We start from the raw sequence: 288358 nt of genomic DNA, 5'->3' as shown, positions 1-288358 counted from the left end.
CAACTAAAAAATAGAATTTGTGGAAGAGCTTCTTGTCAAAATCACATCAATTTCTCCTTAATTTTTGTCCTACAGACCAAAAGTGTCGTACAGATATAAATTTCCTAAGAAAATGCTTATAGTAGGCATTAGTTGGTTAAGATTTCAAACTCTGAGCTATCTCATCATTTTACAACATATGCTCAAAGTGGAAAATATGGCCATTATTCCTCACATTTAGAAGTGATACTTTGAATTATGCAGAAGATAAACTGATGGCATTCCATATGCTCTGAGGGAGAGTTCAAGGTCAGTCAGCAGTTATTAAGTTGCCACTGAAGGACAAACATTGCCCCTGGGAAAGCAAAGAGGTAATTCCCTGGTTGGGAGATACCGGCTGTGTTAGGCCATCCTTGCATTGTTAGAAATACCTGAGACTGGGAAATTTATAAAGAAAAGAGGTTTAATTGGAGCACAGTTCTGCAGGCTGTATAAGAAGCATGGCACCAGCATCTGCTCAGCTCCTGGGGAGGCCTTAAGGAGCTTTTACTCATGGTAGAAGGCAAAGTAGGAGAGGCATCTCACAGGGCAAAGCAGAAGCAAGAGAGAGAGAGTGGGGTCAGTGGGAGGTGCCACACACTTAACCAGATCTCACGAGAACTCACTTGCTACTGCAAGGACAGCACCAAGCCATGAGGGATTCTCCCCCATGACCTGAACACCTCCCCCCTGCAGCTCCCACCTCCAACGTTGGGGATTATATTTCAACATAAGATTTAGACGGGATGCACATCAAACTATATTGCTGGTATCACTGTTAATGTGTTAATAAGGCCACATGCATTAATAGAGCAAAGGCAAAACAAGACAAGAAATCATACGCTGTGGGAAATTTGCTGCTACCATTTTTTAAAATTCCTGTTCAAATATCCATAGCATTGGTAAAAACTGAGTGTACAGATAAGGGTGGGTTGATATCATCGCTCTACTAGAAATTAATGGAGGAGACGGAAAATAGAAATAGAAATTTAGAGAAGGACTGTTGCCTTTAACAGATGAGTAGCGAGGAATATTCTCTATGTATTCAGATACTATTCATTTCATAAAGATATTTATATATTCATATTGGTTGCTTTTTGTAAAACATTTCACATTCCTTGCATTCTTTGGTATTCCTTTTTTGATTATGTCATTTCTTAAGTTGATAGTCAAGTTCACGTTACATACTTACTTAAAATCCTATGTATCCCTATATCCCTAATTAGAATTTGTAAAAAACAAAACCATTTTTAAAATTTTCCTTTCCCCCGTAACCATAGATACATCTTCAAGCAGATAAATCTAAATTGTACAAGGATAGGGATCTTTGACTATTTTGTGTCGTGATACAGTGCGAGCATCTACGACAGTACTTAATGCATAGTCAACAATCACATACACTGTCAGCAAGTGAATGCATCTGAGAAAGCTGCCAGGTGTTTACTTTCTATTAGTCCATCCCTACTTTCCAATTGTTGTTTATTTAATCTTTGTAGACCCACAGGTGTTTTCTTTTCACTATCTAAATCCTTTTCAAGAATTGTCTTGCTGTGTGCATGCTTTTGGAATTCATATTTGAAAATCTTTGCATTTGAAAGCCAATTTTAACAGTTATCTGGTCGTCATTTGAATTGATTTCGACATCTCACATTTTTTTTCTTTCTACTCTGACTTTTCCAGTCTGGAGTTCTTGATTTTGAGTCATTGCTCTGGTGGTTAGAATATGTATTTGAGTGATATTTTCAGTAAGAATCTGTGAATGGTGGATTTTCAAAGTCCTGGACATATTTGAGATTTTTTCTACAATGGTCTTCAAATAATTTTGCTTGAATAATTTCTAAAAGAATTTGATGGAACAACATCCATCTCATCCATGTTTTAATTGACAGATGAAAGTTTATATCACGCCACAGCCACCATTAGAGAGCAGCAGCTGTCTGCAGCCATGGCTCTGCGCTACCCCATGGCCGTGGGCCTCGACAAGGGCCACAAGGTGACCAAGAACGTGAGCAAGCCCAGGCACAGCCACCGTCGCGGGCGCCCGACCAAAGACACCCCAAGTTGGTGCGGAACATGATCCAAGAAGTGTGTAGCTTTGCCCGGTATGAGCAGCGCGCCATGGAGGTACTGAAGGTCTCCAAGGACAAATAGACCCTCAAGTTCATCAAGAAATGGGTGGGGACGCACATCCGAGCCAAGAGGAAGCGGGAGGAGCTGAGGAACGTCCTGGCCGCTATGAGGAAAGCCGCTGCCAAGAAGGACTGAGCCTCGTGCCCTGCCCTCTCCCCAAAGTAACAAATAGCTTAAGAAGGCCGGGTGCGGTGGTTCACGCCCGTAATCCCAGGACTTTGGGAGGCCGAGGCGGGCGGATCACGAGGTCAGGAGTTGAAGACCATCCTGGGCAACGTGGTGAAACCCTGTCTCTACTAAAAATACAAAAATCAGCCGGGGATGGTGGCGCGTGCCTGTAGTCCCAGCTACTCCGGAGGCTGAGGCAGGGGAATCTCTTGAACCTGGGAGGCGGAGGTAGCAGTGAGCCAAGGTCATGTCACTGCACTCCAGTCTGACGACAGAGCAAGAACCTGTGTCAAAAAAAAAAAAAAAAAAAAATTGGAAGCCATCTGGCTGACACAGGACTTTTTTAAAACCTAGTCATTAGACTCATTTTTTTTTTTTAAACGGACACAAGTATTTTAAATGTCCTTTTGTTTTCTGCCTGCGATGCGACCCTTGTTCCCCAGGTAATGCACCATGGCATAATCCTTTTCTTTTTTCTTTCTTTCTTTTTGAGACGGAGTTTTGCTCTTGTTGCCCAGGCTGGAGTGCAATGGCGCGATCTCAGCCCACTGCAGCTTTCACCTCACGGGTTCAAGTGATTCTTTTGCCTCAGCCTCCTGAGTACTTGGGATTACAGGTACCCGCCACCATGCCCAGTTAATTTTTTGTGTTTTTAGAGGAGGCAGACTTTCGCCATGTTAGCCATGCTCCTGACCTCAGGTGATCCGCCCACCTCAGCTTCCTCAAGTGCTGGGATTACAGGTGTAAGCCACCATGCCAGGCCGATCAGTTTCTTTTATCAAGTGGGAGGAGGGAGACTGTGAAAGAAGATGAGAGAAAGGAGGACCTGACTCCCACAGCCACAAGTGTATTTTAGGACAGAGTTGAGGATATACAAACTGATTTCCATCAAAATACCTGTTCCAAAATAGCCCTTAGAAGTCTTCTCATTTCGAGGTTTAGATGCTGGTGTGCCTTAACAGCATTTCTGAAATATATCAATATATTAGTTCTATATTTGATGAAATATCTTGGTGGTATATTAAAGAATATCTGAATTTTTATAGCCTCATTTTTATTTGTATGGGTATCTTCTATTTATGGTCAATAATCCTGAAATTTGTTTCCTATTAAATGTTTTCTTCTTTTTTGTTTTTTAGAGACAGGGTCTGGCTATGTTGCCCAGGTTGGACTCAAACTCCTGGGCTCAAGGGATCCTCCCGCTTCAGCCTCTCTAATAGCTGAAACTATAGGTATGTATCACCATGCCCAGCTACTAAACTCTTCCTTTTTAAATAGCAATGTTTCTTTTCAAAATAATTTTATTTATATAAAAAGATAAATCAATTTAAAATTTAAGTAGTAACTCAGATGATAAAAAGTTGCTAAGGTGTTACAGAAATCACTGAGCTTGAGAAATGTTAAAACTATAAGATCCCATTCAGCCCAAACACTGTGATTCTATTTTCTAGCAGTAGGTAGCTACAGTTTAGGGTTCCGAAGATTTAACCAACCTTGCGTCTAGGAGAGAATCAACTCTAGTTCTTGGACATTGTGCTGTTTATATTGAGGCAATGTAGTGCCCCATTCAGCATTGATATGACAAGTAAGTAGAATCATGTACATTAGACTAGATAACTATCATTTGTCTACACAGCACCCCTCCTCCCTTCTAAGAAACTGGACTCTCCCTTTTGAGTAATTGTTCTTCCCTCCACTTCCACCATGGTAGTTCTAGCTCAGTGCTGCTTCTTAAAGAAGACCTTAAAACAAGGATTTGGGTGCAAGTAGTATATGTGCAAGGTGATCTCAGATAACACTGTGAAGGAGTGGGGAAGTGAGAGAGGAAGGGGAAAGGCTATTGCCAAGAGGAATTAGGGCTCAATCCTACTGGGCATGCTTTAAAAAACTCTGGAACAAGCCTCAGAATCATTACACCAAGTGGTGAGGAGCTGGGGTAGTCATCGCCAAAGGCTCAGCTGTCATTTGTTGAAGGATCCTGAAGGTGCCTTAACTCAGCCCATCTGATCTGCTCCAAATACGCTGAGCATGCCCCTGAATCAGGAAATGATTCAGGGACAGAGTCGGAGGAAGCTGTAGGTGAGTACAGCAACAATCTGCCACTGACTTCCAGGGTATACTTAAAGAGATATGGATATCAAGAGCACCTTCTACAAGCTGCCAATCATAATCATAGCACTGAACCCTCTGCCAATGAATAATTGGTCTAGGCTGAGCATGCACTAAAATATGAGTCAATCCTAATCATTCTCTTAGGGTTTTTGTTGTTTTGTTTGTTTTCTTTTCTTTTGCTTTTGAGATTAGGTTCCGCTCTGTTGCCAGGCTAGAGTGCAGTGGTACCATCACCACAGCCTTGACCTCCGAGGCTCATGCAATATGCTTGCCTCAGCCTCCCGAGTAGCTGGGATCACAGGCACACACTACCACACCTGGTTAATTTTTTTCATTTTTTTTTTTGTAGAGACAGGGGCTGACTGTGTTGCCCAGGCTGGTCTTGAACTCCTGGCCTGAAGCAATCCTACCACCTCAGCCTCTGAGATTACAGGCATGAGCCACTGCGCCCTGCTTCTCCTAGATCTTTTTGAATTTGCACTGAGAGAAGCACGACAGATCCTCCCTGGTGCCAGCAATGGGAGATGTGACTCTGAGGGCTGCAGGTGGCTGGACTTCCAGTCACATCAAGAAGAAGGAGATTAAGTTTTTCTTTTTTTGAGATGGATTCTCACTCTGACGCCCAGGCTACAGTGCAGTGGCACGATCTCAGCTCACTGCAACCTCTGCCTCCCAGGTTCAAGCCATTCTCCTGCCTCAGCCTCCCAAGTAGCTGGGATTACAGGCATCTGCCACCACACCCAACTAATTTTTGTATTTTTAGTAGAGACAGAGTTTTGCCATGGTGGCCAGGCTGGTCTTGAACTCCTGACCTCAGGTGATCCGCCCGCCTCAACCTCCCAAAGTGCTGGGATTACAGGCATGAGCCACTGCACCTGGCTGTTTTAGTTTTTCTTTTTTTTAAGTTTATTTTGACTGAAAAATCATATAAGGAAATAATTACTAATAATAACAGAAGCATTAAAATCTAAGCATTTAGATACTTAGATGGTGACTTGCCATATTAAATCAGGCTTTACCATAAATATCAAGAATCAACAAACTATGGCTTGGAGGAATCCAGACTGACACCTTTCTGTAAATAAGATTTTATAGGAACACAGACACATCCATTAATGTATACATATTATTTATGCCAGCTTTTGTGCTAGAATGGAGACCAAAGTATTCACTATTTGACTCTTTACAAAAAAAGTTTATCAACCCATGATAATATTTTGAACTTTAGCAAATCTGAATCTGTTGTGTTGAATTAAATGCTCTAAGATGGTTCTACTAGATTTTAATGTCAAGTTACTTTTTTTTTTTTTTTTGAGACAGAGTTTCGCTCGTTACCCAGGCTGGAGTGCAATGGTGCAATCTCGGCTCACCGCAACCTCTGCCTCCTGGGTTCAGGCAATTCTCCTGCCTCAGCCTCCTGAGTAGCTGGGATTACAGGCACGCGCCACCATGCCCAGCTAATTTTTTGTATTAGTAGATACGGGGTTTCACCATGTTGACCAGGATGGTCTGGATCTCTTGACCTCGTGATCCACCCGCCTCGGCCTCCCAAAGTGCTGGGATTACAGGCTTGAGCCACCACGCCCGGCCCAAATTACTTTTTTTTTTTAAGATGGAGTTTGGCTCTCATTGCCCAGGCTGGAGTGCAGTGAATGGTGTGATCTCAGCTCACCGCAACCTCCACCTCCTGGGTTCAAGTGAGTCTCCTGCCTCAGCCTCCCAAGTAGCTGGGATTACAGGCATGCACCACCATTCCTGGCTAAGTTTTTTGTGTGTATGTGTATTTTTAGTAGAGATAGGGTTTCTCCATGTAGCTCAGGCTGGTCTTGAACTCCTGACCTCAAATGATTTGCCCATCTTAGCCTCCCAAAGTACTGGGATTACAGGCATGAGCCACTGCACCCTGCCCTGTCAAATTACTTTAATTCCAGAATATTTATGAAACTAATTCATATAATTGTTTTGCATCAAAATTTTAATTTAATTGACTCTGATAGAAAGTGACGATTAGAGGCTGGGCACAATGGCTCACACCTGTAATCCCAGCACTTTGGGAGGCCAAGGAGGGCAGATTACCTGAGGTCAGGAGTTGCAGACTAGCCTGGCCAACATGGTGAAACGCTGTCTCTACTAAAAATACAAATATTAGCCAGTCATGGTAACACTCACCTGTAGTTCTAGCTATTCAGGAGGCTGTAAGGTACATGAATGACTTGAACCCAGCTTGAACCAACTGCACATGTTGCAGTGAGCTGAGATTGCACCACTGCCCTCCAGCCTGGGCAAGAGAGCCAGACTCCATCTCAAAAAGAAAAGAAAGTGACAATTAGGAGCATTTAGTAAAACTGATCTTTCGTATTTATTAAGACTTCTATAAGTCATGAGTAAGTGTATTAAGAAATAAACTAAGCAAACTGTGATAAATAAGGCCAAGAATGCCTTTTATATGGTTACACAGGAAAAGTAAACATAAAGGTATTAGGAATCACCTCTCATAGCTAAACCCTGGCAAACAGAAATTACTTTTAGCTTGCACCATCTAGAGGTAAAAAAAAGAATTCTCAATTTATCCTTCAAAGCTTTCAGATCTTACATATTTTTTTGCTCATGAGGTTGCTAGCTCTCTTACACATATCTGATTATTTTTTAATACCTTAGAAGAATAGAAATTCAGTATACCACCTTAGCCACTTGATGTCTACTTTGTGTTCGTTAAAAAGGGTTGGGGGCCAGGCGTGGTGGCTCGCATCTGTAATCCCAGCAGACTGGGATTTGGGAGGCCGAGGCAGGTGGATCACGATGTCAGGAGTTTGAGACCAGCCTGACCAACATGGTGAAACCCCATCTCTACTAAAAATAGAAAAATCAGTTGGGTGTGGTGGCATGCAACTGTAATCCCAGCTACTCAGGAGGCTGAGGCAGGAAAATCCCTTGAACCCAGGAGTCAGAGGTTGTGGTAAGCATAGATCAAGCCACTGCACTCCAGCCTGGACGACAGAGTGAGACTCTATCTCAAAGAAAAAATGGGGAGAGGGGTTGGGGACAGGGTTGTGCTCAATGACAACAAAACACATTACCATCAATGTAAATACCTCAAAATGAGCTTCTGATTAGAAGGATTTTTTGGCTGAAAGTGGTGGCTCATGCCTAGAATCCCAGCAGCACCTTGGGGGGCTGAAGTGGGAGGATTGCTGAGGCTAGGAGTTGGAGACTAGCCTGGGTAACACAGACCCCACCTGTACAAAAATTACAATTTTAGCTGAGCATGGTGGCACAGTGCTGTAATCCTAGCTACTTGGGAGGCTGTGATAGGAGAATTGCCTAGGCTCAGAAAGTCAAAGTTGCAGTGAACCATGATCAAACCACTGCACTCCAGCCTGGGCAACAAAGTGAGAGCCTGCCTCAGAAAAAGAAAAAAAAAAGATTTTTCCAGCATGGTCCTCAAGGTGCTTAGATTTTAATGCTTCTGGCTGGGCATGGTGGCTCAAGCCTGTAATCCCAACACTTTGGGAGGCCAAGGCAGGCAGATCACGAAGTCTGGAGTTTGATACCAACCTGGCCAACATGGTAAAACCCCGTCTCTACTAAAAATACAAAAATTAGCCAGATATGGTGGCAGGCACCTGTAGTCCGAACTACTAGGGAGGCTGAGGCAGGAGAATCACTTGAACCCAGGAGGTGGAGGTTGCAGTGAGCCAAAACCATGCCATTGCACTCCAGCCTGGGCGACAGAGCGACCTCAGGCGATCCACCTGCCTTGAACTCCTGACCTCAGGTGATCCACCTGCCTCAGCCTCCAAAGTGCTGGGAGTAGAGGCATGAGCCACTGTGCCCAGCCATTGTAGGGTTTTAATTATAACCTATATACGCATTCTCCAAGTTATTTTATACAAGCTTTAACTGTGTGCTGTCTACAACAGACTCCTTTTGGATCTAAGGGCACACATAAGCTAAAAGTGAAAGGGTGGAAAATGATATTTCATGCAAACAGTCACCTAAAAAGAGTAGGGTGACTATAATTGCATCAGACTAAATAGACTTTAAGACAAAATTTGCCTGTTTGCAGGGAGTATCTTTTTCCACCCATTTTTTTTTTTTTTTTGAGACAGAGTCTTACTCTGTCTCCAGGCTGGAGTGCAGTGGCTCACTGCAACCTCCAACTCCCTGGTTCAAGCAATTCTCCTGCCTTAGCCTCAGCCTCCTGGGTAGCTGGGATTACAAGCATGTATGACCATGCCCAGCTAATTTTTGTATTTTTAGTAGAGATGGGGTTTCACCATGTTGGCCAGGATGGTCTTGATCTACTGACCTCAAGTGATCTGACTGCCTTAATCTCCCAAAGTGCTAGGATTATAGGCGTGAGCCACCGCGTCTGGCCCTTTTTCCACCCTTTTAAAAAAATCCATTCAGCCAATCTATGTCTTTTAATTGGCATGTTTAATCTATTAAAGTAATTATTGAGACAGGCACAGTGGCTCAGGCCTATAGTGCCAGCTACTTGGGAGGCTGAGGCAGGAGGATCACTTGAGCCCAGGAGTTTAAGGCTGCAGTGTGCTATGATCTGCACTCCATCCTGGGCAACAGAGCAAGATGGGTCTCTAAAATTAAGTAATAACAAAAGTATCCATAGACAGATAAGCAGATAAGCAACATATGGTATATTCATACAATAAAATATTGTTTAGCCATATCAAGATTGATGTTGTGATACACACTACAACATGGATGAACCTTGAAAACATTATGGTAAGTAAAATAAGCCAGACACAAAATGACAAGGATTCCAATTCCACCTCTATAAGGTATCTAGAACAAGTGAATCCACAGAAAAAGAAAATAGAATGGCAGTTTCCAGGGGTGGGGTGGGGACAAGGAGGGGACTATTGCTTAATGGTTACAAAGTTTCTGTTTTAGGAAATAAAGTTTCAGAAATAGTGGTAATAGTTACACAATATGGTGAATATACTTAATGCCACTGAATTGGACACTTTAAATGGTTAAAATAGTAAGTCTCATGTTCTGTATAATTTACCACAATTTTAACAAGAAAGCAGGAACTTGAGATGACTCAGGGAGACCTCATCCCTTGGGAGAGCCAGCATCTTCAGCCCTCACTCCACAGCTCTCTGAGCTCCTACCCCTGTTTCATTTCCCTCACTTTTTACCTACTCCGCCACATGTGTTTTTAAAAATTGTATTTTATGTAGCATTCTTTTTTTTTTTTTTTTTTTAGAGACTGGGCATCACCATATTGGCCAGGATGGTCTTGAACTCCTGACCTTGTGATCCACCCATCTCAGTCTCCCAAAGTGCTGGGATTACAGGCGTGAGCCACCAAACCCGGCCACATTAATATTTTTATAGCAGAAATTGTTTTCAAGATATTTATCATGTTGCCATAAGTGTAAATATTCCCAACTTTTAATTCTACTGAGGTCCCATTATGTTTTTGTCTTTAAGTCTACTAGATATACTGTTAGTTTTGTTAAAAATCCTATGGCATTGGAAAGTATGTATATAGTACGTTCCCACCTGTGTTTTAGTAAAGGGGGTCAGAGACGGATTTTGACTTGCTATTTTTATGCAAATAATATGCTAGTGGAATACATAGGTAACTCTAACAGTTTCTTCTGGAGAGAGAACAAAGAGACCTAGGGATCGGAGGTAGGAGGAACAGTGGTTTTCGGATTGCTTTCATATTTTACCGCGTGTATGTTGGTGTGTGTGTGTGTGTGTGTGTGTGTGTGTGTAGTTTTCACTTAAACAAACTAAATTAATTTTGGCTAGGCACAGTGGCTCACACCTGTAATCCCAGCACTTTGGGAGTCCAAGGCAGGCAGATCACCTGAGGTCAGGAATTCAAGACCAACCTGGCCAACGTGGCAAAACCTCAGCTCTACTAAAAATACAAAACTTAGCCAGGCATGGTGGTGAGAGACCCTGTAATCCCAGCTACTCAGGAGGCTGAGGCAGGAGAATCACTTGAACCTGGGAGGCAGAGATTGCAGTGAGCAGAGGTCATGCCATTGCACGCCAGCCTGGGCACCAGAGTGAGACTCTGCCTCAAAAAAAAAACATTAATTTTTTGAAAGGGACACCAACTTCCAGTTTTCCACAGAAAATACATTAAATAATGTACATTTTATGTGAGGTTTTGAGATTGCTTTTAAAAAAGAAAAAAAAAACGTGTATTTTGTTACGAGTTATAACCATGCTGCTTTTAGGGTTATACAACTTTCTCCTTTAAGGAACTCATTTACCTGCTGAACTCTAACCTGCAAGCCTCAGGGAGTTGAGCCTGAACGAGGGTCACCAAATCATGGGCAAAGGTGGCCATGAGCGTCCTGCACTCCAGGCCTTCATCTCCAATTCTATGTCAGCAGGGTAGCTCTTTCTAAAAGATAAGCTTGTATTCTCATGAGAAAGGAAATGGCCGACCTCATCACACTGCTCATATCCTCTTTGATGGAAATAAGATATTTCCCCTGAAAGGATGTATCTGAAACTAAACTGATAGCAACAAAAACATTTTCAGTTTAAAATAGTAATCTTTATTCTAAATAAAAATTAATATACTGGGTACAGTGGCTCACACCTCTAATCCCAGCACTTGAGGAGGCCAACGCGGGCAGATTGCTTTGAGCTCAGGAGTTAGAGATCAGCCTGGGCACCATGGTGAAACCCAGGCTCTACAAAAAAATACAAAAATTAGCCAGGCAGTAGTGGCTTGAGCTTGTAGTCCCAGCTACTTGGGAGGCTGAGGCAGGAGGTTCACTTGAGCCCAGGAGGCTCACTTGAGCCCAGGAGGCTAGAGGTTGCAGTGAGCCCAGATTCTGCCTCTGCATTCCAGCCTGGATGACAGAGTGAAACCCTGTCTCAAAACAAAACAAAACAAAAACAAGTAAAAGTTTATCAGAATGAAAAAAAAAATTAATATTTATTTGAGTGAATCTGAGCTGTAAAGCCTGGGATAGAACTATCTCCAAAAGCTATGATGAGAAAAGCCAATTTTAGAACAATATCTATATATAATATGTCTCTAACTTAAAAAATGTAAAATCCAAACCAATGTTTTATAATAAGACTATATCTATATTACTCGTTTGATTTTTTATGGAATATTTATTGTCTAAATTTTGGTAAATGCAGAGAAGTTTAAGGAAGGAAATTGAAAATGGCTCAATACAGGCCGGGCACAGTGGCTCATACCTGTAATCCCAGCATTTTGGGAGGCCCAGGTGGGTGGATCACAAGGTTAGGAGTTCAAGACGAGCCTGACCAACATGGTGAAACCCCATCGCTATTCCAAAAAAAAAAAAAAAAAATGGCTCAATACACTTCTCCACAAAAATAATACCCGTTACCATTCTGGTAGATATTCATCCAGCTTCTTCTTTCCTCCTGCTTTCATATATTTCTTGCTTCTTTCCCTCTCTCTTACTTCCAGCCTTGCTTTTTTTTTTTTTTTTTTGAGGAGTTTCGCTCTTGTTACCCAGGCTGGAGTGCAATGGCGCAATCTCGGCTCACCGCAACCTCCGCCTCCTGGGTTCAGGCAATTCTCCTGCCTCAGCCTCCGGAGTAGCTGGGATTACAGGCATGCGCCACCATGCCCAGCTAATTTTTTGTATTTTTAGTAGAGACGGGGTTTCACCATGTCGACCAGGATGGTCTCGATCTCTCGACCTCGTGATCCACCCGCCTCGGCCTCCCGAAGTGCTGGGATTACAGGCTTGAGCCACCGCGCCCGGCCTCAACCTTGCTTCTTTCTCTTGCTTTCCTTTCTTTCATCTATTATGTGTATATACAAATTACAGTTGTAAGTGATCTATGTTCTGCTTTACTCCCTTCACATTATAAGTATTCTTCCATATCAATAAATATGAATTGAAACCACAATTTTAAGTAAGTATTATCACTTTGTATGAATATATAATTTACTCAACTATCTTCTTTTTTTTGCTTGTTTTTTTCTACTATATAACTTGATGAAAATCATAATATGCAAAACCTATCTGTATTTTCCATCTTTCCTACTGGAAAATTTCCTAGAAGCGGAATTAGTGGGTCAGGAAATGTGAACATGTTAAAGCAACTGTAAGGCCTAATTTTTTCCCAAAAAGTGGTTGTACTAATTGTTGTGTCAATATACACTCCTACCAAACATACAGGAATGCCTATTTTCCTCATCTTGACACTGGGAATAGTCCTTTTTAAAATTCATTAAACACACACACACCCTTTAATTTAAATTTATTCTTCTTTTAGAGAGAGAGAGACAAGGTCTTGCTCTGTTGCCCAGGCTGGAGTGCAGTGGCATGATCATAGCTCACTGTAGCCTCAAACTCCTGGGCTTGAGGAATCCTCCTGCCTCAGCCTCCAAAGTAGCTGAGACCACAAATGCAGTCTCCACCAGTACCACATCAGGTTGGTTTTGTGTTTTGTTCATTTGTTTCTTTGTACAGACAGAGTCTCACTTTGTTGCCCAGGTTTGTGTTGAATTCCTGGTCTTGATTTTCCTGCTTTGGCTTCCCTAAGTACTGGGATTACAGCCACCACGCCCAGCCTAAATCTCTTTACAAGAGGTATTGAAAAAGTTTAGATATTTTGTCGGGGGCCAGTGAGAACGGCACGTCTGCCAGGGTCTCTTGACCCACAAGAGGGTCCCAATACCTGGAAGAGAGAGTGCGCGGAAGAAAAGAAAAGACAGAACAGCTGGAGTCTGGAGGGCTGGCCAGGCAATTCCCAATTTAGCAATGCCTAAAACCAGCAACTTTATTGTACACAGAGTTAGTATATATATCTTTTCCTACCTCATTTACAGGAACATTCTTTGCCCCACCTCATTTACATAAGCATTCTTAGTCCCATCTCAATTATCAGAACAGATGCCATTATCTTTTTTTTTTTTTTTTTTGAGACGGGGTTTCCCTCTTGTTACCCAGGCTGGAGTGCGATGGCACAATCTCGGCTCACTGCAACCTCCGCCTCCTGGCTTCAGGCAATTCTCCTGTCTCAGCCTCCTGAGTAGCTGGGATTACAGGCACGCACCACTATGCCCAGCTAATTTTTTTTGGATTTTTAGTAGAGACGGGGTTTCACCTTGTTGACCAGGATGGTCTCGATCTCTTGACCTCGTGATCCACCCACCTCAGCCTCCCAAAGTGCTGGGATTACAGGCTTGAGCCACCGTGCCCGGCCGCCATTTTCTTAATAAAGGGAAGAGAAAGCCATCCGGCTACAAGCTTAGGCAGCGGAAAACACACAATGGGTACAATCAAGTCATGCAGGTGGGTCTCATTATCAGGGTGAGGAAACCTATAGTTAAAATGTTAATGATCTATGCAAGTCATCAGAGAGGCGATAGACCCATTAACTTTGCAAATAGCAGTCACAGGAACAAGCACGGGACCCATCAATAGAGGGTAAACAAAGTCATAAAACTAGCCCAGAGCAGGTACTTCAAGAAACAATGCCTAGTAAAACCACACAGCCTTCACCCAGCCTTTAGGTCAGTGGACCAGAAATAGACTTCTGCAAACTCAAACATCTATTAAATCTCTCTTTCACTGATCTCGACTGCCTCCAGGGGGTGGGAAACGTGTCCGGGCTCAAACTCCATTATGGCGGAGACACTGAGTAGTCTCGACGCTGGAGCGGTCCCCACAACATTTATTGAGCATTTGTATTTTTACTTTTTTTTTTTTTTTTCCTGAGATGGAGTCCCACTGTGTCACCCAGGCTGGAGTGCAGTGGCACTATCTCCGCTCACTGCAACCTCTGCCTCCCAGGTTCAAGTGATTCTCCTGCCTCAGCCTCCCAAGTAGCAGGGACTACAGGTGCATGGTACCATGCCCGGCTAATTGTTTGAATTTTTAGTAGAGACAGGGTTTCACCATGTTAGCCAGGATGATCTTGATCTGACCTCGTGATCCGCCCACCTCAGCCTCCCAAAGTGCTGGGATTACAGGCGTGAGCCACTGAGACTGGCCTTGCATTTTTACATTTTTAACATTTAACATTTGCACATATTTCCAAATAATAATTCTTTCACTTTGAAGTATGTGTGTGCACATGCATGTGTGTCTATTTCTAGGGTCTGAGCGAAAGTACACAGAGTTGGCCGGGCGCGGTGGCTCAAGCCTGTAATCCCAGCACTTTGGGAGGCCGAGACGGGTGGATCACGAGGTCAAGAGATCGAGACCGTCCTGGTCAACATGGTGAAACCCCGTCTCTACTAATACAAAAAATTAGCTGGGCATGGTGGCGCGTGCCTGTAATCCCAGCTACTCAGGAGGCTGAGGCAGGAGAATTGCCTGAACCCAGGAGGCGGAGGTTGCGGTGAGCCGAGATCGCGCCATTGCACTCCAGTCTGGGTAACGAGCGAAACTCCGCCTCAAAAAAAAAAAAAAAAAAAAAAAAAAAGAAAGTACACAGAGTTACCACAAGAGGTCTCTAGCACACAAATTATATTGAAATCTGAAGCCTTCTTGAACTTTTCTCAACAAACCAGAATCTCCATAACTGGATATGTTCATTAATTCCTAATTTTCAGGGCTCCCAACAATTGGCAACAATGTGTCAGAGAGAACAAGGGACAGTAGCTCAGCAATTCAGAAAGCGAGGTTTAAGCAGTGGTTTATTCCTCTGCATGCCACCCGGGCCCTCATTTCCTCACCATGATCTGTAACTTGATTCTTCTTGTCAGTTATATTCACTCTGAAATTTTAAAAGAAATATAATCACTTTATGTCTGGAATACCCTTCAGTCATTCATTTGATTGTTCATCGAATGTTTAGTACTCTGCATAGTTGATTGTTGAATAACAGTTATTTTCTTTTAACTATAGAAAAAAATTAGCTGCTATGTGCCACTGTCCTAGGTACTGAGAATATAATGATGAGCAAAACCAGAGACTGCCCCCAGCCTTACAGAGCTCATACCTGTGACATCCATCCTAACACATGTAGGCAGACTTTCAAGAAATTCACCCCTAGCAGATGGCTTTGCCTTGGTAGGAGACATGAGCAGCCCACAAGGGATGTGTCTGCTGCTCTGAGGTCCAGAACACTGTCTCTGTGACCCATGATTATTTCCTACTGTGTCCTGAGTATTAAGCCATCTAACTTAGTTTGATATAAGGGTTTTAAATTGCTGTCTATAAAACTTTACAGTGTAATATACATACACTGTGAAGAGTTCAGATTATATGGAAAAGTAAGTAACCAAATGAAAATGGCCCATAGTCACAATCTTCAGAGATAATTATTTTTAACAGAACTCCTTTTTATAAACAAATCATTATATATATGTACATTTGACATGTATTGACTACTCACTATGTAGAAAGCATATCCCGAAGTTGTGTCTTATTTTGCTTAGGTTGCCAATAATAAAAATCATAGGCTGTGTAGCTAAAACAATAGCAAGTTATTTTCTCATAGTTCTGCAGGCCAGAAGTCTAAGATCAAGGTTCTGGCCAATTTGGTTTCTGGTAAGGGGTCTCTTCCTGCCACATTCTCACTATGTCCTCATACAGCCTTTCCTCGGTATGTGAATGGAGAGAGCCAGGGAAAAAGCTCTTCTTAGTGTCTCTTTTTATAAAGACACTAATCCTATTGGATCAGAGCCCTCCCTTAAGACCTCATTTAACCTAAATTACTCTGTTACTCTAAATCCTAAAAGCTAGGGCTTCAATATATTAATTTGGGGGCAGGGGGATACAAACATTCAGTTCATAACAGGCTGCACAGTCTCTGCAAATGAACAAGGCACAATCTTTGCCCACTTCTCACTTATGCAGGAGTCCATGATGCAAACTATATTTCTGCCCCTTTGTGTTTTGTTTACCTTATTATCTTTTGCAATTTCCATCAGTACCAGATAAACAAGGTTAGGAAAGGAAGGGAGAATGAAGAAAATTTTACTTTCCTCTTGGTTTGGAAAATATTCTCTAGAAAAGGAGGTCGATGCTCTCAGCACTCCAAAGATCCTTAATAACACATAACAGTGAAGCATTTGCCACATCTCCTTCTCCAGTGTCCTGGCTCTCCTCTGGGTCTTCCTACAAGGGTTAGGGTTGTTCAATACATATCATGGACCCCCCCCCCTTCCTTTACACTGATCTACTCTAGAATGGAGCAATAATTCCAAATTCCCCTACTTAAGTGCCAGGGTTCATCCCACAGACCTCAGCTGCATGACAGATGAATAAATGCACTCACACACAGAATGCAGTGAATGAGTGAGCTGAGGGGTTGTGAGCCTCTCAGAGAGAGATGGCAGCTACACGACACTCACTAGCTCGCCCTCTCCTTATTCATTCAGTATAGATCTAATAACAGAGGCTTTAAGTAAACACACTTGTAGAGAAAGATTAAAGGCCAGGTTTTGATGCCTAAAACAAATACCATTAGTAGATAAAATCCTTGCTTAACCTCCCCACCACCCCCAAGAAGACCATCAGTCTCAAAGGTTAGTTTTAAGACTGCATGAGTAAACAAGTTAGGTAAACTCCTCCACATACCTTAGCTATTTGATTTTCTTATTAACTAAATGTAAAGGAGATTAGGCTGCCTTCAGTCGAAACTTCTACTGAAACTATGAAAAAACCTTTAGGCCTTCTAAAAGGGTTTGAGACTATATTCTATAACTTTCTCTACTTTTTTTCCCTTTAATATTTTTGCCACCATCCTGAGTTAATTCCTACACTTAAGGGCAAGGCCAGAACTTGGAATGAGTTTCCCAACAGAGCCTGCCACTCACTGGGTCCTTTGTGGGAATCAGCACAATGGAGAAGGCTAAGTTTTATAGACTGAATTGTGCCCCTCCTCCCAAAAATTTATATTGGAGCCCTAAGCTACAGTGTCTCAGGAGAGGACTATACTGAAGACAGAATGATTAAATTAAAATGAGGTGATTAAATCAGAATAAGGTCATATGGGTGGGCCCTAATCCAAAATGCATGTGTCCTTGTAAGAGGAGGACATATGGACACACAAGGAGACACCAAGGATGTGTACACACAGAGGAAAGGCCACATGAGAACACAGCAAGAAGGCAGTCATCTGCAAGCCAAGGAGAGAGACAGAAGAAACCAACCCTGCTGATGCTTTGACATTGGACTTCCAGTCTCCAGAACTATGAGAAAACGAATGTCTGTTGTTTAAGCCACCCAATCTTTGGTACTTTCTTATGGCAGCTCTAGAAAACCAACACACCAAGCCATAGTGAGAAGTCGAAAACCTTCCTGTAATTTGCAGTGAGTAAAAGTAAAGGTGAGAAAGATGGTTGTGAATAGGTCACTGTCTTAGTCCATTTTTGCTACTATAACGGAATACCATAAACTGCATAATTTATAAACAGTAGAACTTTATTTGGTTCATGGTTTTGAAGGCTGGGAAGTCCAAGATCAAGAGGCTGCATTTGGTGAGGGCCTTCTTACTGTGTCATCCCATTGGCAGAAAGTGGAAGGGCAAGAGAATATGTGCTAGAGAGAGCAAGCAAGCAAGAGAGCTGAACTCACTTTTATAAAGAACTCACTCTCATAATGACTAACCCAATCCTGAGATGGCGACATTAACCCATCCATGAGGCCAGAAGCCCTCAAGATCTAATCACCTCTTACAAGGCCCACCTACCAACACTGTTGCCTTGGAGATTATGTTCCAAACCTATGGGCTTTGCAGGACACATTCAAATCATGAAATGCAGCCACTAATGAAACTGAACATAGGGCTGGATTTATTCATTCAGAAAACATTTCCTAATGACTCACACTGTTGTGAGTAGCATTGAGTGAAATATAGTCTCTACTCTTGAGCAGCTCATGACCCAGCAAACCAATAATCAGAGTGTCTTAAGAAGTGCCACCTAAGATAGAGATAAACTGAAGAAACTACAGGAGAAGAGAAGAGGAGACCAAAAAGACTTATGAGAAGAAATCACACTGCTGTTGAAGTCTGAAAGAAAACTGGGATCTAGTTTGGAAGAAAAGAGGAACAGCAATCCAGGCAACAAACAAACGTGCAGAGCTGTGTGGACTTGTGACAGCATCATGAATTTAGAGACTTGCAGGTGTGGCTGGAGCAATGGGACTTGCAGGAGAGAGAAGGGGGATAGGATTAAAAAGAAGCAGGAACCAAATTCGGAAGGGCCTTTTGTGCAGATACTATCATATCTAGCCCTTATTCATTCTCCCCATCTTCCTTATAGAAAAAAAAATCACGTGCACACACACACAGAAAAAGAATCCACTGCTTAGTATTTATGTTTCCTATCTTCCCTTGCTGTTAAGGTAGCTGTGAAAACAGTTCTGGCAAAAGTGCAAGTCTACTGGGAATTTCTAGGAATGTTCTACTTTCCTGATTGAAAACCGCCTTCTCTTCCCACCCCATCTTCCTACCTGGAATGCAGTTTTGGGGTGTAATGTTCTACTTTCCTGATCGAAAACTGCCTTCTCTTCCCACCCCATCTTCCTACCTGGAATGCAGTTTTGGGGTGTACCTGGGTCCTTGGTAACTTCTTCAAGCTGTTGTTTCCGGCTCTGTACTGTTCATTTCTGTTTGGTTAAGCTACTGTGTTTAGGTTTTTCTGTTATCTGTAGCCAAATACAATCCTGATATGACTGGTTTCACAGGAATTCAGGTAAAGAAGCTGTGAGAATGTGATCACCCACTCTGAACAGAGGTGGTGAAATGAAGTCTTCACAGGTAGAGATCAGAAACCAAAGTCCTGTCTTGCCTGTAAAACTTCATGCAATGAAACTAGAGGTGACAGGTCACAAATTATTAAGAAAGCAGAATCAATAGGATTTGGTGATTAATTGGGGGTGGCCTATTGGGAATTATCATCAAAAGATGATTTTTCTCTCCTTCTAAGTTCCTGAACTATAAATTCCACTCTCCTCTTCCTTGTTTTTTCCAACCCAATGTTTTTTCTTTCTCCCAGCATTTTCCAGTCCCCATTTCAAGAAGCTGACCAGTTTTTAATGTGTCTTTGTTCAGGAACATTTGTGTAGTTGGACCTAAAAGATGTTGCACAAGATAGTTCCTTCTCCTGGCTTTTATTTGGAAAAATCTGTACTTGTTTTGGGAGTGTGCTGGTCATTTTCTAGGGACAGGAGAGTAACCACTCACTGCCTTCAAGCAAGGAAACAAACCCAATGAGAGAAGCTAGAGGGATTTGCTGAGACTAAAACAGGGGATGCGGGACTATAGCCTCCTCTGGTGTTCCCAGCCTCAGTGAGAGGCCCCAGCGGTAGTGCAAGCTGCTAACCTGGGACTCACCTTGACTCATTCCTCTCCAGTATTTCCTCCCACATTTAGCCCATCACCTACTCCTTTCTATTTTATTCTCTGAATATCTCCCGTATACCTCCATTTCTTTCAAACTCCACTGCCACAATCACCCAACCATACTCCACAAAATGATCTTTTCAAATTTGGAGTATTCATAAAGTATACAAATATTTTAACGGCCTCCTTTTGCTCTTAAAATAGACTGAAGTGCTTAGCATGTCCTCCAGTGACTGACCTCCACCTAGTACACCAGCCTCACCTCTCTATTCTCTGCCCGAACTCTAGCCATGGTGACCTTGGAGCAACCAGAATGTTCTTTCCCTCCTCACAGAATTTCCCCTAGCTGCCTTTCCCCCTGCCTGTTCAGATCTACTTAACTGCCACACCCCTTCTTCACTTATACCACACACATACACACACCCTGGCCACCTTCATTCATTCTCTAGGTTCCAGCCCAAATGTCATTTCTTCAGAGAAGCCTTCCCTGACCCCCCACCCTCCTGCTCCCCTAAATCAGGGACCCTGCTTTAAGTCATGGATTTCTTTTTCTTTCTTTTTTTTTTAAACAGGGTCTCTCACTTTGCTGCCCAAGCTGGAGTACAGTGGCACGATCACAGTTCAATGCAACCTTAACCTCTGGGCTCAAATAGTCTTCCCACGTCAGCCTCCCTAATAGCTGAGACTATAGGTACGCACCATCATGCCTGGCTAATTTTTTATTTTTTGTAGAGGGGTTTTGCCTTGTTGCCTAGGCTGGTCTCAAATGCCTGGGTTCAAGCAAGCCACCTGCCTTGGCCTGCCAATATGATAGGATTACAGGTGTGAGCCACCAAGCCTGGGCTATGGGTTTCTTTCACAGTATGTTTTCATGATATCTTTGTGTGATTATGTGATTGTTGTATCCCCTACTATCTATCATAAGCTCCACATGAGAAGGGCTGCACACATTATTTTCTCTCCAGGGTCTAGTAGTGCAGTCCTTACTGCCCAGGGTAAGTACTAGATAGAGATTTGTTGAATACAAAAAAATAAGAGACGGAAAAGAGAGTCTAGAATGATTACAGGCTTCTGATGCTAGCAACCAGGTGAATTGTGAAATTAGATTCAGTTCAATTCATTTTAATTCTTTTATGAAATAAAGCATGAGAATATGTGCATGCATGATACAGAGATTTGAAAGAGGCTCATTCCCCTCTGGCACTCTAAGGATTCCCACTGGCTTCTCTGTGGATGGAAATTGCCATTCTATTATGACATGCAGCACACCCAGGCAGAAATAAACTGTTAAGGCGGAGTTCTAAAAGGGCAGGCTGAATTTGTTCATTTAGGGGACATAATCTAGACTATATCTAGATAGGATGATACCTAGGTTACCTTGAGATTTTATGAAGATGACAAAAAACTTATTGATTTTTAAAAACACTATATGGACTTTGGGTAATAATGATGGGTCAGTGTAGGCACATCAATTCTAACAAATTGTAACAAATTGTAAAACTCTGGTGCCGGATGTTAGTAGTGGGGATAGCTGAGGAGGGGTTACAGGGTGTTATAGGGGCTCTTTGTCTTTTCTGCTCAATTTTGCTGTGAACCTAATACTGCTCTTTAAAAAAATTAAAACCGCCGGGCACGGTGGCTCACATCTGTAATCCCAGCACTTTGGGAGGCTGAGGCGGGTGGATCACAAGGTCAAGAGATCGAGACCATCCTGGCCAACACAGTGAAACCCTGTCTCTAAAAAAAAAAAAAAAAAAAAAAACCTAAAAAAAATTAAAACCAATATGTTAAAAATAATTTATATAAAAAGATAAAATTATGATTCTCATTCAGAAAAAAAATGAACATGTTAAAGATTTTGCTTTACTCAGAATTTGGAATCAGTCAAGTATTAAAACTGGTTCAAAGGAGAAGTCAGGCTGAGTGATGTGGCTCACACCCGTAGTCCCAGCACTTTAGAATGCAGCAGTGCAAGAATAATTTGAGGCCAGGAGTTTAAGTCCAGCCTGGGGAACATAGTGAGACCCCATCTCTTCTAATAAAAAATAAATAAATTTGGCCAGGCATGGTGGCTCACACCTGTAATCCCAGCACTTTAGGAGGCCAGGGCGGGTGGATCACCTGAGGTCGGGAGTTGGAGACCAGCCTGACCAATATGGAGAAATCCCGTCACTTCTAAAAATACAAAATTAGCCAGGCATAATGGCACATTATAATCCCAGCTACTCAGGAGGCTGAGGCAGGAGAACCACTTGAACCCGGTAGGTGGAAGTTGCTGCGAGCTGAGATTGCACCACGGCATTCCAGCCTGGGGCACAGGAGTGAAACTTCGTCTCCAAAAAAATTAAAAAATTAAATAATGAATTTTTAAAAAGGAGAAGTCAAAGAACACATTTATATAGCCAGAATATTCCAATGAATGTTGGCCGGGCATGGTGGCTCACGCCTGTAATCCCAGCACTTTGGGAGGCCGAGGCGGGTGGATCACGAGGTCAAGAGATCGAGACCATCCTGGTCAACATGGTGAAACCCCGTCTCTACTGAAAATACAAAAAATTAGCTGAGCATGGTGGCGCATGCCTGTAATCCCAGCTACTCAGGAGGCTGAGGCAAGAGAATTGCCTGAACCCAGGAGGCGGAGGTTGCAGTAAGCCGAGATTGCGCCATTGCACTCCAGCCTGGGTAACAAGAGCGAAACTCCGTCTCAAAAAAAAAAAAAAAAGAAGAATGTGCAAATACAGGCAACACTCATTTCCTCCACAGTCAGGGAAGGAAGACAGTTATACCTCTGCTGGACAGGACAGAATTTGCACGTATATAGACAAGAACTGTTGAAATGTGCTTTGAATGAAGAGAACCCCCAAACAGGCTTTGTGTGAGAGCATGGCTGTTTATTCACCCAGGTGTAGATGGGCTGTAGGCAGTGGAAAGTTACAGAAGTTACAGTTCAGGGCAGTTTTTGCAAGCTGGGAGGGCGTTGTAGGGTCTGGAGCCATGAGGTTGGCCAAGCTCGGTTACAAAGTCCAGTTGCTTTATCAGTTGAGGCAGGAATAAAGAACAATAGAAGAATGTCTCTAATTAGGCGCCACAGGGGCTGATCATTCTTCCCCTTTTTGTGGTCTTCCAGTTACTTCAAACTTTCTAGTTCCAGGAACCCATCTGGAGTGTACGTGCAGGTCACAGAGGTTACCATGCCATCCATGGTGTGGTCAGTTGGCCTAAAAGACCTTACATTCCTTTTTATATTAGTAATATGAAGGAAAAAGAAATGAAGAGTGGAGGGCAGTGGAATATTAGGAAGGCCAGCACTAGGAGTGATGGGGCAATGTTTCTCAGGGTTTCTTTGAGCGGGATTTGGGGTGGCATGGAAACCTAAAAACAGGAAAGAATTTAGACTGCTCAGGACAAGGGGTGATATTGTGGGGTTGTTAGAAGGAGCATTTGTCATATTGACTGATTGCTTATCATTTGTATACAATTCTGTAGGAATTGAGAGATTAGTCAGAAAAGGCAGGGTCTGAATAAGAGAAGAAGAAAAATAGTTATAAGGGGTCCTGCTGATGGAAGGAGCCATGATACCCAGGTAGAGCGTGGCCAGCTAGATCCTGAATAATTATTTGCCTGATTAACAAGCTTTTGGACCCTGTCTTTAAGTCTTTTGATGGCGTCATATACAAGGCCGGATTGGTTTAGATAAAAGCAGCATTCTTCATTTAGGAATAGCAGAGTCTTCCTTTCTCAGCAGTCAATAGATTGAGGCCTCAGTGATTTTGGAGGACAACTGCAGCCAGGGAATTAACTTGGGCTTGGAGAACAGATAGTATTTGAGTTATGTCTGAAGGGCTGGTGGAAAAATCTTTAGAGAGACTGCGGAATGTGGTGATGGAAGTAGTAAGGCCTGCTGTGCCTGTCCCGACTGCAGCAGTGGAGACTCCTAATCCTACAAGCAAGGGGATTAATGGAATGACTCTTTTTTGTCATGTAGGAGTTACAAGGAGGACAGGGAGGTGTTTATTTCCGTTGGCAAACTGGATTTGAGGGGTAAGGAAAATTAAGGTACAGGTGCCTGTCCAGTTGGTAGGAAGGCAGAGGTAGGTGGAAAAGCCACAGAGGAAAAATAAGTCCTTGGCTTAGGCAGAACTGGAAGTGTAAACTGAAATGGTGAGAACGTGTTTTGGGGGGCTGGGTTTTTGTACCCAGATACCAAGGGAACCAGCAAGGGCCGTGGCTGTTAAAGGTTGTAGTGGGATTTGTTAGAGTAATTGTGTGGAAGGAGAACTAGCGGCAATAGGGAAAAAGATGCCTAATGAAAGTGGAAGTTATGTTATGTTTATACAGGGTTATTCTTTCACTTTGGGGATACAGGTGACTTTAAGAGAAGTAGGGGAGAGTACTTGTGACTTCCAGGAGCAGGCGGAGGAGTCAGGCCAATTATCTGATGGACACAGCTTTATCCTGGAATGATGGACCCACTGGGGAGCGTCTTGTAGACGGACAGCAGTTGGGGTGCTATAGACGACCAGGAAGGTTCCTGTCCACCGAGGTTGCAGAGACCGAGGGGTTAGGCTTTTAACTAGGACTGACCTTCAGGCTAGGGTGTTTTCACATGGCTGGGTATCTGAAGTGGGTAAGAGGAAATTAGCAGCCTGGTGGATTTCATGTCTGGCCTGTTGGAGGACTGGAAGATAGTCACCAAGAGGACTGGTGTCTGGAATAAGGTTAGGCCCAAGCAGAAACGTGCAGCCATATAGGAGTTCAAAGGGGCTATACCCTGTGGGTTCTTTAGGAGTGGCTCGAATCCTGAGTCCTCTGCAGTAGATAACTCTAGCCTTGGCTGGGAGGAAAGCGGACTTAAGGAGGGCCTTTATGAAGGGGGCATTGATAATAGAGCAGCCCTGTGTGGTGAGAAAACCTCTTTCTGCCCATATGGCAGCATGGTGGTGTAGGATGTGGAAGGCGTATTAAAAATCAGTACAGATATTAACGTGTAGTCCTTTGGCAAGAGTAAGAGCACGGGTTAAGGCAATCAGTTCAGCTTGCTGAGAAGTGATGGAAGAGGGGAGTGTGGCAGCCTTGATAATAGATGAATAGGATACAACAGCATAGCCAGCTTTGGTTGTGCCAACCGACTGGGCTTGGAGGAACTGCCATCAGTAAACCATGTGTGTGGTCTGGGTCTGGAATAGGAAAAAGGAATATGGGGAAATGGGGAGGATGCTATATGGATTAGGGAGATACAGTCATTGGGTTCAGGGTTTGTGTTGGGTATTAAGTGAGAGGCTGGGTTGAAGTCAGGTCTAAGAGCAATGGTTATGTGGGGGTTTTAATAAAGAGTACATAAAGCTGGAGAAGGAGAGGGGCTGAAAGTAAATGTGAGGTGTAAAGAGGAAACTAAACTTTGGAGGTTGTGAGAGCTATAGAGGGTAAGTGGAGCATAGCCTGTGATTTTAAGAGATTCTAGGAGTATTACAGCTGCAGCAGCTGTGGCGCATAAACGTGACAGCCAGCATAGGACTGTGAGGTTAAGTCGTTTAGACAAGAAGGCAACTGGTCATGGTCCTGGCGCTTGTGTAAGAACCCCGACTGTGCAGCCTTTTACTTCTGCTGTGTGAAGGGAGAAGGGATGGGAGGAGTTGGGGAGCACTGGTGTAGGGCTGTTTCTAAGGTCTTCTTTGCGAATGAAAGGAAGAATAGGGGGAAGGATTCGGGGTTTTTAGGGTTAGCTAAGTTTTTTTTTTTTTTGTAAGTTTATAAAGTGGTTTGGTCAGGAGGGCAAAACCTGGTATCCAGAGATGAAAGTACCCTACAACGCCTAGGAAGGAGAGAAGCTGTTGTTTAGTGGATGGGGTTGGGTTTTGGGAAATTAACTGGATACAGTTGGCAGGGAGAGTGCATGTATGCTGGTGAAGGATTATACCAAGATAGGCAACAGATGGGGAAGAAATTTGGGCTTTAGAATAAAGCGTTTTTGAAGTTGAGAACAGAATAGTGAGTTTTGGAAGGGGGTATGGAAGATAGGAGAGTACAGGGGTTTGGTACAACCAGGTGGATGGGAGGTACAATCTGATTGATGAGGCAGAGGTCTTGGACTAGTCTATGGGATTTGTCTGGTTTTTGAACAGGTAGGATAGGGTAATTGTAAGGAGACTTTGTGGGAATTAAAAGGCCATGTTGTAATAGATGGATGATAACAGGCTTTAGGCCTTTTGAAGCCTGTTGTAGGGTGGGGTTCTGGCATGGGGCGGGGTAAGGATGGTTAGGTTTTAATGGGATGATGAGGGGTGAGTGAGCAAGGGATGGGGAGGTGGTGTCCCACACCCTAGGGTTAAGGTAGGGGGACATAAGGGGAGCTGTTGAGGGAGGTAAGGGTTTGGGGAGGAGTTCGGCTATGAGGTGTGGCTGTAGTCCAAGAATAGGTAAGGAGGCAGACGATTTTGCTAGGCTATCTCGGCCTAACAGGGGAATTAGACAAGTGGGGATGATTAGGAAAGAATGCGGAAAAGAGTGCTGGCCTAACTGACACAGACTTGGGGAGTTTTGAGAGACCTGGAAGCCTTGCTGCCAATTCCCACAACAGTTATGGAGGCCAAGGAGATGGGTCTTCGAAAAGAAGGCAGCGTGGAGTGGGAGGCCCCTATGTTGATTAAGAAGGGGATGGACTTACCCTCCACCATAAGAGTTACCTGAAGTTTGGCATCCGTGATGGCCCAGGGGGCCTCTGAGAGGTTTGGGCAGCATCAGTCTTCAGCCAACAAGTCACAGTGACGTGAGTTGGACAGTCCAACTTCCAGTGGCGCCCGCACAGACAGGGCAGGGCTTAGGAAGAATCCTGGGCTGTGGGCATTCCTTGGCCCCATGGCCAGGTTTCTGAACTTGAAGCAAGGTCCGGGAGGGGTGGCTGGACGCTGCAGTCTGGGCACTTTGAAGTCTTTGTGAACTGGTGGTGTGGCTGGGGTTTGTCTTATGGCAAAGGCAAGCATTTGTAGTTCTGAGATGCACTGCTGCCAGGCAGCTTCTTCCCTATTACTGAACATATTGAAGGTGAGGTTGATTCTATTGTGGGGTTTGAGGGCCAGATTCTAATTTCTGTAGCTTTTTGTAATGTCAGGGGCTGATTGGGTGATAAAATGCATATTAAGCATTCTTCAGGGGTGGAGTAGAAGGATGAACTTTAAGTTACTGCAGGTGAGATTACAGGACTGGGTTAAGTATTGGAACTCTTGTATATATTTAATAGGATCTGATGAAAAGGAGCCTGACTGTTGGCCAATTTGGGAACGGTCAGATAAAGAGAAAGGAACGTGCATCCTCCAGCCACCTCTCGAAGGGAGAATTGTTGGGCAGCGGCAGAGGAGTTAGCCACGGGACTAAACTGTAAGCTGGACTGGGTATGAGGTGGGGAGGTAACAAGAGGGGCATAAGGAGGTGGGTTGTGGGCAGAAGAAGAGGAGAGAGAGTCTGTGGGGGTGGGTTGGGCCTGGATTAGGGCCTGGTTTAGACAGGTGGGGAGGAGAAAGGTCAGAAGGGTTGATGGACAAGGAGGATTCTGAGTTACTGGCGGAGGTAGGAGGGGCAGGCTGAAGGGAGAAAAGGAAAATTTGCGACGGGTTACATTGAGAGCAGAGATTAGGGAGGGTGGGAGTATAAAAAAATGCCTAGACATTGGGCATCTTAGACCATTTGCCCATTTATTGACAAAAATTGTTTAGGTCTTGCAGAATAAAATAATTGAAAGTGCCGTTTTCTGGCCATTTGGAAGCACTAATTTGTATTGAGGCCAGGCTGTGTTACAGAAAAAAACAAGACACTTGGGTTTCAGATTGGGCGACAGTTGAAGAGGTTTTAGGCCTTTTAGAATGCAGGCTAGAGGTGAAGACAGAGGAATAGAGGCCTGAATATTGTCTCTGGTGAAGGAGGTAAGTTTTAAAGAGAGAAGTCAGGTAGAGACAAGGGAAGGAGCAAGCAGCTACCAGGGTTTTCAGTAGGCATCCCTGAAAACCTGGGCTGTAACATGGTGAGTGATCAAGGCAGGTGTCCCGCTATTGACCAGACACCAAGGGAAGACTGTCTTAGTCTGTGACTAATGTTGAAGTTTTTGAGCGAGAGGGAGAGACTTGTTTCCTCTGTTTCTGTATGGATAAAGAGTGTCTCCTTTGTCTCTACTAGAAGGAAAAATATTTAAAGAAAAAGGGAGAAAGGGAGAAAGTTGTCTCCTTTTCTCTAAAGGAAAAGAGAGAGAAAGAGGGAGAGATTGTTTATCAGATCTGAAGGTGGCAAGAGAACTGTTCGGCACACTAAGCATGAGCTGCTGGTCTCGTCTGATGTGTTGAGGTCTCAGATGGGTTTTTTCCCAAGGTGAGGTGGGGACAGGGGCTGGTCTCCCCAAAGTAGTACCACTGTCCCCAGTTTTGGCACCAAATGTTAAAACACGCTTTGAATGAAGAGACCCCCCCCAAACAGGCTTTGTGTGAGCAACATGGCTATTTATTCACCTGGGTATGGGTAGGCAGGCTAAGTCCGAAAGAGAGTCAGAGCAGGGTGATGGGATAGGAGTTGGTTTTATAGGTTTGGGGTAGGCAGTGGAAAGTTACAGAAATTACGGTTCAGAGTGATTTTTGCAAGCTGGGAGGGCGTTGTAGGGTCTAGAGTCATGAGGTTGACCAAGGTTGGTTATTGGTTGAGGCAGGAATAAGGAACAATGGAAGAATGTCTCAAAGTTAATTAGGTGCCACAGGGGTTGATCATTCTTCCCCTTTTTGTGGTCTTCCCGTTACTTCAGACTTTCTAGTTCCAGGAATTCATCTGCAGTGAACATGCAGGTCACAGAAGTTACCGTGCTGTCCATGGCACAGTCAGTTGGCCTAAAAGACTTTACAAGGACCATTTTGCATTTCTATTTGTTACCTATAAGGTACAGTGTTGTACAATAGCTCCCAAGGAATTAGAATCTGCCATGTGGAAAGGTAGGCTATAGTTTGCCATTGAAGCACATATTTTCCTCTACACATACATACAACAAAGCATTAAGGCTGGATGGCCCCAAGTTAAGGAGAATCCACTGTGTCTGCACAGACTTTGTGTAGTCTAATCAGGATGGTTTATTGGGTATCCTTCAGAACTTTGTTATTTATTTATTTGTTTTTGAGATGGAGTTTTGTTCTTGTTGCCCAGGCTAGAGTGCAATGGCACGATCTTAGCTCACTGCAACCTCCCCCTCCTGGGTTCAAGCAATTATCCTGCCTCAGCCTCCCAAGTAGCTGGAATTACAGGCATGTGCCACCATGAATGGCTAAATTTTTTTGTATTTTTTAGTAGAGACAGGGTTTCTCTGTGTTGGTCAGACTGGTCTTGAACTCCTGACCTCAGGTGATCTGCCCACCTCGGCCTTCCAAAGTGCTGAGATTATAGGTGTGAGCCACCATGCCTGGCTGTCCCTCAGAACTTCTATCTGACGTGATCTGATAGATGTAGGAAAATTGAATAGTGCCCTGACATTTCTGCTAAAGCATTGTATTTATTCCCTAGGCAGCAGCAAGGCACAGACTTCTTTGTACCAGACTTATTTATTTTTTTAAACAGCTTTGCTGGGGGTATAATTTACATACCATAAACTCATCCGTTTTAAGTGTACAATGCAATGATGGTTAACAAATTTACAGACTGTGTTTATCACTGCAATCTAGTTTTAGAATATTTGTGAATATTTGTATAATCCTAAAGAGAACCGTCATGCCCATTGGCAGTTAACCCCTGTTCCCACTGCAGCCCCAAGGCCAGAGTACAAATGTACTCTTTTTTCTCCATAGATTTGTCTTTTCTGAACATTTCTATAAAAGGGATCATTCAGTGTGTGGTCTTTTGTGCCTGGTTCCTTTCACTATAATTATTTTCAGGTTTATCTATGTTTTACCATTTACAAATCGTCAGTTATTGCATTTCTGAATAAGTATTCCGATAGAACACATTTTGTTTCTCCATTCATCATCGGATAGATATGTGGGTGGTTTCCATTTGTAGTTATCATGTATAATGCTGCTGTGAACATTCATGTACGGATCTTTATGTAGAAATGTGCTTTCATTTCACTGGGGTAAATACCTAAGAATAAAATTGCTGGATCATATGGTAAACATATTGCTTTAAAATGTTGGTTTTATTTTTATCCGGGTCTGGCAAGGTCAACAGATCAGGAGATGACTGCCCTTAAAAAGACAGCCTATCACAGTTCCGAAGAGGAGAGGGTGTGCTTCACCATGCTGGGCCACATGGTGGAGCAGCAGGGTCAGTCGGGGGCAGCAGGAGCAGGAGCCCTTATTCTGGTTTCCATAGGAAGGAACAGGTGAGCCCAGGTAAACAGGTTTAGGACTGACCAATTTGAATTGTACTCTGGGACATAGGGAATGTTTGAAATTATCTGGCACCCAGCCCTGAGATGATTAGGGCAGGGCAATAGTGGCAAGATGTGTGAGAGCTCGGTTTGAGGAGGTGGTGAGGAAATAGGCTTAGGATTCGTTGGTTTGCACATGGAAGGTGAGTTGTTTGTGATCTCTAGGTGTTGGCTGGTCCTGGGAGGCACAGTCTCCACAGGGTCTGTAAGGCCCCTGATGTCAAAACATGAGAATAAAAAAACATGCTTAGTACACATGTTTAACTTTCTGAGAAACTGCCAAATTGTTATCCAAAGTAGCTACAACTTTTACTTTGTCTCAGCCATGAATGAAGATTCCTTTTTCTCTACATTTTCAGGAACAATAGTTATTGTCTGTCTTTTCAATTAAAGCCATTCTAGTAGGTGTGAAATGGTAGCTTATTGTGGTTTTAATTTGCAAGTTTGCATTTCCCTAATAACTGATAATGTTAAGTATCTTTTTTTTTTTCCTTTTTTTATTTTGAGAGGGAGTCTCTGTTGCCCAGGCTGGAGTGCAGTGGCGTGACCTCAGCTCACTGCAACCTCCATCTCCCAGGTTCAAGCAATTCTCCTATCTCAGCCTCCCAAGTAGCTGGGATTATAGGCATGTACCACCACACCCAGCCAAGCATCTTTTCTTTTCTTTTCTTTTTTTTTTTTTTTTCTAGACTGAGTCTTGCTCTGTTGCCAGACTGGAGTGCAGTGGCGTGATCTCAGCTCACTGTAACCTCCATCTCCTGGGTTCAAGCAATTCTCCTGCCTCAGCTTCCCAAATAGCTGGGACTACAGGCATGCACCACCACGCCCAGCTAATTTTTGTATTTTTAGTAGAGATGGGGTTTCACCATGTTGGCCAGGATGGTCTTGATCTTCTGATCTCATGATATGCCTCCCTCGGCCTCCCAAAGTGCTGGGATTACAGGGGTGAGCCTCTGTGCCCAGCCCCAAACATTTTCTCATATGCTTTTTAGCCGTTCCTTTATCTTCTTTAGTAATGTCTGTTGAAAATTTTACCTATTTTTTTTTAACCAGGTTGTTTGTCTTCTTGTTATTGAGTTTTAAGAGTTCATTATATGGCCGGATATGGTGGCTCACGCGTGTAATCCCAGCACTTAGGAGGCTGAAGTGGGTGGATTACTTGAGGTCAGGAGTTCAAGACCAGTCTGGCCAACATGGTGAAACCCTATCTCTACTAAAAACACAAAAATTAGTCGGGCATCCTGGCGTGGGCCTGTAGTCCCAGCTACTCGGGAGGCTGAGGCAGAAGAATCACTTGAACCTGGGAGACAGAGGTTGAGAGCCAAGATCACACCACTGCACTCCGGCTTGGGCAACAAAATGAGACTCTGTCTCAAAAAAAAAAAAAGAGTTCATTATGTATTCTGCAATCAGATATATAATTTATTTTCTCACAGCATAACAGCTAGGTTCCAAGAAAGAACAATGTTGTAAGAGGCAGAAAGTAGAAGCTATCAGTTCTTGCAGGGCCTGGGCTTAAGGACCAGAGTGTCCCTTCTGCCACATTGTCTTGATCAGGGCCAGTTACAAGGTCAGCCCAGAGGAGAGAGGAGGAGAAGTAAACTCCACTTCTTGTTGTCAGGAGCAGAATGCACCTACAGGAAGAACATGCATTGATGGTGGCCATCTTTGGAGACTGGCTGCTGCTACACTTTCAAGAACCTAAAAATTTAATATTTGTAAGAAATTAAACTATAAGTATGGCAGATGTTAAGTTATTTTAAATGGTCTAATACAATTTCTAAACTTATTAAAACTCTCTTACAACTCAACTCAAAATTCCAAATCTAAACCAATTACTCATTCATTCTAAATTGGAACTGAAGAGCTGGTCTCTTAGATCCTCCAATTTGCCAAATATTCTTAAGCACTACAGGAACTTTAAATACCCAACATATACAGATCATTCGTTATAGGAGACAGACTGTAAGGTAAGCGCTTGTGATTTCTCATCTCTTGATATTCACGCTTTGCCACACTCCCTGCCCTTGAGTGTTGGCGGGACTGGTGACAGGATGTCACTCCCTTGATCAGGTTGTGTAATATGGAAATGATGATGGGATGTCACTCCTGTAATTATGTTAGTTATATGAGACTCTGTTTCAGCATACAGAAGTGAAATGCTCCTTGTGGGCCTGATGGAGTAAGCAGGCATGTTGGAGAAGCCCATATGGTAAGGAACTGTGGACTCTTCTAGGAACCTGTGGATGCCTCTAGAACCTGATACAGGCCTCCAGCCAACAGCCAGCCAAAAGCCAGGGTCCTCAGTTGCATAACAGCAAGACAATGATTTCTGCTAACAATCTGAATAAGCTTGGAAGTGGCTTTTCCCTCAGTTGAGCCTCTAGATGAAAATACAACCAGTACCTTGAGCACAACTTTTTAAAAATTCATTCATTCTTTCTTTCTTTTCTTCCTTCCCTCCTTCCTTCCTTCCTCTTTCTCTTTCTTTTCTTTCTTTCTTTTCTTAGATGGAGTGTCGCTCTTGTCATCCAGGCAGGAGTGCAATGGTGCAATCTTGGCTCACTTCAACCTCTGCCTTCTGGGTTTGATTCTCCTGCCTTAGCCTCCTGAGTAGCTGGGATTACAGGCACCCACCACCATGCCCAGATAATTTTTTTTTTGTATTTTTAGTAGAGACAGGGTTTCACCATATTAGCCAGGCTGGTCTTGAACTCCCGACCTCAGGTGATCCGCCCACCTCAGCCTCCCAAAGTGCTGGGATTACAGGCGTGAGCCACAGAGCCTGGCTGAGCACAGCTTTATAAGGGCCTGAGCAAAAGACCCAGCCTAGAGTTGTCATCTGCAGAAACTATGCAATTATGCATAGATGCTGTCTTAAGCCGCTGTGTTTGTGGTAATTAGTTATATAACAATAAAAAACTAATAATATATTTTAATCTTAACACAAGAATATTAATATTATAGATGTAATATACTTCATTTTTAGTACTAATTTCTAATTTTTCTAGAGTCAAATGATATCCATAAAACAATTGTACCTGGCCAGGCACAATGGTTCATGCCTGTAATCCTGGCACTTTGGGAGGCCGAGGTAGGTGGATCACCTGAAGTCAGGTGTTTGAGACCACCTGACCAATATAGTGAAACCCTGTCTCTACTAAAAATACAAAAATTAGCCAGGCATGGTGGTGCATGCCTATAGTCCCAGCCTCTAAGGAGGCTGAGACTGGAGAATGGCTTGAACCTGGGAGGTGGAGGTTGCAGTGAGCCAAGATCCCGCTACTGCACTGCAGCCTGGGTAACAGAGACTCCATTTCAAAAAAAAATTAAATTAATTAAAAAAATTTTTTTTTTAATTTTAAGAAAATAATTATACCTAAGCGCACTGAGGTCCTTATCTCAGCCTACTGAAGTTATATATCAACTAGAGAGATTTTTTTAGCTGAGACTCGGAATTTGATTTTTTCATAAATCACTACTGAGACATTATGAGCCCTTTAAATAGGGCTTTCTACCTTAAAATGGCTGTCTTGGGCTTATATATTCTCTGGATTGAAGTCACACATTAGCTGTTCTTCTGTCTGATTTGAATTTGCTATTTCGTCTTACCCTTCACATAGGTTATAACTTGTTATTTGTTCTTTGTTTAGATGTTACATTTATGGCTTTCTTAAGATAATATAATTGTCTTTCTGCATGACTCAAAAGTTATTTTAATGACATTGTGTAGGATTCTTCCCACACGTATATTACTCTTATTACACCTGTATCTTTTCTTTTTTTCTTCCTATTTCTTAGCTCACAATTCATATCAATATTTAAATGGCATCTGGATGCTGCATATTGCATACTAGAAACAAAGAAAATGAATTTTAAAAAATCCCAACTTGAAGAGATAGAACAAAAAAACAGAAAAATTAACCTGATGGAAGCAAATAAGAACAGAAGAAAACAAAACCTACAAGCAAATAATACTATCGGGAAAATAACAGAAATTTGTGCATTCATAAACCAAGGATATGCTCACGCCTATAATCCCAGCACTTTGGAAGGCCGAGCCAGGCAGATCACAACGTCAGGAGTTTGACACCAGCCTGGCCGATATGGTGAAACCCCATCTCTACTAATATTACAAAAATTAGCAGGACATAGTGACACATGCCTGTAGTCCCAGCTACTCAGGAGGCTGAGGCAGGAGAATCGCTTGAATTCGGAAGTCAGAGGTTGCAGTGAGCAAAGATTGCACCACTGCACTCCAGCCAGGGCAACAAAGTGAGACTCCGTCTCAAAAATAAATAAAATCCAAGAAAGATAACTTGGAAATTTAAAATTAGGGAAGCTGAAATTGAACATTTTAGTTGAAGAGCTGAGAAGCCATTTATCTTCCACTAAATAGGAAAAAAGAGAGATTAAAGAAAAAAAGAATAGGCCTGGGCGTGGTGACTCACACCTGTAATCCCAGCACTTTGGGAGGCCAAGGTGGGCGGATCACTTGAGGTCGGGAGTTCAAGACCAGCCTGGCCAACATGGTAAAACTCCGTCTGTACTAAAAATACAAAAATTAGCCAGGCGTGGTTGCACACATATGTAATCCTAGCTACTCGGGAGGCTGAGGCAAGAGAATCACTTGAATCTGGGAGGTGGAGGTTGCAGTGAGCTGAGATCATGCCACTGCACTTGGCCTGGTTGACAGAGCGAGACCCCATATCAAGAAAAAAAAAAAAGAACAGAAAGGAGATGGATGTAGAGGATCAATCCAGAAGATCAGGAATTATAAAGAAAGAAAAGAAAAAAAGGGAAGACAGAAATATTTTCAAGGACAAATACGAGAAAATTTCCCAGAAGGATGAAGAGTCTTCATATTAAAAGGGCCTTCTAAGTGTCACACTGCGAATATTTTAGGACATCAGAAGTAAAAAGGCAATTGTAAAACCAGCAGAGAAACCAGTCATGTGTTACGGTTAGTTTTTCTTAAACAACAGGCCTTTTAGCAGTGAGATATGATGATGGATTTTATTCAGAACAACAGGGCGGGGCAGGGCTTGTCTGCAGGAGTTTAAGTGTTACAAGATGGGCCGTGTATTCATTTTTGAACCTGCGTGATGAGAACGTGGGAATTCATTAAACTTTTCTATATCTGTATATGTTTGGAATTTGCCGTAATAAAAAGTAAAACAAAAGGAAACAAAAACACAAGTGCTGTGAGCATTTTAGCCTATGTATATAACACTGGAGAAAGTTTTGGAATTACGGCCAGAGGATGGAATTTAGAGTCCTGGCTCTGTCCCTTCCTAACCACAACTTTAGACAGGGCATGTCACTTGTTTGGATGTCAGGTACCTTCTTTGTATTACAGGGATATCAAACTAGGGGACACGGAGGGTTCCTCCCAGCTCCACTGGTCCATAATATAGTCAGTTTGAACACTGTCAACTGAGACTACCATTGTTTTCTAAGAAAACACTCTCACCTCTAAAATAACAAAATAACAAGAAGCAGAGTGCCCTAAGACTTCTCAACACCACTGAATAGTGGGAGATAGTGGAGTAATGCCTTGAAAATTACCCAGCCAAACCGTGAATCAAGTATGCTGGTGGACCAAACCAAGGAAAATAATTCACTAGATCCAGAGAAAGGAGCCCCAACAGAAGAGAAACCGTTTGGTAGAGAAGGAGATCTCCGGGTGACAGCTTGTGCACTAGGGCTTTGCAGCACCTGTTTAGGCTGCAGCAGTGGGAGAGGCACTGTGGGAGGGAGGCCTCCAAGAAAACATGGAAGCAATTAATTACCTAACATTCTTCAGCATGGTGGGGGGAAAAAATCTACTCAAAATTTGACAGAGCAGATGGACTACTTCAGAAAACATTAAAGATAGGTACATGAAATGCATAGTCTTAAATTATTAATTCCAGAAAAAAATTGTACAAAGTAAAATATGCAACGAATAGTATCATCACCAAACCATAGTTACATTGACATTACATATTTACATATCACATGGACTACTGATTTATCCAGGATTTTTTTAAACTATGAGAAAAGAGGAAGAGAAGTAGAGGGTAGTAATATAACAGACAAAGTCGCCCATCCTCCTAATAGGAAATTAGTGGTTCCATGTTGATAACTCAAGAAATAATGTAAGTATTCTATTTAGAAATATGAAAGTAAGTGTTAGGGTTTTTTGGTTTTGGGTGTTTTTTTTTTTTTTTTTTTGAGATGAAGTTTCACTCTTGTTGCATGGACTGGAGTACAAAGGCACGATCTCAGCTCACTGCAACCTCTGCCTCCTGGGTTCAAGCGATTCTCTTGCCTCAGCCTCCCGAGTAGCTGAGATTATAGGAATGCACCACCATGTCCAGCTAATTTTTTTGTATTTTTAGTAGAGATGGGGTTTCTCCATGTTGGTGATCCACCCACCTCGGCCTCTCAAACTGCTGGGATTACAGGCAGGAGCTACCACGCCCAGCCAGGTTTTTTTTTTTTTTTTTTTTAGCTAAATTGGTTCAAAATAGTTGCCTCCAGGAATAGAGGACAGATATTTTCATTAAGGCCTTTCAGTACTATTTTGAGCACCTACTATATGCCAGGCATGTAACTCCTCTCCCCAAGACCCCAATCATCAGAACCAGCCCTCTCCCAAGGAGACGTACGGTGATGCCTTTGATCGCCTCCCCCAGGACCCCGCCCCATCTGTTACTGCTTCTTTCAGTTTCATCATCAGTCACTCTCTCTCTCTCTACTGGCTTCTTTCCCTTTGCTTATAACCATGTCCAAAAACTTCCAGCTTGGCAACTGACTAGCCAACTTTGGCTTCATTCCCTGGATTCTGATCTCATTTCTTGGCACAGAGTATTGTTGGAATGCTATCCACTGCTAATGAGCCCTCTTTGGGCCCAGCTCCAGGACCTCCCACATATGGGTACTTGTTGGGTACTCTGTACCATAGCTTAGGGCATATAAAGCCACTCCTACCTGCAGCAATGGGCATTAGGAATCAGAAATACAATTACTGTGGAAATAACTTGAAACAATAAAGAAGGAAGAGTCAAGTGTAACGGCAAAGGATGGCAGGGCCATTTTGACATTGGAATCTCAGGAGCAGGGGCATTTGGTGAGGGAGATAAGAAAGATGATAAATTTGACTTTAAACCAATTGCATGTGAAGCTTATAGAACTGGTAGTAATCAGGACAAAGTGGGCAGATTAATCACAATCCAGGAACAGCGAAATGCAATAGGAAAGGCTTTGGGGTTAATAGATACTAGATTCATATTCTGGCTCTGCCAGTTGCTAACTGAATGACTATTGGCAAGTTACTTAACTTCTCTGTGCCTCAGTTTTCTCATCTACGTTATGGGAATTGTATCCTGAATAGAAAGCAGGCATGATGAATTTGAGATATCACCAGGGAAAAGCCACTTGAATCAGAAAGAACAATCTGATTACAGTGTGAAGAGTAGATTAAAGAGATCAAGATTGCAGTTCGGTATCCTGGTTGCAATAGGGCAGAAGACCAAGGATGATGGACTCGAGGGATACTTGAGGGAGGAATGACTAGAGAATAGAGAAAAATGGATGATTTAGGAAATGTATAGGTGATACAGCTAACAGGATACTGTGATTTATTGGATTGGGGGTTTGTGTAACAGAAGTGTATCAGTGCTCCTTTTTATGCTTTCAGATCCCTTTACCAATTTCATGCCATGTTTTCACTTCCAACAGCCACTATCTGCAAGGAAAGCTGGAAATGCCTGGGGTTTACATCTCCCTGGCAAGGGCCCTACAAATGACTCCAGGTACAGAAGTATAAAGTCTCCAGCTTCCTTGCACCAGTTCAGACTACTCTGAGGTATGACTGTCTCCAGAATTCTTCTATAGCATTGAGCCTAACTTACCCTCTATAGGACTTTATTTGCTATTGAACACTTGCTTAGCTTCCTTCCTTCCCTGTCTCTCTTCCCTGACCCCTTATTGTTTTTTTCCTGGAAATACTTCCTAGTAAATAGCTTTCACATGAATCTTCATCTTAGGGTCTGCTTCTGGGGAGTCCATCCTGAGTGTAGTAGTCATTAAGGCTGCTTATTAATTTTTCTGTTGGGCACCTGGTAGTGTTATACTTCCTGATCTCCTGTGGTTGGATGGAAGAGCCAGTTATTAACAGCTCTAGCAGAAGTAATATATGTCACTTGTGGGCTAAGCATCGAATTACCAAGATGAAACCCTTTGGAACTCTTTTCTGTCTCTCATGGTAACCAAAAATGTTGCAGATTGTGGCTGCTCCATCATCCTGGATCCTAGAGTTGGTTTGACAAAGTGGAGCAGAGCCCGTGCTCTAACTCAGTAGTTAGGATGAGAAATAAACTTCTGTTGTGTTAAGCCATTGAGAGTTGGGGCTGTTTGTTACTGCAGCATAACCTAGCAAATCCTGACAGACACAGAGGGTGAGAAAAAGAGAAGGATTAAGGATGACTAAGAATTCTGACTTGGGCTATTGGATGGATGGTATTAACATTCTTTGGGGTTAGGAAAAGCAGAGGAAGAAGAGAGCTGGATTTTGTTTGTTCATTTGTTTTTAGGTGGGGAATTAGGTGAAGTTTTAGACATTTTGAATTTGAGATTCTTGTAGACATCTAATTGAGATGTTGAGAAGGCAGTTAGTAAGTGACTCTGAATCTCTGAAGAGTGATCAGGTCTGGAGACAGACATCTGGGACATAAGAGTAAGAAAGAAAAATAGGGATAGAAAATCAGGACCAAGGGGAAAACAGAACACATATGTGTTAATGACCAACATTAACACAGAAGCTATGATTGAAATTTAAATTGGGAGGTGAGCTTCCTGGCCAGGGAAACTAGGGAAGTGTATTCTATTATATGGCTCTCACTATTGCAAATAAATGAATATATCAGTTTATTTAAAAAACTTTTCAGGGGGCTGGATGTGGTGGCTCATGCTTGTAATCCCAGCGCTTTGGGAGGCTGAGGTGGCTGAATCAACTGAAGTCAGGAGTTTGAGACCAGCCTGGCCAGTATGGTGAAACCACATCTCTACTAAAAATACAAAAATTAGCCAGGTGTGGTGGCACGCACCTGTAATCCCAGCCACTTGGGTGGCTGAGGCAGGAGAATCACTTGAACTTGAAAGGCAGAGGTTGCAGTGAGGTGAGATTGCACCACCACACTCCAGCCTGGATGACAGAGCGAGACTCCATCCCCCCCAAAAAATTGTAATCCCCAGTGTTGGAGGTGGGGCCTGGTGGGAGGTGATTGGATAATTGGGGTGAATTTTGCATGAATGGTTTAGCACCATCCCCTTGGTACTGTCCTTGCATCAGTGAATGAGTTCTAATGAGATGCGGTTGTTTAAAAGCGTGTAGCACCTCCCGCTTTGCTCTCTTGCTCCTGCTTCTGCCATGTAAGACACCTGCTCTTGCTTTGCCTTCTGCCAGGAGAAAAAGCTCCCTGAGGCCTCCCCAGAAGTGGATACTGCATGCTGCTTGCACAGCCTGCAGAACTGTGAGCCAATTAAATCTCTTTCTTTATAAATTACCCAGTCTCAGATTTCCTTTATAGCAATGCGAGAATAGACTAATACAGTAATCTTCCCAGAATATAAATTCTTTGGGCTAGATTTCTGATATAAATTGAATGAAAAAAAATTCCATATATATTCTCTAAGGAGAGTCTGGAGTGCAAGCATTTTTCTTTGTAAATCCCAAGAAGGTAGCAAGGTAGACAACTAATCATGAAAGTTAAAATGTTTAACATTTATGGCTGAGCAGAAACCACTAGAGCTCCATCTGGAGACAAATCCCTGGGGTATCTAGGCAAAGCAGGACTTCTCTTCAGGAAGGAGCTTTGGAACTTTCACAGCATTTATTTCAGGTATCCGAGTTGTCTTGTGAGGTTTTGTGGCTTACAGCCCATCTTGATCTCTCTGTGTTCGGACAGGGTTGCTCTGTATCTGCCAAAAATTCCACTGAATAGTGACTGCTACCACTTTTGTAGCCATGAAACTTTCCCAAGAAGTATTATAATGTCTTCAATAGAGCAGAAGGGAAGAATCCACCACTCAGGAGCCTGGAAGTGATTTTCATCACTAAGAGTGACATTGCAAGATGACTACAATACATAGCTAATGTGACATCTAAGGTTTTATTTCACAGAACAGCAAATCAACTCAGCTCACTGAACAGATATGGTCTTTGTTAAACTATTTATGTATTTGTTGAAGTCTAGTAAGCTTTACAAGAGGAAAAGAAGAATAATTCTGGTATATATGTAAAATATCGGCATTTGAGATGGAGGCATTTGCGATGCAGGGGGAAAATGGTGGGGGGGGAATCACACAAACAAAAAGGCGGGGCATGGTGGCCCAGCTACTCAGGAGGTCAAGGCAGGGGGTATCGTGTGAGCCCAGGGCTTCAAGCCCAGCCTGGGGAACAAAGCAAGACCCTGTCTCTATAAAAACTTTTTTTTTTCTTTTCTTTTTTTGAGACAGAGTTTCACTCTTGTTGCCCAGGCTGGAGTGCAATAGCGTGATCTCAGCTCACCACACCCTCCGCCTCCCAGGTTCAAGCTATTCCCCTGCCTCAGCCTCCCGAGTAGCTGGGATTACAGGCATGCACCACCACGCCTGGCTAATTTGTGTGTGTGTGTTTTTAGTAGAGAAGGGGTTTCTCCATTTTGGTCAGGCTGGTCTTGAACTCCTGACCTCAGGTAATCTGCCTACCTCAGCCTCCCAAAGTGCTGGGATTACAGGCGTGAGCCACCGTGCACCACCAAAAAACATTTTTTAAAATTAGTCAAGTGTCAGGGTGTGTGTATGCAGAAGGGTAAGGCAGGAAGATCACTTGAGCCAAAGAGTTTGAGGCTGCTGTGAGCTATAATTGCACCACTGCACTCCAGTCTAGGTGACAGAGCAATACCCTGTCTGAGAAAAAAAAAGCATGTAGAGAAATAGAAATTTAAAATTTGAATACCATGTAAGAACCACCAATATGTGCTTGACAAGACATCGTGATTTTAAAAACTCTTGTTTTATTTTTTTATTTTTTGAGACGGAGTCTTGCTCTGTTGCCCAGGCTGTAGTGCAATGGTACAATCTCAGCGCACTGCAACCTCTGCCTCCCGGGTTCAAGCGATTCTCCTGCCTCAGCCTCCCAAGTAGCTGGGATTACAGGTGCCCACCACCATGCCCAGATAAGTTTTGCATTTTTTTTTTTTTAGTAGAGATGGGGTTTCACCATGTTGGTCAGGCTGATCTCGAACTCCTGGCCTCAGGTGATCCACCCTCCTCGGCCTCCCAAAGTGCTCCCAAAATGATTTAGGTATTTTCCATATTCTCCCCATTTTAGTAGGTTCTAGCATGTTTGATGGGAAAGTTTTCAAATAGTGAAAACACCTTGAGAATGAGCAAAGCATAGAGTAAACATAAAAATCCAGTGTTAGATATAAAAAGCACAACCTGTAGAGGAAATATTTATATATATAGGCATTAAAGTTTTAATTTCTCTGTTTATTAAAAGATACTTTAAAAATAATTAAAACTTTTCATTCAAAGATGCTGATAATAATACAAACAAATATTTATATTGTGTTTTCTAAAATGCTAGACACTGTTACAGGCATCACATATACTAATTTAATAATATTATAGTCATTTTACAGATGAGAAAATTGAGGAACAGAGAGTTGTTTTTTTTAATGAATAAACAGGAGAGAAGAATAAACCCAACACACACACACAAACACACACTCACAGTACATACGTAGACATATGCAATTCCCACAAAACAATAAATAGAATAAAAATAACCCAACACAAAAATGAGAAAAGGATATGAAAAGAAGAGGAAATTCAAGTGGCCATAGCCGTATAAAAAGATGTGAAATCTCAGTACTAACCAAAGAAATGCAAAGTAGAACAATAGTGAGATAGCATGTCCATTGCATCCAATTGTCAAACACTTAAGTCTGACAATACCAAGTGTTGGTAAGAATACAGAACAACTAGAACACTATTACACTGCTGGTGGCAGCATAAACTGGCACAACCACTTTGAAGAACAATTTTACCTTATCTAGTAAAGTTGACTAGGCTCACACTTTATTATTCAGTAATCTCACTCCTGAACATATACCCTGGGAAAATATGAGCTAGGCCAGACACAGTGGTTCACACTTGTAATCCCAGCACTTTGGGAGGCCCAGGTGGGAGGATCACTTGAACCCAGGAGGTTAAGGCTGCAGTGAGCCATGATCACATCACTGTGCTTCAGTCTGTGAGACAGAGCAAGACCCTGTCTTGATTTTAAATAAGAGAGAAAAAAAAATATATGAGGCTGGGCGTGGTGGCTCATGCCTTTAATCCCAGCACTTTAGGAGGCCAAGGTGGACAGATCACCTGATGTCAGGAGTTTGAGATCAACCTGGCCAACGTGGTAAAACCCTGTCTCTACTAAAAATACAAAAATTAGCCAGGTATGGTGGTGAGTGCCTGTAATCCCAGCTACTTGGGAACCTGAAATAGGACAATCACTTGAACCCAGAAGATAGAGGTTGCAGTGAGCCAATATTGCACCATTGCATTCCACCCTGGGCGACAAGAGTGAAACTCTGTCTCAAGAAAGAAAATATGAGCTCATGAGCACAAGGAGACATGAATGAAATGGGTGGGGAATATCTCACTGTGGCCTCCAGATGGAAAGAACCAATGTTGCATGAGCTGAATTTTGAAAGATGATTAGAGTTTGCCTAGCAGACCATGGTAGGTAAGGGCATTTAAGCTTGAGGGATGAAAATGTGTAAAATCACAGAGATATGACACAGCTGGGCTTGTTCAAGGACCTAGGAGCAGTTTATAAAGTTCTCAGTGTGACTGCAGCAGCGTCAAAGCCAAGTCCAAACATGGGGAATTTGGTCAGGGAGGGGGTGGGCTCTGTCTTTGGGTAGTGGGGGAGGAAGTCCATAAAGCAGGCATTGCCCCATGGCTCTCCCTCTGCATGGTCAGTCTTGCTTTCACGCTGCTTCCCCTAGGTCTTTTCATTATCCCTGTAACAGTAGTCATGTTGACATATTAATCTTGAAAATAATTGCTGAAAGGACTCTAGTTTGGAAGAAAGTTCTCAGGAGGAGTACTCTTTCTTTCATTCCGCCACTGTAGAGCCCTCAAGAGAAGGCTGGAGATAGAGGCAAACAGAGCCCTGACCACACAGGCTTGGTGCAACAGGCAAAGAGCTTGCTTGCATGTCACCTGGTAGGTGATGGGGAGTCTGCAAAAGGTTTCAGGCAAAGGAGCACTGCAGTTTTTGAATAAAAACAACACACATTAGAGAGTAAACATGGCTGGACGCAGTTCATGCCTGTAATTTCAGCACTTTGGGAGGCTGAGGTGGGAGGAGACAATTGCTGGAGCCCAGGAGTTTGAGTGCAGGCTGGGCAACATGGCAAAACCCCATTTCTAAAGAAAAAAATAGCAAAATTAGCTAGATGTAGTGGTGCATGCCTGTAGTGCCAGCAACTCAGGAGGCTGAGGTGGGAGGATCACCTGAGCTTGGAGAGGTTGAGGCTGCAGTGAGCTGTAATGGCACCGCTGCACTCCAGCCTGGGTGACAGAGTGAGATTCTGTCTCAAAAAGGAAAAAAAAAAAAAAGAGAGAGAGTCAACATACCCTACACTCCCCTAACACACAAACATATATGCGAATATGTGAATAAATAGACACAGTATCCTTAGAGACATTAGATAGGTACTCCATAAATATATCAAATATATATGTAAATGTATGCCCACACAATTGCTTAGTTTACTCCTATGTGATGTGTATATACATGTACATATGTGTATATATATATATAACCCATACGTATATGTGTAAACCAAAAAGTGACTTAGGTAAATAATTGATTTAGGGGTTTATTTTGCCAAGGTTGAGGACACACCCAGAAAGAAAAAACACAAGTAACAGTAGGATCTATGTCCTGCCCTTTGTCTCGAAAAACAATAAATAGAATAAAAATAACCCAATAGAAAAATGGGCAAAGGATTTGAAAAGAAGAGGAAACCCTCAAAAGAGGGTTTTGAGGGCTTCAATATTTAAAGGGCTTGAAGTAGTGAGCAGGAAGGGAAAGAGGAAAGCGGAAAAAGTGGCAGAGGATAGGCAATGAGGCAAGCAGTCACATTTGTGTGAGTCTTTTTGTGTGTGTGTCATGGACTTTTGCTCTTGCTGCCCAGGTTGGAGTGCAGTGGTGTGTGTAAGGTTTGTTCTCGCCGAGTTTAAAGCGAAGAAACTGAGGCCAGCACAAGAAGATCCAATGCAAAGGAATTTATTCAGCCTCCCAGGTGAGGTTCTGTGGTCCCACAGGAGGGGCTGGAGAAGTCGCACGGACTCCTCTCAGATGTGGGGTTTTATAGGGAGTGGAGGCGTTTGATTGGTTGTGCCCAAGGTGAGTGGGGCCCGGATGGGACAAAATGGCGGGAAGTGGGGCCTGGATGGGACAAAATGGTAGGCAGGGAGTGGGGCCCGGATGGGACAAAATGGTAGGCAGGGAGTGGGGCCCAGATGGGACAAAATGCTATCGGGTAGGTCCTGGCGGGGCTTTTTTTCCGGGCTCCCGGTGGCGGGGGGGTGGTGTCCGAGCTCCCGGCAAGGGAAGGAGGTGTGTCCGAGCTCCCTGTGAGGGAAGGAGGTGTGTGCGCGAGCTCCCAGCGAGGGAGGGGGGTGTGCGTGAGCTCCCGGCAAGGGGAGGCGGGTGTGTGCGTCCAAGCTCCCGGCGAGGCAACAGGCCTTACAGTGTGATCTCAGCTTGCCACAAACTGTGCCTCCTGGATTCAAGTGATTCTCCTGCCTCAGGAGAGCAGCTGGGATTTCAGGCATGCACCACCACACCCAGCTAATTTTGTATTTTTAGTAGAGATGGGGTTTCTCCATATTGGTCAGGCTGGTCTCAAACTCCTGACCTCAGGTCATCCACCCACCTCAGCCTCCCAAAGTGCTGGGATTACAGGCATGAGCCACCATGCCTGGCCTCTGGTGAGGCTTTTCTTAGCACCCAGTGAATATACATTTTACATGAAAAAAAAAAAAAGGAGCCAGGGAAAAGGCAATTATGCATTTGTTTTGTGCTCAGATCTACAGTTTGCATAAGACAGAGTAAGCATGTGAAATTACAGCTATTTGGGAACAAAAGGAAAGCAGTTGTTGTTGTTGTTGTTTTGAGACAGTTACTCTGTCATCCAGGCTGGAGTGCAGTGGCACGATCTCAGCTCACTGCAATCTCTGCTTCCCAGGTTCAAGCGATTCTTCTGCCTCATCCTCCCAAGTAGCTGGGATTACAGGTGCCTGCCACCACGCCTAGCTAATTTTTTTTTGCATTTTTAGTAGAGATGGGGTTTTACCATGTTGTCTAGGCTGGTCTCAAACTCCTGACCTCAGGTGATCCGCCCACCTCGGCCTCCCCAAGTGCTGGTATTACAGGAGTGAGCCACCGCTCCTGGCTGGAAAGCAGTTTTTGTGTGACTCAGGTCCTAAGCCTAACTTTCTCTTTGTCATGGTGAGTTGGCGGGCGGGGTCACAAGATTTTATTTTATATATACATATATGTAACATGTATTTTATGCATGTATGTATGTAATTTACATACACACTGTATATAGAGACAGACAGAGAGATGGAGAGATTGGACAGATACCTCTCAAAAGTATCAACAGTGGCTCCTACTGTTCCCCAGACTGGGACTCTGCCCCTTACCCCAACTTCTCCACCTCCTGAAATACTGCTTATTCTTCAAAGCTGCATTCAAATCCTGGTTTCTCCATGAAGCCTCCCCATTCCCACCCTCTTCGCCAGTGTTCATCTCCTCAGTGTGCCCATACATTTTGTTTCTTCCACTTTGGCATTTCTTTCTGCCTGTTCTATCTCTAATTCTTTGCATCTCTTAACTAGACTGTAACAACTTTGAAGGTAAGAGCCATTTCCCAGTCATTAAAAAAAACAACAACCCACAGTTCTAGCACAAGGCTTTGGAAGTCATAGATTCTCAATAAATAATCATTGAATGAAAGCCATTTTAAAAAAAACTTTATTTTGAGATAGAAATCTTTTTTTAAGCTATAATTTTCTTTTACTCTCTGTCGATGTCACCTAACAGAAATCTACAAATTTTTCCTTATTTCATTATACTTAAAATTTAAAAACCTGATAATAACTATATGTCAAAAAAAATTCTTTTTTTCTCAAACAGTGTTGTTTGATGTCTTACATATTGACATCTACATTGTGGGATTTCAACCTTGTCTGCCCATAGTAATCACCTGGACAATTTTTTTTAAATACGATTCCCAGAGCCACCACTTCTGCAAAATCTCAATTAAGGTTTTGGATCAGTGGTGGCTCACACCTCTAATCCCAGCTCTTTGGGAAGCTGGGGCATCACCTGAGGTCATGAGTTTCAGACCAGCCTGGCCTATATGGTGAAATCCCATCTCTATTAAAAATACAAAATTAGGGACAGGTGTGGTGGCTCCCACCTCTAATCCCAGTACTTTGGGAGGCCTGTGGTGAGCTGAGATCACGCCATTGCACTCCAGCCTGTGCAACAAGAGCAAAATTCCATAAAAGAAAAAAAAAAGATTTTGGATCAATTATTCCAAGGTACAGCCTGGATTTCTTTTCTTTTCTTTTCTTTCTTTCTTTTTTTTTTTTTGAGACAGAGTCTCTCTTGGCTGAGTGCAGTGGCTCATGCCTATAATCCCAGCACTTTGGGAAGCCAAGGTGGGCGGATCACCTGAGGTCAGGAGTTTGAGACCACCCTGAGCAACATGGAGAAACTCCATCTCTACTAAAAATACAAAAAAAATTATCTGGGCGTGGTAGTACATGCCTGTAATACTAGCTACTTGGAAGGCTGAGGCAGAAGAATTGCTTGAACATGGGAAGAGGAGGTTGCAGTGAGCCGAAATCATGCCACTGCACTCCAGCCTGGGCAACAAGAGTGAAACTGTGTCTCAAAAAAAAAAAAAAAAAAAAAAAAAAAGAGAGAGTCCTCCTCTTGTCGCCCAGGCTGGAGTGCACCAATGCAATCTTAGCTCACTGCAACCTCTGCACCATCCCTGATCCACCACCTTTCAAGCGATTCTCCTGCTCAGCCTCCCAAGTAGCTGGGATTATAGGTGCCCACCACCACGCTCCGCTAATTTTTATATTATTTTTAGTAGAGACAGGGTTTTGCCATGTTAGGTAGGCTGCTCTGGAACTCTTGACCTAAGGTGATCCACCCACCTTGGCCTCCCAAAGTGCTAGGATTACAGGCATGAGCCACTGCACCTGGCCGATTATTTTATTTTTAGTAGATTTCCCCGTGTTGACCAGGCTGGTCTTAAACTCCCGACCTCGGGTGATCCACCTGCTCAGCCTCCCAAAGTGCTGGGATTATAGGAGTGAGCCACCGTATCCAGCCAATATTCTTATTTATTTATTTATTTGAGTTAGGGTATCCCTCTGTCACCCAGGCTAGAGTGCAGTGGTGTGATCAGAGCTCACTGCAACCACCAAGTCTTGGGCTCACACCATCTTTCTGCCTCCGCCTCCTGAGTAGCTGGGACTACAGGTGCGTGCCACCATACCCAGCTAATTTTTTCTTTTTTGGTAGAGATAGGGGTCTTACTGTGTCGCTGAGGATGGTCTTGAACTCCTTGGCTCAAGATCCTTCTGCCTTGGCCTCCCAAAGTGCTGGGATTACAAGCATGCATAACTGCACCCTGCCCCTTGATCCTTACTTTAGAAGTTTCTCCAGTAATATTAGTATGCAGCAGGGCTGAAGTTTTACTGATCTAGTTCATTGACTTATGCCTCATGGGCAATTAATCTTTTACCACAGGGAGATCAAAGGCTTTGCAGGACCTTGCTTGAGATCCAATCTCACTTGGCCATCTGGCTGACTCTCTGGATCCTACTCATTTCCACCAAAATTCTAGCAATGTTAAATATCTCCCCACACCCACACCCGGAACATTATTCTTACTTTACTTTTTCACTTTTTTAAAAAACAAATTACAAGTTTTGTCATTTTGCTTTTACAGTTTACTACAAATGTCTTTTAATGATTCTTTCAACTATTGTTTAATTTAAAAAATATATACTATTCAGGTTCATGCCTGTAATCCCAGCACTCTGGGCAAAAGGCCAAGGCAGGTGGATAACTTGAGGTCAGAAGTTTGAGATCAGTCTGACCAATATGATGAAACCCCATCTTTACTAAAAATACAAAAATTAGCTGGGCATGGTAATGTGGGCCTGTAATCCCAGCAACTCAGGAGGCTGAGACAGGAGAATCACTTGGACCAGGGAGATGGAGGTTGCAATGAGCCAAGATCATGCCACCGCACTCCAGCCTGGGCTATAGAGCGAGACTCTGTCTTTAAAAAAAAAAAAAAAATGGCTGGGCGTGGTGGCTCATGCCCATAATCCCAGCACTTTGGGAGGCCGAAGTGGGCAGATCACCTGAAGTCAGGGGTTTGAGACCAACATAGTGAAAACTGTCTCTACTAAAAATACAAAAATTACCTGGTCGTGGTGGCAGGTGCCTGTAATTCCAGCTTCTCGGGAGGCTGAGGCAGTAGAATTGCTTGAATTCAGGAGGCAAAGGTTGCAGTGAGCTGTGATCACGCCACTGCACTCCAGCCTGGGCTACAGTAGGCATGACTGTGTCTTTAAAAAAAAAAAAAATTAGCTGCACTGCAACCTGGATGACAGAGCAAGATTTTGCCTAAAACAACTAAAACTAATCATATAAAAGCACATATTGATATATAGGTATTGAATATAAATAAGTACACACACACGTGTGTGTTCTTATATCTATCATTCTGTATTTTGCTTTTCTTTTTTTAAACTTGTTCTTGAATCTTTCAAACATATGAGAAATCAACAGTCAATAAATAGGAACATAAACTCAAATGGTCAATAAACATATGAAAATATTCTCAATTTCATTTGTAATTAGGAAAATGCACATTCCAACCACACTAAGAAGATACTTTACATCTATTAAAAGTTTAAAAGTCTGACAAAGGAAGAATGTGAAGCAAAGGGAGTGTTAAAATAGTGCTGATTTGAGTAAAAGTTAGAACGACCACTTTGGAGAAGAAGTAGGCAATATCTAATATATTAGTCAGTCTAATTAGATATGGCAATATCTAATATATTGCCATAATGCTATATTAAAGAAAAGAAAAGCCCAAATAAGCAAATATTTGGCTGGGCACAGTGGCTCATGCATGTAATCCCAGCATTTTGGGAGGCCAAGGTGGGCAGATCACTTGAGGTTAGGAGTTTGAGACTAGCCCGGCCAACATGGTGAAACCCTGTCTAATTTTTGTATTTTTAGTAGACGGGGTTTCACCATGTTGGCCAGGATGGTCTCAATCTCTTGACTTCGTGATCCACCCGCCTCAGCCTCCCAAAGTGCTGGGATTACAGGTGTGAGCCACAGTGCCTGGTTGTAAAGATTTCTTAAACAGGACACAAAAAGGAAAATGAAAAGAAATGAAAGAAAAATTAAAGAATTGAAAAGAAAGATTGATAAATTGAACTTCATGAACTGTTCATCAAACACTACTAGAAAAGTGAAAAGAGACTCTATAAAGCAGAAAAAACATTTGCAATAGTACATTCCACAAAACCCTTGTATATATAACGTATAAAGAACTACTACAAATCAATAAGATAGAGACAAAAAATGAAAATAAAAAACGGGCAAAGACATGAACAGACACTCTACAAAAGAGGATATTCAAATGGTCAATAAGCATATAAAAAGAAGTTATTCAGCAAAGAAATAAGTTGTTGAAATTAAAAAGATGGAAAAATACCATGCATACAGCAAAAGAGAACTAAGTAGCTATAGTAAGATCAAAGTAGACATTAATGCAAAAAAATTACTAGATATAGGACATTTTTTATGATAGAAGGGTCAATCCATCAGGAAGAGATAACAGTTATACATACATAAGTACCTAAAACTGAGCCCCAAGATATGTGAAATAAAACCTGACAGAACTGAATGGATAAATGGACAATTCAATGATAATAGTAAAACTTAAATACCAAACTTTCAATAATGAGTAAAATAACTAGACAAAAAATTAGTAAGGAAATGGATGACTTGAACAATAGTGTTTGTCAACCAGACCTGACAGACATATATAGGACACTCCATTCAACAGCAGCACAATACACATTGTTCTTAAATGCACATGGAACACTCTCCAGGATAGACCATATTTTAGGCCATAGAACAAGTCTCAATGAATTTTAAAAGATGAAAATTATACAAGGTATGTTCTTTGTCAATGGAATGAAATTAGAAATAATAACATAAGAAAATTTGAGCTGGGCGTGGTGGCTCACGGCTGTAATCTCGGCACTTAGGGAGACCAAGGTGGGCAGATCACCTGAGGTCAGGAATTCGAGACCAGCCTGACCAATATGAAGAAACCCCGTCTCTACTAAAAATACAAAAATTAGCTGGGCGTGGTGTCATGTGCCTGTAGTCCCAGCTACTCAGGAGGGTGAGGCAGGAGAATCACTTGGATCTGGGGGGTGGAAGTTTCAGTGAGCCAAGATCCTGCCATTGCACTCCAGCCTGGGCAACAAGAGTGAAACTCTGTCTCAAAAAAAAAAAAGAAAATTTGAAAAATTCACAAATATGTAAAAATTAAACAACACACTCCTAAGTAAACAGTGGATCAAAGAAGGAATCCCAATCGAAATTCAAAAATACTTTGAAGTGAATGAAAACGAGTACACAACATACCAAAGGATATAGCAAAACTAGTGCTCAGAGGGAAATATATACCTGTAAACACCTTCATTGGAAAAGAAGAAAGATCTCAGATCAGTAACCTAAACTTTTACCTTAAGAATCTAGAGAAAGAAGAGCAAACTAAATCCAAAGCATGAAGAAGGAAGTAAAGAAAGAATGGAAATAAATAGATAACAGAAAAACAATAGAGAAGGTCAACTAAGCCAAAAATTGGTTCTTTGAAAAGATCAACAAAATATGACAAGTCTTTAGGTAGAGTGATAAAACAGAAACAGAGAAGACTCCAATTTCTAAAATCAGGAGTGGAACAGGAGACATTACTGTTGATCTTACAGAAATAACAAGGATATAAGAGAATATTATGAATAGTATGCCAACAAATTAGATAATTGAGATGAAATAGATACATTTCCAAAAACACACAATATAAAAATGAGCTCAAGAAAATTTGAGTAGACCTATAACTAGTAAAAAGAATTAGTAATCTAAAACTTCCCACAAAGGAAGCCCAGGCACAGATGGTTTTACTGCTGGATTCTGCCAAACCTTTAAAGAGGAATTAACACTAGTCCTTCTTAAATGCAGTCAAAAAATAGAAGAGGGGATACTTCCTAAATTATTCTATGAGGCCAGTATTGCTCTGACAACAAAGCCAGACAAAGATATCACAAGGAAAGAAAACTACAGACCAGTATCCCTTGTGAACACGGGTACAAAATTCCTCAGTACTGGAAAACCAAAGCCAGCATCATATTTAAAAGGATGCTATGCCATGACCGATGGGAATTTATCCCACAACTGCAAGGTTTGTTCAACATATGAAAGTTAATCAGGCCGGGTGTGGTGGCTCAGACCTGTAATCCCAGCACTTTGGGAGGCTGAGGCAGGTGGATCACCTGAGGTCAGGAGTTCGAGATCAGCCTGGCAAACATAGTAAAACCTCATCTCTACTAAAAATACAAAGATTAGCCAGGCATGATCCCAGCTACTCAGGAGTCTGAGGCTCGAGAATCGCTTGAACCCAGGAGGCGGACGTTGCAGTGAGCTGAGATCACGCCACTGTACCCCACTCAGGCTGGGCAACAGAGTGAGACTCTGAAAAAAAAAAAAAAGCACATTAATCAATGGAAGGCACCGAGTTAACAGAGTAAAAGAAAACCCCAAGATAATCTTGACCCAGAAAAAATATTTGACAACAACCAATACCCGTTCATGATAAAAACACCAAAAAATAAGATAGAAGGGAACTTCCTCAGCCTAATAAAGGGCATCTGTGAAAAACCCACATCTAACATCATACTTAATGATTAAAGACTGAAAGCTTTTCTCCTAAGATCAGGAACAAAACAAGGATGTTCTCTTTCATCATTCCTATTCAACATTGTACTGGATGTTCTAGCCAGGGCAATTAGGCAAGCAAAAGAAATAAAAGCAATCAGGATTGGAAAGGAGAAAGTAAATTTCTATGTACAGGTGTCATGATCTTGTACATAGAGAACTCTAGAGAAGCTGCAAACTATGAGAGCTGATAAACAATTTAATCAACATTTCCTCTCTATGCCATAGACATACCACATTTTTTTGTCTCAGTTTCTCACCAGCTGTAAAGAGTTTTGACAAAGATAGACCTGTAGTGCTTATTTTAAAATTCTTTGGTCCCATTCCTGATTTCCTGGATTGGAATCTTTAGAGAGAGAAGACCCAGGACTCTGCATTTTTGATACTGCAGCTTCAGAACCAGGGCAAATTGGAGAGCCCAAGGAAGCCTGCCCCACACTAAAGGCCTAGTTCCGTCATCCCCACCCCAGCACTAATTCGTTCCGCTGTAGCATTTTCAGATCAAGGCCAGAATGAAAAATTGAGAGACATTGTGTATTGTTTCAGCCTTGATATGAGGGAAGCAAAAGAGAGTCCCTTCTTTAAGCCTTGGCAGAACATGCCTTTCCCAGTGGGTTGTGTCTTTGTTTGAGTTGAAAGTTTATCTTTGTTCCTGTCTCTCCTTTTGGCTCCTTTCCAATACAAAAGAATTCAAACGTTTTACTTGAGCTTTTTGTTAGTCCTCCTTGTCGAGTTGGAGTAATCACAGTTTCACAGGTTTTGTTGGTTTGTTTGATTTTTGTTTTTTGACGTTGGAGTAAAGTATACTTTGCTTTATATGTTTCTTGATTACAATATCTATTGCTTCCATATGCAAATTTTATTTTGAAAGCATTTTTAGTTCCAGCATTATCTACAGTACAGAATTTAGCTGTTAATCAAATTCCTCATTTGGGTAACTACACTGACATAAAGAAAATCATGCAGTAATGTTGTTGCTTTCTGCTTTGCAATATTTTTCCAAATCTGTAAATGAAGCTGGTCGTAGAGGGTTGGGGGAATTGGAGGGGTAGGAGCATGAATGGGGGTAGGGAAGTGGGATCCTAACGGCTCTCTATCTTTAGTAAACACTTACAGGTATACATACTATATACATTTTGATTAACTGAGTGTTTAACAAGTCCTCACAGTATAGACTATGCCACCAAAAACCAAAATAATGTACTGAAATTAATTTTCGATTATAATGAGTTATATCTTTTTATAGTGCCCTATCAAAGATGATCCCAAATTATCTTGAATCTGCCTGCCAATGTCAAACCTAATGCAGTCAGGATCACCTTAGCATAGAAGGACACTTTGTTCTGATTAGAAAAGGTACTTCCTCTGGGCAGGCAGATTAGAAAATGGCACCTCTTTCTCCAGGTGATGAAGCCTAGAGTTAGGGCAGTTGGCTTGGCATGCAGAACATGGGCAAGTTTTCCGCCTTTTCTTGTGCCCTCTCTGGTGTGTGTGTGACCTTGTGTGAGGCCCTGCTGTGTGTGGAGGCCTTAGAACAAGGACATCCTGGCATGTGTTCCCAGGATGTCCCTTCATCCATGAACTGACTCTGGGGGGGCACTGGGCAAGCATTAAAGTCCAGGGACTCATTTATTCAGTGATTGACAGGGCAGAGGCCTTTGCCTAGTTGGGCAGGAAAAGGACCTGCTCTGCTTGTCCTGGATCTGTCCCCACCCTTTGATCACAGATACCTTAGCTCTTGAGAACTGCATACGTGGCACAAACATCTCCATCTAAAGCCCTTCTCTAAGAAACTTGACTAAAAATTGATATTGCTTTAGCAGCCTAAGGGCATGTCCCTGGGATGACCTGGCCCACCTTGAGTTCCAGTCTGACAAACATCAAGGCTGCCAAAAGAATTTATTATTTGTTCCAGCAACACCTGGCCTTGGGCCCTTGACATCCCTTTCTCAGAGCATTTATTTTTTAAAAACTTTCTTTGTCCCTTTGAGATGCATGTGTATCTTCTACAGCTCAGGAGTATCTTTGTCAAGGACATGAAACCCATTCCTTTGAATGTTACCAAGAAGGATAAGCCCTCTGCCTCCCAGACCCTGAGGGAGGGTAGAAGCCTGACTTGGGTAAATGCCAGTGGGCAGACACAGATGGCCTAATTACATTGATATTGACCCTCCCTTACTTCCCCACTTTTTGTAATGTTTCATTTCTGTGATGCTACTGGGGCCAGGCTTGCTCCTCTTCCCTACTCCCTCATTTTCCGACACCTGTGCAACTCACAGTTGAACTTAGCTGTTTCCCCTACCACAGTAAACGACTGAATAAAATCTTTGCTATCTCTTTGCTATCTTTAACTAGTGTCCAGCTTTTCTTTTCTTTTCTTTCTTTTTTTTTTTTTTTGAGACAGAGTTTTGCTCTTGTTGCCCAGGCCGGAGTGCAATGGTATGATCTCAGCTCACTGCAACCTCTGCCTCCCGGGTTCAAGCAATTCTCCTGCCTTAGCCTCCTGAGTAGCTGAAATTACAGGCATGAGCCACCATGCCCAGCTAATTTTTTGTATCTTTAGTAGAGACGTGATTTCACCATGTTGGCCAGGCTGGTCTTGAATTCCCGACCTCATGTGATCCACCTGCCTTGGCCTGCCAAAGTGCTAGGATTACAGGCATGAGCCATCTCGCCCTGGCCCCAGCTTTATCTTTGACACTTCTACCAAGTTCTACCTGCATCTCTCTATATAAAGTAATATAACCTGCTATAACTTAATGTTATAGCACACATATTTTACCATGTTGCTACCTAGCTTCTCCAAGTATAATATTTGACCATTGGGCTGGGCATGGTGGCTCACATCTATAACCCCAGCACTTTGGGAGGCTAAGGTGGGAGGATCCCTTAAGTCTAGGAGTTTGAGACTAGCCTGGGCAACACAGGGAGACCCTGTCTCTACAAAAAATAAAGAAATTAGCTGGGCATGGTGGCGCATGCCTGTGGTCCCAGCTATTCAGGAGGCCAAAGTGGAAGGATAGCTTCAGCCCAGGAGGTCAAGGTTGCAGTGGGTTGTGATCATGCCACTGCACTCTACCTTGGGTGACAGAGTAAGACCCCATCTCAAAAAACAAACAAAAAACAAAAAAGTCATCACTGTATATTATGTGTTATGTGTCATAAGATTCTTAAGCAAAAATCTATTAAGAGTTTTCTTAGTGTAAAAGGACTATATGTTTAGCATGGAAAATGAGAAAAAATATAATAAATGAAATGCAAACCACCCATTCAATAATTCCGCTACCCAGTCTTGCCTCCTTCTAATCCATTTACAACTTTTGGGGTTAACATTTTTATATACTGCATATCATTATGGTCTAAATAATTTGTGAATATATGTGTATGATTAAGCATAATTTTAAAAGCAAAAGTGGTATCATAATTTTTAAACAGATGCTTTTTCTACTTAACATTTTCCCATGTCATTAAATATTCTTCAGAAATGTGATTTAAAGATACAACATTCCATTGTATGGAGGTACTGACATTTATTTAACAACTATCTTACTGTTGGGTTTCCCCTTCCTTTCCCCACTACCAATATTTTCCCATTGCAGACAGTATTGAAATAGTCTTATAGGCAAGTCTTTGGGCTTACCTATAGTTATTTCTTTGGATAGATTCTGCAGAGAGCATTTAACTCAACTGATGACTCCCCTCTGTCTCTTGACTTCTATGCTATCACACTCTCCCTTGTCTCACTGGCCATGCTCTGTTTCTCCTGCAGGATCTTCTGTAGTCCCTGTAAGATTTTGGCTGGGCCTGTGCTTTTCCCCCCATTCTCCCTAAGCAAGCTCACTCATTCCAAGGCTTCAATTACCATGCCTATACTGGTACTTCCCGATCTATATACCTTAAGTCTACGTATTTCCCCTGAGGTCCTGAGATCTCACTATTTCAAATGTCCCCACTTGGATGTCTTACAAGCACATAAAAACTCAACATAGACTAAACGGAACTCATAATTTTACTCCCCAAATCCTCATCTGCAGTAATTGCTATTTGAGTAAATAACACCATTATTTATTCAGTGGCTCAAGTCAGGAACCTGATGGTCTTGCTTGCCTTCTCTATTATATTGCTTGTTTTGCTAGACCCTGTTGATTCTACTTTCTACCTTTGAGGTCTAGAATCTGTTTACTTCTCTTCATCCTCACTGTCACCTCTAGATCAGACTTTTATCTCTTTGCTAATGCAAATGTGGTCCTATCCCTCTGAAATTTAAACTCCTTAAATGGTGATATGGTTTTGCTGTGTACCCACCCAAATCTCATCTTGAATTGTAACTCCCACAATTCCCACCTGTTGTGGGAGAAACCAGGTGGGAGGTGATTGAATTACGGAGTGGATCCTTCCTGTGTTGTTCTTGTGATACAGAATGCATCCCACAAGATCTGATGGGTTTTAAAAATGGGGAATTTCCCTCTACAAGCTCTTTCTTTGCCTGCTGCCATCCATGTAAGACATGACTTGCTCCTTTTTGCCTTCTACTATGATTGTGAGGCCTCCCCAGCCATGCAGAGCCATAAGTCCATTAAACCAACCCTTCTTTCTTTCTCTCTTTCTCTCTCACTCTCTTTCTTTCTTTCTCTCTCCCTCCCCCCCCTCCCTCCCTCCCTTCTTTCCTGCCTTCCTTCCTTCCTTCAATCCTTTTTGGTGCTGAAACCTCTTTCTTTTATAAATTGCCCAGTCTTGGGTATGTCTTTATCAGCAGTGTGAAAACGAACTAATACAAATAATTTCCCAAATACCTTTGGACCTGAGTCCATACTCCTTACCATGGCTGAACAGGAGTTGTTTAAGGATAACAGGTCCTGCCTATTTTTTTTTTTTTTTTTTAGACGGAGTCTCATCCCGTAGCCCAGGTTGGAGTGCAATGGCACAAACTCAGCTCACTGCAACCTCTTGCCTCCCAGGTTCAAACAATTCTCCTGCCTCAGCCTTGAGAGTAGGTGGGATTACAGGTGCCTGCCACCACACCCAGATAATTTTTGTATTTTTAGTAGAGACAGGGTTTCACCATGTTGGCCAGACTGGTCTCGATCTCCTGACCTTGTGATCTGCCTGCCTCGGCCTCCCAAAGAGCTGGGATTACAGGCCTGAGCCACCACGCCCAGCCTGAACAGGAGTTTTTTAAGGATAACACTGTTATAAGCCATTATTTCATAGGCCAACTTCTTGTTGGCTCTTCCTGTTCCATTGTTACATGATCACATCACAGGGTATATCTAATATGGTGCCTGGCATAACAGACACTTCAAAGGACATGTTGAGTTAATAAATGCATAAATATTGGGTGAGAGAGTGTTAATATAAATATTTTCTAGAAGCTAGATATATACTGATTGAAAAACAGTAAAGTCAGAGTCTAGTCTCCAAAATCTAGAGTATTTCAGAACAAGAGTCCAATTCCTGTTCTACAGCCTTGGATTAATTTCTTCACTTCTCTAAACTTTAGTTTCCTCATGTATTAAATGAGGATCATAGTATCTACATCAAGTAGATATTGTGAGCATTATATATGATAACTTAAGTATGATATTTAGTACAATGTTTAGCATATAAATGTTTGACAAATGAAATCCAGCAACAGTGGCAATGACGATCATGATACATTGCATCCAGACAGGTGTTCCACTTTCTGCCAAACCATTACAGTGTATAGATGTTCCAATATGCTTTGCAAGTTGCTATTAGTAATTTTATAAAATGCCCCCTATTGTCTGCAATAATGTAGGTGAAAACTTTATATTTCTTTGGCAAATAGCAATATATCTATTATTAGATATCCTTTTTTTTTTTTTTTTTGAGATAGTCTCACTCTGTTGCCCAGGCTGGAGTGCAGTGGCATGGTCTCGACTCACTGTAACCTCCGCCTACCAGGCACAAGTGATTCTCCTGCCTCAGCCTCTGGAGTAGCTAGGATTACAGGTGCCTGCCACTACGCCCAGCAAATTTTTGTATTTTTGTATTTTTATTTATTTATTTATTTATTTTTGTTTTTAAAGATGGGGTTTCACCATGATGGCCAGGCTGGTCTTGAACTACTGACCTCAGGTGATCTACCCACCTCGGCCTCCCAAAGTGCTAGGATTACAAGCGTCAGCCACCACACCTGGCCGAATTTTTGTATTTTTATTAGAGACAGGGTTTCACCATGTTGGCCAGGCTGGACTCAAACCCCTGACCTCAAGTTACCTGCCTGCCTTGACCTCCCAAATTGCTGGGACTACAGGTGTGAGCCCCCACACCCAACCTAGACGTTCTTATATTTGTACGTTTTGGCTTTCTTTCTTTTTTTTTTTTTTAAGGGTTTTCTTTTAACAAAATGTTTCAGTGACATCATTCAGTGACATGCACATAACTTTCTTCTTCCTAAGTATTTCTTTGGATAAATTTCCAGGAGTAGTATTATGGGAAATGCATTCATATTTTCGTTACTTTTGACATATATGCCAGGTTGCTGTCTATAAAACACAGACTACATATTTTAATTTTAGAATCCCTTTCCACATCCTGATTCTTCTACTTGTTTTAACTAAAAATGCAAAACTTAAACTTTTCTGTGTATTTATTTTTCTTTTCTTCTTCAAATTTTATTTTGGATTTACAGGGTATATGTGCAGGCTCATTACATGGGTAAATTGCATGATACTGAGGTTTGGGGTACAAATGATTCTGTCATCCAGGTACCAAGTATTGTACCCAATAGTTTTTCAACCCTTGCTCCCTCTCTCCATTGCCCTCCCACCAAACCTCCAGTTTCTATTGCTGCCATTTTTATGTCCATGAGTACCTAATGGTTAGCTTCCACTTATAAGTGAGAATATGTGGTTTTTATTTTTGTTTTTTGTTTTTTTTTGAGACTGAATCTTGCTCTGTCACCCAGGCTGGAGTGAAGTGGTGCCATCTTGGCTCACTGCAACCTCCACCTCCCAAGTTCAAGTGATTCTCCTGCCTCAGCCTCCTGAGGAGCTGGGATTACAAGCACCTGCTACCACACCTAGCTAGTGTTTGTATTTTAGTAGAGACAGGGTTTTACCAAGTTGGCCAGGCTGCTCTTGAACTCCTGACCTCAGATGATCCACCTGCCTCAGCCTCCCAAAGTGCTGGGATTACAAGTGTGAGCCACTGTGCCTGGCCAAATTATGGTAAATATATATATTTACCAGAGTATATGTATTATTTACTCTAGTGTGTATATATATATATAATATATATATAATTATTATTTTATTATTTACTCTCGTATATATACATTATTTATTCTAGTAAAAATATATATTTATATATAAAAATATATATATGTGATACAGTAAACATACTCTAGAAGTATTCTTTTTTTCTAGCTATATGAAAGTGACAGTGTTTAACTTTGAGAATTAGTTAGGATGGCCTTTGTTGGCAAGTAACACAGAAGACTGGAAGTGAGCAGCCTGGAATTGTTGTAGCATCCACATAATATCACCATTGTTCCAGGTTCCCTTCTCTTGGCTCTAGCATATTAATACATGGATTTCCTTCTCATGATCAGCTTATGATTCCAAGAAGGCCACTCTGCTTCCAGACTTAAAGACTCAAGTCTTCCTTCCAGACAGGAAGAAGGAAAAAGTACAAATGTTTGACAAGAGGTAAAGCTATATGCCAATTGAGTCTGCCCTCTTTTATTAGAAAATAAAAGCTTTCTTGGAAGCCATATCTAATAATTTCTATTTATGTCTTGTTGGCCAAAATGACCATATGGTTATCCCAGCTACTAGAGGAGTCTAGGGGAGGAAAACAGTTTTAGTGGGGCACATTGCCACTATGAACAAAATTGGGTTTGTCCTAAAGAAAGAAGAGAACGGATATTAGTTAAGCAACTTGTGGTACCTACATTGATGTAAATATGTATGTAATTTTTATTAATGATATGAAAAAGGGCACATTTTATTTCTTTTAAACCCAAACTAAATTTACCAAATTCTCTGTCCTTCAATCACATATTAAAGCAAATCAAACCAGAAGAAACAAATGCAACTGGGCTTCTCAAACTTATTTCTTTTTCTTTTTTCCCCCCAGGGCACAAATATCACTCAGGAATTTGAAATCTGCAGTTATAATAGTGTTTGATCAATAAAACTCAGTCAAAACACTGCTTTTAATTCTGAAAGCATTCCTGTGACATGGTTTCTTACATGCCAAAGGAAGAAATCAAGCATCATAGGATAGGTGTCCCTTTTCTTCTTTTAGTGTCAGCAGGGAAGACTGTCTTTCTCCGTTGCCATAGCTGATATTAATAGTTAACTAGTTAGCTGATTGACTAATAGTTTCAGTCTAGAAATCCCTTGGCTACTCAGTTATTAAAACGTTCTACCTGTGATTTTATGTATTTAAAACATGTATAATGGATTCTAATTCTACCCATTTATGTCTTATTGGAGGGTCAAAGATGATGATGAATCTTTCTGAGGAAATGGGTCTTTTCCATTCAAATAAATAAATGTGTTTATTTATTTCCAAAAATAAACAGAATGAAAACTTGTAATTATGCCCTTTAACTGAGCGGGGGTGGAAATTTGGAGAGCAATTACACTTAAATGAGAAATGAAAAATGTGCTTTTCAAAAACTAACAGATTATAAAATTTTGCTTAGCATATACCAGAGGAAGCTTTTTACAAGTTTTCTTTCTAATTAAGGGTTTAATTTTCCCTTCATGTCCGGGAAAATACTCCTAGATCTAAGAAACTATTTAAACTTGAAAGTATAGGATATTTGGAATGTTTTAGGGCTTCAAAAGCAAACTCTAACCATATGGCACAGGATTTTGTGCACATTAAAGGCAGTATGGAATTCTGGTTAAGGGAGTGAGTGTGCTCTTGAGCCAACATGCTAGGATCACTGTATGAGTGACCATGGGCAAATTGCTTAGCTTCTCTGTGTGTCTCAAGACTCCTCTTAGGAAAACTGGGAGTGACATTAGTATGTACCTGGAAGGTTGGTAAGAGGATTAAGTGAATTAATTTCCACAGATAAGTCTGTAGTGTGCCTGGCAATTTGTTAGCTGTCAAAAACATCAACTATGATTTTAGCTATTAAGAATTTTTCTTTCCCAGTACAACTAAAGAGCTGTTTTCTGGGTCACGTGTATTAGTAACCTTCAAAATCCAGGGTTGTGACAAGCGTCTTTTACTTAAGGTTGGTTCCACTCCCCTTTAAACATAGAGGAAAAATGCAATGAAAACAAACTATTAACCTGCTTCCTTTGCTAACAACAAAGTAATAATTAAAGCAAGCATTGCAACAACAAAAACCAAAGCAATAATCCTTTTACTCTAAAACCCATTCAGACAAAAGCCTCAAATCATATTTCAAAATATTGTGGTAACAATTTTCAGCATATACTAAAATGATAAAGGCTCATTTTTTTTTTAGTTGTTCTTTGCCTGAAGCAGGAGCGACCACGAACAAACCATAGGAACACCAAACTGGGAAGGAATGGCAGTTTTATTCGGCTGGGACCTGCGGTTGGCTCAAGGCCTCGATAACCGAGCTCCCCGACAAAGAAAATCTGCCCTTTTAAAGGTTTACAATAAGAGGTGCACATGTGAAAGGGTCATGATCGATTAGGCAAGCGTGGCGGACGTGACTAGGTAGGGGTCTGAGCAGTTAAGCAAGAACAATGCCTTCGGGGAGAATTCCTCTATACCGTGTCCCATCTATAGATAGGATTGTGATTAGGAGTAGGGAGTTTAATCTTTAACCTTTAGACCTGGCCGGCAGCGCCAACCGGTCCTTCCACTGACCTCATCTGGCTGACGTTTAATTTTACTTCCTCCTTTCCTCCAAGCACAGGCTCGAAGGGGGTCTCCTTCCTCATGCTCACTAAGATAAACAAAATTTATCTCTGCCGAAGAGGGATGTCGATGGTGATTTAAAAAGAAAAAAACAAAAACTCTCAAAAATAGCGTCATGGTGCAAGTAGAGAAAAGAGAATCAGGCAGGACGAGGTGGCCCACCCCTGTAATCCCAGCACTTTGGGAGGCCAAGGTGGGCGGATCGCTTGAGCTCAGGAGTTCAGGACCAGCCTGGGCAGCATGGTGAAACCCCATCTTTACAAAAATTAGTCAGGTGCGGTGGTGTGCGCCTGTAGTCTCCGGAGGCTGTCGCCGGAGAATCACTTAAGCTTGGGAGGAGGAGGTTGCAGTGAGTCGAGATCGCAGCTTTCCAGCCTGCCTGGGCTGTGGGAGTGAAACCCTGTCCAAAAACAAAAATTAAAAAAAAAAAATTAAAAATTGGACCTTTTCTTTCATAGGGCTGGGTGATTGTATTTCTGTCTCCTTCCAGAATAGGCAGACATTTGGGAGTCAGGCCTCCCTGACTCAGGCACAAATATCCGCACACTTCTAAAACAATAGCTGAGAGTCAATCACACTTAGGAATTTCAAATATTATGAACAAGTTGTATTGGTTAGCTTTACACTAAGGCCTGAGGCTTCAACATCTGTAGGGCATAGTCTGGTAGCCAAAAAAAGCTTCCCACAATAGCAATTGTTTGGGATTACCCTGGGGACTCCTACTTATATATAGCTCTAGAAATGTAAATACAAATCATATAATTTCATTCATTATTGCTGTAGATAGAACCCAACTATCCAAAATTCCTGCTCAATTAAATCTAATTCCTTTTCATTAAAATGGTAAATGATGTGTAACAATCAAGATTTTGGTTAATTAAATATTATCGAAATGGAACACAATAGATTCTTATATGGCAGAAATGTCTGTTTAAAAAAAATCACGGTCAAATATATCTATATTAACAAGTATTCTTTGAAGTATTTTTTAATCTTGCTAATCTTGCTAATCATTAGTAAACTCGTGAAAGTTAGTATTGTGATTGCTAAGTATTTCCCAGGAATAAAAGAAGCAATTTCTAACTTATCTGGATGAGCTGAAAATAATGCTACGGTTCTGGGATGAGTAAAAGAAATTCTTGACAATATTTACATACAATATTGTTTTTCAATACATTTATTAAGTATATTTAGGCTACAATATGCATTACTTTAAAGACAACTTATCGTGTTTTAAATACTGGAGGGCTAATTTTTACAGTAGGAGTGTGCTATTAGCAAAGGCGCCAGAGGCCATAAGACGGTTGAATTGAGCTCGGAAGGGAGGGGAGGAAAGCCGGATGGAACCCTGCTGTCTTTCTAGGTCAGGGTTAGTCGGTACGGGTTAGACAGTGAAAGAGAAAAGGTCAACACTGGAATTTGGTATTTTCCTGACTTCTCAAGATGAAAGTCCGGGCTCTAGGGGTTCTTTAGACTGTGAAAGAAGCCCACGAGTCTTCCTGGCATGCTCCTAAGTAGCAGTAGGTTTAGGATGGAGGTGGCAGGGCGGAGGCCCGTGGTCCTCGCCCGCGCCCTCTGCACCCCTGTCCGGAGGCCAGGCTGGCCGCGCCCACCCTGGGTAAATTTCAAGAGTGCCTGCCAGGGGCTGGAGAACTCGGTCAGGCTGTGCGAACGGGATCCTGCGAAGGTCGGCATTAAAGGAATACGCAAATTCAGCGTCGTAGCCCCCGCGGCTTAACCGCATCTATTTTTATATCTAAGCCAAGGTCACTCCTTAATACCAGGCCATCGCCCTGAGCTGGGCGCTGCCGGGTGACGGCGGCCGGGGCGGAGAGAGGGGTCGCGGGTGGCGAGGCGAGGGGCCGTGTGGCGCCCCAGGGCTGGCGTAGCCCGCACCTGCGGGGCCGGCGTCTGATAGCCGGGGCTGGAGGGAGGCAGGGCTGCGTCCTCGGCGCCAAGGAGGGGCCGCGCAGCACGGGCGGGCGGGGGGATTCGCGGTGGGCGCGGGCGCTGCGCGGAAGCGAAGGCTGGAGGCGCTGCGGCGCTAGTGCGTCACGTCGGCGGAGGGCACGGTGGGCCGCGGCCGACCCGCGACGAGGAGCCGGGCGTTCGGGGAGAGCGGGAGGTGGCCGCACCCGCCTTGGCAGCTGCGAGCGGTGCGGCCCGGTACTGGCCGGAGGTGGCCAGCGAGCAGCCGCCGGCTCCATTCATTCGTGCGGCTCCGCCTCCTTTCCCGGGCTCTTCCAGCGGCACCCGGGGCGCGTCTGAGGTAAGTGCGCTCCCCATCCCGGACGCGGACCGCGGGGTGAGGCCGAGGCGGTGCCGAGCCCCGCGTCCCCGCGTCCCCGCCGGCACTAGCCCCGCGGACACTGAGCTGCGACGCGGTCCGGCGGCTGTGGGCGGCCCCTGCGGGCTGGGCCCGGCGCAGACCAGTGCGGGCCGCTAGGGCCCAGGGCGCGTGTCCAGCTGGCGGCGGTTTGCGAGGGCCCGCCGGGGCGTGTGGCGCCCCCAGGTGCGCCGGCCTCCGCCTCGGCGCCACCATTTTGTGTGAGGGAATGCCGGTCTTGGGTCTTTTCCGCTCGCCTCCGCCGCGGGCCGATTCCAAGCTGCGGCTTGCCGCCCCCTCCCCTCGCCCTCTCTCCACCTGGATCCTTGGCGTGCGCGCTGATTGCTTTGGCTTGGGGAGACGCGGACCCGGGGAGGTGTGGAACTTCAGCGTTTAGACTCGGTTCACCCGAGCAGGTGGCCTCCAGAGATGCTCTGACCGCCTTCCTTTACCTGTAACTACTTTTAGAATAGATATCGTATCATTCTCCCTCCTCTAGAATGCAGGTCGTTGCAGTTTTGTCCTAATTCTGTTCTCAGCTCTCCATTATGCCATTTTTCAAGGGGCATCGGCCTCAGGAGGTGAAGCCTTGAGCCCTGCGTGGTTTATGGCTCGGGGGTCTGGATTACACTGACTCTCATGACTGTCCTTGGGGAGAAAGGGTGAAGCATCTCTCTGGCTTTTCAGTGTCTGGGAACCGGCGTGGGTATCGTATCCGGTGGATTCGAAGATAACCACCTGATGCAGGTCACCTTCCCCCTCTGGGAGAGCCATTCCCAACGTAAATTAAAACGTGTGTCAGGATTTTGGGGGGAGGTTGGGACCGGAGGAACATATTTCTAAAAAATTACCAGAAGAGAAAGTTTTCATTGTGATTCTCACAGAACTGTGACACAACTTGTCATTTTCAAAGTTCCTGAGAATTTGGGAATTCTTGGTTTAATTTGTTGGTGCCTCGAGAATTACTACTTAGGAACTGAGCAGATTATACCGGAGCCATTTGTATTTTGTCATTGCATCACAGACAGGGATTACAATCGGGAATGCTGGCTGTTGCATAATGCACACATTTGGGCCCTGAAGGGAATAATTCACCGAAGTGGATCTGGGTTTGGTGTGCCACGCGTTTTTATTTTTTACATAGGATGTACAGATAATCTTTGCAAACTACGTCTTGTTATCCTATTATGAAGTGTTTACAAGAAGAAAGATTTTTAGTGACTAATATGGACCAGACTAAAATTTTTAGTGTTTCAGTTTTGCTTGTTTTGGGGGAAAGGAGGCTAGGAATGAGCTAAGTCCGTTTGTCGTAACACTTGAAGCGCAAAGATAAAACATGATGTCTTTCACAGAAAGCTTGTAGCCATTGTAGTGGACTTTTCTGCTTAAATTTCTGAGGAGGATCCATTTGGGGTCTTTAGAAATAGCTTATGTGAGTAGCAACGTTGACCTTCCACATGGGTGACCATAAATTAATGTGTTTTACCTGTAGATTTTAGGTTCTAAAAGGCTTCAAATTAGTCTGACCTTTGAGATGGTATTCAAATCATTACAAATGGTGTCATTTATTTAATAAAGATAGAATATATATCAAAGGATTTTGATTTGGAGAAAACTAATTGTTTTTGAGAGTAAAATTTCCATGTCACCCTCCTTATTAAACTTTTTATTTTCTGTTTTGTTGAAGACTCTCCTACTAATTCTGTCTTCAAACAAGTGATTCCATATCGTGTACCATCCTTGGCAGAAATATCATGGTTCCCATTAAAGATATGTTTGTTCCATAGGGAGAATTATGGAGGTGAGAAGAACCTTAGATATTTAGAGATGAGTCTTGGTTTAGGGAATTAAGTAAAAAAAAAAAAATTGCCTGCTAGAGATTGCAGATGACCTGTCTGGGCCCATCCTACGCCTATGGGGAATGAGATTTTTTTTTCTAGTAAATAACAGTGCTGCATCAAACACAACTCTTAAACTTTTACATTGATTCTGTCATTATACAAGTCAGAGAAGTTCACTGAATTGGTAAGATCGTATTTAATTGACTCCAGTTTGGAAGTGATCTTGGTGTACTTTTTATCTTTGAAGTTGCATGAGATTTTGAGCATTATTTTACCAATGGTTGAGAAATTGAAAAGAAAAACCTGATATTTTTCTCTATTAGCTCCTACTAAATACTCCGTTTTAAGCCTTAAGCATATTATGTTCAGTCATCTGCCTAAAAATTCAATAAGATTTACTTTTTAAAGGTGACTAGAATGTAAGAGTTGAGTATTCACGTATAGATTCAAACAGTGTCTCTCAAGGATTCTGTATAAAGGATTGTTGTTGGGTAGGAAGTCAAACAAAACTTTTACGTTCTTTCCCCTAAGATTTTATGATTCTAAGTGGAAAAAAGGAATTGTGTCGTTATTGTGTTTAAGATGATATTCTCTTCACACACCATTATTTTTTGTATATTTAGCCCTGAAATTTAAGTTTTAAATTGGGTATGCCTCAGTGGTAGTAGGAGTATTTCACAATTATTTCAATGATAATAAAATCACTCAAGGTAGAATTTATTAAGGAAAAGATGTGATGATTTAAAGATAATAAGGGAAAAACTAGTAATTTATCAGAGACATCCTATAATACTTATTAGACTCATGGAGTTTTAGAGCTGATATATGATACCTTAAGGTTTATGTGCTGTGTATAGGGGACTACTCATCTATGCTAACCTATTATTTTTAGGCTAGGAAGTTTGTGACTTACCTAGATCTCCCCCACCCCACCTTTTTTTTTCTTTCTTTCATTTTTTTTAAAAGGATATCATTTTAGTTACTAGCTGTTCAAATAAGATGCTAGTTTTAGGCTAAACAAAGAGCTTTCATTTATTCAACAAACATTGAGTGTCTGTTGTGTGTTGTAGGGCAAAAACAGGCCTTACTGTCACGGAGTCTGTAGTTTAGTGAAGTATTGTGGATTAAATGTTAAGAATTCTTTAGGGTCTAACTGTACTAAGATTTTTTAAAAATACAAGTTGGGAACAAATTTAACAATTACATTTTTTAAAAAGTGCCATATTGCCCTACTTTATTTGTAACTTTTAAGGTATAGAATTATTTTAATTTGGGAAATTCATTCCAGTAGTCCTTGTAATGTGTATTTTTAGGCTGGGTACAAAAACATGAATGTGCAAAGTAATCTAGAAATTCAGTCTTAAAGGTAAGACAATCATTAAGCAGGTAATTCTGTGAGTGAACTGAACAAAGTGATATAGGGCATGCAGAGGAGGGCTCCATTAATTCTGTCTGAATGACTCTGGAAGGGCTTTATGGAGGTGGTGACAGTTGAACTTGATCTTGAACAATAGATGAGTGAGAACTTGTCAGAAGGTTTTTGGGATGTGGGATATGATGAGAGACAGTCCCAGCAAATGCTAAAGCATAGAGTTATAACTGGTCCTGTTGTGAAAACAGTGAAGTCAGTTGATCTGGCCCAGGTCCCGTGGTGGGTTGGGGGCCTGATTGTGAGTGGATGTGAGTGAGTTTTGCTCCATGGTGATGGGGAACCATTAATGGGTTTTCGAAGGAAGAAATGAACAGACTGGGGTTCTCTCTCTTTAGGAAGATCATTCCAATAGCAGTTTAAAAGTTAGATTGGAGTGGAGAAAAAATAGGAGCCCTTAGGATAATCTTGGTAAGGCCTTGAAGCAAAGCTGTGGCAGTGGAGGTGACAGAGGAGGGCTAGAGTTGAGACACATCTGCTGAAGTAGAGAGGCAGTATTTGAGGTGGAAAGAGATGTGCTTTGGTGTCACACATACTGGATTTAAGTCAGGGCACCAGGGCTCTGCTCCCATGGTTTTGTAAATGGAGGACAGTTCTTAGGCTTGGCTTCTGTAGCAGTAAAATGAGTGTGAGACATACCTTGCAACCTTATTGAAATGACCAGAAATAGTATATAAAGCTCATTGCTTGACATGTGATATGTGCATATTGATAATACCACCCAATTTTGTTAATGATGATGATGAAGAGTTTGTGGTATTAAGGGAAAGGAATGACTGAGTGGAGGATGACTTCAGCAGATTTTAGCATACAGCTGGGTAGGTGGTTGCTTTGATAACAGAGTGTGAAGAGAGGAGGAAGAGAGGATTGTAGAGAGAGAGAAGTTAACTGTTTTTTTTTTTTGGAGATGGAGTCTTGCTCTGTCGCCCAGGCTGGAGTGCAGTGGTGCGATCTTGACTCGCTGCAACCTCTGTCTCCTAGGTTCAAGTGATTCCCCTGCCTCGGCCTCCTGAGTAGCTGGGATTATAGGTACCCACCACCATGCCTGGCTAATTTTTGTGTTTTTAGTAGAAATAGGGTTTCAACATGTTGGCCAGGCTGGTCTCGAACTCCTGACCTCAAGTGATACAGCCACCTCGGCCTCCCAAAGTGCTGGGAGCCACCACGCCCAGTCAACTTTGGATGTACTTTATTTAGTTTTGGGTTTCCTGAGGCAGAATCCAGGTAGAGGTATTGAGTAAACTGTTAAATATGAATCTGACTTTCTGGAGAGCTATCTAGGCAGATAATACAGATTTGGGAGCTACCAGTGTATATGTATATATTTGATAAATGGAGCCACTAGACAGGATAAGATTGCTCTTTTTTTATTTTATTTATTTTTTATTTGTTTTTGGCCAAAAGGGGAAAAGACAGGATAAGATTTCTAAGAGCAAGTGGAATAGCCAAGGCTTATAGTTAGGTGAAATATTGTGAATTAAAATGTTTAAAATGTTCCTTAAAGTCTAAATCACATTTTTGAAAACATGAATTGGGAGCAAATCTGTTTATTAGATTGGTTTTTTTTTTTTAAGTGCTACACTGCATGTGGAGGATCCCTGCATTTATGGATTGTGCAGGGGAGAGGGGTCGGTTGCTGAAAGAATCTAAGAAGAAGAATTGAGAGAGAGTATTGTCCTGAGTGTCAAGGAAAGACAAATTTTTAAGTGACAGAAGGCGGTCAGTTTGGTGTAGTCTGTCATAAGGCCAAGAGGAATAAGCATGAAAATAATCAGTTGAATTTGGGACTTGGAGGGTTATTGGAGATCTTATAGTGATAAGGGCAGAAGCCAATTTAGGAATTCATAGAAGTGGAGAAAAAGTGAGTTTGACTTACTGTTATACAATGAAAAATAAAGTACTAAACCATACTAATAAGGAATTTTATAGTCTAAAAGCTTGTATACATGTATACCAGTGCTTTCAAGTTTGGATTGGCACCTGATACACCTGATTAATTTACTTTGATCCTTCAGTCAACAGTAGTTACTACTCAGTGCAGTTCTACAGTTTAAGCCCATAGGCATAGGTTTGAATTCTGACTTTGCTGTTTCTAGCTGCATTTTATTAAGATATTGAATCTCTCCTGGCCTCAGTTTCCTCATCTGTAAAAGAGTGGTTATTACAGAATTTATCTCAAAATGTTGTTGACAGAATTACCTAAATGTGATAATGTATTAATAGTGAGCTACTAATATTGTCAGTGAACCAGTATCTAGTTCAGTGATCCTCACCTTATCTTTTCTCCCTTTTATTATCTCTCTTCACCCACCCCATGACCACGTATGACACTTTGTTGAGGTACATTTCTTTCTTTTCTAATAGAGATGGGGTCTCGCTTTGTTGCCCAGGCTGGTCTTGATCTGCTGGCCTCAAGGAATCCTTCCACCTCAGCCTCCTAAAGTGCTGGGATTACAGGCATGAGCTACCATGCTCGGCTTAGGTACATTGCAAAGCAGTAATTTACTTCCTTATTTAAAAAAATCCTGATATATCTATCACTCATCAATCAGAGCTTTTGATCTATTTGAGATAACCACGAGTTGAGTTGATAGAAATGTTAAAAATTAGGAAAACCTTCATTTTTTGTTAGTTTGTGTGTTAATAATAGGGGACATGTATTTTTTTGAGATAGAGTCTCACTCTGTTGCCCAGGCTGGAGTGCAGTGGCGCCATCTTGGCTCACTGCGCCCTCCACCTCACCAGTTCAAGCGGCTCTCATGCCTCAGCCTACTGAGTAGCTGGGACTACAAATGTGTGCCACCATGCCTGGCTAATTTTTGTATTTTTAGGTTTTGCCATGTTGGCCAGGCTGATCTCAAACACCTGACCTCAAGTGATCCACGAGTCTTGGCCTCCCAAAATGTTGGGATTACAGGCGTGAGCCACCACTCCCGGCCTTGCTTTTTTTTTAAAATTAAAAATAATTCGTGTTAGCCCCCTTTATAGCTTTTGTGGATCCCAAACTAAGAGCCTATCTTCTAATTTTAGATATGGTGCTGTTCTCTGTTAATTATTTATACTCATGAGTGGAAACTATAGCTAAATTTAGCAAAAAAGTACCTAAATTTTATTTTACTTTTTTCTTTTTTAACTTTTATTTTAGATTTAGACGGTTTATGTACAGATTTGTTACATGGGTGAATTGGGTGTTGCTGGTGTTTAGTGTACAAATGATTTGGTCACTGAGGTAGTGTGCATACTATTTGATAGGTAGCATTTTGACCCTTACCCTCTCCCATCCTCTCCCTTCAAGTAAGCCCTGCTGTCTGTTGGTGTCTGTTGTTCCCCTCTTTGTGTTCATATTTACTCAGCATTTAGCTTCCATTTATAAGTGAGAACATGTGATACTTGGTTTCTGTTCTTTTGTTAATTCCTTTAGGATAATAGCCTCCATCTTCATGCATCCATGTTGCTGCAAAGGACATGATTTTGTTCTTTTTTTGACTGTGTAGTATTCCACAAAGTACCCAAATTTTAGACATCTTGATATTTGGCTTTAGAATATAATATGTATTTAAAAATACTTGAAATTAATTTCAAACCATGAAAGAAGAAATAGAAGTGATTCTGAATAAATTTCATTTGGAGTATACTAACTTTTTTGTATCTGAGTAGCATCTGTGGTTGGAAAGAATGGCATACTGGCTTGGATAGACCCAAGGGAAGTTCTTGTGCCTGTGAGGGTACTTAGGATGGGCAGAGAGAGTTTCTCCTGTCTCTAGTTGGAAACATACTGACTGTAACTAACAGTATCTTTGACTAGTTTGTTGACTGTTCGTGTTTTCATGCACTGTAATTAATTCATTTTGGCTAGAATTTATTGTTGGAAAGTCTCATTTCTTTTACCCTTTACAGATATGCAGAATAAGTCTAAACTTCTAAACCTTTCATCTGCATATTAATTCTTCAACTATTTTAAGGGTAGCTTTTTTGAGACAAGATCTGGTCCTGTTGCCCAGGCTGGAGTGCGGTGGTGCAGTCTAGTCTAGACTCACTGCAATCTCTACCTTCCTGCAATCTCTGCCTCCCGGGCTCAAGCCATTCTCTCTCAGCCTCCTGTGTAGCTGAGACTATAGGTTTTTGCCACCATAGACGGTTAATTTTTTTTTTTTTTTGTAGAGACAGGGTTTCTCCATGTTTCCCAGGCTGGTCTTGAACTTCTGAGCTCGATTGCTCTTCCTTTGGAAGGGAATAAAACACCACAGATGGTGTCTGATCCATGAAAAATGCAGGGATACTTTTCCATCCCTAAATGGAAAAGTTATTTCACCTTAACTTTAAAAAACCTTGGTTATGGTTCATATTTAATCTAGTATCATCTAAATCTCAAGGTCTTCAGCAATGGATAATTTAAAAACTATAGTGCAATTTAGTGAATTTCATTTTTCCTCTAGCTTTATTTTGGAGTAACTCATTAAAGAAATATTTAGACAAATAAAATAAAATACCTAGGAATGAACTTAACCAAGGAAGTAAAAGATCTCTACAATGAAAACTATGAAACATTGATGCAAGAAATTGAAGAGGACACAAAAAATGGAAAGATGTTCCATGTCAATATGTTAGAAAAATCAGTATTGTTAAAATGTCCATATTGCCCAAAGCAATCCACAGATTCAATACAATTCCTATCAAAATACCAATGACATTATTCACAGAAATAGAAAAAAAAAAATCCTAAAATGTTTATGGAACCACCAAAGATCCAGAATAGCCCAAGCTATCCTGAGTAAAAAGAGCACAACTGGAGAAATCACATTATTTGACTTCAAATTATACCACAGAGCTGTAGTAATCAAAACAGCATGGTACCAGCATAAAAGCAGACACATAGACCAATGGAACAGAATAAAGAACCCAGAAATAAATCTATACATCTACAGTGAGCTCATTTTTGACAAAAGTGACAAGAACATACATTGGGGAAATGACAGTCTCTTCAATAAATGGTGCTGGGAATACTGGATATCCATATGCAGAGGAATGAAACTAGACCCGTATCTCTTGCCATATACAAAAACCAAATAAAAATGGAATAAAAATTGAAATCTAAGACCTCAAACTATGAAACTATTAACATAAAACATTGGGAAAACTCTCCAGGGCATAGGAGTGGGCAAAGATTGCTTGAGCAATACCCCTCAAGACAGGCAACCAAAGCAGAAATGGATATAAGTGGGATCACGTCCAGTTAAAAGCTTCTGCACAACAAAGGAAACAACAAAGTGAAGAGACAACCCACAGAATGCGAGAAAATATCTGCAAACTGTCTCTCTGACAGGGCATTAATAACCAGAATATATAAGGTGCTCAAACAACTTAGTAGTTGAAAACATGTAATAATCTGATTAAAAAATGGGTCAAAGATCTGAGCAGATGTTTTATAAAAGAAGACATACAAATGGCAAACAGGTGTATGAAAAGGTACTCAGCATCGTTGATCATCAGCAAATCAAAACTACAATGAGGCTAGGCATGGTGGCTTATGCCTGTAATCTCAGTGCTTTGGGTGGCTGAGATGGGCAGATTGCTTGAGCTCAGGAATTCACGACCAGCCTGGGCAACGTGGTGAAACCCTATCTCAACAAAAAAATACCAAAAAATTAGCTGAATATGGTGGTGTATGTCTGTGGTCCCAGCTACTGGGGAGGCTGAGGTGGGAGGATCTCTTGAGCCCAGGAGGTTGAGGCTGCAGTGAGCTGGGATTGCACCACTGCACTCCAGCCTGGACAGCAGAGCAGACCTGTCTCAAAAACAAAACCAAAAACCAACAAAAACAAACTACAGTGAGATATCATCTCACCCCAGTTAAAATGGCTTTCATCCAAAAGACAGGCAATAACGAATGCTGGTGAGGATGTGGAGAAGATGGAACCCTCTTACACTGTTGGTGGGAATGTAAATTAGTATACCACTATGGAGAACAGTTTATAGGTTCCTTAAAATCTAAAAATAGAGCTACCATATATACCAGTAGGTATATACCACTGCTTGGTATATACCCAAAAGAAAGAAAGAAATCAGTATATCGAAGAGGTTTTTGCACTCCCATGTTTATTGCAGCATTGTTCATAATAGCTAAGATTTGAAAGCAACCTGAGTGTGAGTCAACAAATGAATGGATAAAGAAAATGTGGTACATATACATAATGGAGTACTATTCAGACATAAAAAGGAATGAGATCTTATCATTTGCAACAACATGGATGGAACTTGAGATCATTGTTAAGTGAAATAATCCAGGCACAGAAAGACAAGCTTTGCATGTTCTCATTTATGGGAGGTAAAAAAATTAAAACAATTAAACTCATGGAGTTAGAGAGTGGAGTGATGGTCACCAAAGGCTGGAAAGGGTAGTAGGTGATGGGGGAACGTGGGTCTGGTCAATGGGTACAAAAACATAGATTGAAGAAGATCTAGCACTTGATAGCTCGACAGGGTTTTGGCAGTCAACAATTTATTCTCTATTTTAAAATAACAAAGTGTGATTGGATTGTTTGTAATACAAAGGATAAATGCTTGAGGTGATGGATGTGATTATTATTATTTTTGAGATAGCATCTCGCTCTGTCACCCAGGTTGGAGTGCAATGGTACAATATTGGCTCACTGTAACCTCCACCTCCCTGGATCAAGCAGTTCTCCTGCCTCAGCCTCCTGAGTAGCTAAGACTACAGGTGTGTGCCACCATACCTGGCTAATTTTTTGTATTTTTAATAGAGGCAGGGTTTCACCATGTAAGCCAAGCTAGCCTTGAACTCCTGACCTCAGGTGATCCACCCATCTTGGCCTCCTCCAAGTGCTGGGATTACAGGTGTGAGCCACTGCACCTGACCTGTATGTGATTATTTACCCTGATGTGATTATGCATTGTCTCCTGGGTCAAAATACCTCATGTACCCCATAAATATATACACCTGCTGTGTACCCACAAAAATTAAAAATAAAAGATATATTGAGTAGGTATTTTACTTTGTCAGTTTATATGTTTTCTTTTTTTAACTTTGAAACACTTGGTTTCGTTTGTATTGTGTAGTAACCATTTAAAAATTCTGAAGAAGATGGGTCATGGTGATTAGATACAGAAAGTCTGAAGAAACTATATTGCAAGATTTAAAAAGATATAACTCCTAAGGAGTGACTGAATAACCTAGTTGTTATATTCTATGATTGTATTACACTTAGACACATCATGGATTATGTTGGCCTTTTGTCTTGACCTTAAAACCTGGTCATTGCCTAGGCTCAGAGCTGGACTCGGCCACTTCCTAGCTGTGTGAACTTGGGCAGCTTCCTTAACCTGTCGACATCTGAGGCTCCTCATTCAGAAATTGTGATAGGAATACCTGATTCATAGGATCATGTTGAGGAATGAGATATGTAGAGTGTTTCAACACAATGCAAGGTGCAAGATAAGCAATCAGTAAATGGTGGTTCTCTTGTTATCATCAGAAAATACATTCTGAGTTTAAAAACAGATTGTAAATGATATTTTGAGGTTATTATCCTTTTGTAAATTATGACCTTTCTTCCTAGCTTCCATCTCTAGGTAAGCTGTAAGTGCTCGGAAGGAAAGTAATCAATTGTAGACCTGTATGTTATTAATTAGAAGGGCTATCAACGATATTTGGCCCATCCTCACTTTTTACATGTGCTGAAAAAGTAGATTCTTTATCTCTGGAGTTCTGAGTCTGGTAGGAGAGACAAGTGAAGAAAATGAACCTCATTATTATATGTTATGTATTGTTATATGATAAGTACATTGAAAGATTTATGCACAAGGTACTTAACAGTCCCTCAGCTTGTCTCCCTTCAATTCTTCCTACCAATCCAACCTACATGTAGCTGTCAGATAATTTGTCTTAAAACATAGCCTTCAAATTCTCTTCCCTGCCCAAGGTCCCTTAATGGCCTGCTGCTTGTATACCAAATGAAGTCTAAACCCTTTAATTTGGGATTCTTGGCCTGCTATGTTCTGTCCTTAATTTGTTCTCCTAGTATTTCCACCACCATTTGTCTTTATATACTTTAACTCTCCTGGTGAATCCAACTACTTGCCATATTAGGTGTACTTTAAGTCATCCATTCAGCATATTCTTTTTGAGGGCCTTCCCCACTATCTGCCTGTTCAAAGGCCATCTGTTACTTTTTATCTAGCAGCATGTCTTCATCTGTGGCAGCTCTTCCTCCTAGCACCAGTGTGTGGTTTATGTATACAAACTTTTATTCAGTCATTCATTTATTTAGTAAATACGTTTTGAAGTTAGATAAGACTACTATCTCTTGTCCCTTCTTCCCGTGGGCCTGCTGCCAATGCAAGGTAAGAATTGTACTGAATCTGGGTAAATAAGCCCACCTGAGTTTGTTAGAAACTAGCATGAGCAGGTTAATGAGGCCGTGGCTCCAAGTGCAGAGTTGGAGAGGTGCAAAAGGGAGAGCCTGTGGTTCAGGGGCTGCAGTTTTTCCAAATTGCTGAGATACTGTGCTACGTAGTGGTAGCCATGGTTATGTTTCTTAGTTGTCTAGTGAAAATACTAGGGAGTTTGGTCGGGTAGTGGTGGGGATTATGACTCAGCAGAATATTTCTCAAATGGTATGTCAAAATGCCAAATTTTGTTTTGTTTTGTTTTTGCTTTTGTTGTGAGTTAGACATGTTTCCTTTAAAATGAAAATACCAGTCTTCATTGTTCTAAATGAGACAAATCTCTGTGATATTTTATATTAAAAATATCCACAACCATGAACATATAATTTAGACTCCCATTTTTAAAAATTGGTTGTATCCTTGAGGTTTACTATGTCCAAACCTTGTTAACTTTAATAAAGCCCCTGTATAGTCAGATTCGTGGTAGAGAAGCCAGGTATAAGAAATTTTATATTGTCAGTGTTGAAATGGACACAAGTTTATGATTTATTAATTTGAGTAGTTCTTATTTTACCTTTTCTGAGCTTTATACACTGCTGATTATAAACAATGTTTAGTAGTCTAGGTTGTAAGGTACCAGAGTTGCTGACACATTCCATAGGCAAATGTATTATTTTCTTTACTGTGCTAGGGTATTTATGTATGTATGTATGTATGTAGTAGGGTCATGTGGAAGCTTCAATTACAAGCCGATTTCTATTTCTTTCTGTCTCAAATATCATCTGTTAATTTATCTTTAGACTTTTGCAAATGTTTTGAGGCATGTAAGTAACATTCTCTATATCCTGCTCATAGAATATAGATAATAAGATAATGATTTGTCATCCATTCCTGGATGTGGTAATTCAGTATGTATTTTGTGTTCCAACTATTGAGCATCTTTGAAATAATATGAATTATTTTATATTATTAGTGAACGAATATGAACACTACAAATTCATATTCTGTCTCCCTTGGAATTAGGATAGAGGCATGCAACCCAAATTTTGCCTATGACACGTATCCAAGAGATACTCTACTACAAATTCAACTACTGGAGGAAGGAGGCCCTAAGGGGAGTGACTTTCTTCCTCTTGTGTTTCCTCTCTTGGGACCCTCTCTCTTCTTCCTTCACCTTACTAAGAGTAACTACTGTTAACAGTATAATGTATCCTTCCAGACTTTGCTGTACAAACATATTAATATGTTTAAAAAATTTAGCTGGGTGTGGTGACATATGCCTGTAGTCCTAGCCATTCAGGAGACTTGTTGAGCCCAGAAGTTTGTGGCTATAGTGAGCTATGATCATGCCACTGCACTCCAGCCTGTGTGACAGAGCAAGATCCTGTCTCTAAAAAACAAAGCAAAAAACTAATGCAAGTAGGCACTTCTTTTTTTCAAAAAAAGAGAAGTTGAGCATTTTTGATGTTTGTTTTTCCTGTTTTATGAATTTTCTATTCATGCCCTTTATTTCTGTCTTAGCTCTAAAAAAAAACATTGCATTATTTGTCTGTATTAAGATATTAGATTGTATAAGTCATACTGGTTATAATTTGGCTCTGATTTTTTTCATTTTAGATGCAAATGTTTTGACTGATATTCAGTTACTAGTTGCAGCAGTTTATTTCTTTCTCAGCTAGAAGGAATTTTCCTCTGTGTATTCTGTATGTTCAGGTAATTTGCCCATGATTACACAGCTAGTAATCCTGTTTGTTTGACTCAAGAACACACTCTTTTAACCAGTATTTTATACCACCTTTCACACACTCTCAAAATCCTTTGCCATATAACTGAATTTTGCTTTTGAAGGCCTAAACAATACCAAATATACAGTACCTTCATGCTTAAATGATTTCTTACCTAGGAGCATATTTTCCTGTACATGAAGAGAGAATTAAACCTTGAGTTGGAAAGCACACTTGGAAGACTTTCTCTGACCTATATTAAGCAATCTTTACCCATCTTAGGGCAGCCTGAGATGCTATGCTTTCAGACATACCAATGTGATGGAAAAAAATAGACATTGGAGTTGGACTGCCAGGTCCAAATACTAGCTCTGCTGCTTACTAGTAGTGTGCCCTTGAACAAGTTACTCAGCCACTTTGTGTCTTTGTTTCCTTTTTTGCAAAGTGAAGAGAATTAAGCACCTACTCCATGCGTTTTTGATAAAAGCTATATCAGGGAATACACATGAAGTGTTCAGAATAGCTTGCTACTTGAAATAAGAGCCAACAGGTATGAATCCCATTCAGCTTCCTGCTCCATTACCTAATTTATAGGCAGTCCTAATCCATACCTAATTAAATGTTTTTACTTTCTCAGAAAACAGAAAAGGATTGCTGAACAATGTTGAGGCTCCTTTGAGATTTTGATAGTTGTAGCAGTTATTTTTGTCATATTCAAAAACTTTGCTGTCATAGTAGAAAAAGGTGAGTGGTTAGAGGAATCTAGGATTTAGGACCTTGTGTAGCGCAGGAACGATAGAAGAAAGGGTAAGTAAGGTAAAGGGATTAGTTGAGCTGATGTAGTACAGGGCCAAGGTTGATTAGGGAGGGAAATGATGTTAGAAAACAGAAAAGGGTGGAATCAAGAGAGGAATCATCATAAGGTTCTGAAGTAAGGTTGAGAGCGTTGCTGATTATGTTGCCTGGATACCTAACCTATTCTTGGTTGGAGAGACAATTGTGAGAGGTAGGATCCTGACTTGGCTTGGCTGAGGTAATTATTTTTTTCCCTGAGAATTTTTTCAGCTCTAAAGTGTACATACTTGTTTTTGGATCTGCCTCTCTTCGCAAAGCCCCCAAATAATAGCAGTAACCTATAGGAATCATGAAATAACTTATGAGCTGAATACGTAGAATATGTTCCCCTGTTTTCAGAATATAGTTGACATCCAGTAATCAACAATAAATAGATTTAAAAAAAATCACAGTAATATTTTGTTTTCTAACACTTCTCATGCTTTTCTTCATGGGGACATTCATTCTTTCAAATACATAATTTTTGGGGAAAAAGGAATTATTAAAAGGTAGATACAATATAGCAGATGCTGATGATCTTAGATTTCTTATATAAGAGGTCTTGGTATTATGTTTTTATACAGCTTACCCAGGATTAATGAGCATACCATTTGCTTAATTTGTAAATTAGTTCCGACACTTTTTACACTTTGCTGTCCATTCTGTGTCAGTTTTTTGATGAGTTCACTTAAGGCTACATTAAGCTTTCTCATTCATGTAGAATCTAGTTAGGCCTTTTGGTTTATCTCATGGACAGAGCATAAAGTACTTGACACAATTTGATCTGACAGCTTTACAGTTATGTAACGTAGAACAGAAGCTTAAAAACAACAAAAAAGAGAGAGAAGTGAGGGATTTATCATAGCAACCTGTATTTCTCCCTGGAACTTTACCACCCTTCCCCTGCCTCTAAACTGTAGTAGTAGAACCACTGGGAGACTAGTAATTTACATAGTCTTAAATTAACCAAGACTCAAAAAAAATTCCAAGTATTTAGCGGTGAAAAGGTCTTTAGGATTATCCTGTCCAGTTGCATCACGTTACCAATGAGAGTGCAGAAGCCTAAAGAGGGTAAGTAATTTGCCTGTGGTCATAAAGCTAGTTAGTGGCAGAGCCAGCCCCAGAGTCAAGGTCATAAAATTTCAATTCTAGTTAGTGCTCTTTCTGGTGTAATACATGAATTGACTATTTAATAATGTAATTATGTTTTATAAAAGAAAATGTTATGTAACCATGACAAATACTTTATTTGATTTTGCATATTTAATAAAAATAATATATTTAAAACTATACTTGATTGCCTGGGTTACTTTTTCTCTAGCTTCACTAGTGGTGTGATGTTAGTCAAGTCTCTTGAACTCCAAAACTGTTTCTTCAGCTATCAAATGGGGCAGATAAGAGTACCTTGGTGGGGTCGGGGTGAGGGGGTCAAAAAAAAATAGAGTACCTTGTTATATAGTAAATGTGACAGTCTCTCTAAAGCCTGGTAAAGGGATATTTCTCAGTAAATGTTACCTGCTGCTGTTACTGATTTATTATAATAATTTCTAATTCTTTTATCTTCCTTTAAATTTGAATAAAATTTAGCATTGAGAATGACTGATTACAAAAGTAATAGATTTAAGAACAGATTTGCAAACACAAAAATATTTTAGAGGAGAGGTATGGGTGTATGTGTGTCTGGACCTTTGGAATTAGGGAAGTATTTTCCAGTTTTTTTCATATTAAAAGCTATGATGGATACAGTTGTTTTTATTTGTATTTTTTTTTTGAGAGGGAGTCTCGCTTTGTTGCCCATGCTGGGGTGCAGTCGTGTGATCTTGGTTCACTGCAACCTCTGCCTCCTGGGTTCAAGTCATTCTCCTGCCTCAGCCTCATGAGTAGCTGGGATTACAGGCATGTGCCACCACACCCAGCTAACTTTTTTGTATTTTTGGTAGAGATAGGGTTTCTTGCCCTGTTGGCCAGGCTGGTCTCGAACTCCTGACCTCAGAGGATCTACCTGCCTTGGATTCCCAAAGTGCTAGGATTACAGGTGTGAGCTACCGTGCCTGGCCCAGATACAGCTGTTTTTAAACTGTTCAGAAATCACAACATCTAACTAAGGAGTTTCTCCCCTGGTGCTCTTTTGTATGCAAATTTCAGTGTATCTAAATTGTCAGACTCTGGGACACAGGGTTGTTTTGTATTTAAATAACAATTTGTGTATTAAGAAAATCTTTGACAATAATAACAATAAGCCAAGAAATTATTTTTCTGTTAAAAAAAACTTAAAAAAGGTTTAAGAAGAGTCACTAATTTCTGTTCTCACACTTTAGTGATGTTCTACTTGCTTTTGATCTATAGTAGTGTCTTATTGAATAGTTCTGTGTTTTCTAAGGTGCCAACATACTACTGGTGATTTGGTAGATGATTTTAGATTATATTCAGGTGAGCATTTAAATTATAGAAATTTAATGCTGATTAGCAAAATGTATGATCTAATATATCAAATTGGTGGTTTCATAGGTCTTAATTTTTTTTCTTTATTGTTGTACCCACATGAAATGGAAGGTTTCATAAGCCTTGATAGTTTAGGGTTAATAAAATGTTTCTACAAAAGTGAGATTCTGATACATGCTACAACATGGATGAACCTTGTGACTGTTATGCACAGTGACATAAACTTGACACGAAAGGACATTTATTCTATAATTTCACTTCAAATGTTCCTAGAATAGTCAAATTCGTGGACAGAAAGTAAAATAGAGATTACCAGGGGCTGCTGGGAGGACAAAATGGAGGGTTATTGTTTAATGGATACAGACTGCGTTTGGGGTGATGAAAAAGTTCTGGAAATGGATAGTGGTGCTGGTTGCACAACATTGTGAGTATACTGCAACTGAATCATATACTTAAAAATGGTTAAAATGGTAAATTTTGTTATGTATGTTTTACCACAGTTACGAAAGGGGGAGCAGGAATGGGATGAGACGAGTGCATATTGGTTTTTTTAAAAAGTGAATTGAGAAAACTATTAGATAGTGGTAAAGGCACATGACACTGAGAAAAATGTTGACGGTCATATGCAAATTATTGAGGTTTGGGCAACACTGGGATAGAGGAAAGATGAGTGGAGTTAGGGACACCTGTTCTGTGTTCCACCCTCACCCCCGACATGACCTAGTAGGGTGGGCCTGTACACCACTCTTATCTAAAGCCTGTTAGGGCTGTGCACAGTGGCTTACACCTTTGATCCCAGTACTTAGGGAGGCCGAGGCAGAAGGATCGCTTGAACCCAGGAGTTTGAGACCAGCTTGGGCAACCTGGGGAGACCTCATCTGTACAAAATTTAAATTAGCTGGGTGTGATGGTGTGTACTTGTGGTCTTAGCTACTTGGGAGGCTGAGGCCAAGACTTCTAAGACTATTTGCTACCATAAAGTTCTCTGATTTTGTGTTATGCCGTTCGGTTCTTTATTTAGATGACCTACTTTGCTTATTTAATATAATTTTCTCCTTTTCAATGATTAAAATAAAATGCATATTTAGAATTTTAAATATGAAATTAGCATTTAAACTATTTTAAGAACCATAATATCATAGTAACAGTAGGCAAAAAAGAACTCACTTGTGAACTTGCTGTTCCATCTAACTCTTTTTTTTTGAGACAGAGTCTTGCTTTGTCACCAGGCACCAGGCTGGAGTGCAGTAACACGATCTCGTCTCACTGCAACCTCCACCTCCCAGGTTCGAGCAATTCTCCTGCCTCAGCCTCCCAAGTAGCTGGGACTACAGGCCCCCAGCACCACACTTGGCTAATTTTTTGTATTTATCATAGAGACAGGGTTTCACCATGCTGGCCAGGCTGGTCTGGAACTCCTTACCTCATGATCCGCCCCCCCACCGGCCTCCCAAAGTGCTGGGATTACAGTCTTAAGCCATAGTGCCCCGCCCTATCAAACTCTTATGTCCATTTTGTATTCTTTATGCTGCCATACTATTTTTATGTGGTTGTGATTAATTATGCTTTTATAGACAAAGTTTCTGGCAGCAGTCTTCAAATACAAATATTCATTTCATGCTTTAGATTACAGTTACTCTTAGTAAATGAAAATTTTAAATGTGTTTTATCTATACTTTGTTTTGGTAGCTAATATTCAAGTGAATCTTTTGAATTTATTTAAGGGGAATACTGTGACATTAATCCTCTTGAGCCTCATCTGGTCAATGATATTGTATAATAAATGTCTCAATGCTTTGCTTGGATATTTGAGTCTTTGATACAGTTACTTGGATATTTGATATTTGGGGTCTTGTCTATAAGAGTTAATACGTTCCGTTTTCCTAGTCATACTTCTTTCATCCACTATTGACCATTTCTTTTGTATTTATAATTTCATATAAAATTTTAACCTTCATTGGAACTGTTAGATTATAGAACATATATTTCCTTAGTTTGCTTTTACATATTGAGTTTGATAGAAATACAAAGATTTGCCCAAGCTAACAAAGAAGCTTCTTTCGCAGTAGAGCTGCTGTTTTATTTTGTGGTCCTTTTCTAACTGTAACATCATACGTGCGTAAGCTCCTGGTTGATCTCTCTTGAAATTCATAGACTTTTTAAAAATTGGCTGGAAATTTTCTGGTATTACTCCTAAATCATTTCACAAATTTTCTTGCCTTCTTTTTAATTTAGACATTTACATTTACTAACAGTTGAACTGAATTTGTACTTAGGTTTTGATTTTTAAAAATCAATTGGATTTAAAAAAAATACATATTTATATAAAATTAGGTTCCCATCTCTATGTACATCAAGTTTTAAAATCCTTAAGACCTAAATTTCAGATTAGGGTAAAAATAGTTTTCTCTATCATCATTGTAGCTTCAAAATTCAGGAAAACATACTCAATTATATATAACTGTTACTGTGTATGTCAATCCTGTCTCCTTTTTCTTGGTGTTTATCTCATATTTCCATTAGATTTTGAATTTCTTGCCTTCTAATACTTTCGTGATAAAATAAGTTTGAAGATTGTTTCAAAGAGGAAAGTAACTTTTAGTTGATCTTCTGCCTTTCTCTTTATAAAACTTTTAAAAATAAAAGTTGAAGAGGTTATTGGGTAAATACAAATTAGGTAACTTTTAAAACAAGATATTCTATACTAGCTTTATTTATACTCCCTTTAAGAACTAATAGCTTAGTATTTGATGTAGATCATACGTTTATTTTTTATTTAACTTTTTACTATGGAAATTTTTCTTTTTCTTTCTTTCTTTTTTTTTTTTTGAGACAGGGTCCCACTCTGTCTCCCAGGCTGGCATGATCACAGCTCACTGTATGGTTGAACTCCTGGGTTCAGGTAATTCTCTCACCTCAGCCTCCCTACTAGCTGGGACTACAGTCTCATGCCACTATACCCAGCTAATTTTTGTATTTTTTATAGAGCCAAGGTCTCACTATGTTGCCCAGGCTGGTCTCAATCTTCTGAGCTCAAGTGAGCCACCCTCCTTGGCCTCCCAAAGTGCTGGGATTACAGGCATGAGCCACTGTGCCTGGCCTTCTCATGGAAATTTTCAAGAGTAAACAAATCAGAATACTCTCCACAGTGCATTGACGTGTCTCTTAAGTTTCTTTTAATTTATATTTTTTTCCATCTTTTTTTCTTTAAACTTTATGTCATATATTTGGAAGGAACTGAGTTATTCTAAGTTTGGTTGACTACATACTTAAGGCATCATTTAACATATTTCTCTGATGGCTTGGTTAGATTTAGGTCTGATTTTCTTGTTGCATCACATCAGGATGCAGTAGGGTTGTCTCGCTTTTAGTAAGATTGATTAGGCTGTGTATATAGACCTAACAGAAGTAACCAAGTATGTCTACCAGAAAACTCATGCAGGAGTGCTCATAGCAGCTTTGTTTTCATAATTGCCAAATATTGGAAATAGCCAAACATCCATCAGCAGTAGAATGGTTAACTGATAGATGCAGCAGCATTCATGTTTCTCACAGAAGTAATGTTGAGTGAAGAAAGTTAACACAGTGAAGAGCATACTGAATAATTTCAAATATAAGAAGTTCAAAATGAAAAATAACAAAAAAGTTCAAAATGAGCAAAATTAATGTCATTTAAAAATAAGATAGACCAATGAAATAATAGTACCTATTAAAAAAGTCTTTTCCCTGCCAAATGAGATATCTCCATTATTACATACTCAATTTCCATAGGTATGTGTATTTCTATATCTTGTTCCATTTGTTTATTCACATGACTGTATCACATCGTTTTAATTATAGAAGTTTTATAAGATGTTTTAATCTCTGACAGCGTGAATTCTTTTACCTATTTTTGCTTGTCTGTTCCTTCAAATTAATTTTATAATCAGCTTTTCTTGCTTGAGGAAAAAATAAAATCTTAAAGGGGTTAGGATTGCATTAAATTAATTAGATTATTTTAGGGAGATCTGGTACTTTTATGATGCTGAAGCTTTCTTTCCAAGAATGTGGTTTCTCTTTCCTCTTGTTCACTTTCAGAAATGTTTTGTAGTTTTCTGCGTATAGATTTTGTAGTTTCTGTTATTGAATTTAAGCCTGTTTTCTTTTTTGTTGTTGTAAATGAGATCTTCATCTCTATTTCTTTTTCTTTTTTTTTTGCTGCCCCCATCCCCTTATTTCTTCTTATTGTTATGTTGTATATATGAAGACCTGGTTTCTGTATGCTAATTTCATATCCTATTTTACTAAATTTTCTTATTGTTTGAATAGTTATTTTCATGGATTCTTTTGAATTTTTCAGTTAAGTATATTATTTGCAAATAATAGATAGCAATAGTTCTTTGCTTCCACCCTACTCCCACCGAAGTTACTATGCCACTAATTGCTTTCTCTTTTCTAATTGCATCGACCATTGCCTACATAATGTTATACAGTAGGGGAGTCCTTGTTTTTCTAACCTTTAGTGGTAAAGCCTTTAGTGTTTCCCCATTAAAGACCTGGCTTAAAAAACAAACAAACAACAACAAAAAACTGAGCTATATAGGCCTGGCACAGTGACTCAGTGTCTGTAATCCCATCACTTTGGGAGGCCAAGGCAGAAAGATTGTTTGAGCCCAAGAGTTCAAGGTTACTTAGAACCATGATTGTACCAAAGCACTTAAGCCTGGGTGACAGAGCAAAACTCTGTCTCAAAAAAAGAAAGGTATATATGAGAAATATAATTTATATACTGTAACATTCACCCATTGCAACTATACAATTCAGTGATTTTTTTTGTTTGTTTTTTTGAGACGGACTCTCGCTCTGTTGCCCAGGCTGGAATGCAGTGGTGGGATCACGGCTTACTGCAACCTCTGCCTCCTGGGTTCAAGCATTTCTCTGCCTCAGCCTCCCAAGTAGCTGGGATAACAGGCCCCCACCACTACATCCAGCTATTTTTTGTATTTTTAGTAAAGATGGGGTTTCACCATCTTGTCCAGGCTGGTCTTGAACTCCTGACCTTGTGATCCACCTGCCTTGGTATCCTAAGTACTGGGATTACAAGTGTGAGCCACTGTGGCTGAAGTGATTTTTTTTTTTTTTTTAAGTAAATTTATATGGTGGGTTTTTTTTTTTTTGAAATTTATCAGGTTGTGCAGCCATCATCATAATACAAATGTAGAACATTTTTGTTATTCCAAAAAGTTCCCTTGTGTTCTTTTCAGTGACTTTTATGTTGAATGGTTTATGAGAGTATATTTATTTGTGTATTTTTGTGTGTATATACATATAAATATGTCTTATACCTGTGTGACCATATTTATTATCATTAATGAAGTATCTGTTTATTTCATTGCCTGTTTTTAATATAAATGAATAATGTTTGAAAGTTTTCTTTTTGACATAGGTGGTTAAATCAGTAGGTTCAAGTTGTAGTCTGTGGGCATAGTGAAACAGAAAAACCTTGTTACAATAAATATGGAACATTGTAGTAAAATTTGTTTTCTCTGAGTAAAGGAAGATGGCATTTCATATTCTCAATCGTGTTATTATTCCATGTTGTTTGTTAAAGAAGATGGCATTCCCTGTGGATATGCTGGAAAATTGCAGCCATGAGGAATTGGAAAATTCTGCTGAAGATTACATGTCAGATTTAAGGTGTGGGGACCCTGAAAATCCAGAGTGTTTTTCTCTTCTCAATATTACGGTAAGGTGCTCTGCAGTGATTGTCATCAATCTTTTCAGTCCAATTTATACACGAAATAAATACTCCTTTTTTTTTTAAAAAAATTACTTTAAGTGTTAACCATTCATTTTTGTAATCTACAGAAATCTATTCAGTAAAATGGGTAAATATTAGTTGATCAGTTTTTAAAAAGACAAAAGTCCATAGGTTATTGCTGTTTGTCTTTATGTCTTTAAAATTATATGTGAGAAGTTCACCAGTTTTGCTAAGAGTGATTACTATATTTGAGCTACTTCAGATTTACTTTAGACTTGGAATTTGTGAATTTAGAAAATTTTTTTAGTTAAAAAATCAGTAAAACTAAGTTACAGATTTTTTGTGCCATGAATCTTTTCTTCCTTTTTCTAAAAAAGTAACATCAAATTTTCTAGTCAGTAAATCATGATATTTTGTGATAGAAAGATCACTAGACTTGGAATTATTAGAGTTTCATTGTGCACTGTAGTGGACAAATTCCTTAACCTCTCTAGGCCTTTGAGTTTTCTTCTAGAAATGACTTAAAGAATTTTTTAAAGTCTTCCCCAGCACCAATATTTTTATAATTCTCTGAATTGTTATCTCTAAATAGGGAATAAGTGTTGGATTAAATGAAGGCAAAAAAATGTTAAAGCATTTTAATAGCATGTATCTTCCTGGAAAAATTAATTTACTTGACTGCTTTTTTTTTCTTTAAAACTAGAAAATGGAATATGTCTTCCTCAGTAGTCTAAATAACAGATGATAAATTGTAGTTGTTTTTTAAATGACTTTATGGGCCATATTGTAGCTTTGGTTTTTATTCAGATGTGTGGCTAGAACTTAGTAATATTTATTGAAACAGATTTTCATATTTTCCCCAAGACAATAAAATTATTCCAAAAGGAGAGTCTATCTGATTTACTCTTTTTTTTAGAGACTAGAAATGTCTCCTATAAAATAAAGTTATATAATTAAAATTAATGTAGGAAAAGTTTACCACTTTGATAAAAGATTTTTTTAATGTATTTTCTTAACAGACTGTTGACTAATCTTTATTCGTTTGTCATTTTAGATTCCTATTAGCCTGTCAAATGTAGGCTTTGTACCTCTTTATGGTGGAGATCAGACCCAGAAAATTCTTGCTCTCTTTGCACCTGAGGATTCACTGACAGGTCTCTTTTTGCTTAATTTTTATAAATTAAGGAATTTTTCTCCACACTGTTAGAAGTGTATTAAAAAGGTAGCTACATGAAGGAATTTGCTTTTTAAAAAATATGTTTCAAATTGTAATTTTAGGAAAATGTAATTCTTAATTGCTTATGGTTAAATGTTTGATGGATGAATGTATTGGTCTGTTCTCACACTCTTATAAAGAACTTCTTGAGACTGGGTAATTTATAAAGAAAAGAGGTTTAATTGACTCACAGAGCCAGGCGTGGTGGCTCATGCCTGTAATCACAGCACTTTAGGAGGTTTAGGCAGGTGGATCACCTGAGGTCAGAAGTTCGACACCAGCCTGACCAACATGATGAAACCCTGTCTCTACTAAAAATACAAAATTAGCCGGGCATGGTAGTGCATGCCTGTAATCCCAGCTACTTGGGAGGCTGAGGCACGAGGATTGCTTGAACCCAGGAGGTGGAGGTTGTAGTGAGCCAAGATCACATCATTGCATTCCAGTGTGGACAATAAGAGTGAAACTCCATCTCCAAAAAAAAAAAAACAAATAAAATATTGACTCACAGTTCTGCATGTTTGGGGAGGCCACAGGAAACTTAAAATCGTGGCAGAAGGGGAGGCAGGCACGTCTTACATGGTGGCAGGCAAGAGAGAGTGTATGTGCATGTGTGAAGGAAGAACAGTCAAACATGATAAAACCATAGATCTCATGAGAATTCCCTTGAAAATGGCATTGGGGAACCCCCTGCCATGATCCAATCACCTACCACTGGGTCCCTCCCTTGACATGTAGGAATTATGGGGATTATAATTCTAGATGAGATTTGGGTGGGGACACAGCCAAAGCATATCAGTGAAATAAAATAAAAATGGTATAAATGAGGCTACAAAGTACAATATTACTATTTGGTAAAGGTTTATGTAGATACTCTGAAATATAAAATATACAGATATTTTATAATATAATGTGGCCTTATTAAATCTAAAAGTGTACTGCAAAACTTAAGTGTTAATGATTATTTATTCTATTTTAGCTGTGGCACTTTACCTTGCTGATCAGTGGTGGGCTATTGATGATATTGTGAAAACGTCTGTTCCTTCAAGAGAAGGGCTTAAGCAGGTAACAAGATCCTCTAATTTTGAGTGTTTCTTTTAGGCCATTTCAGTGTTTCCTATAAATAGTGATAGGTTTTGAAGTCATAGACCTCTTCCCCATTTAAAAATAATCAGTTTATATTAAACCCTAGAGTTTCATTCTTATAATGAAGCCAGTGTTCAGGTTGGGCTTTGTCTATTTTTATGTGATTCTAAAAGTATCTGAGATTGAGTGAGGAAGAATGAATACCTATGAGTTAGTTGAGCTTTGGCTACCTTTATCCACTTTAGCTTCTGATTTTCTTATTTGGTAGAGGAAAAGGTAGTTTGCTTAGTGTGATTGCTTAGCTTCTGTCTCTCCTAGAGACTGACCAGGAAACTTGTTTATTAGTTGGGCCTCCTCAGGTGATCTATACAGTGTTCCTAACAGTGGAATGACCAGGTTCAGGAGAGAGCAAGCTTCCAGCCTCTGCAGAGTTATGGTAGAAGCCAGCCAACTGCAGAGTGTTGCCAGAAGGAAGCTGGTTTTCATGCTAGACATGAAAGGGTTTAAGAGGGATCTCTGGATTAAGAAAATCCATAGGAACCAAGATGTAACATACTTGAGGAGGCAGGGCATAATAAAAAAATGAGATCTTTGGTGACTGGAAGAGCGAGATTTACAATAATAATGGAGAAATATGAAGCTGACTTGGTAGAAGTGCAATCGACTTTGCTTACTTAACAAGAATACTGAGTTTTTGGAGAAGCAGTACTATTCATTAACTAAGTGTAGTGTTCCTTGTTAATTAATCCTAAAATGAAGAGATGAGACCCTTGCTGAAGAGAATGAATTTTTTTTTTTGAGACGGAGTCTTGCTCTGTTGCCTAGGCTGGAGTGCAGTGGCACGATCTCGGCTCATTGCAACCTCTGCCTCACAAGTTCAAGTGATCCTGCCTCAGCCCCTCTAGTAGTTGGGATTACAGGCACGTGCCACCATGCCTGGCTAATTTTTGTATTTTTAGTAGAGATGGAGTTTCATCTAATTTTTATATTTTTAGTAAAGATGGGGTTTTGCCATGTTGACCAGGCTGGTCTCGAACTTGAGGTTATCCACCTGCCTTGGCCTCCCAAAGTGCTGGGATTACAGGTGTGAGCCACTGTGCCTGGCCAAATTTTTTTTTTTTTGAGATGGTGTTTTGCTCTTGTTGCCCAGGCTGGCGTGCAATGGTGTGATCTTGGTTCACCGCACCCTCTGCTTCCTGGGTCCAAGCAATTCTGCTGCCTCAGCCTCCTGAGTAGCATATGCTACCATGCCTGGCTAATTTTGTATGCTTAGTAGAGACAGGGTTTCTCCATGTTGGTCAGGCTGGTCTGGAACTCCTGACCTCAGGTGATCCCCCAACCTCAGCCTCCCAAAGTGTTGGGATTACAGGCGTGAACCACTGCGCCTGGCCAACAGTAGAATGAATTTAACAGAAATATATATGTATCTTGGTATTCTTCCTTTAGAGTGCTTCTTGGATAGGCCAAGTCTGAAAAAAATTTTCAGTAGCAAGGTGCCAGCTGTTGTTCATTTTTTTGTAGATAATTGAACCAATCAGAAGAAACAAGGAAAGCATATCAAGAAACTTTGATCCCTTGTCCAGTTCACAGAAAAGCAAAACTTAGGGGCAGCAGCAGCAGGAAAAAAAGTTTGAAATCCAGGATAGGAAAGTGAGAAAGTTGCAGGCTACTAGGGTGTTTTTATTTCTTTCCTTTGAGTTGGGAACTTTGAAAGAGATGGGAGGATATGAGAATAATATGCTTAGTATTGTTAAGTATTAGTGACTTTTGGATATTGCATTAGTTCTTCAATGTGCCTTAAGATTCCCAGAGTGATAGGCCTATTTGCTGAAGGCTAGGAGAATGTGTATACCTGGTTATCAGCCAGTCTGATAAGAAACTTTGAACAAAAACTGAAGGGAGGGGGGAATTAAATCCCTATATTAAGCTGTAACATTGGAAGAGTAGATAGCAATAAAGAAGCATAACTTGTTCTCAGGAACAGTTCTGATAGTGAAAGGAAGTATGTATGTTAAGAAAATAAACATTCCGATGTGTTTTAACATGACAGGTTTGGCACATGATAGGTATATAGGCTAAAGGATGGAGAAGGGAAAATCTTACTATGATGGTATATTGTAGCTTTTCCTATTCAAGCGAAGAAACTATGAAACCTCCAGATATGGCTTGGGAAAAGAGGAGGAGTCACAACCAAAAATAAGACCATAACTGTTTGGACTCCTTCAGCCTTAGTTACCTTAGGGACAACATTCCCTCCTTTTTTTTTTTTTTTTTTGTTGACACAATCTCACTGTCACCCAGGCTGGAGTGCAATGATGTGATCTCAGCTCACTGCAATCCCCACCTCCCGGGTTCAAGTGATTCTCTTGCCTCAGCTTCCCGAGTAGCTAGGACTATAGGTGTGTGCCACCTTGCCCAGCTAATTTTTGTATTTTTAGTAGAGACAGGGTTTCACCATGTTGGCCAGGCTGGTCTCGAACTCCTGACTTCAAGTGATCCACCTGTCTTGGCCTCCCACAATGTTGGGATTACAGGTGTGAGCCACCATGCCTGGCCTACGTTCCCTCTTAATATGAGAAATCAGTGAAGGGGGACTGCTATTCCAGTCAAATCCTGGCTGATAAGAAAAAATTGGTTGGTAAAGTTACAGGAGGGAGTAACCATTTTTGTACTTAACAAACATATGACTCTGAGCAAGTGACTTTATTTTTATAAACCTCTCTGTACCTGGAACCTGATGCTCAATTATATGGAAGGGAGGCCCTCAAGAGCATGCTACAAAACTTTGTCCTTCTGTGTCCTTTATGTTGTCAGTGACTTAGGGGAAGACACAGATGGGATGCTTATCAATTCTGCATGTCACAGTGCTGAATGGAGGAGCTAATTTGTGAAGGGCAGAATTAAGAAACAAAGAGAAAGCTCTAACGTCATAAATAGGGAGAAATGTAATACCTATAGGTTCAAAAAATTAACTATACACCATGAACACCGAACTGAAACAACAGTACATATGAAAAAGTATTAGGCTTTAGTTAATTCACAGTAAAATCGAGATGAGCAAAAAAGCTAATACAAACCTTAAGTTTATATAGAAAAGCCCCATTTTCTCAGCAGTACCTTCAAAATATCTTCATGATGTCCATATCCCAAACATAAAGAGAGACGTTACGAATCTGGAGCAGTTTCAAGAGAGAGAACTAAAATGACAAGAGTACCCCAAATTACGTTAGATTAGCCTTTTCCTTTATTTATTCCCATTTTTAACTTTGGTTCGAAATTTAGGGAAACGTCATGGCTGTCTTTTTATAGGCTATGTGGCTGCAGAATATCAAAATACAGTTTTTGGGAAGTAGATTTTAGCTCTGAATAAGGAAGAATTGTTAGAACCATGCAAGGAAGGAATGGGTTGCCTTGGAAGCTATTGCTAGTTAGCTGTTATTTCCTGTGTTTGGTATATGAGATCCCCTGCCAGGGGTATTTTTGAGAGTAGTGTATATGTATGATCAGTCTTTTCTCTATCCACTAAACTAATTAGAGGCTGAACTTGTTTTCCTTTAAGAGACGTGGGAGAAAATAGGCTTATGTACAGATTTTTTTTTTTTTTTTTTTGAGACACAGTCTCACTCTGTCACCTAGGCTGGAGTGTAGTGGCGCAATCACAGCTCACTGCAGCCTCACCCTCTTGAGCTCAAGTGATCCTCCTGCTTGAGCCTCCTGAGTAGCTGGGACTACAGGTGTGCATGGCCACGGCTGGCTAATTTTTGTATTTTGTGTAGAGATGGGATTTCGCCATGTTGCCCAGGCTGGTCTCAAACTCCTGAGCTCAAGCAATTCACCCACCTTGGCCTCCTAAAGTGCTGGGATTACAGGCATGAGCCACCCCACCTGGCCTGTGTATGACAAAAACCTCACCATTTGATATCAGAATGTTCTGAGTGTTGGTGGGGTCCCTGTGACCACATAAACCTGTGTGTAGGAAGTGAGGCTCTGTTTCTGTTCTATTATTGCCCCAAGTGTGTTTTTATTAGACTTCTTTGGTGTCCCTGTCTTTGTCAACAGCAAAGATAGGGCTGTTAAATGAACATTTTACCAGGAAAAGATGAGACACATTTCTTCCCCAAGAACATAATTATGGCTTCCCTCACCAAATGATGTAATTGTTCTTAAAGTGTTCAGGGGATAACACTAAGTTTTTTTTCATTCTTTTTTTATAATGTGGAGACTGAAAAACAGTTGAAGTAGTTTACTATAGTGAGGGCTGTGATTAGGGTTGGTGAGACCCTGGATCTGGGCAGCTGGAAGCAGAAAGAAGATGGCGAGTGTTGAAAGAGATGCTGGGGATTGGTACATTGGGAAGCTGTTTTGCCCAGTATAGAATTTTGTTGAAAGGCAGTGTTCTATACATATTATGTGTCTGCAGAAATGGATTGTAATCTGTGTGAGTGATTAGTCTCATCTCTGTGGTAATAAAATGTTTTGCAAATTGTTTTGAATGTATTTGAAGTGCTTTGAATGCCAGGATGAGGTATGGGAGCAGGGAACAAGGTAAATAGTATCTTCTGATTGATATATATTATAACTGCTGTGCCTGGTGTTTGACTTTCTTTGTAGGTGAGCACTCTTGGGGAGAGAGTGGTTCTGTATGTTCTGAATCGAATTATTTATAGAAAACAGGAAATGGAGAGAAATGAGATCCCATTCCTGTGTCATAGCAGTACTGATTATGCTAAGATTCTGTGGAAGAAAGGAGAGGCCATTGGGTTTTATTCAGTTAAGCCTACAGGTGAGTCTTTAAAAGTTATTTAAACTATGTATTATGGAAATCTCCATTTTAGACCCCTCCAACTGTATCAATATCTCTGTTAAATTAATCTCTAGCATGTGAATTGAGGTGATTTTACTTAGTATTTCTTGGAGTACTTTGATTCTACCATCCTATGAAAGTGAGGATTGTTGGGAAAGTGTTTTGAAAAAACAAAATAAACATTTGATCCAGAAGATTTCTCCACATATGTGGAGACATGGTTGTACATTGGACCTCATATTTGTTTGTCTTCTTACCCTCACATTTCCAAAAGTTGTTGTTTACCTTGATTACCGTTGCTGTTATTATTACAGGCTCCTTCTAAAACCCCAGTCTGCCTGTGGCCCAAATGCATAGCCTGTTTCTGCATAGCACACCTGATTCAGCCTGACATATGAAAGAGCAACGTGGCTAATTACCAAGAAAAACAAAATGCTCTAATATATTTAGTAAATGCAAACAGCTTTGAAATTGTTACTCTAAAGTTTGTGTTTCTGATCGTAAGAGCCAACTATACCCTATCCTTAAAAAAACTAGTGCAACCTCATACCTGCTTTACCTGTCGTCCCATTCATTCAGCTCCCTAGAGCTGCTGGAGCCAGGAAGCTCTAACCTACTTACTCTGTGTGCACATACAACCCACACCTTGTTACCACCAAAGAACAAAGTCTGTTTTGTTCTGCACATTGACCAAAAGACCTTTCACAGAGAATACCCTTAGTTTCTTTTTTATTTCCATTTCAGATTTTCCAAACTTAGCTCTTCTGGTCACATCCAGTTTAAAGATCCTGCCAATTTCACTGCTGATTTGATGAAAAGTTGTGACTGATACCTTGATCCTATAATTAGTACACATTTGTGATGAGAATTAGTGCATATAGTTAATAAAAGGAAGGTCATTTTTTCCTAAGAATAAAAAACTGATGTGCAGTTTAAAATGTTTTTTCTTGAGGTAAATACTTTGGGTGCCTTTTGTTGTCTACTTTGTTCTTCTATAAATTTGAAATAGAACCAGTAATTTTTGTAACTTTAGAAAAATATTGATTATACATGGGGAGAAAGAGTGTTCAATGGAAGTCTAGTGTGCATTGCAGAAAAGCATCACTTTGTTGTTTTTAAATGTTTTTATGTTTAAAGTTGGGCTGTGAATTAATTGCTTTATGCTTTATTTTATATAAGACAATTCCTGTGGGAATTGGAGGCTTTTTGTTTCTAATACTGGCTCCAGGGGAGTTTCCTACCTGAAACTAGCTCATAGACATTTGGAGCACAATTAGTTCATACTTTTTTATTGAGGGCTTCTTTCTATGAAAGACATCCAAGTAAAGGGTACAGCCTTCCTGTTTAGTATTTCTGATCAGTATTTAACTGCAGGAGTATGCTCTTCTTCTTTTCATGCATGTTGAGTTTCCTTCTCTGGCACCTGGCCTCTATTTCTGCTTGTTCTGGGAGTTAACTATTTTATAGCCTCTAGTTTCCAGGTGCTTCTGTGTCTGTCGCTTTTAGCACCTTCCATACTTCTCTAATTGTTTTACATTTTTATCATTTATTTTAGTTATTTTCCCTTGTAAGCTCTTTCATCTACCAGATAACAATGTGGAGTTAGGTGTGCTTATACTAGCCTTTGAATCAGTAGCCATTTAATTCAGGCTAGAAATGTTTTTTCTCCAAAGGAAACCTAAACATAATTTAAATACTTCAGAGAAATTGTCCAGAACAAATACTAAACACTTTGTGATAGAAGTATTTCTGATACGTGTGTGTGTGTATATGTATGTGTATATATATACACATTTTATATGTAAGTATAAATATATATTTATAAAGTATATAAGTATATAAACATATATAAAGCATGTATTTATATAAACATATATTTCATGTATATATACTGATATATATAATACTTTTTTCTACACCAGTAGCAAAAAGATAAAATATTAAGATTTGTAGTTGAATGAAAGTCTTGTGAAATCATTATTTATAATTTTAAAATTAAATAGCAAATCAGTTTATGGGGCTCTTAGGATATAGAATAGCCTTGATAGAAAAGGAGACTTTATTTATGAGATCAAATTCTAGTACAGTACAATGAAATTCAAATAACTACATAAATTCTTTTTTGCCTGAAATAAAGACGTCACTGTGAGAGACTTGCAGTTTTTTTGTTTTTTGGTTAGGTAGATAGTTTTCTTATAAAGATATTTGGTTTTCTTGTTTGTTTTTTCTACTGTTTTATTGATTGATTGATTGATTGAGAGAGAGTCTTGCTCTGTTGCCAGGTGCTAGACTGGAGTGCAGTGGTGCGATCTCGGCTCACTGCAACCTCCGCCTCCCGGGTTCAAGCAATTCTCCTGCCTCAGCCTCTGGAGTAGCTGGGACTACAGGCGTGTGCCACCACACCCAGCTAATTTTTGTATTTTAGTAGAGACGAGGTTTCACTATGTTGGCAAGGGATGGTCTCCATCTCTTGACCTTGTGATCCATCCACCTCGGCCTCCCAAAGTGCTGGGATTACAGGTGTGAGCCACCGCACCCTTTCCCATTTTCTACTGTTATTTTAATTTAATGAGCTCATTATTCCTTTAAGGTATTTTTCATTTTTTCTCATTATTTATATGATCTTTTATACTTTCAAACAATTCTCCAAAAGCACCAAATGTTTCAAACTAGTCTTTCAAATGAAGTAAAAAAAAAAAAAATTTCAAGCAAATTAATGTTTATTTTGCAGTTGAAGGAAAGATTCAGAAAATAGTTGCTTGTGATTCCTAGATTTATCTTAATTTATTGGTAAAATAAGTTTTTATTTTGATCAGCAATTGTTTACTTAATATAATTGATTCTTTCATCAGATATTTTTGAAAAAGAACATAGAGTGAGATCGAAGGTATTGTCACTGCTTTCAAGCCATGGGTAATTCCTGAGATCTGTTCGTATCTCATAATGTTTTTGGTTATGATGGTTGGTTCAAGTCTCTGCTCAAGTTCTAGAGAGGATGGAGAACAAAGAGAAGCAAAATGATTTACAACTTAACATATACCACACTTGTCACAAGTCCAGCAAAGTGAAATGATTCATAAGAAATTTGAAAATATACAGGTTGAATATCTCTAATCTGGAAATTTGAAATCCAAAGTGCTACAAAATTTGAAACATTTTGAGTGCCAACCAGACCCTCAAAGGAAATGCTTGTTGGAGCATTTCAGATTTTGGATGTTTGGATTAGGGTCGCCCAACTGGTAAGGAAAATGCAGATATTCCGAAGTCCCCTCAAAATCTGAAATCCAGTCACTTCTGGTTCCCAGCATTTTGGGTAAGGTTTATTCAATCTGTACCTTAGTTACTCTCTATTCTTTTTCATTTGCATACATCAAGACTGCTGATGAGTTTGAGCTTGAAGAAATTGTTAATGAAATAATTGGAACAGCTTATTCAGACAAGTCAGTCTATAGAAACTTCCCTATTTAGTCTACTGTACAACTCAGAAATTATCTTAAGACAAAATCAATATTAGTATCAAAGATTTTGGGTTTTCTTTCAGTATTGCCATTAACTTCTAAGTTGTGTTTCTTAAAACTATCGTTTATTAAGTAATAATTTTAGCAATAATAGTATTTTAGGGCCTATATATTGCCATTGTGGTGAGTGGTATAGTTATTTCTAGACGTGAATTTTTGATGTTTCACATTGTAACATCACTGATGTTTTTGCTATAATTTTTTTTGTCAGTCTGTTCTTTTAGTCAACTTATTAAGCATAACTCCAAATTACATTTGTAAATAGTATACTTTGTAAATTACAATTCTAAATATTTGAAAGTCATCTATCTACAATGAAAGTTGTGCCTACAGAGCAACCAGGAATTTAATTCAGAATTATCTAGAACCTGTAAAAACTGATTATGGGCTGGGAGTGGTGGCTCATGCCTGTAATCCTAGCACTTTGGGAGGCTGAGGTGGGTGGATCACCTGAGGTCAGGAGTTCTGGTCCAACCTGGCCAACATGGCAAGACACATCTCTACTAAAAATATAAAAATTAGTTGGGCATGGTGGCACATACCTGCAGTCTCAGCTACTTGGGAAGCTGAGGCAGGAGAATCACTTGAACCTCGGAGGCAGAGGTTGCAGTGAGCTGAGATCATGCGTCTGTACTCCAGCCTGGGTGACAGAGCGAGATGCCGTCTCAAAAAAAAAAAGAAAAAAAAGGAAAAGAAGAAAAAAGAGTAAGAATTAAAATAGTTTCTGAGAACAGAGGCCATTTCTTAAGTTATAAAAACCTACGTCCTTATTTACACTGTTTGCCTTCTTAGGATTCAGAAGGGAAAATAGTGTATCTTTCCTTTAAATACTGGTGGCACCATTTGAGGGGAAACTTAGGAAAATAAATGCATACAAATGGAAAATAAGAAATACAAGAGATAAAGATAATTGCTTGTAGTGAAGTTTTGAATTTTTTGGCTTTGCTTTCTGAAATATATTTGGAAACTACCTAGAATATAATTTGCTCCTTTAATTCCTTTATTGTGAGAATTATTTCAAATTTTTAACAAGTTATGGTTTGAGAGAAGAATTGAGTGATTTCATTTCTCTTTTGTTACATTAAGCAGCTCTTTCTCATTTATTTCAGTATTTGATAAGTAAACTGTAATATATCTCAAGGATATAATATAGTAATTTTGTTTTCTGTCAATTGTGGGGCTCACAAATAGAATATAATTTGTTTTACAGACAAAACAAACTGCTTTTGGGTAGCAGTTTACACTGGAAAGATGTCTGACAGTACCTCCTTTTTTTTTTTTTCTAAGAGAGATAAGCATATTAGTTAACATCTTCCAAGTTTTACCTATTGTAGTGGAATATTCTGTTAAGAGACACCCATTCCCTACCCCCAGATCGCAAGAAAAAATTGTTTCCAGGTAGAGTTATAAAACTTTATGTTCTCTACATTTCAAATCAAATTCTATTATTGTTGAAAAAAATACATCTAGACTAACTTAAGCTTTTATCCTGGTTATCTTTTTGTTTTTAATTTTTATGAATAATAGTTGTACATATTTTGGGGGTACATGTGATATTTTAATATAAGCATACAATATGAAATGATCAAATCAGGGTAATTGGGGTATCCATCACTTCAAATATTTATCATTTCTTTATGTTAAAAACATTCTAATTCTATTCCTCTAGTTATTTTGAAATATACAATAATTATTGTTAACTATAGTCACCTCATTGTGCTACTACCAAGTGCTGTAGGATTCATGCATGTTTATAAACACTCCGCTGCAAAATATTAGCAAAATATACACTCCAGGAAGCTGCATTATACAGTAACTCTGTGGCTTTATAGCTTCTCCAGATGCCTACAAGATAGTATTTAGACAGTTTTGAGGGATGATGACTTTTCTTTCCTTTTTAGTCTCATTACAAGTCTGTTTTATGTGTTTCTTTTTTGAGATGGAGTTTCGCTCTTGTTGCCAAGGCTGGAGTACAGTGGCGCAGTCTCGGGTCACCACAACCTCTGCCTCCTGGGTTCAAGTGATTCCCCTGCCTCAGCCTCCTGAGTAGCTGGGCCTACAGGCATGTGCCCCCATGCCCAGCTAATTTTTGTATTTTTAGTAGAGATATGGTTTCACAATGTTGGCCAGGATGGTCTTGATCTACTGACCTTGTGATTCACCTGCCTCGGCCTCCCAAAGTGCTGGGATTATAGATGTGAGCCAATGAGCCCAACTGGGTTTCTTTCTTTTTTTTTTTGAGATGGAGTTTTGTTCTTGTTGCCCATGCTGGAGTGCAGTGGGGCACTCCACTGCACCCAAGTAACCCCAAGTAGCTGAGGTTACAGGCATGCGCCACCATGCATGGCTACATTTGTCTTTTTAGTACAGATGGGGTTTCTCCATGTTGGTCAGGCTGGTCTGAAACTCCTGACCTCAGATGATCCACCTGTCTTGGCCTCCCAAAATGCTGGGATTACAGGTGTGAGCCACCACTCCCAGCTGGGTTTCTTTTAGAGGGTCATTTCATTATTTTTTTGAGTCAGGACTTTCCTCTGTTGCCCAGACTGGAGTGCAGTGGTGCAATCATGGCTCACTACAATCTCAACCCCCTGGGCTCCATTGATCTACCTCCCTCAGCCACTCAGGTATTTTAGTTTTCTATTTAAGAAAACTAAACTTTCTTAAAAGTTTACTATTACTTTCCTTTGAACCTGTGTTTGTATAACTTACTTCATAAAACATAGGCTTAGCAACAGATAGAGACTAGATCTATGTCATAGGAAAATGGCAAATTACTGCTTGTCTTTGACCTGCGTGGTGCCTTGCATTCATAAGAAATCATAGATGCTAAATCCATAAATACCTTTGTCTTACAGCATGGCGCTAAAGACTTAAAGGAAAGCACTTGAAAGATAATTGTAAATGCTCATGGTTGCAAAATCAGATATTTTATAGTCTTTCCATATGAGTACTTCATATGTAACAAAAACTTACCTGCAAAAATAGTTTACAAAAGGATAAAAACTCCAGAGAAAGCCTTTTTATGACACAGAAGAGAGTGTAAAAGAAGAAAAAATTGTTCTATACTAAGTTTTACAATAATTGTTATACTAAGTATTATGTAATATTTTTTAGTTTATTTAGGACACCATTCAGAATTTATTGACCTCAGTCATAGAACTTTGTATTCAAAGTCTGTATAAGTCATACATGTACTCTTGCAAAGTTTTCTCAGAATTTTATAGTGAAAATTTGGATGGCATGTTGAGGAGTTGACATTGCTAGTGGTAGACAGGGTATGGCTATAGTGCTAATGCTTTGGTTAAAGATGTTGGGTTGAACACATGCATCAGCCTCTACTCTCTCTTGCAACACCACCAGAATGACACTAAAGACATTTTTAAACAGCATAAATCCCAAATTACAAAGTGAATAAGAGGGGAGTGTAAGAGCAACAAAATGTTATAATCTGGGGAAAGGGAATGTAGTGACTGAATCTTAAGATGCCGTTGCCAAAGGCAGGAAGCACCACATTTATATTGCAGAACCTTCAAAAGTTTCAGTCATTATAACACTAGGTGCTTCTGGGAGGTGGAGCTTTAGAAAAGGATTGGCTGAAAGTTCCTTCCCTAATGCAGCACAGCTGGATAGTTGCCCCAGCCTTGCTCTGGGAAAAGACATGCTCCTGTGGGCACATGAAGACTTTCAGGTATGATGGCAGCATTTGTGTTAGGGAATAAGTTATCTTCCTTCTCCCAGTTTACAAAATGAAGGTATATCTTTCATCTAACCTTAATCTTACTAATCTGGATTTGTAAAAAGGTCTGGAAGTCCCATTTTAAAAAAGGAAAAAAGAAGGTAGGGAGGGGGCTCTAAATAGTTTTGTAGTAGTAGTGGAAAAAGTGACTGGATATAATTAGGTAATACTTTTTTGTAAGTCAGGTAGTTTCTATTTCTTTGTTTTCAACAAAAATGAAAGAGGATTTAATTGACTTGTGTTTAATAATGTCAGATTATTAAAGATAATTTTTTATAATAGATCACTGTGTGATATGGGGCACATAACCAAGGGCACTTACATTGCTATAATGAAGAGTTTTCTAGTTCATTCTTATTTGAACAAGGTTCTTTAGCACTTGTATCTATAAATATAAAATAGGAATAGGATTGATGCTGAACCCTGTCTCATTCTGGTAGTAATTCATGAACTCATAAACCAGTTAAAAAATGATAAGTTCCAGGCTTGTGTCTGTAATTCCAGTACTTTGGGAGGCCGAGGCGGGGTGGATCACCTGAGGCCAGGAGTTCATGACCAGCCTGGACAACTCGGTGAAACCCCATCTCTACAAAAAAAATACAAAAATTAGCTGGATGTGATGGCAGGTGCCTATAATCCTAGCTACTTGGGAGACTGAGGCGGGAGAATCACTTGAAACCAGGAGGTAGAGGTTGCAGAGAGGTGAGATTGTGCCATTGCATTCCAGCCTGTGTGACAGAGCGAGACCCATTTCAAAAAAAAAAGAGATCTATTTCATTCATAGGTGTATTTAAAATAATATTTTGGTTGTTTTGCTTAGTAATTAGTTTTCCAGATATATATAATACATTTGTGTTTTGATTGCTTATATACTAATATTATAATAATTCCAAATTTCTTTTGGATCGATACTTAGAACATTAGGATCACAAGAAGTTTTTAAAATTTATATTTATGTACAGATATATTCTTGTAGGGAAAAATGATTGGATAATCAATAAACTTCCATGCATAAAAATATTACATCAGAATAACATTCTGTGGAATAAATATCATAGCAATATAAGTGCAAGGAGAAGAAGGAACAGTGTAAAACTGTGTTAAGGAATAGTTTGTTCAATGGATGGTAGCATTTATCACATTGATTATTGTTTCTAGAGTCCATTTGATACATTTAAAAGAAGGATGCAATAGTTTTTTTAAAAGTCAAAATTATTTATTAATGCCAAAGGGAAAAATGGTAAATTCATACAGAGAAACCTGGCAGGCACCATGTTAACCAATAGATTATGGTTAACATCACTAGTAATAAGACATATCAACATCATGTACCCCATAATACATGATTTACTGAGAAGGACACAGTGTCATTCTGTAGGATTTTTGCCCAGAATTTATTATCTCAGTTCATTTATGAGAAAACAGACAAAGCCAAGTTGAGAGAGTTATTCTATAAAATAACTGACAGTCTCCCATAGTGTCAAGGTTATGAGTGACAAGGGGAGATGGAGGAATTATTAAAGACGAGAGTTTCAGGAGGTAGTAAACTAAATGCAGGAAGGAGTTCTGGATTGGACTCTGAAACAGAAAAGAACATTAGTGGAATAATGTGTGAAATCTGAATAAAGTCTGTAGTTTATCTAATAGTATCATAGTATCATAGCAATGTTAATTTCCTGGTTTTAATAATAGTACTTTGGCTATGTGGATGTTAACATTAGGGTGAAGGATATATGGGAGCTCTTTGTAGTATCTTTGCAAGTTTTCTGTAAGTGTACAATTATTTTTAAAATAAATAGTTTTTGAAAAGTCAACATTAGCAATATGTCAGAAGTCACATCCTTTGTAATGATGCTTAGATGAAAATTTTATATATCACAAAGATGTGTGAATATATGGCATTTCAAAATTGTTTTAATGACTACATGAGCAAAAATAGAGGAATTGGAGGAATTTGACTAGGCCAAAAGAAAAAAGAATACCAGTATAAGTGGTTCCCCTAGGAAAGGCTCCAGCCAGATCATCATGCCGTGAAGTTCATTGCCAGCAAGCCCCATCATGCACACAAAGCTTCTAATTAGCTTTTTAATTTCTCATTCTTTTTTTTTTTTTTTTTTTTTTTTTTGAGATGGAGTTTCGCTCTTGTTACCCAGGCTGGAGTGCAATGGCGCGATCTCGGCTCACCGCAAACTCTGCCTCCTGGGTTCAGGCAATTCTCCTGCCTCAGCCTCCTGAGTAGCTGGGATTACAGGCACATGCCACCGTGCCCAGCTATTTTTTTGTATTTTTAGTAGAGACGGGGTTTCACCATGTTGACCAGGATGGTCTGGATCTCTTGACCTCGTGATCCACCCGCCTCGGCCTCCCAAAGTGCTGGGATTACAGGCTTGAGCCACCGCGCCCGGCCTAATATCTCATTCTTAACTAGGAACAGATAGTCATAGGTAAGGAAGGCCACTGATGTGAAAAATGGCAATCAAAGCAAAAGAGAATCAAAGAGATTTGGAGGAGAAGACAATGCAAAAAATGTGGCCCTTAAAATTTTGGGAAAGTTAGTCATTGTGTTTATGAAATAAGAACAAGAAATATTAACAGAATGTTTATAAAGCTCTTAGAAACTAAAAAGTCTAAAACAAGGAAGATAAAGTTGAGGAAATTGATCAGAAAGGAGAGCAGAAACAAAAACCCTAAATGATGGTAAATGGGAAGAAAAGATAAAATTAGAGGAATCATTTAAATAATAGATGTTTCAGGAGGAGAGAACAGAAATTGGAGTAGAAATTACCAATGAAATAATTCATGAACATTTCTCGAACTGTAGAACTCACATTTCCAGATTAAAAGGGCCCATTGAGCATCTATTACAATGAATTAAGATATACTCATACTAAGATTATTGTGAAATTTCAGAACATCTGGAATAGAGGAAAGATTTTGAAAGCCTCCAGAAAGTGAGAGAATAATTTAGACGAAAGATAAAGAACCAAAATGTCATTAGAGTTCTCAACAGCAACATGAATACTACAAGTGGAATAATGCCTTTAAGATAACAAAGGGTAAAATGATTTCCAGTGTATTCTTTGCCCAGTCAAATTATCAATAAAGAGGGGGAGTAAAAGAAGGAAATTTCTAGATTTTCAGTCTTAATTTACCTCTCATGTACCCCTTTTCTGGAAGTGAGTAGAGTTTGTGCTCTACTAAAGTAAGAAAGTAAGTCAAGAAGGAAAGATGGGATCAGAAAACTAAGAGAGGAAAGAAAGGAGATCCCCAAATCAACTATGGCAGTTGTGGAGCTGCTGCATGTTATAACCACTAGCTTTATGTGGCTGTTTAAGTTAAATTTTAAAATTCAGTTTCTCAGTCACGCTAGCCACATTTTAAGAGCTCAGTGGCCACACGTGACTAGTGGCTACTGCATTAGACAGAGTAGATACAGAACATTTCCATCATTGCAGAAAGATCTTTTGGACACCGCTTTTCTAGAGATTGACTGATCAAGATTAGAGCAGATCAGAAAGCACTGGGACATTGATTTAAGAAGATAGAATTATTAGAATACCTGATGTGTTTGAACTTACTGAGATAAGATTTACACAGTTACTGGAGACTTTGGAGGTTAAGAGAGATAAGTTAATAGTAGCAAGGGAAATCAAAAAGTACAAGAATAAAGAAATATTCATGGTATACTATATGGCTCAGTTGTCAGAAGCATTTCTATAATCATAATGTAAATACTGAAAATTGATCTAACCAGCAATTTCAAATTACTATTTTGGGGTGTTGGGTTTTTTGTTTGGGAAGTGTGTTTATGGTGGAGTCGAGATTGGGGTGTGTGAGTGTATCTAAGAGCTAAATTATCACCTTCTATGTTCTAGCTATTTATGCCTAAAATGGAAAAATCAAGAAATGGAGATCAAGAAGTATAGTAAGTTACTTAGAGACGTAGAAATAAATACCAAAAATATCAGCTAAATGACTTCAAAGTGGTTGCTTTTGGGATGTAGAAAGTGTGTTTGTGTATGTGGATCAGGAAAGTGGCCACAGAGCTGCATTTTTTTTTCCTTAACGAGTCTTATATGACTGTTCTAAACAATGTTATGGATAATTTTGATTAAAAATAAGAAGTATACATTTAAAAAAATGAGGCTATGTCCAGAGTGTAATCACTATCTACCACAAAACTAGCTAAACTTTGTAAATCCTTATGGGCCTGGAATGATCAGGGCTATCTGTTAAAGGGCTATGCTAACTAGAAAATTAATGAAAAAGTCTCATACAGGTATTAAAATAATATAAAAAAATCTCTGGTTAGTTCAGTGGAAGTTTTGGACTTTTGGCCTGTATCAGGAAGTATATAAAGATGCAAATTTGTATAAATTAGATACCGTATTTTGGTGTAGGCAAGCTCAGAGAAAAACTAAAATTGAGGTCACTATCAGCCACTGTGTTTTTGAAATACTCATTGTTATTTGACTTCAACTGTGAATTGCCTTGATCCAATCTGAAGACTAATATTTTGGGGAAGAACAATCTAGTCAACAACTATAAGTCAGTTTAGCTCACTACTGAAGGGATTTATGACCAGGAAGTGTATTTCTGGTTTTTGTAATCATTTGAGATAATTTGTAATGGAAGCATTTTTTTTTTATCATCCAGCTCCTAGGGAGTCTGAGGCAGGAGAATCATGTTAACCCAGGTGGCAGAGGTTGCAGTGAGTTGAGATGGTGCCATTGCATTCCAGCCTGGGCAACGGAGTGAGACTCTCCCTCAAAAAAAAAAAAGTATACAATTAAGTTTTTAAAAATACATTCACAGAATTATACAACTCTTACAATAACTAATTTTAGATAATTTTCATCCCTCCATTAAAGAAACTTTATTTATTAGCAATCTCTCTCCATTTCCTCCCCACTCCTAGGCCCCAGTGCACAACCACTCATCTATTTTATATAAATGGAATCATATAATATGCAACTTTTTGTGTCTGACATCTTTTGCTTAGCATAACATTTTCAAGTTTTATTCATATCGTAGCATCTATCAGCAATTCATTCCTTTTTATGACCAAATAATATTCACTTGTATAGATATCTCAGTTTTGTTATTTATCAGTTGATGGACTTTGGGGTTGTTTCTATTTGTTGTTGTTGTTGCTATTTTGAATGATACTTATAGGAACATTTGTGTACAAGTTGTTGTTTGGACATGTCTTCACATCTCCTAGAGTATGTAGTTATGGAATTGCTGGGTCATATGGTAACTCTGTTTTGCCTTTCGAGAAACTACCAAACTGTCTACCATAGGGGCTGTATCATTTTACATTCCCACCAGCAATGTGTGAGGGTTGCAGTTTCTCCACATCTTAGCCAACACTTGCTATTTGTCATGTTGATTATAGTTGACCAACAGATGTGAAGTGCCCGGGTCATTGTAATTTTGATTTGCATTTCCTTAGTGACTAAGAATGTTGAGCATTTTTTCATGTGCTTATTGGCCATTTGTATGACTTCTTTGAATAGAAATATTTATTCAAATCATTTTCTTTTTTCTTTTTTTTTTTTTTTTTGAGACTAGTCCGTGCTCTGTCACCCAGGCCGGAGTGCAGTGGCATGATCTCAGCTCACTGCAACCTCTGCTGCCTGGATTCAAGTGATTCTCCTGCCTCAGCCTCCTGAGTAGCTGGGATTACAGGTGGGTGCCGCCATACCCAGCTAATTTTTGTATTTTTAGTAGCGACAAGGTTTTGCCATGTTGACCAGGCGGGTCTCGAACTCCTGACCACAGGCCCATCTTGGCCTCCCAAAGTGCTGGGATTACAGGCATGAGCCACAGCGCCCAGTCATTGTTTGCCATTTTTAATTGAGTTGTTGTAAAAACATTTTCCCCAACTTTATTGTGGTATAACTGACATACAAAAAACTGCCCATATTTAAGGTTTAAAATTGTGCTTTGACATATATATACACCTGTCAAACCATCACCACAATCAAGATAATAAGCATATCTGTAATCTTAAGTTTATCTTTGCCATTTTGTAATCTATTCCTCTCTCCCCTGTTTGTCTCCAAGGGAACATTTTGCTGCCTATTAGTGTAGATGAGCTTGCTTTTTCTAGGATTTTATATAAATGAGGGCATAACAGTACATACTCTTTTTGGCAGTTGGTGGGGTGAGGTCTGGGTTCTTTCAGCACATTTTGAGATTCATTCAATTCATAGACCATAGAATTCACTTTTTTACAGTGTAGAATTCAGTAACTTTTAGTATATTCATATATTTATACAGCCATTACCACTATCTAATTCCCGAACATTTTCATCACCTCGGAAAGAATCCCTGTACTAATTGGCAGTCACTTCCCATTTCCCTTACACCACAGTCCCTGGAAACCACTAATCTAGATTCAGTCTGGGTTGTCTTTTTCTTTGTGAGTTGTAAGATCCCTTTATACATGTTAGATAGGAGACCCTTGTCAGATACATACTTTGGAAATGTTTTCTCCCATTCTGTGAGTTGTCTTTTTTACTTTCTTGATGGTGTTCTTTGAAGGCCAGAAGTTCTTAATTTTAATGAGGTCTAATTTATCTACTTTTTCTTTTGTAACTTGTGTTTTTGGTGTTGTATCTAAGAAGGCTCTGCCTAATCCAAAGTGACAAAGGCTTACACCTATGTTTTCTTCTAAGAGTTTTAACAGTTTTAGATCTTATATTTAGGTTTAGAATCCATTTGCAGTTAAAATTTTTATACGATTCAAGGAAGGGGCCTGACAATTATTTTGCATTTAGATATCTTGCATTTAGATAACTAGCACCATTTGTTGAATATATAATTTTCCCTTATAGAATTGTCTTGGCACCCCTGTTGAAAATCAGTTGACCACAAATATGGGAGTTTGTTTTTGGACCCTCAATTCTATTTCTTTGATGTGTGTATCTGTTCCCATACCAGTAACATACTGTCTTGATTACTGTAGCTTTGTAGTAAGTTGAAATTTGGAAGTGTGAGTCTTTGTCAAGATTATTTTGGCTATTTGGGCTCCTTATCATTTTCATGTGTTTGGGCTGAACTTGACAGTTTTTGCGAAGCAATTCACTAGGATTTTGAATCTGTAGGTTGTTTTGGAAAATATTGACATCTTAGCAATATTAAGTTTTTAGATCCATGAACATGAGATGTGTTTTCATTTATTTTAGTTGTTCTCTAATTTCTTATAACAATGTTTGTAATTCCTATTGTACAAGTTTTGCATGTCTTTTGTTAATTAGGTATTATTTTTTGATTCTATTACATACTGTTTTCGTAATACCATTTTTTGGATTGTTCATTGTTAACATATAGAAATACAAATGATTTTTATATATTGATCTTGTATCCTGCAACCTTGCTGAACTTATTTATTCGTTTTAATAGTTTTTTTTTTTTTTTTTAGTGTATTCCTTAAGATTTTCTGTATGTAAGATCATGTTACCTGCGAATAGAGACAGTTTTACATCTAGCTTCCTGATCTTTTTTCTTGCCTAATTATTCTGGCTAGATCCTCTAGTACAATGTGGAATGCAAGTGGTGAGAGTAAATATCCTTGTCATGTTGCAGATCTTAAGAGGAAATATCTGCTGGTTCACTATTATCATGTTAACTGTGGGTTTTTTTTTTTTTTTTTTTTTTTTTTTTGGTAGATGCCCTGTATGAGGTTGAGGAAGTTGAGTATTTTTATCGTTAAAGGTTGGATTTCATCAAATGCTTTTTCTCCAGCTATTGAGATGATCATGTAACTTTTGTTTTATTTACATTCAGATGAGCTCTTTCATTCTTGATTTTGAAGTAAGTCTCATGCATTACAGTGGTTAAAGACAGACATTAGTGGTCGTCTACATTTGTATAAATGGCAGAAGTCTTTTGGGTGAATAAAAATACTCAGAGCACATAGAAAAGAGAAGGCCAAAGATGGAATTTTGAGGAATATAAACAATCTAACATGTGCTCTAAGTTAAATTTAGTCTGAGCTAGTAAATTTAATGAAAACGTTACCTAAGGCAGCAGGTTTTAGTTTTTGCTTTACTAGGTAAATTTGCAGCTTTTGGTATGTCTTAAAAGTCTTTGATAATATGGAAAGTTTTTCTGCCCTTTATTTGATTGCATTTGTATGAGTCAGACCCTGGAGAACAGAAGTATTAAAGTATAAAGTGTAGGCAAAGGAAGAGAACCAGCATGATTTTCTGATTATCTGAAAGGAACATGTACATGGCAAATAAATAGTAGAAGAACTTTAAACTTTGTGAACACACTGCTTGTTCCATAAATTGGCCATTTTAACACTAGTCTGAGATACTGGAATTTCCCTTTTCTCTACTCAAAGGAATGTTTCTGTGAAAATAGGAAAAAAATCAATTTATGAGAAACTTTCTTCATATAAGTAGTATTTTTTTGTAAGGAGCTTGAAGCGTGCAGAGTAGTGAACAACCATAGATCCTCAGACTTTGTATTGAGAACTAGAACTAGACTGTGCTTTCCCTTCTCATTCATTTTTGCTTTGTACTTCAAACTTGGCTACTACTACTTAATGTCTATTGATTTCATGATCACTGCTATTCTTACTAAGAAAAACGCTCAATTTCAGGGCCAGCCGCGGTGGCTCACACCTGTAATCCCAGGACTTTGGGAGGCCAAGGTGGGCGGATCACGAGGTCAGGAGTTTGAGACCAGCCTGACCAACATGGTGAAACCCTGTCTCTTCCAAAAAAAAAAAAAATACAAAAATTAGCTGTCAGTGGTGGCACGGACCTATAATCCCAGCTACTCAGGAGCCTGAGGCAGGAGAATCACTTGAACCCAGGAGGTAGAAGTTGCGTTGAGCTGGGATCACGCCACTGCATTCCAGCCTGGTGACAGAGTGAGACTCTTGTCAAAAAAAAAAAAAAGAACAGAAAAGAAAAGAAAAACCCTCAATTTCAAGACATTGAAAACATAATGGTTGCATTAGCTTGTTGATCAGAGTGTTGCCAGAAAGAGGTCCAAGAGAGGGTTCTTGGATCTTGCATGAGAGAGAATTCAGGGCAAGTCTGTAGAGTAAAGTGAAAGCAAGTTTATGAAGAAAGGAATAAAAGAATGGCTACTACAGGGTAAGAGCAGCCCCAAGGGCTGCTGGTTGCCCATTTTTATGATTATTTCTTGATAATACACTTAACAAGGGGTATATTATTCATGCCTCCCCTTTTTAGACCATATTTGGGTAACTTCCTTATGTTGCCATTTCATTTGTAAACTGTCATGGTGCTGCTGGGAGTGTAGCAGTGAGGAAGATCAGAGGTCACTCTCATTGCCATCCTGGTTTTGGTGGGTTGTGGCCAGCTTCTTTTCTGCAAGATGTTTTATCAGCAAGGTCTTTTATGACCTGTATCTTGTGCTGACCTCCTATGTCATCCTGTGACTTAGAATGCCTTAACTGTCTGGGAATGCAAACCAGTAGGTCTCAGCCTCATTTTACCCATCTCCTTTTAAGGTAGAGTTGTGCTGGTCCAAATGCCTCTGACAAGATTACTTCTTAGGTTCCTACAAGAAATTTAGACCCTTAGAAATAGCCTAACTAAATGTCAGCAATTAAGATCTAAGTATATTGGCAGGCGTGGTGGCTTATACCAGCACTTTGGGAGGCTGAGGTGGGGCAGATCACCTGAGGTCAGGAGTTCAAGACCAGCCTGGTCAACATGGTGAAACCCCGTCTCTACTAAAAATACAAAAATTAGCCGGGCATGGTGCTGGGCGCCTGTAATCCCAGTTACTTGGGAGGCTGAACAGGAGAAGCAGTTGAACTCAGGAGGCAGAGGTTGCAGTGAGATGAGATCGTGCCATGTCCTCCAGGCTGAGCAATGAGTGAAATTCAGGCTTAAAAAAAGCCAAAGCAAAAAAAAAAAAAAAAAAAAAAAATCTAAGTATATTCCCATATTCATTACTGATTCTAAATTTAAATTAGTTGATAGTCTCAGAGATTGTTCCAGAAAGTTATGGAAGTTCTCCAATTTAGTCATAAATAGTTCAAATTACTTGCTTGAACTGAAAAAAAGTTGTTATATTGATAAACTCATTAAATGATATAATTGGTAAGACAAATTTTTGAGATGTTTATCTGACATTTTGTTTCTTGTTTGAACTACATTATTAGTTACCCAAAATCATATGAATAATCTGAGAATAATATTTTACTTGAGGCAAAAATGATAGAATAATGACTTTTAACTATGAATTCTAAAATTAACAGTAAGTATGACACACCACCACGTTCCCTGAACTTGTAAACTATCTTGATATATTAAAGGAGTTAGTACATCTATTGGGATGGTCAAAACCCATACAGCAGGGTTCTTAAAAGACTAATCAACATAGCTGTATGATAAGGAGAGAGATACATAGACAACTACAAATTATTTTGCCTGTTTAACCTTAAACATACAAAATATATTTAGCATTATGTCTATAGGAAATTATATCCATGTCTAAGACAAATGTTTCCAATTCATTCCGATCTATAGTCCTCAAAAATTTGGAGAACTAATTCGTTTCTTTACTAACATCAGATAGATAAAAATGAAATGGTATTCATTAGGGAAAATGCAGAGGAAAAAGATGAATGTTTAAAAAAAATAAAATATAGGTCAGAGACATCCTCAAAGAAAAAAGAACATTTAAGTACTAAGGTTATAGTATAGTCATCAGGTTCTCTTCACATTTAAAATTTTAATAGTTGATGAGTTTTAAAGTTGCATAAGTCTATAGACAGTGATGGTATATCTAATACATATAGTGAAGTATATATTTTCGAAAATGGTACCGAGCTATTTGTCCTATATTTGATGATACTACTGGCAAACGTAAAATACATGGCTTCTCTCATTATCACATGTATACATTATAATGTCTAATAGCTGGAAAACACTTCATAACATTTATATATTTAACATTTTTTGATACAGGAAGATAAACATTTTTAGAAAGACTGTTAACTTACGTCACTAAATGTATATGTATTTTTTAATGTGTGAAATTATTGGGTTTCTGTTCTTATTACTGCAGGAAGCATATGTGCCTCTTTTCTTACCCAAAGTTACCAACTGCCAGTTCTTGATACAATGTTTCTAAGGAAGAAATACAGAGGTAAAGATTTTGGGCTTCACATGCTGGAGGACTTTGTTGATTCCTTTACAGAAGAGGCACTTGGCTTGCGGTATCCACTGTCTTCTCTCATGTACACAGGTAAATGGACTAAGTTAAAAAATGATAAACTTGTCTCTGTGTCACTTGTGACTTGTTCTCCAGAATACTATAAATGTGTATATATCAGTATCTCATAAATTTGGAATCTTGGGCTCTCTAGAACTAAATTTTGCAAATAAGCCCTTCTGTATTTGTTTTCTGGGGGTTTGGTAGTCTTAGAAAACACTTTAAATGTAATTAATACCATAAAATTGCCGGGCACAGTGACTTACGCCTATAATCCCAGTACTTTGGGAAGCCAAGGTGGGCAGATCATCTGAGGTCAGAAGTTCAATACCAGCCTGGCCAACATGGTGAAACTCTGTCTCTACTAAAAATAAAAAATTAGCCGGGCATGCCTCTAATCCCCGCTACTCGGGAGACTGAGCCAAGAGAATTGCTTGAACCGGGAGGCGGAGGTTGCAGTGAGGTGACATCATGCCACTGCACTCCAGCCTGGGTGACAGAGTGAGACTGAGACTCCATCTCAAAAACAAAACAAAACAAAACCAACATCTACCATAATATTTGCCCTGTTAAAAGTATACAACTCAGTGGTTTTTAGTATATTCATAGTGGTTCAATAAAAACCAGCAATTCCAGAACATTCTCATTACCCCAAAAAGAAACGCTTTACCAGTTAGCAGTCACTGTCCATTTCCCCTTCCTCCATCTGTAGCAACCACCTATCTATTTTCTGTCGCTGTGAATTTACTCATTCTGGACATTTCAGATAAATGGAATTATATAGCATGTGGCCTTTTGTGTCTGGCTGCTTTCACTTAGCATGTTTTCAAGGTTCATTCATGTTGTAGCATAAATTGGTACTTCACTTCTTTTTATGACTGAGTAATATTCCATTGTATGGCTGTACCACAACTTGTTCTAAAGGGATGCTCCATTTTACATTCCCATAAGCAATATTATATGAAGGTTATAATTTTTCCACATCTTCATCCTCACCAGCATTTGTTATTATCTGTATATTTTACTACAGCCATCCACATCCTCACCATTTGTTATTATCTATATATTTTGTTACAAGCATCCTAGTGGATATGTAGGGGCATCTCATTACGGTTTTGCTTTGCTTTGATGTTGAACGTCTTTTCATGTATTTATTGGTCATTTGTATACCTTCTTTGGAGAAATGTCTATTTAAATCATTTGACCATTTTGGAGGGGGGCACTAATTTGTTTATGGTAGCTTTTAAAATTAACAATAAATTTCAGACAAAAAGGTATAAAGAAGCTGGGAATGATGGGATATGCCTGTTATCTCAGTTACTCCAAAGGCTGAGGTCAGAGGGTTGCTTGAGTCCAGGAGTTTGAGACCAGCCTGGGCAACATAGTGAGACCTCATTTCAATTAAAAAAAAAGTTTAAAGAGTAAGGTGTTGGCTGGTTGGTGGCTCATGCCTTTAATGCTAGCACTTTAGGAGCCCAAGGTGGACAGATCGCTTGAGTTCAGGAATTCGAGACCAGCTTGGGCAACATGATAAAATCCTACCCTAGAAAAATTACAAAAAAATTAACTGAGTGTGGTAGCTTGTGCCTGTAGTCCTTGATACTTGAGGGACTGAGGTGGGAGAATTGCTTGAGCCCAGGAGGTTGAAGCTGCAGTGAGCTAAGATAACACCACTGCACCCCAGCCTGGGTAACAAATTCAGAGCTTATCTCAAAATAAATAAATAAATAAATAAAAAGAAATAAAAAGAAGGTATCAAATACTCATGTACCATGTTAGCATGTACCATCCATGAGAAATAGCTTGCTGCCAATGTGGTGGAAGCCTTCTGTGTACTCTTACCCAATTAGACTCACTCCCTTCTCTGGGATGAGTACTGTACCTAACTTGGCACTTATTTTTCTCACACATTTCTTAGACTTTTAATATATATGTGTATGTTCTCAAACAATATATCATGTTGCTTTACATATTTAAAAACTATAAATATGTACTGTATGAATTCTTCTGCAGTTTACTTTCTTTACTCATCTTTGTATTTGTGAGATTCATCCATGTGGATTCATATAGTTCCATTTATTTTCAATGCCGTATTCCATTTTATGGGCATACCACTTGGTGGTGATTTAAAACCATTAGTGGGTTTGGTTTTGAATTTGTGTAAAGGTCATATAACTTTTCAATGAAGTAAGATTTAGTCCTACATAGTAATTAACCTAGAAACTTTATAAAGTATCATTTACTATTAATTTCAGCCTAACAGCAGTTATTTATTTCTACTGAAAATATATTTTTATTCCAAATCTTCCTCACCTTCTTTAATATCAGAAGCAATCCAGAAAACAGGAACCAAGTATAGAATTGGATGCCCACCTTGAATCATATTTTCTCTCTACACCCATACATGAGAGTGGGATGGGCATTATGTGCCCTTGGTTAATCCTAAAATGCTTTACTCTAATTATTGCTTTACTGAATTTGAGGAGAGATGCAGAGACATCCACTGCAGGCAGAATTCCTTAATACTTTCTCTCTTCTGTGATTCTAGTGATAAATAAATTGAATACCAGATGAATTACAGATGATCATCAGCTAATTTCTATCTTTGCATAAAGCCTTAGCACTTTGGGAGGCCAAGGTGGGCAGATCACTTCAGGCCAGGAGTTCAAGACCAGCCTGGCCAACACGGTGAACTCCCATCTCTATTAAAAATACAAAAATTAGCCGGGCATGGTGGCACATGCCTGTCATCCCAGCTACACAGAAGGCTAAGTCACGAGATTTGCTTGAGCCTGAGAGTTTGCAGTGAGCCAAGATCGAGCCACTCCACTCCAGCCTGGGTGACAGAGCAAGACTCTGTCTCCAAAAAAAAAAACTAGGCAGTCCTAGTAACGTGCGCCTGTAGTTTCAGTTACTTAGGAGGCTGAGGCAGGAGGATCACTTGAGTACAGGAGTTCAAGGCTGCAGTGAGCCACTGCACTCCAGACTCGGGGAAAGAGCGAGATCCTGTTTCAAAAAAAAAAAAAAATCTATTAAGTTATGATTTATTATATACAATAACATACACCAATTTTAAGGGTACATTTTAATGACTTATGACAAATGTATGGACCCTGCTACTGTAGACACAATCTAGATAGATACTTCGTTTCCAAAAGTTCCCTTTGTGCACCAGTCCCCCAGCTTCCTTCCCCTCCAAACTCACTCCAGGCAAGCACTGATATGCTTTCTGTCAGTACCAATTAGATTTCTCTAGAGTTTCATGAAAAATATATGGTGTGTATACTTCTATGTCTGGCATCTTATTTTTGAGGCTTACTGATGTTGCATGTCTCAATACTTCATTCCTTTTTTTTATTTTGCTGAGTATTTCTCTCTTTTTTTTTTTTTTTGAAACGGAGTTTCGCTCTTGTTGCACAGGTTGGAGCTCAATGGTGTGATCTTGGCTCACCACAACCTTTGCCTCCTGGGTTCAAATGATTCTCCTGAGCTCAGCTTCTGAGTAGCTGGGATTACAGGCATGCACCACCATACCCAGCTAATTTTGTAATTTTAGTAGAGACAGGGTTTTTCCATGTTGGTCAGGCTGGTCTGGAACTCCCAACCTCAGGTGGTCTGCCCGTGTTGGCCTCCCAAAGTGCTGGGGTTATGGGCGTCAGCCACCACATCTGGCCTTGCTGAGTATTTCTCACTTTGATTATACCATGGTTTATTTATCTGCCTATTGATAGACATTTGGTTTCTTTTCTTTCTTGGCTATTATGAATAAAGGTGCATGAAAATGTCTTCGTATGGACATTTGTTTTCATTTCCTTGGAGCAAATACCTAGGAGTGTCATTACTGGATTTTATGATTGTGTTTAACTTTGAGAAGTTGCCAAATTTGTTTCTAATAGAGTAGTTATGTCATTTTGCATTCCCGTTAGTAATGTGTGGAAGTTCTGGTTGCTCTATATACTCATTAACACTTGGTTTTGTCAATCTCTTTAATTTTAGCCTTTCCTAGTAGTAAGTGGATAATGCTATCTCACTTATTATGTGGTTTCAGTTTGCGTTTTCCTGAAGACTAAAGATTTTGAGTATCTCTTCATGTAATTATTGGGTAATCATATGCCCTAAAAAAGGGTAGAACAAGTGAGGTGTTTGTTCATATCTTTTGCTTATGTTTGTGTTGAATTGCTTGTCTTCTTACTGAGTTATGAGTTATTTATGTATCTTGGATATGAGTTCTTTGTGTATATTGTTAATTCTTTCTCATGGCCTTTTCCTTTTCTTTTTTTTTTTTTTTTTTTTTTTTTTTGAGACGGAGTTTCGCTCGTTACCCAGGCTGGAGTGCAATGGCACGATCTCGGCTCACCGCAACCTCCGCCTCCTGGGTTCAGGCAATTCTCCTGCCTCAGCCTCCTGAGTAGCTGGGATTACAGGCACGCGCCACCATGCCCAGCTAATTTTTTGTATTAGTAGAGACGGGGTTTCACCATGTTGACCAGGATGGTCTCCATCTCTTGACCTCGTGATCCACCCGCCTCGGCCTCCCAAAGTGCTGGGATTACAGGCTTGAGCCACCGCGCCCGGCCTGGCCTTTTCCTTTTCTTAATCTATATGCATTTATTTCAAGTAAGTTTTGATATTATTTAGTTAAATCTCCCATCCTACTATTCTTTATTTGTTCCATTTGTTTTTTTCTCCTTTTTTCTTTCCTTTTGGAAGTACTTATCAGTGTTCTATTTTATCTCAACAGTTGGTTTATTAGCCATGCCTTTTTGTTTTGTTTTGTGGCCTGTTGTGTTGGTTTTCTCCAGCTTCTTCCATCCTTTAAGTTTTGGAAACTAAACCCAGAACATATGAAAAATATTTTCAAATATACAGGGAAAAAATGGATAGACTAGTATCCTAATTTCTGTACCAAGTCTAGATTGAACAGATGTTAAGATTTTGCCATTTTTATTTTAGTTTAAGATAGAACTAAATACAATGTTTATTGATTGTAATAAAAGATACAGTCGATGTTCTCTTTGAATCCTTCCCTAATATCATTCTCCTTTCCTCCCCAGAGATAATTGCACTCCTGAAGTTGGTGTTTATTTTCCTGCTTATGGTTTCATATTTATGTCTGTAAACATTATAAAATATTATTTAGTGTGCTTTATTTTTTAAACAGTTTTTTGTTGTGGTAAAAAGTTGTGTATAATACCTTATTTGTAGGTGAACAGTTCAGTGGCTCTTGCACACAGTGTTTTGTACCCATCACCACTGTGTATAGCCAAAGCTTTTTAATCATCCACAACATCAACTTTCTCCCCATTAAACAATTAACTCCTCGTTTCCCCTACTCCCATCTTCTGGCAACCTCTTTTCTGCTTTCTGTCCCTATGAATTTGCCCATGCTAGGTACCTCGTCTAAATGGAATCATAGAATATTTGTCTTTCTGTGTCTGGCTTACATGACTAAATATAATGTTTTTGAGGTCCATGATGTAGTCCATTTCTTTTTATGGCTGGATAGTTTCCCTTTGTATGAATATACTGTATTTTGTTTGGCCATTCATCTATCGATGGACGCTTGGGTTGTTTCTACCTTTTGGCCATTGTGGATAATGCTTTAGTGAACGTTGGTGTACAGATATCTGTTTGAGTCTCTGCTTTCATTTCTTTTGAATATACCTGAGGGTAAAATTGGTGGGTTATATGGTAATTTTGTGTTTCACTTTTTGAGGAACTGTTTTCCGTTGTAGCTGTACCACTTTGTTTAATATGTTTTTAAGCTTTACATAAATGGTGGCATTGTGTTCATTTATTGGCCCAATTTTTACTGAGCATTTTTAAAAGAGTTATCAATGTTGATTTAGGTAGCCATAACTCATTTATTTTAAATACTGTATAGTATTTTTATTATATACATATTACAGTTTATTCATATTTTTCCTGACGGTTGAGCACTTAGGTTAGGTCCCCATTAAAAATAGTCCTGTAATGAATATTATAAATGTTTTCTGCATATGTACAGCTGGCTCTCGACTTAACGATGGTTTGACTTTTGATTTTATGATGGTAAAAAGTGATACTTATTTAGTAGAAACAGTCATTTGAATTTTGATCTTTTCCTATGCTAATGATATGATACTCTCTCATGAAGCTGGGCAGTGGCTGCCAATCAGCTCCCAGTCAGCCAGGTGATCACAAGGGCAACCAACCAGTACTCTACAGAGTACTGTATTCAATAAAGTATATGAAATATTCAACAGTTTATCATAAAATAGATTTTGTGTTGGATGATTTTGCCCAACTGTAGGTTGTAGACTGTGTTCTGAACTGTAAGTGTTCAGAACACATTTAAGGTAAGTGAGGCTAAGCTATGATGGTTGGTAGGTTAGGTGTAGTGAATACGTTTTTGACTTAATGGTGTTTTCAATTTATGATGGGTTTAACAGAATGTAACCCCATTGTAAGTCCAGGAATATCTGTATAAGGTATTAGGGTTTATACCTCAAAGTAGAATTGGATCATAAAATGTGTCTCTTCAACTTTGTGTTGCAAAATTATTCTCCTACCAGCAGAGTGTGTGTTTCCATTTCCCTTATTCTTCTTGGTGCTTGTCATTATCCCACAGGTGTGAAAATCTTATCTTCTTGTTTTATCTTATCTTTCCTTGGCAGCTAGTGAAGTTTATCATCTTTATCTTTGTTTATTGACCACTCAGATTTCATAAGGTGTAAATTTCCTGTTCATAGTCTCTGCTAGTTTTTATTTGGGATAACCTTGTCTTTTGAATTCCATTTTAGAAATTCTTTATATTTTCTGAGTACTAATCCTTTGTTTTACTCTAAATGTCTCTAATCTGTGTCTTTCTGGTATCGTTTTCATGTAGAAGGGTGCAGTTCAATACAGTAGTCACTAATTTAAATATAAGTTAGAGTTAATTAATATTAAATAAAAATATAAGTTCATTTCCTAAGTAGCCACATGTGGCTAGTGGCTATTGTATCGGACAGTGCTGTTGATAGGACACGTCTGTCATCCCAGAAAGTTCTGTTGCACAGTCCTGATATATACTAGGTTTTAGATCTTAATAGATCATAATTTTTCATCATGGACTGTGATTTTTGTGTCTTTCATAAGGAATCCATCTGAACCCTTTTCTCCTATGTTTACTTTTAAACATTTTGTTTTTCCCATTAGGTCTTAGAATTTGTTTAGAATTTATGTTGATGTGGGGTCAGGATCTGACTTTATTATTTTTTTTAATAAGGATTTTTATTTTAGCACCATTATTTTAGTAGTTTATCCATTATTTGCTGAAATATAATGCCTTTTCCATCATTTGGCAAGTTGTAGTTTATATGTGGTTCTTTCCTAGTGGAGTTTCTTTGTTATTTATTTGTGGGTTTTTTGTTTGTTTTTTGGTATTTTTCTTCTCCTCCCTCCCACCCCACAGTCTGTTTATATATCTTTATGTCAGTACTAGGTTGTTTCAGTTACTGTGGTTTTATAATGATTCTTGGTATTTACTTGGACAAGTCTCTATCCTTATTTTTCTTCTTCAAAATTGACCTGAATATTGTTTCTTTTTTTTCATAGTTTTAAAATTGATGTATAATAGTTATACTTACTGAATATTTTCTTACCCTTTATTCTTTCATTTTGGAATTTGGGATCAAGTTTTGTCGTTTTATTAAAAAATAAGTTATGTTGGGATTTGTTTGCAATTGCATGGAATTTATAGATTAATTTGGTGAGAACTGGTATTTTTACACTGTTGAGTCTGACAGTCTTTTTATTCAGTTCTGTGTTGGACACCTCAGTAACATTTAATCATGTTTTTCTTTAAAAGCGAAGTACATTTTTAAAGGATGTTTATTGTTTGGTCATGTTAAAACTTGTATTTGGAATTTTATTTAGAATTTTTATTTATAAATGAGACTACTGTGTACTTGAGTTGTGTTGGTGGTGTTTTGGCATCAAGGTCATGTAAGCCCCATTAAGTGAGTTAGGAAGCTTTCCATCTTCTGATTTTCAAAACAGTGGATATTTGAGATTTCTAGAAAATTCTAAATGTGTTTTTCAGCTTGCAAGCAGTACTTTGAGAAGTATCCAGGAGATCATGAACTCCTTTGGGAAGTTGAAGGTGTTGGACACTGGTACCAGCGAATACCAGTCACCAGAGCATTACAGAGAGAAACACTTAAAATACCAGGTAGGAGTGTTTTCAGTTTGAACATCAGTTTACTTATTTATTTTTGGTAGCCTATCCTTGCTGGCACACAAGTCCAGTTTAAAAAGCAGTGGCTAATAACGGTTGTGTCTTAGAGTCCAGAATAGTGGTGTATTGTAATGTGATCATTCTAGTAACAGAATTTCTTGTCTGAAGTTTGAATTTTTCTGATTATATTAACGTTTGAGTTCCTAGTAATAACGAGACCTAGAACAGCTCAGTAGGAATTGGTGGGTAAGAAATAAACATCGATTACTGAAATGGCATAGAATAGGCACTAGGGGGGTCCAGAGTACCCACTAATCTCATGTACTTCTCCCCAAAGCCCCTAAATACTTAAAATAACTATTTACCATTGTATATAATGGCAATGTTGCATTATAAGATACTGGCGAAGAGAACATCTCACACCTAGATTTTCATGACCCTTCTGTCTAGGCTGCTCTTCAGGGCTTTTAGGAAAGTCAGTACAATGTTACAGTTAAAACCAAATACTGGTTGGGTTACAATTTTTAAAATTCTTCTATACACAGCAGTTTCTCAAAATGAACCTAAAAGACCTATGTCTGGAGAATATGGTCCTGCATCTGTTCCAGAATATGAAGCAGGAACTGAAGACAATCAGTCTAGTGAGATGCAGCTAACTGTAGGTACACTGTATGTTTACTCTAGGAAATAATTTTTGTGTTTTTAAAATAGAGATTCAGCTTATATTTGAGTTTTAAATGTTATAGTTAAAAAAATGTTATAGTTAAAAAATTTCTACTGTGTTAGTTTTCCTGGCATCTTCTGTTAATATTACTAAGGACTTTAATTTTCTTCGAAAAATAATTTTAATGATATTAAAAGTATGAGCTAATTAAAGGTAATTTAGAATGAACATAAAATAATATAGAAGAAAATAAAAATATATAGTTCCACTATTCAGCTATAGCCACTGTTAAACATTTTTGCGTATTTATTTAATATCGTATATTATAAAGCATGTATCTGTATATATTATATTTTTATTCTCTTAGATTGCTTCTGACTGCTTTCCTCCAGTAATGTAATATTGGAAGCATTTTCTTTGGCATTAAATCATTAAAACATGATTATTAAATAGCAGCACACTATTCTATTATCTGTTTTAATTAAATGCCATTATTTGTTTCCTTAACATAGAATCCTTAAATTTTTAACAATTTTTTTTTTTTTTTTTTTTTTTTTGAGATGGAGTTTCGCTCGTTACCCAGGCTGGAGTGCAATGGCACGATCTCGGCTCACCGCAACCTCCGCCTCCTGGGTTCAGGCAATTCTCCTGCCTCAGCCTCCTGAGTAGCTGGGATTACAGGCACGCGCCACCATGCCCAGCTAATTTTTTGTATTAGTAGAGACAGGATTTCACCATGTTGACCAGGATGGTCTCCATCTCTTGACCTCGTGATCCACCCGCCTCGGCCTCCCAAAGTGCTGGGATTACAGGCTTGAGCCACCGCGCCCGGCCCAAATTTTTAACATTTTTAAATTGCCCAGGAGCAAACACATTTATATGTGAATCCTTGTGCATATGTAATTACTTCTCTGAACATAAAAATTTCCAGAAGTGGAGTAAGTAGGTGAAAGATGACGGAGTTATTATATAACGTTTGAGGCTGTGTATGCTAGGTCTTTGTAGAATGTAATGCACTTTGCAAATACTAAGTATCCTGAAAGTAGAAGGAAAGGTCCCATTACCAAACTTCACAGGACTTACTAGGTCCTTTTCTAGAACCGATGTTTTGTGGTATTTGGTATTACTTAAAATACAGGCCCATTGATGGGACTCTAGAAGTCTAGGGTTTTGGGGGATGGCATTTATTACAGTTGCATTTTTGTATGTGTGTATCTAAGTTTATTTTTAGTGAGTGTTGAATATGCCTATGTAAATACATAGGCATATTGTATAAATAATTGCTTTAGGGAATTATTTGTGCTTATTTTCTGTCTTAATGAGCGTGAGAGTTGACTCTATTTGAGTAAAAAATTTGTAACCATTTTTAAGAATAACAAATAATATAACTATATATAAGGAGTTGGGTTTTTGTTTTTTTTCCCCCTACATTTGGAAATTCAAACTTGAGAGTAAGCTCCTGTTCTATTCAGTCTAAATTTCTCAGATATACACAGATTCATTTAGTATTGGCCAGTTATCATAAAATCAAGGAAAGTAGAAAATCTACTCTTCTGTAAATGTAATGAGAGCAATGATTTACTTTACAGTAATCCAAATAATTTAAGATTTGTCATTTGAGTGAGAATATATTACAATGGTACAATATCACAGTTGACAGCATAAATTTGATTTTAGAATCTAACCTAATTAAGATTTTAGAAATTCTATTCTTTATATTACTTTAATGTTTTAAATAGTTGAAGGAAAATGTTTATCATATTAAACTATTTGTGTTATATCTCTTTTTATCGGTAACCACAGTTTTGTTTATTTCAACTACATGATTTATTCTTCAGGTGATGATGGTATTGTTATCTATTTTTCCTTTTTTTTTTTTTTTTTTTTTTTTGTATTTTTTGTAGAGACAGGGTTTCACCATGTTGGCCAGGCCGATCTTGAACTCCTGACCTCGTGATTCACCTGTCTCGGCCTCTCAAAGTGTTGGGATCACAGGCATGAGCCACTGCACCCAGCTGTATTTTTTCCTATTTTTATACATAAAACATTAATATATATTTCTCTTATGATACTTTTTGTGCCTTTTATTTATCCGTCTTTACATTTTAACCTTTCCTTGTTGGGACTACAAGTTTCTTGAAGCAAGATTTTTGTCATATCATTTGTCACAATTGCTCCCTTGCTTTTGTTCTATAAATTGAAGGCTGTGTGTCTACTATATTGTGGAGTTTTAGTAAGCATGTAATGGATGAATAAAGTAGTTACTGTGGCAAGCACTGGATATATAAAGATACGGTTCTTAGACAATGGAGAACTAGATGGTCCTTTGTTGGAAATACAGAATTAAATACTACAGCATAAAAATTGCTTTACTTATTATAGCAAGTGATTGGAGGTACATAGGAGAGGTTGACTTTTAAAGGTGGGTGGGAGTTCTGTGACATGGGTTGTTAGGGCATTCCAGAGGATACCATGTAAAAAAATTACAGAAGTATGAAAGAAGATGGCATGTTTGACATGAAAGTGGTACTTGGTATTTTGTGTATGTTGAGAATTTGTATTCTAAGCAGTGGTTGGCTATTAAAGGTTTTTTTTTTTTTTTTTTTTTTTTTTAAGCAAAGAAATGGTGCAATTTGTGATTTGAAAGTCTCACTTTGTCATCAGGGTGGAGGGGTTTAGATGGGATGTGATTAGAGCGAGGGATACTAGTGAGGAGGCTGTTGGAATAGTTGAGGTTCAAGAGAGTAAAGGCATAAACTAAAGCAATGTTAATACAAAGGATAGGGCAGTTTTGAGAGGTTCTTCAGTTAAAATGGAAAGACTTTATGATTGATTAAATGTGGAATAGGAAGAAGTCATTACTGCCTCACTGTTTTCTGGCTAGAATGACTGACTGAATTGTCATTAAGCAAGATGGGGAATAATATTGGGGAAAGATAAAGTTCATTTTAGGAATGATTGAGTATATAATTGGATGGGACATCCACTGGGAGATAGTTCATTGAAAATAGAACTTTAGAAATCAGGAAGAAAGTTTGGAGGCTTACATTGCATATTTGGATTCATTGGTAAGCAGATGCTGAAGTAAGGATAGTGAAGGGAAAGCATGTGGACTGAGCAGAGAAGGTGGCTTGAGAACAGAACTAGGAGACCAGTGGACACACTATGACATATTAGATGACTTGCATATGTTTTCAGTCTTATAAATTGAAGCTGAACTATAACCTTTTTATTTTTAAAGTAAATGTTCTTAACAAAAACTGCTATTTGAAAAACATTTTACAAGTTTTTTTTTTTGAAACTATAAATGAAATAGATCCATAGGAAGAAAAAATAGTCTAAAACTTTAGATTTAAATCTATCTCTTTTTTAGATTGATTCTTTAAAAGATGCCTTTGCAAGCACTTCTGAAGGTAAGAAATTCAACTGATATGTCAGTATTTGAGACTTCAAAATAGAGCTGTGTGCCTGTGTATGCATGCATGTGTGTGTGGTGTATCACCCTGAGTAAGTGAAGACTTTTTCAGCTCTAGAATCCAGATGTGGGTTCTCACGCCACCACTGTCACTGATTTTGCTATGTGAACACTGAGTAAGCTATTGTACCTCTCTCTTCCTCGTTTCCTTAGCTATAAAATAGGGATGGTAATGTCTGTGTTGTTTATTTTCCAAGATTATTGGGAGAGAATGTAAGTGAAATGCAAAAACACTTTGCAAAACCCAAGATAACATGGAAATGTGAGGAATGAGTTATACATTTCATATAACTTGACAAAGTTATTATATATTTTAGAAAAAGATGCAAATTGTAAAATTTCTTAGCCTGACCTAAGTGAGGGGAGGGCAAACCTGTGTAACGTGGGGGATATGTGTAAACTAGTGTAGTTCTTGCATTTCTGTGTATTTTAATAGGTAGTCCTTTTAATATGTAATCAACTAAGTGCAGTTTTGTTATTTTCCTCCTCAGGTCATGATAAAACATTTGTTTCCACTCGTACTCGAAGTAGTAATCTAAAGCGGCCGAAGATTGGAAAGCGGTTTCAGGATTCTGAATTTAGCAGTTCTCAAGGTGAAGATGAAAAGACTTCCCAGACTTCATCTACAGCTTCAATAAACAAGTAAAGAATTGTTTATTTTACTCTCATTTTTTGTTTATTTGTACTTTCATATTAGTATTTAACATTTAAGGTAGAAGCTGTTTATTTTGTTTGTGTAGCAGATGACTTTGGTATAGGAGTTTGTATTTGAATTCTTTTTTTTCCTTCTTTATATTTGAATTCTTATATAAGATTATTAGTTGTTTATCAGTGCTAAGTGTTACCTTGACAATGTTATTGGGAGAAGTTGCTAGTAAGAGACTGGCATAAACTTACTTCATGTGTGAAAATCTAGGAGAACAGTCCAGTGATTATATTATCCCAAATGAGTCATTATCACCAATGCTGAATTTGATGGCATAGTTTTAAGTAATGCTGAGATTTAGTCAGTTTTTTTATTCCACATTCAGTTCTTTTATTTAATTTTCTAGTGGGTAATTTACATTAATCTCCCTTACCCTATCTTTTAAGTTAGTGTGACAATTTTCCATAATAAACTACTTAAAGAAAAGCTTTGGTACAATAATGGAATGAAACCACAAACAAACAAACAAAAAACTGCTTTTAAAAAACCAACACTTTCACCAATTTTATATTCAAACAAAACCACATAGTATTGGTGTGATACACGTTTTCAGTGTTTTCTTGGGGCTGGCTTCCACGTCACATTCCACGGCACAGCTGTGGCCAGCCACAGTTTGTCATGCTGGAGGGTGGAAGCTCACTCAGCTTCACGTTATCCAGAGGCCCTTGAAACCGCAAATTGTCATGGCTCTATCAATGCCAGCAGTGCAAAATTTGCGACACACCTTGCTTGTCCACTTCATAAATAGAGACTTGAGTGATGCTATTCTGGTGCAGCATATCCAAGATCATGTTGTGGTCCTCAGTTGTGGCCCTCTTGTCCATGTTGTGGAAGCATTCCGTGGCAGATATGTTGTGTTGGATGGTTTTTTTTGGAATGTCTAACTTGGAGACAAAGGTAAGGTAGCACGGTCATCATAGCTAAAGAGCACTGGGCAGCAGTCATGGCCAGCAGCCTCTGAGGCAAATGACACACTAAGGAGAGGCAGGAACTCCATCCTCAGAGTTGAGACCTGCATATTTTTGAGGCATCAGCAACAGACATGGTGCTATCATGGCTGACCGAAGCCAGGTGGCTCCCACTAGCAGAGAAGCTGCCCCCATGGACCCAGCCACCAGAGCCACTGCCACCAAACTCTGACATCAGCTGCCCAAAAGGCATCTTGCTGCCCCAGGATGTGCTGGCTGGCTTTTCATCCACTTCTTTAATGTAAGCAGAAAACACTGCATTTGAAGTCACATGATCCTGCTGCCAGCAATACATTGGGATGCCAATCCAAGCTGAGGACTGTGGAGCAAATCGACTTTTAATGTGCTTGCTCACCCACCAGTCATTTTCAGACTCAAAGTAACAAACAGAAATGAGTCATGCTCCACCTCTAACAGCAGATTTATTCTCTAGGGGTGACCACTTCACAAAAGTAGCTGTGCAATTCTCAGCATCACCAGGGTTGGCTTCCAGACACCATCTTTCTGTCTCCAGACATAGGCATTGCGATCTGCCCGACAAGTGACGATGCGGTTGCTCCTGGGAGCCCAATCAATATTTGTGATGTGTCCATTGTGCTCCTTGAGTTCATGAGCTTTCACCCACTGGCTCCCGTTCTTCTTTCAGATGCGCATTTCATGATTATTAGGACTGAGGGCAATCTGGGTATTATCCCTGTTCCAGGTATGACGGGTGATTGGCTCTAGTAAAAACTGATGCAGTGACATTATTCTTAGTGTTTTCCAAGGAGAAAAAACTGGGGCCGAGGGAGTCCAGACGGGCTTGGAGCGGAGGATTTACAGATTCTGGGCAGTCAATGCGAACAGGCTCTAGTCAGTTTTAAAATACCCTCAATTTTACTTTATTGATTCATTTTACTGAGCTATTGGATATAATTTATAAATTAGTGATAAACCATAAATAGTACAGTCATTTCCTCTAGGAATTTAGTTGCCAACTGAATCAATGGAACACTTGAGGCTCAACTTTATTCTTTGTCTTTCTTTGCATCTTAAAGCAAGACTCTACATTTCATAATAAAATTAGATTTTTGCTCTACAGTTCAGCCAGCTGTTCCTGAGTCACAGTTAATTCATAACTTTGCTATTTTAACTGTCCAGTTATTTTAGTCAAGTAGAGAATTCTGTAGCTATGCTAATCTCATTATACAAATAATTTAAAATTTGGATAATTAAGTATATAAATATTTTGGTGAAAAATTTGTAATGTTAAAGATAGATATAAGGAAATATTTAAATCTAGTAATTAAAAAAATGAGTTTAGAAAAATAGTTTTCTCACTGAGCAATATTTTGATATAGTACCCTTTTTAGAAGGGTAGCAATATATTTTAAATTGAACCTTCCAGAATTATTGTGGGATTTTGTTTGCTTTTCATAAACAGAACAGTAGGACTTAATGCTTGAATGTTTCCTCAAACACATGAAGGAACAAAACATGGTCTTTGCTTTCAAAGGATTGACTGCCTCGGGGTAAAGAGAGAGATATACACAGTTAAAAGCACTGTGAGGTGGATTGTGACAGTACAATAATGGGAAGTGCAGAATGCTGTGGATACAGAGGAAAGAGTGTTTGATTCTAATTGAGGGGATGGAGAGATTTGGCATTTGGGTCTGGGCTTCAAATATCAGTAGAAACTCAACAAGCAGAGTTGGGAGAAAAGAAGACCTTCTAGTGAAAAGATCGACCGACTGTGGCCTGCAGGCCAAATGTGGCCTGCTACCTGTTTTTGTGAATAAAATTTTATTGTTTAAGACATCCATGCTCATTAAGCTGATATATTTTAAATTATTGTTTAGTAAGCTTATATGTTTTTATATATTATTAAGCTTATATATTTTTACTTACGTTTGCATTGCAGTGGCAGAGTTGAGTGGTTAGAACAGAGACCATATGGTCCACAATGTCTTAAGGAAAGGTTTGCTGACCCCTTATCTACACCAAGGATGTGAAACAACTTTCTGCAATGATGGAAATGTTTTGTACTTGTGCCGCCCAGTATGTAGCCACTAGCCAGTGTGCCCATTGAACACTTGAAGTATGGCTAGTGCAAATGAAGAGCTGAATTGTTTCATTTAATTTTAATTTAAATGTAAAATAATGAAGTGTGTCTCATGGCTATTGTATCTAGACTAAAGCACTAACATGAGCAAAGGCACAAAGCTAGGCAGAATGTTGCTAAAGATAACTGATAAATAAGGTAAATAAAATTGTAAGAGTCTAGGCTGGGCCCAGTGGCTCATGCCTGTAATCCCAGCACTTTGGGAAGCTGAGGCGGGTGGATCAGTGAGGAGTTCAAAACCAGCCTTAGCCAACATGTCAAAACCCTGTCTCTACTAAAAATACAAAAATTACCTGGGTGTGGTGGCACACATCTGTAATCCCAGCTACTCGGGAGGCTGAGGCAGGAGAATTGCTTGAACCCGGGAGCAGCGGTTGCAGTGAGCTGAGATCACGCCACTGCACTCCAGCCTGGGTGACAGGGGGAGATTCTGTCTCAAAAACAAACAAAATATATATATAAGGGTCTAGTCATGTTAGGCCTTCAAAGAAGGTACACTTTATTCACTAAGCTTAGAGAACCACCAAGAAGTTTCTGAATTGGGGTGTCACAGGTCCAGATAATATATATTAGAAAGACAGCTCTGAAAGCCTTGATGAAGATGTACTAAGTCTGAATATAAATTGGGAAGGTAAGTTACAGTGGTCCAGATAGAAAGTCAGGAATATATTTGAAAGGCCTTTTTGGAGTTAGAACTAAACCACATAATGTGTTGTCCAAGGTGACGTTTCTGAGAATGAAAGGAGCATCACTAATAATTATGCCAGTATCCACAATTATGGACAAAAGTCTGTAAACTACGACTGCCCCAGGTAAATTGATATGTTCATTCTAATAGAATAAAGTCCATGGTCCTTCAGTGTAAATTAGGTTAAAAAAAAAGACCCAATAAGTTATAGATAGAATAAAAGAAGGGTCTAGTTTACATAACTGAGAAGATGGTAATATTATAAGAGGATGAAGCGATTGGTTTTAGACTTCTAAAATCTGAAGTTGTCAACATATAGTTGATTCTCTAAACTGTTACTTTGTTAAGAAAGGACTTTTGAGATTTTATATTTATCCTTAGTAAAACAAGTGAGAATAGTTTTCTTTTGTTTTTTAGATTGGAGTCTACTGCATGCACCTCAGACAGCCCAGAAGAATTTCTGGAAGAACCTGAACAGAGAGGGATTGAATTTGAGGATGAAAGCAGTGATAAAGATGCATGGCCAGCACCGGAAACCCAGCCACAGCAAGAGAAGCAAGATGGTGAAAAGGTATGAGATCACTTATTCAATAGAAAAGTGAAAATAAGTAAAGAAAATTTTAACTTTCTTAATCATATATTGTTAGAAAAATACAATGATATATTTTAGAGCCTTAGAAATTGTGTTTAGTGTTAAAAAGCAAGGTCAGGTACTAGAGTTGGGGAAGAGGATAAAATTACAAGTGTAATTGAGTTTTAAAAAGTTTGAGTTATAATGAAGTTTGAGTTTATAAAAGTTTGAGTTATATAGAAGATAAAATAGGGATGTTTAGTAAGTTCCTTCAGTGCATTTAAAATATAAGTTAATTTGTGGAATTAAACACACTTGAGTACACAAATGATATGATCTACCTAATAGAACCAGTTAGAATGCTTTCAGGTCCACTAAACCTTCAATTGCACCCCCATTTTAGTTAGAGGGGCAGGAATTAGTAATCTAGAAAAAAAAAATATTTGATCACTATTGACCTCACAAAATTCTGGAAAAATAACTAAATTCATGTTTTTTAAACAATGGAAAAAATATACATATATATAAACCCTTGGTAAATAAGTAAACTCTTCATCTGGGTTGATTTCTGCAACTTTAAGATATTTATCGCTATTTTCTTTTTTCTTCCTTCTATCCATTTCCATTTTTTTCCTTAAATATCTTCAGTCTTTTCCTTTCCACAGATTCCCTATTTCTTCTTTCATATGTTCTTACGTTTCTTGAAAAATCTTTTAGCTGTTTGCTAAATCCAGTAGGCAGGTGAATAAGTGAAACTATATTATCAATTTTGTTTTCTTTTTCTTTTTTTGAGATGGAGTTTTGCTCTTTTTGCCCAGGCTGGGGTGCAATGGCATGATCTCGTTTCACTGCAACCTCTGCTTCCTAGGTTCAAGCGCTTCTCCTGCCTCAGCCTCCCTAGTAGCTGGGATTACAGGTGCCCCCCACCATCCCCAGCTAATTTTTGTATTTTTAGTAGAGATGAGGTTTCACCACTTTGGCCAGGCTGGTCTTGAACTTCTGACCTCAGGTGGATCTGCCTGCCTCAGCCTCCCACAGTGCTGGGATTACAGGCGTGAACCACCGCACCCAGCCAATTTTGTTTTCTTAAGTCACTTTGATTTAGCTCCTGCTTCCTCTGTTTCCTGAAATAATACATGTGATCTCAGCTCACTGCAGCCTCTGCCTCCTGGGTTTAAGCAATTCTCCTGCCTCAGCCTCTCAAGTAGCCAGGATTACAGGTGCACCAACACACCTGGCTAGTTTTTGTATTTTTTTTTTTTTTTAAGTAGAGACGGGGTTTTAGTAACTTAAGCATATCCTAAGAGTTGACAAGAAAAAAAAAAAAGTAGAGATGGGGTTTTACTATGTTTTCTAGGCTGGTCTTGAATTCCTGATCCGCCCACCTTGGCCTCCCAAAGTGCTGGGATTACAGGCATGAGCCACTGTACCAAGCCTCATGAAATGATACTTTTATATTTATTTTTGTAATATTTCAATAGTTTTTGGGGAGCAGATGGGTGTTTGGTTACATGGATAAATTCATTAGTGGTGATTTCTGAGATTTTGGTGCACCCATCATCCATGCAGTGTACACTGTACCCAATGTGTAGTCTTTTATTCCTCACCCCCTCCTACCCTTTCCCTCTAGTCCCCAAAATCCATTATATCACTCTTATGCCTTTGCATCCTCATAGCTTAGCTCCCACTTGTGAGTGAGAACATACAATGTTCAGTTTTCCATTCCTGAATTACTTCACTTAGAATAATGGTCTCCAACTCCATCCAGGTTGCTGTGAATGCCATTATTTCATTCATTTTTATGGCTGAGTAGTATTCCATGGTCTATATATACCATAGTGTAAAAGTGTTCCCTTTTCATTATATCCACTCCAGCAACTATTATTTTTTTATTGTGGCCATACTTACAGGAGTAAGGTGGTATTGAGTTGTGGTTTTAATTTGCATTTCCTTGATAATTAGCATATTAGGGTTCTTTAGAGGGACAGAACTAATAGGATAGATGTATATATAAAGGGAGTTTATTAAGAAGTATTAACTCATGATCAGAGTCTCACAGTAGGCCATCTGCAAGGTGAGGAGCAAGGAAGCCAGTCCAAGTCGCAGAGCTAAAGAACCTGGAGTCCAATGTTTGAGGGAAGGAAGCAGCCAACCCGGGAGGAAGATGTAGGCTGGGAGTCTAAGCCAGCCTAATCTTTTAATGTTCTTCTGCCTGCTTTTTATTCTGGCCATGCTGGCAGCTGATTAGATGGTGCCCACCTGGATTGAGGGTGGGTTTCCGTCTTCCAGTTCACTGACTCAAATGTTAATCTCCTTTGGTAACACCCTTACAGATACACCCAGGAATGATACTTTGCATCCTTTCATCCAATCAAGTTGTCACTCAGTATTAACCATCACAAGTCTACCCCTTGTCAGCTTGAACCCATACATCTTTCCTGAGTTCATACATAATCTTCAAATAAAGACAATAATAAGGTCATAATTACACCTAACATAATACAGCTGTCCTTTGTACAACTGGAAACCCCCAACCCAAATACTATTACATAGAGTTAACATTTAAATGCTGATATGAAGTCAATAAATCTTATGTCACGTGATAAAGGAAAAGGGAAATAAAATGAAGATATTTTCTTAGTACAAGTGTATACATGCACAAACATGTTCTTAACAAAATAAGGAAGAAATGCTCATGACAATTACAGTCCTTGTTTCTGCAGCTGGTCCAGTGGTCGAAGCTGGTATTGATGACTACCTTCTTCTGCTACCCATTCTATATTCCCTTTGCCTTTAGCAAGCACCTCAGCAGGTGCTGTTTTTTTTCCTAGTGGAGTAACCCAAACCTTCATTCCTGAAGGGTCTGGGCCATTTGTAGTCCTACCTGGATTGGGCTGTTGTAGTTTCCCATTGACCTTAATCGCAGGGCATAGTAATACTATAAAAGATACCCCAAGGGATTTCCTATATTCCACGCATATTCTTCCTTACCTCCATTGTGGAGTAGTAGACTGATTTCATCTTGATAGTCTGGGTCAGTCACTCACAGTGATAGTGAAGGAATTAGCAGCTACATATGCTGCCCTTCAGGCTTGTGAGAGTGTGACAGGGTGGGCAACAGTCATCACTCCAGGCAACACTGTAAGTCCCTCCTTAGCCTGTTGACTTAAAGGTAGGAGGAGCCCAAAGTGTCCAGGTGACAATCTTCCAGTTTAATGGAATCGTTGTTGTGTCTCCTGGTGGCAGCATTCCTCTCTGGAACTAAGACTCTCTAGGCCAGCAGAATGTAATGTTGTGAGGACAGGAAGCAAAAATTTTGCTAGTGGATCACTAGGGGTGATGGTGAGTGGTGCCACTTACATTTTCACCCCTTGATTCTTGGACCAATATATGCTATGGGAGAAACAGTACCATATATTGGATCTGATTTAGAGCATACATGGCCTTCTGGAGAACTCTGCCCCAGCCCTGCAAAGTATTGTCACCTAGTTGGCATTGTGATTCTGACTTCAAAAGACCATTCCACCATTCTGTCAGTCCAGCTGCTTCAGGATGATGGGGGAATATGGTAACGCCAGTGAATTCCAGGAGCATGAGCCCTCTGCTGAACTTCTTTAGCTGTAAAGTGAGTGCCTTAATCAGAGGCAGTGCTGTGTGGAATACTGTGACGGTGGATAAGGCATTCCATGAGTCCACGGATGGTAGTCTTGGCAGAAGCATTGTATGTAGGATAGGCAAACCCATATCCAGAGTAAGTGTTTATTCTAGTGAGGACAAACCTATGCTCTTTCCATGATGGAAGAGGTCCATGATAATCAACCTGCCACCAGGTAGCTGGCTGATCACCTTGAGGACTGGTGCCATATCAAGGGCTTAGTGTCGGTCTCTGCTGTTGGCAAATTGAGCACTCAGCAGTGGCCGTAGCCAGGTCAACCTGGGTGAGTGGAAGTTCTTGTTGCTGAGCTCATATGTAACCTCCATCCCTGCCATCATGGCCAGTTTGTTCATGGACCCACTGGGTGATGACAGGTGGTTGGGGAAGGAGGCCGAGTGGTGTCCACAGAACAAGTCATCCTATCCACTTGATTATTAAAATCCTCCTCTGCTGAGGTCACCCTTTGGTGAGCACTCACATGGGATACAAATATCTTCAGTTTTTTTTTACCACTCAGAGAGGTCCATCCACATACCTCTTCCCCAGATTTTTTTGTCACCAATTTTCCAATCATGTTTCTTTCAAGTCCCTGACCATCATTCTAAACCATTGGCTACAGCCCATGAATTAGTATATAATCGCACATCTTGCCATTTCTCCTTCCATGCAAAATGCACAATCAGGTGCACTGCTTGAAGTTCTGCCCACTAGGAAGATTTCTCTTCACTGCTGTCCTTCAGGATAAGGTTTCTCTTCACTGCTGTCCTTCAGGATAAGGATGTCCTAGAAAGGAGCTGTAGTGCTGCAGATTCCTAGTAGTAGTGTTGCCGCTGTCCACTTTTGGGTGGCGCCTGCATATTGTATAGAACCATCTGTGAGCCAGGTCCTCCCTAGTCTTCTCTACCTCTGTTAGCTGATTATAGGGAACGCCCCATGAGGCAATTGGTGCAGGCTGTGGAAGAGAAGCCAGGGTGGCAGGAGTGGAGACTATAGGCATTTGAGCCACTTCCTCATGTAACTTACTTGTGCCTCCAGGACCTGCTGAAGCCTGATCACGTATATACCACTTCAATTTGATGATGGAATGTTGCTGTGCATGACCCGCAGATGGGTCAGAAAACACTCGGTTCATGATAGGCAGTTCAGGTCATATGGTGACTTGATAACCCATAGTCAAATGTTTGGTTTCCACTAAAGCCTAGTAACAGGCCAAGAACTGCCTTTGAAAAAGAGAGCAGTTATCTGTAGAAGATGGCAGGGCCTTGCTCCAAAATCTTAGAGGCCTCCACTGTGATTCACCTTTGGGGGCCTGCCAAAGACTCCAAACAGTACTCTCTCAAAAGGAGAGTAGTTATCTGCAGAAGATGGCAGGGCCTTGCTCCAAAATCCTAGAGGCCTTCCCTGTGATTCATGTATAGGGGCCTGCCAACGGCTCCAAACAGCATCCCTCTCTGCCACTGACACCTCAAGCATCACTGGATCTGCTGAGTCATATGGCCCAAGTGGCAGAGCAGCTTGCACAGCAGCTTGGGCCTGTTGCAGAGCCCTCTCCTGTTCTGGACCCCACTCAAAACTGGCAGCCTTTTGGTTTACTCGATAAATGGGCTGGAGTAACACACCCAAATGAGGAATGTGCTGCCTCCAAAATCCAAATACGCCCACTAGGTGTTGTGTCTCTTTCTTGGTTGTAGGAGGGGCCAAATGCAGCACCTTATCCTTTACCTTAGAAGGAATATCTCAACAGGTCCCACACCACTGGACACTTAGAAATTTCACTGACGTAGAAGGTCCCTAAATTGTAGTTGCATTTATTTCCCATCTTCTGGCACACAAATATCTCATCAATAAGTCCAGTGTGTTTGCTACTTCTTGCTTACTGGATCCAATCAGCATAATGTCATCAATGTAATGGCCCAGTGTGATATCTTGTGGAAGTGAAAAGCGATCAAGGACTCTTCGAACAAGATGATGACACAAATCTGGAAAGCTGATATATCTCTGAGGTAGGACAGTAAAGGTATATTGCTGGCCTTGCCAGCTGAACACAGATTGCTTGTGGTAGACCTTATGGACAGGAACGGAGAAAAAGGCATTTGCTAAATCATTGGCTGCTTACCAGGAGGTATGTTAATTTGCTCAAGCAGTGAAACCACATCTGGTACAGCAGCTGCAATTGGAGTCACCACTTGGTTAAGCTTATGATAATCCAGTCATTCTCCAAGATCCATCTGTCTTCTGTACAGGCCAAATAGGAGAGTTGAATGGAGATGTGGTGGGAATCTCCACTCCTGCGCCTTTCAAGTCCTTGATGGTGGCACTAATCTCCACAGCACCTCCAGGGATGCGATACTGTGTTTGATCTACTATTTTTTTAGGTAGAGGCAACTCTGATGGTTTCCATTTGGCCTTTCCCACCATAATAGCCCTCACCCTACCAGTCAGGGAGCCAATGTGGGGGCTCTGCCAGCTGCTAAATATGTCTGTGCCAATTATGCATTCTGGCATTGGGCAAATGACCACAGGATGAGTCCGGGGGACCCACTGGATGTACTGTAAGTCAGACCTGAGCTAAAACTCCATTAGATTACCTGATATCCACAAGCCCATACTTTAACTGGAGGAACAATGATGTTTTGGGTCTCCTGGAAGCAACATCAACTTGGAACCAGTGTTCAGTAGTCCTCAAAATGTCTAATCATTTCCCTTTCCTCAATGCATAGTAACCCTGGTGAAAGGCCAGAGGTCTCCTTGGGGAAGGATGGGATAAAGATTCACAGCATAAATTATTGGTACTGTAGTGGGGTTCTTCCTTAAGGGGCTTCATTCAAGGGTTCTGGGTCTGTAAACTGGCTCAAATCTGGAAATTGATTGAGGGGCTGTGATTCTCTTTTTTTAATAATTCAAATTAGTCTTTTGTCCATTCAACCTGGAAATTTTCCACTTACATAAATTAAGTAGGAATGCAGTAGGCTTCCTCTCAATTCCATTTCTGGGAACATTGTGATTAATTAGCTAGTGCCAGAGCTCTACAGAAGGGACTATTCTGATTGGTGCTTTGCCTCTGCTGTCCATCACAGTAGTAGCTTGCCCACCTTGCCTTTGATGGTTGAGTACTGCCACTTGGCCTCTGCCACCTCAGGATCCAGTTATTCACATTGCATTTAAATTTTGTAGTTAAGTGTGGTTCCCACTGTTAGATCTGGCATACAGAGAATAGCAATCATAGAGCTCTTCAAAGATTCAGGTGCTACCCTCACAAATCTGTTAATGCAAAGCATTGGTCAAAGGTATATCTGCTGGACCCTCCCAGCTGGGATGAGTAGGTCTAAAGTGACTAATCCACTTCAGTATCGCAATCTCCATAAGCCTTTGGTTCCCTTCCTCTACATTAAGCCAAGGGAGATGAGGCTTTTCCATCTTGCTCACAGTGGGCCATCTTTTAATCCATAATTCAGCTAACCAAGCAAATAAGTGATTAGAACCTTTTACAACTCCCTGAGTGTTAACATTAAATGCAGAGTCCCTACTTAGTGGGCCCAAATCAATAAATTCAGCCTAATCCAATTCTGTGTTCCTTCCACCATCTTCCACCACACTCTTAATATCCATTCCCATGCCTGTTCTCCAGATTCCTGCTTATATAAATTAGAAAACTCCAGCAGTTCTTTTCAAGTGTAGCACACCTCCTTGTGGGTCACACTCTGAACCTCATCTCTAGGGGCCTGCCGGGACTTGAGTCTAGTTACATGTCTAGAAGCAAACAGGGCTGATTCTCTTCTCCTGAGGTTATATTACCACTACTGGGGATGGCGAAGCTGTTTCTTCTGGCAAAAAATGCTTATCAGAGTTTTACAAGCTCCATGTCCCCAGCTTCATCAGGGTCCTCCCACATGTCCCCATTCCAAGTTCAGAGTCCCATTCTTTTCTAATCCATGCCCTCACTTTAATAGTAGACACCTGGTGAGGCTGTGCATGCACCTTTCATTGCTGCAGGTCAGCCACTCACGTGATGAGAGGTTGTGTCTGATTTTCCACCATTTCAACTCTTTGTCTATAGGAGGTAAGACTCACTCGGGGCTTTTGAAGTGAGTATCTGCTTTTGAAGCTGGGAGTTAAGAGTCCCTGAGTTCATCCTTTTCTTTCATCACTTTGTCCAGTGAACTTAGGAGCAACCAACTAACTTCATTATGTTCCTTAGTTCTCCACATCTGGTCAAAGGTATTATGTATAGAGTCACCAAACTTCTTCCCTCTCACGAGTGGTGAATCAGGAGTGTCAAATGCATTTATTTTGCATAGCTCAAAACAGTTCACGCCAAGGACTATCAGTGTTCTCCATACTATTAGAAGTAGAGTCCTTAGCATTCTGGGGTCTGATCATATTAAGGAGCCAACTCTAGACACCCCAAAACCTAAGAAAAAACTCCATCCTTAATACTTGGTTCCTTTAGAACCATTTCTGGTACCAAAATCTGTTAGGGTTTTCTAGAGGGACAGAACTAATAGGATGGGTGTGTATATATAAAGCGGAGTTTATTAAGGAGTATCAACTTACACCATCACAAGGTGTCCCACAATAGGCTGTCTGCAAGCTGAGGAGCAAGGAAGCTAGTCCAAGTCCCAAAGCTGAAGAAACTGGAGTCTGATGTTCAAGCGCAGGAAGCATTCAGCATGGGAGAAAGATGGCTGGGAGGCTAATCCAGTCTCATCTCTCCATGTTTGTCTGCCTGCTTTTTATTCTGGCCATGCTGGCAGCTGATTAGATGGTGCCCAGCTGGATTGAGGGTGGATCTACCTCTCCCAGTCCACTGACTCAAATGTTAATCTCCTTTGGCAACACCCTTACAGACACACCCAGCAATAATACTTTGCATCCTTCAATCCAGTCAGGTTGACAGTATTAACCATCATAATTAGTGATGTTGAGCATTTTTCCATGTTTGTTGGCTATCAGTTTTATAATTCTAATAATGGTAATAAAATTTCCCTTATTAGAATGTCAGTAGGATTAATTAGAAATACTTGACATTAAATAGAATTAATCTGGTAAACACTGGATTTTAGAAATTGGAGAGTTCATGTTATCAAATAGCATTTCCACATGTTAATGATATGATGCAAGGAGCAGGATTGTTCAGAAGTTACCCTGGTGTTGACTGAGACTTTGGCTCTCTCCTTCCAGCAAGAAGCAGTTCCCAAACTGAACTTCCCATAAGACTGGTAGTGCTTCCTACCTCTGGCAAAGTGAACCGTAATTTCCCATAGGCCCCAAAGATTCCAGATGCTGAACAGCTGGTGTTATCTAAAGAGCTAGCATCAAGTCTATACTCCCTTTCGTGCCTTTTTTCTGAAAATGTTCCTCCCACGATTGCCCTGTAAGAAAGAACGAGAAATGGACAGGGTCTTTTCATTGAATCTCTGACTCACATCATGTGTCCACAGAGCATCCTGGTCCTGCCCCATCTTTCCTTAAGAGCAATGGAAGCATGTGGTACTTAGGATTATTTTATTTTGCTGATACTGCCTTATCAGTTTCCCCTTTCCCACAGTAAGACTATTATTTAACCTATGCCTTATAATATTGTAAATTTGAGTCTTGGTGTAGGATAGGTAGGCACTGAGAAGGGATCCATCATGCATGATAAATAAATTAGTTTGTAATCATGCCTTTTTTTCTCCTCTCCTAATGGTGTAGGAATCTGAATTAGAGCCTATGAATGGTGAGATAATGGATGATTCTCTTAAGACCTCAGTTATAACAGAAGAGGAAGACTCCACTAGTGAAGTTTTAGATGAAGAATTAAAATTGCAGTCTTTTAATTCCAGTGAAGACTCTACAAATCTTGTTCCACTGGTGGTAGAATCTTCAAAAGTCCCTGAAGCAGATGCATCAGATAAGGTAAGGGGGCAATGAGCTATTTTTAAATAAAGTGTACCAATGTTGGTGACATTAGCGGGGAGGGTGCGTGGTATATGTATTTGCTTCCACCTTAACATGTACGATGCTTTCGGAAGATTAACTTTTATACTAGATTTGATACTATAATAAAATGCTATCAGTAATATTCTATAAATCTAAATAATTATATCTGATACGTGGTAACAAAATGAGTTTTATTACTTTTAATACTTTGTACTTAAGAAATGCTTAGAAAAATAGATAAAGCATTATTTACCAAATATTTGAGTTATCTATTGCTTACATAGTCTATGACCAGAACAGTCATTTAAATTTGTTTTAATTAGGTAGGCAGATTAGGTTAGTGTGTGGGGGGGAAGCTTGTTGGAGTATTTTAAAATAAATTTAGTTACTTTTGAATATTAAATTTATGCCTAAAAAACTATTGTATGATATTATTTATTAGTGTCTTACCTAAGTAAATGAATAAAACTTCCATTGCCCTAACTTACAATCTAATGAAATCATCGTCAAACTTAGTGGGGTGGCACAGTGTCAAGTCCCAAGGGATTCTTGGTTCTGGCTCCTGTAACACCAGGAAACTCAAAAAACTGAGTTGATTCATGGTTTTGAAGAATCTTCACATGAAGTTTAAAGTATCTTAAATACAAAATAATTCATTATATCCTCAAAGTAAGAACTTAGTATATTAAAATTACCATGTGACACAATTTTGAAGAAATTGAGTTGTATTCAGAATATATACACATTTAGCAGAAGAGAGAAATTTTTTAAAATGTACACGATTAACAAAAGTAGTGAATACTGAATTGTTTAAATTGTAGTTCAGTGTTATTGCATATTAGTGCCTCAGAATAATTTATTTTTAGAACTGTATTACAAGTTTATTTGTTGACCAGGCTTTTAAATTTTCAGACCCCACATACAGCTGACTCAGAAATGATGGATGAAGGCACATCTGATGAAAAGGGGCACACAGAAGAGAAACTGTCCCTACTTCCAAGAAAGAAAGCACATCTTGGGAGTTCAGACAGTGTTGCTACTATGTCAAATGAAGAACGATCTGATGGTGGTTTTCCAAACTCTGTGATAGCTGAATTTTCTGAGGAACCGGTCTCTGAGAATTTATCTCCCAACACTACTTCCTCATTGGAAGACCAGGGTGAGGAGGGGGTATCTGAGCCCCAGGAAACATCTACTGCTGTTCCTCAGAGTTCCTTGATAGAGGTTGAACTTGAAGATGTGCCATTTTCACAGAATGCAGGACAGAAGAACCAGTCAGAGGAGCAGTCTGAAGCATCTTCTGAGCAACTGGATCAGTTTACACAATCAGCAGAAAAAGCTGTGGATAGCAGCTCAGAGGAAATAGAAGTGGAAGTGCCTGTGGTAGACAGGCGGAATTTAAGAAGAAAGGCCAAAGGGCATAAAGGACCTGCTAAGAAGAAAACTAAGTTGACCTGAAGGAAGAAGAAATGAAGATGATAAACCGTCTTCTTTGTAACATAATTGTTATTTTTAAAATACGGTAATTAATAAATAGCATGGGGCACAGCACAAAAATTTCCAAAATTTCAATTTGAACTTATTTACTATGCAGTTTTTTGCTTCCCTTTAGAATGTAGAATTCACCATGCCTTTTAATTTTTCAGGCTATTTTTGGTAAATGCAATTTTTTATTTTTATTAATCATGTGTCAATTTTGGGAAACCAGATCATATTATATTTTATCAAGTGGCACATCTGACCATTATTTCAAAAATATAATTAAAAAACTGAAAGTAGCAGCATTTCCATTACTTACAAGGATCACAGAAATCTTTTATACTAAAGGTTTTAATAAAGTAAAACTTGGTGAGGGTTCTAGAAGTTTTAAATTTCAAAACTAATCACCATTTAAAAAAATGTTGGCATGCCTAAACGAGTGTCAGTAAATTACAATAAATATAACTTCAAGTAAACGAGAGCATAAAAATAAACTATGGTCAAAGGTTCATGAAGATACTTTGGTTTTTGGCCTCTAGTTTTTTCCCTCTGATTTCAGCATCTTTGGAAAGGTACACATAAACTCTGTTTCTGATTCATTCTATCATCTGATGTTAACAGTACGGTCAGGGATTTAACTGTGGCATGTGGGGACTAATAAAATTTAAAATTTCATTTGAAGTATTAGTTTGCTATAGTTTTTTTCTGTCTGCATATGTGCAGATGCCTAGAAGTTTAGACTCCAGTTTGACCTTTAATCAGGTAAAAATCCCAGCTAATATAATTTAGGGACATAGTCTAATTTTGACTTCTGGCCTGATCAGGATTAAGATTAAGCTGGAGATTTTACTTTTATCCCCACTCAGTTAACATGTTTATTTCAGAAATGTGAGGCTTCTTCCTGAGGCATCTCTTTAAATCTTGCCACCTCTCTAATTCTGCAGTCTTATTTATATTTTCCATAGCATTCATCCACTTCTCTCCAACTCATGGAGTGATTCTCCAATCAACAGAGTTTCCTGCCTGCTGGCTTATGCCCTTGATGTCCATTTTTGGGTAGGTTTGGAGGTGCACCCCACAATATTAGACCTATATGGCAGGAGTAAAACTGCCCTGGGGAGCTATAGTTACAAGGGCTTCAATCAGATTGGATGGAGGCTTCAGTCATCCTTTGATTTGTTCTGTGAGTACTGGTTGCACGCTAGCCTGTTAAGTGTATATTGTGTTGCCATAGCAAAGGCCTGGGAAAATTTGAAAAAAAATCCCTGAACTGTTAATTTTTGTATAGTTAATTTATTTAAAAATGAACAAAATGGTTACTCTTAGAATCCAAAGATAATCTGAAAACAATTCTACTCTTTGGAAATATTACATGTACTCACATTTGCACTTAAGTTGGAGAATATTTTGAGACCATTTAGATTGTTTTAAAAATAGCTTGATCTTGATCCTTATGTGGAAGAAACGTTATGACTTTGTGTCATTATTTGAGGTAGCTAAGGATTGATGTTGAAAGTTTATTCAGTTTATATATAGTAAGGTGATGTCACGTCAGTAAATTTTGTTTTGGGATGTTGGTATTTTCAATCTAATTAGTTGAGTTAAAATCTTTTAGCAGTCAAAATAGTAAACCCTCCTATTTGTGTTAGATTTTGAACACTTGTATTACCCTATATTTTCTTTAATTATTGGTCAGCAGTAAGCCAGATTATTTCATTCTAAATGAAAATTAAAGCACTTTGGCCATTTTCTTCAACAAATGCTAATATTAAGTATTAAAAAAAAGGTATTAGTGAATCTACCAAACATTTATGCTGTTTAATACATTTTATGAGAAATTCCTGTCAGTATCACAGAAGGAAATGTCCTGTTAAGATTCAGTAAATTCTTAACCCTTACAGTTTTCATTTCTTAGATTTAAAAACAACACTTTTAGATATTTTATTTTTGCTTGGGTTTAAAAGATTTTCTTTTCAAATTAAACATGAATTTGTTTAATTTGAAATGCTTCATGAATTTGTGTGTCATCCTTACACAGGGTCCATGCTAATTTTCCCTGTATTCCAATTTTAGTATATGTGCTGCTGAAGTGAGCACTAAAAGACTTTGTTTAAACAGGTGTACTTTTTTAAAGATTGAGCTCACTGGGTCAACTCTTGACATGTGAATATAGTCGAGTTTACAAAAAATGTTTAATCATATATGACCACTGGGGACTAACAGTATAAATTTCTTCTTGTTAAACTTGTTTGGATTAAATAGTGAATTGTAGGCAATTTAGAAGTTTTTTGTTCAGCACACAGGAAGACTTATGTTACAGATGATCTCTGACAGAAAATGTTATTTTGGGGTTTATAGATTATAGAGGGAAAAGTTAGATCACATGGAAAAACCTAACTCATGTTCAGTAACTTGAGTATATAATTTATAACACAATTTTTCTTCAATAAGGAATCTACGTGAACTTAATCAGTTATTTGTAGTTTTTGCAAGGCATTAGAAAAAAAATTCACAGAGGACTGAAAATGTGATTTCAGCCAGCTAGCCTAGTTGTTGAATGTCCAGTCACATTATACATAGTCCTTTGTGAACTTATTTGTGAAGGGAGTTCACTTTTTGTGTATATATGTGTATATTTCCTTGTGTAATATAAAGCAGATGGTTATTAGCAATATTTTAGTTCTTTCAAGTTTATTCAATTGCTAGACATCACAGAAATTAGTATATTTAAGAATTTATTATAAAGCTCCTCTACAACTTTTAAAGGTGAGAGAGTCTATTATGATTTTTTATAAAATCAAATAGCATGATTTAAAATGTCAGTCTTCTACTTAAAATGTGTCTATATTCTTGGTATTTCCATTCAGTGTAGATGGTAAGGAAAACATCTAGTTGTTGAATATTTACTTTTAGCAGACTCCAGAACACTACCTACAATGGTTTCAGTGACTAGAAATCTTGAAGGTTTTTATGATTGCGTCAAATTGAACCTGTAATAATATCTAAATATCTGCTCTTATGTTCTGCTTTATCCCTTGGGATTACTTTCTAAGGTTTGGTCACACCAGCAAACTGAAACAGATCTTAATGTAAATAATTTATACTAATATTACTCATCTGTGTTACAGTATTTTAGAAACAAGTTTCTGCCTTGTATGTCCATTAGTAGCAATGTTTCAGGTGTCATCTAGTGTTTCATGGGTGTGATTAGTTACAAGTGTTATGCTTATGTTTTCATACTCAATATCAAGCTTTCTTTGTACTTTACAAAATAGTAATTTATTTTTGGTTCTAAAAAAACAAGCAAATTTCATTTTTGTAGTATTCAGAAATTACCTGGAGTCAGTTTTTTTTTTTTTTTTCACCTTCTAGAAGTTGGGTGATCCACACATCACCCATTTATGTTAGTGGCAAAATTACTTGCTAAAATCTAATTGTAAGAAAGGCTTAGCTTCTGTCATCAAGTGATTGATTGTATCATCCTGGATCATCATTTCCAAGGAACTAGCCTTTCTTTTTCTAAATGTCTGTTATGTGTTCTAAAACTTCTAGTGTATTTATAAAACTTAGAAAAAATGTTATATTATTCAGAGTAGCAAGTCTTACTGAAGTACTTTGTTTTCTTGGTAGCTTTTTTTTTTTTAAAGTAAGTTTAAAAGTAGTAATTAAACCTATATTTTGTGATTGTTTCCTGGTCTGTGTTTTGAAATTCTTTTCCTTCCGTTTTCCTCATGAAGATGTTTCAGATACTGAATTTGTTTAGACATTGAATGACTTTGTTAAAGGCACTATTAATCACATTGGTTGTATTCTGAAGACAGACTTAAAAAAAAATAAACAACTTAAAACAATGTGGTGATTATAAATTAATGTAATTTACAGTCACAACATATCACAACAGTGCTTTCACTAAGTTACAACCCTTAAACCTTACCTTTTTACATCATCTAAGTAACTGCAAATAAATTTCTCCTCAATCAGTGCAGTCTTCTTTTCCTTTTAAAAGTTAGCTGGAGTTACTTAAACTAATTGTTGATACCATTCTGAAAGTATAAATATATTGTTTAGAATACAGAAAATGCTAAGAAAGTACAAAGACTTTAATATGTTTTTTTCATTTTCATCATTCAAGTAGAAAATAGTGCCAAGTAGATACATACATGGTAAATGAGACAAAGGTTTAGAATATGAATTCACTAGACCTTTGCTGGCAGTACTCAGAAATTATTAAGGATTTCACAGGTGAAAAGATTTCTCTGAGAGTTCTGAACTTTTAGTGTGTCTTCTCACATACTTTTAGTGTAAATACTATAAACTTATGTATTGCTACTTTTTTTTTAGGATTAATGAAGTGGAAGATGATACTTCTGTTAAATGCTCACACATAATTAAGTGTGCATTAACGTTTTTGAAAGGCATTTTCAACTGACACTGGTGGTTTTCCAGGAAATGCAGACTCTGTATTGCTGAATACCCACTCATAAATGCAGATATTGATGAAGTAGAATATTTGTATATTTGCTTTTTTTCAATCAATCATCAGTTTTATTAACATGGGGGTCTAAGTAGATTTCAAAATAAAGACCATTTATACAATAGGACCATTTTAATGTTTACAATAAATCTCTTGATTGCAGGTATGTATGGCTGTTCGGTAGTATTCAGAAACGTTACAGTAATGGCAGTTTTTCCAATTGGTGTGTAGTCCTCTAATTATATATTAAATTGCTGTCAAACCAGTAAGACTGCATTTATGCATCCATCATTTTCAGGATTGTTCGTAACCTGGGCATACTTTCCTAAGGAAAACAAAATCAAAACATAGAGAGGGTTGTTAGCTAATAAAAATTAATTTTAAAGACTATAACTTTTGCCTAACTTTTTGTTTTTGTTTTAACACAGGGTTTCACTCATTGCTCAGGCTGCAGTGCAATGGTGCGATCTCCGCTCAATGCAACCTCTGTCTCCTGGGATCAAGCGATTCTCCTGCCTCAGCCTTTTGAGTAGCTGGGATCACAGGCACACAGCACTGCCTGGATAATTTATTTGTTTTTGATTCTGGTAGAGATGGGGTTTTGCCATGTTGCCCAGGCTGGTCTCGAACTCCTGAGCTCAAATGATCTGCCTGCCTTGACCTCCCAAAGTGCTGTGATTATAAGTGTGAGCCACCGCACCTGGCCATGCCTAAAATATTTCTAATTATCACTTTTAGGAAATAAGAAATGGGCCATAAAGAATAAATGAGATTTTACAAAAGTAAATCGTTTAAGAGTAAGCTTGAGTTCTGAATACAATTTTCATATAAATAGTGTTTTTACAAATAATGGTCAGCTCCATGTAGCACATTGCATTAATAGGCTTTTATGGACTGACCTGAGCATTGTCACTTTTTTACATAATTCTTCCTGGAAAATGTATCAAGTTTTAAATGAGTTTGAAGTCAAGATAACAATATATTCTAAAACTGAGGTCAGCTGACATGAAGTATAAGCCAATGACTTTAAGAAGTTGTAGCATGTATTCTTCCCTTTCAAAGAAACTGGGTCTGGGTACTAAAGGTAGAAAACTAAGCAAATGAGGGCACTTAAAATTACTGCATGACACATTTCTGTTTTAATTATTACTGATCTAGTGTGATTATATGCTTGATGTACATACCCTTCCTCTGCTCATGGTTAATTTATTCTGTTTTCTCACAATATTTTTTTTTAGTTATAACTTTGCATGTGCTTCCCTTACAATAAACAATTTTTATTAAAAAGGATCAAAATATTTTCTTTTGAGACGGAGACTTGCTCTGTCTCCCAGGCCGAAATGCAGTGGCACGATGTCAGCTCACTGCAAGCTCTGGGTTTAAGTGATTTTCCTGCCTCGGCCTCCCAAGTAGCTGGGATTACAGGCGCCCACCACGACTGGCTAATTTTTTTGTATTTTTAGTAGAGACAGGGTTTTGCCATGTTGACCAGGCTGGTCTCGAACTCTACTCTCAAGTGAGACTAGAGTCTAGTCTCCCAAAAAGTGCTGGGATTACAGGTGTTTGTTAGCCACTGCGCCTAGATGGCAAGGGAGCTTTTTAAAGCCTGGAAGCTTCTCCATAATTTCTGGGAGGTCACGAGAATCCCATTAACAGAAAAGAACTAAACTGTGTTAAATCAGTTTCAATTATTAATACTTTTTGAGATGGAGTTTTGCTCTGTTGCCCAGGCTGGAGTGCAGTGACACAATCTTGGCTCATTGCAACCTCCACCTCACAGGTTCAAGTCATTCTCCTGCCTGAGCCTCCCAAGCAGCTGGAATTACAGGCATGGGCCACCCCGGCTAGTTTTGGTATTTTTAGTAGAGATTGGGTTTCACCATGTTGGCCAGGCTGGTCTCGAACTCCTAACCTCAGATGATCTGCCCACCTTAGCCTCCCAAAGTACTGGGATTATAGGTTGAGCCACTGCTCCTGGCAGTTTCAACTAGTTATCAGGTTACCTACATGGGACAGATAGATCTATTTCTTTAAATTCAGTAGGTATTTTAATGTCAGCATATAAATATAAGGAGTATTTATATAATATTTATAAAGTTATGGCAAAAGATTCTGTTTCTTACAGAAAATATCTTAAGTCATTAATACTTCATATCAGCTGACCTCAGTTTTAAAATATGTTTGATACATACTTCCTTTCCTCTGCTCATGGTTAATTTATTCTGTTTTCTTACAATACTTTTTAGTTATAACTTTGCATCTGCTTCCCTTATAATAAACAATTTTTATTAAAAAGGATAGTTTTTTTTTGAGCTGGAGTCTTGCTCTATTGCCCAGTCTGTAGTGCAGTGGCACAATCTCGGCTCACTGCAAGCTTTGCCTGCCCGGTTCACGTGATTCTCCTGCCTCAGCCTCCCAAGTGGCTGGGATTACAGGCGCTTGCCACCACACCTGGCTAATTTTTTTGTATTTTTAGTAGAGACATGGTTTCACCATGTTTGCCAGGCTGGTCTCCAACTCCTGACCTTAGGTGATCCACCCGCCTTGGCTTCCCAAAGTGCTGGGATTACAGGTGTGAGGTGAGCCACTGCGCCTGGCCAAAGAGGATGAAAATAATTTTAACAATGTATTATACCTAAAACCAATAAGCTAAATTTAAAAACAATTGTATTTATAACACTTTTTCTATAATTTTTTTTACTAAAGATTTACATCTTATTTACATTGTTTTAACCTAGCTCTCCTGCATTAAAAAAAATTTGCTGTGTATTTTATTAATATATCAACTTAAGTATTTCTATTAGCAACAGCCCTGTATTAAAAAATTCACTTACCCCAAATAACTTTGCCTCCTTGCGTCACAAGACCCAATTCGCTCACATTTACCTCAATGACGGTACCTTTGGTAATAACACCCAAAGTTGTATACAGTGGGGATGAGGGATTCTTCTTTACACCAAGTATTGGTAGGCAAAAGGTGGCTTTCAGTTCAGGATGGGTCACATGGGCTTTCTTGAAACGCAAGCCCTAGTAAGTCAAACAACATAAGAATGCTTACGTCCAAAATGTTAACAGTGAAGAGTAGTGGTCCTTTTCACTTACCTTTTTCAACCATCTCCAAAAAACCATGGTTGAATAATGTCATCTTAAAGCATCTAACAAAATACATTCTACAGACTAAAAACCTGATGGTTACAGTATTAAAATGTGGGGAAAACACCCACGCATGTACTTAAGATTTTTTTTTTTTTTTTTTTTGAGACGGGGTCTTGCTCAGTTGCTCAGGCCAGAGTGCAGTGGCACGATGTCAGATCACTGCAGCCTGGACTTCTTGGGCTCAAGACATCCACCCACCTCGGGCTGCCGAGTAGCTGGGACTACAGGCACACACTACTATGCCTAGCTAATTTTTGAATTTTTGATAGAGATGGGGTTTCACCATGTTGCTTGCTGGCCTCGAACTCCTGGGCTCAACCAATCCACCCCCTTAGCCTCCTGGGATTACAGGCTACCACAGCTAGCCTCTGAAGTTTTTTTTTTTTTTTTAAACTGTGTAACAGCTACCTAGCAACATACTCCGATTTCTACTGTGTAGTCATCTACACTTAGACTTACTAAGGACTTGATACATGCCAGGCCACTATACTAGCTCACAACTGGCTTACTTAAACACAATAACCTCACAACAAACACATCCCTCTCACTTCTGTTTTTGAATGATGTAACAAGGATCAGCAGGTTAAATGACTTGTTTTCAGATTAAATGGTGAGTGGTAAACAATCAAACCTAAGTATCCTGATTCCAGGCCTTTATATACCTCAGCTACCTTCCATGATTAAAAAAGGAGTGGATTGTCAGCTTTCTTTAGGTTGGTGGTAGGACACTGGAGAAGGCCCAGAAAAGTCTTTCTTACAGAAACCGGTTACAGAGTCATCCAGTCACCTAATAGGTCTTTTAGGGTCTAGTACTTCAAATGTCACAATATTTTGCAGTCTTACTTGATTTTTGCATGCATGGGGTGGGGTGACAACACTAAATCAGTTTCCTAGTAACAGGCTCATTAATCAAGCTTGTAAGAAACTGACACCATTCAGGATGCCATCTGATTAATTCATAATGACAAATTGTGAAACTACAGAAAACCCAGAATAGCCTGACTTGTATATTCTCTCCCTGTAGAACTAATAAGGTTAACAAAATGTATTCAGAATATGAATACAAAACCAAAACAAGTAGAGTCCATGATATAATCCAGGGGTGGGCAAACATTTTGTGTAAAGAACCCAATAGGTAAATATTTTAGGCTCTGCCAGGCCATATGGTCTTTATTACAACTGCTCAACTCTCAGGGTGGGGGTTATGCAATACGTAAATGAACAGGCATGACTGTTCCACTAAAACTTTTTATAGAAACAAGCTGTTTGCCAATATTTTAATCTATTAAAAATTACTCAGGTTGAACACTAGGATTTTAGGATGTTTCAACTTTCCTTTCGGATATTTCATTTTTCTAAGGAGGCTGTGCCTCTAACTGGGAGAACAGTTCAGTCTCTTTGAAGGGATTTTGTAAAAATACATCTTCAATTATGTTTCTCCCCAGGGTGAGGAAGTTTGGGGTCATATTACTATTACTGCCTTCAATAGAAATTAAACTAGATTAAATTATCTTCCTTTTCCCAATGATTTTCAAGAGCATTTAGATACTTTCCTTACCAAACTGGAATTGACTCTTACAAAACAGTCCTACTCAAGTTTTCCAACTGTTGTCAAAACAAGAAGTGTCTGAGGCCTAGACAGTATCAGGCATATAGTAGATCACTAGCTGAATGAGGAAAATATGACTGTGTGTGGAAAATTAAGATTCTATTATATCATATTTAAAAGTCAGAATTCACTGACAATGTCTTATAACACTACTTTTTCAAATCTTTATGAAGCTGAAAAGGTTTTTGACTACTGGAAAAAGTGCTAAATAACTTCTATCACTAACTTAGAATAACAAAAATTGTAAAAAAAAATCTTTTGACCTGTTCCACATCAATTTAAAGAATTTTGGGAAATTATAATGTTCTTTATCCGATTTAACAAAGATAACTAATATTTCGGTCACTATACTCTTCCAAGAACTTACCATTGGCCTTATGAATCTTTCATATTTAGGTGGTTTTCTTGTAAAGCCATCTCCAACAAAGCATACTTTAGTAACCATCCTCTTCCATGCCTTCTTCTTTCTCTTTCCTGTTCGAATAACTTTTAATACTTCTGTTTCTCCCTGGGCACGGACTTTAGGCAGAGGGACTTCCCATTTTCCCTAAAAATATGCCACAGTTAAAGTTTATATTTAAAGGACAATGATAAGTCAAATATGCTTTAGTTGTACAAAGCAGTAGATCTATTTTTTTGCTTAGCCATCAACACATTTTTGGCTCAACTGTTTTTCTAGAGCTCTGTATTGTCTCCTCACAAGCTGCAAATTAAAACTAGTTAAGTTTATATATCATGAGTACATTAAATAAATTGTTGGCTTAAGCAAAAAAAATCTTAATGCTGTGTTATGGGTGAAAAAAATAACACCTGTAATTTAATGGTGACTTTTTTTGAGACGGAGTCTCGCTCTGTTGTCCAGGCTGGACCTAATTTTTGTATTTTTAGTAGAGGGGGGGTATTACAATATTGGTCAGGCTGGTCTTGAACTGCTGACCTCAGGTGATCCACCTGCCTCTTCCTCCCAAAGTGCTGGGATTACAGGCATGAGCCACTGCACCCAGCCGATGGTGACATCTATAAGCAGTGTTATGTTTAACAGCATAACACTGGAAGAGTGTTTTCACCTCTTATGTCTTTGTATTTCTTCCTGAAATGGATTTGTAGATTACTAGTAAGACAAAGTCCTTGCCAGATGTTTTATGCCTCCCTGGAGCACAAATTCTATGAAAAAACTGAAGTCGTGTAAGGCAGTAGAATGAATTCTTTAAATATAGATACCTCATATTCTTTTATATGGATTTCTGCTAATCTATTCACAGGTGTTTAAAAAAGCCACATTTTTGTGACCACTTAAGGAGTTTGCCACCATTATACTTTTTAACCAATTTTGGCATTACAGGGCAGCACGAATAAGAAGCATTTGTATTTTTCTTTGACTACATAACACTGTGGGTTTTCAAACAGGAAGACAAATAATGAGTTTGAAATTCACTCCTTACCAACTTTTTGTTTTAATTTCATATGGCATTTTGAGAAATTAAAAAAAAAAAATTCTAAAATCTTATCAGAGGGCAAGATTTTTATTATTAAATTTACAAAGCCTCCAACATCTAAATAATGGGAATAATAGTCGTATTTCATGTTTCAAATTAAACTGAAGAAGCAAGAACCTCAAATTTGAATTTAAGTAATTCTCCTAAACAAAAAAAAGACTTAAATTGTTACTGCTTACCGCCTTCTCTTTTCGTTTCTGTTTAATCATATTGGAAAGTACTTTAGCTCGAGATTGTCCTTCTCTGTCCAGCAGATAGGCAGGTACTGCTCCCTGGGGAGTCTTCTCATCATTCTTTTGTTTGGTGTTTCTTTTTTCATGCATCTTGATACTACCGAGAAGGAAAAAAGGTTCAAGATTATCTGTTTTAATAATGATTACTCAAAAGATGTTAACTTGTTTTTACAAATAAATTGGACCACTTACGTCTTTTTCATTTGTATTTTCTCAGCGTGGCGCTGTTTATGGTAAAGCTTAGCTTTCAGACCAATCATTTTCTTTGCCTTCTTTGAACGTTCATGAGCCTCTCGACTTTCCTTCTTTCTCTTTTTCTCATGGTAATCCAAACGGTATCCATAGCGTTTACGATGTAATTCAATATATTCATTCTGTGGCTATAATGATGCAATAAATGTTATTTTATTTTTTTAAAGTACTGACAGTTATTCTAAAATGCACTCTTTTACATACACTAAAGTACTTAAGACCCTGTTTCATCCAAATGTTCACTTACTTAAATGATTCTTGCACCATTAAGTCTATTCACATGATGTAAGTTAAATTTTTTTAAGTTAAATTTTGATCTTGAATGATATGAGGTTTTAGGGCTTACATCTCTAATAATCTCAGTAGGGAATAGTCCAAAATCTACTGGATCCTGATTAGAGGATCTTTTTTCCTTACATAATTTGCTTTTTAAATAACGTCTTCATTTCAAATTTTATTTTAAAAATTTAAGTCACTTTCATTGAACCATAATTTATACACAGTAAAACTTGTCCTTTCTAGCTGCACAGTTCTAACTTTTGACTATACAGTTCTGTAACCACCACAATCAAAATACAGAGAAGTTCTATTTCCCCCTAAAATTCCCTTGTGTCACTTTGAAGTCAATCCTCCTTCCCAACTCTCAATTTGATACCTATCCCTATAGTATTACCTTTCCCAGAATGAAACAGGGATCAACAGTAGTACATAGCCTTTTACATCTGGTTTCTTGCTTTTGGGATTCATCCAATTTGTTGCAGGTATAGGTACTTCAATCCTTTTCATTGTTAAGTAGTATGCTATCGCATGGATATACCACTGTTTATTTACCCACTGACCAGTTGATAGGTCTCTGGGTTGTTTCCAGTTTGGGCTGATTATGAATAAAGCTAAAATAAACAACTGCACTTAAGTCTTCATGTGGACATGTGTTTAATGCCAGACCGTTTTCCAAAGTTTATTATTTTGCATTCCAGCAGCAATGTATGGGAAACTTTTGCATTTTAGACGCGTTTTATTTTAAACACGCGGGCAGGCGCAAGTCTGTATTTTAAGACTGCAAAAATAAAAATGACACAAAGCCAAGTCCCGAACAGAGAAAAATGTTAAGTAACAACCAACAAGGTGTGCTATCAACTGCTATCACATAAACTTTGCAGCAATTCCACACGTGAACGGTGTGTGGAATGCCACTGTGCAAAAAAAAAACGCAGATTAGAGACGTAGCAGAAAGAGAAAGGATCTGGCAGTTAGATCTGAGCGTTAAGCCCGGCTTCGCAATTCATCAGCTGTCTGATCTTTGGCAAGGACGCCTTCAGTTTCCTCAGCAGTAAAATGAAGGGTCAGGGATTAACATCTAAGGTTGTAACAAAGCACAACCATATTCCCATTAGACTGGTGCTGATAACCACGCTTGTAGTGAAATCAGGAATTTACAGGATTCTTAGCAGTGGATAAAAAAAAAAAAAGGACAGAGTAAAATCTGTCTTGCTCCAAAGTTTGTGTTCTGGCAAATACTCTCCGTGTCGCTAATGTGAAGTTGTTTCCAATTCTCAGAGGCCACCCCACGGAGTCCACCATCCTTTTCCCTCAGCAGTTCTCATTTCCGCCAAACACCGCTCACCCCCTGCCCCAGCGCCCTAGAACTCTCAGGTCCTACAAACTGAGACGCCCTATGTCGCGAGCGTCCGAGGCATCCTCCTTACCATGGTGATGGCCGCAGAGCCGCCACGAGGGGCCCCTGGGGTGTAAAAATGCTCTTAATTTTCGGGTCTCCGAGACCCACGAGCCGACACCACGCCGGCCGCAACAGGAAAGAGTAACCCTTTAAAACCGCCGAGTGAAGAGCAAGCTCCACGCAGCAGTTCCGAGCCTCCGTTTTCCGCGTTCAGCTAGAAGAACGGAAGTTGCTGGCTGGCGGCGTTTGGCCGCTGCACCGCCGGAAGTGTTGAAGGGTGGTTGCTCAGGGCGGAAAAGCGGAAAAATCCTAGGTTCCTTTAGTTTAGATACACTGTCGTTTCTTCAGGCAGGCGTCGGGACTTGAGGCCGTTGCAGACTTTGGCACGACCTGCGCCTCCTGCTTCAACAGCCTAGCGGTGACGAGCTGGCCTGCGGTACGCAGCCTAATGCCAGGTGAGTACCGCTCCAAGCTCTGAGACACTGCGGGCCTGTGACCCTGTCCTGCGTTGGGTACCGCTGACCTTCCAGGCTGCGACGGACGCAGCCAGCCATGGAGGAGGACAGCAGGGTCTCCGGACTCCCCTCGGCGTTCGCTCAGTGTGGAAGTTTTTCTCTATCCTTCGGCGAGGGCGACTCAAGTTGTTCTGGTCACTATGGGTAATGTGTGCACGGTTGTGAAGGTTACCGAGGAATGAAAACTTACCGTACGGAAAAGTAGAACTACTGGGCCTTTGCAATTTCAGAAAAGAAAGACAACATTCTGGGTTTTTGGAGGTACAGGACTGATTCCAGAAATTCCTGAGGTATTTTAGTGCATCGAATCAAGTGCTGAGTGGACTTGCATTTAGTACCCCCTAGTGCCAGGAAGTAATTCACTACAAGAAAGTACGTCACTTAAAGACATTGCCAATTTTGCCCTTTTACTGCACAGCTGCAGAAGTTCTCAAATTCACAGCTTGGAACGTGATTCAGTTGACTGGAGCAAAAAGAACTGTACCAAAAGAATACTTTCATTAATTCTTAGTGCTTGGATTTGAGGCAGTATTTTGTTTTGTTTTTGTGGGGTTTTTTTGAGACGGCATCTCGCTCAGGCTCGAGTGCAGTGGCGCGATCTCGGCTCACTGCAGCCTCTACATCCCCGGGTCAAGCGATCCTCCGATCTCAGCCTCAAAAGTAGCGAGCTACAGGCGCGGGCCACCACGCCTGGCTAGTTTTTAAAATTTTTGTAGGACGGGATTTCACCATGTTGCCCAGGCTGGTCTCGAACTCTGAGGTACAATCGATCCAACCGCCTCGGCCCCCTAAAGTGTTGGGATTACAGGCGTGAGCCACAGCGCCCGGCTTTGAGGCAGGTTTTTTTTCTTTTTTTTTGAGACAGAGTTTCACTCTTGTTGCCCAGGCTAGAGTGCAATGTTGCGATCTCGTCTCACTGCAACCTTTGCTTCCTGGGTTCAAGCTATTCTTCTGCCTCAGCCTCCGGTGTAGCTGGGATCTAGGCGCCCGACACCACTCCCGGCTGTTTTTTTGTTTTGTATTTTTAGTAGAGGCGAGGTTTCAGCATGTTGGCCAGGCTGGTCTTGGAACTCCTGATCTCAGGTGATCCACCGTCTCAGCCTCCCAAAGTGCTTGAATTACAAGCTTGAGCCACCGCACCGGGCCTTTGAGGCCATTTTTTAAGGCTCCGTCTTTAAAGGTGATCTCATCATTCTCTTTAAAACCATAACAATAATAACTAACATTTGTATATTTTAGGTACAGTAGGTTATGTAATCTCTTTGCTTGGAATGCACTCCTCCTCACTGCCCCACCACCCCCCGAATTTCCTCCCTCATCTGCTTCTGGTCTTTGCTTAAATACCACTATTTTAATGAGGCATTCTTTGATCTTTCTCCTTACAGTTTTAACTGTCCCAATTCCTCTTTGCTGCTTAATTCTTCTGTACAGCACTTATCGTCATAAGAGGGACTGTGTATTGTATTCATTACTTTTGTTTGTTGTCTCTATCCCCTGGCTAGGATAGAGGCAGTATGAGGACAGAGATTGTTGTCTTTTGTTCACTGCATTAATGCCAATATCTAGAAAGCAGTGAGTAGACACACAGTAAATTCTTGTTGAATAAATGGAAAGGAATAGGCTTGGGTGGTGGAGGGCTGGGTTGTGCAAATTATCTTTTTATTGACAACCACTCAGTTAAAGAAAGAAGAGGAAAATGTCTACTAAATGTCTATTATAGTAGTTACTGTAGAGACACTATTCGGCCCTGAACTTTGGCGTAACCAATGAAGAGAGAGTGGATTCAGGGCTGGGCATGGTGGTTCAAGCTTGTAATCCCAGCACTTTGGGAGGCCAAGGTGGGCAGATCACTTGAGGTCAGGAGTTCAAGACCAGTCTGGCCAACATGGCAGAACCTGGTCTCTACTAGAAATACAAAAATTAGCTGGGCATAGTGGCAGGTGCCTGTAGTTCCAGCTACTCAGGAGGCTGAGGCAGGAGAATCGCTTAAACTGAGGAGGCAGAGGGTGTGGGGAGCTGAGATCTAGCCACTGCATTTCAGCCTGGGTGACAGAGTGAGATCCTGTCTCGAAAAAAAAAAGGGAACAAATTCAAGATACATTTAGGAAATAAAATGAAAAGATTTGATGATTTTCTGAATAAGAGTAGTAAATGTTCCTTATCTAAGATCCAGAAAAGAACAGATTTAGGTGTAATAATGAGTTTTGACATATCTTCTTAATAACATGGATCACAATGGTTTAACACAGCGGTTTCTAATCTTTTGGTTTCCCTGGGCCGCATTGGAAGAATTGTCTTGGGCCACACATAAAATACACGAACACTAACAATAGCTGATGAGCTAAAAAAAAATCGCAACAAAATATCATAATGTTTTAAGAAAGTTTACAAATTTTTGTTGGGCTGCATATAAAGCTGTCATAGGCCGCATGTGGCTTGCAGGCTGAGGGTTGGACAAACTTTGTTTAACATGGTCTGTTTGTCTCCCTACCATCCCCAGTCTCAGCTGCATCTTGCATTTCTCATAGCTTTAATATTGTACCTGAAACATAGTTAATATTTAGTAAATGTTTTTAAACTAAAGATACTTAGTTTCTATAATCAGAGGAAAAGGTCTTTTATATATTTTTTACATGATTTAGTTTTTACATATTTATGGTAGGATAATCAGAATATATAAATGAACCAATAAATTTTACTGCCAATTAGAAGTTACCAAGTTAATATATGGATGCTTAGCTTTTTATACTAAATTCTGTATAGTTACATAACTATGCATTTTGGTTGATACAGTGTTTTGTAATTTCAGTAAGTTGATTTCTACCATAATGCCATACGTTTAAACATTAAAGTACATTGACAAATAAGGAAAATTTTAAGAACCATATTTCTCATATTTAATCAGAATTTTCATTTTCTGAATGATGCATTAAATTTTTGGTAGCTAAAAATATTGTTCTGACTTTTTAAAAGTAATACATTTTACCATACATATTACATATATCTAACTTACATATGCCTTGCTGACATGTAATACATAAATTTAGTTTTATAATTTTGTATATTTATTTTTTCATAGAATAACAGTTTGGAGGATCAAGATGTTGACCAACTTGAGGATATTTGCAATGAGTCATCAGATAATACCCAGTGTACATATTAATGTAAGCATTTCTTATAAAATTAAATGTCCTTTAACAACCTCAGCTATTTTACTCCCTAAAATGCTCAGTATATCTCATCAGCTATTGATTCCAAACTTAGTTGAGTCATAACCTTTGGAAATCCTCAAGCCAAACAAATTTGAAAGGAATCACCTTAATTTAATCAGAAATATAAGAGGAAATTACCTTAATTTAAAAAAAAGAACAGCTGCAGCTAAATGCTGGTCTCGGGGTACTAAAATGCGTTGTTTTTTGAAAGGAGGGATAGGGTTTTATATCTCTTCTAAGAATGTCATTACTTAATGCACATCTTTAAACTGCTAACAACAAATGTGCTTTGTACTCTTAAGTATCCACAGATTGAGACTCTTGTGAAATAAAGTTCCTCTTAATATCAAAATATAACATAATTGTACAATGGTTGATAAACTACTTTTGGCTGTCTTCTGCAGAGCTTTTGGAAGCCAGCTTCTTGGGCATTCTGAGATTTGTCTCAGGAATATTGTTTTGGTCTTTAAGCTCTGCTCTGACTCCTGAATCCTCTTCAAAACACTATAAATTATTTTCTAACCTATCACGTCTTCAGTATACCTCAGAGATATTAAACCTCAAATGAAATAATACCCCTTTTATCTACAACTAAGTGAGAGATTAAAGCTTGTTTGGGTCATTTCTTTTTATCTTCAGGGAGTACAGTAGTTTCCCCTTATTTGTGGTTTTGCTTTTAGCTGTTTCAATTGCCCAAAGTCAACTGTGATCTGAAAATTTAATGGAAAATTCCAGAAATAATTTATAAGTTTGAAATTGTGTGCCATTCTGAACATTGTGATGAAATTTCATGCTATCCCACTTAATCCCACCTGGGATGTGAGTCGTCCCTTTGCCCAGAATATCTACACTGTGTACACTCCCCACTTGTGAGTCAGTAGCCATCTGGGTTACCAGATTCACTGTTGTGATACTGCAGTGCTTGTGTTCAAGTAACCTTTATTTTACTTAATCATGGTCCCAGAGCACAAGAGTAGTAATACTGGCAATTTGGATATGCCAAAGAGAAGCTGTAAAGTGTTCCCTTTAAGTGTAAAGGTGAAAAATCTCCGCTCAATAAGGATAAAAAAGTCATATGCTGAGGTTGCTAATATCTGTGATAAGAATGAATCTTCTATCTGTGAAATTGTGAAGAAAGAAAAATTTTTGCTAGTTTTACTGTCACACTTCAAAGTGCAAAAGTTATGGTCACATAACATAAGAGCTTAGTTAAGGTGGAAAAGGCATTCAATTTGTGGGCAGAAGTCATGAACAGAAACATATTTTGATTGACAGCAATTAAGTTCAGTACTATTTGGGGTTTCAGGCATCCATTGGGGGTCTTGGAATATATCCCCTGTGGATAAGGTGTGACTGCTGTATTGGAGAACCTGTAACCCTTAAGAAGCCTTATCATTAGTCTACAATTTTTTTTTGCTACTTTAAAATCACCTGGGCAGCATTTTGAAGAAGATATGTTTATATATTCAGTGTGATCTCATTAAGTGGGCCAAGGAGTTATCCAGTTTTTCATCAGTGCTTTTATTGCTGGCACTTTCAGATTATGCACTCTGTGATAGACACTGGATCATCTTATCCTGGCCATTATGCTGTGGAAATTGGAGTCTCTACTCTTGAAGTATTTTCTAAGGATAGTAGCATATTATTTCCAGAAACTTGGTGACAAATATAGAAATAATAGAGATAACACAGATATGCGGTTCATGAAACAAAAAGCAGACTGTGGTGCCCTCAGTCATTACATACACTAACTATTCCAACTATATTGGCAGCTATTAAATGTGTATCTAGTAGTCTGGGCATAAACTGAGGTGGAGAATATTCAGCCTCTCCATGAGAACATGAGGAGGTTAGGTAAGCAGCTAAGGTAGAGGAGGTTAGATTTGGCCTTAAGCAGACCTTCTCTAACTCAGTGATTCTCAATTGAATGCTGCATTGGAGACACCTTGGGGATTTAAAAAAATACCACCACCCAGTTCCCCCAGTTCTTCTTTGCTCTCCCCACCCCGTGTTTTTAAGAAGCTTTCTAGGTGATTCCAATGTGTAATTACTATAATCCTGAGTTCATTGCCCCCACGATCTTTCAGCAGATGTAGAGGAAAACCAAGGTCTATCCAGGGTGAGATACCTTATTTAACCTTCTGACTCAGCTTCTGAGTTTCTGAAATCTAGGGCTGTGGTTCTCAAACTACAGCTATCAGAATCACCTGGAGAGCTAGTTTAAACAAATTGGTCGGCTCCATCCCCAAGAGTTTCTGATTTTCTTATCTGGAGTGGAGCTTTAAGCATGTGTTTCAAACAAACCCTCAGCCCACGTTAATGCTGCAGGTTGAGGAGAACCATTGTTTTAAGGTCAGTGCAAAATAGCAAATCAGTATTAGTTTTATCCTTATTCTTTCCCCTAGGATATATTTGGGTTGTCACTTTTTAAAAGAATTGGACTTAATAAATTTGGACTACTTTAAAAATATACAAAATATTTTATCTTCTGACAAAGCATAATTACAATGTTAAAACTGTATTAAGTGATGCTAAAATAAAATTAATGCAAGTTTCTTTTTACTAGAATTTATGCTGCTATAAAATAAGAGCGAGTTTAAAAAGATTAAAGCCTTATGTGCTGCTTGGAAGAAATTACAGTTCCCTACCAGGTACAAATGTTAGAGTGTTCTAATTTTATCTAAACTGTTTGCCTTATCTCTTTTCTCTCTCTTTTGTTTGCAAGAATCTCCCTTATTAGGGGTCTCTAACCATTTTTTACTTCTTGGCTACTTCCTTGTGGTCATTAGGGGTGGCACCTGATAGGTACCAGGAGGAAATACTCATAAGAGTTGTGCTCCTCATATGAGGAACATACTGATGAGCTGAGCAAAGGAAAGGTTGGTGGCTTTAGTAGCTAGTTTGGAAGTTAAGCATGTGAGTACCATCTAATTTTAGAGTGCTCTTGTGAAATATTTTTTTTCTAGTTTATTTCTGTTTTTTATGCAAGTGTTTTCTGTTAAGAGAGATTTACTAGAATGATTTATTTTGAGAATTGTTATAAGTGGTTTGGTTAAGTGTTTGGGATAGTTTAGGTTAGATATATGGCATTAAAAGCTGGAGGACGGAGGAGCTGACTTACTTTTGAATGTCCATCCTGTGTTTGAAATGTATGGTAGACTATGAAACTAGGTTAGTTCTGTTGCTGTTCTCATTACTATATTTGTCATATGAGAATAATAGAATAAAAATACTGATTGGCTGTTGACTTACAAGGGCAGATTAATGGGCTGCATTATTGGTATGTATCTAGGTCTCTATTTTTTGCTCTTGTGAATTTAACTGTAGTAGTATAGATTATCTTTTGATCTTCAAACCACCATGTAGTTTCAAAAATAATATAAAATTGTTTTCGTATTATAGAAACATGGGAGAACTGATTTAAATAACATTATAGAAACATGGGAGAACTGATTTAAATAACAGGAAGGTTTTAATTAAATTTATAAATGTAACTGCCTTATTTCTTTAGTATTCTTAATATTAGCAAACTGTATGTTAAGCATAGAAGAAGCCATATGGACATTTTTATTTTAGAAATACTACTTGACTTTTCAAAAATATTAAATTGTCACGGTTTCTATTCAGTGAAACCTCCCAGGCTCTCTTTAAAGGTATTGTGCCCTGGGATTGCGGAGGAAGGCAAGTTCCAAATTGTATAATAATTAATTATCAACTGACACGAGGATCACTGTTAGCTTTTCAAACTCTGGAAAAGGCAGATTTATAGGACTGTGCATTTAAAAATTTTTCTTTGACTCAGGATCAGTGCCTTAAGATTATCATTATGAGCATTTATTCTAATTCTACAATTTTGTAAATAGAAATGAAGTAGGTGGCAGAGATTGGGGTGAATCTGTATTTTTCTGAGGCTATGATCTAGAACTTGATGTTTATTACCTTCTTTTATTGTCATCCATACCTTTCCTTATGCATTGCTAAAAATGAATATAATTTTGGATTTATTTAGCTTGAATTGTACTTTATTTGACATTATAGTATTTGCTTAAAGTTATTTTAAAGTCTTTCATTTATAAATTAAAGGAAAATTTTATAAATGTAACAGCTCAATTTTAACTTTCTTTTCGTTAGGCTTAATAGGAAATGATATCAAATCCCTTCACTCCGTCATCAGTCCTCCCATAGCTAAGTAAGTACTGACATTCATATGCTTTTGCATAGACTGTCATGAAAATTTATAGCTTTTCTCTGATGGACAAGAGTGAGTGCCATAATTTCTATGACTTTCTGCCCTAGCCAGTTTTAAATAGATGTTGATAATATATCTTAGCTATTTTTTTCTCAGTTTAATGCTAAAAATTTTTAATGTAATGACAGCATACTTTTCATAGAATGAATATAAGACATTCTCAAAATTGTAGGTTGTAATTAGCCCTTTTGTTACTTAGCTATTTTATCAGAGTAAAGTGGATATACTCTATTTGCCATTTTTCTAGTTTTTATGCAATTTTATAAATTATAGAAATACCAGCTTTGAAATTTGGACAGCATATATAAAATTGTTTTACAATTTTAGTAATGTCTACCTTATTTTTTTCTTTTAAACAGAATCCGTAATATTGGAATTATGGCTCATATTGATGCAGGCAAAACTACCACCACAGAAAGAATATTGTACTATTCTGGATATACAAGATCACTGGGAGGTTAGAATGGATTCCTCCTCTTCCCACCCCCAATTAGCAAAAGCATCATTGGAAAACATTTTGATTAAGAAGTCAACCTACACACCTTGAATATGGCATAGAGCTACTGATGTCTAAATCACAACTTAAAGATAAGGTAGTTGAAATACCCACCAAAGGGTCTTCTTAGATTCAACTAAATATTCAGACTTACAAGACTATCATAAGCCCCATTTAACAATCATCTACTCAGAATGCTACAGGGCAGGATCTGTAGCTTACCAACAGACCAGCATTAGATGTTTCTTTCTAGAAGTCTTATAGCAGTCCCCATAGCTATCTGGGAGCTATCTTCTTTGACTGCCCCAAAGTAATAGATGAGGTGCAAGGTGGCAAGATTCACAGTAGCCACTCTAGCTTAGAAGATTCATGCCCCGCGGAAATGAATATCTCTTGTTATAACTTCAAAGGGGTAGCTTCCAGGTTTCACATAAGGTACATGCCATACCCAGGGAAGCCCAGAGTTTTGTATCTCCATAAGGTACTTAGAATTCATTTATAGTTCTTCACAATTCAGATTTAGTTCACCAATCAGAAGTTATTTTTTCCATAAGTTATATTGCCTAGGAACATAGTTGACATACCTCTGTTATCTGGTTTCTAGAAGAAAAGAACCAAAAAAGTTAACCAGAGGTTAAATTCTCATGTTGAAGAGGAGAGGATTTTGTTAATCCTTAACCTTACTATCTTTTGTTTTTTTAATTGTGGTTAAAAAAAAAACATAAAATTTACCGTCTTAACTATTTCTAAGTATACAGTTCAGTAGTGCTAAGTGTATTCACATTATTGTGCAACCAGTTTTCAAGATGTTTTCATTTTACAAAATGGAAGCTCTATACCCATTAGATAACTGCCATTTCCCCCTGTCCCCAATCCCTGGCAGCCACCCTTCTACTTTTTCTTTCTATGACTTTGACTACTGTAGGTACTCATATAAGTGGAATCATAAGTATTTGTCTTTTTATGACTGATTTATTTCATGTAGCACAGTGTCCTCAAGGTTTATCCATTTTGTAGCATATGTCAGGATTCCTTTGTAATTTTTAATTTTTTTTTTTTTTTTTAGAGACAGGATCTTGCTCTGTTGCCCAGGCTGGAGTGCAGTAGCCCAATCATAGCTCACTGCACCCTCAAACTCCTGGGCACATGAGATCCTCCTGCCTCAGCCTTCTGAGTCGCTTGGTCTACAGGCAGGTGCCACCACACTTGGCTAATTTTTGTATTTTAGTAGAGACAGGGCCTCAGTATGTTGCTCAGGCTAGTCTCAAACAGGGCTCAAATGAAGATTCCCTTTATAAGGCTGAATAATATTCCATGTGTTTTATTTATTTCAAACTAATGCAGTTTATTATAACAAGAAGGAAAATCAAACTTTACAGTAATTATGGTCATTAAGCTGAAAATCACCTACAAAAGTCATGGCAATAAGTTATTTACAGTTATAAAGCAGAATATCAAGACCTTGCTCTCACAGTAAAATAATCTGGACATATACACAATCTTGTGATGCCAAGAAACTGAATGAATATATAAAAATAGAACCCACATAGAATGTTCTGTCTTTTTTGTATACACACACATTTTCTCTGTGATTGCCCTTAATTTTATGTCTTTATCATAACTGGTTTATTTATAATTAAAAATAAAGAATCTTAGACTTTATATTCTAAAAAGCAGCTAGGTTAACAGTTTTCTAAGGTTTTTTTGTTTGTTTGTTTTAATAGGTTTTTGGAGAACGAGGTGGTTGATTACGACAATAAGTTCTTTAGTGGTGATTTCTGAGATTTTGGAGCACCTATTACCCAAGTAGTGTACACTGTACCCAATGTGTAGTCTTTTATCCCTCACTCTCCTCCTGCCGTTCCCCCTGAGTCCCCAAAGTTCATTGTATCATTCTAATGCCTTTGCATCCTCATAGCTTAGCTCCCACTTATGAGTAAGAACAAATGATGTTGGTTTTCCATCTCGAGTTACTACACTTAGAATAGTGGTCTCCAGTTCCATCCAGGTTACTGCAAATGCCATTATTTTGTTCCTTTTAATGACTGAGTAGTATTCCATGGGGGATGTGTGTGTATGTGTATGTATATATACATACACATACACACCACATTTTCTTTATCCACTCATTGATTGGCATTTGGGCTGATTCCATATTTTTGCACATTGTCATGCTGTAAGCGTGTGGTCAAGTATCGTTCGTATAATTACTTCTTTTTGTCTGGGTAGATAACAAGTAGTGGGATTGCTGGATCAAATGGTAGTTTTACTTTTAGTACTTTAAGGAGTCTCCACACTGTTTTGCACAGTGGTTATACTAGTTTACATTCCCACTAACAGTGTAAAGTGTTCCCTTTTCACATCCACACCAACTTCTGTTTTTTTTTTTATTTTTTTATTTTTTATTATGGCTGTTCTTCCAGGAGTAAGGTGATATCACATTGTGCTTTTGAGATGCATTTCCCTTATAATTAGTGATGTTGAGCGTTTTTTCATATGCTTGTTAGCCATTTGTGTATCTTCTTTTGAGAATTGTCTGTTCGTGTCCTTAGCTCACTTTTTGATGGGATTGTTTTTTTTTTTTTTTTTCTTACTCATTTGAGTTCCTTGTAGATTCTGGATATTAATCCTTTGTCAGATGTATAGATTGCAAAGATTTTCTCCCATTCTGTGGGTTGTCTGTTTATTCTGCTGATTATTTCTTTTGCTGTGCAGAAGCTTTTTAGTTTAAGTCCTATCTACTTATCTTTGTTTTTGTTGCATTTGCTTTTGGGTTCTTGGTCATGAAGTCTTTGCCTAAGGCACTGTCTGGCAGGGTTATTCCAATGCTCTCTTCTAGAACTTTTAGGATTTCAGGTCTCAGGTTTAAGTCTTTGATCCATCTTGAATTGATTTTTGTATAAGGTGAGAGATGAGCCAATTATCCCAGCACCATTTGTTGAATAGGGTGTCCTTTCCCCCACTTTATGTTTTTGCTTGTCAGTTGGCTGTAAGTATCTGGCTTCATTTCTGGGTTCTCTATTCTATTTCACTGGACTATGTGCCATTTTTACTTTATTAGACAGAGTTTCACTCTGTCACCCAGGCTGGAGTGCAATGGCACAGTCTCAGTTCACTGCAGCCTCTGCCTCCCGGGCTCAAGCGATTCTCATGCCTCAGCCTCCTGAGTAGTTGGGATGACAGTGCCAACCACCACACCCAGCTATTTTATTTTATTTTTAGTAGCAATGGGGTTTCACCATGTTGGCCAGGCTGGTCTCAAACTCCTGACCTCAGGTGATCTGCCCACCTCGGCCTCCCAAAGTGCTTAGATTACGGGCATAAGCCACCCTGCCTGGCCCCATGTGCCTATTTTTATACCAGTACTATGCTGTTTTGGTGACTATGGCCTTGTAGTATAGTTTAAAGTTGGGTAATGTGATGCCTTCAGATTTGTTCTTTTTGCTTACTCTTGCTTTAGCTATGCAGGCTCTTTTTTGGTTCCATATGAATTTTAGGATTGTTTTTTCTAGTTCTGTGAAAAATGATGATGGTATTTTGATGAGAATTGCATTGAATTTGTAGATTGCTTTTGGCAGTATGGTCATTTTTATAATATTGATTATACCGATTTGTGAGCATGGGATGTGTTTCTATTTGTGTGTGTGATCTATGATTTCTTTCAACAGTATTTTGTAGTTTTTCTTGTAGAGATCTTTCATCTCCTTTGTTAGATATATTCCTAAGTATTTTCTTTTTATTTTTTTTTGCAGTTATTGTAAAAGGGGTTGAGTTGTTGATTTGTTTCTCAGCTTGGTTCCTGTTGTATAGCAGGGCTACTGATTTGTGTACATTAATTTTGTATCCTGAAACTTTGCTGCATTCATTTAGGAGCTTCTTGGATGACTCTTTAAGGTTTTCTAGGTATACATTCATATCATCAGCAAACAGTGACAGTTTCCACTTCCTGTTTGCCTATTTGGATGCCCTTTATTTTTTTCTCTTGTCTGATTGCTCTGGCTAGGACTTGCAGAACTATGTTGAATAAAAGTAGTGAGAGTGGGCCTCCTTGTCTTCTTCCAGCTCTCAGAGGGAATGCTTTCAACTTTTCCCGGTTCAGTATAATAATGTTGGCGGTGGATAAGGTATGTCCCTTCTATGCCAGTTTTGCTGAGGGTTTTAATCATAGAGGGATGCTGGATTTTCTCAAATGCTTTTTCTGGGTCTATTGAGATGATCATCTGATTTTTGTTTTTAATTTTGTTTATTGACTTGCAGATGTTAAATTATCCCTGCATTCCTGGTATGAAACCTCCTTGATCATGGTGGATTATCTTTTTGGTATGCTGTTGGATTCAGTTAGCTAGTATTTTGTTGAGGATTTTTGCTTCTGTGTTCATCAGGGATATTGGTCTGTAGTTTCCGTTTTTTTGTTATGTCTTTTCCTGCTTTTGGTATTAGGGTGATACTGGCTTCATAAAATGATTTAGGGAGGATTCCCTCTTTCTCTAACTTGTGGAATAGTGTTGATAGGATTGGAGCCAATTCCTTTGAATGTCTGATAGAATTCAGCTGCAAATCCATCTGGTCCTGGACTTTTTTTTGTTGACAACTTTTTAATTACCATTTCGATCTCACTGTTCGTTTTTTTCTGTTCAGAGTTTCTATTTCTTCTTGTGTTATTGGTCTGTTCAGCGTTTTTATTTCTTCTTGTGTTACTGGTCCGTTCAGAGTTTCTATTTCTTGGTTTAATCTAGGAGGGCTGTATATTTCCAGGAATTTATCCATCTCCTCTAGGTTTTCTAGTTTATGTGCATAAAGATTTTCATAGTTGCTTTGAATGATTTTCTTGTATTTCTGTGATATCAGTTTTAATATCTCCTGTTTTGTTTCTAATTGAGCTTATTTGGATATTTTCTCTTAGTTAATCTCACTAATAATGGTATATCAGTTTTATTTTTCTTTTCAATGAATGAGCTTTTCATTTCACTTAGCTTTTGTATTTTTTGTTTTAATTTCATTTAGTTCTGTACCGATCTTGGTTATTTCTTCTGCTGGGTGTGAGTTTGGTTTGTTGTTGTTTCTCTAGTTCCTTGAGATAAGACCTTAGATCGTCCGTCTGTGCTCTTTCAGGCTTTTTGATGTAGGCATTTGATGCGATGAACTTTCCTCTTAGGACCACTTTTGCTGTAACCCAGAGGTTTTGATAGGTTACATCACTGTTATTGTTTAGTTCAAATAATTTTTTTTTTATCCAAAATGTGTTTATTGAGATGGTTTCCCACTCATCTTGATTCAGAGTGCTTTTAGTGCTGCTTCCTCCTGAAAGAACATCCTTCTGTAAGCCTTGCTTTTCCTCCCGTAGGCTGGCAGAGGACAGTGGAGCAGCCAACACACAAAACTACCGTTTGTGCATAGCTGAAGAACGTGGTGATTTTATAGCATCCTGGGCATTTCACATCCATGAAGTAGGAATTGGGGCTCTGCACCAGGCGTTTCTTCTTGTGTTTCCTCTTCTCCTCTTCTGGAGAGGGATGAAGGAAATCCTTTGCGAGAGGCATGTTCTCGTGGGTAGGTCGTCACCGCCGGAAAGAGTTCAAATAATTTTTTAATTTCCACCTTGATTTCATTGTTGACCTAACGATCATTCAGGAGCAGGTTATTTAATTTCCATGTATTTGCATAGTTCTGAGGGTTCTTTTTGGAGTTGATTTCCAGTTTCATTCCACTGTGGTCTGAGAGAGTACTTGATATAATTTTGATTTTCTTAAGTTTATTGAGACTTGTGTTGTAGCCTGTCATGTGGTCTGTCTTAGAGAATGTTTTGTGTGCTGATGAATAGAATATATATTCTTCAGTTGTTGGGAAGAATGTTCTGTAAATATCCATTAAGTTTGTTTGTTCTAGGATATAGTTTAAGTCCATTGTTTCTTTTTTTTTTCTTTTTTTTTTTTTTGAGACACAGTCTCACTGTGTTGCCCAGCCTGGAGTGAAATGGTGTGATCTTGGCTCACTGCAACCTATACTTCCCAGTTCAAGTGACTTTCCTGACTCAGCCTCCCAAGTAGCTGGGATTATAGGTGCCTGCCACCATGCCTGGCTAATTTTTGTATTTTTTAGTAGAGATGGGGTTTCACCATGTTGGCCAGGCTGGTCTTGAACTCCAGATCTCAGGTAATCCACCTGCCTCAGCCTCCCAAAGTGCTGGGATTTCATGCGTGAGCCACCACTCCTGGCCGGTCCATTGTTTTTTTTTTTTTTTGACGGAGTTTCACTCTTGTTACCCAGGCTGGAGTGCAATGGCGCAATCTCGACTCACCGCAACCTCCGCCCCCTGAGTTCAGCCAGTTCTCCTGCCTCAGTCTCCCGAGTAGCTGGGATTACAGGCACGCGCCACCATGCCCAGCTAATTTTTTGTATTTTTAGTAGAGACGGGGTTTCACCATGTTGACCAGGATGGTCTCGATCTCTTGACCTCATGATCCACCCGCCTCGGCCTCCCAAAGTGCTGGGATTACAGGCGTGAGCCACCGTGCCCGGCCCGGTCCATTGTTTCTTTGTTGTCTTTCTGTCTCAATGACCTGTCTAGTGCTGTCAGTGAAGTATTAAAGTCCCCCACTATTATTGTGTTGCTGTCTATCTCATTTCTTAGGTCTAGTAATAATTGCTTTATAAATTTGGAAGCTGCTTTATTATGGGCATGTACATTTAGGATTGTGATATTTTCCTGTTGGACTAGTCTTTTTCTCATTATATAATATCCTTCTTTGTCTTTTTTAACTATTGCTGCTTTAAAGTTTGTTTTGTCTGATACAAGAACAGCTATTCCTGCACACTTTTGGTGTCCGTTAGCATGGAATATCTTTTCCCCCCTTAACCTTAAGTTTATGTGAGTCTTTAAGTGTTAGGTGAGTCTCTTGAAGACAGCAGGTACTTGTGAATTCTTATCCATTCTGCCATTCTATGTCTCTTAAGTGGAACATTTAGGTCATTTACATTCAGCGTTACTATTGAGGTGTGAGTTACTATTGTCGTGCTATTTGTTGCCTGAATACCTGTTTTTGTTTTTGTTTTTTCATTGTATTATTGTTTTATAGGTCCTGTGAGATTTATGCTTTTAGGAGGTACTCTTTTGGTGTATTTCGAAAATTTGTTTCAGGCTTTTGAGCTCCTTTTAGTAGTTCTTGTAGTGCTGGCTTGGTAGTGGTGAATTCTCTCAGCATTTGTCTGAAAATGACTGTATCTTTCCTTCATTTATGAAGCTTAGTTTCTCCAGATACATAATTCTTGGCTGATAATTGTCTTGTTTAAGGAGGCTAAGATAGGACCCCAGTTCCTTCTAGCTTATAGGGTTTCTGCTAAGAAATCTGCTGTTAATCTGATAGGTTTTCCTTTATAGGCTACCTGATCCTTTTTCCCTACAGCTCTTCAAATTGTTTCCTTTGTCTTGACTTTAGATAATGTGATGACTGCGTGCCTAAACGATGATCTTTTTGTGATGAACTTCCCAGGTGTTCTTTGAACTTCTTGTATTTGGATGTCTAGATCTCTCCCTGGCCAGGGAAATTTTCCTTGATTTTTCCCTCAAATACATTTTCCTTTTAGATTTCTCTTCTTCCTCAGGAACACCAGTTATTTTTGTGTTTGGTCATTTCACATAGTCTCAAACTTCTTAGAGGCTTTGTTCATTTCTTTTTAAATTCTTTTTTCTTTGTGTTCATCAAATTTGGTTAATTTGAAAGCCTTGTCTTTGAGTCCGTAAGTTGTTTCTTCTATTTTTTGGAGATGGAATCTCGCTTTGTCATCCAGGCTAAAGTGCAGTGGCACAATCTGGGCTCACGGCAACCTCTGCCTCCTGGGTTCAAGCATTTCTCCTGCCTCAGCCTCCCAAGTAGCTGGGATTACAGGCACCTGCCATCAGGCCTGGCTAATTTTTGTGTTTTTGAGGAGACAGGGTTTCACTATGTTGGCTAGGCTGATCTTGAACTCCTGACCTCAGATGATCCACCCGCCTCAGCCTCCCAAAGGGCAAGGATTACAAGCATGAGCCATCACGCCTAGCCTTTGAAGTTGTTTCTTCTACTTGCTTAATTCTGTTGGTGAGACTTTCCAGTGTATTTTGCATTTATCTAAGTATGTTCTTCATTTTCAGAAGTTGTGATTATTTATGCTGTCTATTTCTCTGGAGATTGTCCTGTTCATATACTATAATCTTAAAAAAATTTTTAAAGTTGGTATTCACCTTTCTTTGGTGCCTCCTTGAGCAACTTAATAATTGACCTTCTAAATTCTTTTTCTGGCAATTCAGAGATTTTTGTCTCGGTTTGATTCATTGCTGGTTGAGCTAGTATGATTTTTGGGGGAATTAAAGAGTCTTGTTTTGTTATGTTACCAGAATTATTTTTCTGGTTTCTTCTCATTTGGGTAGACAATGTCAGAGTGAGGATCTGGCACTTAAGGGCTACTGTTCAGATTCTTTTGTTTCATGGGGTGTTCCCTTGTTGTAGGGCTCTCCCCTTTCCCCTAAGGATGGGGCTTCCTGAGAGTCAAACTGCAGTGAATCTTTATGTTTTTATACAGGCTATCTTTTGAAGTTTTTTTCTAGTTAGGACCATAGCCTAAAACTATCCAGACTGTTGTAGAACTTGTTGATCCAAGGTTGGCTTTATTAGTCATATAAATAATCATAAAGATAATGTGCAATAAAGATCTTTACAATTGTGAAAAATCTTATTGCTGTGTAAGTGTTTTTAAAACTTATTGTCTTGTTTGGAACTTAGAGTTATTTGGTCTTTGTATCCTTAATGATATTTATTTTCTTAGACAGTGATATTGGGAATAACTGACACTAATACAATTATTGATGTTAACATAGAGTTGTATTTGAGTTGCTGTCAAATACATTTTTCTTGCTATTTCCTCCTCTGGTGCTTAGGTTATATGTGTGTATACATATTTATACACACATGCACATATACACATATATGGGGCAAGTAGCTACCATTTTAGGGGTTTAATTAATGCTGAAATAAATGGTAGTATAAGGCCATGATAATGGTAAAGATCAACCATTTTTTATTTCTCTTACTGTCTATAAATTTAGTGGTACAGTGAGCAAACTACTTAACCTAGTTTGTAAAATAAGACCAGTAAAGCCATCCTTGCTGGGTTGTTATAAAGATGAAATGAGACATTATATAAAGTACCTTTTCTAACAGAGGATAAATGGTAGCCACATGGAATGAAGTAGAGAAAAAAATTCACCCAATAGTAAATTATCCTTTACAAATTATCCTTTAATTTGAAAGCCTTGTCTTTGAGCACTGAAGTTGTTTCTTCTTTTTTTTTTGAGACAAAATCTTACTTTGTTATCCAGGCTAAAGTGCAGTGGTACAATCTTGGCTCACTGCAACCTCTGCCTCCTGGGTTCAAGCATTTCTCCTGCCTCAGCCTCCCAAGTAGCTGGGATTACAGGCACCCACCATCAGGTTATTAGAATAATATACATAATTCAGCTGCAGAATTTTACTGCAGAATAATTTGAGTGAATTTTTCTGATAAAGTTCAGGATAGTTTTTTTTTTTTTTTTTTTTTTTTTTTTGAGATGGAGTCTTGCTCTGTTGCCCAGACTGTAGTGCAGTGGCATGATCTTGGATCACTGCAACCTTTGCCTCCTAGGTTCAGGTGATTTTCCTGCCTGAGCCTCCCGAGTAGCTGGGACTACAGGCATGTGCCATCATGCCTAGCTAATTTTTGTATTTTTAGTAGAGGCAGGGTTTCACTATGTTAGCCAACATGGTCTCGATCTCCTGACCTCATGATCTGCCCTCCTCAGCCTCCCAAAGTGCTGGGATTACAGGCATGAACCTGTACCTGGCTAAGTTCAGGACAGTGTTTTTTTGTGAGTTTATACTGTAGAAGTTGTGTAGGACTACTTGCATTTGTACAAATAAATCCCTTCTCTTTGGAAAGTTTAGTAATGAGATGGATTTGTAAAGGATAATTTACTATTGGATGATTTTTTTCTCTACCTCATTCCATGTGGCTACCATTTATCATCTGCTAGACTAGGTACTTTACATAATGTCTCATTTCATCTTTATAACAATCCAGCAAGGATGGCTTTACTAGCCTTATTTTACAAACTAAGTAGTTTGCTCAGGATCATAGAGTGCTAAGTGGTAAAGTTGGGATTTAAAGCTATGTCTGTCTGTGTTCTTTCACTGTCCCACTCTGCCTTCTATCAAAGGATCAGGAGGGAAGGATATCAGATAAAGAGGGTGTAATGATAGTTAAGGTATGTAAGAAATAAAAGAAGTATATGGTTCAGTAAACTTAAAAGATTTTCATTTTAGTTGGTGAAAAATTACTTTTATGGCAAAATTACTAATCTAGTTGAAAAACTTTTTCTACCATGAAGATTTACTTAGTGAAAGAGTAGAGGTTCTATTAAACCTAAGGAATGATTTCTCTTAGGGCAGATTAAACTGTCTCAGGTAGATATTGAGCAAGAATAAAATACACTTACTATTAAGACTAAATTGTATTATCTTCTTCCTGGCTAGATGTTGATGATGGAGACACTGTGACAGATTTCATGGCCCAAGAGAGAGAAAGAGGCATTACTATTCAGTCAGCTGCTGTTACATTTGATTGGAAGGGGTATAGAGTCAATCTAATTGATACACCAGGTATGGTACTATTCCAGTAATACAGAGATGCTGCGTCATTTGGAGTTTTTTGTTTGTGTGGGGTTTTTGTTTTGCTTTTGATTATGGTAAAAAAAACATGTTACAGAATTTACCATCTAAACCATTTTTAAGTGTACAGTTCAGTAGTGTTAAGTATAATCATATTGCTGTGAAACAGATGTCCAGAACTTTTTTTTTTTTTTTGGCGACAGAGTCTAGCTCTGTCATCCAGGCTGGAATGCAATGGCACAATCTCGGCTCACTGCAACCTCTGCCTCCTGGGTTCAAGCAATTTTCCTGCCTCAGCCTCCCAAGTAGCTGGGATTACAGGTGCCTGCCATCACACCCAGCTAATTTTTGTATTTTTAGTAGAGATAGGGTTTCACTGTGTTGGCCAGGCTGGTCTTGTACTCCTGACCTTATGATCTGCCCGCTGCGATCTCCCAAATTCCTGGGATTAAAAGCATGAGCCACCACACCCGGCCTAGAACTTTTTTTATCTTGCAGAAATGAAACTATATTAATTGGACAACAATTCCCTTTTGTCCCTCTCTCCACCCTTGCTAACCACCATCTTCTTTGTATACCTATGAATGTGACTAGCTTAGATGCCTCTTGTAAGTGGAATCATACAGTATTTGTCATCTTGTGATTGGCTTATTTCACTTAGCATAAAGCCCTCAAATTTTCCCATATTGTAGCATGTGACAATATGCTACAATATTTCCTTTTTTATTCTGTGTAGTATTCTATTGTATGTATGTATCACTTTTTTTTAATTCATGTATCAGTGGACATTTTGGTTGTTTCTACCTTTTGTCTCTTGTGAGTAGTGCTGCCATGAATATGGGTATGCAAATAGGTCTTTGAGACTCTGCTTTCAATACTTTGGATATGTATGTGTGTATATGTGTGTGTGTGTGTATATATATATGTGTGTGTATATATATATACATATGATACATATGTGTATATATGTGTATATACTTTGTGTGTATGTATGTATATATATATGTGTATATATTCACACACATATATATATATACACACATACACATGCCCAAAGTGTGTGTGTGTGTCATACACAACCCACCCAAAGTATTGAAATCTCACTCCTAGGTGTACATATATATACATACTACGATTGCTGGATCCTATCATGGTTTTGTTAAAAAGATTTTAGGTATTATATGTCTTATCTTTTTCTTAGGTCACGTGGACTTTACCTTGGAGGTTGAGCGCTGCCTAAGAGTATTGGATGGTGCAGTGGCTGTATTTGATGCCTCTGCTGGTGTCGAGGTAAAAAGTATTGCCAAAGTAAAATGAAGTAGAACAACATGATTTTTTAAAAAGTAGAATATATCAGATTTAGTTAACTATAACCATCTATTTGGTAAGTTCACGTAAATCAAATAATGGTAAAAGGAAATCAGAATTTAATATTGATATGTAATCTATATGTGATCTCAGAAATTTCATAGTAGAAGGAGAAATATGAAATCTAGTGTCAAGAACTGTGAAGGATCAGAGATTCTACCTTGCTTTAAAGCTAACAAGTTAGCTTACCATAGTTTCGTGGATTCTGGCAGAAGACACTATGGTGTGAGATTGATTATGCATTGTTATTTCTGTTTCTTTCTGGGTCACTTTATTTCCTGATAGTTCCACCTTTCTGTTGTTACAACTTTATATAAATTTGACACTTAATCATTCAAACAGGTTGCATTACTTACAAGATTGAAATGTGCTTAAATACGAAGTTTCTGAATTTGTGAAGCAGAAGGCTCTTGTTCTAAACAATGGATGGGCTTTTAGCTGGCAGGTGGGATGGTTGGGAGTTTTTTGTTGTTTGTTCTGATTTGCAGTATGATTTTGTTCTTTGAAAATATATGATATTCAGCCCCCCACACCCACCTCATCATACTCAAAAATTAATTTGGAGAGGATCGCAGTGTTATGTATATGTGTGTGTGTGTGTATGTATATATGGCTTCTAGAAGAACAATATCTTTACAGCCTTCAGGTAGGTAAAAATTTCTTAGAGGACATAAGAAGCATGAAACATAAAAGTTGATTCCTGGAACTTTATAAAAATTACAGCTGTTCATTAAAACAAAAAAAATTAAAAACACAAGGCATAGACTATGAGAAAATATTTGTAATATTAGATAAACGTATTATACAAATGTTAAATTTACTGAATGCAGTAATAGTATTGGTTATATAGAAGAATATGATTGTTCTTGGGAAATAAATGCTGAAGTAGTTACAGTATATACGTATAACCATGGACTTGTATTCAGGCTATATGAAGAACTATAAGTTAATAATAACCCAGAAAAAAATGGACAAAAGACTTGAATGGACACTTCACAAAAGAAGACATATGAATGACTAGTAAGCAAATGAAAAGAGGCATAATCTCATTAGTCATCAGGAAAAGGCAAATTAAAATCACAGATTCAATTTCACACCCAAAAGAATGCTTATAATTAAAAAGAGTGATAGCAAATGTTGGTGAGGATGTGGAACACCTAGAAATCTTTCACATCGTTGATAAGACTGCAAAATAGACGCCAGGCATGGTGGCTCACTGCCTGTAATCCCAGCAATTTGGGAGGCTGAGGCAGGTTGGTTTGCTTGAGCCCAGGAGTTAGAGACCAGCCTGAGCAACACGGCAAAACCCCATCTCTGCAAAATACAAAAAAATATTAGCCCAATGTCGTGGCATGCACCTGTAGTCCCAGCTACTCAGGATGCTGAAATGGGAGGATTGCCTGAGCCCAGGGAGGCTGAGGTTGCAGTGAGCCTTGATCTCACCATTGCACTCCAGTTTGGGCAACAGAGTGAGACCCTGTGTCAATTAAAAAAAAAAAAAAAGGCTACAAAATAATACAACTACTTTGGAAGACTATTTGGAAGTTTATTTTATTTTACTTTTTTTTGAGATGGAGTTTCACTCTGTTGCCCAGGCTAGAGTGCAGGGGCACAATCTTGGCTCACTGTAACTTCTGTCTCCTGGGATTCTCGTGTCTCAGCTTTCCAAGTGTCTCGGACTACAGGCATGCACCACCACACCTGGCTAATTTTTGTATTTTTAGAAGAGACAGGGTTTTACCATGTTGGCCTGGCTGGTCTTGAACTACTGATCTCAAGTGATCCATCTGCCTTGGCCTCTCAAAGTGCTGGGATTACATGTGTGAGCTACCGCACCTGGCGTAAGTTTCTTACAAAGTTTCAATATACTCAAGCAGTTTTCCTCCTGTATCTTTATCCAAGAGAATGAAGACATTTGTCCACCAAAGACATGTTCAGAATTTTTATAGCAGCTAAATTCATAAGAGCTCCAAACCAGAAACAATCCAAGTGCGTGTCCACAGATGGATAGGAAAACAAACTGGTACATTTATATAATTAAAAAGAACTGATATACTTAACAATGTGGATGAATGTTAGAAACATGTTGAGCCAAAGAAGCCATGCTATTTTATATGAGGTTCAAGAATAAGACACTGAATCCATGGTGACAGAAGTTGGGACAGGTTGCTTATAGGAGACAGGGAGGAGAAGAATTTCAGGAGTAGTAGAGTGTCCTGTGTCCTACTTGGGGTAGAAGTTACACAGACAGACTTTTATCAAACCTTATTGAGCTATGCACTTAATATCTGTATTTTATTGTATATAAATTTTACCTAAAAAATAACAAACTGGCTTCTACTATAACTCATGTTGGCACTTTAGCCTTTTTATGCTTTGCTTCAGGGCTATTAGACTCTATTAGGCACAGATATTATAATAGACTCAAACTATATATTTAATATGTGCAAAAAATGAAATTAAAAGAAGCCAAATGGAAGAAAAGTGAGAATTGTAACTTTTTTCTCCCTTAAAAGTTCTTTAGTTTACCTGAATATTCACAGTAAACTATGTAATTTTTAAAATCATAAGAGCGTTTTTATAGTACACTCCTGTTTCTTTTACCTGAAAACAAGTGTCTGAAATAATTAGGGCAAAAATAATTTAGTTAACCTGACGTTAACTGAATTCAGTGTCATATGACCTTTACAATGAAAGTGAAACCAAACAAAAAGTAGGTCTCCTGAAATTAAGTTCACTTTCCATGATTCTCAGTACCTCCTAGGTGTTAATTCCCTTTGAGTGGCCACCTAGTTCACCCAGAGTATTCTCAAGTGGTTTTAAGGACTCTCTCCTTCACACTTCATCACATTCCCAGCTGTGTTAACTTGATAGCAAAAGAGCGACCCTAGAAATATAAGTGCAGTGGTACTAATTCTCTGCTAGAATAGGGCCCAATTCCATGTGACAGTAGATTTTTGGATCTCTTCATTCCAGGTCTAGTAACATAGTTACTTTTGTACAATGTGTATTTTTTAACTCATCTTTGCTTTAGGCCCAGACTCTCACAGTATGGAGGCAAGCTGATAAACACAAAATACCTCGAATCTGTTTTTTAAACAAGATGGACAAAACTGGAGCAAGGTATTTAAAATGTGTTTCAGTAAAGGTATTTAAAATGTGTTTTAGTAAAGGTATTTAAAATGTGTTTCATTGGCTTATCGGAGTGAATCTACAGTTTGAGCTTTTAATGAACTATCACTGAAATTTAGAAATAGCTGTTTTTTTCCTATTGTATTATAGGGTGTAAATATTACATGGAATCCCAGTTTATTCCCATAAAAAAATTCAAAGCAGCTAATCTATAAGTTATATAATAATTTGGGACTAATAGAGAGCTGAGAGATGGTGAAGCATCCTGTTTCTAGTATACAGAGAGTGAATCATGTTTCTAGGATCAAAGTGGCATCTTGATGATTCCATTGAGTCTCTTTAGAACTGTATAGTGTAGTCCCTGTATTGCTGAAGGTTATGGTGCTTCCCATCATTGCTAAAGATTGAGAATAGAGAATTGTTTCCTGCAGTTGAAGGTATTCTTCCTTATTCTCTGATTTTGTTAGCTACTAGGATACTCTAAATAAGAGGGAACTGGAAGAGGAGAATGTAGGTGCTGTAAAACCTGCATATAGGGCAGAAGAGAGTTAATGCTGAGATGTGGTGGTCATGGTCAGAGACTTATAGAGTGGTAACTCAAAATGGATACATTGCTCTGAGAACGTAATTCAGAGAATCAAAAATATTTGAAAGATTTAGAACAAATATGATAGGGAGAGATTGTCATCTGTGGTGAGAGAATGGCAAAAATGAAACATAAACTATACCTCCCCTAAAACTACACACTAATATGCTTTGTGTTTATCTCACTCTCTACAGCAAATCTAAGGCTCTTTGTTTAAAGGACCTTGTCTTGATTAGGAATAGCCCAGCAACCTTTAAAATGTACTAGCCTCAAGTTCTGACCCTTTTCTGCTTGGAATTCCTTGTGGTAGATGGAAGTACTCGTTTATTGCCAGACAGTGCCTTTGGCAATGGGGAGGGAGATGACTGGATAATAGGCTGGTTCTGAAAAAAAAACATTGGGACCAGAATGACCTGCATGTATGTGTAAATCAGCCTGTGTGCCAAAGATGGTATATGTTCTAGAGGTAGCCAGCCGCAGTGTTAGCATAGAAATGAATAGCATAGCATATGATGTGAAGAATGCCAAAGACTAGGCAGGGTCTTGGAAGATAGCTGGTAGCCTTATGTCATAGCAAACCTAGTTGTAGAAGAAAGAATCCTTGACTTATCACAGATTTCGCATTGGAATCCTAATTGCAATTTATTATTCATGTGACCTTGATCAATTCATTTAATCTTAATTGCAAAGTATAGTTATGTGAAGCTTACAATAATAATACCCCAAGCATCTCTGTGGCAGGATTAGGTTAATTACTGATATCTGAAATTGACCTACAAGTGAATTCCAGACATTTTTCTCTAGAAAACTGTTAAATGGTGAATGTTAAAGAGAATAAAGTAGGTTCAAATTTTAGAAAACATTCTTAAAACCTGTAAGAGTTTTTGTCCCTCTTTTTATACCTTTGGTACAGAATTTTTAACCATGTTTTTAACTATAATTATTTTGCTTTCTATAGCTTTAAGTATGCAGTCGAAAGCATCAGAGAGAAGTTAAAGGCAAAGCCTTTGCTTTTACAGGTAAATTGATTAATAGATAGCATTAGCTCCTTCTCAGTTTCCTCATTAATTTATTTTATTGTGACAATATATACATTTCCAAAGCTGTCTTGAAACCTTTTTGAAGTTGGGATAAATAAAAATAGCCATAGATAATAGTTATGGTGATAATAGACATTTTGGGGAAAATGGTACAATTAGAAAAGACTTGTCATCAATGTAGTTTTCAGTGAGTGATTATTTAATGATGTTAATCTAACTCTGACTTATAGTTACCAATTGGTGAAGCCAAAACTTTCAAAGGACTGGTGGATGTAGTAACCAAAGAAAAACTTCTTTGGAATTCCAATTCAAATGATGGAAAAGACTTTGAGAGAAAGCCCCTCTTGGAAGTGAGCGATCCTGAATTGCTGAAGGAAACAACTGAAGCAAGGAATGCCTTAATTGAGCAAGTAAAGTATAATGAATGATAAAATGAACACTAATGTGTGCACCACTCATCTTAAGAAATAGAATACAGTCATACTTTAGCATCTCTTGGGGATTGGTTGCAGGACCTCCTGTGGATACCAACATCTGCAGAGGCTCAAGTCCCTGATATAAAATGATGTAATATTTGCATATAACCTATTCATGTCTTCCTCTATACTTTAAATCACTTCTAAATTACTTATAATACCTAATACAATGTATCTAACTGTCCCCCAAATCAATATATTATTTCAGTATTTCTCTTTCATTTGCTTTTCTTTATAGTTTACAATAAATCCTTAAAGAACTTAGGTTTACATGTTTTGAACTTTACATAAATGAAATGATACTGTTTGTATCTTATGACATTGTTTATTATTGTTGGAACTTTATGTTGCTATGTGTAGTTATAGTTTATTCATTTCAATGTTGTCTAGTGTTCTCATGCATGATTTTACCATACTTTATTGAGTATTCTCCTGTGGATAGGCTTTGAGGTTGTTTCTCTTTTTTGCTGTTACAAGCAATGTGGCTGTGAACATTTTTTATCTGTCTCCTTGTGCACATGGGCAATAGTTTCTTTAGGATTAAACCAAGGAGTAGCATTGCTAGGTCCAAGGATATGCATGCCTTTTACTTTTTACCAGATGTCAAATTATTTAGAAAATCTTAAAACCATCAATTTTATAATTGTTATATAGCTCTGGGCCTCATCCACCTTCAAAATTTTAATAGAAAATAGCAAGATTATTAATATTTGTAATATTTATAGTTAGTATATACAGCAATAAGTAAAACATACCTTAAATAAATTTCTTGAATATTTTGGTAAAGAAAAACATTGGAATCTAAGCCCTTGATTTTTCACTTCTAAATTGACATTTTAGTCAACAACAGACCACATGAATGTTGGCAGTCTCATAAGAGTATAATACTGTATTTTTCCTGTACCTTTTCTATGTTGAGATACACAAATACTTACCATTGTGTTACAGTTGCCTACAGTATTCAGTACAGTAACATGCTGTACAGATTTGTAGCCTAGGAGCAATAGGCTATGTAGCGTTGGTGTAGAAGCAGGCTATACCATCTAAGTTTATGGAAAGACACTCTATGATGTTGGTAGAATGACAAAATCACCTAACAACATAATTTTCAGAACTTACCCCTGTCACTAAGTGATGCATGACTGTATGTAATAATCACTGCAACTTTATCATTAACATAATTATTTTTGTTATTGAGTTAATGAGGGCCTGCTGTGTGCTAGGTTAAGTGCTTTATGTATACTTTTTTTTTTCTTGGAATCCAACTGGACTTTATTTAACACAGAATACAGTATGGCTACAGAAACAGCAAATCGAAAAAACAAAGCAGAAAAACACAGTTCCATCTAATTTATAATTAGGTAACAGCAGGGAAAGTCATTGACTGAATAACAAAACAATTAAGCTTGATGGAAGAAGTCTTTTCCTAGTGCCCATACTTTTGGAATTCCCATTCTCTGTTGTCCAGTGTACACACCTGTCATGTTTTGAGCCAGGGAGAGATGCAGTGGAAGTGAAAAGCATGGTTACAGACTCCCCATGCAACGGTACACTCTTCTGAAGTAGCGGATGCCTAGTTAGCTTGGCATTCTATGCAAAGATCCATAATGTGGTTCCTGCAGATGGCACAGTTATCAACCACAATATCCCAGACCCAGAGGGCTACTGCATTCCCCTTTTTCACTTCAAAGCACTTTTTGCCCGTGTTGCTGGTGGTGCCGCTCGAGGTATCCACATCCATTGCTGCCGCCATTTTGGAAACACAAGGTCTGTCGTCGCTGCTTTACATATACTTTTTAATTTAACCTTCACAAGAACCTTATATTGTCCCCATTTTACAGATGAGGAAACAGAGGCTCAAATACTTAAATAAGTTGTCACACAGCTTATTTAAGTGGCTGAGGTGGAATCTGAACCCAGGTTAATCTCAGTTTAGAGCTAAAGCTCTTACCCACTTAGTTATACTGCTTTTTTAATTTGGGGGAGGCTAGAAAATATAAAAGTAGAATTTACATTCATTATTGATTTGTTCCTCTTTGAGTTTTTTTGTGTTGTTTTAATACAGAAGAGCTATAAGAATAAACTTAAGGATCTTGTGATCTAGTTGAGGAGCCAACACACACTTGCATATATGTCTCATGGTCTTCTAGGATGTGATAGTATGTGACAGAAATCTGAGAAAGAAAATCTGAGACTGTCAGAAACTAATAATGTGCTAATTATAAGAAATACATAAGTATGTATAAAATTTACAGAATAAGACTACTTCACATCCATTAGGATGCCTGCTGTCAAAAACGGAAAATAGGCGTTGGCAAAGATGTAGAGAATTAGAACCTTGTGCACTATTAGTAGGAATGTAAACGGTGTAGCTACTATGGAAAACAGTATGGCGATTCCTCAAAAAATTGAATGTAGAATTACTATATTATTCAACAGTTCCACTTTTTGGGTATATACTCAAAAGAATTGAAAACAGAGTCTTAAAGAGATATTTGCACATGCGTGTTCCTAGCCGCATTTTTCACAGTAGTCAAAAGATAGAAGCAACCCAAATCCATGGACAGACTGGATAAACAAAAGTGTGGTACACATAGACACACACACACGACTATTTCAGTTTTAAAAAGGAAGGAAATTCTGACACATGCTATAGCAGAAGCCTTGAGGACATTATGCTAAAAAGACAAATACTGTAAATTCTACCTGTATGAAGTATCCAGAGTAATCAGATTCGGAGACAGAAAATAGAATGGTAGTTGCCATGGGCTGGGGAAAGGCAGAGAGGATGGGGTATTGTTTAATTAATGTGTATAGAGTTTGTTTTGCAAGTTGAAAAGAGTTCTGGAGATTTATTGTGCAATAGTGTGAAAGTACTCAACACTACTGAACTGTACACTTAAAAATGAGTACAATGGTAAATTTTATGTATATTTTGCCACAATTTAAATTTTTTCTTTAACTTAGTGAATAAGATTAGTGTGGAATAGCGTCAACTTCTGATGTTGAAGGTGCACAGTAATAATAATAGCTAATACTTACTATATGCTAGTATATATTCCTAAAGCATAATTTGAATTGGTTATTTAATCCTCGTAACAGCCTCAAGACGTAGATAGTATTATTATCTCTATGAGTTAGTTACTAAGGCAGAGAGTTGAAATAACTTGACCAAAGTTTGAACAAGCTAGTAAGTGGTGGAACCATTTCTAGGTAGTCTGATTTCAGAAACTGAGCTTAGCCGTCACATATAATGCTTTCCAGAAAGATGGTTAGGTACATTTCTGCTATACTTAATTCTGTTAACAGTGTGGTTTTTTACCAGGTTTGAATGTTTTGCTCCCTTGTACTGTTACATGCTTTTGAAGCTGTTTTATTAATTTGTCAGCTGAATGATCCCATTTCGTATAGGTGGATGGTTATGAAAAGAATGTGAAATAGACAATTGCATTTTTATTATGGAAATATGCCTATGCCTCCCTCCCCCAACTTAAATGTATTTCTTCAGGATTACAGCAACATTGATTCTCTTAGTTTGACTGTCTTGGGACATCTGGTGAACATTCAGAATATTAGAGGAAAACCAGATGAAACTTTTTTATAAACTAAACCCTCCAAATTTATCTAAAAAAGGCCAATCCATTGTATGTACTATCATTATAAGTTGCACATTTTCTTTCATTTCTTTGGAGCACACTGATAGCACTTTGTTAAGAGGCTTTATCAGGCTCTGGCTTTCTGTGAATTTAGGAAACTCCTAATAGGATAGCTTTAGTTTTCCATTTCCTTTCCTTTCCAAGAAAAACATTTTTCTTTATCTCTTTAGAAGAACTAAAGAGTTGCTTGGCCTGGACAAGGTAGCTGTCTTGAAATATTTGAATATTGTCTGTTTATGGTGTTTAGACAAGTCAGTAGTTATGAAGGTAAATGCAAGTTACAGAACTCTAAAACCTTTCTTTATAGGTTGCAGATTTGGATGATGAATTTGCTGACTTGGTTTTAGGCGAATTTAGTGAAAATTTTGATTTGTTACCAGCTGAAAAGGTAAATTTTGTTATTCAATTGCTTTGACAAAATTTTACTGATTGTTTATAGTTTGATTTCTCTGTCTTTGCTGTGTGTGCATTTTTTAAAAAACGGCGTATTATTAAAATGTGCTAAGTTTAAAGTTAGGAGAACATTAAGTTAGACTATCAAGTTAAATCACAAATATATTGATCCATTTATTCAAGAAATATTTATTATATTTTAACCACTTTTCTTGTTTCTGGGGATTTAGCAGTATTTCCAGGGGGTAATACTCATGGATTTTACATTCTAGCGAATGGGAGACAGATAAACTAATAAATATCTAACATGCCAGGTAGTGATTAGTGTTAAAAAGAAAAACTAAGCTAACAAAATGATGAAGGTATGGTGAGGAGTGCTGTTTTACATGGCTGGTAGAGAAATTTTGAGATTCTGGCCAAGACCAGTATACTGCACACAAAATAAATGCTTATTTTTATCTTTGCTTTGTAGCTACAGAATGCAATACATAGAGTAACACTAGCTCAGACAGCAGTGCCTGTGCTTTGTGGAAGTGCCCTGAAAAACAAAGGGGTACAGCCCTTGTTAGATGCTGTTACTAGGTACTTGCCTTCACCTGAAGAGCGTAACTATGAATTTCTGTGAGTATGCAATTACATATATTAAAATTCTGTAGCTTTGAAGAAACAAATAGGAGGCCTTGTTTTATGAAAAGTAGTTGAATCACCATTTTTGAATAATAATGGTGAATATTATTGCAAATGATGTAATAAGGAGCCATAGTAATTTTTACTTGAAAGGAACATTTTTTATCTCTTATAAAAAGAGATGTCTTACAGATGGAGCTAAGAGATGTATCTTTTCACTATGTAGAAGTGTTGACCCTGCCATCTTAGTCTTAGAAAAGTGATATCCTGGGGATGTTTGTTAACTATTCTGTAGTTATATTTATATTCATCTAGATTTCAGGATTTTTCATAAGCTCAAAATATTTTGTGGCTATAAAGAGTGGTCATGGTTTTACCCCTATTGTCACTAAAAGTTTTTTACTTAAGTAATAAATCCTTTAAAATCTGAGTAAGCAATGTATAAAATGGCAGAGAAATAGACTTTAATTATCTTTATCCTGCCATTAATAACTTTTCATATCTCTAAATTGTAGAGGCATGATGGTGAGGAGCACAGGCTTTGTACTATTGGATTTAAATCCTAGCTCTTCCAAGTTGCTTAACATCTCAATTATAAAATGCAAAGAATAGGATCTATCTCATGGTGTTCTTTTAAGAATTAAATGATTTGTAAAGCACAAAGAACAGTGCCTAGTATAGTAAGCTCTATATTAGTATTTATTAAAGTTAAAAATTGGAGGGACTAGGAATAAGATTGGAGAAGTTCTGTAACAGAAGTGTTTAAACTACTTTAAAACTAATGAAACTCCTTTGAAACTAATGAAAATATGGAGCTCTACTTAGATGCACAAAATTTGGCAATTTCAAGAGAACTCAGTTCTAAAACTTATCACCAGTTTAAGAACATTCTGTTAAGAGTGTTATGTAAATAATTTCAAGTTTATAGTATAGATTTTTATGGTTATGTAATGAACAGAAAGTCCAAGGAGAGTGTAAAAGCAATAATTGGGAAGTACCTATTTATTTACTCTGTGCAGGTTTCTTGATAAGTGGTATGATATTCCCAGGTATAGTCTTCACGGGGAGAGCTCTTGGCAGTGAAATTATTTCCAAATAGAGATAATATTTGTGAGAGAACTCATTATTTTTAGTTTTGAGGAATTAATGGTAAGATCTCCATTGACTAATTTAGTCGATGGAAGAAGTTTTGTAACAGTGACATTATTTAGTGGCTCTAAGTAGCCCTACTAGAAGATAAAACAGATCTTTGGAGACATTAAGGTTAAGTTTCTGCAGTTGTGGGAAGTGTATTTCATAGGCCTTTTTGGAATGTCTATTTTATAGGCAGTGGTATAAGGGTGACTTATGTGCACTGGCGTTTAAAGTTCTCCACGACAAGCAGCGAGGACCACTGGTTTTTATGCGCATTTACTCAGGCACAATAAAACCCCAGTTGGCCATTCATAATATTAATGGAAACTGCACGTAAGTAGAAGCTTGGGTTATTTTATAAAACTGTACTCATTTCTTTAAAAATACTATTACTAATATAAATCATGGTTTTACAGGGAGAGAGTAAGTCGTCTGCTTTTGCCGTTTGCTGACCAACATATAGAAATCTCTTCGTTGACTGCTGGTAACATTGCTTTGACTGTTGGGCTTAAACATGTAAGTGACCAAATGATTTCTCTAGGAAATAACAGCTTAAATGTTTAATTATAAGTAGGCAACTTGTAATATCAAAAACCCATAAATAATCCACATGTCCATCAATAGTAGAATAAAGAATATTGTGGCATATTTATCAGCATGGCAGAATCTCATACATTTACCAGGAAGAAAATTAAATTACAGAAGACCACAGATAGGATGGATTGTATTCATATAAAGTTCAAATCCAGGTAAAATAACGTACTGTTTATGTATATATATATATGTACATATATATGTGTGTAAGTTTATATAAAATATTGTTTTGTTTCCATTGTGTTTATTCCTATCTTGAGCATTGCAGAAAATTTAACCTAGACTTATAACTCATCAGGTAATACCAGGATATTTCGTTAGTGAAGGCTCCATGAGGGCAAGGATTTTTGTCTTTTTTGTTCACTGCTTTATCTTCAGTCCCTAGATCAGTGCTTGCATAGAGTAGGCACTCCATAGATAATTGTAGGATGAATTGATGAAAATACTTGATGCTGTATTTATTTTTGATGGGTTAAAACTAAGGATATTTCATTTGTGTGGATTAAATCCAGTATTTTTTCATTAACCTTTATGTACTAAACATTGTTATTTTAAGCATTTTAACTTTTTATGAAGATCATGAGATTTCAAGTTTAAAGATCCTTCAATCGAAAATTCCTATAGGCTGGTTACTGGACTTCTGGCACTGAAATGTCCCCTCTGTCTCCCTGAAGGCAGGACCTCCTTACATGTATTTGAAGGAGCTCTACAAATACATTGAGACCATTGCTTCAGTCAGATTACTTTTACAGAGAAGGAAACTGGCACAGAACTTCATGATATAAAAGTTTAAAAGTGAAATTATAGTTTTTAAAAAATAACTGTGCTCTACATGGAAACCAGCAATCTGCACAGTTAAGGGTATTCTTGTTAATTATATATTTAAGTTAATAGAAGATTTTCTGTAAAAAAGAATAAATTCTTGTGGGTAAGAAAACACTCTAATGGATTTCTCCCTAGACTGTCTTGTCATGATTGAACATTTAGGAAGGTACATTTGTTTTGCCAAATAATTTTGGATGTGTATGTGTGTGTGTGTTCTATTGTTTGTTAGAATTTATTATAATAGTATATTGGATAGAATTTTTGTGCAAGTTAAATTAGCTTTACTTATGCAAAGTTATTAATAAGCTTTTTGAATTTTATTTCTCTTTTAAGTTCTGATGAAAAGAAAGTACCACAAAAATTTTTCTTATATTGTGGTTCTTGGTGTAAGATGAGTGCTTGCAAAATGCTGCTTTTGTTCCAAGTCATCTGGTTTGCTTGCAGACTGCCACTGGAGATACCCTTGTCTCATCCAAGTCCAGCGCATTAGCTGCAGCTCGTAGAGCAGAAAGGGAGGGAGAAAAGAAGCACAGACAAAACAGTGAAGCAGAGAGACTTTTATTGGCTGGAGTAGAAATTCCAGAACCTGTTTTCTTCTGTACCATAGAACCCCCGTCAGTGGCTAAGCAGCCAGGTATGAATGGTCTTGGTGTAGCAACTAATTAGTGCTCTGATAATTTATATAAAATAGTTACAATATCCCCTCAAGAGATTTCTTATGTGATGGAATTGCACTTTATCTGAATGTATTGGTAAACATTTCTTGTGGTTGGTCTTGTTTTTTATTTAAGATGGTTTGAGTTTTAAAATGCCTTCATTTTTATTCTTTTCTTATTTCTTGGCCATTCTTCTCGTATTATATTCTTCCTTACTCTTGTAGTGCTATCTATAGGATTCTAAGTAACTGGCCTTAGAACTGCCCTTCTAGTATATTAGATTAGACAGTAACTGAATCATAACCCATTCAGTTTCTCATCATTATGTATAAAAATGCTGTTTTATAGCTCAACCTCTAGAACTCAATGAAGATATTTATATATTGTGGATAATCTTGTTTGACCTTTTGTGAGTTATTTTGTTCTTTAGCATTTTAGCTCAGAATTTTTCAGTGGCTTCTCATTACTTCTAGCACACACCCAAACTCTTAAGTGTGGTATGTGAAGCCCATGATTCCTATTATAATTTCCATTAGATTTGGTTACGTATAGTAGAAACCCCCCCCAAATAACAATTGCTTTAATAGGACAAAAGTTTATTTCTCTCTGTCTCATAACAGAAGCCTTGAATTGGTAGCCAGGGATTAGAGTGGCTCCACAATGTTATCAGGGACCCAGGCTCCAGTGTTTTTGTCCTGCCCTTCTAAGTACATAGCTCCTGGAGCCTCGGGCATCACCTTGGAGTTTCTGACAACAGAAAGGAGTAAGGGGAAGAAAGAAGATATACCCCTTTTCTATTAAGATTTCTTGTATGTCATTGGCCAGCAATGAGACACATGGCCACTTGTTGCAAGGAAGTCTTGTAAAAGCAGCCTTTTAAGTAGGCAGCGGCAGAGTGGAGTGGAAGGCTGCTAGTAGTCCCACAACCTTTTTGCCTGGCTTCATTTCTTGAAACTTCCTCCTTCTTTTTGACCCTCTTCTTTAACCCAAAGAAAAATAAAACTATAGCCACACCTTATGCTCCCACAGTAAAGTAGTTGTGATTTCCTGAAGATACCATGCTCTTTTTTGCATTGCTATTTCTTTTCATCTGTTCTCTCTCGCATTGTAATAGTAGCCCATGAACTTACCTGCCTGGAAAACATTCACTCTTCCTTTAGGTCTCAGTTCAAGCATCAACCCTTTATGAGGCTCTCACTGAATTCCAGTATTAGACTGTTTAAGGACAAACCTTCTGTTCTGGAGGTGGCATTAAAGCCCCTTTTCCTTTGAAAACAAGTTGGACTCGGAGATTATGGAAAAACAAAAGCAGTCTTTATTGCTTCCCCTTGTCTTCCTCAGGACCCAGTGGGGAGAAAGAAGAAGGATCTTTAGCCCAGTAGAGGTTACAGTTGCTCACCTCCCCAGATGGAGTTCACATGAGAGAAATCTGAGTGTAGATGTAAGACAGCCCCTAGTACTGAAGGAAAATGAAACTGAGTCTTTTCGGGTCCACTTGCTGAAGGAACAGCTTTAAGTTAAAATGGGCACAACAGCAATTTTTCTGTTACTTTAAATGCCTTGAGGCCAGCTAGGTATAGTTTTGACTCTAGTGGAGAAGGATCAGGTGATGATGAATCTAGCTGCCTATGTATACCAAAGTTAGCCAAGCTGGTTATATCAGGAGTGGCCAGGCACATAAGAGCAGGGGCTGCCCAAACAAATTAACCCATGGATTCTTTTAAATATATTTGAGAGTCATTTTATATTTCAAATGCAGCATGAGCACCTACATTCAGATTGCAGGATTGCAGTTAAATTGCACCAGCCAGTTTTTCATCTAAGAACTCAAACCTTTAACTACTTTAGGAGAAAACGTTTGGTGTACAAAGTCTCATTAATGGGCATTAGCTTAGGGGTCCTAAGCCCCCCAAGAGGGAGGGATTTACCAAAGCTCCCTTACTTAGACTTCCTTCAAGCATATCTACATGTTTCTTTTCCTGTGCTTTTATTGCACTTACCCCATCATCCAGTTATAACCCTTGATACCTGTTACAATGCTAACATTGCAAATATTTTTGAATGAATTTATTTTACAGTAAAAGTTATTTTTATTCCAAAAGTCACTTGGTGTCATATGCATGTACTCTCTTTGAGTATCTGTATGTGCTTAAAAATAAAATATTCACAATAATGCCTCTTAAGCTTGAACATGTATACACATCTCTTGGAATTCTTGTTAAAATGTAGACTCTGACTCAGTAGGTCCAGAACCTAAGATTCTGCATTTCTGTCAGACTCCGGGTGTTACCAGTGTTGCTGGTCCTTAGGGCCCACTTTGGGATGTCAAGGCTCTAGAACAGTATTGTTCAATAGAAATATAATGTGGTCTACATATGTAATGTGAAATTTTCACCACATAAAACTGGTAAAACAAATTTTCATAATATATCAAAATATTTCAATATAAAAATATTACTGAGATATTTTACATTCTTTTTTTCATATTAAGTCTTAGAAACCTGGTGTTTATTTTACATTTACAGCACCTGGCAGTTCATAACAGTAATACCTCCAAATGGCTAATGATTACCATTTGGATAGTATGGGTCTAAAAGGCCTGGTTTGTATACCTAAGATGCCTTGAATGTGTGACTGATATGGCTGGCTCATTAATCCAGTGCTCAGCTCTTTTCTTTAGCTACACTTTGTGGAACTTCTAACATATTTCTTTTATAACTAGAGGAAGAGTATACTTATCAGTTAATTGAGTATATTAAAATATCACTTTAGATGGCATACTTAATGCTGTCTAAAATATATATTTTCTCTATGGTTGTGATAATTCATCATAGAGTCGTCATACTAGTATCTGTTTATTTATGATGTAATTTTAGCCTCCTTTTGCCACTTCCTCATTATTGCCAGTTTTTCTGAAGGCATTTTACTTTTTTTTTAGCTCCTAAATTGATGTTTGGAAAATATAATCAGATGATGTTACTGCCCCTCTTAAAACCCTTCAGTGGCTTTGCAGTGCAAACCTAAACTTTTCACCATGGCCTACAAGACCTGACGTGATATGATCCCTGCCACACATCTCCTTCCTCATTTGATGCTATTCTTCCTTTTGCCCACTGATCTCTAGCTGCTAGTCTTCTTGCTTTTTTTCCCAACAGCACATTGTTCCTTGTATAGCCATTCCCTCTATCTGGGATTCCTTTCCTTCAGGATTTTGCTTATAGGTTTCTTTTTTGTTTGTTCATTTCTGTTTTTACTTAAATAATCCTGGAGAGGCCTTCCTAGACCACCCAATCTCAAGTAGCCTTGCTTCATTATTTATATCACCTTGTTTTTGTCTCTGTAGTATGTATGGCTGTTTGAAATTTTCTTTTTTCTTTCTTTCTTTATTTTTCTTTTTTGTAAAGACGGGGTTTCGCCATGTTGCCCAGACTGGTTGCGAACTCCTGGGCTTTAGTGTAGCTAAAGAAGATCCTTCTGCCTCAGCTTCCCAAAGTGCTGGGATTATAGCGGTGGGCCACCGTGCCCAGCCAAAACTTTTTTTTTTTTTTTTTTTCAAAATTTGTTTGCTTATTTATCTGTTTTACCCACTGGAACATTTAGTAAGTTATTTAAAAAATGAAATGTAAAGATGACAGTTGTTTATCCCTTAGATTTGGAACATGCATTGAAATGTCTTCAGCGTGAAGATCCAAGTTTGAAAGTGAGACTAGATCCTGACTCTGGACAAGTAGGTATATTATTGCTTAACTTCAGAAGCCTTTCTATAAGAGAGAGAGAGAGACAGAGAGAGAGAGAGAGTGTGTGAGTGTGTATGTGTGTGTGTGTGTGTGTGTGTGTGTAAAACATTGATTAGTCTGTGCCCTGAAAGAAAAACCTTTCTTTTTTTATTCTCTCATAATACAAATTCCTGCTTTTTATGTTGACTATCAAGCTAAGTAAACAAATTTTCCTTAATTCTCTATATAATTACACTTCACATATATAAACTGTTCTCCAACATTTTTTTTACCTTTCCTGAAGACAGCTTTTTGTGAAATTTTGAAATAAGTTTTAGTCAAGACAAAGCCTTGAACCTTTTATGCTAAGGCTTATGAAAGAAGCATACTAGAAGGAGGATTGGAAGGTGCTTGTGAAGATAGTAACACATCTAAAGTGTAGAGAAGTGATAGACTACAGTGTAACAGTGTGAGAGGAAGTGGAGTTTTAAAGTAGGTGCTGTATAACATAGCACAGTAGAACAGATATTTTGATTCATCAAGAAAAGATTAAATTATATTCTGCATCCTCTTTTTAGGAGTGCAGGGTTAGGTAGGCGTGATGGCATACACCTGTGGTCCCAGCGACTACGGTTGCTGAGGTAGGAGGGTTGCTTAAGCCTGGGAGGTCAAGGCCACAGTGAGCTGTGATCACACCACTGCACTCTAGTCTGGGTGACAGAGTGAGATCCTGTCTCAAAAAAAAATAAATAAAATAAAAATTGGCACTACTTTAAAAAAAAAATAGCAAATAATACACAAATCTACCAAGTGAAGAATTAAGTCCCATTCTCTGTTCCTCCATCTTATTCTACAGGGTAACCACTGAAAAATTGGTGAATAGCCTTCCATATTTTTTATCCAAACATATGTTCTGCCATTCTGTGTTATGCAGCATAGTATAAATTTGCAAGTATGTATGTACAGATATCTATAAGCAAGTCATTTTATTTGTATTATTTTAGTTTGCTTTTCCCCCAAATAATTCACTTTTTAACTTAAAATATAGCAATTATATGCCAAGTGATTTTTAAAAAATTTATGATTACAGTTTTATTACAGCAAAAGAATTTAAATTAGGATCAGCCAAAGGAAGAGACACATAGAACAAAGTCTGAGAGGGCTTTAAACATTTGCAGTGCTTCCTTTATCCTCAGGTACATGTTACCCTCTTGGCAGAGTATGGTCAACCAGGGAAGCTCACCCAAGCCTTTGGTGGCCAGAATTATCATTGGGGCTTGATTACATACTGTTTATGTAGTTGACCTTTAGTCTCCAGTACCTCCCATAGGTACAAGCTAACACGGTAATACCTTTAGTCTTCATTGGTTCAAAACAGATAAAAGTTTCTCCCTCATATGAAGGTTCAAGCTAGTCTGAAGGTTTTGACTACTTACAAAGCTGAAAACTGCCCTGGATGATTGGGAAATGCCCATGTTGTTGAGAAAGGTCATTCCCCCCATTTACAAGGTATAGCCCTCATTCTTGTGTGTCATGACAGTTGCCTATATTATTGTTAAGAAAGGGGCTTTACCCTCCTCTTATAGGCACCACCCAGAAGCTGTCAACATCAATTAAATTCATCTTCCATTGGCCAGAAATTTGGCTTTGTGGTTGGGAAGTGTTGGTATGTAGCTAAGTGTTGGCATCATTAGTCTTAGCCAGATGCTATTTGCCCAGCAGATAATTCAGCTATCGAAGAAGAGGAGAATGGCCAAGTAATTCACTTTTTATTGATTCATTATTCCAGTCAGAAAAGTCAAAAGCAGTGTTTTGATGTAGGAGCCCCTGGCCAAAAAGAATTACAAAGGAAACTGTAATTAATGAAAAATATATATTAACATATATATATATATATTGCAATAAATATAAATTACCCTTAATCTTTGTTTTACTTCCTTCCTCTGGTAACCAGACTATTCTGTGTGGTATGGGGGAGTTACATATAGAGATTATTCATGATCGAATCAAGAGGGAATATGGACTGGAGACCTATCTAGGGCCTCTCCAGGTGGCATATCGAGAGACCATCCAAAACTCAGCTCGTGCCACAGGTAAGAAGTAAAAAACTTAGGACTTGCTTTCTCTCTCTTTTTCTCTCTCTCTAGTTGCTTAAAGCAGTGTTCACAGTCACTAATGTCTTCTATCAGAGGAGACAATTTTTATATATGTGAGTTTTTTATTTTTTAGGATTTTGTTCTGAATACAGAAAGCCCTATTTCATTATCACCCAAAACATCTCCTGGATGACCACTCATCAACCAGATGTGCTTTTCAGTGGTCCTGGGATAGGGTAAGCCATTGAAGTCGATGGCTTGTCCCAGTCCTCACTGTCAGAACTAGCCTAAGAATTTCAAGTCAATGTGTTATTTTAACTCTATAAAGCAAAAGTAGGAAGTCAGTTTTAGTACTTAATAAATATGATTATTCTATGCTGATACTAATCTTGAGAAAGTATAGTTTTTATACTTCTATTCCCAAATGTAAGAACTCATAATATTTCTACATAGAATTTTAATTTGGTTCTCTTAAGCCATAGAACATGACAACAATTATTGCTACTTACCCCCAAGAAGAAAATGTGGACAGGTTTGTGGGAAATTGTAAAAAACAAAAACAAAACAAAACAAAAAAGAGTTTAGGATAACCGGGTACTTGCAAGCTCCTCATTAGTTTGTGAAAAGTCCTGATGGTTATATTTCATTGAAACTTGAAAAATTAAACAAGCAGAATACAGGAGCAAATAGCACGAGGAGTTCTCTTTCTGGACTGTTTATCTGGAAAAACTAAAAATGCTAGAAAACTCTAACAACTTTTAAATGAATGTCTGAGCTGACTAGAATGTAATCGAAATTTCCAGAGGTCAAAAAGGAAGCAGGAATAGTAATCTAGGAAAATAAGTCAGCACCATAGGCTATAGCTATTCTGGAGGAATCTGTAATCATCTCTAACCCTAGTGCTTGAGAGCCATATCCTCATGGAAGGAATTAACTAGGAAAAGTCTTTTCCACAAAAGCAGAGGGCAAGGAAACTTGTCTGACTCTGTGATAAGGGGACAAGATTTCTGAGAATTTGTAATCATAGGCTTCGGGTACAGGTCTTTAGCCTAAGTTCATAGAACCAGCGTGCCCTGAAAAACTCCAGACCAAGAAGAACTTAGTGTAAAGTGCTCATGACTTGGTAGTATCCCAAGGAACCTGGAAAAAAAGGGCTTCTCCAAAGATATCTATCAACCCAGGCATCAAAGAAATCCCACACATGGCCAGGCATGGTGGCTCACACCTGTAATCCCAGCACTTTAGGAAGCCGGGGTGGGTGGATCATGAGGTCAGGAGTTTGAGACCAGCCTGGCCAATATGGTGAAGCCCCATCTCTACTAAAAATACAAAAATTAGCTCAGTGTGGTGGTGCATGCCTGTAATCCCAGCTACTCAGAAGGCTGAGGCAGGAGAATTGCTTGAACCTGGGGGGCGAGGTTGCAGTGAGCCAAGATAGTGCCATTGCACTCCAGCTCGGGCAACAGAGCGAGACGTTTCAAAAAATAATAAAAAAAGAAATCCCACACAGAAAAGAATATTTAATCACAAAAAAATTCTCTTTAAATCACAAAACCATGAGAAAAAGCACAGTGAGCAAAAAGGCAATAGAAATAATAGTCACACCAGCAAAGGCTTCAGTTACTGGAATTATGAGATGCAGAATAGAAAATATTATCTTTGAAGAAATAAAAGAGGGGGAAGTACAGTTGACCCTTGAACAACATGGGTTTGAAGTATGTGTCCGGGTCCACTTATACATGGAATATTGTCCTGCCTCTGCCATCCCTGAGACAGCAAGACAAATTTTTCTTACTCCTCAGGCTACTCAATGCAAAGATGATGAGGATAAAGACTATGATGTTCTACTTTTACTTAATGAGTAGTAAATATATTTTCTCTTATGATTTACTTGGTAACATTTTCTTTTTTTAGTTTACATTATTGTAAAAATACAGTATAAAATGCATATAACGTGTTAATTGACTGCTTATATTATTTTTAAGGCTTCCTGTTAACAGTATTCTATAGTAGTTAAGTTTTGGGAGAGTCACAATTTGCACATGGATTTTTGACTGCATGGGGGGTTGGCACCCCTAACCCCCACCATTGTTCAAGGGTCACTTGTGTTAGGAAAAGAAACTATCAAAAATAGTGAGGTGCAACGGGCATAATCTCACATATGTGGAATTTTAAAAAGTCGAGCTTGTAGAAGCAAAGAGTAGAATGATGGCTACCAGAGGCTGAGGGATGGGAAGATGGGAAAGGAGAGATATTGATGACGTAGGGTATGGAGTTTCAGTTAGACAGGATAAATAGGTTCTGATGATCTACTACATAGCACAGTGACTATAGTTAATAATGTACATTTAAAATCTTAATACAAAGAAATAAGTTTTTTGACATGATACATATGTTAATTTGCCTGATTTTTATCATTCCATTATGTATATATACATGTATGGAAACATCACATACCCCATAAATACATATAATTATTTGTTAATTAAAAATGAAATAAAGCATAAAAAATGGCAATGGAATATCATGCTATGTGTGAGAGAGGAAGTGCTCAAAAAATGATGGTGAAAAGGGCATATAAGGACATAGGAAGCAGCTTGAAGAGACTCTACTGGCCAAAACTGGATTAATTTGAATACCAAGATAAGTATAATAATTATGGAAAATTGGGAAAAAATAATTTCTAAGTTCATACTTATAATACATAGATAAATAGGGAAGAGGGAGGGTTCTTCCTTATACTGGATGCTAAGTACGGACTGTTAGATGTTGGGGAGTAGGGCAGGAGTTGGAAAATAGTCCAGACAACTCTCACAAACATGTGGAACAAAAAAGCAAGTTGCAGTATACATATGGCATAACAAATTCAAAATGAAGCCGAAGTAAACTGTTGCTTAGGGATACATGCATACGTGATACAACGCTAAAGAAAATAATGAGAATAATCTATGATAGTGGTTGCTTCACAAGGCATCTAGTTATTGGTAATACTCTGTTTAGTCGTTTCATGAATGCTCATTTTTTAGCTTGTGCATATATATTTTATATGTATAGTTACTTATATATAAACATGTATATATATATTGAGACACTGTCTCACTCTGTTGCGTACAATGGCAAGATCTTAGCATGCTATAGCCTTAAACTCCTGCATTCCAGCAATCCTCTTGCCTCAGCCTCCCAAGTAGGCTACAGGTTTGCACTACCACAACCAGCTAATTTTTATTACTTTTTATAGAGATGGAATCTTGCTATATTGCCCAGGCTAGTCTCAAATTCCTGGCCTCAAGTGATCCTCCCACCTCGGCCTCCCAAAGTGCTGAGTGGGATTACAGGTATGAGCCACCACACCCAGCCTATATAATTTTAAATAGAAAATATTTCACAGAATAAAAGTGAGTTTAAAAAGGAATTATGAAGATATATAGACTATAATTAATTCTTAGTTTTGAATTTGGGCCATGAGTCACTGCATTACATGGCTACCCTCATAAATATGGCATAGTTTTGATTTAGTAAAATATTGGAAGTTGGTAACAGATATAGTAAAATATTGGAGATTGTTGGTTGTTAGCAAATAGGAGATACTGTTTTCAATCTTACCAAAAAAAAATTTTACTAGTTTTTTGGGAAAGAAATAGTAAACAGTAAGTGCATAAAGTATTGCTGGAAAAATATGCAACATAACATTTTTGTGAGTTGACAGGATTTAAAATCATTTAATTTTCATTAGCTTATCTTTGTACATTTAAAGATTTTATCATTTGATATATATTTTTATTTAAAAATATGTAACTAAAAGAATTTCAGTCACCTACAAATATTTTGAAATGTTTAAAAGTATAATCTTCATAACATGTGCCTCAACATATCTTAACATTAAAACAATAGGTGATGTAGAGCAGGTTTTTAACATTGAGCAACATAGAAGCAGACGCTTTGTTGGTAGAGCTCTTTACTCTGGTTTTTATACTGTATTTAGTGCCATTGTTAATATTCTCTCCTATTTTATCTTGTATGAGACCCTGAGCTTGTTGATAATTTTGCCATTTATAGTACCTTGATAGCTTTCCAGAATTAATCTCTGAGGTGCCATATTCAATTTGTTTACAGACACCTTAGATAGAACTTTAGGAGACCAACGGCATCTTGTGACTGTAGAAGTGGAAGCAAGGCCAATTGAAACGTCGTCTCTTATGCCAGTGATAGAGTATGCTGAAAGTATCAATGAAGACCTTTTGAAGGTCTCCCAAGAGGCCATTGAAAATGGAATTCACAGTGCATGCCTCCAAGGTAAGTCACTCAAAGGAGTAAGCATTAGTAGCACACTCAACCATTTAATCACTCTGTATATTTACAGATTATTTCAGTCTTTTTCCTAACTTTGTTAGTGTTTTCTATTTCTTTGCACTTCTCAGTTACTTATCACTACCCATCGAGCATATAATGATACAATTTTTTTTTCTTGTCTAGGACCACTGCTTGGATCCCCAGTTCAAGATGTAGCAATTACTTTACATTCCCTGACAGTTCATCCTGGTACCTCCACAACTATGATTTCTGCCTGTGTCTCAAGATGTGTACAAAAGGTATAGAAGTATCCTAATCCTTATTGCTTTAAGGTGACTCTTCTGAGTATAGTACCACTGATCTTGCAGACAGCTGTGCTTACTTAGCCTTACCTTGGAGAGCTGTAGGATATTCAGGCAACTATCCTAAAGCAGGCCAATGGAGTTCAAGACTGGAGCACTCAGAAACTATGGGCTGCATAGGATTTAAAGTTTTTGAGGAAGCCATGTTGAAAGCATTTTTGAAGCTCTCCAGATAGGTAATATTGCTAGGGAAGGATTGTGAAAAGAGGACTAAGAACAGTTCCATGAGCATGATATGCCCTAGTTAGATACACAGAATTCAATCCCTTTCTTTGTTGTAGCATTTTTCTTAATTTTTACATCTTTTTCAATTCCATTATTTTATTCTGAAAGACATTTTCAGTTTCCACATTCTTTATATGCATGTTCTTCTTGGCCTTTGAAATCTAAGATTGTAAATGGATAGTTATGCAAGAAAAGATTTTTTTTTTTTTTTTTTTTTTGAGACAGAGTCTTGCTCTGTCGCCTGGGCTGGAGTGCAGTGGCTCACTGCAACCTCCACCTCCTGGGTTCAAGCGATTCTCCTGCTTCAGTCTCCTGAGTAGCTGGGATTACAGGCACCCACCACTGCGCCCAGCTAACTTTTTATAGTTTTAGTACAGATGGGGTTTCACTATGTTGGCCAGGCTGGTCTTGAACTCCTGACCTCGTGAACCGCCTGCCTCGGCCTCCCAAAGTGGTGGGATTACAGGCGTGAGCCATCACAACTGGTCTAAAAGATTTATTTTATACATCATGTTTCTACTAAACACCCCCTTGCATCATACCATACAAGAGATCTATAAATTCTATTATCATTCTTATACAAGCAAATATTGAGGTTCTTGACTTCTTATAAAATGTTACCTTTAAAGAGTTAAAGCAAGCTTATATATTTTTGTATGAGCTCTGGCTTAAGAGTTTGGCAGTATTTAAGTTTTTATTTATGAAAAAGGGGTTAACATTCTTTAATTTCTTTAGGCTATGAAGAAAGCTGATAAGAAAGTTTTGGAGCCTCTGATGAATCTGGAGGTTACAGTAGCTAGAGATTATCTCAGCCCTGTCCTGGGAGATCTGGCACAAAGAAGAGGAAACATTCAGGAAATTCAGACTCGCCAGGACAACAAAGTTATTATTGGTTTTGTTCCCTTAGCAGAAATTATGGTAGGTACCTTTGTAACTGAAAAGTACATATTCTTAATTCAGGGGATATAATATGCCAATGAATAGACAATAACCCGAAAAAGCCTCAAGGCTTGATTTAGAGAATACATGTTGAATTTCAACCAGCAGGAAGTGTTAGGACTTTGAATTTAAATTGTTGGAGAAATCCAGGGATTATATATAGCACTTGAAGTGGATGTATTTACAGTCCTAAGACCACAAAGTTTGAGGGTGTGCTGTACCAAAATGTGGTGCCAGTCTATACGGCCATTTTTTCCCTACCAAACATTTTTTACTTCCACCTTTGTCAGTTTTAAGGCAAGTATCATTCTTCTCCCCCTTCAGCCTCTTGTGCTCTAGGACAGGCACCTGGGCTGCCACCAGAGTACTAGAACGGCAGAGCCATGTAACCGAACGCCGGCACCACAGAATACATCTGCAGCACACTTGCACTATTTTGCTTTCTGTCTTCAATATTTTTATATCCAACTTACCCTGCAAAAAATGAAATGTTCTGTTTGAAGGAAGTGATATGGCTAAGCCACATGAGTGGCGACATCACTTTTCCCTGATAATAGTCAAAGGATAATCAGCAGGAAGAGAAACTTGAGGCTTAAATTTGATAAGATAAAGGACTTAAATTATTTTGATTAGGGTTATTCAACTGCACTTCGAACGCTAACATCAGGCTCAGCTACTTTTGCCTTGGAACTATCTACTTATCAAGCCATGAATCCTCAAGATCAAAATACACTGCTCAACCGGAGAAGTGGTTTGACCTAAATGTTTTAGTTTTTGGAGAGGAATTCAGGAGCACCTGGCTACTTCATTTTCAGTAAGAGCAATTTTTACTGCTTTATTGGATGAAAGAACTAGATAAGCTTTGATAGTGGCACCTGTTTTAATTTATTTAATGAGAAATGTGCTTTGATGTTTAAAGCCAATGTACCTGAATCATGCTGTTCATCTATGAAGTTACTACTATTAGTAGTAAACACTCAACTCTTTGGAAGAGTGGTATCACGAAGTTGTGTTTCTTGTGTGTCTTTAAGCTTGTCTCACAAGAAAGATGTCAGGCTTCTATATATAAGATAGAGGTTCAATCAATAAAAATATTTTATTCAAAAAACAGTCTAAGATAAACAGTCTAATAATTTACATGATTTCGAAATGAAGTTGATTGTAGTACAGATTGCTATGGCCTTTTTTCCATTTTTACATGTGCTCATGGTTACAATATCCAGCAAAAAGAGGTTGTGCAGCTATTCCACGTCTGTAGATAGATAATAAAGATATTTTAGATATAATTCATGTCATCTTAACTTAGAAGCTTAAATTAGAATCACTAAATCACAGCATTACTGAAAATAAGGGAAGAAAAAGCAACTGAAGATGAGTTCTAAGTTACACCAAAATTTTATGTATCTATAAAACAGTCCTAAGTCTGAATATATCTTCTTCTTACAGGTATTATTCTCTTACCTACAAAAAATAATTCCCAGTTTCTCCTAAAAAATAATTCCCAGTTTCTCCTAGTTACTACTTCTTAGGTAACATACATTTCTATTTATAACAAGAAACTAGCTAACACTGAATAAGAAGGTAAAAATCATACTGGACTTAATAGTATCCTAGCTTGAGAAATATTTCTTACTTGACCATTCTGCAGCGGTGCCTTGTCAGTCTGTCATAGGCATCGTCCATGTTTCTGACATCCTTGGAACTCCAGAGTCTCTCACCAACAGCACTTGCCCGAGGCCTAATATTTAAGTCACATATAATTTAAGTCACATATCCCCCCAAGCAGTTTAAATTCATGTTTAGTACGTTTGTGCTTAGACGGAGAAGGAAAGCTAAGGCAACCTCAATTCTTAACTCAAATATTACATAAATCCCATACCATAATCTTGGTGTGAGGTTAGTTGCATCCACATATTCTCCCCATAGACAAGCTTCTCCACCAATGACAAGTTGTTTCTGTTCCTGAGTACCTAAATTAAAATCACTGAATTAAGTTCAGAAGTTCAAAGCTTACAAACAGAGGCAATATTAATTTATCAAATTTGTTTCCTCTGTCTTTATCCTAGGGCGACATTTCTCTCCTGTGGTTAGCAGGACCTTGGGAGATGTTAATGACTGTGGCACAAAAAGGTACCCCCACCCCCACCCCCACAAAAAAATGGTTGCAAACTTTATTCCCACCCCTGACCCCATGGTTCACAGCACATGTTAGCACCATGGAGTAACGTGGTGGGCCAGTATTAAAATATTTTATTTTAGTTTTTATGCAAACTTATCTGGACACCAGAAACCATTTTTCAAATCCCTCGTTGCCTATTTAGTAGTATGTAGGGAATATAAGTTGGATAGTATTTTTTAGTGGACCGTGACCACCTGCCTTTAATTTCTGCCTCTTGGTATTTAAAATAAAAACTGAGTACTTAATTTTTTTTTTTTTTAAATCGGTCATTAGCGCTTTTTGATCCTCATAAAATGCATTGTGTAGAAAATTACCAGTTCTTAATAGAGGTACCGTTTTAAAACTTTTTTAAATAGCAAAATCTTTTTCCAAGGCTTTTGTACTAAAGGCTGATGTACAAAATTGGACAGAGTAGAACTGTTCTTTATGAAGAGTTCTGAGAGCCTGAAGCTCCACCCTTCAGATGTCCCCTTCTACTGTTCCCTCCACCAATGATTCTACTCTCAGAATCCTAAGACAACATAGCCTGAAATCCACTGAACTAAAACTATAGCTTTGCCTAGGTGTCTTACATTGGAGAAACAGTTCAGAAGAGGGCATACAAGGTTAATGCAATCAAATAGCTTTCATATGTAGAGAGGGAGGACCCATCAGTGAAAATGGAGATAAAGTTTAAAGGGATCTATACTACTTTTGAAGTTCTTGAATTTAGGCAACTATATGGTTTCTTGAGAGTGTAAAATGATACTGAGCTTTAAAAAAATACACAAAATCAAGGATCAAACATAAAAGGGAGGATAGCTGGTAGGTAATATCTAGGTAAGGATTTCTGAGGTGGGAGGTTAGGGAAGAAGACTCATAAAACAAGGGTAACAATGGTTGCTTCACTTACCACCAAAATCAAGAGGTTCCACTTTATAGTATTTCCTCCAATCTTGTCCATAACTAATCAAATCTAAGTACCAAGGAGCAGAAAGGATTACAGGGAAGCCAGACGCTGTGACTCTGCTGAGTTCCTCAGGATACCCACTGTCTTTCCACACTTCAACTATTGTGCCCGGCTCAAGCTATTAAAGTTATAAATAGCAATACATATTATTAGGTCTAGAACACAGTAGATGAAATGAAAAGTTTAAGGCATTATTACCAGGAACATAATTTTCTAAGATCCTTAAAAAAAATCTACATTTTCTTTTTCCCCTTTCCTTCAGAGTTAGCGCCATGTGATATTCATTGTAGGGACTTAAAATGACAAGTTTCATCAACCCTAAGTTTGGATATGTAAGTTTTGCTTACGTAGGGTACCACAGAGGTTCAGTTAACCAAGGCTGAGACTTGCATTTTCGTCTCATTTCTACATTATGAGGTCCAAAGTGGTCACTAGCAACTCTGGAAAGGTAATGCTGGTAGCTAGACTTGCAAACTCCCAGTTGCCCCAAGAAAAATAAGTCTCTTAAACTGATCAGATGCAGTCTTCACAATGCTCACCTTCACTTTATCATCAAAAACCTCCTGCCAGACAATGGATCCCTTTTTTATGGTTGCAATAATATCCAAAAGCCTAGTATTCAAAAAAAAATAGTTATTTTAGATCACAAGCTTAACAATATGTTTAACATGTACATTTTCTACCAAGGATTACTTGCATTGTTGAGAGGCCTTTCAGTATAAGCTTTATAGCACAAGCAGCTAAAGTTGGGAAGTGTCACAAGTAGTTCCCCCTTTTTAGCATATGATACAGAACGTAACATGGTATAAGGGTTTAATAATCACTTGCTGAATGAATAAGTATGCTCCTGAGATGCAAAGACGTGGCTCCAAGTTGAGTTGGTAGGTAACTCATAGGAAACTGTACAAACAGCAATCTCTCATAATTTTATGGCTGTCTTAAAATGGTAGGGACCATAATCTAGCCTGTCATATCACATAAATTACATATAACAGTTGCTGACAATCATCAGTCCACAAATATTTATAGATATTTAGACAATGCCAGGTGCTCTGCAGATAAATAAAATGCATCACACAAAAAGCTGAATAGGCAAAGGCTGGAACCTGGGCTTGCCAAATAAATGGTATAGCATAAGGGTTGGCAGCTATAGCTTGCAGGCTGTTTCCGTATGGGCTCATGAGCTAAGAATGGTTTTTACATTTGTAAAACATTTTTTTTAAGTTTTAAAATTTTAAAGTTGTTTAAGTTTTTTTTTTTTTTTTTTTTTAAGGATGTGCAATCATATGTGGCCCATGAAGCCTAAACTCTCTGGCCCTTTACAGAAAAAGTTTGCCAATCCCTGTAGAGCAGCACTGTCCAGTAGAACTTCCTGGGATGGAAATGTATTTATATGCATTTTTCAGTTTGACAGTCACTAGCATCAGCTGGCTGTTGAACACATGACATGTGGCTAATGCAACTGAGTAGCTGAATTTTTAACTTTCGTTAATTTACATACGGACAGACACCTGTGGCTATGGCTACTTTATGGGATAGCATAGGTATAAAGTAAAATAAATGCTCCTGGAATTGACAAAATGGAATGACGGATGTTAGTGAAGATTTCACAGAGTAGCCAGGGATTCACAGAGAGAGAGGAGGGAGAGGGAGGGAGAGAGAGAGGAGAGAGAGGAGGGAGAGGAGGGAGAGGGAGGGAGAGGGAGGGAGAGGGAGGGAGAGGGAGGGAGAGGGAGGGAGAGGGAGGGAGAGGGAGGGAGAGGGAGAGAGAAGAGGGAGAGGGAGAGGGAGAGATTGATTTGAGACAGTCTCACTGTTGCCCAGGCTGGAGTGCAGTGGTGCAATCTTGGCTCACTACAGCCTCCACCTTCTGGGTTCAAGAGATTCTTCTGCCTCAGCCTCCCGGGTAGCTGGGCTTACAGCCACCCGCCACTATGCCTGACTAATTTTTGTATTTTTAGTAGAGACGTGGTTTCACCATGTTGGCCAGGCTGGTCTCAAACTCCTGGCCTCCAGTGACCTGCCTGCCTTGGCCTCTCAAAGTGCTGGGATTACAGTTGTGAGGCACCATGCCTCAGCCCAAGCTGAGTTTTTAGAACAGATGACTGCCTTCCTATATTTCAATAGCTATTGCAAAATACTTGGAGTCACCATGTTACTGATTTAAACCAAGCAGTGGGTATTGCTTCTTTTAGTGATTTTTCACATCTACACTTAGACAAAGGATGTAGAGAAAATGTAAAAATAAAGCATATTACTGAATAAACTTTTACAAAAAGTATTAATGAAATACAGAAATAGGCTTTCAAACAACTTACTTTTGAATGTAGAAAGATTCAAGTTTTTTAAAATCTGTGCCAAAGCCTTTTTGCCTCATGAAGTCTTGAATTTTTGGATTTGATTCCCTAAAGCAAAAAGTAATTAAAATTTCATTACAAGTTTGATATGCTCAGTTTATTATTTAAAGCAGTATAAATCCCTAACATCAGTTGTGCAGACTTAAAACTATTAAAGTTTGTTAGTAAAAAGCCTAAAAACTTAAGTTATCTTAATTATCCATTGCAAACAGTTTTTTCAAGAAGCTGATTTCCTGTAGCTCTACCTTACCCACCTTTCTCCTCCATCTAAAGCCACTTGCAGAGAGAATTTTTATTTGAAAAACCTTCCCTATTTAATCACTGACCTCTTTCACTAAAGGCGTTGTTGTTTCATGGTAATCTTTTTTTTGAATCTCCATTTTCTTCTGCATCTTGTTTTTCTTTCTTAAGCTTTACTTTGCCATACCACCCAAATGTACATTCTAGAAAAATCTACGATCTCAGGAGTCATGTTGCCCAGTTTAAACCCTTACAAGCAGGGATGTTACTCAAGTCTTCCTTATGCTGTGGAGCCCTCTACAGCTACTTCAGTGCAACAGGTTTTTTTGTTTTTTGCCTCCCCCACCACGACCCCCACCAGAGTCTTGCTCTGTCTCCCAGTATGGAGTGCAGTGGCATGATCTCAGCTCACTGCAGTCTCCTCTTCTGGGGTTCAAGAGATTATCCTGCCTCAGCTTCCCACGTAGCTGGGATTACAGGCACCCGCCACCACTCCCAGCTAACTTTTGTATTTTTAGTAGAGATGGGGTTTCACTGTGTTGGCTGGGCTGGTCTTGAACTCCTGACCTCAGGTGATCTGCCTGCCTTGGCCTCCCAAAGTGCTGGGATTACAGGCGTGAGCCATTGCACCCGGCCTCTTTTTTTTTTTTTTAAAGTGGGTGTTAAGGAATCATCTTACCAACATTTAAATTCCACTTCATCTCCTCCCAAATGAATGAAGTGATCTGGAAACACCTCATTAATTTCTTTGAAAAATGTAGTAAGGAAGCTGTATGTTGTATTCAGAATAGGGTTTATAGGTCCGAAAGAGTCCAACTTGCTTTTTCTATTGTAACATGGAGTCAGGAGGTCTTTCTGACCTAGAAGAAAAATATTAAGATTCTTTTTAAAAGAAGTGTACTCATTATAAAGATCTGGTTTTCGTCATTTTATTGAAGCTACAAGATTTTATGCACAAAAGATGAGCATGTTTACTAAGAGTTAGTAATTTCTTCCAAATAAGACAAGGAATTGTTTCCTGAATCCTGTCTCTTTGCCTCTTTGTTTCCCTTTATATCTGAGATTTTATCTACTTTAAGTGTTAATAACTCCCAAATCTTCAGCTTTCCTCAACCCTTTCTCTTGAGCTTCAATTCATATTTCAAATTCCCTGCTGAATACAACTGGAAATCCTAGCTGTACTTCAAATACAAGCTAACAAAAAACAACATCTGCAGTCACTGAGCTCCCTTCTCCAGCTTCTCCTGATTTTTGTATTCTAGTAAGGGTACTATCATCATCCTAGAGTATATACCTCTTCCCTCTCCTGGAGCCAATCGGTTGCCAAGTTCTATGGATTTTTCCAGAATGTCTCTCAGTTCTGTCTATTATTTTCCATTCCCACTATCACCCTTTTGGTCCAGAACTCCAATCTGTCCAACTGTAAGTTTGAGATGCTCAGTTTATTATTTAAAGCAGTATATATCCCTAACATCACACTAACATCACATGAAAGTAATACATTGTCATAGTGAAAAAATTAGTTGTCAGAAAACCTTTCCCAAAGGTTTTCCCAAAGTGTGGTTCCCATCATGTTACTCCTTTGCTCAGAAATTTTTGTTTCCAGTGTGTCCTAATGAAGTTGGCATTCCTCACTGAAGGCCCTCTAATGTAGTTTTCCAGATTTATTTCCCACTATTCCCCATGTCTACTCTAATAATATTGACAACTGTAAACACTTCATATTAATTCTTAAAAAAATTACATGGTACTATTAATTCTCATTTTAGAGGTGGGGAAACTGAAGATGAGATGTTACAACTTGCCCAAGGTCACCTAGTTTATAATGGCAGACGCAAGATTCAAACCCAAGCTGTCTGGCTCCAAAGCCAAGTTCTTAATCACCACCCTATAATACCTCCTACTCTTTGCTACCCTCTCCTCCAGCTACATACTTGTCAAGCATATCTTACACTTTTTGCACGCCTTTCCTTATGGCATTTCCTCTACCAGAAACATGAATATATTCTGTGATCTCTCGAAAGCATTTTAAGTGATACCTCATCCATGAAACCATTTCTTGAACTTACTTATCATGTTCTACTTTTTGTAATCACTTTTTGTTTTCTTCTTTTCCCTTTTTAATACTTTAGGCAGTACCTGCTCACAATGACTTGCTCACAATAGACACATAGTAGTTATTGAATCGTATCTGTCAACGGTGTTACTGATATGCCAATCACAATTAAAATGAGCAAACACTAGGTCATAAAATAAGAAATGTGAGACCTCAAATATTCACTTCTGCAACTTAAAAAATACAACTCCTGGCCAGGCACAGTGGCTTACGCCTATAATCCTAGCACTTTGGGAGGTCGAGGTGGGCGGATCACAAGGTCAGGAGATCCTGGCTAACACAGTGAAACTTTGTCTCTACTAAAAATACAAAAAATTAGCTGGGTGTGGTGGCATGTGCCTGTAGTCCTAGCTACTCAGAAAGCTGAGGCAGGAGAATCACTTGATTCTGGGAGGCTGAGGTTGCAGTGAGCTGAGATTGCACCATGGCACTTCAGCTTGGGTGACAGAGCAAGACTCTGTCTAAAAATAATAATTAAAATTAAAATACAACTCCTTACCTTTTCCCCAAGATAATGTATGTCCAGGGGTATCAAATTCTGGCAGGACTCGAATTCCTCGTAATCTGGCATATTCAATCACCATATGGACATCATTTGGTGTATAAATGTGAGACAAAGAATAGCTTCCCTGTAAAAGCCATATTTATTCAAGTTAAAATGTACAATGTAGATTTGATCCTGGAAATTGTTAACAATTGTGCTTGCATTTGATATCTGACAGCTAATTTTTTCACTATGACTATATATTAGTTTCATGTGATGTTAGATGACTCATTTAAAAATAATATAGTACCATAGTTTTAGGAATAGAAAATTTCAGAAAGGAAATTTCTATTAAGTCACACATACTCAAAGGATGATAGCTATTGAGGCTTTTGTCAAAATCATTTGTTTACCATATTTTAGCAATAAATTCTCAGTATACTTTGGGCTAATCCCAGATTTACTGATAGAAATATCTATCTCTGGCAGTACCTCCTGTTTCAAGAGTGTCTACTGACATGCTGTTTCATCTTCCATGTAAGCATACAACAAAACAAATGTCTCCGAAGTGAAACTTCTGAAAACACTGCTCTTGTCAATTTTAGAGTCAAAATTCACTTATTACAAAGCATAGCTATTGTCCTTCAAAGGACTATCATCTTCAATTACTATCAGCTTGAAAAATTCCCCTGTAGACTCTATAATAAGTGACTTGGTTATTTTTAATGATTACCTCAGTCCCTTTATAGGTCACTTGAAAAATTAGAACTCAATATTGTCTGTAACTAAAGTTCCATGAAAGGTGTTCCTGGCACATTTATCAAACTATGGGTTATAAGTACTCAATTCCTGAAAAGTAGTCTTGTCTCCTAGCACCACAAATCAAATTTCGATCAAGACAAGATTTAACTACCACTTTACAGTAAATACAGGGACATGTTAATTGACACTATGGGGTGCAATCAGCAAAACCCAGACTGTGGGAAACTGTAGGACACATGATTCAGTTTCTTCAACAACAAATTCCAGGAGAAAAAAGAAGTGGGAAGAGGGGACCCATAGATCAAAAGAGAATTACTAGACATTTAACTCACTGCAGTTATGGAGCTTATTTGTATCCCACTGCAAATTTTTAAAAATAATTTTTTAAATAAGAGGAAAAGACACCTGGAGAAATGTGAATATTGATTGGGTGTCTAGATTACTCTTAATTCTTTAGCTGCAGTCATGTATTATGGTTATTTTTCCTTAAAGAACAGGCCTTTTTATGGTGAGATATGGTGATGGATTTTATTCAAAACAACAGAGCGGGGCAGGGCTTTTCTGCAGGAGTTTAAGTGATACAAGATTGACCATGTATTCATTTTTGAATATGCGTGATGAGAACATGGGAATTCATTAAATTATTCTATATCTGTATATGTTTGGAATTTGCCATAATAAAAAGTAAAACAAAAGGAAACAAAAACACAAGTGCTGTGAGCATTTTAGCCTATGTATATAACACTGGAGAAAGTTTTGGAATTACGGCCAGAGGATGGAATTTAGAGTCCTGGCTCTGTCCCTTCCTAACCACAACTTCAGACAAGGCACGTCACTTCTCTGGATGTCAGGTACCTTCTTTGTATTACAGGGATATCAAACTAGGGGATACTGGGGTCCCTCCCAGCTCCACTGGTTCATATAATATAGTCAGTTTGAACACTGTCAACTGAAACTACCATTGTTTTCTAAGAAAGCGCCCTCACTCTAAAATTCCCTACTTCATGTAGTTTCTCAGAGAGAAAAATCGTCATTTAGGGATTTCCAAAGAATTATATTTATAATAAATGCACTGTTGGACAACTTGATAAATATATTATCTTAACCATATGTAATTTGAGAATTATTCAAGTCTTCTACCTTGAGTTGTTAAATTTCTATTTATACTTCCCCAGAGATTGTTTATATTTACAGTAACAATACAGTAACAGTTATAGCAATAACAAAAAAAGTTTTATGGAGGTTAAAAAAAAATTACAAACCATAAACATCTAATTTTTACACTTTGATTCTATCCATAAGAATAAACATTTAAGCCACAAACTTGTAATGAAACAATACCCAAAGTTTTTGTAGACAGACTACAATACAGTTTACTCACTTTATTGCTTAACTCAGGAAAAGCGATGCTCTGATAGGGGAAAGACTGGTCGTCAACTATGTGCCAGTGAAGAACATTAAACTTATTAAAAGCCATAGCATCCTGCAAGCAAAACATATTTAACACTTATATACTACAGATATCATATACAATCCATATTACCTATCTAATACATTTGGAATTGCTTCCAATATGTCTGCTTCCTTTAAAAATATTTTTTTTTGTTTTGAGACAGGGTCTCATTCTTGCCCAAGCTGGAGTATGGCATGATCTCAGCTCATTGCAGCCTTGACCTCCCAGTCTCAAGTGATCCTCCCACTTCATCCTCCGGAGTACCTGGGACTACAGGCGCCCACCACCATGCCCAGCTAAGTTTTGCATTTTTTGTAGAAACAGAGTTTTGCCATGTTGCCCAAGCTCGTCTGGAACTTCTGGGCTCAAGCCGTCTGCCCGCCTCAGCCTCCCAAAGGCTGGGATTACAAGCATGAGCCACCATGCCTGGCTAAAATTTATTTTTCAGCAAAAAAAGAATGAGAAGAAATAGAAATTCTTCATCATATATACTTCACATGACATGTCAGTATTGAAAAATCCTCTGGAAACATCATATTTATTCTAGACAGTGAGTTGTAACTTTGCTCTATGGGAGGAGAGCAAGCTTATAAATTCCCAATATGTAGGAGTCTGCCAACAATGCAAGATGGTTCTTGGCTGCCACTGTGTTTGGGAATAGAGCAAAGGAAAAATGGAGCATTCATTTAAGTACCAGGACTTACAATTCCCACAGTTCTGAAATTTGAGTCCCAACTAAGAAATTCATTGCAAACTTAATACAAGTGTCCCAGAGAAATTTTTGGACAAATTAAGTTAATAATTTTATGTATATGCTAGAGGAATAACCAATATAATATTTATATAAAATATAAACACTATATTTTTAAAAGATGAAAAATAGTAAGGGAGAAGATTTGTCCAACAAGATAATCAAAACTTAAAGACTCCCTCTTCATCAAGGCTGAAGGGATTTTGCTGATACAGTTAAGAAATCTTTTTTAGGCCAGGCATGGTGGCTCACACCTGTAATCCCAGCACTTTGGGAGACTGGGGTGGGTGGATCACAAGGTCAGGAGATCAAGACCAGCCTGGCCAACATGGTGAAACCCGTCTCTACTAAATACAAAAAATTAGCTGGGCGTGGTGGCACGTACCTGTAGTCCCAGCTACTTGGGAGGCTGAGGCAGGAGAATCGCTTGAACCCAGGAGGCAGAGGTTGCAGTGAGCTGAGATTGTGCCACTGCACTCCAACCTGGGTGACAGAGTGAGACTCTGTCTCAAAAAAAAAAAAAATCTTTTACATACAAGGGGATTGTGCAGATAAATATATTGAGGATAAAAGGAGGGTTTTCACTCTCAGAGAAGGGAGCTAGAATTATAGGTGTTAATTGGAATTGAGCTTATTAATATAAAGTTGTGGTTTTTAACATAGACCAGGGGTTAGCAAACATTTTACATAAAGGGCTAGACAGTAAATAGTTTGGCTTTGCAAGCCATAGAGTTTGTTACACCTACTCTACTGTGCAATTGTAGAGTGAGACAATATGTAAACAAATGTACATGGCTATATTCCTGTAAACTTTATTTGCAAGGCCAGACACAGTGGCTCATGCCTGTAACCCCAATACTTTGGGAGGCTGAGGCAGGAAGATCACTTGGGCCCAGGAGTTTGAGACCAGCCTGCATAACATAATGAGACCTCATCTCTACTAAAAAATTTTTAAGAAATTATGTGGGCATCATGACACATGCCTGTAGTTCCACCTATTCTGGAGGCTGAGGTGAGAGGATTGCTTGAGGCTGGGAGGCTCAGACTGCAGTGAGCTGAGCTAATAACCTCTGCATTCCAACCTAGGGGTGACAGAGTGAGAAAACTCAAAGCCCGATGTTTGCGAAAATAGATGGTGAACTGGATTTGGCCTTTGGGGTATAGTTTGTCAACTCCTGATATAAAAATAGGGAAAGATGTGTGTGTGTACATATAAATGTATATATACATATGTACACATATTTTCTATCTCTCTCTGCTTAGAAGGTCTACAAGCAATGATACCCTAGTAGCAATGAGCACACCTAGGTTTCAAAATGTTGTTCACCACTAAAAGGGTTCCTTGAAGAAAACTCTGAGGACAGAGAAAAGACTGGGACAGGGAAGGCAGGTCTGGAACATAATGTGCCAAAAAGTGAGAAAGCGCTCCAAAATTAAAGAGAACATGCCAGGGATATAAGAGGCAACTTGAAGAACTTCCAATGACCAAAGCCAGGACAATTTGACTATTAAACAGGGAAAGTGACAGATGATAATCCTGAGTAACATAGTAATCAATGAATCCACACTGATAAAAAATAATGAATACTTAAATGAAAGAGAAGGGATTGCTCTACCTTACAGTGAAATGCCAAGTAATAAATGATAGAAGGAATGAAGGAATTAGAAGAATCACCACTTGGTAGCCACCTTAGGAACAACTGATTTAGGCAGGAACCATCTGTGGATGCTAAAACTAGTGAGTGAATGCTGGATGAAGAATGGGATTTTACACAGGTCTCATTTCTTCTGACAAGGTACTTAATGAAGTACAAAGTGCTTTTTTTTTTTTTTTTTTTTTGAGACGGAGTCTTGCTCTATCACCCAGGCTGGAATGCGGTGGCACCATCTTGGCTTACTGCAACCTCCGGGTTTCAAGCATTTCTCCTGCCTCAGCCTCCCAAGTAGCTGGGAGTACAGGCACCTGCCACCACGCCTGGGTAATTTTTGTGTATTTAGTAGAGATGGGGTTTTACCATGTTGGCCAAGCTGGTCTCGAACTCCTGACCTCAGGTGATTCACCTGCCTCGGCCTCCCAAAGTGTTGAGATTATGAGATTACAGGTATGAGCCACTGCACCCAGCCCAAAATGCTTTTTAATTAACATCACAGTGGAGAAACCTGGTAGATGACATATTAGGCAAGTTATAAGTGAACAATACCAGAAATGAAATAAACAAGACATTGTGTCACCTGATAGGCACTGAGAAGAACATAGCATCACTTCTGCTTTGTTCCTGCCAAAAAGGCATAACTGAATCTAATCTTGTGGAAAATGGACAAGCTAAGGCATATTCTACAAAGTAACTGGCCTATACTCTTCAAAAATGTCATGGTCTTAAAAGACAAGACGGTCAGTTGTAGATTAATAGTGGCCGAAAAGATATACAAGTAAATGCAACACCTGATTTTGGATGGGATGTGGAACCTATAAAAGACATTGTTGGATCAATGAAAATTTGAATGGGTCTGTGTATTAGATGCAGTATCGTGTCAATTTCCTGATTTTGATGGTTATACTGAAGTTATTAAATGTCCCTTTTTAAAGAAATTCATCCTGAAATAATAAGGGAGTATAGTTTCCAAATATTGTTCTAAACCCATATGGTTTAGGAAAAATATTTTTAGAGAGGAAGAATAAAGCAAATATAAAGCTTAAATTTAATATTTAATAAATAAAAATTTTTAATTGAAATTGGCTTATCTGGGTAAAAGAGTATATAGGAGTTCTTTGCACTCTTTTTACAACTTTTCCCTAAGTTTAAGACTTCAAACTATAAACAAAAAACAAAAATCAAAACTGCTAAAGCTATAGAAATTAAAACCATATATACAGGCCCAAGAAGATAAACTAGTAAAGATTATGACTTCAGAAAGTAACTTCTGTGTTTATCAGAATTTAGTATTTAGTAATTATAATTGAAAGCAATAGGAAATTGTAGACTGCTCAGAAATGAGGGCATTACTGGCTAACCATTTGGAAAGGAAAATTAAAATGTCTACCAGGTTTGATACACTAAAGTAAATTCTAATGGAATTAAGAATTTAGTAAGAAAAAGTATAATAATATTAAAAGAAAATTTAAGAGGTTATTTTTATATTTATATCCCTGTTGTAGAGAAGGACTCTCAGCATACTTCCCAAAGCCAAAAATGATAGAAAGGATAAGACTGAAATACATTCCTTCTTTAAAAAACTTGTGGCTAGGTGTGGTGGCTCATGGCTGTAATCCCAGCACATTGAGAGGCCAAGGCAGGTAGATTGCCTGAGCTCAGGAGTTCAAGACCAGCCTGAGAAATATGCCAAAAGCCCATCTCTTAAGGAAAAAAAAAATGTTAGCTGGGTTTTTTGCTAAAAAAGAAAAAAAGAAAAAATTTGCTGGGTTTGGGGGCTCATGCCTGTAATCCCAGCACTTTGGGAGGCTGAGGCAGGGGGATCACCTGAGGTCAGGAGTTCAAGACCAGCCTGGCCAACATGGTGAAACCCTGTCTCTACTAAAAATACAAAATTTAGCCAGGCGTGGTGGCGGGCACCTGTAATCTCAGCTACTTAGGAGGCTGAGGCAGGAGAATCGCTTGAATCTGGGAGGTGGAAGTTGCAGTGAGCTGAGACTGTGCCATTGCACTCCAGCCTGGGCAACAAGAGCAAAACACTGTCTAAAAAAATAATTTTAAAAAATAAATTTTAAATGTCTATAGGCACTATAAATATAGTTATTAAAACAAATTAGAAATTTAGAGAAATTTCACAACAATATATGCTGGATAAGTATATAATACAAGTATAAGGTGGGGTTTGGGGGCTCATGCCTATAATCCCAACACTTTGGGAGACCAAGACAGAAGGATCATTTGACACTAGGAATTTGAGACCAGCTGGGCAATATGGTAAGACCCTATCTCTACAATAAAAAATAAAAAATTTAAATTAAATTTTTAAAATAAGATAAATATAAGCAAACATAAAAGTATCAGTGGCACAATCTACAGACAAATATAACATTAAAACATTAAATCAATAAAGAAGGCATTCACATTCTAGACGACAAAATGAACATAGAAAATAAACTTATATGGCTGGGGCACAGTTGCTCAAGCCTGTAATCCTAGCATTTTGGGAAGCTGAGGCCAGCAGATTACCTGAGCTCAGGAGTTTCAGACCACCCTGGGCAAAATGGCGAAACCCTGTCTCTACTAAAGATACAAAAAATTATCTGGGTGTGGTGGTGCGTGCCTGTAATCCCAGCTACTTAGGAGGCCGAGACACGAGAATCACTCAGACACAGGATGTGGAGACTGCAGTGAGCCCAGATCACGCCACTGCACTTCAGCCTGGGTGACAGAGTGAGACTGTCTCAAACAACAACAACAACAACAAAAAACCTTACAGTTTATAATATAAAATATACAAATACCTAATATGTTAAAAAGAAATGGCTTATATTCACTAAAAAGCAAGGAAGTACAAATTAAAACCAGGAGATGTATTTTATCATCAGATCAGCAACAGACATAGCAAAGATGTACCACACTGTTGGCCAAGCATATGTGGCTATGACCGACCTGTCTAGAAGGCAGCCTGACAGTATATACCAAAAGTTAAAATGTACCAAAAAATAAAACATATACATCTTAAGCCCAGAAATTCACTTCTAAGAATTTATCCTCGAGAAATAATCTTGACAAGTGTACAAATCTATGTATAAAAGAACAGTGTGGTAGTATTTGTCATAGTAAATTAACTTGGATGTTCAGTGTGAGACTAGTTAAATAAAATGAAATATTGAACTGTTGAAAGGGTAGCAAAGGCCAGGTACAGTGGCTCACACCTGTAATCACTATCACTTTGAAAGGCTAAGGCAGGCAGATTACCTGAGGTCAGGAGTTCAAGATCAGCTTGACCAACATGGTGAAACCCTATCTCTACTGAAAGTACAAAAATTAGCTGGGTGTGGTGGCAGGTGTGCCTGTAATCCCAGCTACTCGGGAGGCAGAGGCAAGAGAATCACTTGACCTTGGGACGCCAAGGTTGCAGTGAGCCAAGATTGTGCCACTGTACTCCAGCCTGGGTAACAGAGCAAGACTCTGTCTCAAAAAAAAAAAAAACAAACGGTGAGGGGAATGGCAAAAGTATGGTCTCATTTAAGTTTTTTAAAAAGTCACATTGTATGTGTTAATATATTTAGTTTGTTTGTTTGTTTTGAGATGGAGTCTCGTTCTGTCACCCAGGCTGGAGTGAGGTGGTGCGATCTTGGCTCACTGCAACCTGCCTCTCCCAGCTTCAAGCGATTCTCATGCCTCAGCCTCCCAAGTAGCTGGGATCACAGGCGTGCACCACCACACCCAGCTCATTTTTTGTATTTTCAGTAGAGACGGGTTTCACCACGGTGGTCAGGCTGGTCTCGAACTCCTGACCTCAAGTGATCCACCTGCCTCTGCTTCCCTAAGTGCTGAAATTACAGGCATGAGCCACCATGACCCGCCTAATATATTCATTTTTTAAGTCTAAAATGAGGTAAGTAGGACATAAAAATGTATACCAATCTTAGGCAAATGAAATTATGGGATGACTGCCTATTTGATGCATATTTATATTGTTTAAATTTTTTACACTAATCATTTATTTCTTAAAAGTGATAAAAGTGTCTTTCAGAGAAAAAAATTAAGAGTATTAATGTAAATGTAAAAATAATTTTTACATAGCATAGTGTAATCATAAATGATCAAGTGAAGGCACAAAAACACATGAGAGGAAACCTCCCCACCCCTACAAATTGGCAGGTGATGGTGGTGGGATTAACCAATAAACAAAAGTCCATAGGAGAAAACAGTTATTGTCAACCTTCTTCCTAACCCATACCACCCCTGAGGTTCCATATTCCTTTGGAATGTTTCCCTAGGCATAAAGGAGCTCCCAGACTCCTTTCTAATGTCACTTACAAAAAAAGTAAGAGGAGGTCACAAAATATAAAGGGCACTAACTAAAAGTATGCTGGCCATGTGTTCCTTTTTTTTTTTTTTTTTTTGAGACAGAGTCTTGCTCTGTTGCTTAGGCTGGAGTGCAGTGGCTCGATCTCGTTTCACTGCAACCTCCACCTCCTGGGTTCAAGCAGTTCTCCTGCCTCAGCCTCCCCAGTAGCTGGGATTACAGGTGTACACTACCACACCTGGCTAATTTTTGTATTTTTAGTAGAGATGAGCTTTCACCATGTTGGCAAGGCTGGTCTCGAACTCCTGAACTCAAGTAATCTGCCTGCCTTGGCCTCCCAAAGTGCTGGGATTACAGGTATGAGCCACCACTCCCAGGCGACCATGTATTCCTAACCAAAAGTCTAGACACATGATTTGACAAAAGGGAGGAGTATGTAAACGGCCAATGGGCAATGCTTAAACTGTCTTTCTCTTAATAGTCTTGGCTAAATACATGTTATACGTGGCTCTTGCACTGAAAACAGGAGGGCGACTCTCAAGGGGAACCACCACGTCACAGCTGAGGAAATACACTTCCCTAGGGATTGAGGAAAGAATGCCAGTGCTTATACAAATTCCCCTATTCCAACCTACACAACAGTAACCAATATGAAGTAACAACATAAAGGGAACATCTTCGGAATACACAATGGATTAGAATGAAGTAATTACCTACCAGAGTTTTAAGAATAATCTTAACTGGCAGATAGTGTCTGGATGTATCAATTAAAATTCCTCTATGAGAAAATCTTGGAGAATCAATAATGGTAGATTCATTGATGGTGAACTGTGAGACAAAATAAATTATTTAGTTTTAGAATTTTCTGTTGTCTTGAACTCAATGAAGACTACATCTATTTATATAAGCATTTGATAAAATATTAATTTAGAACAACAAAAAAGTATGAAATTTACATTTACCAGCTAAGATAAATATCTGGAGAAAATAAACCTTCAGGAAGCAATAGCTAAACAGGTTACATTTTTATCAGTAGTAATTTGTCTAACAATTTTTAGTAACATACAATAATCATACTTACAGTCCCATAAGAATCTTGATAAACTAACTGGCTAAAGGTCTCTAAACCTGAGGAAAGTAAAATTTATTGCATTAATTTATAAATCAACAAATTGAGATGATAAAAGTTATATTATCCAAACAGACGCAAGTAAGGCAAATATAATTAAATATAGTGTTATACCTATACCCTCTACCATAATTTCTAAATCAAAGCCAAATTTAAAAAAAATCCATTGCCCTTCTCTACTCATCTAATAAAAGTGCTTTACTTCATTGTACCCATACCCTGGGGTTCGTTTCAATAAACACAAAATAATAGTAATTTAATAAAATATCAGTTTCTGAATAAATTTATAGCATTATGAGAAAGAATTTTTATAATCAAATATTATAGTCACTTTTAGAAGGCACCTAAATGTAACAGGGAAAAATGGCTGGAAAAAACCACCATGAAACTATAAAGGTCAATTTACAATATACAGTTTTACTTATAGCTGCAAAGACTACCTTCTGAACATTTTTTACTCAAGTGGATTATTCCCTTAATATACTAGTTGACAGGCTCTGACTGGCCGTGACTTTATTCAGATTCCTCATTCTAGCTGAGAGTTATAGAGCCAGAGAACTTTTAACCTAAGAAGAGTTCAGTCATTTTTGCTATGCCTTCCTCTCCCCAACCGCGTCAAGCTCAGGTTCATGCTGGGAAGAATAACTTTGAAAGTTTCTGTTAAGTGACATTGCACTCAATAATGATCAGTTTAGAGTACAATACTCTGAAAGTCTGATGGTAAACAGAAAATAAGGACTTCTTGGGAGTAGAAATCTAGTCACTACATGCTCACTAGAGTTCCATTTTGCTTTTTGTTTTTTTTTTTTTTTGAGACAGAGTCTCACTTTATCACCCAGAATGGAGTGCAGTGTCCTGATCTCAGCTCACTGCAACGTCCACCTCTCGGGTTCAAGCACTTCTCCTGCCTCAGCCTCCCAAGTAGCTGGGACTACAAGCGTGTGCCACCACGCCTGGCTGATTTTTGTATTTTTAGTACAGACGGGGTTTCACTATGTTGACCAGACTGGTCTCGAACTCCTGACTTTAAGTGATCCACTCACCTCAGCCTCCCAAAATGTTGGGATTACAGGCATGAGCCACCACGCCCAGCCTTGCTAGAGTTCTTTATTTTGGTATGGATCAGAACAAACATCAATAAGCGTCTCTTCTCCTTACCAGACACAGACAAGACAGGCAGATCAGACGAATAAAAACTTAAAATCACTAACATTATATATAAATAAAATTACATTTGTTGTAAATATCTAGATATTTTCATATTCTATTTTGAATAAAATTTTCTTATGGGTATAAAAATATGTAGCATAACAATGATTATTTTAGGTAACACTCAATCTGAGTCAAATCTCAAACCTTTATTTTGTTTTTTGAGAAGGAGTCTTGCTCTGTACACCAGGCTAGAATGAAGTGGTGAAATCTCAGCTCACTACAACCTCCATCTCCTGGGTTCAAGCTATTCTCCTGCATCACCCTCCCAAGTAGCTGCGATTACAGGCATGCGCCACCATGCCCAACTAATTTTTTTTTTTTGTATTTTTAGTAGAGATGGGGTTTCACCATGTTGGCCAGTCTGGTCTCGAACTTCTGACCTCAAGTGATCTGCCTGCCTCAACCTCCAAAGTGCTGGGATTACAGGCGTGAATTAAATTACTGTATAGTAATATAATTACCATAAATTAAATTTATAGTAATTTACTATAATTACTATAATTAATATAGTTATTATATAGTAATAATAAACTATAATTACTATAATAAATTAAAATTTATTTTAATTACTATAAATTTGGTTAGTTCATATTTTTTTAAATTCCCTTTCTAAAATCTCTGATATTTGGAAGTCAGTACAGTATCTTATCTGCCAAGAGAGAAAGGTGAAAGAAACTTTTGAACAGCAAATGTCCTGATATCAAACTTTGAAGTTCAGACCTTGAAATTCTCAGGAAAAGCTTTTAAAGTTACTCCCTGCCTATTGCCTCTAACCAACTCTAGAGCTTGTTTGCATGTTTACACTGTTCCTTATACAAACTTAGTTATGTTTCTAAATCCACAGGAATTTAAAATGAGGGAAGAGAGATGCTTGCTTCTGAAGGCAACAGAAGCGATAGCTGAAACAAAATTCCCTAATCAGAAGAGGTTGGGGCATGTGTAGTGCTATAAACATTACAGGCCCAAGAGCATCCATGAATTACAGCACTGTAGGAATGTAATAACCTTCAGACACTTTTTGAAAGGTCAAATGAGTTTTCTCCTATGCTTATTTATTTGTATTTTTTTGAGACAGGGGTCTTGCTCTATTGCCCAGGCTACAGTGCAGTGATGTGATCTAGGCTCACTACAGCCTCAATGTCCTGGGCTCAAGCAATCCTCCCACCTCAGCCTTCAGAGTAGCTGAGACTACAAGTCCACGCCACTGTGCCCGGCTAATTTTTGTATTTTTTGTAGAGACAAGATTGCGCCATGTTGCTCAGGCTGGTCTCAGGCAATCATCACCTGTCTCAGCCTCTCTAAGTGCTGGGATTACAGGCGTGAGCCACTGTGCCCGACCTCTCCATGCTTCAAGTAGTACGTGTGCAATGGAAATCATTTTGGAACTACATAACAAAGCATTCTGTAAAGGATCCAAGGCAGCACAGTTTTGCTGTGCTTGATTTCACAAAGCACCAACTGAAAATTTCCCTTTACTGGAAAGTTAACAATGAAACTGCATGTTCACTTACCTCGTAATGCTCCCCAAACTCTGTTGGCCTTCAGGACAGCCACTGGTTCTTTCACAAGTAAAGTATCTGTAGTGGGGATTTAAAATCACACACAAACTTTTGTTAATCCCTCCATGACACACAGTAAGTTTCCTAAACACATCATTGATATTTCTGAACCATTATTTTCTCCTGAGCACATGACCTACTTCTCTAACTGCCTCCTGTACATCTCCATTTGGATGTCCTGTAGATTCTTTCAACTCCACATGCCCCAACAGAACTCTTCCCTCCCTCCTCCTCCACACACTTCAACCTGCTGGTCTCCTGTGTTCCTCATTTCAGTGACTCACAGCACCACCATCCAGTCACTTGAGTCACTCAAGTCAGGAATTTGGGTGTCATCTCCATGTTTCCTCATTTTCCCCTCCAAGAGAGTTAGTCTCTCCAACTTCTCCTCAACAGAGTAGAATCCTAGTTAAGCTAAGAGTTTAGTTGAAAAATGCAAACATTCCTCAGTTTCTACTAGTCCTTGGTGACACCCCAGGTGTCATTCAAATTGATTCCCCTTAAGGCCAGAGAGTTATCACCACTCTTTTGCCTTCAGTTTTTCTATTTGTCCCGTACCCACCTTCCCTCAGTATCATCCAAATCTGCCTTAAGACTTACTCTCCAAATCCCCTTAGCTTAGTTCAGCTTTGTCCCCCTCAATAAAAATAATTCAGCTTTGTCCCACTCAATTAAAAGTTCACACCATCCAGAGTGGGGCTCCAGTTAGCCACTTCTGGTGAGAGGCTGATCTTTCAATCTTTGAACATACTCTGCCTAAGGCTGGCCCATTTAGTCATTTAGTCTTTTAGAGAAGTCTGGAGTGGAGCCAACCACAGACATAGTAAACCCACAGAGGGTACAGAGATTTAAAGCTGTAAAGGGTGCAACAGCTTTAAAGGGTGTAACAGCTGTGGACTTTGCCACTGCAAAGACAATGAAGGCCTGGAGGTTCATGATTTAATACTGGGCTGGTTTATCACCTTCTACCACTACCTCCATCCAGATGCTCACAGGATAGTTAGCTGCAGGTAGGCAAAAGTGCTCTGTCAATAGTGTGAGCATCTCAGGTGATAGTCATATGACAAGATAGCCTTTTCCATTAGACGACCACAGTGATGAGTTAGCCAATGCCAGGCTAAGAATTACATTGCTGTTTATGAGCATAGTCTAATTATGTTTCCTCTCCATCTACAGCAAATTCTTTTGTTGTTATTGAGACAAAGTCTCAATCTGTTGCCCAGGCTGGAGTGGAGTGGCATGATCACAGTTCACTGCACCCTCGACCTGCCTCCCGGTGGGACTATAGATGTGCCACCACGACTGGCTAATTTTTCTTTCTTTTTTTTTTTTGGTGGAGATGGAGTTTTGTCATGTTGCCCAGGCTGGTCTTGAGCTCCCGGGCTCAAGCCACCTACCAGCCTCAGGCTCCCAAAGTGTTGGGATTATAGGTGTCAGCCACTGCACCCAGCCTATATCAAATTCTGAATCAGCTACCTAGAGCTCACTGCTCCATTGGTCATCATTTAAAAAGATTTTTTGCCACATTCTAGTTTTGAGCTCTCCCAGAAATAGCACAAAGAGTCACCTAAAAACCTTAATATATTGCATATACTTGATACCAATTATTTTCTAATAGCTGACAACTGGCTGATATTAAAAAGGACCGTAATTCAACTCAGTGGAAAATATATATAACAATTAGAGAGAGATTTGATTTTCCAAATATATGGACACATAGCTACAGAATGTCCATTTTTACTTCAAAATCAAGTTATTAGTATTAACAATGATCACTTCCCTGAAGTGGGAAAGCAATGACATCATTTACTTTTCAGTAAGCCCCTTCTGTATCTTTTTACACCATAAATACATTTGTTTTGGAGGGTGTATATACAAATTACGTAACCATACATTCTCCTTTAAAAACAACATAGATAAGGCTAAAATCTCCTTTGAGATACCCACGCACCTCCCTCTGCCTTCCTCAGAGGAAGGAAGCACTTATCGGGCCTTTTCTTAGGCTTGACATAGATGTACATGGAAGGAGGAAATACTGCTTTATGTGTGTGTTCCTGCATGTGTGTTGATCTATAAACGGGGCCCACCTCTACACATTATTATACAGCTTTCTTTAACTCAGCAGTTTATCTTGGCAGTTCTCCATTTGCGTTCTCTGTAACACTGCTTCTTTATTCTTAACTGTTGTGATCATACTGTTTAGTATGGATTGACAAGATGTATTTAGCCATTCCTCTACTGATGGACATTGAGTTTTGTTGACAATTCTTCACATTACAGGCAAACTGCTGATTTACGTGTCAATTTATCTGCAGTAAAAACTAGCCCACCTCTCAGGGCATGCATATTTTTATTTTTAATAAATAGTGGTGCTTTAACATGTATTACTTCCTCCAACATGTCCTCCTACTCCAGACATTTGATATCTTGTTATTTCCATTCATATGTGTTACTTTTATCATCAGCAGCAGCAACTAGTTGAAAGACTAAAAGCTAGTTTATACTTCAGAGGAAAATTTCGCAATCACCTTGTCTCAAGAAACTTCCCTTTCAGAATAAAGAGAGTTTGTAGAACTGACTCAAAGATAAGCTCTGACTCTCCAGTCTCGATACATTTCATTTTGTGGAATTTACAGTCTCTTATCTATATTGCCAAGGGACAGCTAAGATCCCTTGGCAAAGTAATGACCATTTCCATCTCAATTCAGGTTGCAAAACCTACTTCACGTGGTGTCTGAGTGTAGAGTATCAGTTGAAATAATATCTGATGTTGGTGAATTTTCCCATTTCTCGTCTAAGAACAGCTGCAGAATTGGAGAGAAAGAAAACTCTTTTTCAAAGAAATGTCTTATTGAAAAATCTCATCTAAACCAGCAGGATGAAGACATACTTAACTGTGAGACAGTCTAGGGATAAAGGAGTTGCTCTTTTCTCTAAATTTGTGGCATCCTTTTTTTTCCTTTTCTTTTTTTTTTTTTTTGAGACAGTCTCACTCTGTATCCCAGGCTGGATTGTAGCTGTGTGACCTCAGCTCGCTGCAACCTCTGCCTCCTGGGTTCAAGTGATTCTCCTGCCTCAGCTTCCCGAGTAGCTGGGATTACAGATGGACACCACCACACCCGGCTAACTTTTTGTATTTTTTAGTAGAGACAGGTTTCACCATATTGGCCAGGCTGGTCTTGAACTCCTGGTCTCAAGTGATCCACCCACCTTGGCCTCCCAAAGTGCTGGGATTACAGGTGTGAGCCACTGCGCCCAATCTCTATCTTTACACTCAGTTCCCCTGTCTGCTCTCTCTTGCACTAATCTTATGTTACACGTGTCCTTATACTGCCTTTCTTCGATTCCTTGGTGCAATTCCACATTATTCCTAGGCAGTGTAACCTATAGAAAAGGTATGTCCACTTGTTTGTTCTTTCTAAAAGAATTTGGGGAAAGCCCTAGAGAATAACGTTTAGGCAACAACGAGGACAAAATCATGCAGCTAAATGTTGATTATACTGTCAATCAAATGAAACTGCTGTACCCACCCTCTCCCCACAGCTCTGCATTATCTTTGTGTAAAATTAGATTATAAATAAAGATCATGGACACAAACAGATGTTTTCAAAGATAAAAGAAATTACCTAGATATTCAAAAGAGGTAAGCCAAGTCAGCTTATCCATACAGTGCAGTGATACAACATTATTCAGCCATTAAAAATGATATCACAGAAAACTAGTGAAATTCATAAATGTTTATATTTTGCAAAAAAGTGTGGTATAAAAATATAACAAAAATACATGATGCACATGTACAGAATTACTGCCATTTTCATGTCAGTGCTTACTATGTTTGTATTTATGTCTATGTAAAATGCTTAAATGTTTTACTCTGCAAAAAAAAAATACACCTAAAATGACAGTGATAAATTCTGTCTGCTGGGATTATTAAGTGATTTATTTCTTCTTCTTCTGCACTTACTATAATTACAAATTTTCAACAAAGACTATGTACTACTTTTATAATCAGACTTTAAAGGTTATTATTATTTTGAGATGGAGTCTCACTGTGTTGCCCAGGCTGGAGTGCAGTGGCATGATCTTGGCTCACCACAGCCTCTGCCTCCCAGGTTCAAGCGATTCTCCTGCCTCAGCCTCCTGAGTAGCTGGGCGTGCACCACCATGTCCGGTTAATTTTTGTATTTCTAATAGAGACAGGGTTTCACTATGTTGGCCAGGCTGGTCTTGAACTCCTGACCTTGTGATTTGCCCACCTGGGTCTCCCAAAGTGCTGGAATAAAGGTTATTTTAAAAATAGGAATCATTAAACTCACTGGTCGAGAACTCGCAATGGTTCCTAGCATGAGCCAGCTTTTGGCACTGAAGTCCTCATCAGCGAGCACCCTGGATATTATACTAATATTGCATAGGTACTTACAAGACTCATCTGAAGATATGTTGGGGAAAGCATCACACTCTGACTGAAGGGTGATTGAGACAAGAAGTTGTTGAAGCTGGGTTCTAGCCTGGAATTCAGCAGGTTCATGATGCAACTTGTAGAAACCAAAAATATAGTCATGATATCTGTTTGAGAAATAAATGTAAACATATTTTAAAAGCATTTTAGCCAAATTTTAAAAACAGATGTGTAGTGAATACTGTAGCTAACTCCTCAAATCCATGCCACCCATTTTAAGTCCAACTAGAGATTCTCACCCCAATCTGTACATTGGAATCACTCAGGAAGTTTTTTGAAAATCCCCATGTCCAGGCCCTCAGAATCAGAATCTATTTGAATGGGATTCAGGCATGGGAATTTTAAAAGCTTCCCCACACTCCTAAGTGATATATGAAGCCCATGTTAAAAACCAATAATGAAACCATCATGGTAATCAATCACTCTTGGGAATCAAAAACCAATTCTGACTAGTCATAGGATGTGGGGGTTAGGGAGAGTTATTCTGAGCAAATCACAAGAAAATTTTGTTTCTCTGTAAGTGACAGCTGGACCAGTTGCCGCTACGCTAAAGAGGACAGAGCAAAGACAGAAAGAATATGGATCCCTGGTAACACTATTGAGCCACTTAGTAAACTTGCCCTATATTCATCCCTACTTTTGGACATCCTAATGTGTGAGATAAAGTTTCTTATTGTTTAAGCCAGATTGAGTCACGGTTCCTGTTACCTTCCTACAAAAGTATCCTAGTTTACATATAAACCCCACAAAGAAGGTCCAGAATTCTCACCAGAGCCTTTAAAATGTACCTTTTGTTGGTATCCAAAAATCAGAGAATATTAAATAAAAATTTAAAGGCACTGACGAATAAAAAAGACCAGATAGGCTTCAGAGCAATTGTTTAAATAATATTTTATAGATTTTGGTAAGCCGGAAGGTTGTATATGCTACTTTTGTGCGAGAACATCTTATGCCTTTTCACAGAAGAGGAGGTGGGAAAATTCTGACGTGTTTGGAAGGGTATGGAAGTTAACCAATGGGAGAATGGAATGGATGAAGGTGGGTGTTGAGGGCCCTTCTCATAGGAAAACCTTGACAGATTAAAAAGGAAATTAAGACCACTGAAATACTTACAAAAGGTTAAGATGGTAAATTTTATGTCTATTTTGCCATAAAAATAAATTTTTTTTAAACAGATAATTAAAGCTGCCAGCAGCTTCAAGATCTGAATTGGAAGCTGGCTTAGAACCTTAGTAGTAAAATTCTAACAGGAAACTCAAAGGGCTGTGAGGCAGTATGTCAAAGGTATGTGGGTTAATTTCACCTTCCAGGAAATGAAGGAGTGAAGCTATTCATTTATTTTTAAAAACAAGTGACTAGCATGCGATGGACGCTCTTCTAGAAGCTGAAGCAGCAGCTATGTGTCTAACAGCCAAACCCTCTGCCTGCAAAAAGCATTCTGTTTCAAAGCAGGGTTTGTGATACAACTTGGGCTCTTCAGAGACAGGGGCTACATGATTCTGAACAATCTGGGGCCTAGGCTGTGTGTGTTCCTGACCACACAGTGCTTTCTGAACACCCCTATATTTCCAAATCCTTCCAACCCCACTGTGCTTTTACTCTGAAACAGCTGCTGCCCTCCTGAGTTCCTAGAATGCTCACATGCATGCCTTCAAGTCTGAGCCATAAGGGCTAATACATTTTATGACTTGCTTCCTAACAATGCCAGGCATAATCAATGGCTGCTTCACACAGAGGCCATGAATTAGGCAAACTCCTCAGGTAATTACCTGCACCCGCCTTGAAATGCCAAGCCTTGCCTTCGAACCACCTCACAGCTGATTCAAGTCCTGGTTATATACCTATTGTTAACTTACATCACCCATGCTTTCTTGCCATACTGAGTTCAGCGTATTACTAAGTCCTTGTTTGACTTAGCAGTATGACACAGAAGGAAAACCCAATTCTACAAGCTGAGCTCCACGGCAAACATAATAAGGATGTTTGTTTTTAAAAGTATTTCCAACCCTAGTCATGATCTTCTGAGACAACCTTCAAGTACTTTCCAGGCAATCTTCCTGACTATCCCAATGCAACCAGACACTTTGGCTCTACATCTTCACCCCTCTGTGGCCTTAGCAGATTGGATACCAAAGTCCCATTCGAGTGTGTGTCTAAAACAGGACTGATAATACACATTTAGTTGTACAAAACAGAAGGAAAGCATGAGCCTTCTGACTGCAGAGCATGAACCATCTCTGCCGTCAGCATCTTGGGCCTCTTCAGCCTGAGCCTAGGCACCAGTCCTATCTGGGGTCAGAACACGTTATTCAGTTAGTTAGCTCTGCATTACCTCTCCACCTGCTCAGCATCCTGCAAGCACAATTAAGCTCTATAGTATCCACTGGGTACGGCGACACACTCAGAGGATGCCAGGGGGCAGTACCGCTAGCACCAAATTACAATTCTGCCGGGCACGACACACCTTCAGGACAGTCCCACCTACACAGGCCTCCCACTGAGGGGACAGTGTGTGGCTTCTTCAAACATCTCAGGGGAACCTGCCTTGTCTACGGTGTGACTGGCTGACTCCCATGACAAAATTCACCCTGTCTGCAGCCAAAGGGTGACAGAGATAGAGGCGCCAACTAGGGGTCTGTAAAAGAGGAAGCAGGGAGAGCAGACACATGATTGGTGTTGAGAAACGAAGTCCCATATTGCCTAACCACCGCGGCATAAACGCAGATGCAAACATCTCACATTTTATATGGAACAGAGATTTTAGGACGGAGGGGAGTTTTAGCCAGTGCACGAAACTGATGACTTCTGCCATCTGAATTGTTACCAGGAGATCTGAGGAGTGGCAAGGGGGTGAAATTGGCCTATAAATGACAGCCAGCTTTGGGGAATTCCTGGTCCCTCAAGAGAGCCTGTCTAAGCCCTTCGGGTAACTTATCCCTTAGGACGCCCTTCAAATAAGCTGTCACTTTTCTCCCCAGCTCTGGAGCTGGGGAAACGGTGTCCCCTCCATCCATGTCATTTGCCCAAGGCCTCAGAGCAACCTCTCTTCCAGATAGTATCCTGCTCTCCAGCCAGGGTTCCTGAGCACCCAAGGTGTCCCTTAAGAAGCAGGAGGAGGGCGGGGGCAAGAGCGTGGGTTCAATCCGTGTGGCGCTGGGCAGATCGCCTGCCCGCTCTTGGGGCGGTTTCCTCGTCTGTGCAGTGGGGTGGTGGTCTGCACAGCGCCCCGGGGTGGTCCGCCTCTCCCCTTCCCCAGGACAACACCCGGCAGGGCCGGGAGCGCTCACCGCCGAAACGCTTCCTCCAATAGGGTGCAGGAGGGGCCCGCCGTGGAATTGGGGCTGTGGCTGATGTAGAAGTTCTCCGGGGCGAGGCGCAGCAGGTTCGGGGTCATCTTCACCGAGAGCGGCAGGGGCCACAGCGCCGGCCCGAGCTGGGCCAAGACGCCCGGGGCCCGAGCCGCCTGCGCCACCAGCGCCACCTGAGTAAGCAGCGCCAACATTGCCGCCAGCAGCGTCGCCAACAGCAGCGCCAGCAGCGTGGGCAGCCGGAGCAGCCCCAGCCCGCGCAGCTGCATGCCCGCTCGGCTGCTCTCCGCCCGGTCGCTCTCCGCCCGGTCTGCCGAGCCCGAGCCTCGGGACCCGACTTCCCGCCCGGGAGCCCGGGTCGGAGGAAGCGCGGCTGCGGGTGAGTCACCAAGTCAGGTGACGGCGCGCCCCGCCCCCGACTCCGCCTCCAGGCCCCTTGCGCGTCCTCACCCGGCCGGTCCTTCCCAGGCCGTCCCGAGAATTTACTCCAGGGGTGCCCTCGGGTAGGAGCAGAGCCCAGACAGCAACCTCAAATACAGGATGGCCAAAGTAAGAAAAGGGCCCGGTGCTGGACGGGCGCAGTGGCTCACGCTTGTAATTCCCGCACTTTGGGAGGCAGAGGCGGGAGGATCACCTGAGATCAGGGGTTCGAGACAAACCTGGCCAACATGGTGAAACCCCGTCTCTACTAAAAATACAAAAATTAGCTGGGCATGGTGGTGTGTGCCTGTAATCCCAGCTACTCGGGAAGCTGAGGCAGGAGAATCTCTTGAACCCGGGAGGCGGAGGTTGCAGTGAGCTGAGAGTGCGCCATTGCACTCCAGCCTGGGCGACAGAGCGAGATTCCGTCTCAAATACAAAAACAAACAAAAACAAAAAACAAACAAAAAAAAAAAAAGAAAAAGAAAAGGGCCCAGTGCACAGGCTCGGGACGCTAGCCCGGTGCCGGGTTGCTGCTCACGCCTGCCCTCTCCTTTCGGTCCCTGGCTTCGGTGAAGCTGGAGAAGCCGAGCCTGAGGAGCACCTTTCTCCACTCAACCCAAACACCAGATAACGGAGATGAGAGCTGAGTTCATTTGCTCCTAAGTCTAGGCTTTTCTGTAACGGCATTTCAGCTGTAGTCAATATAGCCTTCCCATCAGAACTCCCTGGGGCAGAGCACGGCCAAGAGATCCTGAGAGAACCTCTTGGCAGGGGACAGATGAGAGGACTTCTGGAAAAGACGCTGTGGGCCAAGTTAATAGAAAAATAAGAACTTGTCAAAGAGCGTTAAAAACATGACTGTTTCAAAATAGAATGAAAACGTGTTAAAGGTTTATTCAGCTAACTAATTAGAGAATTATTACATTAAGTGTTTCACAGACAATAAAGCAATGTTACAGGAAGATTGCTAAATAGTTTAACAACTGGGTCATGTCCTATAGGGACACAGCGCAGCCCTATGAGCCTGAGCAGCAGCACCACCATCCCCAAAGAGAGAGAAAAGAAACTCTGTATCTATAGCAACCCTGTCACAAGCAAATATTTTAGTTGCTCTCAGGAATTCATATCATGAATTTTATTTTATTTTAAATCTATTTTGTTTATATGGAAATAAAAGATCTAGATGCAAGCAGAACAATGTTGCTGGATCCAGTGTGGCAGGGACTAAAATAGGCTTTCTCTCTCTGTCCCCTTCTTCCTTCCCCTCTCCTGATGTAGCTCTATCTTTCAACTCAGTTTTTCTGTGTATTAGCTTCATTCTCAGGCAGGTTCCTCTCATTATGATACCCCAACAGCTGCAGGGCAGGAAAGACAACTCCTCAATAAAGCATATGTTGTCAATCATCTGTGTCGGTTCTGATAAAAGATCCCAGCTGACAAGTTTGATTTCATAAGCCCCTAAGGAAGAGCCAGTGAAGTCACATGACCAACACGGACTGGAGATGCCAAAGGGAGAAGAGGTGATCTCCCTTTCCTTGTCTAGAAGGAGAAGACGCTAGGCAGACCAAAACCCCAGATCTCTACAATATGTATTCTGAAAATGAGGGTGGAAGAACTTTAAGGAAAGACTTCAAAAAAATGTAATGATTATTGGGACTCAGAAAATGAGACCCCAGGCTGACACCTGTAATCCCAGCACTTTGGGAGGCCGAGGCGGGTGGATCACGAGGTCAGGAGTTTGATACCGCCTGGCCAACATGGTGAAACTCCATCTCTACTAAAGATACAAAAAATTAGCCAGACGTGGTGGCGCGTGCCTGCAATCCCAGCTACTCGGGAGGTTGAGGCAGGAGAATTGCTTGAACCTGGGAGGCGGAGGTTGCAGTGAGCCGGGATTATGCCACTGCACTCCAGCCTGGGTAACAGAGCAAGACTCTGTCTCAAAAAAGGAAAAAAAAAAAAAAAAAAGAAAAGAAGATGAGAACCCAAAGTACGGCACTTTGGCGTGTTGAATACTTTGAACTGAAGAAAAGAGGCTCAGAAGATCTTTCTGACCTTCTCCTGCCTTTCTTTCTCCTGCTTCCCTTTCTTCCCCAAAGCAAGCCATAGAAACTAGAATTCCTCTTTTCCAAAATGGGTCAGAGAAACTAGAGCATGGTGGGCATGGCGGCTTATGCCTGTAATCCCAGTACTTGGGAGGCCGAGGCAGGTGGATCACTTAAGGCCAGGAGTTAGAGACCAGCCTGGCCAACATGGCAAAACCTAATCTCTACTAAAAATACTAAAATTAGCTGGATGTGGTGCCACACGCCGGTAATCCCAGCTATTTGAGTGGCTGAAGCATAAGAATCACTTGAACCCGGGAGGAAGAGTTTGCAGTGAGCTGAGATCGCACCATTGCACTCCAGCCTGGGCGACAGAGCAAGACTCTGTCTCAGAAAGAAAAACTAGAGCCCGTTTGCCCCCAAAGCCAGTCATAAAATCTAGAAATATTACTCTAATCTTCCCGTGCCTTTCTGTAGGAGCTGGCCATAAAGAGTTTCTCTGACCTACCTTGTCTGATAGTGGCTTTCAAGACTTTTGTTCCAGAGGGAACCTGCTCCATATCCTGGAGGGAGGAATATCACACACAGAGGCCGAAAAGACTGAATAGACACGACTTGACCCATTTCTCCTCTCTATTACCATTAGGTTGATCATATCCTTTTTGTCCAGTCACATTTCTGCCTGGCTGTCTGCTCTGCATCAAACCTAAACATCAAACTAGGCAGCTTTTCCTGGGTCTTTAAGTCTTCCTTTCCTAAGGCTCCCATGGTCGTGTAAAATTGATTAAATAAATCTGTAATGCTTTCCTTGTGCTAATCTGCTCTTTCGTTATATGAGTGTCAGCCATGACTCATGATGGATGAGGAAAGGTATCACATCTTTCCACCCCTACCTGGTGCATGTTGAAAATTCTCCCATAAAAGAAAACCTCTGTGGCACACTATTCTCCCCTCTTCTTGTAATTAAGACAAATATAATTTGCAGTATCTATCTTCACCCCACTTTTTACTGTCAATGGAAGCCCGGCATAATGTTTCCAAGATTCAATCTCCAATTTCTGTTATTGCAATTACTATATACTTAATGACAACTTCACATTGTGTCCTAGTTATCTATTGTGGTGTAACAAATTACTCCAAAATTTAACAGCTTGAAACAACTACAGATAATAAATAATATGATAAATATTTCACAGTCCTCATGGGTCAGGAATTTAGGAGTCTTAGCTGGGTGATTCTGGATTAGATTATCTCATGAAGCTGCAGTTGTCTGAAGGTTTTTTCTCTAGGCTTGGCTGGTGACAGAGGATCTACTGCTAAGTTAACTTACGTGGCTGTTGGCAACAGACCTCAGTTTCTTAGTGGCTACTGGCTGAAAGCCTGAGTTACTTGCCCTACCTGCAATATAGCAGCTGGCTTCTCCCAACCAAATGAACTGAAAGAGAGAGCAAAGAGGAAGCCACAATGCCTTTATATAGCTTAATCTTATAAGTGACATGCATCACTGCTACCACATTATCTCCCTTAGAAGTAAGTCACTGAAGAGTTTAAGAGCAGATCTCAGATGCAAGGAAATTGAAGGCTAGAAGCCTTGGAAGAGATAGATTATCAGTGGGAATGACTGTGAGCATTTAGGAATTAGAGTGATGGAGGGTGGTTTCAGGAAGATTTGGAGTTATATTCACCAAGCCCTGAGATTTTGTGAAAGTATCAGGTCTGTTTTTTATTGCACCCCATTATTAACTCTGACTCATTATTTAAAAGGGTGCTATAACACGGGAATAATATTAACATACTCATGGTTGGGCTTTATTTTACTTTTTAGAAACGGGATCTCACTATGTTACTCAGGGTGGACTTGAACTTGGGCTTGACCGATCCTGTCTCAGCCTGCTGAATAGCTGGGACTATAGGCCTTCACCACTACACCCGGTTTGGGTTATATTTTAAATCAGGGTTTCTCAACCTCTGCCCTAGTGACATTTTTAGCCAGATGATTTTTTGTTCTGGGTGGCAGTCCTGTGCATTATATGATATTTAGCAGCATCTGGCCTCTACTCACTAGTCATCAGTAGCACCACCCCCAACCCCTGAGCCTCAGTGGTAAAAAACATAAATGTCTCCAAATATTGCCAAATACCATCTTGTTGAGCACCAGTGGTCTAAGCAATAATCACTACAACTTACTCACCACCAACAAGGCCCCAGGCACATTATTATCATCCTCTTAATTTATCCCCAAACAAATTAAGAGGTAGGTTTTATTGTCCCCATTTTAGAGGACTATATTGAGGCTCCAAGGCCCCAAAGAACTAAATGATTTGCTCAAGATACCACAGCTAATTAAAGCTAATGTACGGAATTAAAACAACATGGAGCTGAAACGAAGTTCCCCCAGATGACTGAACTATGAAAACGTGGACTGCTACGGATTTACAGCAAATGTGTTACAACTGAATTCATCTGTATGGTATCTGGTTTCCCTGAGGACCTTTCTAAGCACATAACACCATTGCTTAAAATGCGTCACTGGATTTTTACTTTCTATAGGGTAAAATCAAACCTTTATTTAAAGACCATCAACTTACTAGTCTAATCAGAATCTGAATCAAGTTTCTCCACCTGGGTGCCCCGTGTGCTAAATGCCCCTGAAATAGAATCCCAACGTGTGTACCTGCTGTCATTTTTTCCCTGCTTTTATTATTCCCACATTCAAGGGAAGGGGAATTAGCTTCCACCTTTTGAAGGGAGGAATATATATATATATCCTTCATATATATATATATATCCTTCATATATATATATATATATATATACACACAATCTTGGCTCACTGCAACCTCCACTTCTCAGGTTCAAGCAATTCTTCTGCCTCAGCCTCCTGAGTAGCTGGGATTACAGGCATGTGCCACCACACCCGGCTAATTTTGTAATTTTAGTAGAGATGGGGTTTCTCTATGTTGGTCAGGCTGGTCTTGAACTCCCGGCCTCAGGTGATCCGCCCGTCTTGGTATCCCAAACTGCTGGGATTTCAGGTGTGGGCCACCGTGCCTGGCAGGAGGATTATACTTTCTGACCACAAATTATTTCTATTTCTTCCATGCAAAACACATTCCTTTCCTCCTAGAAACCCCAAAAGTCTCATCCCTTCAGAACAGCAGCTTGAGATCCAGTATATTAGCATATAAATTACACCCAGGTGTGGATGAGATTCCTTGGATATAGTTCCTTAAAGTTCTTCAAGTACAGTTCCTCTCGATCTGGAGACCTGTGAACTAAAGGCAAGTTCTCTGCCTCCCATTCCTCCCCCAAACAAAAATACAGTGGTGGGATGGGCATAAAATAACCACTGTAAACATTCCTGTTCAAAAAGGGGAAAAGGAAAGGCAACAAGGGGTCTAGCAATTCCAAAATCCAGCCAGGCAAATGTTGAAGTTCCTTAATCTGGATTCAAAGACTGGAAATAATTCCCTATGGTTCTTGGCGTCACCTCATGGGCAGTTGTGACCTTTGAGTCATCCTTCCTTTTTCATGAAAGATAGTATCCCTTTCAGTTCAGGCTGGCAGTGTTTCTGCTGATATAAATCTTAAAGACTATGTTGATTCCCTGTGAATCTCACTGAGGTTCATACCATTAGGCAAAAGCCACATCCACACATCTCTTCAAAATACGCTCTATTGTTTGAGAGCATTTGTCAGTCATACTGTTAAAATATTTAGAGGACCTTTTGTCTGATTGAAAAGTACTCTAAGACACCACAATAATAGATATTTCTGAGGTCTTAAGGGATTGTATAATTACGACTTGGGTTTCCTATTTAGACCATGTTTTCTTGAGGGTGCCTGGACTTCATTTCTGCCTGAAAGCCATATTTTCATTCTAGTGTTGTTGGCTATCTAAAGAGTCTGGACATTAAGGAAAAAAAATCAAATCTGGCTCCTTTATGTTCAACAGTACTCCTTATTTATTTTATTTCATTTTTTTGAGACAGAGTCTCACTCTGTCATCCAGGCTGGAGTACAGGGACAGGATCTCTGCTCACTGTAACCTCCACCTTCCAGGTTCAAGCGATTCTCCTGCCTCAGCCTCCTGAGTAGCTGGGATTACAGGTGTGGGCACCACTCCCAGCTAATTTTTGTACTTTTAATAGAGACAGGGTTTCACCATGTTGGCCAGGCTGGTCTCAAGCTTCTGACCTCACACTTGACCTGCCAGCTTAGGCCTCCCAAAGTGCTGGGATTACAGACATGAGCCACCACGCCCAACCAACAGTCCTCCCTTTAGCTTATCCTGCACCGTTCACATACTAGAAGTCACCCCGAACACTAGCTGCCAATCTGTTTAGTTAGATAACAAATTCACTTAGGTGGACACATCTACTTTCCACATTACTGCTGGCTACTGTGTTGCTGATCTTTCTGCCATGGCATAACAAGGATCTATTTCTTCCAGTTTCCAGTAATATTGTCGTCACTCTTTTAAAGTGAGTCTCTTCAAGTGTATACCTCTACTAAAAGTCTTTTCAAGGTACTTCATGCTTTCACTCACCTTATCTTCAATGTCATTCCAGTTTCTGTCCACTGCCTAATTCCAAAATCGCTCCCATATTTTAGGTGTTTGGTATGGCTGCACCCTACTTCCAAGTAGCAGCTAATATATTCCAAGTATTATTTATCTATTGCTGTGTAACAAATTACCAAGGCTTAAGATATATACAATGAAATGTTAGTAGGCAGTGCCAAATTTCCCTCCAAAAACGGTAACAGTGTATGAGTATCCATTTCTCTACAACCTCATCACGCGTTATCGATCTTTTTCAATTTTGTAAGTTGTTTTAATTTGCACTTCTTTGATTACTTGTGAAACTGAATAAATCAACCATTTATAACTTCTGAGAACCTTTTTATGCTCTTTGGATTCTTTCCTCTAGTGACTTGTATGGGTGATTTTTAAATTGAATATCAATCTGTGATGTATATTACAAATATTTTCTCCCTTTCTGTTTATCTTCTTTTATCTTTATTTATGTGGTATGTTGTCTTATGGTAGTTTTAAACTTTTTAAATATCAAATTTGTTAATCTTCCTTTTTGAGTTTTGGGATTTGTCCTGATTAGGATTCATGATCATTCAAAGATGCTAAAAATGCCCTTTTTTCCCCCGAGGCTTTTATAGTTTTGGTTTTGAATTGTATGCTTTACTCCAGCTGATGTTTATTTTTGTACATAGTTGAGGTAAGGCTCTAACTCTTTTTTTCCAAATGGACAGCCAATCATCAAAATGTCATATATTGAATAGGCTATTCTTTCTTCACTGATTTAAAACATGTTGCATAGTTTATTCTAAATTTTCACAAAGCTGTATAGTTCTGATGAGGCTCTTTATTCTGTTCTGTTGGTCTGCATATCTCTTTCTGGGCCCTGGCTATGCTGTCAATGTTGCACTGTTTTTATTTATTTATTTACTTTTGAGATGGAGTTTCACTCTTGTTGCCCAGGCTGGAGTGCAATGGTGTAATCTAGGCTCACTGCAAACTCCGCCTCCCAGGTTCAAGCGATTCTCTGGCCTCAGCCTCCCGAGGAGCTGGAATTACAGGCACCTGCCACCACATCCAGCTAATTTTTTTCTATTTTTAGTAGAGATGAGGTTTCACCATGTTGGCCAGGCTAGTCGCGAACTCCTGACCTCAGATGATCCACCTGCCTCTGCCTCCCAAAGTGCTGGGATTATAGGTGTGAGCCACCACACCCAACCGAACTGTTTTAATCATTATAATTTTGAGTTATGCTTTCATATCTTAAAGGACATGCACACACATTGCTTTATTTCTAAAATTTCTTCCTATTTTAAATGATATTTTCTTCCACATACAGAGCAATATAATGGACTTTAGAGACTCAGAAGGGGGAGGGTGGGAGAGGAGCTAGGGCTAAAAAAAACTATACATCATGTACATTGTACACTATTCAGGTGACAGGTGCACTAAAATCTCAGAATTCACAGCTATATAATTAATCCATTTAACAAAAAAATGCTTGTACCCCAAAAGCTACTGAATAAAGCATGAAAAACTAAAAAATTAAAATACGTAATTTGAGGTAGTTTCTTTGGAAATAATTCCATAAAGAAGCAATGACAGAGGGGAGAGTGAGACAGGAAAGGAATAAGATTAAATAAAGACCTGTTATGAAGGTGCACTGTTGAATTACTGGTGTTGGCAAAGAGAGCTGAACTTGGCAAGGACCTCTGAGAGGAGTACCAAAAAAAAAAAAAAAAAGAAAATGAAAGCAAACAATTTAATAGAATGCAATACATCTATCCTGCCCCAATAGAATCTGAAAGTAAAATTGATATTTACTGTATCTCCCCTCAAATATCTCAGAGCAGTCTGCGCTAAGCAAAATCTGCAGGCCCGGAGAGACGAGAGTTTGGGACTTAGTCATGCAAATGTGTAACAGGCCACCCCTTTATGCTTGGGGGCAATTGTTTAAAGTTATTTTGTTTCTGTCTAGCTGCTTCATTCATTATCTTCATATTTCTGGAATTTGTGATACAAAGAACAATGTAGCCAGGCTCAGTGGCTCACGCCTATAATTCCAGGACTTTGAGAGGCTGAGGTGGGTGGATCACAATGTCAGGAGATTGAGACCATCCTGGCCAACGTGGTGAAACTCCATCTCTACTAAAAATTTAAAAATTAGCCGAGCGTGGGTGGTGAGTGCCTGTAGTTCCAGCTACTCAGGAGAATCGCTTGAACCCGGGAGGCAGAGGTTGCAGTGAGCCAAGATTGCACCACTGCACTCTAGCCTGGGTGACAGAGCGAGACTCCATCTCAAAAACAAACAAAGGAAACAAAGAACAATGTATAGCCGATCAATGGCTTATGTTATTTTAATGTAAATTTTGGGTAAACAATTAGGAACTGCCCCTTCTTCCCCCCTCACCACCCCCTCCTTTTTTTGAGACAGAATCTCATCTGTTATGCAGGCTGGAGTGCAGTGGTGCGATCTCCCCTCACTGCAACCTCTGCCTCCCAGGTTCAGGCAATTCCCCTGCCTCAGCCTCCCGAGTAGCTGAAATTACAGGCGTAAGCCACCATGCCCAGCTAATTTTTGTATTTTTAGTAGAGTCAGCGTTTTGCCATGTTGGCCAGGCTGGTCTTGAACTCCTGGCTAAAGTGATCTGCCAACCTTGGCCTCCCAAAGTGCTGGGATTACAGGAGTGAGCCACTGCACCTAGCCCCTTCTTTCCCTTTAAAAATTCACATGTAGGCATGGTGGCTCATGCCTAAAGTCCCAGCACTTTGGACTGGGACTTCACTCCACAGGATGAGGTGGGAAGATCAATTGGTTGAGGCCAGGAGTTTGAGACAAGCCTGGGCAACATAGTGAGACGCTGTCTTTACAAAAAATAAAGTGCACTTGTAACTTGATAATTGGAGTGTATATTCAGGGCAATTTGAATCTATGATCCTGGGTTGCACTCCTCAAGCTTGGCCCAAATACATTCTCTAGTTGTGTTAAAAATAACAACAATAATAATTTTTCCTTCCATATGAACTTGAAGACTTGATTGACAAGGTCCAAAACAAAAAACAAAAACTGCTTTGGTAGGAATTGCATTCACATTATAGATCAATTCAGAGAAAATTGACATCTTTGCCATATTGGGGCTTTCTACTTAGAAATACTTTCTTTTAATTTATAAAATTATTTTATGCTTGCCACCAAAGTCTTATACTCTACAAAGGTCTTTCACATTTCCTTTGAGGCATGCTTCATTCTTTGTGTTGCTGCTATAAATAAGATTCCCTCCCCACTCAGTTTCCCCTCAGAGATTATACAGGAATGAAATAGAGCTTTAGGTGCTGGCCTGGAAAGATCTTTCCACTCACTGCTTATACCACCAGGTCGCCCCTCCACCCCAATCAGCTGTGGAAACACAGCTGACAAAGTCATCTTTGTAAAACGTAAAGTCAGTCTTAACACTTCCTTGCTTAAAACATTTCAATGGCTTGTTCCCCATTGTCCCTAGAATAAAATACAGAATCTTTAATATGGCCTGCACCGTGTGGCAGAATCTTGCATTTGCCCACCTCTCTGCCCACATCACTTCCACCCTCAGTTGTGTGCTCCACGGGCAGTGATCATCATTTATTTGAATCCACCAAGCTTTCTCCTCCCTTACATCCTCGCCTCGTGTAATAGCAAAACGAGGAGGAGGAGAAGGGACTCGTGGAGCCTCTTGTTGCTCTGTGCTGAGCACTTTTTCATATATCAATGGACAGAGACTCTCTCTTGACCAAACTTCAGTCACGCTCTGAGCCCTGACTAAGCCTCTTCTGCACTAGACTTCAACTTTGGCCCCCATCCTTCCTAGGCCTGCATAGCCCAGTTCTAGCAAGAGTCCAGATCAGTCAGTTTAGTAAGAATCTCCCACCCTTGATACTTAACTGCTCTTGATATCTTAATTGAATTCCTTATTCCCTGTCCTTGATATCTGATCACCCTGGCCTGCCTTCAGCAAGAATCCTCTTACCCTTGATGTCTCCTTTTAATACTTTTCCATCCGCTGACGCCCTCACTCTGCTTGTTGCTTATAAATCTCCTAATGTCTTTGCAATATTCAAAGTTCAGCCTGATCTGACTCCCCTATTGCAATAGTCTTGAAAACTACTGGAATAGTCCTGAATAAAGTCCTCCTTTTCATTTTAACAAGGGTCCAAATAATTTTTTCTGTGACACAACTTATTTAGATAATATTCTGACAATATCTGTGGATCAGTTAGCTATGGGAAATGAGGGAAAGAGGAATTTAGGAAATGTATCAGACTTGTAGTTCAGACTTATAGGTAGATAATTTATCAGTTATTCAATGCTTAGTTACAGAGAACTGAGAACATAAAATTTAAAAGGTTTTGGAACCTCCAAAAATGTTTTAAGCCTTGACAGAGCTGTGTGGCTGTGATCTGCATCACATATGCTTACAGCTTCTGTTCCAGGTTACAGAGTAGCTTGCTTTTTTATTTTTCTCATTCTGTGCCATGACTAGAGACAAACAAATGGCATCTGGGATAGAAATCCCCTTTTCCTTAATTGATGACGCTTGGACCCTTGTTACAGATTTAACTTCCCCTTTGTTCTAGTTCGTTTAGATCAAATGACGAACAACCAATGTTTATTACACCCTCTGTTAAAAAATGTTAAATGTACCCTTCTCAAAATAAAACATGACCTACAGCCAATTAAATTGCCATAAGAATGTGCCAAGCTTGTATGAATAATAATGTTGTAATCCTGCTAAAAATTCCTCTGTTCCCGCCTACACAAATGAAATCTTTACTTCCCTACTTTGGAATGCCAACTCCATTCCTTTGGAGTTGGTGTTTCTGGGTTGTTCATCCTCACACTTTGAATAAAACTAAAATTCTGACCCTTTTGATTATTTTAGGTGGACAAAACAGAATCCACTCCAGCTAGTTTTAGGAGGAATTAACTAACCACAGAGTATCAGGTGGCTCACAGAATCCTTGTGAGAGCTGAAGAGCTTGACTCTTGGCCGAAATTCCTTGAGCAACTGCTCTTGTCATGACCAGGAAGCTGCATGCTGTGTGGAGAAGCCTCTGCTACAGCTGCTAACTCTAGAATTATACCGTTTCAGCTCCAGTCTACACAGCAAAGGGATACCTCATCCCCCGTCTCAGTCTCCACCTAACTCACATCTGAATTCAAGGCTCACGCAATCACATCTAATGAGCAGAAACTAAAGAACATGGAACCCCAGCAGCAAGGGAGTCTGGGAAGTGTAGTTGCCAGCATCTGTTCTACAGGAGGACACACTAGGAGGAGGGGAGATGGATGGATGCCCAATGAGCCAATTCAGCATCCCATGGAAAGTGATACAATTTGTTGAGGTGGTTGGACAGCCTAGCACCTGGGCAGACAAGCGAGCAAAGCTGCCTAACTCCTGAAGAAGTGGGAGCATTCTGTGACAGGGAGGGAGCTCCTGATATTAGATGATCACGTTTCTCTACCCTCATGACATATCCATCAGCAACCCTGAAATACCTGTGAATTCTGTCACTGCAATTATGAAAACTGAGGTTGAGTGCCATTTGTCAAGGAGGGCTTAACTGGCCTGTCCAAAAGGGCAAGAAGAGGGCTTGGAGTTAAATCTGCTCTGGCAGGTGGCAAGCATTTCTCCCTGCTTTGCTAAAATTAGCCATAGAAACAACTTTCTCTTCCTTATCTATTAAACAGTGCCCTCTGGTGGGAATCCACACTCTGTCTCGTTCCCCAGTTCTCTACCTTTTCTATTAATGAATACTGTTTATATAATTTGGGTATTTATTTGCTCTGTTAATGCAGACCAAATACCAAATGCTAAGGAAAAAAAAAATCTGAATCTGTCTGGAAACATTTTGGTGACCAGAGGCTGTTCTGATGCCACAAGATGTGAAGACCCAGAAGTGAAACTTCTAAGGTTTCTAAATCCAAAATCTCCAGATTGGGGGCAAAGTTCACGTTGGGAACTGCATGTCTACTACCCCTCTTGAAAATATTCCTTCTGGCCGGGTGCGGTGGCTCACGCCTGTAATCCCAGCACTTTGAGAGGCCAAGGCGGGCAGATCATGAGGTCAGGAGTTCGAGACCAGCCTAGCCAACGTGGTGAAACTCCGTCTCTACTAAAAATACAAAAATTAGCTGGGCATGGTGGCATATGCTTGTAATCCCAGCTACTTGGGAGACTGAGGCAGGAGAATCACTTGAAACCAGGAGGTGGAGGTTGCAGTAAGCTGAGATTGCACCACTGCACTCCAGCCTGGGCAACAAGAGCAAAACTCCATCTCAAAACAAAAAAAAATTCCTTCTTTACCTTCCTTCCACCCTCCACCATTTGTCCTGTATATGAGATGACAGAGGAAGCTGAACTGGGACGGGACTGGTAAATGTAATGAACAAGGGACTTAATTTGACGTGTGTATATGAATAAGAAGGTGTGACAGGACATCCCTCAGAGGGGCAGAAATGGCACTAGCTACCCAGTGCAGGGTTTGCAAAGAGGATATTGCTGTCAGATGGCATGTCAGCCTGCCCTCTCTTCTCTTCTAAAGAGGTCTAGAGAGAGGTGGGGTGTTTGTCTTCTTGAGAGATAAAAATTCTTGGGGGCTAGGGATTGGCATTTGGTTCTGCTCTCTGTCAGAGGCATTCAGTGTGGTCTGTAGCTTCAGAGGTTGTGAGCTTGCCTCTGGGGCATGGAGTGAAGGCTCACTTCACATCAGGACTTACAGGCAGGCAGCTGGCACCGGTGGAAGTGCTCTGGGCAACATTGGCATGAAGAGCTGTGTGGTGTGCAAAGGACCAGAAAGCTCAGGTGGAAGCCTCCAGAAGCAAGTGAAAATATAGCTTCTTTTTTCTTGAAGATGTGCCGGTTAGCTGAGGGGGCAGTGGGCTTCCCTGGAGAGATGCCCTATCTGAGCAAAGAGTATATTCCCTGAAGGGCTCGCGGTGTGTACTACAGGCAGGGAGATGGATGAGGGGCACACAGTGACCACTTTGACAGTTCACCATGTCATGATGCTAGAGAGGGGTCAGGGTGGGGATGTTGCCTGAGAACAAGCATCACATATACTGGGGCAGCAGAAGGCTGGATCAGATAGCAAGCTCTGTAGGAACAAACCATGCAGACCTCATCAGCCCAAATCCCAGTGTAAGGCACAGAAGCGGGAATAACCAACAGCAAAGGAGTGGCCGCCGCCTATTTTCACCAAGGTGCTGTTCTCTATGTGAGGAGAATCCTAGCATTCACCAAGGAGTCCTCCCATTGCAGACAGACAGAATCGGACATCCAGGAAGCGTCTCAGGTATCATGGGACCCAGGATTTTAAACCTCATTGTGCATCAGGCTCACCTTGAGAGCTTTGAAAAAATACCAGTGCTTGCGTTCTGGCCCAGCTCCATTAAAAAGGAATCAGCAAGTATAAGATCAAATTTATTTTTACAGTTTTATTGAGTATGATTGACATACAATAAATTGTGTATATTTAAAGTGTATAATTTGGTAAGTTTTAAATATACAGCAGTGGAACCATTGCCACAGGCAGATATTGGAATACCCATCACCCCTACGGTTTCTTCAGGCCCTTTTGCCATCTCTCCCTTTCGTCCTTCTCTCCCCTCCCTGTCCCCAGCCCTACTCCCATATAACCTTCCATCCAGACAACTACCGATCTGCTTTCTATCACTACTGGTTAGTTTGCATTTTCTAGAATTTTATACAAATGGATCACATGGCATTTTTTTTTGGTCTGGTTTCTTTTACTCAGCATAATTATTTTGAGATTCATCCAGGTTGTAGTGTGTATCTATAGTTTGTGTATTCCTATTATTGCTGAGTAGTAGTCCGTGTGTGGAATTTGTTTATCCATTTACCAGTTGATGGACATTTGTGATGTTCCCAGTACTCCAGGGTTCAGCAGAGGTAAGGTCTGATGAAGAGATGAGATTAATGAGGAGACATTTATTATTTTTATGGGTCTTGGAACACTTCGTTGGTAGTACTCTGGTGGCATTGTTGTCCCTTACCGTAGTTGTTTTTTGTTACCATCAGTGTTTCTGTGGACCACCCTTTCCCTTGAGAACAGCAATAATATTGATGCAGGACTTTTCTTGGTCACTTTGCTGGCTGGAGACTTCCTGCCCAACTTTGCTCAGGCCTGGGATTGCCATAGGAGACGCTCTGTCCACTTGGCCTGCTGTGCTGCACCCAGCCTGCACTCCAGGGCAGACCCTGCAGCCACCGCAACTGCATGCTTGGCCCCTGGTGGGAGGGGGTGTGTGAGTGAGCAAGTGCAGGGTCTGGCTGATTGTTCCAGGCAGCAGCATAGGAGCAGGCTCTGTGCGGGACTTGTGGCTGGACCGGGCATGTTGCAAGCCACTCCCACAGTGGACTCCAGCATCTAGACAAGAGGAATGCAGTGGTGCCCAGGCAGGTGTGTCCCTGACCCCAAAGTCCCAGACGGGGTGTTACAGCATGCTAAGTAGCTCTTTTAGTCCTGCCATCCACAGCCTGACTGACGGCGGCATGTTAACAGTTCTGTTAGCATCTTTCCCCACCCCGGCTGGTGGCTCTAGGGCTGGCTTGGCCCCGCCGCTGCTTCCTGTTGCATGGGGCAGCTGCCCTTCACTGGCAGAGGGCAGAGGGCAGAGGGCCACAATATTACAACCTTCTGTGTACTTGCATTCAGTGGGTCCCAAATACTTGTCCCACCTCCAAGAAGAATAAAGTTGGGCAGACAATTGAAGGGTGAGGAGGGTAGAGAATAATTTTATTGAGCAATAAAACAGCTCTCAGTAGAGAGGGGCATGAGGGTGGCCCCCCAGCTGAAGTTGATGGTTTCCTTCTCAGTATGGCTGGGTCCAGGGCTTTTATGAGCTCAGAATGGGGAGTGTGTACTGACTGCTTTGTGAGTAGGCAAAAAAAAGCGGCAAAAAAAAAAAAAAGCACCACTTACAGGTGGGCATGACAGTGTTAAAAAAAATTAAGGAAAGGTAGGTATATGTAAAACAGGTGAAAGATGGGGATCAATCAGAGGAATGTGTACCAAATGGGAAAAGAAGTTCTTAATTAGTTCGTAGATTTATCCAAGGCTAGAAGCTTGGCTTTCAAACTGTCTTTGGTTTGAAGGTCAGGTTTCACTGGGGACCTGCCCCTGTTTGCCTAGGATCGGTCTGCCTCCTGCAGCTATCAGTATGTCTTCCTCAGTTTTATATCCCTTACGGTGTTGCACATGGCACGTTCTTGTTAACCTGGGGCTCCTGGCCTGTCTGTGTCGCTCACTACCTTCCAGTTCTTTTTCACCCCAGTCTCTTACTTATTTCCCCCACTGTTCAGCCAAATTGAGATATGTACTTTTCATCATCTTATGAGGCCCTGAACTTCCCCTTTGGCCTGTTTATGCCAAGATCACACTGCCTTCCCTGGAAATCCTCCCTCTCTCCTCTGCCAGCTACTTGGCACACTGCATCCCCAGCGCTGCTTATCAACATTCTACAGTCAGCATGGTGCTGGCTTAAGAAGAGGCAAACAGATCAATGATGTAGGATCGATAGCCTGATATAGACCCTATTCAATGTAAGAATTTAATTTATGCTGGAGGAGACATCACAGATCAGGGAGAAAGAGAAGGATTTTCAATAAATAGCATAGGAAGAATTGATGAGTTCCTCAGGGAAAAATCAATTTAGATAATTATCTCAGTCCTCCCAAAATTAATTCCAGATTTATTGATGAGGTAAGTTATTTAAAACCTAGAAGAATTGAAAGTGCATATTTATTAAATCTTTGATAGAAGGAGGACTGTCTCCCTTTTAGCTTAGATTTGAATAATGCTCATAACAGGAAAAAAATCAGTAGTTAAAAAAATTTGATCTTGCATGTCAAAAAAGTAACCCAAATTTAAAGTACTCTTTGAACTTTAAAAAATACTGTGGCAGACTGGGTGTGGTGGCTCACAACTGTAATCCCAGCACTTTGGGAGGCAGAAGCAGGCGGATCACCTGAGGTCAGGAGTTTGAGACCAGCCTGATCAACATGGAGAAACTCCATCTGCACTAAAAATACAAAATTAGCCGGGCATGGTGGCACATGCCTGTGATCCCAGCTACTCAGGAGGCTGAGGCAGGAGAATTGCTTGAACCCAGGAGGCAGAGGTTGCAGTGAGCCAAGATCGTGCCATTGCACTCCAGCCTGGGCAACAAGAGCAAAACTCCATCTCACAAAAATGCGTAAGTAAATAAATAAAACACTGTGGCAAACACAGCTAGTAATGGCATAGTATATTTACTATATAAAGTGCTCACATAAACTAATACACATTCTGTAGAAAAATGAACAGAGGACTTGCATCCAAATAAGGGAATGCAATTGTTTAATGAACATAGAGATGAATGCTTAGTCTTGGTTCTGTACAGTTTAATAAAGAAGGAGGTACAATCCTTCGTAGACTAAATTACTCAAGATCAGAGATGATCAGAACACTTAATGAATTACACTATAGTTACCTATTCTTGATCACGACTTGTGTTTATTTGTAGCTTGATGGAACCTCTGCTTATAGCGGGAGGTCCCTGGGGGCTAATAAAAGCCACTATTTTTAAAGCCCTACTATATACCAGATTCTTTACACACAGTGTCTCAAACCCTGATAGCAACCCTGCATGGTACATAAGACTGGTCTTGTTTAACACATGAGGAACATGAGGCGAGAGAGGCACTACTAGGAAGTTTGAGAGTCAGGATTTGAACTCCACTTGGCCTAACTCCACATCCTATTCTCTTGCCATGGGGGCCAGGCTACTTCTCTGAAATTCTCTTACATAGCAAAGAAAACGTTAGCTTCTGCTGTTGCAGCCTGAATCTGCACTGCTCTTTCCTCCTCCACCTCCAGTCCTGAAGATATATGAACATGTTATAAGAAAACAGAATGAAGACTGAGAAAAGCAGAATTCAAAATCAAAGAACAAAGAGTGCTGAGAAACACACACACACGCACACACACACACACACACACAACTAGCTGCTGGAAGAGGCATATGGCTGCAACTCTCTGAAGCTCCCTACCAGGTAAATATTTCTTGTCCCCATCAGGTAATACAGCCTCCAAATGGATCACAATTAAGGCATTTTAGGGCTGGATATTGAAGAGCCAGGCTCTATCACTTTGTGGAGCAGTAGGAGAGGTTGTCTGTCCCCTGAGAGCCCTTTATCCCTTCCCAGTCCTACTCCTTGGGGACGGTGGATGGTATATAACCTGTGTAGTCATTTGTGTTAATATGATTTATTATAGATAGTGTGACGGGGGTGGTGGCAGCTAGCATTTGAGGACCCCTTAATCAGGAATCCACATTTAGGGATGATTAGTGACTCTGAAGTGTGCTAATCAAGAAGACACACTCCAGAAGTACGGATTTGAACACTGTTTTTGAAATCTAACAACGCAGGGTTAGGGAATGATTGGATCAGTTAGTGAAATGCAAGTTGAAATCTGTGGCTGACTGCAAAGACTATACCAGCCCTGCTGCCCTCACATGAGCAAACCCAGCAAGCCCAGTCTCGCCTTTGGAGCAGCACTTGACCTCTGGACATTCACTTGACCCTGTCTTCTCCCACTTCCCTGCAGACTCTGTCTCCTTACTGAACTTGAAAACTGACTAATTCTGTGGTTAGAATATTTTGTTCCTTCTGGGAGTGAACCTCTCAGGCAAATAATTGTTGTAATGCCTGAAGAGTGATGAGGCTGTTTCCAAACTCCCAAGAATGGACTGTATGATAATTTTTAAGTTAATACTGGCTTGTTAATAAACATTGGCAGAATTTGGAGTCAGATTCCCTTTCACTGCAATAGACACAACCTGGTAGCAAGGTTCTCAGGGAGAGGATTTATGTACCCCACTGTCTCTAATGCCAGAGGCTACCAGCATTTACAAAAATAACAATAAATATTTATAATAATAACAAAATATCAGCATCTACAAAAATAGAATAAATTCCCCAACACTTGCTGCTAGACACATTGGCTTAGATGAGTTTTCAGGGTGACTCTTTTAGCCCAAGAACACATCTCAATCATGTCCTGAGAGCTTTTTCCTATATCTACGTGTGTGAAGCAAAGACAGAGATGCTAACTTCAGACGAGTGAAGCTGAACAAGATTCTGCTCTCCTTTCTAGTCCCTATTTCCGTCCTGAGCAGGTTGACAGACAGAGAGAATTGACCACGGTGAGGTGCCTTCTAATTGACAGCAATGACTGGCTGCCAGGGCAAGCTCCGCTAATGCCCCAAGGCTGCTGCTCTGCAGTGCAGGCAGGGCCCCTTAGGGCTGTGATTTTGGGGGCAGCAGGGAGTGGGGGAGCTGGGGCGGTGGGGGGGAAGCGGCACCTGCTCCTGCTGAACCTGATTCTGCTGTCTTTATGAGGACAAAACTTCCAACTGGTCCAAATGAGAATTTTGCCAGCTTGTAGACAATGAGAACCAGGCCTCCAATCACAGCCAACCTGGGCCATTTTCAATGTCACTGCCAACTTGACCTACTATTATGAAAATTGCTCCAATCACGGGCATACACATTTGCATGTGAAATGACAACTAAGTGCTTGCCTAAGAGGCAATTTTTGTAAGTGAAGCCTGGGGTTACTAAAATAGGGTGTTTTGTTCTTTGTTGGGATTATTTGTGACCCAATGAGATGACAGCCTTCCTCAAGCATTGCCTTGTGGCCTGTCATGAATTACTTGTCCCTCAAATGCTTTCTATGGTTTGCAATGGAGCCCCTTGAAATAACTGGGCCTCAATCATCAATTTCAACAATTCTCCTGTCTCCAAGTAATAAAACATCTGGAAAATTGGGCTAAATGGATAAAACAGTTCTCTGTAATAAGTATCTGGCATCAGTACAACTCTGTATAATGCATTTTCTTAATGACCAGATGTGGTACTTCTGTGTTATAAAGAACAGAGGCATGTTTAGTCATGCCTTTTATTGCATTTAAAATGCAAGGTATATTTTCATAGCTCCCTAGAGAAATGCTCTTCCATTGACTGAGAATTGTTGATGTGTTGGTTTATAAACTTGAAAAGTAAGCGAACCACTCAGAAAATTGCAGATATAATTTAAACAGTCATTAAACTGGACACTCAGAGGGAACTGGCTTAAAAAAAAGAATTCAGTCTATAAATTTTCCCTTCTCTCGCAGTGAATTTGTTCCACAGAGTCTTTGATCTTGCAGTTGTTTATGTTCTTATCTGTCTTCTGTAATATTTATAGCTTTATGAAGATATGATTTCATCAAACTTGCTATTCGCTTCTTCCCAGTTTCTCATTAAGAAAGCTTAGCTGGTAACCCACCTGCGTAGTCTCTATTTTTATAGTCCTTTGTAGGTTTCCAACAAGATGTTTTTAACACGTGTGTGCAGGAAAGCAGGGGAATGGGAGATGCCTAGAACACTGTCCATGGGGTTACTATTGCACAACTCTCCTCCTACACACATGCACACAGAAAAGTGTGTGTGGGCATGAGCATGTGTATGTATATCAATAGATACTTTTAGAAAGTTAGGAAAACATAGAAAAGTACAAAAAAGAGGTCTGGCGTGGTGGTTCATGCCTGTAATCCCAGCACTTTGGGAGGCCAAGGCGGATGGATTACAAGGTCAGGAGATTGAGACCATCCTGCTAACATGGTGAAACCCCATCTCTACTAAAAATACAAAAACTTAGCAGGGTGTGGTGGCACGTGCCTGTAGTCCCAGCTACTTGGGACACTGAGGCAGGAGAATTGCTTAGACTTTGGAGGCAGAGGTTGCAGTGATCCAAGACGCACCACTGCACTCCAGCCTGGGTGACAGAGTGAGACTCCATCTCAACAACAACAACAAAAAAAGAAAATTAAAAAGTTCCTATGGAATTCTATTCAGTTATAACCCCTGTTTACATATGTACTTCTCATTTTATAGAATTTCAAACATGCTTCCTATATTGTTTTGTCACTTGCTTTTATCACTTCAAATACCAGAAACCTTTTTCCTTTTATAAAATATTCCCTTAAGGTGTGAGCCTGGATGGATTAATTTTTACTGAACCACTTTCTTATTTGGGGACATTTTAAATTTTCAGAAATTTTCACCACCACAGTCTGTGATAAATATCTTTATGTGAAAATCTTTTTGTAGTCCTCCGATTCGTTCTTAAAAGTAGAATTACTGGATCAAAGGACATGAGCTCTTATTTTTGAGTCTGTTTCAGTATGAACCATCCCAAATGTGCCTCTCCGAGAGTGTAATGGTATTTGTCATACCCTCCCACAAGAGAGTGTGGGCACCGTTTTCCTGAGTGCGAGGTCCTCTCATTTGGAAGAGTTCCATAGTAAAGATAGTCATCCTTCCTGCCTTATTAACTGCCATTGTCTCCTTAGCTTGATACTTGCCTTTTAACTTGGATGATGAGCTGGAAAATTTTATTTGTTTTGCCAGATTTTTTTCCCTCTCTCCCTCCTTCTGACCGTCATTAGAAGTCTTAAACTTCTCTTCTGTAACCCTTTCCTTTATGGAGTCCTCTTCAGCTTTTAAGCTTTACCAGCCTAAAATCAGATTATCAATTTCTGCTTTTCTTAAATTTGTTTTTTTTCTAGTTCATTTTTATATTTAACATAAATCTAAAATCTATCCAGAACTGATTTTGGCATACTACATGAAGTGGGAGAATGTAATTTATTCTTTTTTAAATGGTTAACAGCACCATTTATTCAGTATTCTCTCTTTCTCTCTCTCCTCTTTTTTTTTTTTTTTTTTGAGATAGAATCTTGCTCTATTGCCCAGGCTGGAGTGCAGTGGCACTCCAATCATAGCTACTGCAACTTTGATCTTCTGGGCTCAAGTGAACCTCTCACCTCAGCCTACTGAGTAGCTGGGACTACAGGGGTGCACCACCACACCTGGCTAGTTTTAAAATTGTTTTGTAGAGACAGGATTGCACTATGTTGCCCAGGCTGGTCTTGAAATCCTGGGCTCAAGCAATCCTCCTGCCTCAGCCTCCCAAGACTTTGGGATTGCAGGCTTGAGCCCCCATGCCCAGGCCCAATATTCCAGTTTCAAGCAATCCATCTTTTAAACATTAAAAGTGTAGGTTGTGTTATTTCTCTATCTGAGTCTTTCTTAAATGTGTCTCCTTTCATGGATAATTCACTGATTTTTTCCCCCCTTGGGCTATATGTAATGGATAAGATTGATCTATTTTTGCTGATTGCAAATCACAGTTCTGCTTGACTTTGAAACCCTTGACTCCCAACAGTTTTGTTTAGAAATTAACTCTTCAGTTTTGCTCCCAGCTTGCCCATTATATTTTGAAACGGTATGAATCTCTATTGTGTAAGCATCTAAAGTCTTAATCCTAAGAGCAGTCAGGCAGCATGTGATTAGAAAGAGGTCATCTTTGGCCAGGTGCAGTGGCTCAAGTCTGTAATCTCAATACTTTGGGAGGCTGAGGCGGGCGGATCACCTGAGGTCAGGAGTTTGAGACCAGCTGACCAACATGGAGAAACCCTGTCTCTACTAAAAATACAAAAATTTGCCGGGCGTGGTGGCAGGTGCCTGTAATCCCAGCTACTCAGGAGGCTGAGGCAGGAGAATCACTTGAGCTTGTGAGGCAGAGGTTGCAGTGAGCTGAGATCGCACCATTGCACTCCAGCCTGGGCAACAAGAGAGAAACTCCACCCCTGCCACACCCCTCCAAAAAAAAAAAAAAAAAAAGAAAAAGGAAGAGGTCATCTTTGAATTAAAAAATCCACATGATGGTGGTGGGGAGGAGAAATTACTTAGGTCAGCTTCAAAAAGCCTGAGCTGGATTCTTCACTTAGTCAGTTTAGCAATTGTTTTCTAAATGGCAAAACAATTTATAAAGTAAATTGTTTATTTAAAGTAAATTGTTTACTAAATGGTAAAAAAAATTATTTAAAAAGCCTTTAGTAAAAATTGTTTACTAAATGGGGAAATGGTTTAAATTCCACCAGATTTTGTTTCCTCGGCAGTAAAACGAGGTTTCTTTCCGTGCTAGGACCACATCCTTTACAAAACACGAAATTAGAGCTGGTTAATACAGTTCTGGAAAGGTATTCAAACTCAGTGATAAAGCTAAGCAAGTTCATATAATAATCAAATGTGATTTTTACCTATAAATAAGCAAATATTTCTTAAAATGCTTACTCCGTGCTGGTGAGGGTGTGGTCAAAGGGATAATTTGGCAATGTAGATTGCTACAGTCATTCTGGGAAGCACTTTTGCAAACAGCACCTTAAAACGTCTTTTCCTTTTGGACCAGTAGCTCCATCTCCAGTAATTTATTCTAAAAAAATAACCTTAGATATAGAAAAAGTTATACATAAAGATGTTGATCAGAGACTGATTGGTAGGAGGCAAACCTCAACAATAGGGAGAATGATTAGCTTGTTACATTTTAAAGTAGCATCCTTCATTTACATTATTGCTTAAATGACACTGACGGTAACTCAAAACAAAATGGGGCAAAGAAGCGTTTCAATTATTAGAAGTAATTATGGAAATTATACTGTGCAATCATGAAAAATGACATTAAGAGTTGCTTAATATTCTGAGAAAATATTCATGTTATAATGTTAGGTGAAAAAAGTCTGAAAATAAAATTGTCTAATCAGCATCATCATGTCTGTGCACAGCACAAAGACTGGAAAAAAAAGCTTAAAATCATGGTGTTTTTCTCTGGGGTATGGAGGGTTTCTTCTTTTCTTTCTATTTTTCTACAGTGAACAAATGAATTTTATGCTCAGCTAAAAATAAGCCTATTTTTAAAATGAATGTTTGTTTTTTGAACAAAAACATGATTCTGGAAAGAGTATCTATTCCTCTCATAATCGTAGGGTTGTCATAAAGATCAAATAAGGTTGTCGTGGGGACAAAGAGGTCGTTTTGTGAACCAGGAAGCACTTGCCATTGTGGCTGTGTGTGGCCAGGCTGCTCACTCAAGGCTCCTGCTTAATTCAGATCGTGGAGTAAATGTACTAGGAAAGCTCATTTTATGAAGAAACTCATGTAGTCTGGAAAATGAACTATCCGCTTACAACGTGAATGATCTTTCAATTTGTTTTGTAGGTTTCAATTTTTATGTATTAGACTTCCTCTAAGTAGGACTCAGTTTCAAATGTAAATCATGCAGGCCAGACGTTCTGGCTTGCACCTTTAATTCTAGCACTTTGGGAGGCTGAGGTGGGAGGATTCTTTGAGGCCAGGAGTTTTAGACCAGTCTAGGCAATGTTAGCAAGATGAGAGAGAGAGAGAGAGAGAGAGAGAGAGAGAGAGAGAGAGAATGAATTCATGGCTTCTTTATAACACCACTGTCTTCAATCAAAAGGTCCTAAAACAATAGAAAATATTATTTTTTAAAAAAATATGAGTCATGCTATTCAGGACTAAAAGAGTAAAGATTTCTGAAGATAGAGGGAAACATGGGTCTCTAGCTGGCTTGCCTGCTCCTTTTCCTGATTTTCCTTTCCATTCCTGTTGACTTCACCCCATTCTCATTCTCAGTCAGAGGATAACTCTTGAGTTCAAGGACTGTGGATTTCAATTTATATTCAGCTTCTGGAAGACTATGGGAAATCTAATGAATGCTTATTACAGAGGCAACTGGTCTCTGTTATAGCTCTGGGCTTGTCATCCCAAGGGCCAGAAAGACCATTTCTCAGTGGCCCCTGGCACCCACAGACACTGTGGCTCCAACTGGTGCTGTCTGGAATGAAGGGTGAAGGTCTCTCTCTCTCTCTCTCTCTCGTTCTCACTCTCTCGCTCTCTCTTACTGACGCATGGATCTCTTGCTGCCACGTTCTCTCTACCAGTGGGATGCTGGCTATTCCCAGTGCCTTTTCCCCATATTCTTGCTTTCTCAAGTTGATCTTTTTCTTCCTGTCAATACCTTGTCTTTCTTACTCGTCTGTAGTTGCTTCTATGGCCTTCTCAAACTGCAATTGTGAAGATTCTCAGGGATCAGAGGCCTCTGATGAGATCCATGAGCACTAGAACGTTTTTTTATGAGTTTTTTTCAGTGATAATCCAAAATGTGATTTTACCAGTCATAAAGGCGGCATTTTCTTAGAACATGAGTTTTGTCTTGGGGTTGCATTCAGCTGCTGCTAGGAAGAGCAGATACAACCAAGGGTAGCCTAGGCAAACAAGTGCTAATTTTTCTCATTCACAACAGTGTCTGCAGTGGGAACTGCTGGCTTCATTTAGTGGCTTGATGATATTGTGGCTGGTGTCCCTGTGATACTCTTATTTTGTCTCTTATAGCTATAATCTGGCTGCTGCAGCTTCAAGGATCATGACCTGTGTTTGAAGCAGGAAGAGAGAAAGAGGGGGCATCAGCCCTATCAGCCTCTTTTAACAGAAAAGAAAAAATTTCCCAGACACCTCCTGGCAGTCTTCCTTTTACATTTCATTGGCCCAAGCTGAGTCACACAGCCTCCCGCTAAAAGGGAGGCTGGGAAATCAACTGCCTGGTAAAGGGAACAGTATTGCAATGGTTGGCTTAGGTCAGTCACAAGTCATTACTTAGGGCTGAACATATGGTTTGGGATACAATCAGAGTCTGGCTATCATGGAGGAATGGCTCTTGGCATGAGATGCATGGGTCAAGCTAAGTTCGGGGTCCCTGCAGCCCACCCTCCTCCTTTTGCTTCCTTTCCCAAATGGCCCTTTGTTTCTTTTTTACAAAGATTAGGGTCTCTCCTCTCCTTTTGCTTCTTGCTGAGTAAGGCTGGTGACGTCCTCTCTACCTTTGGCCCGTCATCTTCTCCATTCCGTCAGTTATAGACAGAGGATTTCCCCTCATGCTCCCCTTCTGCCCTTCACCCTCAGGGTGGAAAAGAACATTATTTCTATGCTAAGAGCTTGCTTTGACTTCCGAAGTATGATACTAAATTTCAGATATTCATCAAACTTTTAAGGTTTAAATTTCATTTATTCTCATCAAAATTCAATTTCCTGGGTTGAAGAAGAGTACTCCATGCTCAGCTGACACTAAGGTAATGTTAGTTTTTGCTAAAAACCCCTAGAGTGAAGTGTTGGCTGACTGAAAAGATAAGGGAGAAAGAATTTAACAAAATCCTTGGTTTTTCCCAGAGCAGGAATGAGCTGGGCTTATTCTCCGGCTCTCATGCTTACTCTTCTTCTACTGGAGGCCCCACTCTGCTTTTTCTCCATATTCACCTCTTCTAGGAACCTTCCCACCCTTCTTCACACCTTCTATTTTTTCTTTCTACTTTCTCATCTGCTGCTGACTGGAACCTCATATTTCACTACGTTGTGATCACTTTGAGTTTAGAATCACCTGCAGCTTCCCCTTTATCACTTTTGTAACTTCCCTGAGGCAGTCAAGTTGCTTGTCTTCTCCAGGATCAGCCCTCTACCTGCCCCGCACTGGGGATTGTGTGCTGTCTGGTGCATTCCAAGCTTAATGTGCTCCTGGCCCTGACCGTGGTCTAGTGGGCAGACTAAGAAATCAGGCATTGCATGTTCTATTCTCAGTTTTGCTGTGAGTGCTGTGAGGTCTTAGGCAGGGGACTTTGTTATGCTGAAAAATTTATACTTCTCTGGGAAATAATTTCAAAAATTCAATATTTTCAAAGTATGTTGGGATTACTGATGCAAATATCATGTAAGTACCAAAGACAAGTTTTTTTTTTCCAGTTTTAAAAGTCTCTTTTTCCCACAAAAGCTTTTAAATGTGATATAAAGATATATTAAAGTGAATGTTAAATGCAAGGAGAAAGCTACATGTTGTACTGAATTGAAGCACCCTGGAGCAGAAGCTCCAGCTTTTTCATGGTGTGGGGATATACCCACAGTTAGCTAAACTGTGAGGTTCGAGGACATGGTACCCAAGATTGCCCTTACTTCTGATACCAACTGCAAGTTTAGGGGGTGGGTTCTCCAAATCATCTTCAGATTTGAGAATCCACTAGAAGGACTTCAGAACCCACTGAAAGCTATTATGCTCCTAGTTATGCTCTATCACAAGAACAGGATACAGATTAGGATACACATTAGGATACAGATTAAAATCAGCCAAAGGAAGAGAAGCATAGGGCAGAGTTTGGGAAGGTCCCAAAAGTGAATCTTCTGTCATCCTTAGGACACATTATTTCCCTGGTACCCATGTGTGACAGTATATAAGGAGTATTACCACCCAGGGAAGCTTACCTGAGCCTCTGCGTTCAGGAGTTTTATTGGGGCCCTGAGTCGTAGGCATGACTGAATGGTTGATTGCCCACCTAGCTGATCTTAGCCTCTAGGTCAGCTGATGCCATGTAACCTACAGCCCCTACCCTAAGTCACATGAATGGCCTCTCTGTTGTGGCTGGCTCCACCCTAAGATCTTGTGTGTCCAGGTTCTGCCCTAAACAAAGAAAGCAGCTCAGGGCAAAGGCCTGTCTTTGGGCTAGGCCAAATTCTTTACCAATGCAGGATGCTTTGCTTTTGAGTTATTATTGATATCAGTGGTGGTGCTTCTGGGAGAGTGGTCAGTGAAAGAGGCCATCAGGGACATTCTGGAGGCAGAAATGTGTTCGTGGGTGCTAGCCTTCAAATGCAGTTGCTTTGAGGCCCATTTTCCTTCTTGCCTGGACTGCTGGGAGGCACATGGGCTGAAGTCCCCAGTGCTGCTAGTTCCCAAAGCTCACAGACACCAGAGGTGCTGGCAAGGCAAGTGCTCTGGGGCATTCAGTATTTCAAGATGCCAGTACCCAGGCACAGGCAATTCACATTTCTGGAAGCTGATGATGTGCCATCGACTAGGTCACAATTTGTGAACACCTGCACTGGAGGTTCTTGGCAGCAAAGGCTTAGGGGATTCAAAGAGACCAAGTGCCTTGAGTCAGAAACTGGACAGAAAAACCTGGACTTTATATACAACAGAAGGGTGACATGGGATGAGATCAGGAGACGCCACATGACATGTGAGGCACAGAGTCCATAACAGCAGCAAGAGGAGCATCTAGGACACAGAGGTCATTAGAATCCATGTGACTACACACTAACTAGCATCAAGTGTTCAAAGGAAAACACATTCTTAATTAAGGATTTATTAGCTTTCTAATAAAATTTTGATGAATAGCTAACTATCCATTCGTTTTGTTTAACAAATATTTTTTGTGCATGAGCAATCAGCCAAGAGCAAAACAGACAAAGTTCTTCCCTGTGTGCGGTTTGATTCCTTGTGGGAGTTGTAAATAATAAATAAACAGACAATGTGAGGTAGTGATAAGTGCTCCGAAGGAAGATCCAGCAGGGTGAAGGGATGGAGAGCAAGGAGGTTGCTATTTTAGATCAGGAGCTCAGGGACAGGCTCACTGATGGGAGAGAGCTGAGCAGAGAGTTGAATGAAAGGAAAGACCTGGCCATGTGGTTATTTATGGTGAAACGTTCGAGGCAGAAGATCAGTGAGTGCAGGGGTCCTGAGGCTGGAGAGTGCTGGGTATGTGGGGACAAACAGGGCAGCAGTGCGGCTGAAACAGAGATGAGACTGATAAGTAGGGCCTTGTGGCTCACGGAAAGGAGATGGAAGCCACTGGTGGGTATAAAGTGTACATTTATGAGATGGGACAACAAAAATTCGCACGCACCGCCCCTCCCCACCCACAGCCTAGGAGGTTGTGTGTTACCTCCTGTTCTTGTCACTGTGTTTACCGGGGGTGACTGTGGAAGAGCCTTAGAGGGAGCTGAGAGGCGAAACGGGTCCCTATCAGAAAGGCGATGGAATGACTGTGGAAGGAAATGGAATCCAGAGGGCATAGCCTGCAAAGCAGCAGCAAAGCAGGGCTGCTACTGAGATGAGAGAGACTTTGGAAAAAGATTTTAGAGGCTGGATGCGGTGGCTCATGCCTGTAATCCCAGCACTTTGGGAGGCTGAGGCGGGTGGGTCACCAGAGGCTGGGAGTACAGAGACCAGCCTGGGAAACAGGGCGAAACCCCACCTCTACTAAAAACACCAAAAAAAGCTGAGCATGGTGGTGCATGCCTATAATCCCAGCTACTCAGGAGGCTGACGTAGGAGAATCACTTGAACTTTGAACCTGGGAGGCGGACGTTGCAGTGGGCTGAGATCATGCCACTGCACTACAGGAGACTCCGTCTCACAAAAAAAAAAAAAAAAAAAAAAAAAAAAAGATTTTAGAATGTTCCACTGTATGTCATGCAATGTAGTTCCCCATCTGCTTCTCTAAGCATTTTTTTTTTTGAGACAGAGTCTCATTCTGTCACCCAGGATGGAGTACAGTGGCATGATCTTGGCTCACTGTAACCTGAGCCTCCCAGGTTCAAGCAATTCTTGTGCCTCAGCCTCCTGAGTAGCTGAGATTATAGGCACAGGCCACCATGCCCAGCTAATATTTGGTATTTTTAGTAGAGACAGGGTTTCACCATGTTGGCCAGAATGGTCTCCACCTCCTGAACTCAAGCGATCCGCCCACCTTGGCCTCCCAAAGTGCTGGGGTTACAGGTGTGAGCCACTGCGCCTGGCCTCCAAGAGACTTCTTATATTAAGCTGCAAGGCTTTTTTGGAGTTGGAGTCATGGTTCTTTTGGACACAATGCTCTGCTGAGACCAAGCCCAAGGTGGCCCAGCTTTTATTCAGGATTCATTTCTGTTTATAGAGTCCACAAAATGATTGATAAACTAGTTACTTAATAGCCTTTTCTAGTCCATTCTAAATATTTTCCTTTTCCTTGAATAATTATTTCACTTCAGAATATTTATGCACCTGTCATCATGCAACAGGTAGAGTAGGAATTTCAAATTTGCTGCTGACAGCTGTATTATTTCAGCATGTCACCTGATCATTCCAGGTGCCAGTATTCTTACCTATAAATGGAGATAATTTTTTCAAAAATTCTACACAGAATTTTTGAGGATAAAAAGGTATTGTGTATGTAAAAAGTAATATAAATGACAGTCATTATTTTAACTGATTACTTTTAATTAACAATTTGGATAGTAACATGCTCATTAAATATATGTGGAGAAAATTTAAGAAATAATTAAAATAAATGATTCTGAGGCCGGGCATGGTGGCTCATGCCTGTAATTCCAGCGCTTTGGGAGGCCGAGGGCTGGTGGATCACTTGAGGTCAGGAGTTTGCGACCAGTCTGGCCAACATGGTGAAACCTTGTCTTTACTAAAAATACACATACACAAAAAAAACTTAGCCGGGTGTTGTGGCACAGACCTGTAATCTCAGCTACTCAGGAAGCTGAAGCAGGAGAATTGCTTGGATCTGGTAAATGGAGGTTGCAGTGAGCAGAGATCATGCCACTACACTCCATCCTGGGTGACAGAGCAAGACCCCTGTCCAAAAAAAAAAAAAGATTTAATGCTTAAAGGGTTATTATCCACATGTTTGTCCAGGTATTGGTTAGAACATTGTTAAAAGGTTGACGTTCTTATCACAGCCCTTTTTAGCGCCTGGCATAAACAACCATGCCATTTTCTATCCCTTTCTTAACAGATACTTGGTGCAGTTGCTGGTGAGAAGGGGCACTCAGAACCAGAGCAAATAGTGTGGCTTTCCCAGTGCTGCACTCACCTCCACCCTCTCTGGGAGGGCTCACCTGCACCCATGCCTCGGCCCCCACTCCTGTGCCTGTGGAATCCAGATCCACCTGCAGGTCAGACACCAGCTTCAAGTCCCTGGACATTTCACCTCCCAGACTCGGTGGTCCCAAGCTCACCATCTCCCCACTCCCCGCCATCCCAGTCAACGGCATCATCCACACGTTGCGTGTGTCCTGCCTCCTGGACCTCTTAGTGTGGACCCTCATCATCACCTGTATTCGATTTAGAGCTGCCCCCTGGCCTGGCCTAGCTCCCTTCTAGTGCATTCCCCATACGGCAGTCAGAGTGTTTGCTCTAAAACACTCGATTATGTCTCTGCAGTCTAACCTTTCAGAGGCTCCCTGTGACCTCAGGCCTCGTGTGCCTTGTAAGGCTCATTCCTCATTCCCCATTTCCCCCTCTAGAATCACTAAACTCTCATACCCAGCTCAGAAATCACCTCCTCCTGGAAGCCTTCCCTGATCTGCCCAGAAAATTTCTCATTCTCCTACATTGTATGCAATGTATTTATTTATATATTGGACCCTCTTAACCAATGAAGGTTTACCTCACTTCCAAGGAGGCATTGTTCCAGGTAATTGGAGAGCTGTTAGTACACCTCTAGGAATGTCTTCGCGTGATTCTGTGGTTCCAGCCATCTTCTGCGATGCTGCATCTTGTCAGGCCTCTAGACTCAAGTGCGTTTTGCAGACCAGCAGCATCAGCATCACCTGGGAGCTTGTCAGAAATGCAAAATTTCTGCCCCACCCCAGACCTCCTGAATCAGAATCTGCAGTTTAACGAGTTCCCCAGGTGATTTAACAAGTTCCCCGTGTGCACATTAAAGCTTGAGAAGCACTGGTGTAAATAAATACCTGCTAACTCTTAGAGACAGATGTTTTCAGTAAGCCATATTCCAGAGAGGCGTTGGCTCCTCGCACTCAGGGGTACCTCGTGTGAGCTGGCAACACCTGGATCCACAAGCATGCTCTTGGGTTGGGCAAAGGGAGTGAGAGCAACTTCACCACGATGCAGCTGGGAGGACTCACTGTCTACACTCTGGAGCCACACAGGCTGTGTCCATAGGATAAGCAACATCTTGATTTTTTTTTGCATAGGAAATTGAAATGCTTGGTGTGGGCATGGCCTTATCACTGGTTTAGAAGCCTTCGACTAGACCACACCCCTACTAGTATCTGAGCTCTTTGAAGGTGTGATCCATCGACCTCTATAACCAGACACATAGTAGGTGTTCAATAAATGTTTTTTGTTGTTGTTGAATATTGGCCTATGTGCTATCTTTCCATTGTGACTCTCATAACTCTCAGGTCAGCCGAGTGTACAATCCACTGATTTAACAGAAGCATTTCAGTCATGCCAGGTTTACATTTCCAGGAACTTTATCAGGTGTTGACGGTATCACGTTTGGCCAAAAGTAACTACGACATCAACATCACAACTCCTATGGAAGCGTCCCTTAGCAAACTGTAAATCTATATTGTACATTCGAGCAAAAGGAGAGGATGTATTTAATGGTTCAAAGTTGAGATCCTGCAGGAATTGATGACGGAAGCCCTGAAACCACGGCCTGGAAGGTTGGCTGTTGGAGCTTGCTGATCCCACGCTTTTGCTGGTTCTGTTGTTTCAGGTAGGAGCATAAAGTGGTTCCCTGTTACTTCGTCTTGGCCAGAGGGAAAAGTTGCCCATGTGTATTTTCTACATAGTATTTTTGTAGTGTTTTAATATTAACTGAGTTATCCAGGAGTGAAATTACTGTGTGAATTGAGGGACAGTTTTTTGTGTTTTTTTGAGATGGAGTCTTGCTCTTGTTGCCCAGGCTGGAGTGCAATGGCATTATTTTGGCTCACCACAATCTCCGCCTCCCGAGTTCAAGCAATTCTCCTGCTTCAGTCTCCCAAGTAGCTAGGATTACAGGCATGTGCCACCATGCCCGGCTAATTTTGTATTATTAGTAGAGACAGGGCTTCTCCATGTTGGTCAGGCTGGTCTCGAACTCCTGACCTCAGGTGATCTACCCGCCTCAGCCTCCCAAAGTGCTGGGATTACAGGTATAAGCCACTGTGCCTACCCACCTCCCCCTTTTTTAACTTTAGCAAGAATTGATCATTGTGTAAAAATTACTTAAAAAAATTATTGGTATAATGTGAGTCATGGTACTTGAAGGGCCAGTGTGGTACCCTATTTCAGTCTACATTTGTAAATGCATATTTACAATGATTCAGCATATGTGCGTAACCACCTGACTCCTTTTATAATGTCTCCTACTGTAGTCATGCTATAGCACTCACACATTTGAGTGCATATGATTTTATTATAGTTTTCTATTGGGTTCTCCTTTACAGCTAAGACATATTAAAGTTTTTTGAAGTTACATTTGATAGAGTATATTTTCTATAAATTCCATTTCGTAAAGCAAAGAGGGTATTAAAAATGACTAGTATATAAAGGGATATGTGTCACTAGTGTAGATGTGGGTAGTTGCCTGAGAGGGAGGCTTTTCCGCCTTGTTCTTTATGGGATGGGCCTGGGACTGCAGTGAGACAAGACTGAGTAGAGACTTTATTGGAGATCAGACAGAGTGATGGTTATCTCAGAGTTGGTGCTGTGGGCAGATGTGGGAGGACCAGATGAGCCTCCATCCTTAACCTTTGGCTCCTCAGTAACACTTTGGAACGTGGACATAACCCTGGGGGTAGTCAGGGCAAGGGAGGGAATCCCCTACATGACTCAGACTAAGTTTCCACGAAAGTAGCAGATTAGGGGCTTATAGTAAAAAGTTCTGTTCTAGAAAAATTAAGTTACTTTTCTTATAGTCTGTTTGTCCTAACTATACCCAACTTACTGCAAGGGCTCCTTTGAATGTAAAAAAAATTTGCAAAACATTCCAACACATGGGAGCTGCTTGCTGGGCACATGGGCCAGGAGGCCCACACACTAGGAGTGCACAGTTCTGAATAAGGAACTGGATTCTTGGACAAGTTCAAATGCATCATTGCCCCTGTTTCCTCATGAGCAAAATGGAGATAATGATAGTATCTACCTCCTGGGATTGTTGAGAGGTAAATTGCTGTGACTCTAAATGGACATTAATTATTATTTATAGATGATCCATGCATGTGTATTACCTACTCACATAAAAGAGATCATCATTCTGATTTCCATGTAGACATCTCATGCCAGAGTAGAATATTAGACCAAGCAAAAGAATGCAGGGTCCGACTTTTTAGACCCTTCCTAGTTTGTCTGGCATAAGAGTAGTTTTACACAGAGCTGGTGAATAGACTTACCTACCTGACCACAGGCCAGGAGGATTTGTGCTGGCTTGTTCAAATTAATAACCCATCACTTATTGTGAACCTGGAGATATGCTCTGGTTTTCCATTACCCAAGTCTTATCATGTCTAGCACCAAGGAATACAGACAAATTAATCACCAAGGAGCAGAAATAAATTACCTTGCCCTTTGGGTGACTTGCTGTTTGGGTGATTTAACACTTCTTATCATGAGACAAAAAGCACAGAGATGCTGGTTAGTTCATCCATAGAACGGTTCATCCTTCAAAGGAGACCCTGGTTATTTGCACAGGTTTATTCATCATATGTCAATGATTGTCCTTGCTTGGAGATTGGGGGAATCCTCTTTTAAGTGATGTCCCTGAATATGGTTCTATTTCTTGAGGCATCCAGTGAAACTCTGATTAAGCAAAATATTCTGGAAATGGAGTTTTCTAGATAACATAAGGCAAATCATTTGGGGTTAGTCCAAGGTGAAAATCTATTAGAAATGTTTTGTTAGACCTTATTGCCTTAGCAAGTATAGAGCAAAGGGCATAATTTTGATATTTCTTTGTGAGGTAGTAGGAAGAGCCATTCATTCATTCATTAAACGTATTAAATTTATTCATTCTACAAATAGTTACCACATTAGTACTGTGTGCTGGGCCAAGGGTTACACATACAGTGGTGAAAAGACGGAAGTAGTCTAGTGGAGGCCAAGAGAACCCATGTTTAGGCTGCAACACCACCATTTGGCAAATATGTGATCCTGGGCAAAGTATTTATTCTCTCAGACTCAGTTTCTCATCAGTAAAATGCAGCCCAATAATTATAATAACCAGCTTGCAGGGACACTTGAGGATTACAGAGCATAAATGCACTCTGAAACTGAAGATCACTGTGAATGGTCATATTATTGAATGCCTGAGAAACTTGCTTTATGAAAATGATCCCAAATGGTCCAAACATTACATCATTGTAAGAGATGAAGCCATGTCTTCTGACTCTTGTATTAAAAAACATACTTATTTTTGTAGTTGACTCATAAAAATTCTTAATGTTAGTCAAAGTCGTAAGTACACATGGAGGCACACTCACATAGTACCGAAGGACAAGAGGGACGGCAGCAGCCCCCTGACACCTCCAACCCCCTTCTCCAGCCCAGTCTGCGGAGGGGACCATACAAATGTTGCTATTCTCTGTTCTTCAGCTTTACCCCACAATAATATCGCCCTTATACGATTAATTCCTGTTTACCAGTTTAAGACATTACTGATTTGTTGCTTGGGGAAACACCATTTGCTTTTAAGAGAATGCTTCAACAGGGAAATGTTTTTGTGTGTTTAGCATCTTTCCTCTAAAAGTTTGGTATAGGAAAAATGTTTTATTAATCATTCTAGTGAGTTGGCTTCTAGACAATTGAGGTTTTACTGTGTTTGGCTTCTTCAAGAAGTGAAAGGCGCTATCACCTGCTCGGGGCGGTTCCGTGCCTGCTCACTGACAGCACGCTTTGCATCTGTAAACCATTGTCCTGTATAAGGACTTCAAACTTCAGCTGAATCTGTGCACTGTGGGTTTTTAAACATAATGTCGCAGTTGTTGGATACGGCCAAGAAGTTAAACATTTCCTTCATTTTCCATTGCATTTTCACTCCAGGTCCTTCCAGGAGGATACCCAGAGCTTGCCTGGACATTTGGATTGCAGATTTCAAAGAGGAAAAAGAAGATTCTCTCAAGATTTGGGATTTGATCATAGTTGGGGATACAGTGCTTCATTCCATAGTTAAGGAGCTATGTCAGATCTAAATTTAAAAGAGCAATTTGATTAGGACATTCCTTTGCTTGTGAATTGACGTAACAATCTCTCGCGGGTACTGTGCGCCAGCATGAAAGAATGATCTGGTAAGACATTTAATCAACTATGGTAAAAGTGGATTTAAGAAAACACAACTATATAATTTTAGTCAATTGATTCCAGCTTCTCATTTGTCACACCTTTATCAGGCCTGTCAACATGGAGCAAAGTAAACCAAGAAATTCATTTCTTGTAAATCCACTGGGTATGTGCCAGGTGTTCAAGCTGGCATTCCACAGAACAGAAAAGAATGGGCCTTAGATAATCAGGAAAATAGAGGAGGCAATGCAGTTCCATGGTTAAGCACTCAGCTCTCGGCTTCACCCAAGTAAAACATGATTCTCTCAGGGTTGCTGTGGGGATTAAAGCAGATAAGCGTAGAAAGTGCCTAGCACAGAAAACCATATAAATGTTAGGAATTCTGGTGGGTTTTTTTTTTTTTTTTTGAGACAGAGTCTTGCTCTGTCACCCAGGCTGGAATGCAATGGCACGATCTTGGCTCACTGAAACCTCAGACTCTCAGGTTCAAGTAATTCTCCTGCCTCAGTCTCGTGACTAGCTGGGACTACAGGCATCCACCACCAAGCCTGGCTAATTTTTGTATTTTTATTAGAGACGGGGTTTCACCATATTGGCCAGGCTGGTCTTGAACTACTGACCTTATGATCACCTGCCTCGGCCTCCCAAAGTGCTGGGATTACAGGTGTGAGCCACCGTGCCCGGCCTAGTCATTGTTATTAGCTCCAAGACCATCCCCTTGGACAAATGAGTCCCTGTGAACGGGCCCTCAGGACAACTTATATGAGTATTGTGTGCAAAGCGGGCAGTGGCACTGGATTGGCCAGTTCAAAATTGCTCAGTCTCTGCTGAGAAAATAGATGACCCAGCCGTGCCACCTGCTAGCCAGTCTAGGGAACACAGGAGCTCATTGCACTGTTGCAGGCTGGCCAGACCACAGATTACATTTGGCTCATTTGAATGCAGAACCTTTAGGGCTACGGTGGCAAGAGTGGCTGCTCAAATGGATCCACAAGAGTCTACACACCACGTTCACTGTTTTCTTTTTCGGTAGGTTGGTTTTAAAGAGTCAGATCCTTCTGTAACTGGTTCTTCATTGTAGCCAGAAGAGGGCACTATTGCTTTACCCAAATTCTGTACTGTGGCATATGGAAACCTGCATTTGTGTTCTGTGCGACAGTGTTCCATTCCTGGTTTTGTTGAGGGTGGCAGTTTCATTCTTAGGTGACTAGCACAAAAAACAAACAAGCAAAACAAACTTTTGTTCACAATAAGACACATGCAAAAAAAAATTGGTATGTGAAAAGTTGTTTATATTTTATTAAGCCATAGAAAATCATGTACAGAATAAAAAATGAACACGTATGCTAATGAAATTGATCATGATTCTGCCTGGAAAACTAGTGTTTGAAAAATTAGAATGTACCTAGGTGTTCCTATTCACTCTCAACAAATGTCCCAGAAGAGGTGTAGAAGAAACTTGTGCAGTTTTGGAAAATCCTGGGATGTTTCCTCCCACTCTTAAGACAGTATAAGGACAATATTACTGTGGGGTAAAGCTGAAGAACAGAAAACAGCAACGGTTGCATGTTTCTTTCTGCAGATTGGGCTGGAGAAGGGGGTTGGAGGTATCAGGGGCTGCTGCCTTTCCTCTTGTCCTTTGGTACTATTTGAGTGTGCCTCTATGTGTATTTGCTGCTTTGACTAATATTAAGAATTGTAAGACTTGGAACCAACCCAAATGCCCATCGATGATAGACTGGACAGGGAAAATGTGGCACATATACACCATGGAATATTATGCAGCCATCAAAAACGATGAGTTTGTGTCCTTTGTAGGGACGTGGATGAACCTGGAAACCATCATTCTCAGCAAACTGACACAACAGAAAATCAAACACCGCATGTTCTCACTCATAGGCGGGTGTTGAACAATGAGAACACATGGACACAGGGAGGGGATCATCACATACTGAGGACTGTTGTGGGGGGACTAGGGGAGGGACAGCGGGGGGCGGGTAGGGAGTCGGGGAGGGATAACATGGGGAGAAATGCCAGATATAGGTGATGGGAATGGAGGCAGCAAACCACATTGCCATGTATGTACCTATGCAACAATCCTGCATGTTCTTCACATGTACCCCAGAACCTAAAGTGCAATAAAAAATAAAAAAAGAAAAAGAAAAAATATATACATCTATCTATCTATATATATAAAAGAATTGTTAAAAGTCAACTGCAAAGGTAAATATGTTTTTTAATACAACGGTCAGAAGACATGGCTTCTTCTCTTACAATGATGTAATGTTTGGACCATTTGGGATTATTTTCATAAAGCAATGCAAGTTTCTCAGGCATTAAATAAAAGACCATTCACAGAGATCTTCATTTCAGAGTGCTTTTATGCTCTGTAATCCTCAAGTATCCCTGCAAGCTAGATATTGTAATTATTGGGCCGCATATTACTGATGAGAAACTGAGTCTGAGAGAATAAATACTTTGCCCAGGATCACATATTTGCTAAATGGTGGCATCGCAGCCTAAACATGGGTTGTTCTCTTGGCCCCCACTAGACTACCTCTGTCTTTCAGAGTTGGGAGGAGATGTCCAAATGCAAATACAAGCACACTGATGGCAGGCCAAGGCTGGATGGTGTAAGAGCACAACGAAAGGCTAGAAAGAAGCTCAGTGAAACTGGGATATTCCTTAGCACCAAGTATTAACATGATGCCTGTAAATAAATATTTGTTGAATGAATGACTGATTGACTAAATGAATGAAACCACAAATTCTCAGATAACTGCGGGTGTGCAACTGACATAACTATTTGAATATACATAATTTAAAAAGTTACCATTTCCTCCTGATATTTCAGTATTTCCAAATATCTTCGGATAAAGAAATGGCAGGTCTTCCAACTTTATTTGGGATCTTATAGTGAATGTTTTCTGAAATTAGTTATGAGGCTAAGGGAAATTTGCGAATGGTTGTATATGCAAGTTCATATCCTTGTTCATGTTGTGTTTTCAAAATCACAAGGAGAAACACTGATGGGAACTTTCTTTCTGACAAAATGCTCATCAGTGTCTCTATCTCCTTCTTCATTCTTTCTTCATTCTGCTAATCTTAACTTGCAGCTTCCTGATTTCACACTCCTGCCCAGGCTGAGCTGTAAGCGGTAAGTAGCATCTGTGCTCGCAGCGTACCATAAAATCCTTTTAATATTCATTCAAAGGTGCAAGCCCTTGGACCACAAAGGTCCCTTCTTCTAGTCCCTTCTTCATGCCCAGACATGCTCAGAGACTTGGCATTGTGCCCTAGAAGCAGAGCATATAGGCCAAACAAAACCTTCATTTTCATTGCTTCAAACAACGGTCAATTGTTGAATGTAATTACTTAGAACAAATTAAGAGTTTGGATCCAGGAGTCTTGGGGTACTCAAAAGATTATGAAAAACAGGGAGAAAAATGGTTCAAGATTCCCCTGGGTCGTGCAGGGCCACACCCCACAGAGGCCTTGTGTGGTTCTGATAGACCTGAGTGAGCTTTTACCAAGTATACCCTACAAGATCTTCAGGGCAGGAAAAAGTAGGTGCCTATGCTCCATGTATGATGTGTTTTGGCACAGCTGCCTTCTTCTAAATATAGCTAGCTATTTCTTTTTAAAATGTGTGATTTCTTAAATTCTTTTCCCTTTGCAGCAGCTTAGTTTTTAAAAGCAATGGAGAATGAAGAATGAATTGTTTCTTTATCGTCAATTTAAGACCAGTGGTCGCAGTACAAAACAAAAAGACAGTTTCAATAAGAGATGGAAAAAGGCAAAGGCAGACTCCGTGAATATGAGCTTTTGTTGCACAAGCTGTCTGCTTCTTGGGTATGCAAGAAGAGCAGAGCCTCCAGTAAACACACTAAGAAATCTGTGAACTCATTCAAGACACCAGAGTGTCCCTTTACCCAATGCTACCAGGCAGATGTGGAACTAAGAATTTGATAAAGATTCAAGTTACTTTTATTTAGGAGAGTTACTAGGAAGGAAATATCTATAGGTTTCAGGAATACCATTCTCCTTAAACAGTTTACTTAGGAACCATTATAAATGCCAGCATTATATAGCTTTTCCCACAAGCCAAGCACTGTTTATTTAATCCACAAAACAGCCTTCCAGCCAGGTCCTGTTACTATCCCATACTACAGATCAGGAAATGAAGGCACTGAGATATCACAGTACTTGCCCTTCAAACACCCAGCTACTAAATATAAAAGCAGGGATTCAAGCTTGGTTCTAGAGTCTCTGCTCTTAATTACTTAACTGTTAAATATAAAATACTATGTGGACAAAGGAAGACTGGAATTGAAATGGAGATTAATGTCATTATCTCCAAGTGATAGGTTTGCAGCTTTTCTTTTGCTTTTCCATGTTTTCTACATTTCTACCATATATTGCTTTGAGAAAATAATAGTGCTGTTTTAAATCCTGAGCCTAAAATCTATAACCTACTACAGGCTGTGAAGATAATTGTCTTGAAAGGCCCTGGAGTAGAAGCAACATAAGTAGTCTAGATGACTTGATTTCCTAATGACCAAACTTTATAGAGTAATACAAGGAAAGTGACTCAAATATGTCTCTCTCCAGTCCTGTAAGCAGCCAATAAACTGTCTACTCCTTGAAATGTCACTTGGGGCTGACTAAGGTGAGGGAGTCTCAAAGGAAGAATGAATTTCCCATCTATAATAAGCCCTAATAGAGGAGCTCAACATGAACAGTGGTGCTTAGTACTTAAAGGACAAAGATAGACTTTCACACAAAATTTTCCATTAAAGATCGTAATACAAAAGTCAATTGTATTCATATGTAGCAGTAGTGAACAACTGAAATTTGAAGTTAAAAATCATACTATATGGAGCCAGGTAGTGTGGCACACACTTGCAGTCCCAGCTACTCAGGAGGAAGAGGCAGGAGGATGACTTGAGCCCAGGATCTAGAGGCTGCAGTGAACCATGTTGGCCTGTGAATAGCCACGGCACTCCAGCCTGGCAACTTAGCACAGTCCCACCTCTAAAAAAATATCATACTATATAATCCAACTTAATTCACAAAATACACATAAGCTGACAACATAAATGTTAAAATATGATTGAACCAGTTTGGATGCAATCTTAAGAATACTCTCAAGGAGGCCAGGCATGGTGGCTCACACCTGTAATTCCAGCACTTTGGGAGGCAGACATGGGTGGATCACCTGAGGTCAGGAGTTTGAGACCAGCCTGGTCAACATGGAGGAACCCTGTCTCTACTAAAAATACAAAAATTAGCCGGGTGTGGTGGCGGGCGCCTGTAATCCCAGCTACACGGGAGGCTGAGGCAGGAGAATCGCTTGACTCTGGGAGGTGGAGGTTGTAGTGAGTTGAGATCACATCATTGCAGTTTAGCCTGCTCTGTCACCAAAAACAGAAGAAAAAACAAAAATACTCTCAAGATTTACCACAACAGATATTTAACATAACACATGATTTTTTTAATGCACAAAGATAGAAGATGGTAAACCAAAATTTAGTAAACTATTGATTTAGACCCCTTGTCTTCCCCAGACAAAAAAGTTATAACTGATTTATAAAATGCTGATAATATCTTGTATTGATTACCTGTCTTTTTCCTTATTCTCATATCTTTAGTAAATAGCCAGACTTTCTCTCTTTTTAAAAATAAGAGGATTACAATAAAAAAATAAATAAATAAAAATAAGAGGATTGCTGATGGAAGCTGAGGTCTCATTTTCCTAGGTTTGTGTATCTGTTTTCTCACTGTTCTGAGGCCCTCAGATCCTCCTTCAGGAATGGAGGGCTTACTCATCCAGCCTCTGAGTATGCTGGCAGCTCCCTCTGCAGAAGAGTGTCACCTTGCCCAAAGCCATGGTCCCTTCCCTGGGAAACCTGCATTCAGCAACTGGGTGATGTAGCCCTATAAAAACTTAGCCTTCTTGCCTTAAATGCAGACAACCCTGTGAGGCCATTTCTGCGCCAGAGGTCCCCATGGGGTCAGCCAAAGCTTGGCTGAGACCACATCCCAGCTCAGCGTCTCCATCTGTCCACGTGGCTTCCCCCCCTTCCCCTTCAGAGGTGTTGATCCCAACATATGTGCTACCGGGAGGTGTGGTCCCTGGCTGGGCATCTGCTTCCCAACACGAACTTGACACTATGGAAGAGGAGCACAGATTTTTGGTGGGCAGTTGGCCCTTCTGACACACTGAGTCTCCAGGACACAGCCTTGAAGTCCATCTAGCAAATAACACAGGGAAGAAAGCTGTGCTGTCTTCCTTGCACAGTCCCAGGAAGTGTTCTCACAGAACAAAGCGGGCACTTTTGGAATACCAGCAGGGAACATGTCTGAATTTGGGTGGGGCTTCAGGAGACCACAGGAGGCAGGATGGCAGCTGCTTAGCCCACTGTTTGGTCTAATCCCCTGAGCTGTCCTGTCCCTGGTACCATGATCGCACCATGTTAATTAAATCATTCTCATTAATTCAGCCCAAGTGTAAATTAGGAAGGAATGAAGATAAATTAGGTTTGAAGGCAGCTAATACATTTAACCCCATGCTGCTTATTTTGCGGCCTAACAAAGTAACATTGTTAAGGGAGATAACAAGCCCAAAGCCTTGGGCGCAGCTTCTTAATAGCATTAAAAAATGAGACCTTGGTTTGATGTCACGAGGCAGAGGCAAAGACCTGCTCCCAGGGGCCTACAGGACTGGCCTAATATCTTGCGTGAAGTGTTGGCTATTGTGTAATGCAGACACAGTGCAAGTAGCATTTCTTGAGTTGTTTGTAACTCAGATATCTGCTATGTCTACGGTTGTCCAGTTTGATGACAGCCCTGTTTAGAAGTTTCTTCCTGTATAGAATGAAGACTTGCTCAACTTTTCTTTGTGTGAGTGGGGGGACAAGCGTTACCTTTAGGATTGGCTGAGAGATGCTGTGGGATTACGCAGTTTGAGTTGCTATGATCATAAATACGCTATCTTGCAAATCATTTTCATCTGCAATAAACATTAGAAACTGCCCAACTGCCTGAAAACTAGTCATACATTGGCTCAAAATAATAGTGCAGTTTGTAGGAGGTCATCAGTAGCACACATGATTTCCCAACTTGCAATTTGAGTTCCAGTGACTTTCAGCAGGAAAACGTTCTCCAGTTTTTAGAACCTACATAAGCTAATTTCTTTTCCCTTGTGTTGCTTATACCCTGGAGGCAGATGAAGCGAACGTATATGGTCACTGAATGCATTTCAAGATTTTCCAGTCTCCAGCTTTCTTTCTTTCTTTTCTTGAAGCATAGAAAGCGGCAACATTAGGTAGAAAAGATACAGGAAAGTGGCAGCAGTGGATGGTGATACAATGGTTAGAGGATTTCTTTCCTTTCTCAGCCCTGCCTTGCAAAATTCTTCGCAAAGAGATGTGAACTTTGCTGTTCCCTTGGCTGAGGACATTCCGCAGTTTCTAGGTGGTGAAGATACATACTTGTCCCTAGGTTGGTGGCTTCCTGTGGCAAAATCCCCAACCAACCAGCGGAGCTATGTACGTAGTCCATTTCTAGGCAAGGTCATCTAGGTGGGGTTTTAGGTAGATTTGACTCACAAAGGAGGCAGACAGAGCCAGTCAAGGAGGTGTCTATAATGTGGCGTTGGTGGCTGCCTTGATGAGCCCACACCTTGCCACAGGCTACAGAAACATGTTTTAAAAAGACATATGTCAAATAGCTACACATTTCCACCTCCCATCTTTTCAGCACCTATCTCTGGCGTATGCAGTGTTTCCATCTGTCTGGTCTTTGCTTCAGAACTTGGGTGCTTCTTGCCTGCACTCTCCAAACCTTGCAGCTCCCCCCACCCCCACCCCCGGCTCTCCATACGTGGTTCTTGCCATAAATTGATCCGGGCTGTCTCTGTGAAGCAGCCACAAGCCGAGACACTGCATTAAAAATATATATAGTTAAAGGTTCGTGGTGAGGCTGCCGAGTTAATGCTAACAAAGGACTTCAGAGGGCACTGTCTTTCTTTCTTTGTAAGGAGCAAAAATTCTCGGCGCAAATACCAGGAGGGAACAAGGGTAAAGGAAAGCAAAATTAAAATGAAGAACTGACAGTCTCGGTTTTAGTAGTCTGGATTCTGGAAGTGCCAGGTGGAGCCTCCTTAGCCAGTTTAAACCTCTCCTGCGCTTAGTATTTTAAAGCAAGCTGGGAGGCGAAGCGCGGGGGCGCCGGGACGCGGGGACGGAATAAACTCTGTCGAGGGCTCCTCACTCTCGAGCTGCAGAGCTGGGACATTGTTGCTAAGTGACCTCGACCCAGGCAATTCCCATCTCCCTGGGCCTCGGTTCCCCGCTTGTAAAACAAGGGGGCTGGACCGGTCATCTATCCGGTTCATTTATAGACTTAATTCCAAATACCGAATAAAAAACAGACATCTTAACGCCCAGTGGAAAGACAAGTCTCTAGTTGCAAAGATCAAAAAATGATTTGTAAAAGTGATCACCACGCAAGATTATTTTTCGAATCGCCTTCCTTTCTCCTGCCACGCGGGGCTATATTAAACTTGTGTGCGCTGGGCCATTTCTTAACTGAACTCCAAACAAACACCAGCGAGCGATCAAAAGCAGAAGAAGGTGATGGAGGCTTTATCTCTAGGAGAGGAGGCGGCGTGGCTGCTGCTTTGAGGAGTTCACTTTGAATCAAGCGGCTGCGGCGATTGGCTGAAAAGCACGTGGTGCGCTCTCCGCAGGACAGCGCCCGGGCTGCCGCCGCAGTCGCCTGGCTTAGGGCAGAGTCCAGCCACGGGTGCCGCACCCGCTGGGGAGTGGGGAGGAAGGACACATGGGAAACGCCTGGGGCTGGAGTCTCTTTGGCTCTCTGCCAGCAAGGAAGTTAACCCTCCTGGCTTGCTCAACCCAAGTGTCCCCAAAGTGTCCAGACTTTTGCCCTTCCATTGCCACTATCTCTCCCCACTCTAAGTGTCTTACCCAAGGAGCTATCTGTGCCCCGTGCCCAGGGCCCGTCTTGGGGATACCCAGCTGGCCCCCTGCGGCCCTTTCCAGAGCATCTCGCGGACTCTGGCATCACCGAGCTCACAGACCCAGGCTGCGCTCCCCTGAAGTGGGTCCCTCAGATCCGGGGCTGTCCATTAACCAGGCTAGCCCAGAGAAGCGCAGACACTCGGACTCGGGAAAACTTATTTTATTTTCGGTTCCCCGGGTTGCAGCTGCCAGCCGCTGAGCGAGAGCGTCCGCTTTGTCTCTCTGCACTCCCCGCAGCCCCCCTCTCCCGCTTCCTCTCCCGATTAACTCCCCCGGCACGCTCTTCCCCAGCTCCTCTCCTCCTCCCACTCCTTTTCCTCCTCTTCCTCCTCCTACACCGCGGACCGCGCTAATGCGCTTCCTCCCTCCCCCGGTGTCGCTCTCTTTGCATAAACGCCCCCTCCCCTCCCCGCCGCGCCACTTATAGCGGGGCGCGCGGCGGCGGGGCGCAGACTGCTCTGGCAGCCGGAGAGGAGGCGGTGCGGCGGTGGCGCTGTGGAGAGTCCAGACGCCTGGCGGCCGCCGGCGCAATCAGCGCTTTCTAGCTCCCTCCCCCGAGCGCACAACCCACCTCCTTCCGCAGCGCCTGCAGTGGCAGGCTTGCTCTCCGCTCCGGAGACGCGCTCCGGGAGACGCTCTGCGGGTCCTGGGCACGGGGTCCGCGGCGTAGGGACGAGAGGCGGAGGCGAACGCCAGCGGTAGCCGGTCCGCGAGCCAGCGTTCGGCGCGCAGTCCTCTCCCCGGCCGGCGCTCCTTGCGCGCTCCTTACGCCCGGGCACTCGCCACTGCTCCCCGGGGCTGAGCGATCGGTTCGTCGCTTCCCGCCCGTGACTGACGCTAGAACTCAGTTGTGCGTTGCAGCCAGTCGCCACTGCTGTAAGTTTCCCCCACTGCCCCGGACCTGTTGCAGGCGATGCGGGCTTCAGGGGCTGCTTCGCCTGCAGTAGTGTGTTCGCGAGGGGTGAGCGTGCTCCGGGCAGCCGGGCGCTTCGACTTAGGCCAAGGGGAGCTGTTCTCGGTGAGAAGAACATGGTGCCCTCTGCCGCCCTCCCACAGCAGGCAGGAGCCGGGCATCGCCGGAGGGGTCGACCGGCCTCCCCTCCGCGGTGCAATGTCCAGGGCGAGCCGCTGGGGAAGCGAGGAGCCGAACTAAGGATACAGTCAGCCTCCCTCTTCCGCGGAAAGCAGCTCTTTCCTGGGGGTGGATGTCGCGTTGTGTCTCTCCCCGCAGCCTCCAGGGACGAGCGCGCGGGATGGTTGGCCCACGTTGTACCCTCCCAGGCTCGGAGGAAAGTTGGGGCCACGCACAGACACCCTGAGTGCGAGCATGTTCACTGCGGCGGAAATATCTACAGAGAATGAATGAAAACTGCTTTCTGAAAAACTAGTTTCTTGATCTGTCGAGTAACATTATTAGTTACAAAGGATAGGAATCGGTGGGCGGGGTGGAGATGAAACACTGAGTTTATCCACATGCAGTCTGGTGTCGGAGGCACGGCCAGCCTCTTAAATAGCGTTGCAAGTGTTAATAAAAAGACTCCGGCAAGAAGCTATTTTTGTTAACAAGATCTTTATAATGTTCTATTGTTACCGGCAATATAAATGTCCATAAAAAAATCTGCCTAGTTTCTCTTTTGATTGGATTGAGATCAGGTTCAAAACCTGAAGAAGCGTAAGGGGTGCTAAGCATTGAAGGCAGAGAGCCTGAATTAGGAGCATGAAGTGAACTGAAGTTACTGTAACTGAAGCCCTTTTGATGTTCACAGTAATAGCAGCCCTTTTCCCTGTCTTCTTTGTAGACGCAGGTTAAGTATATGTGTGCATTTTCTTGGCCACTTACTTGGCATGCAAATGTGATTTCTCTGGGGGCTTAAAAATGCTCGAAAGATGATTCATTTTATGTTGAAGGTGTGTTCAGTGACTTGTATACATGGTTTCTGCCGACACTTTCACGTTTGCACAGTTTTAAACCAGAAAGCAATTATTTCTCCTTGGGTTTCCAAGTTTACTTTTTATTTTAATCAAACATTGTTGCAAGAATGTTGATTGTGATTTTGACTGTGACTTGCTTTTCCATCTGGATGGTATTGAAGATGACAGGCTAGGCTCTTCCTTCTGGCTTGATGGGCTAACCTGGAACATACAGGAGCATAAACACAGGATGCAGAGAGATGTAGATCCTATGTCCTGAGGTCTTCTCAACAAATTGTTTTCTTAGGTGTAAGTCAGTCTGGTTGTGAATGTTGTTTTGCACCTTCCTGAATCTAATGTTCAGAGAAATATGTCTGGGCCCAGCATGATTCCAGCTCAATGTGCAAGCATTTTGGTGCCTGTGCACTTAGTTGCAGGGAGCCTCATTCTTCCCTCAGTCAGGGCAGCATTCGCTCTTAGCCTGAGAGGCGGCAGCTTCATAGGAGTATGTAGACAGTCTTTTGAGGTTTAGGCTTAACATCTTCCTCCAAATACTTCAGATTGAATGTACTAATTAAAATAACAACTACAGTGGTGGAGCGTTGAGAATGCAAATGAGTGTTTTAACCCTTTGGAAACCTGATGCATTCCCATAGGTTCATATGGTCATTCTCCAGAACACTGGGCATTGGTTAGACTGGAGTAGACAGTAGAAGCTTAGCTTGAGGTGGGAGTGAGGCTGGCTCCTCACCATTTTTCATATCCCAAGTCACTGTGGAGGTTACTCGGTGCTTTGTAAAGACTTCCTAACACTGGAGCTCTAGGACTTTGTTGCTTCCTTTCTTCCACTAAGCCATGTTTACTTATCATAAAAAGTTACATTCCAAAAAGAAAGGAAAACCAGTTGCATCACCTAATGGTATGAAGCGTTATGTGTCATGCCCCTGCCTTTGTGGTTTGCTGTGGTGTCTCACAGTGGGGTTCACATCTGGTTGGGGAGGTGGCAGGTTAGTATTTTAGCCCATGAATCTGTGGCAAACCATTCATTTACATTTATCAATAATTCTTATAATATAAATGTGAAAAATATATGAATGGTTAAAGGAAACAGTTTCAGCTGTGCTCTGAGGACTGGCTGGCTGTGTCTGGAACAGATACTGTAAACAGCCACACAGTTTACCCTCTGGGGATAAACAGTGGGATAAACAGCTTCTTTAGGAATCCTTGGGTAGGCAGGTTCTTGAGGACTTCATTCCTTTGAAGTAACAGAGGGGTAATATACAAGAAAAGGGTGAAGGCGTGTGATTCAGTTTTTGAAGATGGATGACAGGGATTTCCTGTGTCGCTACCCTACTGTTTTCTTACTAAAGAAAACCAAAAGATAGCATTCGATTCTGCCATAATTTCAGTTTAGATACCAAGTGAAAGCACTATAGCCGGCAAGTAAATTCTGGGGTGGTCCTAAATTAATAACAGTTGGCAAAATACACACAGACACACAGACACACACACACACACACACACACACACACATTTTTTGATTGAAATAAAGCAGTGTTTGCATTTTGAACGCCCTCTCTGCAGGTGCCAGCATTTGCAGGTATATAGGAACAGTGCAATCCCGGTGATGCACTATTTAATCAAAAGACAAGGGCGAATCTTTTGTTCTTGCAACTGGTTTCCCAAAAATTGATATAAAGCAGGAAGAACAGAAAACAGCAGTCATGAGTATGCTACTCAATATATTCTTTTTATGTGCCAAATCCTCACATGGGAGGCTGTCCAGAGCAAGACAGGTAGTCGGTGATTATGGCCAGAATTTATTCTGTGTTTTGACTAAAGCCTGCTGATCAGTATATGGTTATGTTCAAATTGGGATGCTTTTAGGAGTCTTCAGTTGTAGAGCTTTCTGGTTAGAAATTAATCTTTAAATTGGGAGGCTGAGGCAGGAGGATCAGGTGAGGCCAGAAGTTCGAGACTCTGTCTCTACAAAAAAAAAAATACAAAAAATTATCTGGGTTTGGTGGTGCGCATCTTTAATGCCAGCTACTTGGAAAGCTGAGGCAGGAGGATCACTTGAGCCCAGGAGTTCGAGGCTGCAATGAACTGTGATTGCACCACTGCACTCAAGCCCAGGTGACAGAGTGAGACTTGGTCTCAAACATATGTATAAAATGAAGTACATTAATCTGTAACACTTAAATAAAGGTCTGATCATTGCAGAAGTTGGTCTTACATTTCCCATTTACTGTATGTGCTGGGAGATTGGATCTTACCAAAGGAATTCTTAATAGAATTAATTATTAGGTGTTTGTTTTACGCATGGCTTTATGTTGCATGGGGCATGAAAGCCGGTGCCCATTCTCTGGCATTATGAGAGCAGGAGACCTGGCATTTGAAGTGGCCCACAGTGAATCAGCTAGACTAGGACAGGGAGCTGTGAGAATGAGACATCACTTCTCCTGGCTTTTGCTGACTTACATTCTAAAAAACTTCAATGGCCTGAAAGTTGGCAGTCAGGTTTTCCAAGATGAACCTGCTTGTCATGCAGTGATTTTTTTTTAAACAGTGCAGAGTTCAAATAGCTCAACAGTGTTCCAGTGAATAGCTTTCCTTCTGGGTAGTTGTCTCTGGCTTTGTCCTGGAATAGCCATACACTATCCTAGAAGAGTTAAGTGGCATAGTTAGCAACAAAGTGTTCTGGTTTTTGCCCCAAACCATTGTTGCTTTTGTTCTGCTGTTCTGAACGTCAGGAGCATAATTTTCAATGTATTATTATTATTATTATTTTTAGGAGTGGAAGCAAAATGTCCGTCAGCGTGCATGAGAACCGCAAGTCCAGGGCCAGCAGCGGCTCCATTAACATCTATCTGTTTCACAAGTCCTCCTACGCTGACAGCGTCCTCACTCACCTGAATCTTTTACGCCAGCAGCGTCTCTTCACTGATGTCCTTCTCCATGCCGGAAATAGGACCTTCCCTTGCCACCGGGCAGTGCTCGCTGCATGCAGCCGCTACTTTGAGGCCATGTTTAGTGGTGGCCTGAAAGAGAGCCAGGACAGTGAGGTCAACTTTGACAATTCCATCCACCCAGAAGTCTTGGAGCTGCTGCTTGACTATGCGTACTCCTCTCGGGTCATCATCAATGAAGAAAATGCAGAATCACTCCTGGAAGCTGGTGACATGCTGGAGTTTCAAGACATCCGGGATGCATGTGCAGAGTTCCTGGAAAAGAACCTGCATCCCACCAACTGCCTGGGCATGCTGCTGCTATCCGATGCACACCAGTGCACCAAGCTGTACGAACTGTCCTGGAGAATGTGTCTCAGCAACTTCCAAACCATCAGGAAGAATGAAGATTTCCTCCAGCTGCCCCAGGACATGGTAGTGCAACTCTTGTCCAGTGAAGAGCTGGAGACAGAAGATGAAAGGCTTGTGTACGAGTCTGCAATTAACTGGATCAGCTATGACCTGAAGAAGCGCTATTGCTACCTCCCAGAACTGTTGCAGACAGTAAGGCTGGCACTTCTGCCAGCCATCTATCTCATGGAGAATGTGGCCATGGAGGAACTCATCACCAAGCAGAGAAAGAGTAAGGAAATCGTGGAAGAGGCCATCAGGTGCAAACTGAAAATCCTGCAGAATGATGGTGTGGTAACCAGCCTCTGTGCCCGACCTCGGAAAACCGGCCATGCCCTCTTCCTTCTGGGAGGACAGACCTTCATGTGTGATAAGCTGTATCTGGTAGACCAGAAGGCCAAAGAAATCATTCCCAAGGCTGACATTCCCAGCCCAAGAAAAGAGTTCAGTGCATGTGCTATTGGCTGTAAAGTGTACATTACCGGGGGGCGGGGGTCCGAAAATGGGGTCTCTAAAGATGTCTGGGTTTATGATACCCTGCACGAGGAGTGGTCCAAAGCTGCCCCCATGCTGGTGGCCAGGTTTGGCCATGGCTCTGCTGAACTGAAGCACTGCCTGTATGTGGTTGGGGGGCACACGGCCGCAACTGGCTGCCTCCCAGCCTCCCCCTCAGTCTCTTTAAAGCAGGTAGAACATTATGACCCCACAACCAACAAGTGGACCATGGTGGCCCCACTCCGAGAAGGCGTTAGCAACGCCGCCGTAGTGAGTGCCAAACTCAAGTTGTTTGCTTTCGGAGGTACCAGCGTCAGTCATGACAAGCTCCCCAAGGTTCAGTGTTATGATCAGTGTGAAAACAGGTGGACTGTACCGGCCACCTGTCCCCAGCCCTGGCGTTACACAGCTGCGGCTGTGCTGGGGAACCAGATTTTTATTATGGGGGGTGATACAGAGTTCTCTGCCTGCTCTGCTTATAAATTCAACAGTGAGACTTACCAGTGGACCAAGGTGGGAGATGTGACAGCAAAGCGCATGAGCTGCCATGCTGTGGCCTCCGGAAACAAACTCTACGTGGTTGGAGGATACTTTGGCATTCAGCGATGCAAGACTTTGGACTGCTACGATCCAACATTGGATGTGTGGAACAGCATCACCACTGTCCCATACTCGCTGATTCCTACTGCATTTGTCAGCACCTGGAAACATCTGCCTTCTTAAATGCAGTACACTCTAGAGAAAGTGAGCATGAGGTAAGAAGTTTAGCTGTAGATATAAGTATGCCTATCATTAGGCTATTACATAAGTTCAGTACGTGGGGTGAGATCTGTTCCACAGAGACTATAGTGCAGAGGTCCTACCAAAGCTGTAAAAATAAGAGAGCTGGTGCCCCCAGAACTTACCCACTTGTGTTGACCACAGCCTCAGCCCCGCCATGGCATTAGCCAGTGGTTCTCAGCTTTTACTGAGCCTCAGAATCTCCTGAAGAGCTTTTCAAAAACTGCATCCCAGAGACTCCGTTTCATTTGGTCTGGATGGGGTCCAAGCATCAGTATTTTTAGGAAGTTTCCCGATGATTCCAATGAACAACCAGGTTGAGAACCCCTGAGCTCTGTTAAGAATGGCAGCTAATGTTTATTGAGCCCTCACGTGTTCTTGGAGCATTGCCACGTGTTTCCCACGGATCATCTCATTCTATCCTCACAACAACCCTGTGGGTAATTATTACCAGCTTCATTTTGTAGATGAGGAAACTTCATGCATTATGGAGGGTAAGCTGCCCAAGTTAGCAGAGCTTAGTAAGTGGTGGGGCTGGTCAGGAAGCCAACGCAGGGGGTCTGGCTCCAGGGCATAAGCACTGGAGCATCATGCTGCACTGCCACTGAATAAACTTGGGCTTTACGTGCATGACGCCAATGCCATCCCAGGTGATACTTCGTTTACATTCAAATTTTGCTTCCCCAAACCCTTTCTGGAATGAATAGGATTTAAAAAAAATGTATTGCTCAAATTCATTCCTAGTTTATTCTCTCCAAAATTATTAGCTTATTTTAAATGTTTTTCTTAAAAAAGAATAGCGCCCTTTATGGCGTTTATGACCTTAGAGATAAATCTGTATCTGTCTTTGTAAAAGGTTGCACATAATAGCAGAAATTTGTGCAGATAATACCCAGCCACCTAAACTTCCCTAACTATGGCCTTTCAGAATTAATCATTCAGGCTGCCCCTATTGTCAAGTCTTAACAAAAGTTGTATTTCTGTGTCATGCATCTGAGTACAAAATAGTTGTCTGTGTATTTAAGAGTATATAATACTCTCGGCTCAAATAATTGATAGGCCTGCACAGTTCAGAGTTCGCAAGGCTCATGGCCACTTTGCTGCTAAGCATTTTTAGGACTGGCCTCAGGAATTGCTTAGGCATGTATAAGTGTAGCCCAGCGCACACAGAATGTGTTGATTTGTTTTGGTGATTTATGGGCTTATTACGAATAATAAGAGAAGAAAGTAAGTGCTTTGGAGGAACTACAATGAAAACAGACTCATTTACTTGGGAACTTTTGGCTCTGTTTTCCCTAGTACGTTTCACACCTTTGAAGGGGACTTCAAAGGGAGAAAAGGGGATCTAGGCGCAGTGGCAAGCTAAGCAAAGAGGGGTTTCATCTCATGGGTCTTTTCTTTCCCCATCTCTTACAGCTCATTTAGAATCATCATTAAACCTGGCCTCACTCTCCCATTTCGGCTGCTATTTTTTTCACTTCTTCAGTTATCTTTTTCACCCTTATTACAGTTAGCAGAGTTCTGAGTTATGTCACACTTTCTTGGAATGAAACTCCTTCAAAACAGCAGGAACAGTCAGACACCTCCTCTGGGGAACAACTGGGCTAATAGCGTCCCACACCAAACTGGTTTTTGTAGCCTTGCTGGCATCTCAGTAATCTTGAACAAACAAATGCTCTGGAAGTGGTTATTTCATGTGTGATATGAATGCATGACTCACCTCTAAGGCAGGTTTAAAGACCCTCCTAGGCAAAAAGCATCAATTAACAGCACACTTAATTGGGTGTTAGTCCAGAACTGAGTATATTTGCACAGAGAGCCATAAAAATTGCTACCAGGGTGGTGGTACATAAAAAGTGACAATGGGTAGGCTGGCTGGCTGGCTGGCATCCTTGGAACAAGGTAAGGAAATTGAAGCAGAAAGAAGAGAGAAGCCACATGTGCGTTCTGGCCCTCGTTTTAAGTTCTAGACCTTCCTGAGTTTTAGATTGCTTCTCTGTCAAATGAGTGGTTTGGTCTATAATTCCCCTGTGACTGTCCCAACTCAGACTTGGGTCAATTGATAAAGGAGTGGGGTTAAAAGAGGCAAAAATGCCTAGCCCAGTGCTTGGCGTGTAGTAAGTTCAATAATCGGTTTAGACCCTAACTTACTCTGAGATATGGCAGTGGAATTAGCTTTGTGTGTGGTAGGAAAATGAGGTTTCTTTGACTATTATCTGCTTGTTGTCTTTAGACTTCATTTTTGGTTCCTCCTCTTTCAGCCCAGAGTGAGCATGTTGGCAAACACTTGACTTCACCCTACCCTTAGTATTTGAACTGAATCATACCCTTCTGGTCCCTGGGAAACAGAGCCAGTAAAGTGTTAAGTTATATGCAAAATAACATCCTCTTCACCCTTGGTGCTACCAGTGAGAGACCCAAGCACATAAAAACTAAATTTGACAGGGCCAGGTTTGCTGCGTAAACGCCTGATCAAAGCCATTCTTTGAATTTCCGACAGGGAGAATGTTGGTTAAAATATCTACAGTTTACTACACAAGATGGTGCTAAAACATTTAAGGGGGTTGGAGTGCCTTAAAGGGCTGGGTAGGTAGGTATCAGTCCCAAACTACGAATTCCTCTGCCCTCCAAATGTAGGTGCTAACTGAATTAATACAGTGTTTAACAGAAAGTTTCCCTTGGTCTTAAAGCTCATCCACCAAGGAGGCTTTATCTGCCTCCTGCTGCTCTGTCAGTGGGTGGGAAGGGCAAAAAGGAAATTACTTTGATTATCCTCTGTTTTCATGGTACCGTGTGGCCTCAGCCTAACTTGGGCTTTGCTTTGCTTTGTTTCTTCTCTAGAATTTTTTTTTTTTTTTTTTTTTGGTGCATGTCCTTTTTTTTTCCTGTTTGAATATGCAGGGTTTTGTTTGTTTGTTTGTTTGTTTTGGTGTGTATATATATATTTTTTCTGTTTGAAATATGCAGTGTCTTGAAATTTTATATTATTACAAGATACATTCTTTTAGCCTAATGTTGATGTACAGGTTACAGGAGGTGGAGGTGGGGCAGTGACACTGTAGTCTAAGGAATGCCTTGAAAGCTTGAATCACTGTTAGGAAACTGCCAGAAGAAACAGCTCGTGAAATGAATCAGCTTCCGAACGCACAAAAGCAAAGTGGGAAGAATTCAGTGCAAATCATGAGTGGCCCCTCCAGAATTCCCTTTGTCTGTACTTAGAGTTACAGCAATAGGGATACAAAAGCCCTCTGCAGAATTTCCCCAGATGAAATCAGAAATAAATAAATGGGAAGGGTGAGCAGTGTGAGGAAATGCAAACTATGAAATGTGCAGGCTTTGTGGTTACGGCACTTTGAACTGATATTCATACTTGATGTAGGTAAATTCTGTAGCACGGGCACGCCGTAGCTGCTGGCACCTAAGTGTGGACTAATGAACTTTGAGAATAAACTCCCACCTTGCACTGTTGAGGCCTGATACATCATTGTGTGAAAGGAAGCGACACTGATTTCTGCCATAATGGATAGCAGAGATGCATTTAAATAAGAGGATTAGTATGTCTGCCTCCTAGATGGTGAATAAAGTTAATTTGGAATCTTTCATGGTACATGGGCCAACGAGGATTTGCACAGGAATCTCCCTTCTTTTGACCTCTTAGTGATCACTTTACAGTGGCTCTGTTTAACCACAGAAAGAAATTTTATGAATGTTGGAAGCAGAAGATAGCAACTCATAATAGCACCTAGACATATAGGTTTGGATTTGAACATACATATATGCTTAGGAAAGAAGTGAAGGTCCTTCTTTAGACACCACTGTTTTTGTCAGGCCAGCCATCAGCAGGGATGCATACATGCACATGTGTGTGCATTTAAGGCAAGTGCTTTACATATCTTTGCACAGTTCCTACTGAACATGTAAGACCTTTGGAAGCAATATTGTCCAGTTCCATCCCAAGTTTAATTTTTAAAACAATTTTGTGGCTAATAACAAAAAATCTTAAAACTATGGCGTCACACAAATCCTTCATGCTTTTTTTGTTTTGTTTTTTTCTTTTCCTTCTATTTCAGCTCACTCCATCACTCGATGAGATAATATGGGATTTCTACTTTGGAGAGGCCAAGTTTAATGAAGAGAAAAAAAGGAAAAGAAGTTGCAAGACTTGAATAAAATCTGCTGCACCTTGTAAATGCTCTAACTGGACATGAAGGAAGGGGGCGAGGGAGGGGGGTGGGATTTTTGGTGCAAGTAGCACATGGTTTAAATATGAATGAACGAACCTGTGATCTAGTCCTTGTCTTGTAATTGTGGATTAATGTCAACGTTAATCAGCCCCTCAAAGGGAGAGAAAAGCGGGACCTTTTCCCTTGCTGTACCATATTCAGCATTTGATTTCCATGGGCTCCGCCATTTATGTGTAAAATTTGAAATGGTTGTCACCTCTCTCTGAGGAGCGAGCTTGAAGCCTCCACACCAGCTGCTGCTGGAGATTCAGAGCCCAACTGTGGGTCCAAGAGGGAAGCTGGCTGAAGAATGAGGACCACTGGACTCTCCGTTAATCTCTAAGGGGTCTGCTCCCCAGGAACGTTTCCGAACAATGGGGACTTTGTTGGTAGCCATTTGGTAGATGTTCTTTTCTATTTATAAGTGACTTTAAACTTTCCCTTGGCTGTTAAGAAGTTTGTTATAGATATAGCTATTTATTGTTCGATGCCTGCATGCTGAAACAATGCCTACAGCTGTCTTCACATGTATGGACGTGTGTGAATGGTTGTATGTTTTGCACATTTTGTGGCTGTTGAGATGTGCTTTGCTGCACAAACATGAAAAATTTTGAGTTACAATTTGGAGTATAACTGGAGGGTGGGTTGGGGAGGGGTGGATTTTTAAAATGTCAGGACAGGGAAGGATGACAAAATGGAAATTTCAGTTACATCCTAGAGGTAGAGAAACCATGGAGATCACTTTTCTCAGACTCACCAACTTTTAATGGGATTTCATGGGGTTTGGTTGTGCTGATGGGGTAAGGGGAGGCTTCTTTCTGCCCTTTTCCCCCTTCCCATCTGATTTACCTGATTCAGTCTCAGCTGCTGAAATCTGGAAAGGACCAAATTGCTTTACAGTTTTTTTTTCTTTGTGTAATATCCTGAAATCCTGGAAAATTCTATGGAATAGGTCTGTATATAGGGCACAGGTAAAGGCATTGTCCAAAGTTTATTTATTTATTTATTACCCTATAAGAACGCTTTGCCATAACCACAGTTAACGGGGAAAAACAGAAGTGTCACAGATGTAAATTAAATCACCAAATTTACCTGACCTGAACTGGTTCTCTTCTTGCCATATGATTTAGTAAGTTCTAGAAGGTTGCCAAGACAATAATCACGTTGGCACAATGTATGCTTTAGTGCTCACCCTTAGGCAGATCTCTTTTTAAAAACTCTTTGGTGCACAAGTAACACATTTGGCCACAAAACACCAAAGAATCGTCTGCAGTGGCCCCTATTGAGAAGTTTTCCGGTAGAGTTGGAAATCAGTTGTGAATACATTCTTTGCTAGTTGGAGTGCTTGTTTACTGAGCATGTGCCGTCCTAGGTATTAGTGCTAGTCTCAAATAGGTGCTTCCCCTGAGGTGCGGGGGACGCCCAAAGTTTGCAACTCAAACTGCTTTCATTGATGTTTCTCACATTGCTGTATTTTAGAAAATAGGGGTTAAGACTGATAACAACCTTTTACATTGTGACCGTGTTTGCCTTGTCTAATGACAGATAAATCCTTAGCATTTCTCTCCACCTTAGTACTTTAGACTAATTGTGCTTGTCCGTCCATGCCATGAATGAGTGGGCTGTAGTTGGGCCAAAATAAATGAGCCGTTGGAAGAAAAGAATCACAGTACTTTCCAGCAGTCAGTCCCGTGGTTCCTAGATGTGTTCTGAGCAATGCAAATGTCTAATTGTTCCCCAGCGGGCATAGTCAGTGTCGTTTATATTGTAGCAGTTACAGCGCTGTAGTTTATGATGCAAATCTGCCAAGAGAGATGTATGTGTCACTGCGTGGCTTCTGAAAGCAGGATGAATTTTCTGCAGCTGTTTCAAAGTTGGGGTCTGTCCTTGAATCCTCTATTAATTACTGTGTGTGAGCCAGGGGGAGCCGTGTTAAGCGTTGGGCCCCCAGCCTGCAGGGAACTTTCTGGACTCCCGCTCTTTGAATTGATGTAGGCATTTGGTCTAACTACTTGACCATTCTCACCCAGCGAAACGTCCCACACTTTGAAGCAAATACAATTCACAGCACAGTACACACAAAAACCTTGGCATAAGACAGAGAAGGTTCTTCTTATTTTGTGGGCTGGTTGCTGTAGAAACACATAACAAAGGGCAGCCCTCCACTTCTGGTAGAATTGTGTAGCCCCTTTTCTCTGGGCTTGACACCTGTCTTGAATAAGAGTGATTAGAGCCGCATAATATCCCTCTCTTGGCTATTGACTATGTGGTTCACGTACAAAACTGTATAAGTTGAAGGAAAATGTTCATGTTCATATGTACTTGTTTGCTATGACTACATTTTGAGGTTTTGTAAAACTGTTATTTTTTTTTTCACAATGTGAAACTGAAGGTCAATAAATTATTAGAGATTTTCTCTTCATTATGTGTGTGGGTCTTTATTTGAATACATAATTTGAGCCTTTTCTCATTTGTCCAAAGAAGGATCATTTCAGATATTTCAAGCATGTTTTATTTCACCATTTAGTGATATTTACAAAGGTAATTTTGCATATTAAATAAAACTTGTTGACCATTAGAGTATCTCTAAGCAAAGCAAAATACCTCATTTATGGGTTATTCATAGCTGGGAATCTAACGAGTCATACACCATGCCATATTAAGACAGCATACTTCATAATAGAAGGAATTCAGTTTTTTGAAATCCTCACGTGGGTTATATTTTGATAGAAAGCTGTTGGAGAAGGAGCTGGAGTTCAATCCTCTTTTCATCTGCTGACATCCGCTTTAGAAATCATTTAAAGTGGAAAGATATGCGTATTATTTCTGTACTGGTACAGAAAAGCACAAGCTTAACCCCCTCAGGGACACTTAGCTTCTTCCAAGCTGATGGCTATCCTAGCTGGCTCTGCATAAGGCCAGTTGAAGCTTCCTGCCCCCACCTTATGATAGCTTCATGTCACACTGAGATGCCCCTTTATCACTTGGATTGGATTCCTTATTGTTTCAGTGTGCAGAGCAAGGTTGGGCATAACCTTTTCCGGGCAGAAAATAAATATTACCTAATTGGAACTCTAGGAGCACTCACAAGTAGGCATAATGCAATTACAGACTTTGGACTTTGACCAAGATGCCGGAGCAGACGCCTTGGGTTCGACAGGAGTATCATTAGGTTCTGTGCTGTGTGAAGCTGGTCTAGAGCCAAGCCTTTGAGGACCAGTGTCAGTCCTCAGATTCCAAGTGCACGATGTTGAAGACCCATGGAAACCCTGTTGATGACACCATATGTATGACACCAAATGATAGGGAATTAGGGAAGGTTACTTAGGAGTTGATGAATGGGATTTAGACTCAGGAAAAAGTATTGATGTTAATCCCTAGAGGGGTTGAGAATTGTTCCTATAGAAATAATTCTGAACAGGACTTTCATTCTCTGGAATTGTTTCTCTTTATCATCTCAGTTGGAACATGTAGACAGATTAAAAAGATATTTCAAATTCTGAATTTTCATTCATTTGGAAATTTCATTTCATTTAGATCACCCCAAACAGTGGCTAGGATAATAAAACTCTGGCCAAAGCAGGGAAACGGGTTGGAGGTCGGCAGTCCAGGGCCGGGACAGCACCCCCACGAGGCCATCGGGCCTCATCCTTACAGGATGGCAGCTGCACCTCATGGCATCACATACACTTTCCAGGCAGCAAAAGTAGGGCAGACAAACGGGAAAGGGCTCATGCCAGAGGCCAGTCTCCCTTTTTCTTGGAATAGCAATAGTTTACCCAAAAGGATCACCCAGGAGACTTACACTTACCTCTCAGTGGCCAGAACTGGGACACGTGAACTTGCCAAGGTATAAGAGTGCCTGGGGCGGGCAGTACTTTATCTCACACACTGCGCCCCACAGCAATGTGATTTAATAGGAAGGAACAAAGGGAGAGCAGACATTGGAGGGGGAACTATGCAGATTACCCCCTGCAGTAGCTGGGCTTGTCTACTCCAGCAATGGTCCCCAGCCTTTTTGGCACCAGGGACCAGTTTTGTGGAAGAGAGTTTTTTGATGGATGGGGACTGGGGCTGGAGGTGGCAGGGATGTTTCTGGGATGAAACTGTTCCACCTTCAGAACATCAGGCATCAGATCAAGCTTGTCCAACCTGCAGCTCAGGGCAACTTTGAATGCAGCCCAACACAGATTCATACACTTTATTAAATTATTTGTGATTTTTTTTTTTTTTAGCTCATTAGCTATTATTAGAGTGTTTTATGTGTGGAAGAGACAATTCTTCTTCCAATGTGGCCCAGGGAAGCCAAAAGATTGATTGGACAACCCTTCATTAGATTCTCATGAGTACGAAAACTAGATCCCTCACATGTGCAGTTTACAATAGGGTTTGAGCTCCTATGAGAATCTAATACTTCTGCTTCCCCCTGCTCTGCTGATCTGACAGGAGGCGGAGCTCAGGCAGTAATGCTCACTCAGCCAAGGCTTGCCTCCTGCTGTGCTACCTGCTGACTTCCTAACAGACCATGGGTACCGGTCCATGGCTCAGGGACCAGGGACGCCTGTACTACAGGGAATCATCCAAGAGTCATTGTAAATAATGGCCCCATTCACTGAGTGATGACTGTTTATTTAGAGCTTGCTATATGGCTGACTCCCTTGCCATGTAGCAAGCTCTGAAGAAATAGCTGAGACTGTGCTAAGGACCTGCTTTACAGTCATCTCATTTAA

The 288358-nt window shown here is 39.8% G+C and overlaps 7 protein-coding genes, 1 non-coding gene and 3 pseudogenes across 16 annotated transcripts; 4 read left to right on the top strand and 7 right to left on the bottom strand.

The window, feature by feature from the left end:
• Nucleotides 1-1941: 1941 nt before the first annotated feature.
• Nucleotides 1942-2283, top strand: LOC105723846 (large ribosomal subunit protein eL36-like; annotated as a pseudogene).
• A 61031-nt stretch (nt 2284-63314) lies between these two features.
• On the bottom strand, nt 63315-64699 carry LOC105723907 (uncharacterized). Its single transcript, XM_012462165.2, has one exon. It carries the CDS (start codon nt 64693-64695, stop codon nt 64198-64200), a length of 498 nt encoding a protein of 165 aa, XP_012317588.1. The 5' UTR covers nt 64696-64699; the 3' UTR covers nt 63315-64197.
• Nucleotides 64700-79390: 14691 nt separating this feature from the next.
• On the top strand, nt 79391-152157 carry FAM169A (family with sequence similarity 169 member A). Of its 6 annotated transcripts, none has more exons than XM_021673215.2 (13): nt 79391-79784; nt 86749-86880; nt 87950-88049; nt 89091-89176; nt 93809-93980; nt 112326-112505; nt 120538-120666; nt 121218-121330; nt 124710-124749; nt 125303-125453; nt 129692-129845; nt 139195-139398; nt 140335-145631. In XM_021673215.2, the coding sequence occupies exons 2-13, from the start codon at nt 86749-86751 to the stop codon at nt 140878-140880; spliced, it is 2007 nt and encodes a 668-aa protein (XP_021528890.1). In that variant the 5' UTR covers nt 79391-79784; the 3' UTR covers nt 140881-145631. The 6 variants fall into 6 exon arrangements, 5 of the variants coding, with proteins under 5 accessions (XP_021528890.1, XP_012317586.1, XP_012317583.1 ...); XM_012462163.3 differs by having other exon boundaries at nt 86746-86880; XR_010342603.1 differs by lacking the exon at nt 79391-79784 and adding an exon at nt 145804-152157 and having other exon boundaries at nt 86746-86880; nt 140335-141957.
• LOC105723906 (actin-related protein 2/3 complex subunit 1A-like) lies at nt 126164-127232 on the bottom strand (annotated as a pseudogene).
• Nucleotides 142895-142998, bottom strand: LOC135274963 (U6 spliceosomal RNA). The gene has a single exon (XR_010342703.1). It is a non-coding gene; the product is annotated as a U6 spliceosomal RNA (small nuclear RNA).
• Nucleotides 144688-153934, bottom strand: NSA2 (NSA2 ribosome biogenesis factor). Its single transcript, XM_021673216.2, has 6 exons — nt 153828-153934; nt 152062-152249; nt 151816-151966; nt 150508-150687; nt 148210-148402; nt 144688-145700 (listed from the first exon to the last, which is right to left on the bottom strand). The coding sequence occupies exons 1-6, from the start codon at nt 153828-153830 to the stop codon at nt 145633-145635; spliced, it is 783 nt and encodes a 260-aa protein (XP_021528891.2). The 5' UTR covers nt 153831-153934; the 3' UTR covers nt 144688-145632.
• A 136-nt stretch (nt 153935-154070) lies between these two features.
• GFM2 (GTP dependent ribosome recycling factor mitochondrial 2) lies at nt 154071-210711 on the top strand. Of its 4 annotated transcripts, none has more exons than XR_010342602.1 (22): nt 154071-154254; nt 157394-157478; nt 160093-160177; nt 161658-161715; nt 162135-162232; nt 172816-172941; nt 174152-174240; nt 177353-177441; nt 178995-179055; nt 179307-179486; nt 183516-183596; nt 184074-184222; nt 185555-185695; nt 185779-185878; nt 187226-187415; nt 191088-191164; nt 193108-193246; nt 197363-197542; nt 197723-197838; nt 198862-199044; nt 199699-199879; nt 209769-210711. XR_010342602.1 is itself a non-coding variant. In XM_064376050.1 (21 exons), the coding sequence occupies exons 2-21, from the start codon at nt 157416-157418 to the stop codon at nt 199825-199827; spliced, it is 2334 nt and encodes a 777-aa protein (XP_064232120.1). In that variant the 5' UTR covers nt 154071-154254; nt 157394-157415; the 3' UTR covers nt 199828-200175. The 4 variants fall into 4 exon arrangements, 2 of the variants coding, with proteins under 2 accessions (XP_064232120.1, XP_064232121.1); XR_010342601.1 differs by having other exon boundaries at nt 209765-210711; XM_064376050.1 differs by lacking the exon at nt 209769-210711 and having other exon boundaries at nt 199699-200175.
• Nucleotides 167499-167827, bottom strand: LOC135274799 (small ribosomal subunit protein eS27-like). The gene has a single exon (XM_064375785.1). The coding sequence runs from the start codon at nt 167809-167811 to the stop codon at nt 167557-167559; it is 255 nt and encodes an 84-aa protein (XP_064231855.1). The 5' UTR covers nt 167812-167827; the 3' UTR covers nt 167499-167556.
• LOC135274876 (E3 ubiquitin-protein ligase RBX1-like) lies at nt 180979-181317 on the bottom strand (annotated as a pseudogene).
• Nucleotides 200143-228286, bottom strand: HEXB (hexosaminidase subunit beta). Its single transcript, XM_012462166.3, has 14 exons — nt 227970-228286; nt 224644-224789; nt 220176-220241; nt 217405-217451; nt 217041-217151; nt 209534-209635; nt 207406-207535; nt 205470-205650; nt 204512-204598; nt 202733-202805; nt 202137-202311; nt 200945-201035; nt 200699-200803; nt 200143-200317 (listed from the first exon to the last, which is right to left on the bottom strand). The coding sequence occupies exons 1-14, from the start codon at nt 228257-228259 to the stop codon at nt 200260-200262; spliced, it is 1662 nt and encodes a 553-aa protein (XP_012317589.2). The 5' UTR covers nt 228260-228286; the 3' UTR covers nt 200143-200259.
• A 45022-nt stretch (nt 228287-273308) lies between these two features.
• On the top strand, nt 273309-286050 carry ENC1 (ectodermal-neural cortex 1). The gene is made up of 3 exons (XM_012462170.2): nt 273309-273736; nt 277566-279380; nt 283476-286050. Exon 2 carries the CDS (start codon nt 277579-277581, stop codon nt 279346-279348), a length of 1770 nt encoding a protein of 589 aa, XP_012317593.1. The 5' UTR covers nt 273309-273736; nt 277566-277578; the 3' UTR covers nt 279349-279380; nt 283476-286050.
• The last annotated feature ends 2308 nt before the right edge of the window (nt 286051-288358 follow it).

Source organism: Aotus nancymaae, unplaced genomic scaffold (assembly GCF_030222135.1).
Source record: "Aotus nancymaae isolate 86718 unplaced genomic scaffold, 86718_ANA_hifiasm-v0.15.2.pri h1tg000014l, whole genome shotgun sequence".
Taxonomy (NCBI): domain Eukaryota; kingdom Metazoa; phylum Chordata; class Mammalia; order Primates; family Aotidae; genus Aotus; species Aotus nancymaae.
The sequence above is the reverse complement of the archived record's forward strand: the minus strand, read 5'-3'. Positions and strand labels throughout refer to the sequence as shown.

Bases quoted from the DNA above. Each gene is read 5' to 3' on its own strand.
- LOC135274799 (XM_064375785.1), bottom strand. From the start codon at position 167,811: ATGCCTCTCGCAAAGGATTTCCTTCATCCCTCTCCAGAAGAGGAGAAG.
- HEXB (XM_012462166.3), bottom strand. From the start codon at position 228,259: ATGCAGCTGCGCGGGCTGGGGCTGCTCCGGCTGCCCACGCTGCTGGCG. The intron at 217,152-217,404 runs GTAAGTATGATT...TTTGTCTCACAG, and splicing joins ATCAAGATTCTTATGGGACT to TTCACCATCAATGAATCTAC. The intron at 205,651-207,405 runs GTAAGGAGTTGT...TTTTTCTTCTAG, and splicing joins TACATTATCTTGGGGAAAAG to GTCAGAAAGACCTCCTGACT.
- NSA2 (XM_021673216.2), bottom strand. The intron at 148,403-150,507 runs GTAAGTTCTTGG...TTGACTTACTAG, and splicing joins AAAGATTCATAAGGCCAATG to GGCTTGCGTTTCAAGAAAGC. The intron at 145,701-148,209 runs GTAAGTGAATTT...TGTTTTCCTTAG, and splicing joins AGGAGGCAAAGTTATTTGGG to GAAAGTATGCCCAGGTTACG.
- LOC105723907 (XM_012462165.2), bottom strand. From the start codon at position 64,695: ATGGTGGCGCCGAGGCGGAGGCCGGCGCACCTGGGGGCGCCACACGCC.
- ENC1 (XM_012462170.2), top strand. From the start codon at position 277,579: ATGTCCGTCAGCGTGCATGAGAACCGCAAGTCCAGGGCCAGCAGCGGC.
- FAM169A (XM_012462160.3), top strand. From the start codon at position 86,695: ATGGCATTTCATATTCTCAATCGTGTTATTATTCCATGTTGTTTGTTA. The intron at 88,050-89,090 runs GTCTCTTTTTGC...ATTCTATTTTAG, and splicing joins ACCTGAGGATTCACTGACAG to CTGTGGCACTTTACCTTGCT. The intron at 139,399-140,334 runs GTAAGGGGGCAA...TTAAATTTTCAG, and splicing joins AAGCAGATGCATCAGATAAG to ACCCCACATACAGCTGACTC.
- GFM2 (XM_064376050.1), top strand. From the start codon at position 157,416: ATGTTGACCAACTTGAGGATATTTGCAATGAGTCATCAGATAATACCC. The intron at 161,716-162,134 runs GTAAGTACTGAC...TCTTTTAAACAG, and splicing joins ATCAGTCCTCCCATAGCTAA to AATCCGTAATATTGGAATTA. The intron at 179,487-183,515 runs GTAAAGTATAAT...CTTTCTTTATAG, and splicing joins GGAATGCCTTAATTGAGCAA to GTTGCAGATTTGGATGATGA.